Source organism: Rhinoraja longicauda, chromosome 1, assembly GCF_053455715.1.
Source record: "Rhinoraja longicauda isolate Sanriku21f chromosome 1, sRhiLon1.1, whole genome shotgun sequence".
Taxonomy (NCBI): domain Eukaryota; kingdom Metazoa; phylum Chordata; class Chondrichthyes; order Rajiformes; family Arhynchobatidae; genus Rhinoraja; species Rhinoraja longicauda.
In genome coordinates this window covers 33,122,047-33,410,404 of record NC_135953.1, presented here as the reverse complement: position 1 = coordinate 33,410,404, position 288,358 = coordinate 33,122,047, and the positions used below count along the sequence as shown (strand labels likewise).

Sequence of the window (288,358 nt, the reverse complement as noted above, 5' to 3'; positions counted from 1 at the left end):
GGCTTTCCAGGGGCAAATAAAACTAATTGTTCTTATCAATACAATATCATGTGGATACATTGACATTGAACACACCCTCCTTACCTCTCAAAGGGTTTTGACTAGAAATATCACCTATCCATGTTCTCCATGCGTGAGCTGCTGAGTTCTTCCAGCACTTTGTGTCCTTTTGTGTATTATCCTGCATCTGCAGTTCTTTGCTTGTACTCTCCTCACCTAACCAACTTCCCAAACCTCCATCATCACCATGTACAGTACACTGGTGGCAGCTTTCCCAGGACCTGCACATTAGAACAGGAGCTACAGAATCATACAGCCTGGAAATAGGTCCAGTCCAATTTGTCCATGCCAATCTAGATGTTGTCTATGTTAATCCCATTTGTCCGTGTTTGACCCATATCTAAACCATTCCAATCCATGTACCTATCCTATTTAAATGTTAGAGTCATAGAGTGATAGTGTGGAAACAGGTCCTTCAGCCCAACTTGCCCACACCGGCCAACATGTCCCAGCTACACTAGTCCCACCTGGTAGACACAAAATGCTGGAGTAACTCAGCGGGTCAGGCAGCATCTCAGGAGATCTCTCCTGAGATGCTGCCTGACTCGCTGAGTTACTCCAACATTTTGTGTCTACCTTCAATTTAAGCCAGGTTCTGCATTTGTTTCCCTACACATCTAGTCCCACCTGCCTGTGCTTGGTCCATATCCCTCCAAACTTGTCCTGTCCATGTACCTGTATAACTGTTTTGTAAACGTTAGGATAGTCCCAGCCTCAACTACCTCCCCTGGCAGCTTGTTCCATACACCTACCACCCTCTGTGTGAAAAAAGTTACCCCCCAGATTCCTATTAAATCTTTTCCCCTTCACCTTGAACCTATGTTTCCTGGGCTTCGATTCCCCTACTTTGGACAGGAGACTCTGTGCATCTACCTGATCTATTCCTCTCATGATCTTATACACCTCTATAAGGTCACCCCTCATCCTCCTGCACTCCAAGGAATAGAGTGCTAATAGATACAACTGCAACATGACCTCCCAACTCCATACTCTGACTGATGAAGGCCAATGTGCCAAAAGCCTTTTTGACCACCTTATCTACCTGCAACTCAACCTTCAAGGAACCATGCACCTGCATGCCTAGAACCCTCTTCTCTACAATATTCCCCAGAGGCCTACCATTCAATGTGTAAGTCCTGCCTTTGTTAGACATCCCAAAATGGAACACCTCGCAATTCTCTGTATTAAATTGCATCAACCATTCCTCAGCCCACCTTGGCCAATCGATCCAGATCCTGCTGCATTCTTTCACAACCATCTTCACTACCTGCAAAACCACCCATTTTTGTATCATTAGCAAACTTGCTAATCTTGTTATTGTATTTGTCTCAACCATTTCCGGTAGCTTCCAGCACGCAAATAGTAGCCTGTCTTGGGTGCCATCTTGGAAGCCTCCAAGATATGCTCGTGCCCCTTTTTTAATTTTTTTAAAAAAAATGTTTATTTTTTTAATTTTTAATTTAATTAATTACAACAGTAAACCCCATCCCTCCCCTTCCCTACATAATCATGAAAACAAACAAACAAAAACAAACAAATAAATTAATTAATTAAAAAAATTTTTTTTTAAACATAACTACAATGTGACAAAAAAGACAAAAGCACAAAAACATGAGTCAAGGTAATTTTCACAAGTCAAATATTTCAGTATTTTCACTGCTGGATTCAAAGAAGGTACAAAAGCATGTGGCATTGAGGGGATAGTTTTACTTGTCCTTAATATGCTGCAGCACTGGGTTCCATATGTTGAAGAACTTTTGAGGGTTGCCAGACAATTCATATCTCAACCTCTCTACGTGTAAGATGCCCATTAATTCTCTTAACCAAGTCTCAAACTGAGGAGCAGAGTCTGATTTCCATAGTTTCAAAATACATCTGTTGGCAATTACCATACCATAAACCAAGATTGTGCGAGCATTATGGTCTAGCTTCTCAAGCGTTGTGGAATACCCGAATAGAGCAGTTTCAGGGTCCGGAGTTAAAGTGACGTTTAAAACAGTAGAGTACCATTGAAATAAAAGGCACCAAAAGTTATGAAGTTTTGGACAAGTCCAAAAGTGGTGAGCGAGTGTACCCTCAGCGGTCTTGCATCTATTACACAAAGGTGAGAGATCAGGAAAGATTTTATGCAGATTAACCTTAGAGTAGTGTAATCTGTGTATAACCTTGAATTGAATCAGTTGTAGCCTAGAATTAATAGAACAGGATTTTATACTTTTCAGTACTACCTTCCAGACATCGTCATCAATTTCAATGTTAAGGTCTTCTTCCCAGGTTTGTTTTATTTTTAAAGTAGATTTATCTAGTTTGTTTGAAAAGATACCTACAAAAGATGAGATTAGGTTCTTTGCTTCCGGGGGACCCAGCAAAATTCTGGACAATGAGTCGTCTTCGGGCAGGGACTCAAAAAGCGAATTGTTTTGTCGAACATAATTTCTCAGCTGTAAGTACCTGAATAATTTAGTTTTGGGCAATGAGAACTTGGATTGTAGCTGATCAAATGATGCAAAGTGTCTATTTATGTAAAGATCTTTTATTGTAACTATCCCTTTACAGCTCCCCATTGAGTCCCATTGAGGTGCACATTGCAATCCCATAAATGAGAATCAGTGCTAAAATAGCTCATTATAGAATTATATACAGAGGGATGTGTTACTGTTAGTGCTGCTGAATGAGGAACCTTGAATGAGGAAGTGAGTTTACGTTAACAGTAAAGTTAAAAGTGTGTGAGGCCAAGAAGAATGCAGTAGAGTGAACTGCAGTGAAGTAACTATTGGAGGTGAAGCACATTTGAATTTTTATGAATATTGACACTGCTGGTGGAATTGTGAGCTGACAAATTTATTTTCTTGGCATGTAAGTTGTTAATGAGTAGAAGCCATATTAAAGGCTAAATGCTTGGAAATTTACTCTCAGTATAATTTTACAGTAGTCAAATAACTTGTGAGAGTTAGCAGGGTGAGAATTTAAATCTGCCTGTGATTCCAACATCTAAATCTGAATATAGTGTTTCCACTTCACTAGAATGCCGAAGAGGAAGAATTGGAAGAGAAACAGATAAAAAATCTTGGCGAGAGGAAGAAAAATATTTTCTGTGACGAACGGTTATGGCTTTAGGCTACTTATCTGACATTTGTGAATTCCACCATTTTGGAAAATTGTCCAAAGCTGAATGAGGACGCGCCTTTAGAAAGGAGATGAGGAGGAATTTTGTTAGTCAGAAGGTGGTGAATCTGTGGAATTCGTTGCCACAAAAAGCTGTGGAGGCCAAGACAATGGATATTTTTAAGGCTGAGATTGGCAGATTCTCGATCAGTAAAGGTGTCGGGTTATGGATAGAAAGCAAGAGAATGGGGTTGAGATGGAGAGATAGATCAGCCATGAATGAACGACCTAGTAGACTTGATGGGCCAATTGGCCTACTTCCGCTCCAAGAACTTATGAATTTAAGAACTAATTTTATCAAGCAAAAATTAATTAAATAAATCTTGTAATTAATAGATTGTTTTAAATCATGAAAACTACTGGATTGTTGCAAATCCCTTATCACCTCACAAATGCCTTTTCGGAAAGTGACTTCATCTACCTGATCGCGGTCCATGTGATACCAATGCTGGTTCTTGTCCTCAATGCATCTTGAACTGGATGGTCAACTTTGACCCAAGACGTAAATACGTTTAACCACTGGGTGGCGCCACCAGCAGTGGCTACCTCGCCAACAGTCTGTCTGTCATTTCTTCTTTTTTGGTATTTTTAGTATGTGTTAAAACGTATGTTTTAGTGCTTGTTCTTTGTGGGGGGCGGGGGGAAACTTTTTTCAATCTCTTACCTCGACGGAAATGCGATTTTTTTCCGTATCATATCTCCGTCCCCACTGTGGCCAAACATCGTGGAGTTGGTGGCCTTTCCTGGAGACCGACGGGTGGGAGACTACGGGACTTTAACATCGCGGAGCTTGTGATCCCTTTGCCGGGGATAGACTGTGGAGAGCTCCTGTGGACTTTAACATCGTGAAGCCCGCTGTCTCTGGTAAGAATAGGCCGATTAGGGAACTCCATGCTGCAGATAGAGTTTCAACCGTCCCGACCGGGGAGTTTCAATTACCCCGACGGGGGCTTCGATCGTCGGCTGCGGAGGCTTTGACTGCAGATGGTTTGACTCCCCTGACCGCGGGAGAACAAGAGGAAGGAGATTGAACTTTATTGCCTTCCATCACAGTCAGGAATGTGGAATCCAGTGATGGATGTTTATGTTCACTTTTATGTGGTTGTGTGCTTTTCACTTAGTATGGTTGTATAGTAACTCAAATTTCACTACCTTAATTGGTACATGTGACAATAAACTGACCTTGAGACTTGAAACCTTGAAATAAATAGCAAAGGGAGAAGACCATAATTTAGACTTTAAACTTAAAGATATAGCATGGAAACAGGCTCCTTTGTCCCACCGAGTCCGTGCAGAACAACGATCACCCGGAACACTAGCACTATCCTACACACTAGGAACTACTTACAATTCACAGAAACCAATTAACCTACAAACCTGTACATCTTTGGAGTGTGGGAGGAAACCAGAGCACCCGGAGAAAACCCATGTGGTCACAGTGACAACGTACAACTCCAAACAGACTGCACCCAAAGTCAGGATTGAACCCTGGTCTTTGGTGCTGTCAGGCAGCAACTCCACAGTGTAATGTTACTGTGCCGCCCCATTTGTGCAACCATTTTGGAAAAGTGTCCAAAGCTGAGGCTCCATGTTAATAGTGAAAGTTTACAAATAAATGACACACCCTGCATTATAGTATTTGTGTAGGAGCTCTACAGATAGACCTGAGGATTATATTAGGACGAGTACAAAGCTTGTTAGTGTGTTCTATTTTTGTCCCCCGGTTCACAATTATTCAACCAGTAGGTGCATATTGATGAATATTCTACACCAAGAATGGTTTCACATCCCCCAGCTAAACCCCACAAACAGGAACAGAAACAGTATTTTAAATGCTCTCCACATTTCCCCAACCTTCGCAATGATTATGGATCGGCACCAATGGTGAATGACCCCCCCCCCTCCCGCTTACCTCCATCTCCAGTCTCATCAAAAGTTTCTATTGTCTGGTTTAAAAGCTCTGCAAATCTTGTAACTAATACAGTGCATTCAGAAAGTATTCAGACCCCTTCACTTTATCCACATTTTGCTATGTTACAGCCTTATTTTAAAATGGATTAAATTCTTTTCCTTAATCATCAATCTACACGGTGGCACGGTGGCGCAGCGGTAGAGTTGCTGCCTTACAGCGAATGCAGCGCCGGAAACTCAGGTTCGATCCTGACTACGGGCGCTGTCTGTACGGAGTTTGTACGTTCTCCCCGTGACCTGCGTGGGTTTTCTCCGAGATCTTCGGTTTCCTCCCACTCTCCAAAGTCGTACAGGTATGTAGGTTAATTGACTGGGTAAATGTAAAAATTGTCCCTAGTGTGTATAGGATAGTGTTAATGTGCGGGGATCGCTGGCCGGCGCGGACTCGGTGGGCCGAAGGGCCTGTTTCCGCGCTGTATCTCTAAATCTAAAAAATCTACACACAACACTCCATAATAAAAAAAGCAAAAACAGCTGTTTAGAAATTTTTGTAAAGTAATTAAAAAGATAATTACTGAAATATCACATTTACATAAGTATTTAGACCCTTTGCTATGACACTCAAAATTGAGCTTCGGTTCATCCTGTTTCCATTGATTATCCTTGAGATGTTTCAACAACTTGATTGGAGTCCACCAGTGGTAAACTAAATTTATTGGACATGATTTGGAAAGGCACACTCCTGTCTATATAAGGTTCCACAGTTGACAGTGCATGTCAGAGCAAAAACCAAGCTATGAAGACAAAGGAATTGTCTGTAGACCTCAGAGACAGGATTGTGTCGAGACACAGATCTGGGGAATGGTATAATACAATTTCTGCAGCATTGCAGGTCCCAAAGAGCCCAGTGGCCTCCGTCATTCTTAAATGGAAGAACTTTGGAACCACCAGGACTCTTCATAGAGCTGGCTGCCCGGCCAAACTGAGCAATCGGGGGAGAAGGGCCTTGGTCAGGGAGGTGACCAAGAACCCGATGTTCACTTTGACAGAGCTCCAGAGTTCCTCTGTGAAGATGGGAGAACCTTCCAGAAGGACAACTATATCTGCAGCACTCCACCAATCAGGCCTTTATGGTAGAGTGGCCAGACAGAAGCCACTCCTCAGTAAAAGGCACATGACAGCCCACTTGGAGTTTGCCAAAAGGCACCTAAAGGACTCTCAGACCATGAGAAACAAGATTCTCTGGTTTGATGAAACCAAGATTTAACTCTTTGGCCTGAATCCCAAGCGTCACTGCTCATCACCTGGCCAATACCATACCTAAGGCGAAGCATGGTGGTGGCAGCATCATGCCGTGGGGATGTTTTTCAGCGGCAGGAACTGGGAGACTAGTCAGGATCGAGGGAAAGATGAACGGAGCAAAGTACAGAGAGATCCTTGATGAAAACCTGCTCCAGAGCATTCTGGACCTCAGACTGGGGCGGAGGTTCACCTTCCAACAGGACAACAACCCTAAGCACACAGCCAAGACAACGCAGGAGTGGCTTCATGACAAGTCTGTGAATGTCCTTGAGTGGCCCAGCCAGAGCCCCGACTTGAATCCGACCGAACATCTCTCTGAAAATAGCTGTGCATCGACGCTCCCCATCCAACCTGACAGAGCTTGAGAGGATCTGGAGGGAAGAATGGGAGAAATTACTCAAATACAGGTGTGCCAAACTCACCAGGTCAGACAGCATCTCTGGAGAAAAGGAATAGGTGACATTTCGGATCGAGACCCTTCTTCTGATATTGATAGGTATTAACATTGATTTGTCATGTGTACTGAGATATAGTGAACAGTTTTGTTTTGTGCGGCCTCCAGATTAATCATACCACACATAAGTACTTTAGGTAGTGCAAAAGAGAAAGAAACAAGGACTGCATAATCTAGTGAAGATAGGCACAAAATGCTGGAGTAACTCAGCGGGACAGGCAGCATCTTTGGAAACATAGAAAGACAGAAAGTAGGTGCAGGAGTAGGCCATTCGGCCCTTCGAGCCTGCACCGCCATTCAATATGATCATGGCTGATCATCCAACTCAGTATCCTGTACCTGCCTTCTCTCCATACCCCCTGATCCCTTTAGCCACAAGGGCCACATCTAACTCCCTCTTAAATATAGCCAATGAACTGGCCTCAACTACCTTCTGTGGCAGAGAATTCCACAGATTCACCACTCTGTGTGAAAAAAAAACATTCTCATCTCGGTCCTAAAAGACTTCCCCCTTATCCTTAAACTGTGACCCCTTGTTCTGGAGAGAAGGAATGGGTGGCGTTTTGGGTCGAGTCCTGAAACGTCACCCATTCCTTCGCTCTGAAGATGCTGCCTGTCCCGCTGAGTTACTCCAGCATTTTGTGTCTATCTTCAGTTTAAACCAGCATCTGCAGTTCCTTCCTACACATACCGCATAATATAGTGATACAGCTACAGACAAGTGCATATGAGAAAAGTGCAGGGGCTGCAACAAAGTAGATTGGGAGATCAGGGTATACATTGTTAGGCACGAGAGGTCCTTTTAAGGGTCCTGTCTCACTTAGGCGGGAGAGTTGTGAATCTGTGGAATTCTCTGCCACAGAAGGCAGTGGAGGCCAATTCACTGGATGTATTCAAGAGAGAGTTAGATATAGCTCTTAGGGCTAACGGAATCAAGGGATATGGGGAGAAAGCAGGAACAGAGTACTGATTCTGAATGATCAGCCATGATCATATTGAATGGTGGTGCTGGCTCAAAGGGCCAAGTGGCGTACTCCTGCACCTGCTTTCTATGTTTCTATGATTGCATCAATGTGCTGGGTCCAGGACAGATCTTCAGAGATAGGCACGCCCATGAATTTGGCGAACAAGTTGGCTGGGACTTTGTTCCTTGGAGTGTAGGTGGTATAGGACGGAGATCGACTGAACAAATGGTGCCAGAATACCAACCTTGTTCTCCACATAGAAACATAGACAAGGTAAAAAAATAGTAAACTGGCTAAGATGAAAAGCATATCAATCGCAGATTAAAATGAGTCCACTATTATAAATAAGCTGCACATTTAAAATTCTTTCAGGTTGGTTATCTCAAATACACTTTAAGCACATCCTTAAGCTGCTCTCCCATTCAATAAAATCAAGTCTAGACATATTTTTCTATTTCTTTTCCCCAAATCTCTTCATTCCAATAGTGGCTAAAAATGTTTCAGACTCAACCTTGAAAATATTCTTCTACCGAGCATTTGCAACCCTCTGGAGAGGAAAATTCGAAAGGTTCACAACCTTCTCAGAGAAAATATTTATTTCAATCCCATATTAAATGAACAAATCCCTATCTTGAGATTATGAGCTTTCCTGCTAGACACTCCAGCCAGGGTAAACAGCCTAAAAAATGCTGTTGCCTAGCCCTAGAATCTTAAACATTTCAAGGACATTGCCTCTATAGTTCTACTCTAGTTTCTCAAATGACCGCCTAATTATACTAGAAATCAATCTAGTAAACTTCTATTCACTCCCAAGCAAACATATGCCTGGAGGACACAAAGTGCTGGAACGACTCAGCAGGTCAGGCAGCATCCATGGGGAACATTAGATAGGTGACGGACATTAGATAGGAGAAGTTGAAGAAGATTCCCAACCCAAAACATCACCTATCCATGTTCTCCAGAGATGCTGCCTCATCCATTGAGTTACTCCAGCACTGTGTGTCTTTTTGTATAAACCAGCATCTGCAGTTCTTTGTTTCTACAGACATGCCTGTAGGTAAGGAGACTACTACATCAAGCAGTGACACAGATGTGATTCAGTATAAATCAATATAATTATATAAAAGACTTCTCCCGAAGTCCAAACTCATGAAATAAAGTAGACATTTGCCTTCTGAACTGCTTCTTGTACATGCATGACAACTTTCTTAGTGCTTCAAGTTCATAAATTCTAGGAGCAGAATTAGGCCATTCAGCCCATCAAGTCTACTCTGCTATTCAATCATGGCACCCAAATCCCCCTGAATATCAACATTTATTAATCCTAATCTCCCACTCTCTAAAAACAGCACCATCTTTTCCATTCCCTATTTTTATCGAGCTGTCTCGTAGGTCAAGAGTCAAGAGTAATTATTTGAAAGAGGCAGTGAAGAAGGCACAAACGGCATCTAACGGTGTTCCGTATTATGTTTACAAGAATGCCCCGGATGTTCTGAAATTCCTCTGGAGGAACATAGATAGTTACATAGAAAATAGGTGCAGGAGGAGGCTATTCGGCCCTTCGAGCGAGCACCGCCATTCATTGTGATCATGGCTGATCATCCAAAATGAGTAACCTGTGCCCAATGTCTCCCCATATCCCTTGATTCCACTAGCCCCCAGAGTTCTATCTAACTTAAATTCGTCCAGTGATTTGTCCTCCACTGCCCTCTGTGGCAGAGAATTTCACAACGTCACAACTCTCTGGGTGAAAACAATTCTTCTCACCTCCGTTTTAAATGGCTTCCCCCTTATTCTTGGACTGTGTCCCCTGGTTCTGGACTCCTCCAACATTTGGGAACATTTTTCCTGCATCTAGCTTGTCTCGTCCTTTTATAATTTTATCTGTCTCTATAAGATCCCCTCTCATCCTTCTAAACTCCACTGAATACAAGGAACATGAGGGTTGCATGGGAAAAGCAAGTCATACCCAAAGCCTGGCGAAGAGCGGGGGGAGTGCTGATCCCAAAAGAAAAGAATTCGTCTCTACCATTGAACAGTTTCACCAAATAAACCTTCTTAACATAGAAGGCGAGATATTTTTCAGTGTGTTGGCGCAAAGACTTACAAAGTATCTGAAACAAAACCATTTAATTGATATGTCATTCCAAAAGGCTGGCAGAGCAGGCTTCTCGGGGTGCTTTGAACATTACAGCGTCATATGGCATCAAATCCAGACTGCTAGGAAAGAAGGAAAGGATCTGCATGTCTTGTTCCTTGACCTGTCCAACGTCTATGGGTCAGTTCCTCATTCCCTACTGTGGACTGCTTTTGAATTCTTTCGGGTGCCTGCAGCAATAACAAATCTGGTTAAACACTACTTCCAGGATCTGCAATTTTGTCTCACGACGTCAGACTTCACCACAGCTTGGCAACCACTGGAAGTAGGCATCATGGCGGGTTGCACATTGACCTTCACTATGGCAATGGAGCTCATTATCAGAGCCTCAAAATGGGTTGTGGGAGGAAAACGGCTACAGTGTGGTCAGCGGTTACTACCTATATGAGCCTATATGGACGATATAACAACACTGACCACAACTTCTGGAAAAGCTTCATCAAAACATCACATGGGCAAGGATGAAGCTCAAACCCAGCAAGTGCAGAAGCATCTCCATTGTCATAGGTCAAGTCAGGGACCAAAAATTTCATATTGATGGAACACCTGTCCCAAGTGTTTCAGAAATGCCAGTGGAGAGCTTGGGCCGATGGTATGATGCAAAGCTCAAGGACACCGAGCAGTTTGAACAACTCAAAAAGAATACCATCACGCACGTAGCTCGCATCCACAAGACCTTGCTGCCAGGAAAACTCAACCTGTGGTGCTTCCAGTTTGGCATACTACCAAGACCTATGTAGCCTTTAACTGTGTATGAAATCCCCATCAACAAAGTGGAAAAGCTGGAAAGAATGATCAGCACACATGTGAAACAGTGACTTGGACTTCCACGATGCTTAAGTCCTGTCAGACTGTACGGGAGTGGCAAATTGGAATTACCCATTGCAGGTCTTCTGGAAGAATTCAAATGCACCATAGCAAGGTTGGTCATGACCCTCACTGTTATTCATAAACATACAAATAAAGATACTGTAATTCGAACAGCGGGGCAACGGGGAGGAAGTGGACCCCATCTGAAGCTGTTCAAAGTGCTAAGTCTGCTCTTCATTTCAGGGATGTGGTTGGCCAAGTCCAACATGGGAGAGCCGGTCTCGGGCTCATCCTAAAAGCTTCTCAATGGCACAAGAGACGGCTCGTGGTGAAGGAGGTGAGAAGACAGGAGGAGGCAGAGCGACACGCCAAAGCCATCTCAATGGCCAAGCAGGGCCAATGGACTAACTGGGAGAGGCTGGAAAAGAGGAAACTCAGCTGGCATGACATCTGGCAGATGGTGGGATCTTGGCTACGTTTTGTCATCAGAGCCACTTATGACCACCTACCCACACCTCCAGAACCTGAAGCAGTGGTTCGGAGAAGACCCCGCTTGCTCCCTTTGCAAAGCACCTGGATCACTAAGGCACATTTTAACAGGATGCACTACGAGCCTCGCCCAAGGGCATTACACTTAGCGGCATAACCAAGTTCTCAGACAGCTGGCATCAATCATGGGACAGAGGCGAACCACCACAAATGCTTCCCCACAAACATTCTGCAGCCTGCTCGGGATAGGAAAATGGACGTGGACTTGGAAAAAAAGCTTGTGTTTCCCCCAGACATTGTGGCTACAACACTCTGGCCAGACATGGTCCTGTTGTCCACAACAGCCAAGCTGGCATACGTTGTGGAATTGACAATACCATGGGAAGATGGTGTTGAAGAAGCTAATGAGAGGAAAAAGACCAAGTACTCTGAACTGGCAACTGAAGCTGCCCAGAACGGCAGGAAGACCAAGATTTTCCCTGTAGAAGTGGGATGCAGGGGATTCGTTGCTATATCTATGACCAGTCTATTGAAGAAAATGGGGTTGAGAGGTCACTCCCTCCAACAAGCAATCAACTCCTTGGCAGATGCAGCAGGAAAAAAGCAGCAATTGGCTTTGGTTTAAAATGAGAGACAACAACTGGGCTGCAAGATGAAGACATGAGGGTGTGGAACTGAGGGGGGGGGGGGGGGGGGTGGGTGTACCTGGGACGCCAGATATCACCATTGAGCCCTCTGGAGAAGTCGTGGGCTTATCAATGAAACGTCAAAGAAGGAGGGCGCCCACCAGATGACCCCGATGACGTACCTACCCTCCCTTTCACCACTCCAATCCCGCTGCTAACATCAAGAGTGCTGACTTACCACAGGGATTGAAACCTCAAGTCTTATTAGCTGTACAAATCTACTGTCGTTTTACTTTGAAGAAGGGTTTCGACCCAAAACGTCACATATTCCTTTTCTCCAGAGATGCGACCTGACCCACTGAGTTACTCCAGCATGTTGTGTCAATCTTCCTTGTTTCTAAATTGTTTTTCTTTTGGAGATTGATGTCTGATTGCATGAGTGTAATTTTCATCTTGTCTCTTTGATAATGATCTGTTGTCAATCTGTCTTTCACGTTGCTGAGCTCTAACCTTACACATTCAACTGCAGATAGATTGGTTGGGGTTTGATCCTCTGGTGCTGCAGGACAAGTGCTGGTTGTAGCTTGGGAATTATTTCTTCTAACTGGCCTTTACTGAAGTCCCCGGTTATGATAGAAAAGGCAGCAGGGTGTGCCGTCTGGAGTTTGTTGATCATGATGTGCAGCCCCTCCAGTGCTATTCGAACATCTCCCTGGGGTGGAATATGGATCGCAATCATGATGATGGAGGTGAATTCTCTCGGAAGTTAGAAGGGACGGCGCCAGGTATTCAGGAAAAGGTGTCGGTCAGGACCGGCACGGTAGCACAGCGGTAGAGTTGCTATCTTACAGCGCCAGAGATCCGGTTATGATCCTGACTGCAGGTGCTGCCTGTATGGAGTTTGCACGTTTTCCCCGAGACTTTGTGGGTTATCCCCGGGTACCCCGGGTTCCTCCCACGCTCCAAAGACCTACAGACCTGCAGGTTAATTGGCTTTGGTAAAGATTGTAAATTGTCCCTAGTGTGTAGGATATTGCTAGTGTAAGGAGACTGCTGGTTGGAGTGGACTCGGTGGGCCAAAGGTCCTGTTTCCAAGCTGTATCTCTAAACTAAACTAAACTAAACTAAACTGCCACTACATCTGAGTACCATGATGAAATTATGATACGCAGAGACCGCCTCTCGCTTTCTCCCAATGCTTCCGTTCAGTCTATGAGATGAATGGAGAAACCTTTGGACTTGAGGGCCGAGTGACAAAATCTCGTTCAAAAGTTTTGTTTTTTTGGATGACAATAAAGGTTATTCTGATTCTGATTCTGAGTCTGGGGTGCTGGGGGTGAGCCATGTGCCTGTGAAACAAAAGCACACAACTTCCCCCCCCATCTCCCTTTGATAAAGCAGCCTTGCCTTTAAGTCATCAACCTTATTCTCCAGTGACTGTACATTAGCTATGTGGATGGTAAGAAGGGAGGAAGTGGAGTTAGTCCTCTGTGTTTCCGTCTTACTTGCAGACAGCCCCATCAACCACATTTCCGTGCACAATGGAAGTCCCCTCAATATTTCTTGGTACTGGTTCAATGGTTTCAACGCTTTTTTTATTGTCGCATGTACCAGGTACAGTGAAATACATTTTTTGCATACATATCAAAAAGACTATCCTCGTACATAAGCACAATCCCCCTGTCAGTACTGAATGTACGGAACAGCCCACCTAGTCCAGATGCAAGAGACACCATTTGTTGAGATGTTTCCACTTGTGGAAGTCTCAAACAAGAGGATAGGCAGTAATTACAAGATTCGGTGCATTCATTTAGACTAGGTTCCAGGCTTGGGAAGCTGAGGAGCCTACTTCTGCACTCATTTACCTGTCTTCAGTGCCAGGCAGTTCTTGTTTACAATTTTCTTATCGGCATATCTTTTTTCTCTACATATGTGCACATAGACCACTAGATGGCACAATGTGGACACGTTAATTTATAAGTTCTGTAGCTGGCAGTGTGCGTGAGAAACATCCTCTACAGCCACAGAAAAAGAAAGCTGTTAAAAAAGTAAGATAGCAAGAAAATTCCCATATCTACAGGATAACATAACTGAAATAGAAAGCTGAAGCAACCCTCAAAACGAGGACAAATGTGAAGTATTTGTCATTAACATATATGCAAGGCAAACTCTATGACAGAAGAAAAGGATATGAGGGCTTCAGCGATAACCTCTATTTGAAGTAAACACCTGATTCTATTGAAGGAAAACAACACACAAAGTCCTGGAGTTACAGTGTGTCTCTGGAGAAAAATGATAGGTGGCTTGTCAGACCGGGACCCTTCTTCAGACTCAAACTGAAGAATAAACCTGACCTGAAACATATTTCTCTTTCATACTTTAGGCTTTAGAGATACAGCATGGAAACAGGGCCTTCAGGCCCTCCAGGCAACTTCAGGCCTACAAGATGAAGGTTGGGCAGAAGGTAGTAAATCTCCAGAATTCTTTACATAGGATTGTGGAGGCTACTTCACTGGAGATACTAAATGAGTTAGATCATTTTATGAAAGACTAGGGAATTGTGAGTAAGGTGGAGCTGGCACAGAGAAGAGTTAAGGGCTGGGACAAGTCAGCCTTGATCACATTGAATGGCTGGGCAGGCTTGAGTGGTCAGTATAAAACCCCTGCTCATATTTTATTGTGTTCTTTGATCAAACCTGTTAATTCCGGCTGTGTCTCATTTTTTTTTGTTCAATTACTCTTTCATGATACACTTTGGTTCATTTTGCCTTTTAAGGCTACAACTTAAATGTAATTGTTCCAATTAAGCCCTGTAAAGACCAAAGCAGACATGTTTGGAAAGTAGGAGATGGGCAAAGTCCTTGATGAATATTTCTCCTCTATTTTTTACCGTGGAAAAAGACAGGAAGACCAAAGAATTTGGGAATGTCCTGGGTAAGAGGAGGTGCTGGATATCATAAAGCATGTGAAGGTAGATGAATCTCCTGGGCCTCATTACTTATATCCAAGAACACTGTTGAATTGTGGTTGCCCTGGCTGAGATATATGCATTATCATTAGCCATTGGTGAGGTGCCAGAAGACTAGACGGTGGCTAATGCACCTTTATTTAAAAAAGGGGGCCAAGAAAAACTTTAGACTAGTTTACTTAACAGTATACTTACCAGGATGGCACAGTGGCACAGGGGTAGAGTTGCTGCCTTACAGCGCCAGAGACCCAGGTTTATTCCTGACTACAGGTGCTGTTGGTACAGAGGTTGTACATTCTCCCTGTGACCATGTGGGTTTTCTCCAGATGCTCCAGTTTCTTCCTCCACTCCAAAGACCATTCAGGTTTGTTGGTTAATTGACTTCGATTAAAAAAAAATCATAAATTGTCCCTAGGGTGTAGGATAGTGTACCTCCAAATGGATTAATTAGGTTCAGTCAGCATAACTTTGCATGTGGCATGTCGTGTCATACTAACTTGATGGTGTTTTTTGAGGAGATGACAAAGGTTATCAATGAGGATAGAAAAGTGGATGTTGTCTACATAGATGTTAGTAAGACATTTGATAAAGTTTCCCATAGTAGGCTGCATCAGAAGATTAAAATGCATGAGATTAACAGTAACCTGCTTATTTAGATTCAGAACTGAATTACTGATAAACGTCGGAGGGTTGTTGTGAAAGAACAATATCCAGGCTGGAGGTCTGTGACCAGTGGAGTTCCGCAGGGATCTGTGCTGGGACCTCTGTTGTTTGTGATTTATACAAATAACTTCGATGTTAACATGGCAGGTTGGTTAATAAGTTTGCAAATTACCGAGTGCTAAGATTATAGACTGAGGAAGGCTAAAATAGGATATAGATAAGTTATAGAAATGGGCTGAGAAATGGCAGATGGAGTATAATCCGAGCAAGTGTGAGGTATTGCATGTAAGGGGTGGAGATCATTAATGGCATGACCCTTAACAGCATTGGTGCACAGAGGGATCTTGGGAGTCCAAGCCCATAACTCCCTGTATGTGGCCACATAAGCAGATAGAGTGGTAAAGAAGACACATGGTATGCTTGCTTTTGTTGGTTGGGGCATTGTATAAGAGCTAGGAAGTCATCATAGAATCATAGAGTCATAGTGATATAGTGTGGAAAAAGGCCCTTCAGCCCAACTTGCCCACACCGGCCAACATGTCCCAGCTACACTAGTCCAACCTGCCTGTGTTTGGTTCATATCCCTCCAAACCTGTCCTATCCATGTAACTGACTAACTGTTTCTTAAATGTTGGGACAGTCCCAGCCTCAACTATCTCCTCTGGCAGCTTTTGTTCCATACACTCACCACCCTTTGTGTGAAAAAGTTACCCCTCAGATTCCTATTAAATCTTTTCCCCTTCACCTTGAACCTATGTTCTCTGGTCCTCGATTCCCTTACTCGGGGCAAGAGATTCTGTGCATCTACCCGATTTATTCCTCTCATGGTTTTATACACCTTGAAAAGATCATCCCTCATCCTCCTGTGCTCCACGGAATAGAGACTCAGCCTACTCATCATCTCCCTATAGCTCACACCCTCTAGTCCTGGCAACATCCTCGTGAATCTTCTCTGGACCTTTTCAAGCTTGACAATATATTTCCTATAACACGGTGCCCAGGACTGAACACAATACTTTAACTGCGATCTCACCAACATCTTGTGCAACTGCAACATGGCCTCCCAACTTCTATACTCAATATTGTGACTGATGAAGGCCAATGTGCCAAAAGCCTTTTTGACCACTTTATGTACCTGCGACTCAACCTTCAAGGAACCATGCACCTGCACTCCTAAATCACAGATGATGTAGGTTTACATGGCATTGTGTGCAATTCCGGTTGCCCCATTACAGGAAAGATGTGGAGGCTATGGAAAGGATGCTGAGGAACTTTACCAGAATTATGTCTGGATTAGGGGGTATAAACTGCAGGGAGAGATTGGACAGACTTGGATTGTTTTCTCTGAATGCAGAGGCAGCACGGTGGCGCAGCGGTAGAGTTGCTGCCTTGCAGCGAATGCAGCGCCGGAGACTCAGGTTCGATCCTGACTACGGGTGCCGTCTGCACGGATTTTGTACGTTCTCCCCGCATGGGTTTTCTCCGAGATCTTCGGTTTCCTCCCACACTCCAAAGACGTACAGGTATGTAGGTTAATTGGCTGGGCAAATGTAAAAAAAATTGTCCTTAGTGGGTGTAGGATAGTGTTAATATGCGGGGATCGCTGGACGGCACGGACCCGGTGGGCCGAAGGGCCTGTTTCTGCGCGGTATCTCTAAATCTAAATCTAGAAGGTTGTGAGAGACCTTATGGAAGTTATAAAATTATGAGAGGGATAAATATGGTAGAGAGTCAGAATCTTTGCACCAGGATGGAAATATCAAATACTAGAGGGCATAGCTTTAAAGTGGAGAGAGCAAAGTTTAAAGGAGGTGTACACAGAAGTTGGAGAGTGCTTGCAATGTGTTGAGGGGGCTGGTGCTGAAGGCCACAATGTGATGCCACTTTCAGGAAACCATGCACTTGTATCCCTCAGTCTCCCTGTTGTATAACATTTCCCAAGACATGAAATGGGATTACAAAATCTCGGTCTATCAAGAAATAAAGAGAAACTCCTGCAAGTATGTCTTGGGGCAGAAACTAGTTTGTCTAGATAAGTAGCGGGTTCTGGAGCACCACATCTGGGACCTATAGCCTTTGCTGTATTCAGCATAATCAGTGGTTTCTCAATAACATGTGGATTCGGAGATGGGTCAATAGGACTGGGATGAAATATAATTTCCTCTAACTAACGACGTCATATATATCATTTTTCACACAGAGAGTTGTGAATTTGTGGAATTCTCTGCCTCTAAGGCAGGGCATGCCGATTCACTGTATGCATTCAAAAGAGAGTTAGATAGAGCTCTTAGGGCTAGCGGAATCAAGGGGTATGGGGAGAAGGCAGGAACGGGGTACTGATTGTGAATGATCAGCCATAAATTGCAGTGGTAAGGCCATATTTAAGTTGAACAATCCCTGACTGGTGTATTTGTAATGGTGGAACTTTGCTCCATTATAACCTTCTCAGTGCTTGTATAACCAAGGAATTTGTGACCGGAAATAGATACGTTGGAAATAGATGTCAGCCTAAAGAAGGGTCTCGATCCGAAACGTCACCCATTCCTTCTTTCCAGAGATGCTGCCTGTCCTGCTGAGTTGCTCCAGCAATTTGTGTCTATCTAGATAAGTTGGGAGTTGGGAATTGCTATCAATTGCTGGATAATTTGCAATGCTTTCCCACTCAAAGTTGGAAATTCATTATCGACTTTTTTGGAAATTGCTGAAAGTGTGCCATGTGTACAAATTAAACACACTGCAGAAACTAATGGCTGATATCCAAGGGCACAAGGATTGCTTTAATGGTGAGAGTTAAGTACCTATTATACGCCTTAGTCTCAGGTACCCAGAAACTGAAGAATTGGAAAAGTGAAGTCCCATCCCTGTAGATAGTATTTATTTCTGAAAAATATGTTGGAATTTGAAAAGCATTGGTATAAGTGGCTATTGAACCAAAGCTATTGAATCAAATTCAAAGTCAAATACAGCAGTCAGGAGAGTTTAACCAAAACAGGGCATTTGGAGAGCAGTAAAATTGGGATAGCACAAGGAGGTGTATTATGGGGTCAGTAAATTACCTTTCTGTAATTGAATTCTATCTTTGTTTGGAGTTTAGTATTTCAAATGTACCCATGTAGCCAGTCTAACCTCAACATTGGATGTGATATATCTGTCAGCAGAATATTGTATTGTACTCTCCCAATACATACATTTCATTGTGTAGGAAGGTACTGCTGATGCTGGTTTAAACCAAAGATAGACACAAAGAACTGGAGTAACTCAGTGGGTCAGACAGCATCTCTGGAGAAAGGGAATAGGTGGCATTCCTTCAAGGGTCTTTAAGGGTCCCGACACGTCACCTATTCCTTTTCTCCAGAGATGCTGTCTAACCCGCTGAGTTACTCCAGCTTGTTGTGCATACATTTCATTATTTGCAAAGTGTATTTGTTGAACAAGGGAAAATCTGAGCTAAAGAACTGTTCCATCCTGAAATGTTTAGAGTTTTGTAAAAGCAAGCCACTGAATATTTTCTGAGCAGGCCATTACACACATGAAGGAATGCATAGCAAATCAATGTTAAAATCCTGGGTTGACTGCAGCAGATGACATTTTAAGAGCTTCACACATGATGGTCACACAGAGCAAAAGAATATGCCTCAAGTTTGTTAAGAATAGAAGCAGCAACATTTTAATATCCATCTGCTGGTAAAGGTCATGTCAAATTAAACTCAACTTTTGTGAAAGGAATTAACCCTCCGCGGTGGTCTAGCAGCGTGAAATGATGCGTGCAGTTTCCTCACCAGCCGAATGGTTACAAGCAGGATTTGTTGGACGAATTCCAGAACAGGTCACAAAAATAACCTGTCCTCAGAAATACTGAAAGAAATCAGCCAGTCAAGCAGCATCTCTGGAAAGAGAAACCAGTTAACTCTTAAGGTCAAAGACGTTTCATCATGGCTGAGAACCAGGAAAAGATTCAATATAACGGATCAATAACGGATCAATGCAATGGAGAACATGTGAAGGACAGTGGGTGGAATAAAGGGAAGGTCAGTAGGGTGAAATTATGGAAAGCCATTGAATGTAATGTCAAGCAACTATTTTGCAAGTCTCTTCTGTACTCGCAATACAGCGTTGGGTATTAATTTAGTTTTAATTTTAGAGCATGGAAACCGGCCCTTCGGCCCATCAAGTTCGCACCAACTAACAATTACCTATACACTAGTTCGATCCTACGTGCTAGGAATAATTTACAGAAGCCAATTAATCTACAAACCTGCTCGTCTTTGAAACGTGGGAAGAAACCGGAGCACCCGGAGAAAACCCACCCGATCAGAGGGAGAATGTACAAACACCATACAGACAGCAACTATAGTCAGGATCAAACCCGGGTCTCTGGCGCTGAATGGCAACAACTCTACCGCTGCACTACTGTGCCGCCCCTAAATAAAAATGTTTAGATAGAGAACTCCTTATCCATTGCCGAACTGTAACCTCTCTCACTTTCTTTATTTTTACAAATATGTTGCACTATTTGAATAAGAATTAATTTTGGATAAAATATCACATTTGTGAGACCTCATACCTTCTGTACAGCTTTTACTTTTCTACTTGCAACGTAACGCATGAATTGCAATGCCAGCATTTTTTTCATTTATCAGCTATTACAGTGCTCTGAAAAAGGAAAGTAAATTGCTCGTATATGTAATTTATTCACTTCCTGGGGAGGATACATACAAATCAAAGGAGCAGAGCATTAAGACTTCGAGATTTAATAATCCACAAGTGATTCATGATTTCATTATAAAGGAGCTAGTGCTTCAACAAAACCTCCCATTTTCATTGGCAAGCTGACATTTATTACTTCTTCCTAGCTAATTTCAGTGAGAATATAGTAGAGGGCCTTCTACATCAATAATTTTATGATTGGCTTGTAATATTAAAAATAAAATCGGACCAGATTTTGGATGGTAATGGAGAGCATACAATGTATAGTAATGGTGAACATAATATATTTAAAACCAAGTAGTATAAGAAAATAACTGCAGAATCTGAAGAAGGGACTCGACCCGAAACGTCACCCATTCCTTCTCTCCCGAGATGCTGCCTGACCTGCTGATTTACTCCAGCATTTTGTGAATAAAAAAATATTTAAAACCAAGTTCTTTACTAATTTCCTTAAGGGTGTCAAAGGTTATGGGGAGAAGGCTGGAGAATGGAGTTGAGAGGGAAAGATAGATCAGCCATGATTGAATGGTGGAGCAGACTCAATGGGTTGAATGGCATAATTCTGTTTCTCTTATGAACTTATAATCTGCTATCAAAACACTGTATGTGAATCCAGATCCCCACTAATATGGTTGACTTTTAACTGCGCTCTGAAATGGAGTTACAGATGGGGTAAGATGACAGCCTTACAGCACCAGAGACCTGGGTTTGATTCTGACTACGGGTGCTGTCTGTAAGGAGTATGTACGTTCTCCTCTTGACCACGTGGGTTTTCTCCAGGTGCCCCCACATTCCAAAGACGTACAGGTTTGTAGGTTAATTTGCTTCTGTAAAGACTAAATTGTCCCTAGTGTGGAAGATAGTGATAGTCAAGTCAAGTCAAGTCAATTTTATTTGTATAGCACATTTAAAAACAACCCACGTTGACCAAAGTGCTGCACATCTGATTAGGAAAAAAAAAAGAAAAGTTACAGTGTATGGGGATCGCTGATCGGTGCAGACTCAGTGGGCAGAAGGGCCCGTTCACGAGCTGTATCTCTAACCTAAATTAAACTGTACTCACCTACTAATTATAATCAATTAGGACAGTGGAATCAGAAGTGGAAGACAAACATTGCATTGGGAAGGGTGCCAGGGGTTATGGGGCGAAGGCAGAAGAATGGGGTTGAGAAGGAAAGATAGAACAGCCAAGATTGCATGGACAAGTAGGCTGAATGGCCTAATTCTGCTCCTAGAACATGAATTCAAGAGTGGCATGGAAGGAGTTGGGGTAGTGATGGGGGTGAGTATAAACTTATCCATTTTGTGGGGATTTATTACCAAACTGGATAAGTATTTAAAGGGAAAATGGCTTTAGGAAGTGTGCGGCACATTGAGAGTTGAACTAACGGTAAAAATATCACATAAAATTATCATGGATCCAATGTTTACTTTCAGATTGCTAAAGGAGCTGATTTTAAACACTTAAACTGCCAGATTGAGGGTTTTTTTACAAATGTAATTCATGCTTTTGCTTTACTCTTTTGCAATGTGAGCATTACCGTTGTCATTATTGAAACCATGTATTCTACAATTTTGCCCAGAAATTCATCCCCACTAGGTGGCACTAAATCCATTTTGTATTCCACTCTGCTTCAGAAATTTCCTTACATTAAAATCCAAGGAAGCAAATTTCAATTAAATTGTAAGTTTAGAATTGCTATTAGACAATAGACAATAGGTGCAGGAGTAGGCCATTCGGCCCTTCGAGCCAGCACCACCATTCAATGTGATCATGGCTGATCATTCTCAATCAGTACCCTGTTCTTGCCTTCTCCCCATACTAATCAGGGATGAATTTCCAAACATTCAAAGTACTGTCTTCATCGATAATAATTAGTAGGTGAGAATTGTGAGAAATCTACCTGGGGCAAAATCATAATACATTGTGGAAGTTTGTGTTAGATTTAGCTCTTAGGGCTAACGGAATCAAGGGATATGGGGAGAAAGCAGGAACGGGGTATTGATTTTGGATGATCAGCCATGATCATATTGAATGGCGGTGCTGGATCAAAGGGCCGAATGGCCTACTCCTGCACCTCTTTTCTATGTTTCTAAGTTGACAACTCAGTGACAGAGTTGCACCAGCCAATTCTTCCCATTCCTACCCTCACTAGAACGTGGTACTGGAAGTAATGTGGAGATTACTACACTTGAGGTCCTACTGTCTAACCTTTTGCCTACTCCCTATATTCACTCTGTAGGACATCAGGCCTTTTTCTACCAATGTAATTTATGCCAATGTACACAACGACTTCTGACTGCTCCCGCCCCCCCCCCCCCCCCTCCCCCCCTCCCACTTGAGAATATTTTGCAGCTACTCTGAGACATTCTCGACCCTGGCAACATGGAGGTAGCACACCATCCTTGAGTAGGAAAGAACTGCAGATGCTGGTTTAAATCGAAGGTAGACATAAAATGCTGGAGTAACTCTGGAGACGCTGCCTATGTCGCTGTGTTACTCCACCATTTTGTGTCTACACCATCCTTGAGTCTTGTTTGCGGGCACAGAATCTCCTGTTTGTTGCCCTAACTAATGAGTCTCCTATCACTATGCCTCTGTCTGACTTTACCCTCCCCTGCAATGTCCGAGCAATGGCCAATGCTGCAAACCTGACTGCTGTTGTTGCGTACACCTGACGGGGCATCCTCCTCAATGGTATCCAAAACGGTATATCTTTTTTGAAGGGAAAAATCCCACTGACTCCCACATTTACCTGGACTACCTCTCCTCCTACCCTGCTTCTTGCAAAGACACTATCCCCTTCTCTCAATTTCTACAGCTCCGCTGTATCTGCTCCCAAGATGAAGCTTTCCATTCTAGGACATCCAAGACGTCCTCTTTCTTCAGTAAACATGGTTTCCCCTCTGCTGTCATAGATTGACCCCTCACCCGCATCTCCACTGTTCTGTAGTTCTGCTCTCGCTCCCCCTTCCCCCCAGAATGAACAAGGATATAGAGTTCTCCTGGTCTATACCTTTCACTCCACCAGCCTCTGCACCAAACACCTAATTCTCTGATATTTCTGCCACTTTCAACATGATCCCACCACCAGGAACATATTCCCATTTCCACCACTTTCTACATTCTGCAGAGACAACTCCCTCCACAACTCATTGGTTCCCTCATCCCTTCCCATTCAAACCACCACTTTTCCCTTCCCCCCATGTCCATCCACCTAAACCCCTTGCCCTGGCTTCACATATCATGCCTCTTCTATCCTTACTCCTTATCTCACACTTTTTGTCTTTTCATCTTTTGCCTTTGTCGAACCATTTGCCGATCATAAAAACTCTCACCTGTATCCGGTGAAACCCTCACCTATCACCTGCCAGGCAAAGATGTCCCATCCCTACTTCGGTTACAGCCTTCTCCCTCCTCCTACAATCAGTCTGAAGAAGGCTCACAACCTAAATCATCACCTATCCATGTTCTCCAGAGAACAATTACTCCCTGCACTTTGCGTCTTTTTTTTGGTAAACAGTTTCTTGTGACTTCCAATGATATCCCTGCAGGTAAGGGGATGGCTGACATAAATATTCATATGTCCACATCAACCTTTGTCAGAAAGGCAGCAACTGTCTTTTTCTCACCACACACAAAATAGATTCTAGGTCTGCAGGACTCTGTATGAATTTATAGTTGAAGAGATGAAATTAACTTTTGCAATGCATGGAAGAGCTGAGGAGTTAGTGTCATACTGTGTCTTACATAAGTGTCTATCTAAAAGTTACCTAATGTGTCTGCACCAGATTCCAAAACCTCTTCTGGCAATGTGTTTGAAAGAACAACCAATCTGTAATTTAAACTTAACCTCTCAGATCTCCTTTAAAAGTCCTTCATCTCACCTTAAACCTCTGCCCTCTTGTTTTCAATACCACTACTACAGGAAAGACAATGGACTGTAGCTCACATCATATTTGAATGAATATCTGAAGAAGGGTCTCGACCCAAAACGTCACCCATTCCTTATCTCCAGAGATGCTACCTGTCCTGTTGAGTTACTCCAGCATTTTGTGTCTACCTTCAATTTAAGCCAGCATCTGCACTTTTTTCCTACACATATTTGAATGCTTCATGAGTTGCAATGGTATCGCATTCATCGGTTCCATATTAACGTGATTTTAATGGAGCATCAAGATGTTTCTAAAGGAAGCTGTGAAGAAGTAGGTTCACCATTGACTTACCTGTTTGACAATCGATTATTAGTCAGCCAACTTCTTACCAAAGATTTCATCCTAGAAGAGCTGCTAATGCATGATAGACGTCAAGAGCCAAATGCACTTGGTATGGGGCTTGGAGAAGAGGAGAGCAGCATTTGAATCAAAAGCCGATGAAAAGGGGCAAAGAGATACAATCTAGACAAAATCAAAAAGAGAACCAAGACTGATAAACAATTATGATATATAGAAATGCGACATTGGTGAAATGGAACAAATTTGCAGTCCAAAACAATATTTGGTACAAATTGAAGATAATATCAAAAGCTTCCATATTTATCAAATGAATGCAGCAAAATATATAACATGTAGAAGATATATGTAATAATGAATTGATTCCTAAAATGGACATAGAAGTGATTACTGAAGTCTTCCTCTTCTTCTTCTTGCGTATGGCCTAAAGTTGTAGGTCAAGGGTAGACATCCAGGCCAGGGCACCATCAGTTGCTTGGTGGATGGCTTTGATGCCACCAGGGAAAAGCCTCAATGAGCAGTCATTCACGATGTGTGGGATGGTCTGGTCTGGTCTGGATATCCGCAGTCTAATTACTGAAGTGTAGTCAGCAGTGAGTTGAGTCAGCAAACAGCAATTCTTCAGGTCAAGAAGCAATTACAATATCAGAAAAAAAAGTTAAGTGTCTAAGAAAACCAATTGCCAGCATGAAATAATAGTGATCGTACATACATGAAAATGTTTTATATCTCGATTTGAAAGAGGAAAAACAGTATATGGATACCATTGAGATGTCATCATACATATTACGCAGCATTTGTTCCAGTTGTAATTAGCCTGCAGCAAAATAAAAATCTCTATTTTGAAGGACCTGGTATTTTCTTGGAATTGTTATTATTTCCAAAGAGCTGGATAGAGCTCTTAAGGATAGCGGAGTCAGGGGGTATGGGGAGAAGGCAGGAACGGGGTACTGATTGAGAATGATCAGCCATGATCACATTGAATGGTGGTGCTGGCTCGAAGGGCCGAATGGCCTCCTCCTGCACCTGGTGTCTATTGTCTATTGAAGGCTGCAGTGGGCAGGTGCTATAGATGGGAAGATAGATGCTCCCGCCCCCATGAGTCTCGGGCAGATGAGGCTCGTCAATCTGGGAAGGCTGTCCATCTAGGAGAGGGAAAACTCTGATCTAAAACCTTGTGGCCATATCCAGTCAAGGAAAAGGCTCCAGGAGTAAACCTCATGAAAAATCCAGAGTCAGAGTCCCTAAGGCAGTTCGTCGTTGCCTACAACCTCATTCTGGCAGCTCCTGCAACGGCGCTGGTGTCAAACTGTAAAGGCTCTGCTGTTTCCTTGGATCGATCAGCGACGTGGAGAGGGGGGACGTGCTGCATGGGCAACAGCCTGTCCTTCATATGACATTGCCCAGGCTTGCATCCGACCACACATTGACGCTGCTCTAGCCGAGGTTTGGAACAAGCAGCCAACAACCAGGATGCATCACCCATGACCGAGGGGGCCTTAAACTAGTTATTATTTGCATTTACAGTCACTACAAAGTTGCATCATGGAGCCACTCCAAATATGTATCTTCAATTCATGAAACTATGTTTCCCTATAATAAATAACACACCACTTTGTGCATGATAATAAACTGTACAAAATGTCTTGAATGCATTTCACACAGCCTTCTTGATTTTATGAAAATTTGCTTTTAAAAAACATTTTCCAGGAGTGTATCTTTGTTAAGCAAGGATTTGCCGTTGAGCGTAGTACTGTTCCCTACTAGTGACATTGTGTTCCCATGATTAAAAAAACAAGGACTATTGCATGAGAACTGTGATTCAATGATTCAATGATACTTTATTGTCAGATGCACCGAGGTGCAGTGAAATGCTTCATTTTGCATCCAACTCGGTAAAATAATAGAGCAGATCTCGCCAGAAAGTTGGCAGTAGACAGCCCCCTCTGGGTCCCTCTTTGTTCTCGCCCCCCCACCCCCCAGCCAGGTCCCCCCATACTGATCCAAAATCAGTACCCCGTTCCTGCTTTCTCCCCATATCCCTTGATTCCCTTAGCCCTAAGAGCTAAATCTAATTCTTGAAAACATCCAGTGAATTGGTCTTCACTGACTTCTGTGGCAGAGAATTCCACAGACATACAACTCTCTGGGTGAAAAAGTTTTTCATCATCTCAGTCCTGAATGACCTACCCCTTATTCTTAAACTGCGACCCCTGGTTCTGGACTCCCCCAACATGCGGAACATTTTTCCTGCTTTTACCCTATTACCCTGTCCAATCCTTTAAGAATTTTATATGTTTCTATAAGATCCCCTCTCTTCCTTCTAAATGCCAGCAAATACAAGCCCAGTTGACCCATTCTTTCATCATAGGTCAGTCCCGCCATCCCGAGAATTAACCTGGTGAAACTATGCTGCACTCCCTCAATAGCAATAATGTCCTTCCTCAAATTAGGAGACCAAAATTGCTTACAATACTCCAGGTGCGGTCTCACCAGGGCCTTGTACAACTGCAGTAGGACCTCCTTGCTCCTAAACTCAAATCCTCTTGCAATGAAGGCCAACATGCCATTGGCTTTCTTCACTGCCTGCTGTACCTGCATGCTTACTTTCAGTGACCGATGTACAAGCACACCCAGGTCTCGTTGCACCTCCCCTTCTCCTAATCTGACACCATTCAGATAATAATCTGCCTCCCTGTTCTTGCCACCAAAGTGGATTAACATGTTTTGTTAATTACAAATCATCAGTGATATATGTATCACCGTCCATGGGATGGGCTTAGATTGTAGAGCAAGGGTAAGTCCTGAGTGCCAATGTCACTGGTAGCCTGGTAACTATATCATCAATGTCCCCTTGGTTTATAATACCAAAACAAATGATGTATGAGACTTGAAAGAACTAAAAATGTCATCCATATGCTTTGGAAGTGAAAAAATGTCACAGATAAGATGAAATGTTTAGTTTAATTTAGTTTAGAGATACAGCACGGAAACAGGCCACTTCGGCCCACAGAGTCCGCACCGACCAGCGATCCCTGCATATTAATGCTGTCCTACACACTAGGAACAATTTACATTTATACCAAACCAATTAACCTACAAACCTGTACGTCTTTGTTGTGTGGGAGGAAACTGAAGATCTCGGGGAAAACCCATGCAGGTCACGGGGAGAACATACAAACTCCGTACAGACAAGCACCCATTGTCAAGATCGAACCCGGGTCTCTGGCACTGTAAGGCAGCAGCTCTACCGCTGTGCCACCGTTCCGCCCTATGTCCTTACCTTGTTTATGTATCGTGTTATGTGCTCTCATTCACAACATACTGAGCTCAGTTGAAGAGTAAATGGCCTTAAAATAGAGTGGGGGGAAAAAAATCATATTGTAATCAAAGGTTTCAGCCATGTCTTATGGCTCTCTGTAAGCAGTTGAAGAAGAAGTAATTTATTCCCAGGAAACCTTTCTCCACATTCTCATTGCCCTTAGAAAGCACAGTATTAAAATAGATTCACCAGACAAATATCCAAGAGTTTTCCATTGGGAATTCCACTTTACGTGATTTATATGCTGGAAAAAGAGAAGCATCAGGACGCTCTGAGGGGAACTAAATTAATTAGTCGACAATAGCAGCGAGCAAGTGCATTTCATTATACCAGACCAGCAGGGTATAGAAGAACTTTCCAATGAATTCTAACTTAAACGGCATCTCTTCTGTCGTGAAGCTTTTCAGAAATGCAGTTTATTCCTGCCGTTAGATCTGCAGTCAAAGTCCATAGAAAGTGGAAGTGGAATAGAGAACGTAAATGCATTGGTGTGCAAGCAAACTCAGAAATTTATCTTGATTACTTTTGGAGGAAAGCTTCAAAAACTTATATGAAAAACGAATGTAGGTACAACTTATAGAACGTAACAGAGTGCAGCAGAGGAACAGGCCCATGATGTCCTTAATGTAGTTGATCAATATCGTGGGGAGGTGGTGAAGGAGTATTGTGGCACTCAGAGAGGACATACTGGAGGGTTGATCCACTGAGGTGATATGGCAGGAGCTTAAAATTTAAAAAAGGTGCAAGCATTCTAATGGGATCATACTATAGCCCGCCCCCCCGGAGTAGCAAGTGGGAGAACGAGAAACAATTATGCAGACAGGTTACCGAAATATGTCAAAGAAACAGAGTAGTCTTAGAGGGTGACTTTAACTGGAGGTTGCAGGGAGACCTGATGGAAGTATATAAAATTAAGTGAGGCTTAGATAGGGTATACAGTCAGAAACTTCTTCACAGGATGGAAAAAAACAAATAGTACTAAGACCACCCTGTTGCTTTGACATCTTTCGGTAACCTGTCTACATATCTGTGCCTGTCCTGCTGAGTTACACCAGCACTTTGTGTCTACCTTAAACCGGCATCTGCAGTTCTTTCCTACGCCTCCTACATATCTGTTTCTCTATCTCCCATCTGATATTGGGGGACCTATAGTACAATCCTAATAGGGTGCTTGCACCTTTTAAAAATGTTAAGCTCTATCCATTTCACCTCAGTGGATCAAACTTCCTTTATGTCCTGTCTGAGTGCTGCCATATTCCTTCACCCCGCTTTGCCTGTCTTTCCATTGAGACCTATTGGTCCTAATCTCTGGGATATCTATAATCCATACAATCCATATCTGTTTCTCTACCTCCTGCTTGCTATTGGGGGACCTATAGTACAATCCCATTAGAATGCTCGCACCTTTTTTAAATGTTAAATGTCTCTCCAGGGGATAGTTTAAGGTGAGAGGAGAAAAGTTAAAGAAATGTGCGGGTCACAGTGTGATGTGTGCTTGGATCACACTGTCGAGGTGGTGGTGGTCAAGGCAGATATGATGGTAAAATTAAAAGACTGTTGGATGGGAATAGACAATAGACAATAGACAATAGGTGCAGGAGGAGGCCATTCAGCCCTTCGAGCCAGCACCGCCATTCAATGAGATCATGGCTGATCACTCTCAATCAGTACCCCGTTCCTGCCTTCTCCCCATACCCCCTCACTCCGCTATCCTTAAGAGCTCTATCCAGCTCTCTCTTGAAAGCATCCAACGAACTGGCCTCCACTGCCTTCTGAGGCAGAGAATTCCACACCTTCACCACCCTCTGACTGAAAAAGTTCTTCCTCATCTCCGTTCTAAATGGCCTACCCCTTATTCTCAAACTGTGGCCCCTTGTTCTGGACTCCCCCAACATTGGGAACATGTTATCTGCCTCTAATGTGTCCAATCCCCTAATTATCTTATATGTTTCAATAAGATCCCCCCTCATCCTTCTAAATTCCAGTGTATACAAGCCCAATCGCTCCAGCCTTTCAACATACGACAGTCCCGCCATTCCGGGAATTAACCTAGTGAACCTACGCTGCACGCCCTCCATAGCAAGAACATCCTTCCTCAAATTTGGAGACCAAAACTGCACACAGTACTCCAGGTGCAGTCTCACCAGGGCCCGGTACAACTGTAGAAGGACCTCTTTGCTCCTATACTCAACTCCTCTTGTTACGAAGGCCAACATTCCATTGGCTTTCTTCACTGCCTGCTGAACCTGCATGCTTCCTTTCATTGACTGATGCACTAGGACACCCAGATCTCGTTGAACTCCCCCTCCTCCTAACTTGACACCATTCAGATAATAATCTGCCTTTCTATTCTTACTTCCAAAGTGAATAACCTCACACTTATCTACATTAAACTGCATCTGCCATGTATCCGCCCACTCACACAACCTGTCCAAGTCACCCTGAAGCCTTATTGCATCTTCCTCACAATTCACACTACCCCCCAACTTAGTATCATCTGCAAATTTGCTAATGGTACTTTTAATCCCTTCGTCTAAGTCATTAATGTATATCGTAAATAGCTGGGGTCCCAGCACCGAACCTTGCGGTACCCCACTGGTCACTGCCTGCCATTCCGAAAGGGACCCATTTATCCCCACTCTTTGCTTTCTGTCTGTCAACCAATTTTCTATCCATGTCAGTACCCTACCCCCAATACCATGTGCCCTAATTTTGCCCACTAATCTCCTATGTGGGACCTTGTCGAAGGCTTTCTGAAAGTCGAGGTACACCACATCCACTGACTCTCCCTTGTCAATTTTCCTAGTTACATCCTCAAAAAATTCCAGTAGATTTGTCAAGCATGATTTCCCCTTCGTAAATCCATGCTGACTCGGAATGATCCCGTTACTGCTATCCAAATGCTCAGCAATTTCGTCTTTTATAATTGACTCCAGCATCTTCCCCACCACTGATGTCAGACTAACTGGTCTATAATTACCCGTTTTCTCTCTCCCTCCTTTCTTAAAAAGTGGGATAACATTTGCTATCCTCCAATCCACAGGAACTGATCCTGAATCTATAGAACATTGATATGCAGGGGTTGGAGGGAATGGGTTACGTGCAGGCAGATAAGATTTGGCATTATGTTCAGCACAGACATTGTGGCCGCAGGGCCTGCTCCCACACTGTTGTGTTCTATAGACAATAGACAATAGGTGCAGGAGGAGGCCATTCGGCCCTTCGAGCCAGCACCGCCATTCAATGTGATCATGGCTGATCATTCTCAATCAGTACCCCATTCCTGCCTTCTCCCCATAGCCCCCGACTCCGCTATCCTTAAGAGCTCTATCTAGCTCTCTCTTGAATGCATTCAGAGAATTGGCCTCCACTGCGTTCTGAGGCAGAGAATTCCACAGATTCACAACTCTCTGACTGAAAAAGTTTTTCCTCACGTCAGTTATGTTCCATATTCTAATCCCCTCTATTCCTTCAGGGATAAACTAGATCCCTGCTGCCTATACCTAACCCGTGCATCCTTCTTTTTCCTGACCAGAGCCTCAATTTCTCTCATCATTTACTCCTCGTTAGCACTACCCGCCTTGTTCTTCACTGTAATAAGAACGTGCATACCATGAGCTCTCACTGTCACAATTTTAAAAGCATCCCACTTTTTGGACATCCCTTTGCTTGCAAACAACCTCCTCCATCAATTTCCGCAAGTTCCTGTCTAAATGCATCAAAGTTGGCCTTCCCCCAAATAGAACTTTAACTTATGACACAAAATGCTGAAGTAACTCAGCGGGACAGGCAGCATCTCTAAAGATATGGGTAACGTTTTGGGTCGAGATCCTTCTTCAGACTGGTTAGTGATAAGGGAAACAAGTGATATAGATGATAATGTAGAGAGATAAAGAACAATGAATGAAAGATATGCAAAAACGTAATGATGATAAAGGAAACAGGTCATTGCTAGCTGTTTGTTGGTGAATATAAGAACCTAGTGCGAACTTGGGTGGGGGAGGGATGGAGAGAGAGGGAATGCCGGGGCTACCTGAAGTTAGAGAAATCAAAATCCATACCACCAGCGAAATATAAGATGCTATTCCTCAAATTTGCATTTAGACAATGCACTCTGACAATGGAGGAGACCTAGGACAGAAAGGTCTAAAATGGGAAGGAGAATTAAAGTGTTTAGCAACCGGGAGATCAGGTAGGTTCAGGCGGACTGAGCGAAGGTGTTTAACTTGTGGACCAGATCTGTCCTTATCCATAAGGATTTTAAAGCTAATAGAACCGTGTTTGTTGGTCTCAAAAGGCTTGCCCACTGACACTTTAGTCACTTGTCCTGCCCAATTCTTTAAGAGTAGGTGAAGCCTTGTTCTCTCCCCTTGCAAGGACATCTATATATTGCCTGAGGAAACTTTCTGGAACATACTTTACTGTACGTATTCCATCCCATTTGGTACTGTGACAGTCTGAGTCCATATTGAGAAAGTTAAAATCCCTTTCAGTGACTACCCTATTAGTCAAACAGTGGTTTACAATCTCCTGGCATATTTGTTCCTTTAATTCCCATTGACTATTTTTGCATTGTTCACAGATTAAATCAATAGATTATGTATCATTTGCTCTGTAAATCGAATAGTGAAAGGCCTGGATCGAGTGGATGTGGAGAGGATGTTTCCACTAGTAGGGGAGTCTAGGACCAGAGACCAGAGTCTCAGAATAAAAGGACGTACCTTTAGAAAGGAGATGAGGAGGAACTTCTTTAGTCAGAGAGTAGTTAATCTGTTGAACTCAGAGGGCTGTGGAGGCCAAGTCAATGGATATTTTTAAGGTGGAGATTGGTAGATTCTTGAATAGTATGGGTGTCAGGGGTATGGGGAGAAGGCAGGAGAATGGGGTTGAGAGGGAAAGATAGATCAGCCATGATTGAATGACTTGATGGGCCAAACGGCCTAATTATGCTCTGAATTGGCTTATGAACTTATGAAATGCTTAAATTTCCTTTGCTGTGTTCATTAGCTAATACAATCACTGCTTTTTTTATGAACACAGAGAACAAGGGGCAGCACGGTGGCAATCTAGTAGACCTGCTTCCTCACAGCTTCAACAACCCAGGTTCAATCCTGACCTCTGGTACTACTTGTGGGGATTTTGTAATTCTGCCTGTGACTGGTTAGGTTCCTTCGGATGTTCCTGTTTCCTCCCGCATTGCAAAAATGTTCAGGTCAGGAAGCTATTTGGCCACTACAAACATCGCCTGATGTGTGGTAGAATCCAATGGAGAGTTGCTTGGCATCTGGGGAGAATAAAATGGCCAAGAGTGGAATTAGTGTAAAAATGGATGCCTGAATGGGAGATACCAGAGGGTAACGGTTGACAATTGTATGTCAGGTTGGAGGCCAGTGTCTAGTGGAGTACCCCAAGGATCTGTGTTGGGTCCACTGTTGTTTGTCATTTACATTAATGATCTGGATGATGGTGTGGCAAATTGGATTAGTAAATATGCAGATGATACTAAGATAGGTGGTGTAGTTGATAGTGAGGTAGATTTTCAAAGTCTACAGAGAGACTTGGGCCTTTTGGAAGGGTGGGCTGAAAGATGGCAGATGGAGTTTAATGCTGATAAGTGTGAGGTGCTGCATTTTGGTAGGACAAATCAAAATAGGACATACAGGGTAAATGGTAGGGAATTGAGGAATGCAGTGGAACAGAGGGATCTGGGAATAACTGTGCATTGTTCCCTGAAGGTGGAATCTCATGTGGATAGGGTGGTGAAGAAGGCGTTTGGTATGCTTGCCTTTATAAATCAGAGCATTGAGTATAGAAGTTGGGATGTAATGTTAAAATTGTACAGGGTATTGGTGAGGCCGAATCTGGAGTATGGTGTGCAGTTCTGGTCGCCAAATTATAGGAAGGATGTCGACAAAATGGAGAGGGTATAGAGGAGATTTACTAGAATGTTGCCTGGGTTTCAGCACTTAGGCTACAGAGAGAGGTTGAACAGGTTGGGTCTTTATTCTTTGGAGCGTAGAAGGTTGAAGAGGGACGATAGAGGTTTTTTAAATTTTGAGAGGGACGGACAGAGTTGACGTGGGTAGGCTTTTCCCTTTGAGAGTGGGGAAGATTCCAACAAGGGGACATAGTTTCAGAATTGAGGGACAAAGGTTTAGGGGTAACATGAGGGGGAACTTCTTTACTCAGAGGGTGGTGGCTGTATGGAATGGGCTTCCGGTGGAAGTGGTGGAGGCTGGCTCGATTTTATTATTTAAGAGTAAATTGGATAGGTATATGGATAGGAGGGGATTAGAGGGTTATGGTCTGAGTGCAGGTAGATGAGACTAGGTCAGGGAGAATGGTCGGCGTGGACTGGTAGGGCCGGACAGGCCTGTTTCCATGCTGTAGTTGTTATATGTTATATGTTATATATGATGGCCATTGCAGACTTGATGCACCAAAGATCTTGTTTCAATCAAGGATACTAGAGGAGCAAGATGAACCACTCCATCGAAATCGCATATACTGAAGTGTAGTACGCCAAGGAGCGGAGCGCCCACCATTTTAGTAAGCAAAACCCACCGTTCGCTATGGCTCTCGCAGTGTAATAAGTGTTTTGGGGGAACACTGGTAAATGTGATGATAACATAAAAATGCAGAAAATATATCATCTATCAACTCACAGATTTTTGTTATTTTTCTTTTTAAATGTTTCTGCCAGTTTCTGCCTACTAAAATGGCGCCATGACATACTGGGGGTTTTAGGGTCGAGTGGTCTATCTTGCTCTGCTCTATTATCTTTGGTTTCAATGCTCTACCTCTCTCTGACTTTGCAACTAAAATTCTCCTTCCTACATTCTTGGAACGCATTCAGATATCTTAAAAGCAATTAGAATCTATTTCTGAGTCACATTATACAATTATTGTTTAGTCTTTCCAATGAAATAGCTGTCCAAGACAAGGAAGCAATCAATTCTACCTAATGTCATATTGTCCTCTACCCTCTTAACTTTCAGACGTCATATCAACTTTCTTGTACAATAGCTGAAGAATACATAATTTTTAGGTTTCAGTTTATTTTGTCTGTCCTTAGCATGCTTCTCTGTTAATTATTTATTAAAGCATACATATTCTCCAGTACTAGAAATATCTATTTTTATTATAAATGCAAGGCGTGGAACTTGTGCACATCTCAGAGGCTTGCTGCAGATGATTTTTCATTAATCTGCAGGAAAAATGTCAGAGTTGTTTGCTCGTTCATGTTAACAACATAAGTCACTAGGGGATTGGAATATCACACCAGTCAGCATCTGCCATCAGAGCCACCACCTGAATAAAAATGGTTCATCGCCCTCCCATGCATAAACAATGATGCACTCAGGTGAAATTAGATAAAGAATGATTTTATGAATTTGCTTTCTCATCCAAACCTGTCCCAAAATTCACCGGTACGCTTCCCATGGATTTATCTCAATTAAATAATTAACCACATGCATGCATGCTAGGAATGTAAACTTTAAAATAAAATAGAGTGCTGGAAATACAGTCTGAAGACGGGTCCCGACCCGAAACGTCACCCATTTTTCTCCAGTGATGCTGCCTGACCCGCTGAGTTACTCCAGCTCTTTGTGTCTATCTGCTGGAAATACTCGGCAGTTTAGAGATCATCTGGGGAGAGAGGAAGACAGCATTACTGTTACAGGACAATGATCTTTCATTGGAACTAAAATTAAAAAACAAGGTTTCAGGATCTCAACCCGAAACATCACCTATTCCTTTTCTCCAGAGTGCTGCCTGACCCGCTGAGATACTCCAGCATTTTGTGTCTATTTTCGGTGAAGAGAGATTAATTTAGTACCTCACCTACATCCGCAGACTCCAAACACAAATTCCCTCTTTTATCCTTGAGTGATCCTATCTTCATGCTGGTTGCTCATTTATTTCTAATGTAGGTATAAAAAGCACAGTGATTTTCCTTAATGCGACTCACCAGAGCCATTTTGTGTCTCTTTTTGGCCTTTCTAATCATCCTCCTAGTTTATTTCTTCCTCTCTTTATATTCCTCAAAGGCTCTGCCTGATTCCATCCTCTTTAACCTTGCATGAACTTCCATTTTCATTTTGACCAAATTTACAACCTCTTTGGTCATCCCAGTCCTCATTTCCCAACACAATGTCCAATATGTTGCCTTCCCTCTCCTCAGTTCAATTTCAGTTTTGTTTATTGTCATGTGCAACAAGGTAACAGTGAAAAGTTTTTCTTGCATGCTATCCAGTCAACAGAAAGACAATACATAATCTTCAGACAGGTATATTCAGAAGGGTCTCGACCCGAAACGTCACCCATTCCTTCTCTCCAGAGATGCTGCCTGTCCCGCTGAGTTACTCCAGCATTTAGTGTCCATCTTCGGTTTAAAGCAACAGCTGTAGTTACTTCCTACACACCTCCAGTATATCCTCTCTGATTGTCCCCGTGACAGTCTCCCCGGTTAGTAATGGTTCAAAGGCCTCTGGATTTTGTCACTATTTTAAAATGCACTGTCATTACAGGAGGACCAAAGCTGAACACAATATTCTGAATGCGGCCTCACTAACGTCTTGTACATTGTAACATAACATGCCAGTTTCTTTACTCAATACCCTGACTGATGAAGGCCAATGTACCAAAAGCCTTTATGACCATCCCCTCTACCTGTGACACCACTTCCTGGTGACCATGTCCATGCAGTTCTAGATACCTCTGCTCTACAAGACTTCGTGGGACCCTGCCATTCATATTCCAGTTTTATTTTATCACATTACATCTTGCATGGTTTCATATATATACTAAAACTCTCGTTTGTTTGTTTGTTTGTGACTGAACCTCAGCCAAAACTGTACAAGATAGCGTGACATGTTTAGGCCCACCTTGTTCACCATGGCCGCTTTAATGGTAAAAATTGTAGTTTTATTGAAATTGGTGTTATATTTTTAAAGTTATTCACATTTTAAAGTTTTTAAAAACCAGCGCATGCGCAGTTGGGGCTGGTCCTCACGTAAGATGGCCGCCAGACCAGCGCCTACACTTACGTAAGATGGCCGCCGGTTAACTGCGCGTGCGCAGTTGGGGGGAGGGTCGTCATTTTCGTTCAGCTCCCACTTACCGCTAGACAGCCGTTTGGTCCCGTTGCCCAAGTGGGGGAGGCGTCACCGCCTCCGCTCCAAACCCCGGGCATCTCCATCATGGCCGCCACTCAAGCAGTTTTTGGAGTTAACAGGAATGAAAAAATTGCACAGTACTTTACTGGCAAATACATTGGTCCGTCGGAAGCAGTGGGATCAATCCTTGGATTTCCAACTCATGAGAGACGCCCCGCTGTCATTCGACTCCAGGTACATCTACCACAAGAACAACAAGTCGCTATTAGAGTCGATGCTGGTCGGCTTGTGAGAAATGGGGATATCACGAGAACAACTTTAACTGAATTCATGGAATTGTGTTCTCGAGATCAATTTGCAAGAACACTGTACTACGCTGATGTACCCCAATTTTACACACGGAACAATAAGAAATGGCAAAGAAGGAAGGTTGGGAAGATAGTGGAAGATCTTCCAGGTATTTTTGAAGCCAATGTTCTGGGACGAATGTATACCGTTTCTCCAAGATGTGACCTCTACTACTTGAGACTGCTTCTCCATCACGTAAAAGGGCCAGTATCCTTTGATTCATTGAAGACGAATGACGGACTTATTCTTCCTTCCTTCAAAGACGTCTGCATAGAAAGAGGTTTGTTGCAAACTGACGACCATTGGCATAGACAATGGAAGATGCTGAGCGGACAAGACTCCCCGAAGCAATGAGAGATTTGTTTGTTTTGCTGACGATTGCTGAGATCAACACTTCTCGACAATTATGGGATCGCTTCAAGAATTCAATGTCTGAAGATTACCTTCAAAGAGAATGGAGAACAATCGATGATCCAAATAGCATGATTGATGAGAGGCATCATGATCAGGCCCTGTTGTATATTCAAGACAAAGTTGTGAATTACAACAAGACACTGGGATACTTTCATTTGCCACTACCAAGACATGGAAGGATGAACCTTGAGGGTGACAATCCAGAATTGCTGAGTGAACTGCAGTACAATAGACCTGAACAATAGTGATTTGTTGAAGGAGCCTCTGCTGAATGCTGAGCAAAGACCAGTGTATGACCATGTGTGCAGCTGCTTGGAAAGGAATGTTCCTTCAATGTTTTTCATTGATACACCAGCAGAAATGGGCAAACAATTCTCACCAATTTGATCCTCTCCAAAGTTTGAGGTCAAGTTGATGTTGCTTTTGCTGTAACATCCTCTGGTATAGCAACCACATTGATGCCTGGTGGAAGAACTGCACATTCTCGATTCAAGATACCCATCGAAGTGACCGATAATACAATGTGCAACATTGTGAAGAACTCCAACATGGTTCATTTGATCAGGAGTGTGAGACTGATTGTTTGGGATGAGTGCCCGATGATTATGAGGGAGAACTTTGAAGCGGTGGACAGAACTCTTTGAGATCTCAACAAAAAGAATGATGAGCCTTTTGGCGGCATTCTTACCATTTGTTGTGGCGATTTTCGACAACTCCTTCTTGTTGTGAAAGAGGGGAAATGATGCTGATGTTGAAAATCAAAAAATCCTATTAACGTTCAAATTGTTATATTTTGTTATTCACATTTTAAACTTTAATAAATCCCTTTTCCACTTACTGTGCCCGTCAGCCGCCCATACCTCCATGTTCCACGTCACAATGGAAACCCAATGGGCGGGAATGGCGGCGCCACCGGAGAGCCCCTAAGAATGGAGGAGGGGAGATAAGGGGGGGTGGAGTGGGGGGTGGGAGGGGAAGGGGGAGTGGGTTGGGAAGAAGAGAGGTTGAGGGGATGGAGTGAGGGAGGGAAGGGGAGGGTGCTAGACCAATGCAGAAAAATACACCATTTTAAAGAAAAATCACGATTTTCATTTAGATTTTTTTAAAAAAGTTTTTTTAAGTCATTTCTTTTTAAGAAAAAAGTGCGATTTTTCCCCACATCACAATGGCAACTCAATGAGTTGTGGGCCCAATGGGTCCACTTGGTCTAGTCTCTCTTAAAGCTTTGCATGATTATAATAAGACATCTCTGCTTTTGTAACTTAGCGGGTCAGGCAGCATTGCTGGAGAATATGGATAGGTGATGTTTCAGGTCGGGACCCTTCTTCAGTCTCAGCCCCATCTGGATTTGCACCCATTTCTCCCCTTACTGCTCCTCCCGTCTCCTTCAACATATATCCCCTCTTCTGGCTTGACAGTTCATGCCTCTTCTATCCTTATTTCACACTTTTTTTCATCTCTGGCCTTTGTCCATCCATCTGCGCATCAAACCCCCTCATCTGTATCCACCTATCACTTGCCAAGCTTTGTCTGAGGAAGGGTCTTGACCCGAAACATCACCCATTCCTTCTCTCCAGGGATGCTGCCTGTCCCACTGAGTTACTCCAGCATTTTGTGTCTATCTTTGTCCTGCCCCCATGTCTCTTCCAGCCTCCTCCCCACCATAATCAGTCTGAGGAAGGGTCCTGACCCGAAACGTTACCAATCCATGTTCTGCGGGCATTTTCCAACATTCTTGTGTCTTTTTATTAAGCCAGCGTGTGCAGATTGTTGTGTCTCCCTTCTTCTCATTCCATCTTCCATGCAATGAAATCCAACAATCTATTTGCCTTCTTAATTATTGCTGTACCAAAGTCCTAACATAATGTATTTATTGAGCAAGCACACTCAGATCTTTTTCAACACCAATATTTAATACTGTTGTGCTATTTAAATAATTTCCAGCTTTCCATTCTTCATAAGGTGGCACGGTGGCATAGCAGTAGAGCGACTGTCTTACAGCGCCAGAGACCTGGGTTCAAACCTGACCACGGGTGCTTGCCTGCACCAAGTTTGTACGTTCTCCCCTTGACCGTGTGGGTTTTCTCCGGGTGCTCCGGTTTCTTCCCATACTTCAATGACGTACATGTTTGTAGGAAAATAACTGCAGATGCTGGTACAAATCGAAGGTATCACAAAATGCTGGAGTAACTCAGCAGGTCAGGCAGCATCTTGGAGAGAAGGAATGGGTGACGTTTCGGGTCGAGACCCTTCAGACCTACATGTTTGTAGGTTAATTGGCTTGGTAAAATTGTAAATTGTCTCTAGTGTGTAATGGATAGTGTTAGTGTGCAGGGAATGCTGGTCGGCACGAACTCAGTGGGCCGAAGGGCCTGTTTCCGCGCTGTATCTCTAAACTAAACTAAACTAAACTAAACTAAACTAAACTAAACTAAACTAAATATCAACTCAAAATCATACTTTTTCCTTACCATCAGCCATTTCTTGTGCTATTCATTCAACCTGCAGAATAAGAAACTATCAGTGTAACTGAATCCTATCAACTATCCTCATGAAAGGATAATTGTACCTGGTATCACATCAGTGACTATCATTTCAATGGGATAGCATGGCTAGAGCAGACAGAATGCCACCCCATTCTGTTGGAACTTTCCATTATTCTGAACCTAAATGTCAGTGAGTGCATTGCAATGGAAATCAAATAATTTGTAATGTTCAATCTTTCCATTAATGTTCACTGTGCCACTGAGGACTGGGAGTAGTGCTGGCGTTCCATGAAGCAGGTTATTTTTTTATTTTGTTTTATTACTGTTTAAACCATATAATAGCCTGTAATCAACTGTGAGAATTTCATTCAGAGTTGAGCATTATTTATCCATGAGACACTTCATCAACTGTCACAAATCCTTTTGGATCTGCTCCACTTTTGTTTGTGTAGGAAGGAACTGCAGGTGCTGGTTTAAACCAAAGATAGACACAAAAAGCTGGAGTAACTCAGCGGGTCAGACAGCAACTCTGGAGAAAAGGAATAGGTGACATTTCAGGTCCCAGTCTGAAGAAGTGTCTCGACCCGAAACGCCACCTATTTCTTTTCTCCACAGATGCTTTCTGATTCGCTGAGTTACTCCAGCTTTTTGTGTTTATCGACACTTTTGTTTGCATTGCATTATTCATGGTAGGGTAAATAAATAAAATATTTCAATTTCTTTAAATCATGCACTTATTTGTTCCATTGAAAATTTCTGTTGAAATGTTAATTTCTATTGATATTAAAATATCTATATGCAGGAAGAGGTATTAAACCTCTGTAAAAAAAAACCTCAATAAACCCACGGATGCAATATTCTAATTACTCTTCTGAAAAGAACTGACAGATATTGCAACTCGGGGCTGGCTCTGACAGGACATGCTATTATTTGGAGTGAGTTGATATGTGATTATTTGGAATGAATGAAACGCAGGGGGGGTGAACATAACCCTGCCCCCATCAAACAGAACTGCTGCAGAAATGGCCGACAACTTGAAGTTCCTTGACATCCTTATCACCAGCAATGTAATCTGTTCCCTTCACACTGATGCGGTGATCAAGAAAGCGTGTCAGCGTATTTAATTTCTTAGGCATCTGAGAAGATTTGACATGTCCACGAGGATTCTCTCAAACATTCTACAAATGTGCTATAGAAAGTATTCTGGCAGGATGCATCTCAGGCTGGTGTGGCAACTACTGTGCTCTTGACCGCCTGAACCTGCAGAGAGTGGTGAACACAACCCCGTTCATCATAGTGTGTTGGAAAGAACTACAGATGCTAGTTTAAACTGGGTGGCGCCGTCAGCGATGGCAGCCTCGCCAATGGTCTGTCTGTCTTTTCGTCTTTTTTTGGTATTTTTAGTGTGTTTTATAAGTGTGTGTTAATGTGTTAATGTTCTCTGGTTTGTTTTATGTGGGGGGTGGGTGAGGGGGTCGGGAAGCTCCAAGCCGCAGGAGGTTCAACCAGCCCCGATCTGGGGTCCGATCACCCGGCACGAGGGAGCTGAGATCCTCCCAATGTGGGAGCTTGATCGCCCCGACCTGGAGGGCTCGATCGCCGGCTGTGGGAGCCAAGATTGTCCCATCAACGGAAGGCTCGAGCGCCCCCGACCGCAGGAGGACAAAGAAGGGAAGAGATTGAACTTTTTATTCACCTTCCTTCACAGTGAGGAATGTAGAGGAGTCGCTTTATCTCATTCAGTTATTCCATTATTGCATTTTAATATTTATTTTCGCACTACTTCAGATTGCACTACAACCTTGCACATTTATGCACTTTTGCATCTGTTATTGTATTTCTTGTTTTATTTATTATTACGGTACGTATACTGTTTACGCTGTCTGCTTCATATGTATGCACTTTTATTGCATCCTGGTTAAAAGGAATGTGGAGGAGTCACTGTGGTGGATATTTATGGTAAAATGTATTTAAATCTTTCCCCTCTCACCTGAAACCTATGTCATCTGGTTCTTGTAGTATAAGAAGATAACTGCAGATGCTGGTACAAATCGAAGGTTTTTATTCACAAAATGCTGGAGTAACTCAGCAGGTCAGGCAGCATCTCGGGAGAGAAGGAATGGGTGACGTTTCGGGTCGAGTCGGGTCAATCTGGTTCTTGATTGCCTTACACTGGGGCACGGTGGCGCAGCGGTAGAGTTGCTGCCTTACAGCACCTGCAGTGTTGGAGACCTGGGTTGGATCCCGACCACAGGTGCTGTCTGTACGGAGTCGTACATTCTCCCCGGAACCGCGTGGGTTTTCTCAGAAATCTTTGGTTTCCTCCCACACTCCAAAGACGTACAGGTATCTACATTGATTGGCTTGGCGCATTAATTAACAATGCGTAAAATTGTTCCTAGTGTGTGGTGGATGGTGTCAATGTGCGGGGATCGCTAGATTGCACAGACATGTGGGCAGCAGGGCTTATTACCACACTGTATCTCTGAACTAAACTAAACTACTCTGGGTAAAAGTCTCTGTGCATCCACCCTTTCATTTACCCTCATGATTTTAGACATTGATGGACATAATTAGAGAGGAAATTTAAGATGCAATATTTTGTTAAATAAAGACCAATTCACTAAAAAAATGCCCTTCTGAACATCGGTAGAAGTAAAGGCACTTAACCAAGAGATTGATCAATGGAGTTGTCGTAGTATAATTCCAACCCTTTAGTTTTCATGATGCTTCTAGTGACAACTGCAGACTTTATTTCAAGAGTCAAGGGTAGTTAATTGTCATGTGTACCGACAACAGAGCAATGAAATTCTTACTTTCAGCAGCTTAACAATCCTTTCTTTTCTAAATCAGTGAATCTTGGATAGGCAGCAGTAATTTTGCCCATTGGAAGCTTGCCACTTAGATTGTCATGTAGCTGCAGACTGATAGAAAGTGTTACACCCTGTGGCACTTTAAAGGGGATATCATGCTTAGAGCTGTTCATGCAATTGAAAAGTTTTGCAATAAAGAATGTTGTCAAAGTCATTAGATAGGAAATGACAGGAGGTGACCTCTAGGACCTGTGATATCTTGACCATAAGACCATAAGGCACAGGAGCAGAATTAGGCCATTTGGCCCATCGAGTCTGCTCTACCATTTCATCACAGCTTCCCAATTTTCCCCCCTGTAACCTTTGACACCCTTACTAATCAAGAAGGTATCAATCTCCACTTCAGTCTGAAGAAGGGTCTCGACCCGAAACGTCACCCATTCCTTCTCTCCAGAGATGCTGCCTGTCCCACTCAGTTAATCCAGCATTTTGTGTCTACCTTCGATTTAAACCAGCATCTGCAGTTCTTTCCTACACAATCTACACTTTAAAATACCCAATGACGTGGCCTCCACCGCCATCTGCGGCAATGAATTTCACAGATTCGCCACCCTCTGGCTAAGGAAATTCCTCCTCATCTCCATTCTAAAGGTATGTCCTATTAATTTGAAGGTGTGCCCTCTGGTCCTCGACTCTCCCACCAGTGGAAGCATCCTCGCCACATCTATATCATATTACGATATATAGTAAGATATAATTAGTAAGTTTGTGGATCACACAAACCTGGGCGGTGTCATAGATAGCAAAGAAGGTTGCCTCAGGCTAAAGCAAGATATTGATCGACTGGAGTGCTGGGTGGAGCAATATTAGAGAACAAGTGCATGGTGTTGCATTTGAAAAGTCAGATATGGGTAGGACATACACTAGTCATAGGGGCATAGAATGATACAATGCGGAAACAAGCCCTTCGCCCAGTCTAAGCTAATTTGCCTGTATTTGGCCCACATCCCCCAAACCTTTCCTCTCCATATACCTGCTCAAGTGTCATTTAAATACTGTTATAATACATTGCTCAACCACCTCATCTGGCAGCTCATTCCATTTACCCACCACCCTCTGAGTGAAAAGTTAACATTCAGGTTTGTATTAAATCTTTCCCCGGTCACCATATATGTCCTCTGGATTTTTATTCCCCTATCCTGGGTAAGAACCTTTATGCATTCACCCTATCTATTCCCCTCATGATTTTCTACACCTCCATCGGATCATCCATCGGCCTCCTTCAATCCAAGGAATAAAATCTTAGCCTGCCCAACTTCTCCTCATAGCACAACTCCTCGAGTCCTGGAAACATCCTCAAATCTTATCTGCACTCTTTCCAGCTTAATGACTTCCTTCCTCGAAGCATAGAAAATAGGTGCAGGAGGAGGCCATTTGACCATTGAAGGTTGTGCCTTCTTCAGAGTGAAAGATAGAGAAGGCCAGAACAAAACAGGGCCTGAAACAGATGACCTCAGGAATGGCGAATCCATAATGGCCCTTTGTTGGCTCGGGAAGAAGTACTAATGACAGGGATACAAGGATGTGAATGGTGGAACTAGTAGGACAACTGGAGAAGAATGACTAACTCTGAAACCACTTTCAGGGAACTATGTACAAAGGACAAAGGGGGACCTGGCATGGGAGAAACACCAAGAACTAAGGGGGACCACAAATGCAATGTGTTAAAAATGGTTTGTTTAAAATGGAACACTTTGTAATTTTGTCGGCACCCTTTATGTGGTGACTCTTTGCATATTTTGGGTATGCCAACGAAGAATATTACAGTGACTTGTCATGTGACAATAAAGTATAATTCATTCATTCATTTATGTATAGTATTTTCTTTGTCTGGATAGCAGACAAAAGTTTTTAACTGTATGTAGTACCTAATGTAACAGATTTTGAACAGGCTTCGGTATAAACCAGCATCTGCAGTTCCTTTCTGCACATCCTTGTGGACTCAATGTCAAGTTCTCCAACTTTAGGTAACCTTCTCTTCCTTCCTGTCTTTATCAGAATAAGTTATTTCCATCAGACATCCATCTGTGACATTGATGCTTGGCTCTGGGCTTGCGGGTGGGGAAAGAGTGATCAGGGATGCAGTGATCTGCTGGTAGCAATATGCAATTAGTCTTGATTATTCTTCCTCCTTTTATTCTTGTTTGTTCCAGCGACAGATTAAATGTGAGGCTGAGGCATAAAATTTGCAGTTATTTTACGAATTAATTTGTAGTTTTCACCATGTATTCACACGGAACAGCTGGATGCACATGAAGGAAAACAAAATAACTTCACAAAGAAGCAACTGAACGAGGATGCAGTTTATAGGATTCAGCAATTCAGTTGTGACTTTTTTTTGCTGTGCATGCCCAGCAATACAATGTCGAACACAAGGAGATTCCACCATTTGCACACTTTTGTCTTCTCTTATCACCTTCGGCCTTGGTTACCATCTCCCTTCTCTTCCCCGTCTGACTTATCTGCCTCCCCATATTTTGAGGTTAAGGAAGGGCCCCGATCTGAAACGTCACCGATCCAAGTTTTCTAAGTATAATGCCTGACCCACAGAGTTACTCCAGCATTTGTGCCTTTTTATATTCATTTGTTCTCTCTCTTTGAGTTTAACCTGGCTTGCTGGGCATGTCCCACAACCTGCTATTAGCAACCTATAACACAGACAATAAGTTTGGCTCGGACAAACAGGCCCTTTGGCCCATCAAGTTCATGCTGACCAGTGATCTCCTACACACACTAGGGACAATTTATAATTTTACCAAGCCAATTAACCCACAAACCTGTACGTATTTGGAGTGTGGGAGGAAACCGGCGATCCCAGAGAAAACCCACACAGGTCATGGGGAGAACGTACAAACTCCACACAGACAGCAGTCGGGATCAAACTCAGGTTATCTGTCACTGTAAGGCAGCAACTCTACCACTGCGCCACCAAATAAGTATAATATATTTCAAAATGGCCACGTTAATTCCTTTTGTATCACACCGTCAGAGATATCTACCCATCCCCATCCCACCTTCTCTGCTATTGAAAATGAACATGTTTTCTCTCATTTCTAATTCATATGAAGGGTCTTGAACCTTAAATTTAGTCTAAGTTAGTTTAGAGATACAGCATGGAAACAGGCCCTTTGACCCACTTAGTCCAAGCTGACCAGAGATCACTCCGTACACTAGCAGTATCCTACATACTAGGGACCATTTACAGAAGCCAATTAACCTACAGGCCTGCACATCTTCGGAGTGTGGGAATTTAAGCTTGTAGTCAATGTATTATTATACAAATTAGTTGATTTGTTGATTATAAAAGGTGTGTGGAATTTATGTTTTTATGTGTTTGTCTGAGTCTATGCGACACAGTTGCCAGCAAGATTTACATTATACCTCAGCATACTTGATCAAATGACAATAGAGTCGACTTGACTTGTGGTCTTAAAACCACCATCTTCAAACGTTTCCATAACTCCATAAAAATGTTATGCTGACAGTTGATTTTGCCAATCACCCAACCTACCACATTATGGCTTTTGCACTTTTTTTAACTGCACTTTCTCTGAAACTATAACACTCTAACACTATATTCTTCGCACTGGTATTTTATTTTCCTTGCAATACCTGTTGTACTTGTGCATAGCTTGATTATACACATGTATGCTATGATTTAACTGGATAGCACACAACCAAAGTTTTTCACAACATACATGTAAATACATGTGACAATAATGTGACATACATTTAGTACACGTGATGATAGGGTGGCACAGTGGTGCAGCAGTAGAGTTTCTGTCTTACAGCACCCGAGGCCAAGATTCAATTTAAACATGCATTACAACATACATGTAAATACATGTGACAATAATGTGACATACATTTAGTACACGTGACGATAGGGTGGCACAGTGGCGCAGCAGTAGAGTTTCTGTCTTACAGCACCCGAGGCCAAGATTCAATCCTGACTCCGTCTGTACGGAGTTTGTACATTCTCCCAGTGATCAAGTGGGTTTCTTTGGGTACTCTGGTTTCCCCCCACACTCCAAAGGCCTACAGGTTTGTAGGTTAATAGGCTGAAGCAAAAATTGTAATTTGTCCCTAGATTGTAGGTAGTGCTGGTGTATGGGGTGATCGCTGACCAGAGTGGACTCAGTGGGCCAAAAGGCCTGTTTCCCATGCCTTATCTCTAAAGTCCAAAGTTAAAGTAGAAAATAATAATTCAATACTAATATCAATACCTCATCTCATGGTAACAATATTTGGGGTGGTACAATGGCGCAGTGGTAGAGTTACTGCCTTACAGTGCCAGAGACTCAGATTCGATCCTGACTACTGGTGCTGTCTGTATGGAGTTTATATGTTCTCCCCATGACCAGGTGGGTTTTCCCCAGGTGCTCCGGTTTCCTCCCACATTCCAAAGACGTACAGGTTTGCAGGTTAATTTGTACTTTGTAAATTGTCCCTTGTGTGTAGGATAATGTTAATGGGGGGGATTGCTGATTGTTGCAGACTTGTTGGGCCAAAGGGCCTGTTTTCACACTGTATCTCGGAACTAAACTAAACTAAAATAGATTTTTAATATATATACGAAGGATAGATCAGCTGGTTTCAGCAAAGAAATCTGTAACTGACTTATAAAACCTACACCCCCATCCAGTTCAGGCAGGTGGCAGCTGCTGCTTTGTGAAGATATTTTGTTTTCCTTCATGTGCATCCAGCTGTTCCGTGTGAATACATGGTGAAAACTTCAAATCAATCTATATGATAAATGCAAGTTTCACATCAGCCTCACTTGCTGATCTGTCCACCACCACTGAATGAACACGAATTAAAAGAGGAAGAACAATCAAGACTAATTGCATATTGCTCTGCCAGCAGATCACTGCTTACACGATCACCCGCTCAATCCTTCCCACTGACCAGAGCCAAGCATCCCTCGGCAATTAGGAAAGAGCGAGCACAATGATTCTCAAGCAAATGGAAAACAGAAAGACAAAGAAACACATTACTGATTAGAGGTCAAGTGACCTGCCCCTTGGCTGAAAAATCAAATGGTTTGATATTTTTAAGACTCCTGCAGAACATCAAGGATATTTGCAGGCATTGGAAAATGTGCCAGAATGTGTGTTGCTAATGGCATGTGAACAAAACTAATTGTATGGTTCCTTGTGTCGCCATCTCCAGAGACAGCAGTTCACATTTTCTGTTTGGATGCCTGGAAGATCAATGTAAATGCCTGTCATGTTGAATCTCTCTTGTTGCAATTATAGGAGACGTTTATGGCTTAATTTGGTTTAGTTTAGTGATGCAGTGCGGAGGTTGGTCCTTCGGCCCACTGAGTCCGTGCTGCCCCACGTTCCCCGTACACCAGCACTGCCCTTCACACCGGAGAGAACATACAAACTCGGTACAGACAGTACCCATAGTCAGGATGGAACCCGGGTGTCTGGTGCTGTAAGGCAGCAACTCTACTGCTGCATCAGGGTGCTGCCCTCAACTTCTTGAAGGTTTAAAGGGTTAATCATAGAATAGAAACTTGTGTTCAGTATAGTTGCTATTTTTAAAAATATTACCTGATAGGTATTGTAGCAAAACTTGGGATACATAAAGATTATCTTTGGGGATCAAGGTATTCTGTTACTAACTGAATTTCTGTTTCAACAGCATAGAACAATATAGCACAACAGGAATTTGTTCACAGACTTCAGGTTTTACTCACAAGCAAGGGTTGTATCAAAGGTGGGGTTGAAAATCGAACAAAATTGTCAAAAAAATGATTTGACCACAGACATATGTGTAAAGAATGGCTCCGTATTAATTAAATTCCGAGATAAAATATTGGCAAGTATCTGACAAGTATTTGCAATGACCAAATACTTTCATTGCTCATAACGAAGAGGTGAAGATGAGAGGAAACTTTTGAATGACTCCAATGTTGTTTTTTTTTAATGCAATGCAGCATCACATGAAGGACATTTGAAGAAATCAAAAGCATAATTATTTAATGATTCAATAATTCAATGATACTTTATTGTCACATGTACCTAGGTACAGTGAAATGCTTTGTTTAGTATACAACCTGGTAAAATCTTATAGCAGACCTCACTTAGGCAGTACACAAGTGTCGGCACGTTTTGGCGCTGACAAAGCGTCCTTAAGGACTTTCTAGGATATCATTCTTCTTCATTTGTGGCAACTGCAACACGATTCCACCATCAGTCACACCTTCTGCCCCCACCCCTATCTGCTTTAGACTATAGACAATAGACAATAGGTGCAGGAGGAGGCCATTTGGCCCTTCGAGCCAGCACCGCCATTCAATGTGATCATGGCTGATCATTCTCAATCAGTACCCCGTTCCTGCCTTCTCCCCGTACCCCCCGACTCCGCTATCCTTAAGAGCTCTATCTAGCTCTCTCTTGAATGCATTCAGAGAATTGGCCTCCACTGCCTTCTGAGGCAGAGAATTCTACAGATTCACAACTCTCTGACTTAAAAAGTTTTTCCTCATCTCAGTTCTAAATGGCCTACCCCTTATTCTTAAACTGTGGCCCCTTGTTCTGGACTCCCCCAACATTGGGAACATGTTTCCTCCCTCTAACGTGTCCAACCCCTTAATAATCTTATACGTTTCGATAAGATCTCCTTTCATCCTTCTAAATTCCAGTGTATACAAGCCTAGTCGCTCCCGTCTTTCAACATATGATAGTCCCGCCATTCTGGGAATTAACCTAGTAAACCTACGCTGCACGCCCTCAATAGAAAGAATATCCTTCCTCAAATTTGGAGACCAAAACTGCACACAGTACTCCAGGTGCGGTCTCACTAGGGCCCGGTACAACTGCAGAAGGACCTCTTTGCTCCTATACTCAACTCCTCTTGTTATGAAGGCCAACATTCCATTGGCTTTCTTCACTGCCTGCTGTACCTGCACGCTTCCTGCATGTTTCCGCAAAGACCACTCTCTCCAGTACTCCTTGGTTTGGTTATCTCTCCACATCCCCGCCCACCTTCTTCCCAGGCACCTTTCCCTGCAACCTCTGTCCCTAAACCTCCCACCTCACCTGCAGGCAGGGACCCAACAAATCTCCGACGAGACAATAGACAATAGGTGCAGGAGTAGGCCATTCGGCCCTTCGAGCCAGCACCACCATTCAATGTGATCATGGCTGATCATTCTCAATCAGTACCCCATTCCTGCCTTCTCCCGTACCCCCTGACTCCGCTATCCTTAAGAGCTCTATCTAGCTCTCTCTTGAATGCATTCAGAGAATTGGCCTCCACTGCCTTCTGAGGCAGAGAATTCCACAGATTCACAACTCTCTGACTGAAAACTCTCTGACATGACGAGACGAGACAATAGTGGTTTAATATCACATAAGCAAAACACACTGAAATTCTTTTCAAGTCCCCAGATTTCAGTGATACCATTTCAGGCGACATTTCCAAAGACGGGTCCGCATGCTAGATCTTATGTAGCAGAACTCTATCCAGGTGAGCCCTGGATCGTTCATCAAACTGTCATCCCTCTCCTCGTCTGGACAATTTGGTGCCCCCGAGGCACCTCCCGCTGCTGACCTTAAGAGTGTGGAAGGTAAGATCCTGGTTCACGTTCCTGCTGGCCTTGCTCCTCTCGACTGCCATCGCTGACTCCCCCTCTTCAGTACTCCGGTCTTCGGATGACGAGCAGGGGCTGGGGTCTGCGGCTTCCTCCTTACAGGCCACGAGCGGGCAGCTTTGCGTTCCTGGCCTGCCGTGTCTTTCCGGGAGGTTCCCCAGTCCATGACAGGCGAGCTGGGCCTGTTGATGAGATTGGCCGCGACTTGTCGGGATTCTCCCGCCACGCGGCTTCCTCAACCTTGTCCATCACATTTGTTGCTCTCAATGTGGCCTCCGCTACATCAGTGAGACCAAGCTCAGGCTAGGCGACTGTTTCGCCAAATACATGCTCTGGCGGCCAGTTCCAGTGGAAGTTCCCAGTTGTTCATAATTTTATGTCCCTTTCCATTTCCATCCTGACTCATCTGTCCTTGGGCACCTCCACTGCCAGAGTGAGGCCACATGGAAACTACTTAGGTAACCTATGATCCAACTGAATGAACATTGAATTCTCCAATTTCAGATAAATCACCCGCCACCCCCATCCACCCAACTTTCCCTCACCTCCACTCACGCACACATTCTCTATCCCAGATCCCCCCCATGTTTCATCTTGCCCCCCCTCCCCCCTCCCATTTCCCTTCTCCTCACCATCACTCCATGTTCTCCGAGATGCTGCCTGACCCATTGAGTTACTCCAGCATTTTGTGTCCCTTTTGTTCATCTGATTTAGTTTAGCTTAGAGATACAGCGCGGAAACAGGCCCTTCGGCCCACTGAGTCCGCGCCAACACTACCCTACACACACTTATATTTACACCAAACCAATTAACCAAACCTGTATGTCTTTGGATTGTGGGAGGAAACCGAAGATCTTGTAGAAAACCCTGTACAGACAAGCACCCGTAGTGGGGACCAAACCCAGGACCCTGGACTCTGGCGCTGTAATGCAGCGAGTCTCCGCTGCTCCACCATGCCACCCATGGCATTGTTCAGGAAATTAGGCACAGAGCAGGTGGAGTGCAACAGGTAGCATGGAGGTGGGAAGTCATCCCTGGCTCGAAGGGCCGAATGGCCTCCTCCTGCACCTATTGTCTATTGTCTATAATGCACAGAATGACCCATATGTTGAGATGATTTTTGATATTACTGCTAAACTGCATTTGGCCCCAGAAAAGAAAAACACTTAAATGATTAAACCTAAATGTAAATTAAATGTATCCCTTTGAGCGTGTGGATTAACCTGCAAAATGCAGAAGGTATAGTCACATTATAGTCCTAATGATATTATAGGGCCTAATTTCAAAGGGTTATCAAAGTCCCAACTTTCTCTAGTGTGCACCAGTCTGTCTGTTATCAAAGTCACCAGTATTTGATTAACAGCAGATAGGAGAAGAAGTAGTGTTTTCCGACTATTTACATTGCATTATCACTCTGTCTGCTTAACGGGTAAATGGGAACGATGAAAGTGTGATTTCATTACTTCATTTAGCATACTTTAATCTGTAACTAAGGCAACAAATAAAATATTCGAAATGATTAATGGTTTGACTTTACCAGCTCAAACAGATATGGCATTGATCATTAGAGAATTTTTGATTTAATTAGAAACAGCCTGAAGGAAATACGGGATTGGGGTGCATCAATATATTTCATTGTTGAACCGATGTTCTTTGGAACTCCTCATTACTGTGTTCACTCAGCAATTCAGGATTAAATCCCATCAGAATCAGGGAATGTTTCCAATTTCACAAATAGCACACGGCACAGTAGTTGTGGTGGTGTGATTCAGTCGTACAGCAGATTACCAAAACATGTAGCCAAAAATACAATACAATATATCTTTATTGTCATTGTACAGGGGTACAACGAGGTTGGGACTGCAACTTCCATATGATGAAATAAATTAATTAGCTAATCAGTATAAATTTAGACAGCCCAGTGAAACAAGATTAGAAACAATTTTAAAACAGAATAAAGTGCAAGTAGGTCTGTGCCGGTTCGCTGTGCGATGTGAGCATCCGACTCGGCAGGACCGGTTCATAGCAGCTATGGCCCTGTGGATGAAGCTGTTCCTGAGTCTGGAGGTGCGGGCGTAGAAGGCCTTGTAGCGTCTGCCAGATGGTAGAAGTTCGAACAGACTATTGCAGGGGTGTGAGGAGTATTTGTGAATGCTGGTGGCTTTTCTGAAGCATCGTGTGTTGTAGATGCCCTCCAAGGCTGGTAGCTGTGTTCCGATAGTCTTCTGAGCTCTATAGACTACTCACTGAATAGCTCTCCTCTCTACCTCTGTGCAGCTGAGATACCACATAGGGATGCCTTGCATTAGGATGCTCTCTATGGTGCAGCGGTTTTTGGTTCGTCAGCAGCTTTTGGGGCAGACCAGACTTCTTCAGTGTTCTCAGGTAGAACAGTCATAGCTGCGCTTTCTTGACCAGCGCAGCGGTGTTAGTGGACCATTTGGTCCTCCGAAATGGTCCCCAGAAACTTGAAGCTGGACACTCATTCACACTCTCCAAAGAAGCAGAATATGATTACACGCATTTAAAAATCTATCCTTTTGCATAAACGCTCTTTTTGTGAGTCATTCTTCTCTATCTTTGCATCCTTCTCCAGCCCCCCCCACTCCTTTGGAAATGCCATGTTCCTACAACCTTGCCCTCTTACTTACTTTGCCCTCTTCCGAACACCAACAATGGCACAGTGGTATAGTTACTGCCTTACCACGGCAGAGACCCGGGTTCGATCCTAACCATGGGTGCTGTCTGTATGGCGTTTGTACGTTCTCCTGATGACTGCATGGTTTTTCTCCTGGTGCTCCGGTTTCCTCCCACACTCCAAAGGTGAACAGGTTTGTAGGTTAATTGGCTTTAGTAAGTTGTAAAATTGTCCCTAGTGTGTACGGGGTGATTGCTGGTCAGCACGGACCAGTGGGCCAATGGGATTGCTTCCATGCTGTATCTCTAAAGTCTAAACAGCAGCCACGCATTAAACTAATCTCTAAATTAAAATCTAAATCATCTGCACCCAAGCTCTCTATCAGCATCTTCCTTGTCATTGAATATCTGAGGCTGTGGCTTCCAGTTGATGCTCAAAAGCCACATCTATTCCGTTAATAAATCACCAGGGCTGTGGTTTCCCTGTTAATTAAAGTCAGGAATTGGAGGTAATTTGTTAGTAAAACTCAAGGACTTTCTAATCAATAAAACTCCATGTCTGTGGTTTTCCAGTTAATGAAAGTCAAGCCCCTTGGTTACTCACTCAATAAAACTCTGCGGCTGCAACTAGTTAGCTACTGGAACTCAGGAGTGATAGTTTACCGTTAATAAAACTCCAGGGCTGTGATCTCCCAGCTGCAGAACATTTGCAAATTAATGTGTAGGAAAGAAAACTGCAGATGCTGGTTTAAATCGAAGGTAGACACAAAATGCTGGAGTAACTCAGCAGGTCAGGCAGCATCTCTGGAGAGAAGGAATGGGTAATGTTTCGGGTCGAGACCCTTCTTCAGGCTGAATGAAGAAGAGTCTCGACCCGAAACGTCACTCATTCCTTCTCTCCAGAGATGCTGCCTGACCTGCTGAGTTACTCCAGCATTTTGTGTCTACCTTTGCAAATTAATAATGATTAATAATGCTCAGGACTGCAGTGACTAGGTTAATGAAGCACTGAAAATTTGCTCATTTGGTTAATGAACTGTGGGGCAGAGCATTACAAAAATGAAATTCAGGGGCCGTGGCTACTTAGTGAAAACATCTCGGGGCAGTGGCTTCCTAATTATCACAACACTGTGACATTGTGAGCAGTTTTGGGCGCCATATCAGAGGAAAGGATTGGTCCAAGCAGTAAAAGGATTGGTCCAAATCAGCACGGATTTATGAAGGGGAAATCCTGCTTGACTTATCTTGTGGAATCTTTTAGGATGTGACAAGTAAAATGGATAAAGGAGAGTTAGTGGATGCAGTGTATCTGGACTTTCAGAAAGTCTTTGATAAGGTCTCGCACAGGAGATTAGTGGGCAAAATTAGAGCACATGGTATTGGGAGTAGGGTAGTGACATGGATGGAGAATTGGTTGGCGGACAGGAAACAAAGAGTAGGAATAAACGGGTCCCTGTCAGAATGGCAGGCAGTGGCGAGTGGAGTGCCGCAGGGCACGGTGCTGGGGTCTTTACTATTTACAATATGTATTAATGATTTAGATGATGGAATTAAAAGTAACACTAGCAAATTTGCAGATGACACAAAGCTGGGAGGCAGTGTGAACTGCGAAGAGGATGCTAGGAGGTTGCAGGGTGACTTGGACAGGTTGAGTGAGTGGGCAGATGCAGTATAATGTGGATAAATGTGAGGTTATCCACTTTGGCGGCAGGAACAAGGAGGTAGATTATTATCTCAATGGTGTCTGATTAGGAAAAAGGGAAGTGCAACAAGACCTGGGTGTCCTTGTGCACCAGTTACTGAAAGTAGATATGCAGGTACAGTAGGCAATGAAGAAAGCTAATGGCCTTCATAACGAGAGGATTTGAGTAGAGGAGTAAAGAGGTCCTTCTGCAGTTGTACAGGGAGGGCCCTGGTGAGACCAATCTGGAGTATTGTGTACAGTTTTGGTCTCCTAATTTGGGGAAGGACATCCTTGCTATTGAGGGAGTGCAGCGTAGGTTCACAAGGTTAATCCACGGGATGGCGGGACTGTTATATGGGGAAAGATTGTATTCACTAGAATTTAGAAGGATGAGAGGGGATCTTATCAAAACATACAATTATAAAAGGACTGGACAAGCTCGATGCAGGAAAAATGTTTCCAATGTTGGGGGAGTCCAGAACCAAAGACCACGGTCTAAGTATAAAGGGGAGGCCATTTAAAACTGAGATGAGAAAAAACTTTTTCTCATTTCCCAGAATTTGTGGAATTCTCTGCCACAGAAGGCAGTGGAGGCCAATTCACTGGATGAATTTTAAAGAGTGTTAGATAGAGCTCGAGGGGCTAGCGGATCAAGAGATATGGGGAGAAGGCAGGCACGGATTACTGATTGTGGATGATCAGCCATGATCACAATGAATGGTGGTGCTGGCTTGAAGGGCCGAATGGCCTCCTCCTGCACCTATTTTCTATGTTTCTAAAGATATGCTTGTGTTGGAGAGGGTCTAGAGGAGGTTTACGAGAATGATCCTGGGGATGAATGTGTTAACATATCTGAGCATTTGACGGCACTGGGCCTGTAGAATGATAAGGGGGGAACCTCGTTGAAATGTACCGAATAGTGAAAGGCCTGGATAGAGTGAATGTGGAGAGGATGTTTCTGCTAGTGGGACAGTTGAGAACAAGAGGGCTTAGGCTCAGAATAAAACACCGTACCTTTAGAAAGGAGACGAGGAGGAAATTCTTTAGTCAGAGGGTGGTGAATCTGTGGAATTCATTGCCACAGACGGCTGTGGAGGACAAGTCATTGGGTATTTTTAAGGTGAAGATTGTTAGATTCTTGATTAGTAAGGGCATCAAGGGTTATGGGGAGAAGGCAGGAGAATGGGATTGAGAAGGAAAGATAGATCAGCCATGATTGAATGGTGGAGTTGATCGAATGGCCTACTTTTGCTCTGAGCTTTTTCAAAATTAAACATGAACATTCCGGAGTGAAAGCTCCTTGGTTAATGAAAATTTTGGAACTGACTTCCGAGTTGTGATGTGTAGCTTTCAGGTTAATGATACTCTTGCTGGAATCTGTACGGATCGGATGCTGGAAGCTGAAGCAATAAAAGGAGAACTGTTGGAGGATCACAGAGGCACAGGCAGGGAAATAGACTTTTTAGGTTGAGACCCATAATTTGTAGTGAAATAGAGGGGAGATAGCCAGTATAAAGAGTTGGGGGAGAAGGGTGGTGCAGGAGCTAGCAAACAAAAGGATACAGGTGAGGGGCAGTTGTCACTGATAAGAGTCAAGTGGGAGAGGGGAGTGATAGCAACAGAGGCTGTGAGATAAGTGGGGATAACAAAAGGCTGCAGATGCTGGCATTTTGTAAGGTGGAACCAAACAAGGGAGGGATGATAACTGACAACTGTGTGGGTGATGGGCAGATGGGGTAGGTGGGAGCAGTAGAAAGATAAAGGTAAAAGGGGGCTGGGGGTTTGTAGAGAACCAGGGAAGATAGGAGGAGTGAGACACTATTACCTGTCTTTCCTCCCCCATTTCCAGGATGAGGCCAAACACAAACTGGGGGAACATTGACTCATATTCCACCTGGATCGTCTACAACTCAACAGCTCCAAATATTCAAAAGAGCTATTTTTTAAGGTGCAGACTGACAGATTCTTGATTAGGAAGGATATCAGGATTATGGAGAGAAGGCAGGAAAATGGGGTTGAGAGGGAAAGATAGATCAGCAATGATTGAATGGTGGAGTAGACTAGATGGGCCAAATGGCCTATTTTTCTCTTATAATTTATGAATTTACGAAAAAGTGATTACGTTGAAAAATTATTAATTCTTCTGGGCTGTGGAGAGATGACTAAAGACTTGTCTTTGGCCCATGGAGTCTGCGCCGACCAGTTTCGTGCACTAAATTACACACACTAGGGACAATTTTACAACTTACCAAAGCCAATTAACCTACACACCTGTACGTTTTTGGGGGTGTGGGAAGAAACCGGAGCACTGTAGTAAACCCACGCGGTCACAGGGAAACAAGTACAAACTTTGTATAGACAGCATAGACAGGATTGAACCTGGGTCTCTGACGCTGTAAGGTAGCAACTCTACCGATGCGTCACTGTGCCGCCCAAATCGTTTTTAAACCATATCACAAATTAAACATCAAATGCCCCCAGTATTAGCAATCACCTGAAGATTTCATTTTATAAAACAATCATCACCTGGAGAAGTCTATAACAAGAAACATAATGTGTTATTTTAATCAAGAGTGCCAAATCTTCATTAGTTACGTTGTGAATAATTGAAAGCCATCTGTTCCTTTCTTAATGCTTCGTGAATCAAGTAACAGATCCTATAATTAGGCTTACAGTTCTCTCCCAATTATAAGGATCATATCATCATGAGATTTTGCTGAAGGATCAAAGTTAGATAACATTTGCATTTTGAAATAGCACAACTGATGAGCTTTTACGACTGGTCTTCGCTAACAAGAAAACTCCACTGTAAAAATCCTGATACATAAAAATCTTAACGATGAATAACATAACCTTCAAAATGTTGGAATTTACTTATAGAAAATCAAAACCATGTCTAATGCCAATATCTACATCAACAGTCCGAAGGCCTTCTAATTAATCTTGTTTCTTTAATCTTTCTCTGCTCAGAATCCATTTGGGAGATTTGTGCCTTCCAATGGTTACATACAATCTAATGCTCAGACCATCCACCTCATTGGAGATCCTTGAACTATCTTTAATGGACTTTATCTGGCACTAAATGCCATTCCCTTTATCCTGTATCTGTACACTGTGGACAGCTTGATTGTAACCATGTATAGTCTTTCTGCTGACGAGATAGCACACAACAAAAAAGCTTTTCACTGTAACTTGGTACAAATGAAATTAAACTAAACTAAAACCAATTGAAAACTAAACTAAAGAAAACACCAGAACTGGATTCAGAAACAAGGGAACATTGCAGTTGGTAAGTTACTGGAGAGTATTCTGAGGGATAGGATATACAGGCATTTGGATGGGCAAGGGCTGATTAGGGATAGTCAGCATGGTTTTGTACGTGGGAGGTTGTGTCTCAAATCTGATTGATTTCTTTGAAGACGCGACCAAAAATGTTGAGGGCAGAGTTGTAGATGTTGTGTACATGGACTTCTGTAAGGCGTTCGACAAGGTTCCGCATGGTAGGCTGCTCTGGAAGATTCGATTGCATGGGATCCAAGGAGAGATTGCTGAATGGATAGCAAAATAGGGTTCATAGAAGGAAGCAGAAGGTGATGGTGGAAGGTTACTTCTCAGACTGGATGCTTGTGACTAGTGGTGTGCCTGAGGGTTCGGTGCTGGGCCCGTTACTCTTTGTAATCTACATCGATGATTTGGATGAGAACATACAGGGCAAGATTAGCAAGTTTGCTGATGATACAAAAGTTAGTGGTTTTGCAGATAGTGAAGATGGTTGTGAACAATTGCAGCCGATCTGGATCGATTGGCCAGGTGGGCGGAGGAAAAGATTTACAAGGATGTTGCCAGAACTAGAGGGTGTGAGCTATAGGGAGAGATTGAGTAGGCTAGGACTCTTATTCCATGGAGCGCAGGAGGATGAGAGGTGATCATATAGAGGTATACAAAATCATGAGAGGAATAGATCGGGTCGATGCAGTCTTTTGCTCAGAGTAGGGGAATAGAGGACATGGGTTCAAGGTGAAGGGGATAAGATCTAATAGGAATCCGAGGGGTTACTTTTTCACACAAAGAGAACAAACTGCCAGAGGAGGTAGTTGAGGCTGGGACTCTCCCATTGTTTAACTGTTAGACAGGTACATGGATAGGACAAGTTTGGAGGGATATGGACCAAGCGCATGCAAGTGGGACTAGTGTAGCTGGGATATTGTTGTCCGGTTTGGGCAAGTTGGGCCGAAGGGCCAGTTTCCACACTGTATCACTCTATGTCTCTGAAGAGGTAGATAGTTCAGCACTGCTCTCTGGTTGTGGTAGGATGATCGTTGCCTGATAACAGCTGGGAAGATACTGGTGGTGTGAGCTTTCACACTTCTATACCTTTTAGTTTAGTGACCTGGCATTCAGCCTCTCTGAGGGAGAGGTTCAAATAAAGAAATGTGGGTCAATAGGGAGTGGATGCAAAAGTGGGATAACAAAGAACTAATGTGAATGGGTGTTTTCAGTGGGCCAAGGTGTTTCTATGCTTTATCTCTAAAGTAAAAAAAGGAAATCAGGAGGGCCAAAAAGGGGCAGAAGAAAGCTCTGGCAGATGATAGAGGGTCAAATGAGATGAAAGGAAATTAAGGGGATACAATAGACAATAGGTGCAGGAGTAGGCCATTCAGCCCTTCGAACCAGCACCGCCATTCAATGCGATCATGGCTGATCACTCTCAATCAGTACCCCGTTCCTGCCTTCTCCCCATACCCCCTCACTCCGCTATCCTTAAGAGCTCTATCCAGCTCTCTCTTGAAAGCATCCAACGAACTGGCCTCCACTGCCTTCTGAGGCAGAGAATTCCACACCTTCACCACTCTCTGACTGAAAAAGTTCTTCCTCATCTCCGTTCTAAATGGCCTACCCCTTATTCTTAAATTGTGGCCCCTTGTTCTGGACTCCCCCAACATTGGGAACATGTTTCCTGCCTCTAATGTGTCCAATCCCCTAATTATCTTATGTTTCAATAAGATCCCCCCTCATCCTTCTAAATTCCAGTGTATATAAGCCTAATTGCTCCAGCCTTTCAACATACGACAGTCCCGCCATTCCGGGAATTAACCATTCCGGGAAGTTTACCTTCAGCAAAACAGGGTAACTAGAGGGGAAATATAGCCCTACAGAAACCAAAATGGTCATCCATGATTGGAGCCACAAGAGATGAGCATGGCACTCAGTGAGTGTGATTCCTCTGTTTTTACTGTGGAGAAAGTCATATAGCCTAGGGAATTGGGGACAGTTAATGGAGATGCCGAGGTCTGTCTGTATTATGGTCAAGGAGGTACTGGATGTCCCAAGGCACATGAAGGTACATAAATCTCCCGAGCCTGATCAGATATATCAGAAGAGACTGTGGGAAGCTATCAACGAATTACAGGAGCCCTGGCTGAGATGCATGAATGAATGCAGGATTCCTAGACACGGTTGAGGTGCTGGATAAATGGAGGGTGGCTAATGTTGGTGTCTTTATTTAAGGGATGCAGGGAAAAGCCTGGGAACTACAGACCAGTGAGGCTATCATCCGAGATAGATAGATAACGGATAGTCCATATGATTTTGTAAGTGGGAGATCAAAAATCTGATAGGAGCTTGTGAAAGAAGTAACCAAGAAAGTAGACGAGGGCAAGGCCATGGACCTTGTCTATGGAGACTTCAGCATGGCTTTGATAAGTTTTTGCATGGTAGGCTACTCTGGAAGGTTAGATTGCATGGGACCCAAGGTCAGGATACAAATTGGCTTGATGGAAGGAAGCAGAGGGTGGTGGTGGAAGGGTGTTTTTCCAGACTAGAGGCCCGTGACTAATGGCGTGCCTTAGGGATTGGTGCTAGACCCATTGCTATTTGCAAATGAGAATGTACATGAATGGTTAGTAAGTTTGCAGATGACACTAAAATAGGTCATCGACAGTGAAAATGGCTATCACAATTACAGCAAGATTAGCTGAGCAAGTGGGCTGAGTAATGACTAATGGAGTTTAATGTAGATAAGTGTAAGTTGTTGCCTTTTGGAAAGTTAAACCTGGGCAGGACCTTCAGTGAATGGTAGAGCCTGTTTCTGTACTGCATGACTCATGTAAAGACATTTCTTCTAAATTTCCTTCAATTAAACTTTTTATATAAATAAAAAGACATGCAATACGAGATTGCACATGTACACCTTTATTCATATGTTACACTACAATGACAATGATCCATGTTAAATACTGCATTGTAAATGTTAAAAAAAGTATAGACATTCCTATTTTCAAAAGTCAAATAAATCTTAGAATACTTGATAATAAATAAAAATTACACTGAACTAAACATTTAAGGCATCATCTAATTGCAAAATAAGTTTAATGCAAATTGCAATGATGAGCTTTCAAAAAGTGCTTAGAAAGCAGAAACCAAATGTTCTCCTTTCCAAACAAGTTATTCTGAAACAAATGTAAACAGATAATGGCCACAATATGTGGGATTCACAGCTTCTACTTGCGATACTTCAATTAACATTAAACCACATGTCTTTAAACAATGTATAGTGCAGGGCTGTTCAGTCTTGAAAGGTTTTTAAAACTATGGTTATTTAACATAACAAAGCATTGGACTTGAGTTTAGTTCCCACCCATTTTGGAAACTAGATTTTTTTTAGTCATGGCTGGATGACTGGTAGGATGAGACAGGAAATCAATTTCACTATCAAACACAGGAAGAGCAAAATCACACTGCTAATAACAAACGCAGACTAATCAGCGACTTATTCTTCAAAATATTTTTATGTGGACTGCAAATTCAGGAAAAGAATAGAACACGGTGTAGCCAATTCGTTTTGTTTTAGCATAAAATGCTGTATCTTCTCACAAACTTCCAGCTCAGTCAAAATGTGAGCAATAAAATGTCTCATTTATTTCTATCTCATAGGGTGACAGACAAATAAAGGATCACAAATCTCAGGCTAGTTTACTTGCTCAAATACAGCTCAACTTTGCAAAGCACCATTTTGGCCTTTCAAATCGTTGCTTCTTTAAGGATTAATATCAGATAATTTGTTGCAATTTTTAAGAAACACATATATAAATACACAGACACACAACTTTGGCTGTGCTGCGCAACATTTCTGCCTAATGTTGAATAAAGAGTTTTTGTTTAAACATACAGATATATATATATAACAAACAATTGAAAATCTGAAATAAACAGAACACTCTGCTGACAGACAGAATATTTATCAATCGCTGAAAAGGGAATGGACAGATTGAAAGGAAAATATTGATACAATACCCCCCCCCCCCCCCCCACCTACCTCCCCTCCTCTCCCTTTCACATACTGATGGATTGTTGGGTAACTGGAAACTTTAATTTTGGTACAATTAAATTGTCCATTAAACGATAGAGCATAATTTCAAATTAAAATATCAAAGAATATTAATTACAGCATGGAACATTATTGCACTTTGCTATGCCTCGTGGAGTTGTCTTACAAAAGGTTCCTTTTATATTTAAAACACCAATCATGGTACTGCACACTAAAATCTGTGACAGATACAAATTTCCCTTCTGTTAACCTGATTTAATTTTGCATATTCTTGCCTTTGGTAAATCTGGAAGTAGCATAGTTAACATTAGAGTCCAAAAACAAATTGATGATTTTAAATTTGGGAGTACATAATTATACATTTTTAAATTGTGAATTGTATTTAAACCTGCATACACTTTCAATATTGTAGGAATTGCACACTTTTATTTTAAGTCTGTGGTTTGAAACAATTGAATCATTTCAAATTTTCTGTTGAATGTTCAACTTAACGTCAATATTGCAAGGCACTATATATATATATATATATACATATATATGTGTACAGATATATGTGTACATGCATATATACATATATATATACATATACATACATATACACATATATACAGGTATATATATATATAAATCATTGCCACAAACACAGCTAGGAAAGTGTACATTTAAAGCAAAAGATAGAGGTGGCTGATGCAACTAATTGGCAAAATGTTAAATATGTTCAAGAAAAAAGGGTGGAAAACATGCTTAATCCAGAAGACTATGAGTAGAATGATGAAGGAAGGGTGATTTTCTTTTTAAATTGCAGGTACACCATAAAAGATTAATGAGCACCAAGTTTTATATTGAGGGAAATGGAATATGACGAGGACGAATATCATGTCTCCAACATTTTGTTTTAGTTTAGAGATACAGCGGGGAAAACAGGCCCTTCGGCCCACCGACCAGCACCCTCCGCACATTAACACCATCCTACACATACTAGGGACTTTTTAAAACATTTATTCCAAGCCAATTAAGCTACAAACCTGTACATCATTGGAGTGTGGGAGGAAACCGAAGATCACGGAGAAAACCCACGCAGGTCATGGGGAGAACGTACAAACTCCATACAGACAAGTATCCTTGGTCAGGATCAAACCTGGGTCTCTGGCGCTGTAAAGCAGTAGCCCCACTACCATGCACCTTTATTGTAACGTTTATTTCAATAATGGTTTAATTGTAACAGTGCCCCAAAAGACACTTCATAAGTCAAATGCTAGAGGATGCTAAGAGGATTTTCGAGGATGATGCTAGGACTCGAGAACCCGAGCTATATGGAGAGGTTGAGCAGGCTAGGACTTTATTCCTTGGAGCACAGTAGAATGAGGGGTGAACTTAGGTGTATAAAATCATGAGTGGAATAGATTGGGTAAAAGACTGGTACTTGATCCCCCTACTCAGGATAAATGAACAGAGGACATAGGATTTAAGGGGGGGGGAAGGAAATTTAATAGGAACATGAGGTGTAATCTCTTTTTTTTACACAAAGGGTGGGAGGTATATAGAACGAGCTGCCAGAGATGGTGGTTGAGACAGGTACTATCACAACATTAAAAACATATTTGGACAGGTGCATGGATAGGATAGGTTTAGAAGAATATGGACCAAACGCAGGCAGGTGGGACTAGTGTAGATCCGTCTGTTGGTCAGCATGGGCAAGTTGGGCCAATTCCCATGCTGTATGACTATGACTGGAGCTTAGTCAAACAGTTGGATTCTGAAGAAAGTCATAAGGGAAAACAGTTTAGGGGGAGAAAGACATTTTCCATGCAGCAGAGTAGCTGAAGGTGCTTTCACTGAGAAGTGGGCAAAGGGAGAAAGGTGAAGGAACAAGGCATCAATCAGAGGGGCCTCAATGATATGATGTGCCAGAGAACAACTAAATCATAAAATGAGAATGAAATTTGAATATTGGAGCCCAAAAAATCAGTGAATAGAGGATAGGATTGTGAGCAAAACCTTTGATGGGAAATGGATGATACACTTATTTGGGTAAATGAACTTTATGGAGAGCATGAGAGACAGGAGAACACAGAATTGAACAGGGCTGGATGATATAATGTTTTGATAGATCTCTTGGAAAATGTTGAAAGTAGCACAGAAGATAACTATGAAATTATCCAAAGTACAGCTCAAATCTGGAATGACAGTCGAGTGGCTGCAACTTAAAGGACTGAAGTACAATGAACACAAAAGGGTATAGAAAAGGAGTAAAGAAAGTAGATTTGGGACTGGAGCATCAAGTTTAAACATGCTGAAGAATAGATAAAGTGGGAAACTATGTAATGCAGTTATAGCGAAGACTAAGAAAGCTGGTTTTAATAAGATGGTAATTTGTTGTCATTAATTCTGTATACCCAACTCATAGGAAGGATGCTTGAAAAGTGAAAGCTTTGCCAGAGGGGAAAAAAGTAGCTTTCCAAAGATTAAAAAAAGTTTGGAAAGTGATGTGTTAGCATCACTAACTAGAATGCAGATATGACTAATTAATTTTAATACAATATTCACAATACGCCTATTGTAGAAACAATGGGAAAGCAGAATCCAGAACAGGTTTTAAAAATAAAGATATCTGAAATGTACTTAAAAAATAAATATAAACGGGCAACTAAATAATATTAATCAATACCTCTTTGATGGCTGTCACATGTATGCTTGTAGTTAGCATTACAGATGGAATATCACAAAAAGAATGATGGCAAAATCAAGGTTATTTTCATACAAAGAATATTGAACTCGAAATGTTTCACTGCAGCATTGATAAGGATAATAGATAAGCATGCAGTTGAAAAAGGAAAAAAGAACGTATAAAAAGGGCAACAGGTCTGAAGCAAGGTTCCAACCTAAAACATAATCGGTCCATTCCCTCCACAGCCTGAACTACTGAGTTTCTTCATCCTGGTGCTTTTCCCCTCAAGATTCTAGCATCTGCAGTTCCTTGCATGTCTAACAGAACAAGTTTAGTGTTTTACACACTTAGTTTTGCACAATGAGACAAATATTACATTCTTGCTGCTATTTTTATGAATTTTAAGAGAAAAGGGTAATCTGATAGGGAAAGCTTAATTATAAAATATTAATCTGTTAAGGCTTGCATTTTCAGAATTTCTGTCTCATTTCAGATTTTCAATATGCATTTATGTTTTTCAACAAAATATAACATTGCTTAAAGGTAAGATTAATTTGAAATGGTCAAATTTACATTGCAAAGGTAAACAAAGTGCTCCTCAAATATTCATTGATACTTCAATAAGATCACAAGACGAAACAAAAATCCAACATGTAGTGGACATTTATATATTAAAATGAGCGTGGTGCAACATATTTATTGGAATAAGGTGTTCTGTTAACCTGAAGCTTTAATGAAGAGTAGCAGCTGCCTGGAAGGCAAAGATCAAATAATTTAGACAAATATGTTTGCATGGAAATATTAGCGCAGAATACGTGCTTACCAGAACATACACAATACAACATTGCGATATTGAAACAACAATTAGCATAATTCATTTCTCAGAAATATCTTGAAAGGGGGAGGTGGGGTGAGGGAAAGACATTTATCAATAATCTCCATTTGATGCACTGGGAGACAACATCCAAAATATAAATAACTTCTCTACACTACCTATTAATTTGCACAAATTGGATTGGTTCATATGTCATAAAACTTTAGTTCAAATGTACCAAAGTTTCTTTATTCTAGTGTTAACATAAACTCAGAATTTCTCTTTGCACTAGTATCTACTTAAACTGGGCAGAAGCACATTATTATTCCTCTAATTTTGGTCTAACTCAAAATACAGAGACAATATGGATAAAATATATTAACGCTTAGTTTTTTTAAAGTACATATACATAAATATATTAAAGTGGCTAGCAACCATGAGCTTTAAGAAATACTTTGGACTAGATTCACTGCTCAAATATTTCATCCCTTATTCTGATTGAAGTACCTGCACTGAAGAAATGTGAAATGTAAACTCTTAAAATTAGGAATCTTTTCCTTTTCTGCTATGGTTTATGAAACTTATACCAGAATAGCTCTAAAGTTTTACTACCATTACAAACGTTTGGACTTGTTTAGGCAGGCGGCTGGACAAATGAAGTGGGCTGGTAAGGGAACATGTTTATTAAGTAAATATGGCTTCTATCACCCAAACCATGTTGACAGTTCATTAAGCTGCCAGCAAACCTACATCTGCGTACATCTCATTCTCAAGAGTAGACAGGGAGCCATCCAAGTTACACATTTTTCCTCAATAGAGAATTACAGAATCATATACCCACAGGCCCTTTGTTTCAACTCGTCCATCTGGAACATATTCTGCAATGATTAGAACCTAACCAGCCTAGTGCACGCTTACTTTATTAATGAAATATTGGTTATAAACAACCAGGATACAAGATCTAAACCAGATTCCAGGTAAATATTCCCAGAATTCTAAGAAATAAAAGCTTAAGTAACTGGCAAATAACTATAACCATCCATCCCTGTAATTTTTATTATCTTCTTATGTGCAAAATTAAAAAAAATACACCCCAACATGATTTCCCTAATCCTGTATCTACACTGCCTTTTGCACCTTTACCCATTTTTAAAATATTTACAAGTGAACCAGCAATAAATCATTCACTTAACAGATTTTAACATGACAATTTTAACTGAAAGGCCAAAACATGTTTTTTAGTTTATTCCATTTTGGGATTCGGGCATTATTGACAAGCCATCATTTACTTCCCATTCCTACCTGTGAAAAGGTGTTGGGTCACCTTCATGAGCCACTGTAGCCCTTGGGGAGAAGGTAGTTTCACATGCTGCTAGATATGTTGTTCCAGGATTTAGAGCTCATGATGATACAACAGCGATACATTCCAACCCATCCCATTTCGAGTTAGAACGATATGTAATTAGGAGGTAAACATACACGTGGTGTTCCCATGCACCTGAATATCTTGTCCTTAGAGGTCATGGCTTGGGAGGTGCTGTTACAACTTGTCACCTTTAAACAGCATTATGCACAACCCCCTGCCTTCCACTCCAATTTCCTGCTGACAAATCAAATATGTTCTGTAACATTATATGTCCCCTGTACCTATAAAGTGTTTTGCATGTACATTCCTTGCATGATATTTTTGAGAATAATGAGTGACCCACATACAGAAATAAAATCTCCATTATTTCATTACATTGAGAAAAAAAGGTTTAAAAATAAAATAAGATTTAATAGTTACAGTAGTGATCAAAAAAATAAGTGCACCATAAAAAAAAGGAATTTGGGTTATACCCTTGAAAATGCTCGAGTAATACATTGTAAAATCTTCAACAAATGAGATCTATTGTTTTTGAATTCTGAATGTTAATGCAAAAGTCATAAACCTGAAATAGAGGCAATGTGATTGTTTAAAAAAAGGTTGACCAGTTTTAGGTTGAATATCACTGGCTTCAAATGGAACGGCAAGCATGAAGTAATGCCCTTCAAATAACAAAGTTATTTTAGTAGACACAAGACCAGTTGGATTTTGCTTTCCATTCTTGACAGAGCTTTGAGTCATGCTGCAGCATTGTTCTATTTCTTCCCTCCCCCCACCTTTGGCCTGAAGCAGGGACAAAACAAAGATAATCAGGGTTACACGATACAATTACCGCCGAGCAATAGGATTAATTGTTACCTTCTATTACACACAAATTCAACACCGCATTCACATCCACTTATGAATGCCAAAAATGATGGTCTGCTCTTTTTTGAAACACGGACACAAAGTGCATGTCCTACCATAGGAGGAAGCAATGGCTGTTATTTTTACGATTAAAGTGGAAGGTGCCAGTCACATTATTGAACATTGCAGGTGGTGGAAGTGGCCTGGCAGCACATGCAGGTGGGGTTCACTGATTTGGGGGGAATAAGATCCAAGTCTTCATCATCCGGAATCTCATCTAACCGATACCCATCTTTTAGGAGTTGGATATTCAAGTCTTGGTTAATCTGCTGCAGAGACAAAAGAGTCATGAACTTGGTTGGGATTTTCTTGTGTATTCCGAAATACTATACCTTTTATGATATGTAATTAAACTGACAAACAATATGTACTAGATAGTTATTGAAAATATCTCGAGTTAAATTTAGTTAAAACAAAAGGTTTAATTTATTGTCCATTATGCAGCTAAGGTAGTTATATTGCATTCACAAATAAAATAAACAATGCTTAAAGTATCTTCTCTTTACATAATGCCTAAACGAGGGAGAGCAATGAAGCTACATAATGAAGAGCAAATCAACAATCTGAAATTGAAGCTATGTAAACAGGACTGACAAATCAGAAATGTTGCATGTGAAGAAAGATTCCCATGAGAAAACAAAACCCAAAACTGCTGGAGAAACTCAGCGAGTCAGACAGTACCCCAAGAAGGAAATGGACAGATTTGGACCCTTTAGACTGATGACCCATTTCTTTTCTGTCCACTTCTTTCCACAGATGCTGCCTGACCCACAGTGTTCATCCACCAGTAAGTTTGTGCTCAAGATTTCTGCATCTGTAGTCTCTTGTGTCTGTCATGATAAGTTAGATGATATCCTAGTAACGTATTTTTTAAAAAATCGAGAAATTACACCCATGGCATCAATATCACCCACTGAAAAATTGAAACTAACCTACACGGGGATCGCTGGTCGGTGTGGACTTGGTAGGCCAAAAGGCCAGTTTCTGCGCTGTATTTCTAAACTAAACCAGTGGACATTTTTTTTCGGAATGCAACATTATGTTTTTCAAATAAATAAATACCCAACTCACTATTTCCCATTTGCAAAGGCTTTCTAACATGTGGGAGGTGGAGCACTTTTGCATTTACATCTATGTCCTGAGTGTCCCTGACGAATGGACTTCATGTTTTCATAGCCATTCTGAATATTATTTCTCAATTTTGAATGATCAGGGATTCTTTAGAATTTGTGTGGAACTTGCACTTTTCTTGACGGGGCTTTGAGTGCATGATATATTCAGGAGTTCGGTATCAGACTTGCAAAAATTGTGGCTTGCCCCGCATCAGAGACAAGTGTGTGCAAAGAGTCTCCCTGCTGTGGATAATGGCCTGGGAGATGATGCTGACATTGGTTCACATCAGATCAGTGGAAATGGAGGATTTTTCAGAGACCTCTTCAGTGCCTTGTGGTGCAGGCTGTAAAAGTCCACAAGTTAGAAGCATGTGAGAGCAGCAGGAATTACTGCTGCCCAATCAACTTTGTGCTGTGTTTGAGGACACATGCCAAAGACTATGGAAAATGTTATCATTGATGATTGTCGAGATATGGCAAGCAGTCTATGTTTTCTAGTTTCTTCATGGCTCCTTCAGAGGAAAGGTTCCTCTGAAAGGTTCTGGACTAGGACCTTTATTATGTGTAGTGGAGAAGGGGGCAGCATAGCGATGCAGCAGTGGAGTTGCAGCCTTACAGCAGCAGAGACTTGGTGTTGTCTGTACAGAGTTTGTATAAATCGATTTGTACCAGCATCTGCAGTTATTTTCTTATACTTGTAAGTTCTCCCTGTGACTGGGTGGCTTATCTTGGAAGTGCTGGTGCAGGATTCCCAAAAGTTAATCTGCAAGTCGCAGAATGCAAATGCAATGCTAGCATTTATTTCAAGAGGGCTTGCATACAAAAGCAGGGATGCAATCCTGAGGCTCCATACCACACTGGTCAGGCCGCGTTTGGAATATTGTGAGCAATTTTGGCCACCATATCTGAGGATGTGTTGGCTCTGGAGAGGGTCCAGAGGAGGTTTACAAGAATGATCATAGGAATGAGTAGGTTAACATCTGATGAGCACTTGACAGCACTGGGCCTGTACTCGCTGGAGTTTAGAAGAATGAGGGGGGACCTTATTGAAATGTGCAGAATAGTGAAAGGCTTGGATAGAGTGGATGTGGAGAGGATGTTTCCACTGGTGGGAGAGTCTAGGATTAGAGGTCATAGCCTCAGAATTAAAGGATATTCTTTTAGGAAAGAGATGAGGAGGAATTTCTTTAGTCAGAGGGTGGTGAATCTGTGGATTTTTTTGCCACAGAAGGCTGTGGAGGGCAAGTCAGTGGATATATTTAAGGCAGAGATAGATTCTTGATTAGTAAGGGTGTTAGATGTTATGGAGAGAAGGCAGGAGAATGGGGTTAGGAGGAAGAGAAAGATCAGCCATGATTGAATGGTGGAGTAGACTTGATGGGCTGAAAGGCCTAATTCTGCTCCTATCACTTATGATCTTCGTGTGCTCTGGTTTTCTCCCACACTCCAAACACAACAGGTTGTAGGTTAATTGGCTTTAATAAAATTGTAAATTATTCCCTATATGTAGGATAGTGCTCGTATACGGGATGACTGCTGGCTGGCACAGACTAGGTAGGCCGAAAGGCCTGTTTCTGTGCTGTATCGCTAAAGTCTAAATCTAAAGCAGATTTGTTAGAGCCTTTGCTTTGTAGAATTTCAAATTATAGTGACTGAGTTAACAAAGATTACAGCCTGTACAACAGAGATAGATTCAAAGATTAACCAAGAAACACATGGGTGAAATTTAGCAGAATTTATTGGTAATTACTTTTGTCAGCATTTATCTTTCAATTAAATAATCAATCATTACAATAACTCACCTCAGCTGAAGAATAGCCTGACGAAGAATACCGTGACACATCAAAGTCATCATCACTGCAATTACATAGAAATAAGCAAATTTATGTTTTCAAAAAAGAAATTCTTTCCTAAATATTTATTTTCGTTCAGCAGCTTATCTTCAAGGCAAATAGTTACACAGGGACCAATTTGATGTTTAGAAACAACATTACATAGATTCCTAGACAACAAGTGCAGGAGTAGGCCATTCGGCCCTTCGAGCCAGCACCGCCATTCAATGTGATCATGGCTGATCATCCACAATCAGTACCCCGTTCCTGCTTTCTCTCCATATCCCTTCATTCCACAAGCCCTAAGAGCTCTATCCAACTCTTTTGAATGCATCCAGTGAATTGGCCTCCACTGCCTTCTGAGGCAGAGAATTCCACAAATTCACAACTCTCTGGGTGAAAAAGTATTTCCTTATTTCAGTTCTAAATGGCCTACCCCTTATTCTTAAACTGTGGCCCCTGGTTCTGGTCTCCCCCAACATCGGGAACATGTTTCCTGCATCTAGCGTGTCCAATCCTTTAATAATTTTATATGACATAAAATAAATACTTATACAAATATAGCTAGATGTCTTGAAATCCTGGCAAGGAGACAGTTTTATGAAGTTAAATTATTTTCATTTAAAAAAACTGAATGCAATGTTCTTTGTCCCAAACATTATGGAGGGCACTCTAACTAATAAATCTATCCCTGGAATCAAATAACTTGGCATGGTTGGAAATACCAGCAGAGTAACAATGGCAGTGACCTGGGATGATGATTTTAATCTTACCAATGTTTAGTTGGGGGAAGTTAATTTGGTGGATAGTTAACAGCTTCAGGTTCCTGGATGTGCATATCTCTGCAGTTCTATCCCGGCCCCAGCACATTGATGTATTCACCAATACAGCTTACCAATGCTTTTATTTCCTTGGAAGACCGAGGAGATTCTGAATGTTGTTGAATACTCTATTGTACGTCTGCAGCTATATTGTCGGGAGCATACTAACTGATTGCATCACGACTTGGTTTGATAACTTGAACACTCAGGAACTGCAGAAAGTGCTGCAGGGTCTGCAGAAAGTGCTGGACATTGCCTGGTCTATCTATCACGGGTATTGACCTTCCCACCATCTGAGAGGTCTACAGGAAGCAATGCTTCAAAAAGGCAGCTGATATCAAAGACCCACACCACCCTGACCACACTCTCACATCGTGACCACTAACCTGCTTCAAGAGCAATGTCTTCCCAACCATCAGGCTCTTGGACCACACCGCACAACCGCAACCACAACCTTACCTCAGCAATGATCTATTATGGACTTTTATAGCATTACAGATGATTTATTGTATTCTCGATGTGTCGTTTATTATTTGTTGCATTATTGCTTTAATGGGCCGGTAAAGCTGCAGCAAGCAAGAATTTTATTGTTCTGTTCTCAGAGTATGATACTTTTGATTCTCAAGGTTATAGTTTATTCATCATTAGATGTCAGATGAACACAGGCAACAAAAGGAATGAGGGATGTGATGGAGCGCAATACTGGGCAAAAGTAGGTCAGTTGGAATCGAGGCAGGGTCTCAACTTGAAGCAACATCTATCCCTTTGCCTCTCCAAATGCTGCCCGACCCACTGACTTCCCCCAGCAGTTCGGTTTTTTTACACCAGATTCCAGCAACCAGTCCATTTAAAGACAATAATAACAATGAATTTTTCTATTAAAATCTAATTTTAGCAAATGATCAAAAATCATTGAATACAACATACCTATCGGTGTCCAGAGCAACCAAAGGCTTTTCATCTGGGCTTTGATCTAGGGAAGAATATCCTTTATTTGGTACAACCAACCTGCCAAAAATTACCACAAATTAGTCGTTATGAACCATTTAAAAATATATAACTGCAAATGATTCCACATTGTTAACATGTCATCCGAAGTCTGATATTCATGCTGCTGTTTTCAGCTCTTTCTGATCAATGCAAAACCATTCAATTTTAAATATATATTTTGGTAATACGTGAAATTTGTTTAATTTGCAGAACTATAAAAAAGGAGAACACTTGGACCATACCTGCAAATGTTGAGAAAGATCCACGCAGCTGTCCAAACTTCCAATGCTTAGTCTGTAACTCAGCAGGCCTTGGCTCTTAAGTACACAACCAAGAACTGTTTAAATGTGATGGTTGGATCTGCCTTTCCTACCCTACCCGGAAACGAGTTGCAGATTGCAAAACACCTTCAGGGTGAACAAAAAAAAATCTAATTTCCTCTTTAATCCTTCTATCATTTTAGAATTATGCCCACTGCTCTTTGATTCTTCTGCTAATGGAATCAGGTCATAGGGTCACAAGGTCAACAAGGAGCAGAATTAGGCCATTCGGCCCACCAAGTATACTCTGCCATTCAATCATGGTTGATCTATCTCTCCTTCCTGACCCCATTTTCCTGCCTTCTCCCCATAACCCCTGACACCCGTACTAATCAAGAATCTTATCTATCTCTGCCTTAATAATATCTATTGATTTGGCCTCCACAGCCTTCTGTGGCAAAGAATTCCACAGATTCACCACACTCTAACTGAACAAATTCCTCCTCATCTCCTTCCTAAAGGAACATCCTTTAATTTTGAGGCTCTGACCTCTGGTCCTAGACTCTCCTACTAGAAGAAACATCCTCTCCACATCTACTCTATCCAACCCTTTCACTACTTGGTAAGTTTCAATGAGGGTTCCCCCTCATTCTTCTAACTGACAGCGAGTACAGGCCCAGTGCCATCAAACGCTCATCAGATGTTAACCCACTCATTCCTGGAATCATTCTTGTAAACCTCCTCTGGACCCTCTCTAGAGGCAGCACATCCTTCTTCAGATAAAGGACCCAAAATTGCTGACATCTCATCTTGGTTCCTCAATTTTATGCATTTCAATTAAATTTTGGCAACATCTTTGTAAGGTGCAATCACATATATTCTCCGTTACGATGATCAAAACGGTTAGTGGTACTCAAGCTGTGATTGAACTACTTTATAAAAATCCTGGCATTAAACCCCGACTCTCATATTCTGTGATGGGCTAAACAGGGAAAGCATCCAGAATGCTTTTTAGCTATCTTATTCTCCTGCTCTTCTCCTTTCAAGAATCTGTGGATGTTATTCCAAGTTTCTTTTGTTCCTTCACACTCTTGACTGCGCATTTATTTGGCTTGTCACGCCTCCCCAAATGTACGATCTTTAAATAGCTCTAAAAGGTCTGAGGAATTTTCTTTGATGTTACCGAAGGGGCACTGGCTAGCGAGGCTGGAGGGGGATCCACCGCCGGGGATGTGCACACATTCTCGGTGTCCGAGCATGAGGTGAGGTGGGCTCTGACGCGTGTGAACACGAGGAAAGCTGGAGGCCCAGATGGTATATCTGGGCGAGTACTAAAGTCTTGTGCTACTCAGCTTGCTCCAGTGCTCACCACAATATTCAACCTCTCCTTGGCAAAGTCCGTGGTCCCTGCATGCTTCAAAAGATCCATCATTGTACCGGTGCCAAAGAATGCCTCTCCAGCGTGTTTAAATGACTACCGACCGGTGGCCCTCACCTCGGTTGTCATGAAATGCTTTGAGAGGCTAGTCAAGAAGCACATCTGCGCCCTCCTTCCTCGCAACATGGACCCACTACAGTTCGCATACCGTCCGAACAGGTCCACGGATGATGCGGTCTCCCAGGTTCTACACACCGCTCTCTCTCATCTGGACAGCCAGGGGGGCTATGTGAGGATGCTGTTCATTGACTTTAGTTCAGCATTCAACACAATAGTCCCCAGCAGACTGGTTGAGAAGCTGCTGGAACTGGGGCTTAGCACCCCTCTGTGTGCCTGGGTCCTGGACTTTCTCACTGCCAGACCCCAAGTGGTCAGGATGGGGGAACACACATCTAGCTCCCTCACCCTGAACATAGGATCCCCCCAGGGCTGCGTCCTTAGCCCCCTACTGTACTCCCTGTACACACATGACTGTAGGGCCAGGTTCAGCTCAAACTCCATCATCAAGTTTGCTGATGACACTGTGGTGGTGGGCCGGATCTCCAACAACGATGAGAAGGCCTACCGGGACGAGGTGGCTGATCTGGCACTCTGGTGTCAGGACAATAGCCTCCTCTTGAATGTCACTAAAACAAAGGAGCTGATTGTGGACTTCAGAAGGGCTAAACATCCAAGGACGTACACGCCACTGGAGATAAATGGGTCTATTGTGGATAGGGTGAGCAGTTTCAAATACTTGGGAGTCCGCATCGCAGAGGATCTGACGTGGGCAACGCACATTGCCGCACTGGTGGGTAAGGCTAAGCAGCGCCTTTACCACCTTAGACAACTGAGGAAATTCAGAGTGTCGCTGAGGATCCTTCATTGCTTCTACTCTGGGGCTGTAGAGAGCATCCTGTCCGGCAACATTACAGTCTGGTTTGGGAACAGCTCTGCCCAGGACAGGGTGGCCCTGCAGAGAGTAGTGCGTTCGGCAGAACGCACCATGGGAACTACACTCATCCCCCTGCAGGACCTATACATCAGGAGGTGCAGATCCAGAGCAAGCAAGATCATGAGGGACCCCTGCCACCCCAGTAACGGACTGTTCCAGATGCTACGATCAGGCAAACGCCTCCGCTGTCACGCTGTGAAAACGGAGAGGATGAGACGGAGCTTCTTCCCACAGGCCATCAGGACTGTCAACTTTGATAATCCCAGAGACTAAATTTTTGTCGACACTTTTTGTGCTATGTTTAGTAACTTATTAACTTTATTTATATGCTGTAACTGTAATTCTTTTTGTGCACAACTCGCAGGCATTGCCACTTTCATTTCACTGCACATCGAGTATGTGTATGTGACAAATAAATTTGACTTGACTTGACTTGACTTGACTAGTCTGCATGTCTTCACGCCTCCGTTACCTTCTGAGTTTCCTTTTTAATTTCAATCGTATACTTTAAAAGGCTTTCTGCTGCATTATAATCTTAGTATCACAAATAAACATCCCTTTTTCATCTTGTCATCCAAAGGGCTCGAGGGGCAGTCCCTTTTCTTTGTGGGAATCTCCTTAATTGCCCTATGTAGCTATTTACAAGCTACTTTTTCTGAACTATTTTAGCCTGGTAAAATTGTCCTTACCCAATTCAGAACCATTACTCCTAATTTATCTTTCTCTACAACTATTTTTCTGTAACTGGTTGCATTATGGCCTGGTTTGGTAACTCGAATGGCCGGGAATTAAGTAATTTACAAAATAAGTGGTGGACACCGCTCGGTCCATCATGGGTATTGACCTCCCCACGATTAAAGGCAGCCAGCAAAGTCCACACCATCCTGGTCACGTTCTCATTTCTCTCCTATAGTAAGGTATAGGAGTCTAACAACTGTGACCATCAGTTTCAAGAATAGCTTCTTCCCGACAACCATCAGACTCTTGAACACTACATAACACTAACCAATGAACTCTGGACAGAATTGCATTGCACTAAGGTCTTTGCTTTTAAAAAAACACTAGTAATAGGGTTATTAATTGATTGATTTTTTGTTTTGTTGTGTTACAGATCTGATATGCTGCTGCAAATAAGAATTTAATCGTTCCTTTTTCGAACGTGGGACAAATAGTCACCTCTTAACTATGGTAAATCTAATCGAATCATAAACACTATCACAAAATTGTTCTCCAATGACAGGTTCATTTTCTAAAATCTGTGCAAATACTTTTCACCCATGCATGGAGTATAAATGGGCCCAACTATTACCGCATTAATTGTATTATGTGAAAGTTACTGGCTGAGGCATAAAATAGATTTCACTGTTACTTTGTTTTTTTAATAAAAATGACAGGGAAAGCAAAGGACAAGACACAAAGGTCACAATTTTAGTATCATTGTACAATTGTGCAGTACAAATATTTAGAAATGCAAGGAACTAATGTCATTTGTGATTTTTCATGAATCACTCAGGGAAAATCTTACTTTTTTGTAGTGCAATCGTAATACCGCACAATAATAACTTAATTCCCACAACCACTAATGTCTGTTGATGTACTAAAGTGGTGATAATATTTAGCCTAGAGGGTGTGACAAAGCTTCAAGCTTTAACCAAGTTATGGAATGTTCTTCAGTAAAGATTAGGTGTGATGAAAAATAAAGTTAGAGATTACTGTTTAACGACTGAAGGGCAAATACAATTTTGAGTTTTCACTTGGCATGAATAACTGAAGACAAAAATTATGATTGAGAAATCTGATACAAAACTGAAAAATGTGATATGTAGTTACGTTTTGGAAACATGAAGTATATGCATGTTTTGGCTTATGGGGGAAGGGAAGACAATGGGGACCCAGCTTTGGGGGACTGCCATGAAGGACGATGGGAGAACAAAGGAGGACCCGGTGAGGGGGAGGGGAGGGGGGGACACACTCTAGTTTAGAATCCTCTGCCTAGGGGGTAAGTCTGTGTTTGTTTTTTTTGTTCATTTGTTCCAGTGAAGCCGCTGTGCACACGGCAGCCAGACAACAGCCGTTTGTCTTTTTCTTTTTGTTTTCACTTTTAATTTCAAGTTTTTGTGTATCTTGTGGGTTGTGACTGTTGGCAGACCAATTTCCCTCCGGGGATGAATAAAGTTTTATCGTATCGTATATGTTTGAGTTTGTTTTATGGAATTATATTTCTACATTTATTGGAACTACTGAATGATATTGCTAGACAAACAAAAAAAAATTGTTTTCATTTTGAGAAATGAGTTGTGGTGAATTTGCAGAAACAGCAATGGAAAGTAGGGAAAGCCTCAAATAAATGTATTCCTTCTGAACCAAAACCAAATATTCTCAAAGGGTGGAATATTCTCTGGAATTGTCTGCTAGAGAGGTAGATCATGGGGGGATAGTTCAACAGATAAACTTTTGAAAGGTTGGAAAATAGAGGCCTATGGTACAGAAGAAGGGATGAAAACTGGGCCATAGAAACACACTAAATGGTAGGGTAGGCTTATGAGACCGTCCTGATCCTTATTTCATACGCTCTCTTGCACCATACATTACCAAAATCTGCTCAAAAGCCTTACTTACATGTGAAAATACCAGATCTCAACTTATTACAATACTCCAAAAACATAGACGATTCTACACTGAAATATTCCTAAAGTTCTCAACATGAAATTGACATATCATACACACCTTGTCCGTGCCATTACATTATTCTTTTTTGGTTGCTGGTTGACAGGGCTTCCGACATTGCCATTCTTCAATGACCCCTTCCTGGCCAGCTCTCTTTGTTTCTCTATAAATGGACAAAACAAACACATTTTTTGAAAGGCACCACCAATAATACGCATTCCTGAATTGGTGATTCCTGAATTGGTATTCCAGAATTCCTGATGGTTGTGTAGTAAAAGTCCAATAATCCATTGTCCAACTGCTCACAAGTCCCAAAGGTTCAGCAACCGACTCACACAAACCCATATTCCCATGCTCCCTTGAAATCTACCAAGTTTGCTGGAAAATTAATCATACTAATATGTGCCATCTGAAGAAAATGAATTTTAGAAAGGCATGCAGCAGTATTAATTGGAATAACAGCCAAAAGTCTGGTACATATGCCAGTCCAGCACCATCAGAGACCGAAGTGTGCCATAGTAACAGTATTACTCTAATACCTAGTGAATTCAGAGAAAGCATGACTTTCTACAATGTGGTCTGATCCCATGGGGAGGTGACTGGAAGAAGTTTTACCCCTTCAAAATAAAAATACAAGGCAGTTCTGTTAATCACTTACATTTAAACATGTACACACACACACACTTTCATACAGATACACAAGGATGTTCTTGGGTAGAAATGCTCTTGCCTTCCTTTTCCAACTCCTCCTCTATCCTTTTATCTCTTCTACTTGTGGCACCCCACCACTCCTACCCCCTCCCTTCCTCTCAAAGTTTCAGTCCTGCTATCTTGTTTTTGGTGTCCTGCGCTCCTTTGAGTATTTTCTTTTACAGACTCATTGCTGCCACCACTGCCCCCTCCAACCTCTATAGTCCTCCTCATAATCTCACTTATTTACCAGCCCCAACAAACATCCATAGAAACATGATGTTAGCATATTCCAGGGTCAGGGTATAAAGTGCTGATAGCAATAGTTCTGAGTGGTAGGTTGGGTGAAAGCCAATGGACAAAAGGAAGGCAGGCAAGTGGCAAAAGAATGACACGAGTAAAAAAAACGATTTTACTCAGTGCATAGTTATTATTGGAGATTAATTTAATTGTGGATGAATTCAACTGCAGGATTCCTGGCTACATAGTGAAAGGAAACAAATCATAACCCAAGAGAAAGAGGACCAGGGAGTGGACAAAAGTCCTTTGCTTATCCATTGAGCTGGTGCAAGTTCAATGGGCTGAATAACCTCCTTCTGTAGCTTAACTCAGTCATGCAGGTCCTTCTGCCCAACTTGCCCATGCCAAATAACATGCCCCACCTCCCCTAGTCCCACCTGCCTGCACTTGGCATATAACCCTCTAAACCGACCCTTTCCATGCACCTGTCCAAATGACTCTTAAATGTTATGATAGTCCATGCCTCAACCATCTCCTCCAGCAGCTCGTTCCATATACCCACAACTCTGTAAAAAAAAGGACCCCCTCAGGTCCTGTTAAATTACCCCCACTCCTCACCTTAAACCTATGTTCCCTCGTTCTCGATTCCCTTATTCAGGGTAAAAACGCTGTGCATTTACCCATTAAGCTATTGTGAAACTGAACCATGATTAATTCAAATAATTGAACTGAGCAAACATACAATTCCCATTGTATCTTTCGTGCCCTTTTAACTGGGCAGGCTTAAATGTGCTGCTGGCAATGTCCCCCTGTCATTAAAGAAAAAGCAAATGAAGGATTAAGGAGATTAAATCAGACTGGGCAATAATACATCTGAGAAAACAAGTAAAAATACAAGTTTTTTCCTGTTCTTGTCATGCAGGCACTTCAATATAAGCAGCGTTAGGTGCATTGTGAATATTTATTGGAGTCTGTAACTGGTGAGACATTTGAATGGTAGTCACCTTTTCCTTAAGGGCATCTTTAATTGGATTTCAAAATTAATTGGAGGGAGTGAAGTATTAAGACCATGAGCTTCATATATATATTTTTTTATTGACAATGGTTTCTTCCAAGAACTTTTTTGTTGAAATAAAGTTACCCCAAGGCTCAAAAACTACAAAAAATTTGAAGTTACAGTGTCTGGGTTATTCTTCTGATTACAAATCCAGTAAAAATAAGTGTTAAATTGTGAAAGTAATTTGAAGCTGATAAAGACCCGTTCTATGTGTGGATCTTTGCATCCTGAACTGTTTAAAAAAGGTGGACATTTGTTATTTTTCTCCCCTAAAAAGGAGTTTGTTAGGTGGAGCATTTCTGAGAACCAGCACATATAATCACATTCCTGTGGATCTGGAATAATTTATATACCATCTGGAGCAAAGAGGAAGGATTTCATTCATTAAAGGAATATCAATAAACCAAACAGATTCTGATGACAATGCAATCGAATCATGGTCAACATTACTCATTAGTTTATATTTCATACTTATTCAGACTCAAATAAATGGTATAAATGGCATGGGAGGATTTGAAATCAACCTTTAAAAAACATGAATTAATTTAGGCCCTTGAATTACTTGTCCAGAATCATTCCACTACGAGACTGCATCCATATGACTGGTCTTGCAAACCCCTCTAATAGTTGTAAACTACCCCTTCTCAAAAGTGTCAAAATTCTATTTGATTACTGGTTATTTAGGTACAGTATCATAAATACCCGGCTAAGGTATTCACCATGATCTTTAACCTGTCGTTATCTCTGGCCAAGGTTCCCAAGTGCCTGAAGTTGGCCACCATAGTGCCGGTGCCGAAAAAAGCAAAAATCACCAACCTGAACGACTACCATCCAGTTGCCCCAACTCCTATAATTATGAAGTGCTTTGAAAGGCTGGTCCTCTCACTCATCAAATCCAGCATCCCAGCCTCACTGGACTCGCATCAATTTGCATACAGATCTACAGAGGATGCCATCTCTCTGGCTCATCACACTGTCCTGACTCACCCGGAGAGACAGGGCACGTACATGAGGATGCTATTCATTGACTATAGCTCTGCCTTCAACACGGTCATCCCCACCAAGCTCATCACCAAACTCCACCAGCTAGGCCTCAGCTCGTCGTTATGCGACTGGATCCTGGACTTCTTGATGGAACGACCGCAGGCCGTGAGAATGGGCCCGCACCTGTCCTCCACTATCACCCTGAGTACCGGCACACCACAGGGCTGTGTTTTGAGCCCCATGCTCTACTCCACACACGACTGTGTTCCCGCATTCGACACCAACACCATTGCAGACTACACAATGGTGATCGGGCCGATCACCAATGGTAATGAAACAAATTACAGAGCGGATGTGCAGAACCTGGCAGACTGGTGCTCAGATAGCAACCTGTCCCTAAACACCTCCAAGACGAAGGAGCTGATCATCAACTTCCGTAGATCACACAACGGGGAATACGCTCCGATCTTTATCAATGGGGACAGTGTGGCTTTCCCCAAATCCTATATCAGCAAGACGAAGGGGGGGTTGGGGAGTGGTTGGGGAGGGAATAACTGGCTTACTTTCTCCTTTTGAAATCTATTTTTAAAACGAATTTCGCAACTGTTCCAATTGCGGACACTATGCGGCTTACTGTCTCAAATGTACTGAGTTGTGCTGCAAGGAAGCTGCTGTCTATGTATAGATGTGTCCAGCTTCAAGTTTCTGGGCACTCACATTTCGGAGGACCTCACATGGTCCACTAACACCGCTGCGCTGGTCAAGAAGATGCAGCAACGACTGTTCTACCTGAGAACACTGAAAAAGTCTGGTCTGCCCCAACAGCTGCTGACGACCTTCTACCGCTGCACCATAGAGAGCATCCTAACGCATGGCATCCCTGTGTATCTCAGCTGCACGGAGGCAGAGAGGAGAGCTCTTCAGCGGGTAGCCCAGAGAGCTCAGAAGACTATCAGAACACAGCTACCAGCCTTAGATGGCATCTACAACACACAATGCCTCAGAAAACCCACCAGCATCCACAAAGACTCCTCACACCCCTGCAATAGTCGGTTCGAAATTCTACCATCGGGCAGACGTTACAAGGCCTTCTACGCCCGCACCTCCAGACTCAGGAACAGCTTCATCCCCAGGGCCATAGCTACTATGAACCGGTCCTGCTGAGCCGGATGGTCATATTCAACGAATGCTTTGAAGGCTTTAGAACGTAGATAGGTTGTTACCAGTCAAGGAGATGAACCATACTCGGATGGGTTATCTATGGCTCCTTGAGAAGGAACAACAAAGGCAGGAAAAGGAATAACTATACTGCTGCTGCTGTCAATCGAATATCTATTGTAAATCTAGAGGAGTTGTTGACCAAGCAATATAATCACGACTTCAATGAAAGAACCAGCAAGGAATCAGAAGAAATGTCCAGAGAAGAAGTAAATTTTTTGGAAATTATGAATCACTCAGTAAAGATGATAGAAGGACACTATTGCCTAGACTTACCTCTTAAACAAGAAAGTGTTAGTCCTCCGAATAACCGTTGCATTGCAGAACGCATTCAGAATCTGAAACGCAAGTTTGGCAAGAATACAAAATTTCATGATGAATATACATCTTTCCTCACAGAGATGATTGATAATGGTTATGCCGAAAGGGTGTCAGAAGACCAGCTGAATCGGTGATGGAGAGCTTTGGTGTATCCCACACCATGGAGTTTATCATTCAAAGAAAGAAACATTAAGAGTGGTCTTCGACTGTGCTGCGGTTTTCAAGGGTAAATTACTTAACTGTCAGCTGCTGCAGGGTCCAGACCTAACAAACTCACTTATCGGAGTTCTCATCAGATTCAGACAAGAGCCGGTAGCTTTGATGGCGGATATCAAGGCAATGTTTCATCAGGTTAAGGCATCGGAAAAACATGTCGACTACTTGCGATTCCTAAGGTGGCCGGATGGTGATGCACAACAAGATGAAGGTACATCTCTTTGGAACAGTGTCATCACCAAGTTGTGCAAACTTCGCATTGAGGAAAACCGCTGAGGACAATAAAGCTCATTTTTCTGAAGAAGTGACAAATCCATGTCTACGGAACAAGAAGCGATTCAAATGGTAATACATTTGACTTCCCTCTGCAATAAGGGAGGATTCATGCTATCGAAATGGATTAGAAACAGCTGTGCTGTATTGGAAACCATTCCACTAGATAACAGAACCAAGGAGACCTGGGAGTTGGATTTGGACAAAGACAAGTGGTTAGAGTGGTTAGAAGATCTCGACAAGATCTCAGAGGTCAGAGTGGACCGGTGCATGAAGTCTATAAACTTTGGTCAAATCAAATTTGCCCAGCTGCATCATTTTTCTGACGCAAGTGAAAGTGGTTACGGTACTGTTTCATATCTGAGACTGGAAAATGATAACAATGAGGTACATGCTGCATTCTTAATGGGAAAGTTTGGCAAGAATACAAGTGGCACCATTGAAGCAAATGACGATTCCCAGAATGGAGCTTGCAGCCGCAGTCTTAGCTGTCAGAATTGACATATTGCTGCAAAAAGAACTGCAGCTTAAGCTGGAGGAGTCTACCTTCTGGACTGATAGCATGACAGTGCTTAGGTACATCAATAATAAAAATAAACGCTTCCTAACATTTGTCGCAAACAGGATCTCTTTTATAAGGGATGCTACTAATGTATCACAGTGGAAGTATATTAATACCAAGGAAAATCCTGCGGATGAAGCCTCCGGAGGATTGACAGCAGACGGCTTCTTAAGCAGTAAGAGATGGATCAATGGGCCAGAGTTTTTCTGTAAACCAGACCGAGAATGACCAAAGTTTAACCTGGAAACTGAAATCTCTGCTAGTGATCCTGAGTTCACGCAAGACATCTTAGTGAACGCCATTATTAAGGATCCATTGGATTCAACAAACTATTTAATTACCCATTTCTCATCATGGAATAAGTTGAAGACTGTGGTAGCTTGGTTTCTTAAATTAAAAACAATGCTTTTGCAGTGGACCTGTAAGAGAAAGGAAACGCGGGCTGCTATGAGTAACTTTGAATCGGATCCTGGCAAGCTGAAAGAAAAGCTTGACAAAGAGATGCAAGTCTTTAAGGCATCATACAGTGTTTATGTCTGGATGATCTTTTTAAGGCAGAAAATGCAGTTATCTCTTTTTGTCAAAGACAAGAATATAAGGAAGAGCTATCAGCATTACAAGCTGGTGAACATAGTGTTAAAAGAAGTAGTCATTTATACAGGCTTGACCCGATACTGGATAAAGGACTTCTGAGAGTAGGTGGTCGCCTAAATAAACTAGCGATGCCTTAAGAAGCTAAGCATCCTATTATTCTCTCGAAGGACTTTCATATTTCAACATTGCTGTTAGGACATATTCATGAACAGGTCGGACATGGAGGAAGAAATCACGTGTAGCCGAAACTTCGTAAAAAGATACTAGAGATCATGCCAGACATTAAAGGTTTTGTGCGTACTGTACGACTTCAGACTAAGGACAACATCTTGGTAAGACCGATAACCAAGATATGTCTGCTTCTAGAAGGTGAAGAAAATTGAAGAATCGCTAAAGTTTGAATTCCAACATATAATGCGTATTACTTTTGATTTTGATAAATATTAAGCTTTTATAGCTCCTTTTAGTATCTATTGGTAATTGCTTTGTTATGTACGCAGAACAATTAGGGGCCGATGTGTAGGAGCCATTTGCGCTTAATTTAGTTACTGTCATTGTATTATGGCTATGTTTAATATTTCTAGTTTGTCTTTTTTGCATGCTTGTGGGTGTGATTTGGTACGTAATGGGGAGTGTCCACATGGGAGGAGGCTAGCGTAGCGACAGAGATTGTGGGTCAGTTTAGTCTCGGAGGATGGAGAGATTAGTTTTTTTACCACGCTCGCGCCAGTCACACTCACGACTGCCACACTCGCGCCAGCTATACTCACAAGGACGACACGGTAACGACTACACGAATTTTACTGTATTGTTTGAAGATTAAACAGTTGATAAGAACGAAAAGTGGCGGTACGGTGGCGCAACGGTAGAGTTGCTGCCTTACAGTGAATGCAGCGCCGGAGACTCAGGTTCGATCCTGACTACGGGCGCCGTCTGTACGGAGTTTGTACGTTTTCCCCGTGACCTGCGTGGGTTTTCTCCGAGACGTCGGTTTCCTCCCACGCTCCAAAGACGTACAGGTATGTAGGTTAATTGGCTGGGGAAATGTAAAAATTGTCCCTAGTGGGTGTAGGATAGTGTTAGTGTGAGGGGATCGCTGGGCGGCACGGACCCGGTGGGCCGAAGGGCCTGTTTCTGCGCTGTATCTCTAAATCTAAAAAAATCTAAACCTAAAAAGTTATGAATTACTCTTTTGATTTGTGCTACTTTAATAAAGACCAATTAATTAAGAAACAGCGTTTGGAAGATTCATTTTTGTTATCTCAGCGTGCGGTGTGTGCGTAAGCTATACCTCCATTCCATCCCCGAGCAGTAATGGCTATCGAAGTTGGACTTTGAGAAGGTATAGAAACTGCCATTACAGTGTCTATCTTCGGATTAAACCAGCATCTGCAGTTCCTTCCTACACATATGGGAGCGATGTCCATTCTTGCCGATTGCCCGCTATAACCAAGTAAGGAATCATCTATTATTAGTAGAAACAAATAAGTGTGGTTGCTGGCTAATACACAGGACACAAAGTGCTGGAGTAACTCAACAGGTCAGACAGCAACTTTGGAGAACATGGATCGATGACATTTCGGGTTGTGAGAGAGACTTCTGCAGAGACTCGGACCAGAAATGGTCCAGGAATCCAGGCGAATTGACAGCCCCAGACTGCTGGCAGAGAGAGCCAGGATCGGCAGAATCAATGGTCGCAGCCCACAGTTAGCTGAAATGCAAGTAAGGGTCAACAATGGTGGTCGCCGACACGGCTTGGAAGTGGCCGAAGAAGCTGTGCGTGCGGCAGTTGCAGCAGTAGGTGCAGCCTGGAAGCGGTGCGAGTGGCCGGGGAGGTGACATGAGCCACGGGCAGCGCGATGGCAGCCGTCGTTAGGTCCATCTGCTACAAACGTAATCCATTATAGAGAGGTCAGTTTAAATGAGGGTTTACTGTATTTTACAAGTACCTTCACCAGAAGATCTGCACCAAATCAAGATGGCTGTCCACCACCATCTTCGTATAGGCATTTAGGATGGCCGATCATCGCTGGCCTTACTAGTGATGTCCATATCCCAGAAAATGAATAATAATTTTTTAAAAGAGGTATGTGAAGGATGTGAAGACTGTCATATGTTGAAAGACTGGAGCGACTAGGCTTGTATACACTGGAATTTAGAAGGATGAAACATAGAAACATAGAAACTAGGTGCAGGAGTAGGCCATTCGGCCCTTCGAGCCTGCACCGCCATTCAATATGATCATGGCTGATCATCCGGCTCAGTAACCTGTACCTGCCTTCTCTCCATACCCCCTGATCCCTTTAGCCACAAGGGCCACATCTAACTCCCTCTTAAATATAGCCAATGAACTGGCCTCAACTATCTTCTGTGGCAGAGAATTACACAGACTCACCACTCTGTGTGAAGAAATGTTTTCTCATCTCGGTCCTAAAAGACTTCCCCCTTATCCTTAAGCTGTGACCCCTGGTTCTGGACTCCCCCAACATCGGGAACAATCTTCCCGCATCTAGCCTCTCCAACCCCTTAAGAATTTTATATGTTTCTATAAGATCCCCCCTCAGTCTTCTAAATTCCAGCGAGTACAAGCCTAGTCGATCCAGTCTTTCTTCATATGAAAGTCCCGCCATCCCAGGGATCAATCTGGTGAACCTTCTCTGTACTCCCTCTAAGGCAAAAACGTCTTTCCTCAGATTAGGAGACCAAAACTGCTCACAATACTCCAGGTGCGGTCTCACCAATGCCCTGTATCATATCATCATATCATATCATATCATATATATACAGCCGGAAACAGGCCTTTTTCGGCCCTCCAAGTCCGTGCCGCCCAGCGATCCCCGTACATTAACACTATCCTACACCCACTAGGGACAATTTTTACATTTACCCAGCCAATTAACCCACATACCTGTACGTCTTTGGAGTGTGGGAGGAAACCGAAGATCTCGGAGAAAACCCACGCAGGTCACGGGGAGAACGTACAAACTCCTTACAGTGCAGCACCCGTAGTCAGGATCGAACCTGAGTCTCCGGCGCTGCATTCGCTGTAAAGCAGCATTCGCTGTAAAGCAGCAACTCTACCGCTGCGCTACCGTGCCGCCCTGTACAACTGCAGTAGAACCTCCCTGCTCCTAAACTCAAATCCTCTTGCTATGAATGCCAACATACCATTCGCTTTCTTCACTGCCTGCTGCACCTGCATGCTTGCTTTCAATAACTGGTGCACCATGACACCCAGGTCACGTTGCATCTCCCCTTCTCCTAATTGGTCACCATTCAGGTAATACTCTGCTTTCCTGTTCTTGCCGCCAAAGTGGATAACCTCACATTTATCCACATTATATTGCATCTGCCATACATTTGCCCACTCGCCTAATCTATCCAAGTCACTCTGCAGCCTCCTAGCATCCTCCTCGCAGCTAACACTGCCACCCAGCTTCGTATCATCCGCAAACTTAGAGATGTTGCATTCAATTCCCTCGTCCAAATCATTAATATACACTGTAAATAACTGGGGTCCCAGCACTGAGCCTTGCGGTACCCCACTAGTCTCTGCCTGCCATTCCGAAAAGGACCCGTTTATTCCTACTCTTTGCTTCCTGTCCGCCAACCAATTTTCTATCCACCTCAACACCGGACCCTCAATACCGTGTGCTTTAAGTTTGTACACCAATCTCCTATGTGGGACCTTGTCGAAGGCCTTCTGAAAGTCCAGATACAACACATCGACTGGTTCTCCCTCATCCACTCTACTAGTTACATCCTCAAAAAATTCTATAAGATTCGTCAGACATGATTTGCCATTTGTAAATCCATGCTGACTTTGTCCGATGATTTCACCACTTTCCAAATGTGATGCTATCACATCTTTAATAACTGACTCTAGCATTTTCCCTACTACCGATGTTAGGCTAACTGGTCTATAATTCCCCGTTTTCTCTCTCCCTCCCTTTTTAAAAAGTGGGGATCTTATTGAAACATATAAGATTATTAAGGGGTTGGACACGTTAGAGGCAGGAAACATGTTCCCAATGTTGGGTGAGTCCAGAACCAGGGGCCACAGTTTAGGAATAAGGGGTAGGCCATTTAGAACAGAGATGAGGAAAAACTTTTTCAGTCAGAGAGTTGTAAATCTGTAGAATTCTCTGCCTCAGAAGGCAGTGGAGGCCAGTTCTCCAAGTGATCAAGATGGGGAGACATACATCTAACCCCCTCACCCTGAACACAGGATCCCCCCCAGGGTTGCGTCCTTAGCCCCCTACTGTTTTCCCTGTACACACATGACTGTGGGGCCAGGTTCAGCTCCAACTCCATCATCAAGTTTGCTGACGACACTGTGGTGGTGGACCTGATCTCCGATAACGATGAGAAGGCCTACCGAGAGGAGGTGGCTGATCTGGCACTCTGGTGTTAGGACAACAGCCTCCTCTTGAATGTCACAAAAACTAAGGAGCTGATTGTAGACTTTAGAAGGGCTCAACATCTGAGGACGTACACGGCACTGGAGGGAAATGGGATTACTGTGGATAGGGTGAGCAGCTTTAAATACCTGGGAGTCCACATCACAGAGGATCTGACATGAACAACACACATTGCCACACTGGTGAGTAAGGCAAGGCAGCGCCTTTACCACCTCAGACAGTTGAGGAAATTCAGAGTCTCTCTGAGGATCCTTCAGTGCTTCTATTCTGGGGCTGTAGAAAGCATCTTGTCCGGGAACATCACAATCTGATTTGGGAATAGCTCTGCCCAGGACAGGAAGGCTCTGCGGAGAGTAGTGCGTTCGGCTGAATGCACTATGGGAACTACACTCGCCCCCCTGCAGGACCTATACATCAGGAGGTGCAGATCCAGAGCCAGCAACATTATGGGGGACCCCTACCACCCCAGCAACGGACTGTTCCAGCTGCTACGGTCAGGCAAACGCCTCCGCTGTCACGCTGTGAAAACAGAGAGGATGAGACAGAGTTTCTTCCCACAGGCCATCAGGACTGTTAACTCTCACATCACCAGGGACTAATTTAATTTACTGTATTAATTTATTTTTTGTGTTAACATTTTTTTTCTATTCTGTTTTGTAGTTTTGGCACAATCTGCAGGCATTGCCACTTTCATTTCACTAAGTTCATTTAAAATAAAGTTGACTTGACTTGAATGCTTTCAAGAGAGAGCTAGATAGAGGTCTTAAGGATTGCGGAGTCGGGGGTATGGGGAGAAGGCAGGAACAGGGTACTGATTGAGAATAATCAGCCATGATCACATTGAATGGTGGTGCTGGCTCGAAGGGCCAAATGGCCTACTACTGCACCTATTGTCTATTGTCATGATCAAACTCTAATCAACCCGCCTTGGCTCTTTATTGTCCTTCCACATATCTATGCTTTGCTCCCTGGGCTTCAGATTCCTTTCCTCTGTTAATACCTCATGCAAAACAAAACTATACTTACTGTTTACGTGTAGGCAAGTCATTTGATAATGGCCCACTCAATTGCTAAGAGTGGGAATTTGGGAAGTGCATGAAACCCAAATACATTTAAATTTTATTTTTTATTCTAAAAGATCAAAAACACATTAGATTATTCAAAAATATTGTACATCTATTGAGACATAAGGAAACTCCCACTGCTGAAAATCTTAAGTAGAAAATAATGGCAGGTATTTCTTGAGAGAGAACAGATTTAATGGTTCTCTGCTGATGAAATGTGTACAACCTGATATCTTATTAATGATATAAGAAAATAACTGCAGCTGCTGGTACAAATCGATTTATTCACAAAATGCTGGAGTAACTCAGCAGGTCGGGCAACATCTCGGGAGAGAAGGAATGGGTGACGTTTCGGGCGAGGCCCTTCTTCAGACTGAGGAAGGGTCTTGACCCGAAACGTCACCCATTCCTTCTCTCCCGAGATGCTGCCCGACCTGCTGAGTTACTCCAGCATTTTGTGAATAAATCTTATTAATGATATTCTACTGTTGTTCACAATGTGATTCATATAAAAGTATGCAATAGAGTATTAGAATAACTCAGCACCTCAGTTTCACCACTCTTCTTCCATGCCCTCAAAGAAAGCATTAAGAACATATACAATGCACTCTGAAAAAATAAAGTTAATGCAGTTATTAAGATTCAAAGATCTAACTAGTTAAACAGAGATATGCTCTATTATTTATGCTGCCAAACACCTTTTGGTCATAAAGTTAATCCTGTCATGTCGGAAGAAAATAGTCACTGATGCTTCAGTTGTCAAAGATAATCTAACAGTACTCATGAGTTGTATTAATGGTCAAAACTAAATTCAGGCCTACATCATAGGATGATGAACTTCAGTAAACTGTGGCTAAGCGGTGGCAAAGGCAGAAAAAATTATGGAAAGGTGGCACTTACTTTCTATTACTAATCTACACACTTTAGTGGGGAGGGAGGTTAGAATCCACATGATATCACTACACCTCCATCCCCCACCAGGAAGACCTTAAAGCCCTCCGTTTCTTCCTCGACCGCAGAACCATCCAAATTTCCTCTACTAACACTCTACTCCAGCTAGTGGAGCTGGTCTCACCCTCAACAACAACTTTGACTCCTCCCACTTCCTCCAAGTCCAAGGCGTAGCTATGGGCACCCGCATGGGCCCCAGCTAGGCCTAACTCTTTGTAGGGTACGTTGAACAATCCCTGTTCCAGACGTACACTGGCCCTATCTCAGAACCCTATCTCTGTTACATTGATGACTGCATCGGTGTTACCTCCTGCACCCATGCAGAACTCATGGGTTCTCATCATAGTTGACTTCATCAACCTCACCACCAATTTTCATCCTGCACTCAAATTTACTTGGGACCATCTCCGATACCTCCCTCCCCCATCTTGATCTCAGTTCCCATCACAGGAAATAACTATTGACCGACGTCTATTACAAACCCATTGACTCCCACAACTATCTCGACTACACTTCTTCCCACCCTGCTTCCTGCAAAGACTCTATCCCAAACTCCCAATTCCTCCGTCTGCGCCGCATCTGCGCTCAAGATGAGGTGTTCCATACTAGGACATCCGAGATGTCCTCATTCTTTATGGAACGGGGGTTCCCCTCTATTATCATAGATGAGGCTCTTACTCGTGCCGCCTCAGTACCCTACAGCTCCGCCCTTGCTCCCCCTACCCCTAATCGCAAAAGAGTCCCCCTAGTCCTTACCTTCCACAGTCAGCCATCGCATACAACACATAATCCCCTGGAATTTCCACCACCTCCAACGGGATCCCACCACTAGTCACATTTTCCTATCTACACCCCTTTCCGCCTTCCTCAAAGACCGTTCCTTCCCATCCAAACCACCCCCTCCCCGGTACCTTCCCCTGCAACCGCAGAAGATTCCAGACTTGTCGCGATACCTCTCCCCTCGACTCTGTCCAGGGACCCTAACAGTCCTTTCAGTTTAGGCAGAGGTTCACTCGCACTTCCTCCAACCTCATCTACTGTATCCGTTGTTCAAGATGTGGACTCTTAAACCGATCATTTCGCGGACCACCTTCGTTCAGCCCGCCTGAACCGCCCCGATCTCCCAATTGCTGGACACTTTGATTCTCCTTCCCATTCCTCCATAGACCATTTGGTCCTAGGTCTCCTCCGTTGTCAGAGTGAGGCTCAACGCAAATTGGAGGAACAGCATCTCATATTTCGCTTGGGTAGCTTACAGCCCAGTGGTACGAGTATTGATTTCTCTCACCACAGGTAGCCCTGGCATTCCCTCTCTCTCTATCCCTCCCTCACCCAAGTCACACTGGCTTCTCATTTTCACCCTATAAACAGCTAATAATGGTTTGTTTCTTTTATCATTGTTACTTTTTGGCATATCTTTTATTCATTGTTCTTTATCTCTCCTTACCATCTATATCTCTCGTTTCCCTTATCCCGAACCAATCTGAAGAAGGGTCTTGACCCAAAATCTCACCCATTCCCTCTCTCCAGAGATGCTGCCTGTCCCGCTGAGTTACTCCAGCTTTTTGTGTCTATCTTTGGTTTAAACCAGCATCTGCAGTTCCTTCTTACACACTTCTTTATTTATAACATTGGCTGGTCAGAAAAATTGAGGTGGAGGCCAGGCTTAAAGGACCCACAATAATATAATTTAAGTATCACACCTGTCATTGTGAATCTAAACAGTTGAAAAAAGATGAGCTACTGTGACACATCCCTTATAAATGGCTGCAGGTATTCTATTTGCATTGGAAGAGAACTGCAATGTTTCAATCATGGGTTTCCTTGAGTGCCAGGCATGAACTGTAACTTAGAAACATCTAATATTATACTCTTCAGTTTTAATACGGTCGATAAGTAAAAGAAAACAGAAAAATAAATGTTATCTATCCCGTTTTCTGTCGAGCAATTTTCTCAATTCAGTCCATTTTACAGCAATGTGCATTTACAGTGCCCAAGGGAAATGAAGCTTTTAGCAAGACTGTGCCACATTAAATAAAGCAATAAGTGGACTGAAGCCAAAATCAATTTTATGTAGCATTGAATGAAAAAAGGGCCTGAATGTTAATGTGAAAGTAACCAGCGATTTCATCATAACAGAACCGGAACAATTAGTATTTTGAGAAAAAAGTCAGTGTTGTATTCACACATCATAACTCACCAATTTTTATCTGCAGAGGGGATGGTTTGTAATTCATTGCCACAGTCTCACCCTCCCGGATGTCACTCTCGCCTTCAGAGATGGAGGTAGCTGTGGGATCCTGCTTGGAATAATAAAGTATTGTTTCGTTACAAAACAGATTCTAAGATTATTTCTATTGGCACCTAATATTTAAGTGGTATTTACTAACTATCTTAAGTTGTGTTTAAGAAATTGTATCAAGAGCACATTATACCATAGCTAATTATTTAGCTTGTGTGCAACAAATTTTGTTTTGCAAGTTTATGACTGATTTTGTAAAAGCACTTTAGAGCAGTGGTAACCTCCTTTGAGTAGATCCTGAAACTTGCTCTGCCCTTTTAGATTTTTCACAATTTAGATTGACACTTTAATTCTCACTCGGTGTGGACATAAACCTGGTAAACACTTCCTGGACATCCAATGTTGTTACACTGGCACCCCTTTCTTCAAAAATGATGAACTTATTCAGTCTGAGGAATCAGTCCAAAAGTTATGTTGACTTGCAGAATTGTCATGAATGGTCGCCAGTGTTCATTTAAGCAGCAAAAAGAAAGGCAATGAAACATTGTGACTGATGGGATTACTTTCACTGCTAAACTAATTTGCTGTAAGATTGCAAAATAGAGTCACTACTGTGCATTTGAATAAAGCATCCGAGGAAACAATAACATCTATTTGGCCTTAAAAGCAGAATTCAGGCCAGTCTTTTCTGAATTGTCCAACAAAGGGCCAAGACAGCCATTTCCGTGAAATTAGAGCAAGTAGATATCAAATTTATAGAACTGCTTCATTGTGCTCACCTACTCAATCACTACTGCTTATGATTTACTGAATAGGCATAGAATATTTTAAAGCACAATTTATAAACGAAGGAATTGTAATCTTGCACAATTTCTATGTTGACCTTTATAGAATCTCTGTCAAAGAGCGGAATAGTTATTTTAGTTTTCTGGGTAATATTTTTAGAAAGTTCATCAATGCTCCTTGTAGGAAATTGTCTGAGGGTTTTCTAACATTACAACGGTAACATTTTCATTGGAATGGCCTTGTTGCCCTAAACTGCTTTAGGACAGTCTGAAAGGGCCAGGTAACAATCTATATAAACTTGGACCCTTCGTTCCTTTCCAATAATCTTAATATGAAACTATTTATCTTTATCAGTTAATTGGCTTGGACAATATACTACTGTCAGAGATGGCAAATTACCTTTGGTACCAAACAAAGTGCTACAAAACAATCCAAGGGTCATATGATATGTTATTTGTTAAATGGGGAAAGATTGATGTGCAGCCTTGAAAGTGAAGATTTCAATTTGCCTCTTGGAGTACCCTGAATATAGCGTCATCAAGAAGTACATTGTAAAACTTTTAATAGTCACACTGAGGCTACAAGGACTACTGCTGCATTGAAAAACAGTAGATGACTCATGACAACCTGATAGAAATGTGCAATGGCTGGGAAATGACAGCGATAATTCATCATGCCATTTAAAAAAAAAAAAATGGACTTAAAACTATATATGTTTGTATAAACAGGACATACCTACCATTAGGATCTATTGTTTAATTTTTTATTGCCATGTTATATTATTAAAATGCTAGGGTTTAAATTAGTCATTGATTAAATTAAAAAATTCTACTACAGTAAGAAATGTTACTTCTGAAGGATTAAAAGATGTCACATGGATTGAAAGAACAAGGAGCTGAATTAAATCCAATGTGCATGAAGGAACTGCAGATACACTGAAGATAAACACAAAATGCTGGAGTAACTCAATGAACCAGGCAACATCTCTGGAGAAATGGAATCGGTGACGTTTCGGGGTCTGAATAAAGCACCTACCCAAAACGTCATCTATTCCTTTTCTCCAGAGATGCTGCCTGACCCGCTGCATTACTCCAGCAGAGTACTCCTTTTGTGTCTATCTTCAGAATTAAATCCAAGATAGAAAAGTGATTATGTTGTATAAGAAGATAACTGCAGATGCTGGTACAAATCGAAGGTTTTTATTCACAAAATGCTGGAGTAACTCAGCAGGTCAGGCAGCATCTCGGGAGAGAAGGAATGGGTGACGTTTTGGGTCGAGACCCTTCTTCAGTCTGAAGAAGGGTCTCGACCCGAAACGTCACCCATTCCTTCTCTCCCGAGATGCTGCCTGACCTGCTGAGTTACTCCAGCATTTTGTGAATAAAAAGTGATTATGTTACCTTCCTGAAAAGTGGTATTCCAATTATTCTAAGAATAACAGATAGAATCAGTGTAAATGGCATTAAAGATAGTTATAAAACAGTGAGTGAGCAGTGTAGGACTATTTTATCGTTCTTAATTAGACAAAGACCAATTCACTAAACCGAGATGCAATTGACAAAAGTGAACAGAACTTGGGGCATTAAAATCCAGGGAACCCAAATATCAAACAGCACACAGACAAAAACAAACCAAGAATCTAAATTCAGATTTTGAGAGCATTACAGAAAATGGAGAGAAAGGACAAGGAAATCAGAAAGTCAAAGAAAGGGCTTGAGAAAATGTTAGCAAATTAAACAATGCAATCTGAAGATGTACTGTAAATATGTAAAGAACATAAGAATAACTAGGCAATGAGTGGGGCCCCATAGAGACTATAAAAGGTGCATGTTGACAGAAGGTGCAAGTTTGGTTCATTAATAAATATTTTGTCTCTGGAACGCACTGTCTCAGAGTGTGGTTAAAGCATTTTAAAAGTATCTGGAAGAGCACTTGAAGCATAGAAGTTTATGTGCACAGAAAGATACAGCACAGGAATAGGCCCATTACTTCTGCACAAACCTTGATGCCAACCTAACTAATTGCATGTGCCAATCAAGGTCTGCATCCCTCTGCCGCTTCATATCGCTTCAACCATTGTTCAGTGTTGGTTCAATGTTTTTTTTAATGTCATGTGTAAAGAGATAGTGAAATACCTGTTCTGCATTCTAGCCATCAAATCATACCATACATTTAATGATAGACCCCTTTCTGAGACACGCGGACGCCATGTCCCGGAGTCAACATGCAACTCCCAAGTCTTTGAAACATCTGATTGAGGTCTAAAGAGATATGTAATTCTTACACATCTCACTTTAAAGACCCCTTGTCTGGCAGCACTGGATCAAATAAGGCACATGTGTAAAACTCAAGGCCCGCAGGCCGAATCCGGCCTGCCACATCATTTTATGTGGCCCGCGGGAGCTTAATTGTCATTGGTCGAATATCTTTTAAGTTACAGACATTTTAAACTTTAAAACTCTCATTTCTAAACACATTTTGTCCCAGTGCTGTGCGTCTGACGGCACCAGCACGGCACGGCCTCTCCCCACTCGCACAAACAAGATGGACGCTGCCCCCCCCCACAATCATGGGCTCCCCTCCCCTCACTCTCCCACACCCGGGGGACACTCCCGAGCAGGAGGGAGATGGTCGGACTGATGGTCCTCATCCTTCCCTTCAACCCACGCCACGGCGTCCTCGAGTCCCCCCTCCCGCCCGGGCCCAGCACCGTTACCGCACACAGAGCGCAGCGCAGCGGGCAGCTTCTCCTCCTCCTGCTTCAGCGGCCGCTTCCACCCATGGCGGCGTCGACGAAGGCCGCTGCCACCGACGACCCATCGCGACTTCAGAAAGATGGCGGCCTCCTCACACTCCGTCATCTTGTACGCGCCTCCCGCCGCGCCTCTCTCCTCTCTCCCCTCGCTTCTCTCCCCTCCCCAGTCTACCCGACACGTCGCTGCCCGACTCGAGTAGTCCCACCTCCGCCGCCCGCCTCGAGTAATCCGGCGCTCCCTCCTCCTCCCTGCACGCTCGGTAAGTGTCTTTCGCCGCCAACGACTCCACGGAGGGGAGTGGACGTGGGGGGCGAGTGGGTGGAGGGAAGGGTGGGGGAGGAGTGGGGAAAGGGGGTGGTGGAGAAAGGGGGGGGGGGTGAGAGTGGGTGAGAGTAGTGGGACTGGGGAGGGGGACAGCAGGGGTGGGGGTTGGTTGGGGGAAGAGAGTGGAGGTGGGGGGAAGGGGAACAGTGGGAGTCAGGGAAGAGGGGAGAGTGGGAGGGAGGGGGAGGGTGGGAGGAGCAGGGAGGGAGAGTGTGACTGGGGAGGGGGGTGGTGGTGAGGGGAAGAGAGAGTGGGAGTGGGGGGAAGGGGACAGTGGGGGTCAGGGAAGAGTGGGGGGAAGGAAAGGGGAGAAGGTGGGTGGGGGGAAGGGGGGGAGAAGGTGGGTGGGGGGAAGGGGGGGAGAAGGTGGGTGGGGGTAAGGGGGGGAGAAGGTGGGTGGGGGAAGGGGAGGGAGTGAGAGTGAAAGGGGAGGAGGGGGTGAGGGAGGAGGGGGAGAAGGTGGGTGGGGAGGGGAGGGAGAGGGGAGGAGGGGGTGGGGAGGGTGTGAGGGAGGAGGAGAGAGGGGGCGTGGGGAGAAGAGAGTGGGGGTGGGGGGAAGGGGGACAGTGGGGGTGGGGAAGAGGGGACAGTGGGGTGGGGGGCGGGGAAGAGGGGACAGTGGGGTGGGGGGCAGGGAAGAGAGAAGAGTTGGGGGTAGGGAGGGGGGGGGATAAGGGTGATTGAGTAGGGGGTTGAGGGTGCGACACCAATACAGGAGAGGCTTTGGGTCCAGGGCTCCTCGGTCACACCCTCTCCCCTTCCCTGTACCGCCTTTAATTGCGCTTCCCCTCCCCTGGAGGAGCACGGCACCACAGTGAAGGAGAAAGAAGATGGCCGCTGGCAGGACGGTGTCAGAGGCTCCCTCTTCCCTTTCCCCTCCTCACCCGCCCCTCTCCTCTCCATTTAATTTTTTTTAAGAGACAATTTATTTTAAAGAAAAAATGCGATTTTCCCAGGTCACAATGGAAACCCTACGAGGAACTTGTCAATATATTTTTGATATATTTTTACATTTATGTTAATGCATGTACAATATTTGTACATTTCAATAAATAATAATCAAATGCAGAGAGTTATTTAACAATATGTTAAGGATTAGTTACATTTATACAGTCTTACAGTTACAACCGGCCCTTTGAGGGCAACCATAATGCTGATGTGGCCCGGGGTGAAAATGAGTTTGACACCCCTGAAATAAGGGATTGCACTGGTCCAATGCGATGGGATTGGCTCCTTCTACCGCGTGCAACTGACACAGACTGTGCCCAAATAGACTCTGCAGTAGGGCCTCTCGTGGCTGTATTCCCCAACATCATGTTTTGAAACCACCGTGAACAGGCTATTCGTCGCCGCCAGCAACCACCTTTTCACTTCTAGACACAGAGGTCGACATGGTCTGCCTGCGAAGTCGACCATGGCACTCTGGGGCACTCTGTCGAAATGCAGCTTAAAAACTGTGCTTGTATCTGCTTCTTTCAGCTCCCAGGCAACGCGTTCCAACTCTGAACAAAAGTAAAACCTGCCTCGCAAACGCCATTATACTTCCCCCCTCTCAATTCAGATCTAAGCCTTCTAGTATTGACATTTTCACCTTGGGGCAAAAAAAATGCATCCATCTCATAATTTTACACTTCTATCAGGTTGTGCCTCAGCCTCCAACCTTCCATCATCTAAAGGAGGTCTGAAGAAGGGTCTCAACCCAAAATGTCACTGATTCCATTTATTTAGAGATATTGCCTGACCCGTTGAGTTATTGCAGTATTTAGTGTTCACCGTCCATCATCTAAACCCTGGAATACCCTATCCAACAACAGTGTATCTACACCAGAAGAACAAGTTCCAAAGTGGTAGCTCAATGCCACCCTTTCAAGGGCAACTGGGGGTGGGCAGAAAGTGTTGGTCTTGCCAGCAATGCCAATGAAAAGGGGCACACTATATGATGAAGGGGTTAAAAGTACCATTAGCAAATTTGCAGATGATACAAAGCTGGGTGGTAGTGTGAGCTGTGAGGAAGATGCTATGAGGTTGCAGGGTGATGCTTGGCAGATGCAGTTTAATGTGGATAAGTGTGAGGTTATCCACTTTGGTGGTACGAATAAGGCGGCAGATTATTATCTGAATGGTGTCAAGTTAGGAAAAGGGGACGTACAACGAGATCTGGGTGTCCTAGTGCATCAGTCACTGAAAGGAAGCATGCAGGTACAGCAGGCAGTGAAGAAAGCCAATGGAATGTTGGCCTTCATAACAAGAGGAGTTGAGTATAGGAGCAAAGAGATCCTTCTGCAGTTGTATAGGGCCCTAGTGAGACCGCACCTGGAGTACTGTGTGCAGTAGTGGTCTCCAAATTTGAGGAAGGATATTCTTGCTATTGAGGGCGTGCAGCGTAGGTTTACTAGGCCATTTAGAACAGAGATGAGGAAAAACTTCTTCAGTCAGAAAGTTGTAAATCTGTGGAATTCACTGCCTCAGAAGGCAGTGGAGGCCAATTCTCTGAATGCATTCAAGAGAGAGCTAAATAGAGCTCTTAAGGATAGCAGAGTCAGCGGGTATGGGGAGAAGGCAGGAACGGGGTACTGATTGAGAATGATCAGCCATGACCACATTGAATGGTGGTGCTGGCTCGAAGGGCCGAATGGCCTACTCCTGCACCTATTGTCTATTGTCTATAAATAACAAAATATATTGAAGAAACAGATCAGGAGGTGGAGATACACAAAAATGCATCTGTGAAAAGCCGGCAGGAGCCAAAATACAACTTTGGATTTTACATTCCCATCATCAGAGACCAACAGACGATAGATAGTCTGTGCAGGACATCAATTATGCCACAGAAGGAGTCATGCATGTCAGTTTTAAAACCTCATTGTAGAAAGGATATTGGGTGTCAATGCAAAAAGGTGCAACATAAATCTTTCCAGAATACCTGCAAGAGAGGATATACGATGAGGTTCTTGAAAAACTAGAATACCATTCACCACAGCAAAGAAGCTCACGAGCAGACTTAGAAAATAATTCAATATTTAAAAAGAGATTACGAGAATTAATAGGAATAGACTATTTCCAGCAGTTGTTGCAAATTGGAGGATGATTTAGGATTATTGCTAAAAGCACAGGAGCGATGGCTTCATATAAAGAATTACTTAAAACATGTAATACGTAAAGCAGTTGAACAACAGCCATTTTCCGAGATTAAGAGACTATTCTGAGCGGTCCAAAACATATATTACATAGCATTAGTTACAGAGAGGCTCCGGGTTACACCCATAGTCACCCAGTACCCAGGAGGAGAAATCAGCCTCACAAGGGCCTATTGCACTGTCATTATCCTCCATTATGATGACTGGATTAAGCATTTAACATTAAATAGTTTGAGACTGTGGCACGGCACACTTGTCCACGACATCAGAGGCTGATTTGTCCTTCGCACACTGTATTGGCAGATATATCGAGCGCCAGCTGTGGGAGCTTCGATCGCTCCGATGGATGGTTCACGGGAGAATAAAGAGAATAAAGAGGGAAGAGGATTGGAACTTTATTGTCTTCCATCACAGTGAGGAATGTGGTATCCGCTGTGGTGAATGTTTATGTTAATTTTTACGTAGTTGTGTGTCTTGTTGCTTTTTTTAGTATGGCTGTATAGTAATGGGCTATTGTTAGTCACATGTGTGACCAAAAATGTGAAAAATTGTGGAATACATCTCTTCTAATTCTGAAAGTATTATAGGTATATTGTCTTGTACTGTATATATGAGCTGTATATGTCGAAGTTTATCGTGAAAATTTTATATGTTACGCTGACAATGTTTGTTTAGAGTCAGAGGTAAAATATGATTGGTCACGTGTGTGACCTCACATGGCCCCAGAATCTCCTGCCAGCCTCTCCAGCTAACAACTCGCCTACCACTATGGCTCTGCCTGACATTACACCTCTGCTGTACCTGAGAGCCAGGCTTGGTACCACAGACCCGACTGCTACTCGTTCCTGATGGGTGATCCTCCTCAACAGTATCCCAAAGGGTAAATCTCTTTTGAAGGTGGATTGCCTCAGGAATCACCTGCGCTGTCTACTCCCTTTCCTCTTGGTCACTCACCTACTCTCTTCCTGAATCCTAGGCATGATCACCTCACTATAACTCCCATTTATAAGCTCTCATTCTCCCAGTCAATGGTGCTTGAGAACATCCAGCTGCAAGCCCCCGTCACCCAATCTGGTCTGTGAGGAACTGCACTGGGACACAATTTCCACAGGAGTAGTCATCAGGGAGACCAGCAGGGAAAAAAAAGCACAATCATACACAAGAACCAGACTATACCTTTATTTCCAGTAATTGCCTGCTCTGCCTCCTCCCCAAAACCTCTTGAGCCAAAGCCACATTTTTATCCTCCATATAGTCTCTTTCCCAACACAGCCACTCCCAATAGTGCACTCCGCTACACATTGCCTTCCTTTTATTGGCTGCTCATGGGCCAAGTTTGATTACTCACAGCAGACTTTTGAAATCTCCCACTGCTGAAATCTCCGACAATGAAATAGACTGACTCAAGCAATCCAACGGCAAGCATTTGAAATCTCCTGCTGCGAACTCCAAGGCCTCTAACTTGCGGTGTTACACTGAAATAATAACTACAATTATTCTTGTACATCTAAAAAATGCAAAGTCAATTGCAATACAAGATTAGTCCGAGAGTCGAAAAGCCCGTTTCTTGTAATAAAATGATACCTGTAATTGGGACGGCATTAGGTAAATTAGTAACAGGGTGCAATAATTGCTAGCTGCACTAATTTTGTGCATCAGTTGTTCGTATGCCTCCCTCGGGGAGAAGTTGCGAGTTAAGTATGCTGATCCTACATGCTGAGTAGATGAAGCTTGAAGAATACAAAGCACAATAACAAGCATCGCCCGGTGATTGAAATACTGTTCCAAGGTCAAGGCTACATGTCAGCAAGGAATCTAATAAACAAAAACTAGTGGTGCTCAACAACACATCCAAGTAAATTTATAGCAGACAAAATTAAAATGTTTTTAATGGGACCATTGACCTCAATTAACAGTGTGTTTATAAATTCAAAACCTAGATAAAAGACGTTTGCAATTACACCATCTAAAACACAATGGATATTAAGATCTCTTATTGCTCGACGTAGCAGTTCTTCTTGGACCTTCTTTTAAAACAGAGGATGCTTCAACGTCAGTTCCATTGTTACTGAGGCGGCTGATGATAAGCTGTCGTCTATTTGCTTATCCTGCCAATGGATATGGAGAATTTTGCAGAGACAGCATTGGCAACGCCAGTTTGGGGTGGTTGTAGCTAATTCATGTCTCTGAAGCACAGAGGGGAACTGGGATTACTGCGACTAAGCAAACCATGAGCTCCGTCAGGTTGAAGATATTGACTTTCAAACTTTTCCTCCGACATCCAAAAGTTGTACTGAATTGCATCCCTGGCATCCGCCTTCACCAAGTAGGTGACATGGAATGGGAGGTGATCTACACATTCCATGTCTCCTCATGAACATTAATTGTTTCAGGTGTTGGAATGCAGTTGAGTTAGGTTGGAGGACCACGCTTGTTTTGTGTATGGCCCATGCTCTCATACACTTCAATAAATGAATCAATTATTACTTGGAGCTCATCCTTGAAAAATGAAGACAATAACACAAAACAAGTATGAACGGGTGATCGATGGTTGGCGTGGACTCAGTGGGCCAAGGAGCCCTTTTCAATGCTGCATCTCTAAAGGAAACTGAAGGCGACATAGCGCCTTAGTTCATGATGGCTTTCTCATATTAAGCCACTTTACCAGCAATGACAAAGTGACCTGCTGGGCCCAGTGTCGTTTGTCATCAATATCAATGATTTGGACAAGAAAGTACAGGCATGACAATGGAGCTAAATACAGATAAGTGTGAGATGTTGCATTTTGGGAAGTCTAACCATGGCAGAATCTACACAGTTCATGGCAGACCTCTAGGGAGTGTGGTAGAGCGGAGGGGTTAAGGAGGTGTACATAGTTCCTTGAAAGTGGCACCACAAGTAGAGATGGTGGTCAAGGTGGCTTTCAACACATTGGCCTTCATCAGTCAGACTATTGAGTATAGAAGTTGGGAGGTTATGTTACAGTTGTACAAGACATTGATGAAGCAACATTTGGAATATGGTGTTCAGGTTTGCTCGGACTGTTATATGACATACGTTGTTAAACTGGAGTGGGTGCAGAGAAGATTTACAAGGATGTTGCCATGACTCGAGGGCCTGAGTTATTGAGAGGTTGAGTGGGCTAGGACTTTATTCCGTGTAGCAGAGGAGGATCAATAGTGATCTTATAGGTCTATAAGATAATGAGAGGAATAAATCGGGTAAATGCACAGAGTAGGGGAATCAAGAACCAAAGGGCATATGGTGAAGGTGAGGGGGGATGATTTAATAGGAACCTGAAGGGAAACTATTTTTTTTTTTAAACACAAATGGTGGTAGGTATATGGAACAAGCTGCCAGAGGAGGTCATTGAGGCAGATACTATCACAACGTTAAAAAAAAATATTTGGACAGGTACATGGGTAGGATATGTTTAGAAGGATATGGAACAACACAGACAGATGGGACTAATGTAGACGAGGCATGTTGATCAGCATGAGTAACTTGGGTCGAAGGGCCTATATCCATGCTGTATGACTCCAAGAGAGGCTATCAGAGAATGGCATGGGATTCATGTATCAAAGTTCATGGGAGAAACGTGCAGAAAGAGTTCAGGAACTTAATGGGATAGAAGGTACTCAGTTAGTGGAAGAGTTAAGGCTATTTGATTACATGTCTTGAAGATGGAAGAGCATGGCAGCACTGTACACGGATGATGCTGACCTCCTCTAACTGGATCGCGTGTTGCAAAGGGGGGGGGTGCTCAGCTGTGACCCTAACCCAATTGACACAATGCCATACCCAAATTTTATTGCTCCACGGTACTTAGTGATGAAGAATTAAAAAAATAGCAAAATTTGTTATTTTGTATTTATTTTTGCCCATGAAAATCCCAACAGAATGACTTTACTCCACATCGCAAATTTTTGTGTTGTGATTTGTGAATTCCTTGCGTAAACTGCAAGGACACAGGAGTTGACTTTATTCGGTGTTTCATCAACTTTTCAGCATCAAAATAGAGGAGGGTGGTAAAATACCATTGGTGCTTGTTGTGGCGGTCCCTAGTGGTGAGCCACCCTCGGCTCGGGGGGTCACAGAACTTGGAATGGGGAGGAGTGGCAGTTGGTAGTGGGTAGTGGGGTTCCAGGAGGAGTTAAACTGGTTGGGGGTTTGGGGAGCTGTACGGTGCTTGAGGAATAAAGAAACATTCGCTTGACACGTGTCCCGCTTCAGTGGCTTTGCTTGTCACACGTGTCCCGCTTCATTGTATTATTTGTTTTCCAATAATCAATAAAACTACCAAATCACAAATTAACCTTGTGTAAGATATATCTGGACATTGTGGGAAATGAGGGAGGAAATTGGCAGAGTCCTGGTTGAAATTTACAGGTCGTTTTTAAATGCAGGAGGTTTGTTTGAAGACCTGACCAAAAATCCTGATGAGGGCAGAGCTGTAGATGTCCTATACATGGACTTCAGCAAGGCATTTAGTGAGAGGAGGGAAACTGAATACAGAGGTGTAGACAATGACTTTGTTGAGTGGTGTGGGCTGAATCAGCTGCAGCTCAACACCGACAAGACTAAGGAGTTAATGGTGGACTTTAGGAGGAGGGGAACACCACTGTCCCTTGTCTCCATCAATGGTGTGGATGTGCAGTTTACCAGGGAGTACAAATACCTTGGAGTGTCCCTGGACAGTAAACTGGACTGGTCCAGGAACGCTAAGACCTTGTACAAGAAGGGCGGCACGGTAGCGCAGCGGTAGAGTTGCTGCTTTACAGCGAATGCAGCGCCGGAGACACAGGTTCGATCCTGACTACGGGTGCTGCACTGTAAGGAGTTTGTACGTTCTCCCCGTGACCTGCGTGGGTTTTCTCCGAGATCTTCGGTTTCCTCCCACACTCCAAAGACGTACAGGTATGTAGGTTAATTGGCTGGGTAAATGTAAAAATTGTCCCTAGTGGGTGTAGGATAGTGTTAATGTACGGGGATCACTGGGCGGCACGGACTTGGAGGGCCGAAAAGGCCTGTTTCCGGCTGTAGATATATGATATGATATGATATGATATGATATGATATGATATGATATGATAAGGAGCAAAGCCAGCTGTACTGTTTGAGAAAGCTCTGCTCCTTCAACGTCTGCAGTAAGATGCTGCAGATGTTCTACCAATCGGTGGCAGCCAGTGCCATCTTCTTTGCTGCTGTGTGCTGGGGCAGCAGGGCAAAGGCCGCGGAAGCCAATAGGATTAACAAACTCATCGGGAAGGCTGGCTCCGTCCTGGGGGCGAAGTTGGATTCATGGGAGGTGGTCTTAAAGGGAGGATGCTCCTCAAACTGCAGAGCATCCTGGACAACACAGCTCACCCCCTCCATGGCACACTGGTCAACCCGAGGAGTACCTTCAGCAACAGACTGGTTCCACCAAGATGCAGGACAGAACAGCAGAGGAGATCCTTCTTCCCGGTGGCTATCAAACTGTATAACTCCTCCCCCTTCTGTCGTGGGGTAGACTGAGATTGACTCCCCCCCCCCCGCGCCCAATCTTTGCACGTACCCAATCCGTTTCACTCGTCACTTTAATTTCATGTATTTTGTGTTTTTATGACTGTTGGCAAATCAATTTCCCTCCTGGGATAAATAAAGTTCTATCGTATCGTACAAGGTTCCGCATGGTAGACTGCTCTGGAAGGTTAGATCACATGGGATCCAAGGAGAATTAGCTGAATGGATCGAAAATTGGCTTCATGGAAGGAAGCAGAGGGTGATGGTGGAAGGTTGCTTCTTGGCCTGGAGTCCTGTGACTAGTGGTGTGCCTCAGGGTTTGGTGCCGAGCCTGTTACTGTCTTTCATCTACATCAATGATTTGGATGAGAACATACATGGCAAGATTAGCAAGTTTGCTGATGATGCAAAAGTAGGTGTTGCTAAGAGTGAAGATGGTTGTGAAAAATTGCAGCAGAATCTTGATCGATTGCAGTAGAATCTTGATCCATTCCAGGTGGGCCGAGGAATGGTAGATGGAATTTAATACAGAGAAATATGAAGTGTTTCATTTTGTGATGTCTAACATGGACAGGACCTACATAGTGAATGGTAGGGCAGAGGGATCTAGGAGTGCAGGTGTGTGGTTCCTTGAATGTTGAGTTGCCAATAGATAAGGTAGTCAGAAAGGCTTTTGGGACTTTGGCCTTCATCAGTCAGAATATTAAGAATTGTGTTCAGTTCGGGGCACCATGTAATAGGAAATATGTTGTCAAGCTGGAAAGAGTATGGAGAAGATTTGAGAATGTTGACAGGATAGAGAGTCAGAGCGATAGGGAGAGGTTGAGTAGGCTGGGACTACTGTGGTCATAAAGAAGGGGATGGCAATAGACAATGATTCTTGACTTCCCTCGTCAGCCACGGTTGAGCCGCCTTCCCAGTTTTATTTTTTTGCCAGACAGGGATGAACAATTTCTGGAGTTCATCCATGCGATCTTTAAATCTTCATCATTGTATCTCCACTGTCAACCCTTTAAGTATAATTTGCCAGTCTATCCTAGCCAGTTCCCATCTAAAGGAGACTTTGAAGGTATGAGACGGGAATTGGCTAGGGTAGACTGGCAAATGATACTTAAAGGGTTGGCAGTGAAGATTTAAAGACCCCATGGATGAACTCCAGAAATTGTTCATCCCAGTCTGGCACAAAAATAAAACTGGGAAGGCGGCTCAACCGTGGCTGATGAGGGATGTCAAGGATAGTGTTAAAGCCAAGGAAGAGGCATATCAATTGGCCAGAAGAAGTGGCAAATCAGTGGACTGGGAGAAATTTAAAAATCAACAGAGGAGGTCAAAGGGGTTAATTAAGAGGGGGAAAAAAGACCATGAAAGAAAGCTTGTGGGAAATATAAAAACTGACTGCAAAAGTTTCTTTAGGTATGTTAAAAAGGAAAAGATTAGTGAAGAGAATGTAGGTCCCTTACAGTCAGAGACAGATAATGGAAAACAAGAAAATGGCAGAACAGTTAAACAAGTACTTTGGTTCTGTCTTCACTGAGGAAGACATAAACAATTTCCCGGAAATACTAGGGGACAGAGGATCTACTGGGAGAGAGGAACTGAAGGGAATTCACACGAGTCAGAAAATGGTGTTCGGTAAACTGTTGGGAATGAAGGCAGATAAATCCCTAGGGCCAGATGGTCTGCATCCCAGCATACTCAAGGAGTGGCCCTAGAAATCATGGATGCATCGGTGATTATTTTCCAATGTCCTATCGACTCTGGATCAGTTCCTGTGGACTAGAGGGTAGACAATAGACAATAGGTGCAGGAGTAGGCCATTCGGCCCTTCGAGCCAGCACCGTCATTCAATGTGATTATGGCTGATCATTCTCAATCAGTAGCCAAGGTAACCACTTTTTAAGAAAGGAGGGAGAGAGAAAACAGGGAATTATAGACCAGTTAGCCTTACATCAGTAGTGGGGAAGATGCTGGGAGTCGATTATTAAAGATGTTATGGCAGCGCATTTGGAAAACAGTGACGGGATCGGTCAAAGTCAGCATGGATTTATGAAGGGGACATCATGCTTGACTAATCTTTTGGAATTTCTTGAGGATGTAACAAGTAGAATGGATAAGGGAGAGCCAATGGATGTGGTGCATCTGGACTTTCAAAAAGCCTTTGACAAGAGATCAGTGTGCAAAATTAGAGTGCATGGTATTGGGGGGGTAGGGTATTGACATGGATAGAGAACTGGTTGACAGGCAGGAAGCAAAGAGTAGGAATTAACGGGCCCTTTTCAGAATGGCAGGCAGTGACTAGTGGGGAGCCGCAGGGCTTGGTGCTGGGACCCCAGGTGTTTACAATAACGATGGACAATTACAATACTGCCTGCTGTACCTACATGTTTACTTTCAGTGATTGGTTTACAAGGACACCCAGGTCTCGTTGCACCTCCCTTTTTCCTCTTCTGACACTAAATGAAATTCCTCGTATGTTGCAAAACATACTTGGCTAATAAAGTATGATTATGATGATTATGATTGAAATAATAATCTGCCTCCTTGTTCTTGCCGCCCGTGGATAACCTCACATTTATCTACATTATACTGCAACTGCCATGCATCAGCCCACTCACTCAACCTATCCAAGTCACCCTGCAACCTCCTAGCATCCTCTTCACAGTTCACACTGCCACTCAGCTTTGTGTCATATGCAAACTTGCTAACGTTACTTCTAATTCCTTCATCCAAATCATTAATAAATATTGTAAATAGTTGCAGCCCCAGCACCGAGCCTTGTGGCACTCCACTCGCCACTGCCTGCCATTCTGACAGGAACCCGTTTATTCCTACTCTTTGTTTCCTGTCTGCCAATTAATTCTCTATCCATGTCAATACCCGACCCCCAATACCATGTGCGCTAATTTTGCCCACTAATCTCCTGTGTGGGACCTTATCAAAGGCAACAGTTAAAGAATCCCTACGAACCAACAGCAACATTCGCAGAGGAGGAAAACTTAATGTTACAAGCCAAGCATTCTTTTCTCAAAGTGAGAGCAGCAGCAGAACAGATTAACTAGTCTCAAACTCAGAGATAATTCGAAAATAACCGCACATTTCATTAAATTTCAGTGTTTCAGTGGACATTGATATCAGACGAACAATTTAAATAGTAAAAATGTTCCCACTGTCGATCAGTCTACTATTTGCAGAAATTCACGCATTAAAAAGATCAGAGGAAAGCCAGATCAAAAACTACATGAAAAGGAGAAACTAAAGGAATTAAAAGTTAAGTTCAAGATTTATTTCAGTGGGAGTAGAAATTATTACTGTTGGTAATTATCTGGATTAAGCTATCAGGATAATTATTCATAGATTATAATGAAGCTAGATAAGATTTGGTATTGTATTTCAAAAGATTTATCAGATCAGGCATTCCCAAATAAAATCCGACCATAAATCATTACTCCTATTCACAAATCATAAACTGAATTTTCAAGTTTCTTCTCAATTACTTATGTCATCAGTGAGGTAATGAATAGAAGAACATCATGATTCAATAAGTGTTCTATTGTCATATGAAACAGAACAATGACATTCTTTCTTACAACAGCACAACATGTTTTTGGAAGCCGAATACTCAATAGATAAACAAACAAAAAAGTTCAATAAATGACAAAACAATATACTGCAAAAAACAAACCCCAAAGTCCCTACTGCAACCAAAGCAGTTTAGTGTAGTCAGAAATGTAATCCGAGCCAAACTATAAATGAATTACATTTCTAGAACAGCACGCATTTTGCAAAAACCATGCTATCCTGTAAAAGATTTCCTGACAAAATAATGTACCTTTTCCCTTCAAGAAGATCTCATATATTTTAATTCTATTTGTTTGGATCAGTTTGCATCAATTTTATTGTTAATCCAGAGCATCACCACAAAATGCTCATAGAATCTTACTCATAGAAGAGTGTTGGAAGAGTATTATTCTGGTTGGAGGTCTTGACCAGTGGACTTCTGCAGGAACCAGTGATGGGACCTTTCTTGCTTGTTTATCTAAACATAGCACAAAAAGTAAGGAAATTTGTGTTTGGTAGATTATTTCTTTGTTGTAACAATGCTTCTTGGCAATAAATCTTATACCGTTGGAAAGCCTGTTTATTTCCCTTTTAAATGGTGCCACATTTGTAAGGAACATGCATTTGTGGGATGAGCAGCAGAGCTGAGTATATGGATTGCGCCCATGAAAAATCTGCCAAATCTTCTCTGCCAATGCCAAACAGCTTATTCTGCTGTTGTTATTGACTCTTGTTTTTGAGCTTCTGGTACCCCCAGGTGCTGACAATCAGGTGCCTGATTGGCACCTGATTGGCAGCATCTGTGAGCATGGGCCCTGCTACAGTGGTCAGTAGGTGTCTGCTCCAAGAATCGGCATGCCACGTTTGACTGATCTGGATAGGGCCCGTGCGATAGGGCAACTTCAAGCTGGTGTTCCACAAAACCAAGTTGCGGCATCATTTGGAGTGAGCCCTAGTACCATCTCCAAAGTGAAGGCCAAGTTCCATATAACGGGGGATGTCAGAGACAGGCCGCGAAGTGGGCGTCCCAAGAAGACGACACCCGAAGAAGACCGTTTCCTCACCCTGTCAGCACTTAGGAACCGTAGGCTGTCTTCTACAGATTTGCAGTCAAGGTTTGCAGGACGATATGGCCGACGGCTCTCTGCCCAGACAATTCGGAACAGACTGCACGCAGCCGATCTCCGGTCTCATAGGGCTGCCAGGAGGCCTGCCATGACTGCCCTTCACCGTTAGGCCCATTTGCGCTGGTGTCGGCAACACGTGCACTGGAACCTGAACATGTGGAGGAACGTTATGTTCAGCGATGAGTCCAGATTCTGCCTACGGCAGTTGGATCATAGGGTCAAAGTGTGGAGAAGACGCGGAGAACGCTATGCTGATTGCTGCACCGATAGAGTAACATCTTTTGGTGGAGGCAGTGTGATGGTGTGGGGCGGTATCTCCGAGGCTTGTCATCATTGGAGCCAAAACGAGGCTTGTCATCATTGGAGGCAATCTCAATGCAGAGAGATATCGAGATGAGATTCTGCAACCAGTGGCAATCCCATATCTCCACAGTCTGGGACCGAACTCTATCCTCCAAGATGACAATGGTCGCCCCCACAGAGCAGGGTTTCTCAGAGACTACCTCCAGAATTTGGGAGTGGAGAGGATGGAATGGCTGCTGTGGCTGTGTATGGTTCTTCCACACACTACTGAGGCTCCTGTTTATTAAATGAATAAATTGTTAAATTGCCAATATGTCTTGTTTCTTCAGACTTCAATCATCCAATCCACCAAACAACACCGAACAAGAGTCAATGGCAGAATAAGCTGTTTGGCATTGGCAGAGAAGATTTGGCAGATTTTTCATGGGCGCAACCCACATACTCAGCTCTACTGCTCATCCCACAAATGCATGTTCCTTACAAATGTGGCACCATTTAAAAGGGAAATAAACAGGCTTTCCAACAGTATAAGATTTATTGCCAAGAAGCATTGTTACAACAAAGAAATAATCTACCAAACACAAATTCCCTTATTTTTTGTGCTATGTTTATATACTAAAACTCTCGCTTGTTTGTTTGTTTGTTCCTGAACTATAGCCAAAACGGTACACAATAGCGTGACAATTTTAGGCCCTCCTTACTCACCGTCATCCCTTTGGTGCTAATGGAAGAGGTTTCATTGAAATCGGTGTTATATTTTAAAAGTTATTCACATTTTAAAGTTTAAATCTATCTCCTAGGGAGGGAGGGAGGTGGGAGGATAAGGGGGGTTGATGGGGATGGAGTGGGGGATAGGAGGGGGGGAGGGAGGGATGAAGGGGGGAGGGGGGTTGGGGGGGTGGGGGGTGGAGAGGGAGGGGAGAGCGCTGCACCAATGCAGGAGGTTTGGGCCCAACGGGTCCACCTGATCTAGTATACAAATAAATTGGATGCAAATGCAGATAGGTTGGTTAATAGGTTGCAGTGTAAAGTAAAGATCTACAGAAACGGGCGGAGTAATGGCAGGGTATTTAATCCTAGAATGTGCGAGTTGTTGCATTTTGGGAGATCGAATGCAAGGGAATATTTACAGTTAATGGCAAGACCCTTAACAACATCGATGTACAGAGGGATCTTAAGGGTCCTGGTCTATAGCTTCTTTAAAATAACAACACAAGTACATAGTGGTAAAGAATGTAGAAATAAAGAACTGCTGGTTTATACCAAAAATACACAGAGTGCTGGAGTAACTCACCGGGGGGTCAGGAAGAACAAAAATGATGGGTGACGTTTTGGGTCGGGATCGGGTCTGCACTCTGGGTGTCTTAGGCCGGCTGTGGGAGGTGCCCCAGTGCACGGTCAGTGCAGTGACTGTATGAGACGAGGGACGCAGCACTCCCATGACATGTCGGGACAATGCAATGGTGCAACGGGCCTCTGGAGGCCCCGTAGCAGCTTGGATCGAGCACTCCTCCAAGGGGTGGGTATAAGGAGGCATCCAAGAGCTGGTGCACAGCCTCAGCACTGTAGAGATCTATTGTCGGCAGGTTTAATAACAATGTTGGGATTGTTGCTGAGTGAGCGGGAGAAGAGGTAGTCCGAGATCTTCGGTTTCCTCCCACACTCCAAAGACGTACAGGTATGTAGGTTAATTGACTGGGTAAATGTAAAAATTGTTCCTAGTGTGTGTAGGATAGTGTTAATGTGCGGGGATCACTGGGCGGCGCGGACTCAGTGGGGCGAAGGGCCTGTTTCCGCGCTATATCTCTAAAAATCTTTTTTTTTTAAATCTACTGTCAGACGAGGACTCCTTATCAGAGAAAAAGACCCAGAGGCAGAGCTCAACGCCATGGCACGTTTGGACCTCGTTAAGATGTCGGCATAGGGCATACAAAGACAAGGCCTCTGCTGAGGACTGACCATTCGGCATTGGAAAGAGGGAGGTCAGGGGAGGAGATGGTGAAACTTTATTACAATTATCCTGATGCCAACATTCCTCCTCCTTCCTCAAGGACTCTCCCCGCCAACCTTTTACCCTCTCTGGACCGTTCTGTTTCCAGCTGCTGACATGACATCAAACTTCTTGACTTCTCCACTCCCCTTACTCATTCCAATCTCACCCCCTCTGAATGCACAGCATCCACTCACTCAACCACAATCACAACTTTGTTTTTAAACTAGCCAAGGATGGAGGTGTCATTGTAGTCTGGCAGGCTGACCTCTAGTTTGCTTTAGTTTATTATTGTCATGTGTTTTGTTTGCGTGCTATCCAGTCAGAGAAAAGACCATACATGAATACAATGAAGCCGTTCACAGATAATGGATAAAGGGTACAACATTCAGTGCAATAATATAACATTGAAGTTCAATAAACTCTGATTAAAGATACAGTAAACCCTTGTTATTATGCACCTCTTTGTAGCGGATTTGGTTATGGAATACGGAGTGCCCCCACAGTAACCGGACACCACTGTTCCTTCATGAACATGGGCTAGTTATTCTGTGAAGGTCAATGACATTGACAAGCCATTGCTTCGATCAACACTTGTGCAATGATGAACAACACAAAGTGCTGGAGTAACTCAGCAGGTCAGGCAGCGTCTCTGGAGAGCACGGATAGATGGCGTTTTGGATCAGGACCCACCGCTGGAATGCGCCGTGCACCCGATCGCCACAAGACCGAAACAGGCAGTGGCACCAGGAGATGCCATCGTTCACCACCTCCTCCGTCTCTCAGAAACTGCCACTGACCTGCAACACCACCCCAGCCACTTCCAGACCAGTCCCAATGATCTTCACTGCCAAGCCAGGATGCCGATGTCACACATTCCCCCCCCTCAGCCTCCCTGGCTGCTTCCAGGCCAGACGCACTGCATCACCACCAGTCCATACAGCTTCCTCGGCCACCATCGCTGACTCTTATCTGCACTCTGGCCGCCTGTGGGCCACGACCAATGACTCCACTGATCCTCACCTCTTCCCCAGCCACCAGCAGGCCGGGGCCATCAACTCACATGGATTCCGAGGATGGATCTCGATCCAAAACATCACCTAACCATGTTCTCCAGAGATGCTGCCTGACCTACTGAGTTACTCCAGTATTTTGTGTCCTTTGCACATTAACCAGCATCTGAGGTTCTTTGTTTCTACTACTGGTGTAATAATACTCTATTACTCAGCAATGTCTCACTCGGTTGTAGCAAACAGTCGACAATAACGGTCACCCTCCAACCCCCCCTCCCATGGTCCATTATAACAAGGGTTTACTGTAGTTCAAAGGTCTCCAATGAGGTGGAAGGGGGAGGAGGACCGTACTCTGGTTTATGAGAGGACATTTCAGTTGCCTGATAACAGCTGGGAAGAAACTGTTACTGAATCTGGAGGTAGTAGTTTCAAACTTCTATACCTCTTGCCTGTTGGGAGAGGGGAGAAGATAGAGTGATGGGGGTGAGACACGCCACAATCAATCTGAAGAAGGGTCCCAAACTGAAACATCATCTCTCCATGTTCTCCAGAGATGCTGCCTGAGTTACTACTGAACAAAAGATAGACACAAAAAGCTGGAGTAACTCAGTAGGACAGGCAGCATCTCTGGAGAGAAGGAATGGGTGATGTTTCGGGTCGAGACCCCTTCTGAAGAAGACATCACCCATTCCTTCTCTCCAGAGATGCTGCCTGCCCCACTGAGTTACTCCAGCTTTTTGTGTCTATCTTCGGTTTAAACTAGCATCTGTAGTTCCTTCTTACATACTACTGAACAAAAACTGACGAACAAAATGAATTGATCATATGTGTAGCAAATATTTGTTGGATAAAAGCATCCAAGCTGTTATATTATATAATCTTTATTGAAATACAAATACTGTACTATGCCAATAAGTTCAAGTTAAAATAATACTCTTTGGTCAAATTTTGACAGCATTGATATCAGCCCAATTTTAAGCCGGATCCAACCATTACATCATAAAGAATCAAGAAAACATTAACCTTAATTATACACAGTATACTTTGCACATTTCACAATATTCATTGCTTTCTGAATAAATATCATATCATATCATATCATATCATATATATGCAGCCGGAAACAGGCCTTTTCGGCCCTCCAAGTCCGTGCCGCCCAGCGATCCCCGTACATTAACACTATCCCACACCCACTAGGGACAATTTTTACATTTACCCAGCCAATTAACCTACATATCTGTACGTCTTTGGAGTGTGGGAGGAAACCGAAGATCTCGGAGAAAAACCACGCAGGTCACGGGGAGAACGTACAAACTCCTTACAGTGCAGCAGACACAAGATGCTGGAGTAACTCAGCGGGTCAGGCAGCATCTCAGAAGGGAAGGGTGACGTTTCGGGTCAAGACCCTTCTTCAGACTGACAAAAGATAGTCTGAATCAGTCTGAAGAAGGGTCTCGACCCGAAACGTCACCCATTCCTTCTCTCCTGAGATGCTTTCTGACCCACTGAGTTACTCCAGCATTTTGTGTCTACCTTCGATTTGAACCAGCATCTGCAGTTTTTTTCCCCTAACTACTTAGAGAATTACATTAAACCAAATTACTCATTCCTTCAATGCAAAACCTACATGCATATCTATCTTGTATTTTTAATGACAGAGGTGGAGTGGAGTGACCCTGTTCGTCCCATTACCCCTTTCCACTGCAACGTACACTATTTCATACTTGCCGATTAACTCTGCTTGTTTTGTCATCATTAACCTAAAAATGACCATTGTCCAATTTACCCAAAATCTGGTCTTTGGGATGTGGGAGGAAACTAGAGCATCTAGAGGAAGCTCATATGGTGATAGAGAGAACATGCAAACATTGCACAGAAAGCATTTGGGGTTAGGATCAAATTCCTGTCCCTGTAACACTAAGGCAGCAGCACTAAATGCAGTGCTGCTGTTTCACTCTGGGGTCATGATAAGGTTTACAAGGTTATGTCCTAATTTAGTAATTTGGAGAGCGATTATGAAATATAAATTCAATACTAGTTTAATAGTGAGGTATAGACAGTTGGCTGACGTGGATTGGGAAATTAGTTTGCTGGGTAAAAAGGTAGATCAGCAGTTGCTGAACATTTAGGAACTTATTTGGGGGATATTCCAGTGTGGAAGAAATGCTCCGTGGGAAGGATGGACCATATACGGCTATCCAAGTCGGGATAGTACTGAATTGAATGTTATGCAATGTTGCTACATTGAGTCATGGGCTTTGGCTACTTTAAGAAAACCAAGAAAATGTCAAGAAAAATAATACAAGAGTAAATTAGTAAATAAACAGACAATAAGATTGTCTACAGGTTTGTAAAAAAGGAACCACCTGGAAAAAACATTGGTTCCATCAAGGAATGAGAATGGGTAATTACTAATAGTCAATGAAATGTTGGCCTTTAGGATGCATGGGTAAGGAGTGTACATAGAGGAAAGATACTTTACAAAACTTTATTTTGTACTTAAGTGAACTGTGTTCAGATCTGCTTCCCATGTTTATAGATGGATCTACCTATTTCGGAGACAGTGCAGAGAACAACAATTCCTGGGATGAAGGATTGGCAACAAGTAGAAAGGTTAGGCCTGGAGTTTAGGAGAATGAGATATAATCTTATTGAAACATATAGGTGCCCACTTGAATTATAGGGTGAATATCCATTGAATGATTACTCTCATGGGGTATCAGTAACCTCATGAGAGTAATCATGGACCTATGGGGCCATAGGTTCTGAATATGGGACTATCCATTTCAGAGGGAAATGAGGAGTAATTCCTTATTTTCTAGCACAAAAGGACACAATGTGTTGCAGTAATTCAGCAGATCAAACAGCAGCTCTAGAAAACATGGATAGGTGACATTTTAGGTTGATACCCTTCTTCAGACAGTCTCCTTTTGTGCATTAACTATGTGTACGTTTGTGTATTATCCAGCATCTGCAGGTCCTTGTTTCTACCTTCATTTCCAGCAACGTGTATGGAAGGCATGCTGTATATTGACAAAATATTAGGTCAACCAGTGCTGCGTCTTATATTTTAGGGAAGATACAAAAACGTTACCGAGAACACAAAAGAGATTTACAAGATTAGAAGGGTGAGGAACTCTAGTAATGTTGATAGTCTGGACAAGCATAGATAGTGCTAAATTATTTTTAATGCTTGTAGGGTCAAGAACTAGAAGACACAGGAGGAAAGGTTTTAGGAGAACAACAAACTCTTTCTTCCCCCCTCAACCAAACATAGAGAAAAGCAAGGGCTAGGGGTGTTCTACCAGGAGAATATAGACATATTCTACATAAGCTGCAAACAGAAACAAAAAGAGAAAACAATTGTAGTGTTTGGGAGAAGGAAATGGGAGAGAAAGATTAGATGCATTGCTCTTATACAGAGCCAGTGATGATGGAATGAATGACCCTCTTGAGCTGTGACCATCTGTGACTCATTAATTACCTATTTTGTATTTCACTCTAAAACCAAAAAGCAGACACAAGACACATCATAATCCTATTAAATTATATACATTTTATAAACAAACAAAAAACAGGCGATCTCGCAGTGCAAGTTTGGCTCGCCCCCTTTCTGACGTGAGGCTTGGAGATAAAACAAAAGCAGTAATAATTTAGAGGCCCAATCAGTCTCTGAATATGTTAAAGCTTGGGACCTTACATTAAAATTACACTATATGTTGAAAGCTTGAAGCCGCCACTGGAAGTAATTATTACGGGCCGCGCCATTTCCAAAAGGTCATCAATATTTATAAAAATAACATTTATTAAAAGACGGCTGAGCCTTACGACCACCTGAGCAGAATCACCAGGCAAGGCCCCGGGCTTGAACGAAGGAAAACCAAAACACTAGCAGCATTCATGACATAAATTTACCGCAAAATACAATAAAACAAAAGGAGATAAGTTGTTCTGAACCCCTTGCCTTGTCTTACCAGCGGTTGAATTTCGGACCGGGCTGTTGGGACTTGGAATCGATCGATTTCTTCCATCATTTTGAATAACGAAGCGATGTTGAGGCCTTTTGTCTAAGTGATAAAAGGCCCACCAGTCACTGTCTGTGATATTTTCGATGTTTATTTAGCTGGCCGGTTTGATTATCTCATCTTATTTCTCACAGGAACCCGAAGACCGTCTCCATCTCACGCAGAGACAGTGACTCAACTCCAGCTTCCGGGTCCGGAAGTCGGAGACACCCCTCCCCACCGGAAAAACACTTGATTTTCCTAAAAATATAAAAGGTGTATTAAATAATGCAAAAATAAAATTAAATCGCATTTGTGACCAGTGGTGGGTTTTTTTGTTGATTTTTTTTTAATTGAAAAGATGCTTCCTTGCAGCACGGCATCGTCTGAGGGCAATCCCGTTACCCTGGTGACGACTGACTTCGGGGAAAGTGATGTTCAAAAAGCGAAAAAAACCTGCAGTTGCTGCAAATCCGATGTAAAAACCCCGCAGTTGATGTAAATCCGATGCAAAAACCTGCAGTTGCTGCAAATCCGATGTAAAAACCCCGCAGTTGATGTAAATCCGATGCAAAAACCCTGCAGTTGCTGTAAATCCGATGCAAAAACCCCGCAGTTGATGCAAAAACCTGCAATCGCTGTAAATCTGATGCCAAAACATTAAATGCATCGACAGGCAAAGACGTTAACCCTGACTTTCCTTTGCAGAGATGCTGCTGGAAGTTTCCAGAATGTTCTTTGTTTATATTATGTGCAACAAAATGCGTACCCTGGGGGCAACTTTAAAACGCGAGGAGAAGCTCCCTTATTTTTAATATTCTTCCTGAAATCGGGAATTTGTGACTTTAATTCCTGACACATGAGTTGGGGACGGGTTGTAGAACCGGAAGTTGTGGTTGCCAGGGGAGACGGGATTCAACTTCCGGCTGCGAGGGGCCGCAGCTGCTGCCGTCGCGAGTCTTGTTGCCGTTGACTGCCGGCGCGTCGAGATGCCGTCCAAACATAGAAGCAAACCGGTAACTTCACACAACCTCTAGATTAAAAACAAACGCAAATGAAACGTTATTTCTTTCCAACGGTGTTGTCAAACGGTGAATCTGAAGAAGGGTCTCGACCCGATATTACGTTCCCCCAGCAGAGATGGGGGATCCTTTGGCTTTGCCACAGAAGGCTGTCTGTGGAGGCCAAGTCAATGGGTATTTTTAAGGCAGGGATGGATAGATTATTGATTAGTGCGGGGGCCGTGGGGAGAAGGCGGGAGAATGGGGTTAGGAGGGAGAGACACATCAGCCACGATTGAATGGCGGAGTAAACTTGATGGGCCGAATGGCCTTATTCTACTCCTATCACTTATGACCTAATGAGATGCTGCCTGACCCGCTGAGTTACTCCAGCATTTTGTGTCTATCTTCGGTGTTGTTTTGCACGTTCATGGGCAGTGGGACCCACCAGAAATCAGAGGGGAGGGGGGGGGGCGATGGCGGCAGCTCGTCGTAGTTTATTCCATCCTACATATTTGATCTGTTCTGTACACACCTTACATGTTCTTTTAACCCTTCCATATCTCGTTTCCCTTCCCCCTGACTCACAGTCTGAGGAAGGGTCTCGACCCAAAACGTCACCCAATCCGTATCTCCAGCGATGCTCCGTGATACTGAGGAACCCGTTCCCATAGCTACTACACCTCCCCATCTTTCAACTTTCGTTATCCCATCTCCAAGAGACACAAGGAACTATGGATGCTGAAATCTTGAGCGAAACACATGGTGCCGGAATAACTCAGCAGGTCGTGCAGTATCTGTGGATAGGTGATGTTTCAGTTTGGGACCCTTATTCTGGCTAATAGGAATAGTGGAGAGAAGCTGGAAAAGAAAAGTGTGTGCGTGTGTGTTGTCGGGGGGGGGGGGGGGGGGGGTGTAGTGAGGGGAAAGCTTGGAAGGTGAAAGGTGGATACAGATGAGAGGGGCAGGGTGTGATGGGAGGATTGGTGGAGTAAGTGACAAAAACGCAAGGTGAACAGGAGACAAAAGAGTGTCAGAGAATGAAAGAAGATGAGTGAGATATAAAACAGGGGGAAGGATACGGTTGGAAAGGGATGGGGAGGAGATAAAAGGGAAATATATAAAGGAAATAAGGATAGGGAAAGAGGTAGTGACCAATAATGGCGGGAGATAGTTGCTGAAAAGAGTGTGCACTGGATGGGGCAATAGAGGGGGGGGGGGGGGGGGGAAGGAATTACTTGAAGCTGGAGAAATCAATGCCCATGCCCTTGGGTATTAAGCTATGAAGTGCTAATCTTCCAAATGCCCCATCTCCAATTGTTTTCATTCATGAGTTTTTGATAGCCGATAATCATTGTCCACACTGGCTGTCATTACAACCCTCGGCCATCTTAGAGGCAATTGTACCAATGAGATTAGCAGTGGGTCTGGAATGGGATATCTATCACAGCAGGCAAAATCAGCAGATTTCACTTCTGTTAATGAAACTATATTTACATGCCAAATTTTATGCAGAAACATGGAACTGCAGGTGCTGGTTTACAAAAAAGAAACAGTGCTGGAATAACTCAGGGGGTCAGGCAGGATCTCTGGAGAATATGAATGTGAAGTTTCAGGTTGGGACCCTTCTTCAGACTGATTGGGGGAGTGGAAAGGTAGACAGTTGGACAAAGGTCAGAGATGAAAAGACAGAAGGCATGAGACTAAAGGATTCAAGAGCTGCGAATTGTGAAGCAATAGGAAGGAATGTAGGTGGAATAGGAGGGGGATGGGAGAAATAGGTGCAAGTTCACGTGGCGCACAGTGGAGAGGGGTTCGGGAGTTACCTAAAATTGGAGGATTAATGTTCATACTGCTGGGTTGTAAGCTACCCAAGCGGAGTATGAGTTCCTGTTCCTCCAGTTTGTGTGTGGCCTCACTCTGGCAACGGAGGAGGCCCAGGACAGAAAGGTGGTATGAGAATGGGAAGAGGAATTAAAATGGTCAGTAACTGGGAGATCGAATAGGCCGAGTGAGTGCTTGTGTTCGGCAAAATAGTCAACGAGTCAGCGCTTGCCGTACTTATTTTATGTCGACCTTTAATTTCAGAATTTATTCAATTGCCGGAATTTAATTTGCCCAATTACCATGGTGCAATTTCAACTTATATTATCAGATCACTAGTTCGGTATCATTTTTATTACCATCGCATCCTGCTGCTGTCCCCTGCAGTAGATTACAGCTCCTTTTCATTTCCTATCTTAAAGCACCAAAATGGGAATTTGCTATACTTGGTAAAAATGCTGTTCCAATTATGCTCCTAGAGAAATAGTGCACAGGAGGGAGTTTTTATAACTTGTGCCATAAAATGGTACCAATGAAAGTGTAGGATAAATAGCTTGGCAGCAAACAAGACATGAGGAATAGAAGCAGGAGAAGGCCATTTGCCCCTCATATCTGATGAATCATTACCTCAGCTCCATATTGTCAACTGAATACCGTATCCCTTAATTCCTTTATATCTGAAAATCTTTCCATCTTGGTCTTTACTGTCCATTAATCAATTCTCAATCTACATTTGTATTGTATTCCTAATATTATGTAATCTGATATTGTCTAATAATTTCTTCGGAGTTACATTATGAAAGGCCTTTGAAAAATTAAAATGTATCGTATTAACTGATTCATCCTACCTGGACTGCTGGTTGCAATCTCAAAACAAATATAGTTCATGCATGATCTTTCTATCATAAATTTTTGTTATCTTTACTCAATCCTACTGTTATTTTCTATGTGCCTTGAATAATACATTCCAGCATTTTCCTGCTACTGATGCCAGGCCAACTGGATTACAACACATAATCCTCTGAAATTTCCACCACCTCCAACGGGATCCCACCACGAGCCATATTTTCCCAGCTCCACTCCTTTCTACCTTCCGCAGAGACTGTTCCCTCTGCAACTTGCTGGTTAACTCATCCCGTCCCACCCAAACCACCCCTCTCCCCAGGCACCTTCCCCTGCAACCGCAGAAGATGCAACACCTGTCACGATGTGCAGTACTTTGGTCAACGTGGGTTGTTTTCAAATGTGCTATACAAATAAAATTGACTTGACTTGACTTGACAATACCTCCTCCCTTGACTCTGTCCAGGGACCCCGACAGTCCTTTTAGGTTCGGCAGAGGTTCACTTGCACCTCCTCCAACCTCATCTACTGTATCCGTTGTTCAAGATGTGGACTTTTATACATCGGCGAGACCAAACGTAGACTGGGCAATCGTTTCGTTGAACACCTTCGCTCAGTCAGCCTGAACCTACCTGATCTCCTGGTTGCGAAACACTTTAATTCTCTTTCCCATTCCCACAAAGTCCTTTCTGTCCATGGTCTCCTCTATTGTCAGTATGAGGCTAAATGCAAATAGGAGGAACAGCAGCTCATATTTCGCTTGTGTATGAATATTGATTTTTCTCACTTCAGGTAGCCCCGGCATTCCCTCTCTCTCTCTACCCCCCCCCCCCCCCTTCAAGTCGCACTAGCTTCTCATTATCACCCAAACAGCAGCTAACAATGGCCAGTTTATCATCGTTACATTTTTGCATATCTTTTATTCATTGTTCTTTATCTCTTTACATCATCATCTATATCTGTTGTTTCCCATATCCCCAACCAGTCTGAAGAAGGGTCTTGACCCGAAACATCACCCATTCCTTCTCTCTGCCTGTCCCGCTAAGTGACTCCAGCTTTTTGTGTCTATCTTTGGTTGTTAACTCCTTGGTGCCTCTTTCCCTTCTTTTTCACATAGTTATAGACAATAGGTGCAGGAGGAGGCCATTCGGCCCTTCGAGCCAGCACCACCATTCAATGTGACCATGGCTGATCACTCTCAATCAGTACCCCGTTCCTGCCTTCTCCCCATACCCCCTGCCTCCGCTATCCTTAAGAGCTCTATCTAGCTCCCTCTTGAATGCATTCAGAGAATTGGCCTCCACTGCCTTCTGAGGCAGAGAATTCCACAGATTCACAACTCTCTGACTGAAAACGTTTTTCCTCATCTCAGTTCTAAATGGCCTACCCCTTATTTTTAAACTGTGGACCCTTGTTCTGGACTCCCCCAACATTGGGAACATGTTTTCTGCCTCTAACGTGTCCAACCCCTTAATAATCTTATACGTTTCGATAAGATCTCCTCTCATCCTTCTAAATTCCAGTGTATACAAGCCTAGTCGCTCCAGTCTTTCAACATATGACAGTCCCGCCATTCCGGGAATTAACCTAGTAAACCTACGCTGTGTGCTACATTTGTGTACCAGAATATATATATATATATATTATATTACTAAAACTCTCATCTTGTTTGTTTGTCGCTTTGTTAGTTTGTACGTACCCAAAATACAGCCAAAACGGTACACGATAGCGCAACAATTTTAACCCCACCCTACTCCCCATTCGCCTGAGGTCTCGATTGATCAAGTTTTCTCACATTTTAAAAGCAATTAACGAAATAAAGTTAAATAAATGCTCTCCCAATGCACCCCCCCACCCCCAGCCGGGAGGACCGGCGCCCGTCCCGGCATGCCCAGCGTTTGACCTTCCTCCCGTGGTGCGGAGTGGCAGCAGAGGGTCAAAGAAGATGGTTGTCACCGTCGAGCTGCCGCTGCAGGAGAGGTTTGCACCCAACAGGTCCACGGCTCACTCTGGCCGCCGCGATGGCCGCCCGGGGCCGGGGTTAGTGCCTCCCTCTCCCCTTTCACCTCGTCCGCCCACGGCCCCGGGGGAGACTGCCCGGCCGGCAACGGGTCTACGGGTTGTCAGTTGGGGGAGGGTTGGGGCCAATAGATCCACGCCCGTCAGATTAAAATTCTGGAGGTTGATAACCAGTAGTGCATCCATCGACCACCACCTTCAAAAACCAAGCATACAAGTCATAAGGTCCAACCCATTTTGTCATTTTTAAGTCCCATGAATTACCCCCATGCTATGTTGCTGCTAATGCCAATTTCTTTAAAATCTTCATTTACTCTAAACCAGTTCGCCACTATTTTCAGGAAGTTTACTGTATCTTCTTCTATGAAGACAGACAAAATATTTGTTTAATTTCTCTCTGCCCCGTTAAATTTTCCTTCTGTGTAAATCTGTAAGGAATCTTACACCAACACCATCCAGAGAGCATGCCTGTGTGCCAAATAATCATTTAAAATATTTATTTGGTTGAAAAGTAGACAGGGATAACTATCCTAATTTTTCGACTCAGACTCTCATGAGCCAAACTGAAGTATTTATTTTCTTTCTCTCAATCTTCACTGAAAGTTTCTTTCCCAGCCTCATGCATTTTTGATATGCTTGTGCCCTTCTCTCAATACTTCATTAAAAAAAAATCATAATTCATATGAGTCAGTTCCACATTCAGTCAAGATAACCTTCCAGTTAGGAGATTTTGTTTCTAGAATGCTATTGTCTGAACTGAAAGGAACCTTATCTGTGCCCTTAATGTTTAGGAAAGGGCTATATGCAATTTTCTTCTAACTAGAGGCAGGCTAATATCACTAAGTTCTGAGAAATAACCCATTTAGTTTAGTTTAGAGACACAGTGCAGAAACAGGCCCTTCGGCCCAACGAGTCTGTGCCGACCAGCGGTCCCTGCCCACATTAACAATATCATGCACACACTAGGGACAATTTACATATACATCAAGCCATTTAACCTTCATACCTGTACGTCTGTGGAATGTGGGAGGAAACCGAAGATCTCAGAGAAAACCCACGCATTTGAAGAGTGGAATTAACAATTTAAGAGTTTGAAAACCAGGAAATTCGCCTCCAGCTCAGAACTTGTATTGATGCCGTAGTAACATGGGATCATACTTTGTTCATGCCGAGCATAGAATCTTACAGCATGGAAATAGACCCTTTGACCCAAATCTATTTTGATAGGTCCCACACAGGAGATTAGTGGGGAAAATTAGAGCACGTGGTATTGGGGGTAGGGTATTGACATGGATAGAGAATTGGTTGGCAGACAGGAAACAAAGAGTAGGAATAAACTGTTCCCTGTCAGAATGGCAGTCAGCGGCGAGTGGAGTGCCGCAAGGCTCGGTGCTCGGGCCACAACTATTTACAATATTTATTAATGATTTAGATGATGGAATTAAAAGTAACACTAGCAAATTTGCAGATGACACAAAGCTGGGTGGCAGTGTGAACTGCGAAGAGGATGCCAGGAGGTTGCAGGGTGACTTGGACAGGTTGAGTGAGTGTGCAGATGCATGGCAGATGCAGTATAATGTAGATAAATGTGAGGTTATCCACTTTGGCGGCAAGAACAAGGAGGCAGATTATTATCTCAATGGTGTCAGACTAGGAAAATGGGAAGTGCAACGAGACCTGGGTGTCCTTATGCACCAGTCACTGAAAGTAAACATGTAGGTACAGCAGGCAGTGAAGAAAACTAATGGCATGTTGCCCTTCATAATGAGAGGATTTGAGTACAGGAGTAAAGAGGTCCTTCTGCAGTTGTACAGAGCCCAGGTGAGACCACATCTGGAGTATTGTGTGCAGTTTTGGTCTCCTAATTTGAGGAAGGACATCCTTGCTATTAAGGGACTGCGGTGTCGGTTCACGAAGTTTATCCCCGGGATGGCGGGACTGTCATATTAGGAAAGATTGGAAAGACTGGGCTTGTATTCATTGGAATTTGGAAGGATGAGAGGGGATCTTCTAGAAACATATAAAGTTATTATTTATAGTGTCATCACACAACTGTTTTCCAATAGCAAGCAAATTTTAGTGCCACATTGTTGGCCTTTGCAAGATCCTTTACAAGACATGTGTCATGCAGCATGTCACAGTTCAGTTGATGTTCCATAGTCTGGAAGCCCCGTCCGCACTCGAAGTCTGCCGCATCTTCAGTGTATCCCCACTTCAGCATGTTCGATTTGCCCCTCCCCATGCCTATCCGCAGTCTGTTGAGACTGTGCCAGGTTATCCACGGTTGGTCAGAACCTGGTGGGAGTTTCTCAGAGGGATCGATTGCCATGTGAATGTCTTCTGGAGATTTCTTTAGTCTCTCTTCCCAGAGTTTGAGCCTTCTGGACGATGCACTGCAGTCCAGGGGATGGACAGAAGAGAGGAAACCTCTGCGTGATTTCAAACACTGAGGTAGCAAAGGGTGGTCATGTAGGGGATGTCTTTCATCCTCTGATTGTCTGAGGCGTTCTTTTTGACTGGCTACAGCTCTTCTGATTCCAGGAGGTGCAATACCAGAGAGTAGGTAGATGGGGTCAGTCTTGGTAGGTTTCATGCATCCACTGATGCAGCGACAGCTTGTGTTTAGCACAGGATCAATCTTCCTTGCATGAGCTGAGCGCTCCCACACTGCGCAGGCATACTCGGCAGTGGAGAAGCAGAGAGCCAGAGCTGTTGATCGAATGGTTTTAGAATTTGTTCCCCATTTTGAGGTACTCAGCTTGCTAAGAAGTGCATTTCTGGAATTGACTTTCGCTTTAAGCTTGTGTAGGAAAATAACTGCAGATGCTGGTACAAATCGAAGGTATCACAAAATGCTGGAGTAACTCAGCAGGTCAGGCAGCATCTAGGAGAGAAGGAATGGGTGACGTTTTGGGTCAAAACCCTTCTTCAGACTGAAGTTACTCCTTTAAGCTTGGTTTATATGTGCTTTGTAGGTCAGGGATTGATCAAGAGTCACACCGAGATAGACTGCACTGTCACAGTGCTCCAATCTGACTCCATTCCATATGATCTTCAACCTTCGATTTGCATAGTTCTTCAAGTGGAAGGCGCAGACTTGGGTTTTAAATGGATTGGTTCTCAGGTGATTCTCTTTGTAGTTTCAGGACAGGTTGACTAAAGCCTCACACAGAATAGCTTCTGCCTCAAGGAAGTCATAAAAGGACTGGACAAGCTTGATGCAGGAAAAATGTTCCCAATGTTGGGGGAGTCCAGAACCAGGGGCCACATTCTAGGAATAAAGGGGAGGCCATTTAAAACTGAGATGAGAAAAAACTTTTTCACCCAGAGAGTTGTGAATTTGTGGAATTCTCTGCCACAGAAGGCAGTGGAAGCCAATTCACTGGATGAATTTAAAAGTTAGATAGAGCTGTTGGGGCTAGCGGAATCAAGGTGTATGGGGAGAAGGCAGGCATAGGTTACTGATTGTAGATGATCAGCCATGATCACAATGAATGGCGGTGCTGGCTCGAAGGGCCAAATGTCCTCCTGCACCTATTTTCTATGTTTCTATGTAATGATCAAAACCCATCGAATCTGCCAACCAATGTTCTAGTTCTATGTTATTCCAGTTTGGCATCCTATACACTGGGGACAATTTACAGAACCCAATTAACCTACAAACCTGTACATCTTTGGAATGTGGGAGGAATATCTCACTCCCAAATAAGGGACAAGGTGACATCACCGCCCCGCGCCCCACCTGACCTCACCCAGCCAGTGGCCACGTGCTCCCGCTCCACCAATGGCGGCTGCCCGGGCCGGAAGGCGGGTTGCTACGCAACCTCCGTTAAGCGATGCCCGGACCCCCGGGCCTACACTGCCCAGACCTAGAGCGATCCCCGGGTCTACAGTGTCCAGACCTATAGCGGTCCCCGGGCCTACAGTGTCCGGACCTACAGCATCCGGGCCTACAGTGTCCGGGCCTAAAGTGCCCCTCGGGTCTAATACGGGACAAGGGCAATCCTGTAGGGGACAAACCAATTTAGCCAAAAATACGGGATGTCCGTTGTCCGGGTCAGTTGACAACCCTAGGAAGGAAACTGGAGCAACTGGAAAAAACCCACCCGGTCACAGGGATAACGTACAAACTTCGTACAGACAGCAACCATAGTCAGGATCGAACCTGGGTCTTTATGCTGTGAGGCAGCAACTCTACCACTGCTTCACTGTGCCACCCCGCTTTCCACTTTGCTATCGCGCTTCCAGTCAAGGTCATTCTCGGTAAACTGGTCCATGATTTCTGTAATCATTTTGATGCTTTCACTGAAGTATTCAGTGGTGGGAGGTTTCTCTGGCTTTGTCTCTGTCTCTGAAGCAGGGTTGTCAGCGTCTTCAGCCTCACTCTAGATATGTTGCTGTGCCATTCATACAGTTCTTCAACAGTTAAATCCTCACTGTGAGACTCCATTAGCTTCTCCACATCTTTAACGCTGGCATCCTCCACTCCCCCTTCATTAGCAGCCTGACGATGTTATTAATGATTGCTGAAGGTTCCTCATCAAATTCCAGTAAGTCATTGCATCCTCTATCCATAACTTCTTTCAGACTGTTCATGCAGTTTTGAGTTACTTCATCCCAGGCTACTTTACTATTATCTTTGATGTGTTATTTTTTCCAAAATTCCTTGATAGATTAGCCATCTGGTCCTCGACAAGTTGTATGAAGATGTAACAAAGGTAGTAAGCTTTGAAATTAGAATTGACTATCTGATCCATTGGTTGCAGTAAGAAAGTTGTATTGGGTGGAACTTGTTTAAGAACTTCTTGTTGCAGTGGAAGAAGCCACTTCTACAGGATTGCATATCTGAAGGGTATCAAGATTCTCGGGGAGGCCTGGAGCATTATCAATCACTAACAATGCTTTATGTTCAAGGTTATCTTTTTCACAATATCACTTCACTGCTTGGCAAAAGTATCACATAAAACTGTGTGAAAATATTTATTGTCAACCAGGGCTTCTTGTTTGTTGAAAACAAGAAACTGCAGATGCTGGTCAAAACACTGGTTAATACATTGGAGTCTGAAGAAGGGTCTCGACCTAAATCCTCACCTCTCCAGAGATGCATATCTGACCTGTTGAGTTACACCAGCTCTTTGTGTCCATTTGAAACCTTCTGGTTTGATTTCCAAATCACAGGCAGATGCACTTTTAATAATCCCATCATTGCTCATGGTGTTTTTGAGTGATAAACGAGCATTGGCTTCAGCTTGATGTCTCCTGTTTTCAGCCGTAGGGATGAACCACTCCCCCAAACGGGCTGAGTATTAACCCCTTAAGCCTGTCTGTCAAGTGCCGAGGGTGCTGACCCTAGGAGTGGCCTGATACCCAGGGACCGCCACAGGACTCAGAAATTAAATTTTGTCCTGATAATTGAGACAATAGAATCCAACTTAATAAATCTCCTAACTAGGAGCTCATATTTATTGTTTACAGTAATCAATATTTACTAAATTTATTTTATGTCTATTATTAGGTTTTTGTTGTTAGAATATTGTACAAGCAGTGATGAATTTCTGCAAATTGAAAAAGTTTGAGGAAGAAATAATTGTATGGCCATTTTTTTAGAATGTTAACCCATTATTGGATATACATTTTGATAAATATACCATTAAATTATTTAATTTTACATTAATAATTTATTCTTCAAATAGGTTAACATTGTGCCTTCAACACCAACTGCAAAGCCTATATCAAAAAAGTATAAGAAGGTAAGTAGTTTTAATTAATAGATTTGAAAATAAACTCTCGTGTACCATTAGTGTAAATAGCTAATAAGTTTACAGAGCTCCCATTATTGGAAACACTGCTGGATGATTGGATTTATCATTAGAAAAGAAGTTGATTTAAAATGGACGGCTTGTTAAAAGTAAAAGTGTAGGAATTTATGTGTCTGTATCAGTTTCTCATTAACCTGATCTCTAAATATCAAATATAATAGGCTGGAAACACACATTTCTTTTGATTGGAAGGAGATTGCCTTATAGATTTTATGAAACTTTCAAAAACGGAATTGTGTAATAAATGAGTCAAACACATTGAAGGGAAAATTTGTAGGGTTGCTTCAATTATTCTTAGATTCAGCTCGGAAACTGTGACACGAATGAGAATCTATGCTATTAGCTGATATAGTCAATTAGAGATATTATATTTTGTTGTAGTAGAGATGGTTTCTTTTGTTGTTTTAGCTAAAAATGTTCTTTCATCAGGATCATTCAGTATTAGGATATTGACGTATTTTATCATTTCTGCAGTTTTTCATAGAGTCATAGAGTCATAGAGTCCTACAGCACAGAAAGAGGCCCTTCGGCCCATCGTGTCCACGCCGCCCGTTACCAAACACAGTCTAATTTTAATCCCATTTTCCCGCATTTGGACCTTAGTCCTGAATGTTGTAGCATTTCAAGTGCCCATCCAAATGCCTCTTAAACGTTGTGAGTGTTCCCGCCTCCACCACCACCCCAGGCAGTGAGTTCCAGACTCCAACCACCCTCTGGGTGAAAAAGTTCTTTCTCACATCCCCCCGAAACCTCCCTCCCCTTACCCTGTATCTATGTCCCCTCGTTGTTGAACCTTCCACCAGTGGAAGAAGTTCCCCGCCATCTACCTTATCTATGCCCCTCATGATCTTGTACACCTCGATCATGTCCCCTCTCAGCCTTCTCTGCTCCAGGGAAAACAACCCCAGTCTGCTCAGTCTCTCCTCATAGCCGAGGCCCTTCATCCCTGGCAGCATCCTGGTGAATCTCCTCTGCACCCTCTCCAAAGCTATCACATCCTTTCTATAATGTGGTGACCAGAACTGTACACAATACTCCAGCTGTGGCCTCACCAGTGTTCTGTACAATTCCATCATTACCCCCCTACTTTTATATTCGATGCCCCGGCTAATGAAGGCCAGTAACCCATATGCCTTTTTGACCACCCTGTCCACCTGTCCTGCTGCCTTCAAGGACTTGTGTACCTGTACTCCAAGGTCCCTCTGTACCCCTGTCTTCCCTAGGGTCCTTCCATTCATGGTGTACTCCCTCTCCAAGTTATTTCTGCCAAAGTGCATCACCTCGCACTTTTCAGGATTAAATTCCATCTGCCACTGCTCCGCCCATCTGACCATCTCATCTATATCTTCCTGCAGCTTGCAGATCCCTTCCTCGCTATTCACCACCTCCCCTACCTTTGTGTCATCTGCAAACTTGCTGATCATGCCCTGTACGTTGACATCCAGATCATTTATGTAGATTACAAACAGTAAGGGACCCAACACCGATCCCTGCGGCATCCCACTGGACACCGGCCTCCAGTCACAGAAGCACCCTTCTACCATCACCCTCTGCCTTCTGTCACTAAGCCAGTTTTTTATCCATTTTGCCAAGGTGCCCTGGATCCCATGGGCTCTTACCTTCTTGACTAGTCTCCTGTGTGGGACCTTGTCAAAAGCCTTACTGAAATCCATGTATACCACATCCACTGCACTACCCCCATCTACCTCCTTGGTCACCCCTTCAAAAAATTCAATCAAGTTAGTCAGACACGACCTTCCCTTAACAAAGCCATGTTGACTATCCTTAATTAACCCTCGATCCTCCAAGTGAAGACTGATTCTGTCCCTCAGAATCTTTTCTAGCAGCTTCCCCACCACCGATGTCAGACTCACCGGCCTGTAGTTCCCAGGTTTATCCCTACTGCCCTTTTTAAATAATGGCACCACATTAGCTATCCTCCAGTCCTCCGGTACATCCCCTGTTGCAAGAGAGGCTCTGAAAATTTGTGCCAGAGCCCCCGCAATCTCCTCCCTTGCCTCTCTCATCATCCTGGGATACATCTCGTCAGGGTCCGGAGACTTATCCACTTTTATTAATAATAATAATAATAATAATAATAATAATAATAATAATAATAATAATAATAATAATAATAATAATAATAATAATAATAATAATAATAATAATAATAATAATAATAATAATAATAATAATAATATTCATTTATTGTCATTGCAACGAGTACAACGAAATTAAAAAATAGCCAATCCTGACGGTGCGTACAAACATATATGCAATAAATGCAAAAATACATAAATACAATTATATTAAGTACAAGATTTTTTAACGGTGTTGCCTAGTGCAAAGGTAGTGTTCAGTTCTCGTATGGCCCTGGGGTAAAAACTGTTCTTAAGTCTGTTTGTTCGGGATTTGATCGACCTGAAACGTCGACCAGAGGGCAGATGAACAAACAGACGGTGGCCGGGGTGGGATGATCTTTTATTATTTTGCCTGCTCTACTGAGGCAGCTTAGGCTGAACAGGTGCTCCAGGGAGGGCAGTGAGCAGCCGATGATCTTCTGGGCCGTCGTGATGACCCTCTGAAGGGCCTTCCTGTCCTTTTCTGAGCAGCTGGCATACCATGTGGTTATGCAGTATGCCAGCACACTCTCGATGGAGCAGCGATAGAAGGACAACATGAGCTTCTCCTGCAGGTTGTTTTCCTGAGGATCCTCAGGAAGTGGAGTCTCTGCTGTGCCTTCTTTACTGTGGTGATGGTGTTGGTAGACCAGGTAAGATCCTCTGCGATGTGCGTACCCAGGAACCTGAAAGCGGGTGCCCTTTCCACACAGACCCCATTGATGTAGAGTGGGTCGTATTCTACACTGGTTTTTCTAAAGTCAATTATAAGTTCCTTTGTTTTGGAGGAGTTCAGGACCAGATTGTTCACTGAACACCATGCTTGCCAGAGCCTCCAGCACCGCCTCCCTGTCAATAGCAATATGCTCAAGAACATCACAACCCTCCTGCTCCATTTCTAAGTCCACATCGCCCTCCTCCCTCGTAAAAACAGATGCAAAAAAATCATTTAAAACATCTCCTACATCCTCTGGCTCCACACACAGCTTTCCACTATGGTCCCTGATGGGCCCCACTCTTTCCCTCGTTATCCTCTTACCCTTGATATACTTATAGAACACTTTGGGATTTTCTTTTATTTTGCCCGCTAGTGCTATCTCATGGCCCCTTTTTGCTCTCCTAATTTCTTTTTTTAAGAACCGACCTACACCTTCTGTATTCCTCTAATGATGTCTGTGCCTTAAGTTCTTTATGCCTTCCAAAAGCCCCCCTTTTTTTCCGAATCAATCCTACTATATCGTTCGACATCCAAGGTTCTTTGGACTTGTTTGTCCCACCCTTAAACTTTAGGGGAACATGCTTCCTCTGTACTTTTTCAATTATTCCTTTGAATGACTCCCACTGTTCTGATGCGGTCCTCCCCACGAGAAGCTGATCCCAGTCCACCAGGGCCAACTTCTGCCTTATCAGATTAAAATTGGCCTTGCCCTAATTTAGAAATTTTCCTCTTTCCTCTGGTCCCTCTTTATCCTTTTCCATTACCACCTTAAATATCACTGAATTGTGATCACTGTCACCAAAATGCTCTGCCACTGACACTTCAGCCACCTGTCCGGCCTCATTTCCCAAGATTAAGTCCAATACCGCCCCCTCCCTTGATGGACTTTCAACATATTGGCTCAAAAAGCCCTCCTGGATGACCCTTAGGAACTCTGCACCCTCTGGGCCCTTGACACTTTGGCTATCCCAATCAATATTCGGGAAGTTGAAATCCCCTACTATTACTACCCTGTTGTTTTCACACACCCCCGAGATTTGCCTACAAATATGTTCTTCTATTTCCCTCTGACTGTTTGGGGGTCTGTAGTATACACCCAGTAAGGTGCATGCCCCTTTTCTATTTCTCAATTCCACCCAAATAGCTTCATTTGAGGAACCCGCTAATATGTCATCCCTTCTTACAGCAGAAATAGATTCTTTGATTAATACTGCAACACTCCCTCCCCTTTTTCCCCTGCTCTCTGTCTCTCCTGAAGATTCTATACCCTGGAATATTGAGCTGCCAGTCCTGCCCTTCCTTCAACCATGTTTCCGTAATGGCAACAATGTCGTACTCCCATGTGTTCAGTAACACCTTCAATTCATCCCCCTTGCTTCCAATACTCCTTGCATTAAAATAAATGCCGTTCAGACTTGCCCTACCCCATTGTGCTGGGGCATTCTTGTTCTGCCTCCCAATCTGACCAGTTTTTTCCTCTATATTTTCCTTCTCCTCACCCCCTATACTAGCTCCATGCTGTATCCCAACCCCCTGCCAAATTAGTTTAAACCCTCCCCAACAGTGCTAGCAAACCTCCCCGCCAGGATATTGGTCCCCCTCTGGTTAAGGTGGAGACCGTCCGGCCTATACAGTTCCCACCTTTCCCAGAAACAGGCCCAATTATCCAGAAAAACGAATCCCTCCCCCCTGCTCCAACTCCTGAGCCACACATTTAACTGCTCTATCCTCCTATTTCTATACTCACTAGCTCGTGGCACAGGGAGTAATCCAGAGATTACAACCTTAGATGTCCTACACTTCAATCCTCTACCTAGTCCTTTTTTTAACTCTCTTCCTAGCCCCCTAAATTCTCCTTTCAGGACCTCTTCCCTTATCCTGCCTATATTGTTGGTACCTATATGTACCACGACCTCTGGCTCCTCTCCCTCCCCTTCCAGGATATCCTGGACACGCTCAGACACATCCCGGACACCGGCACCAGGGAGGCAAACCACCATCCGGGTCTCCCGACTGCGTCCACAGAATCGCCTATCTGACCCCCTCACTATAGAGTCCCCTATTACTATCGCTCTCCTCTTCCTTTCCCTACCCTTCTGAACAACAGGGCCGGACTCCGTGCCAGAGGCCCGGGCGCCGTCGCTGCCCCCAGGTAGGCTATACTCCCCAACAACACCTAAACAGGAGTATTTATTACCAAGGGGTACATCCACTGGGGTACTCTCTCGTCCCTGCCTCTGCTCCTTGCCCCCCCTAACTGTGACCCACTTGTCTACCTCCCGTGGTCTTGGAGTGACCACCTCTTTATAACTCCTCTCTATAACCTCCTCACTCTCCCTAACCAGACGGAGGTCATCAATCTGCCGCTCCAGGTTCCTAATACGGTCCCTTAGGAGCCCCATCTCATCGCACCTGGCGTAGATGTGGATGTCTGGAAGACTATCAGACTCCCAGATTCCCCACATCCGACACCCAGAACAATAAACTGCCCTGGCACTCATACTCTCCAAACAAAGCCCCGTGCTCGGTTACTAAACCTACCGCCCGGCCGCTGCTCCACCCGCTCCAACCGCCCACCCAAAAGAACTGAGTGATCTCCTGGGAGAGGCGAAAAACCGGATAAAAAACCCAGGCCCACTCCTTACTATCTCCACACAATACTTCCCAAGCTGCTGCTGCTAGTGCTGCTGCTAGTGCTGCTGATGATTGCTGATGCTGCTGCTGCTGCTGATTGCTGCTGGCTGCTGATTGCTGCTGCTGCTGCTGATTGCTGCTGCTGCTGCTGATTGCTGCTGCTGCTGCTGATTGCTGCTGCTGCTGCTGATTGCTGCTGCTGCTGCTGATTGCTGCTGCTGCTGCTGATTGCTGCTGCTGCTGCTGATTGCTGCTGCTGATTGCTGCTGCTGCTGCTGATTGCTGCTGCTGCTGCTGATTGCTGCTGCTGCTGATTGCTGTTGCTGCTGCTGATTGCTGCTGCTGCTGCTGATTGCTGCTGCTGCTGCTGCTGCTGCTGATTGCTGCTGCTGCTGCTGATTGCTGCTGCTGCTGCTGATTGCTGCTGCTGCTGCTGATTGCTGCTGCTGCTGCTGATTGCTGCTGCTGCTGCTGATTGCTGCTGCTGCTGCTGATTGCTGCTGCTGCTGCTGCTGCTGATTGCTGCTGCTGCTGCTGATTGCTGCTGATTGCTGCTGCTGCTGCTGATTGCTGCTGCTGCTGCTGATTGCTGCATCTGTTATCTAATTTTCATTTATTTATTTCACACTTCTAGACGTGGATTTCATTCATGTTGAATTCTTGCTAATTAACATGTGGTGTGTGCAATCATATGTGGTTGGTAGTTACCCTTGGTTTGGGGGGGGGGGCACCAATGTTGGAGTAAGCAATTTGCAAGGTAAATGGGAAATTAGGTTTCTTGCCGGAGGTTAAAGAAGAAGTGGAAAGAAAGCTTGCTAGGAGAATATAAGCTTTTAATGAGACTAGTCGTGATCATGCTGTGGCAGTCATATTGGTTTAGCACTGGTTCATGGTTAAACTCCTGAGATGTTGAGGTTATTTTACGTTGGGAGATCCAGTATGATTCGCCACTGCAGTTTAAAGAATTGAGAAGATATTGACAGACAGAAAGCAAAGAGTGGGGATAAATGGGTCCCTTTCGGAATGGCAGGCAGTGACCAGTGGGGTACCGCAAGGTTCGGTGCTGGGACCCCAGCTATTTACGATATACATTAATGACTTAGACGAAGGGATTAAAAGTACCATTAGCAAATTTGCAGATGATACTAAGCTGGGAGGTAGTGTGAATTGTGAGGAAGATGCAATAAGGCTGCAGGGTGACTTGGACAGGTTGTGTGAGTGGGCGGATACATGGCAGATGCAGTTTAATGTAGATAAGTGTGAGGTTATTCACTTTGGAAGTAAGAATAGAAAGGCAGATTATTATCTGAATGGTGTCAAGTTAGGAGGAGGGAGAGTTCAACGAGATCTGGGTGTCCTAGTGCATCAGTCAATGAAAGGAAGCATGCAGGTACAGCAGGCAGTGAAGAAAGCCAATGGAATGTTGGCCTTCATAACAAGAGGAGTTGAGTATAGGAGCAAAGAGGTCCTTCTACAGTTGTACCGGGCCCTGGTGAGACCACACCTGGAGTACTGTGTGCAGTTTTGGTCTCCAAATTTGAGGAAGGATATTCTTGCTATTGAGGGCGTGCAGCGCAGGTTCACTAGGTTAATTCCCGGAATGGCGGGACTGTCGTATGTTGAAAGGCTGGAGCAATTAGGCTTGTATACACTGGAATTTAGAAGGATGAGGGGGGATCTTATTGAAACATATAAGATAATTAGGGGATTGGACACATTAGAGGCAGGAAACATGTTCCCAATGTTGGGGGAGTCCAGAACAAGGGGCCACAATTTAAGAATAAGGGGTAGGCCATTTAGAACGGAGATGAGGAAGAACTTTTTCAGTCAGAGAGTGGTGAAGGTGTGGAATTCTCTGCCTCAGAAGGCAGTGGAGGCCAGTTCGTTGGATGCTTTCAAGAGAGAGCTGGATAGAGCTCTTAAGGATAGCGGAGTGAGGGGGTATGGGGAGAAGGCAGGAACGGGGTACTGATTGAGAGTGATCAGCCATGATCGCATTGAATGGTGGTGCTGGCTCGAAGGGCTGAATGGCCTACTCCTGCACCTATTGTCTATTGTCTATTGTCTCTGGTATCTCACCGAAATATAAAATGTTTTCAGAGAGATTAACAGGGGAAATGATGAAAGACACTTTCCTTCATTTGGAGAGTTGAGAATTAGACTGAAGATAAACATAGAAACAGAAACATAGAAAAATAGGTGCAGGAGTAGGCCATTCGGCCCTTCGTGCCATTCAATATGATCATGGCTGATCATCTAAAATCAGTACCCCGTTCCTGAATTTTCCCCATATCCCTTGATTCCATTAGTCCTAAGAGCTAAATCTAACTCTCTTTTGAAAACATCCAGTGAATTGGCCTCCACTGCATTCTGTGGCAGAGAATTCCATGGATTCTCAACTCTCTGGGTGAATTTCATCTCAGCCCTAAATGGTCTACACCTTATTCTTAAACTGATCCCGGGTTCTGGACTTCTCCAACATCGGTAACATTTTTCCTGCATCCAGCCTGTCCAATCCTCTAAGAATTTTATGTTTCTCTAAGATTCCCTCTCCTCCTAATTTCCAGTGAATACAAGCCCAGTCGACCCATTCTTTCATCATATGTCAACATCATAACAGATGATCATTTCAGACCAAGATGAGACAAATCTTCTTTTTTCAGAGGATTATGCGTCTTTGGAATACTACACCACAGAGTGTTGCTTTTCAGCCACACACCATATATTACGCCCGTACCCAATAACCTAGTACCAGTAATGACTCATTCGTCCTGCATGAATTGCATGTAAAGCTCTTATTTTAGCCAGGCTGTCATGACTCTAGCTGCCTTGGTTCAAAGTTTTGGCTCTTTTAAAGTCCTATTCAAAACATGCCAGTTTGCCTTCAGTCAAGTTAATTTTTCATTTTGTCACTTTCTGTCTTTTAAAAAATATATTTTCCATTGTAATACCCTTGCAATATTTTAAATAAAAACAATTACATTAATGCCAATTGTTTTTGTATTAAAGACCTCCTGTGTGACATGTGTTGCCTTGTTTTTTGGAGGTTGCATTGTCTAATTCAGACTATTATTTGGAAATTTATTGAATACTAGACCAAGTGGACCCATTGGGCCCAAACCTCTCCTGCATTGATGGAGCACCCCTCTCCTCCCCCTCTCCACCCCCTCCCCCCCTGCCCCCTCCCTTCTCCCCCCTCTCCTCTCCCCCTCCCCTCTCCCCCCGACCCCCCTCCTGCCCCTGCCCCCCTCCCTCTCTCTCCCACCCACCCTCCCTCCCTTCTCCCCTCTCCCTTCCCCTCCCCCTACTCCATCCCCCTCAACCCCCCTTATCCTTCCACCTCCCCCTCCCTCCGCCTCCCTCCTTCCTTCCCTCCCTCCCTCCCTAGGACATAGATTTAAACTTTAAAATGTGAATAACAAAAAATATAACTCCAATTTCAATGAAACCTCTTCCATTAGCACCAAAGGGACGACAGTGAGTAAGGTGGGCCTAAAGTTGTTGCGCTATCGTGCACCGTTTTGGCTGTCGTTCAGGAACAAACAAACAAACGAGAGTTTTAATATATAGATGTACATGAAAATTACAGTATAACTTTTTAAATGTTGTCATGACTAGAGCCAGGATGTTTAGGTGCTAAAAATCTCTGAAATAGGCAGGCAAATAGGCATAATAAAATTACAAAAAAGACACGAAAAAGGCATTTATTGACAAAAAAGGCATAAAAAGGCATGTATTTCCACCTAAATATGGCTAAAAATGTGTTTAGCTGTCTGTACATGCTGGGAAAAGAAATAATTCTTCTCGTGATTCACTGCTTTCTCACATGCAAAGCAGCACACAGTTGTCTGTAGAGAATATATCACTCCTGTACAATCTCACCAAATCGTTCAGTTTTTTACATGGCATTGACTTGACTTTAGGCATTTTGACGCTTGCAGAGGTAGATCTTACAGGAGCTTGCAGGGGTAGATCCTACAGGATGGCCAAGTACAAACTGAGATGGGGAATCAGAGCTGCCAAGGAAAGGTACTCTGCGAAGTTGGGGAGCAAGTTCTCAGCTAATGACTTTTTTTCAGTTTGGAAGGGCTTGCAAGAAATCATAAGCTACAAGAGGAAACCCCCCCGCTCCTTGGACAATCGTCAGCTGACCAACGACCTGAGCGAGTTAGTTCAACTGCAGGTTTGAGAAACAGAAACTTAACCCTGATAGCCCCTCCCCCCTCCCCAACCAACACTTCACACCTACCCACAGCCTGACTCCAGTTTGAAAAGACTGAACCCTTTCCCACACACCCCTCTCCAATCACCACTTAACACCCACTTACAGCCTGACTGCAAAAGATTGGGGCCTCGTCCACTACCCACGAATGAACAACTGACGGTGGCACCCCTGGTTTCGTCCCGGTGGTGGAAATTTTCTTGTAAGTTATGTTAACACGGCAAAAAAAGGTTGATTTAGGCACTCGATCGTGAAAAAGGCATTGTCTTGCTGAAATCATCAAAAAAGCCATGAAAAGGCAGTTATGGCATTTATGGCAAAATCGTGGCTCTAGTCATGACTGTTTATTTCATTATTTTTGAGTATGCTGATAGAAAAAAAACACTCAAAGCAAAGCACTTCCAAAAATTAAATCAGACTTTCTCAAGAAATTAAAAGTAAGTAATCTTTTTAGGATGACGATGACATGACTGACATGGGAGATATGGATGAATGGAATTTAGGAAAGTCAAATATAATGAGACCCTCTGATCAACTAGAACTTACCGAACAAGTAAGTAATACCTTAATATATATTTCAATAATATTCCATAGAAAAATGCAGCATAAGCTAGTCATTACTGATGCTAATAAAAGTAGATTTCTTTAAAAGACGATGATTTAAATATTAAATTTATATTTCAACAACTCAGTTGTTTTAAATCTTCTCCATCTACTGCAATTCTCATCATGCTTATTTTCCTGAAGCTGAAAGATATCCTTGTGGAAGTTTTTGCAACATCTTTAACTAGGTTTAGGAAGGGCAAGGAAATTGGGAAAGTAGCAACATTGGTAAAATGCTTACACAAGAAAATGCAGAACTGAAATCTTGAACAAAGCACAAGAGGCTCGAGGGCAGACGCAATTTCACCCTTCTTTAGGCTGGCGTAGTAGTGGGGGGAAAGCTGGGGAAAAAGAAGTGATGGTGAGGCAAAGTCAGGTAAGTAATCGGTGGAGAGAGTTTATGGGGGTGATTGGCTGATAGGTAGAGTAAGTGACAAGGCAAGAGGTGAAAAAGAAGCAAAACAAATGTCAGATAAGGAAAGAAGAGGAGGAGTGAAACGTGAGGGATTAGGGTGGAAGGAGACAGGATGGAGGGGAAAGAAGATGGAATAAAAGGGAAATATGGGACTCGGGGATGAGAGATGAGCGTACAACGGAGGGGAAAGGAACAGAGTGATTAGGATGATGGGAGAAATGTGTGAACACTGGAATGTTGGGGGGGGGGGGGGGGGGGGGAGGGGGGGAGGTAAGAGAAAGAAAGAGGGAGGGCCAGGGGTTATCACTTGAAATTGGAGAATTCAATTTTCATACCATTGGGTTGTAATGTAAGATCCATCTTCCCTATCTGCCTCAGTGCAATACCACATTTTACCACCAAACAAGCTTCCCACCAGATTGGTAATCTACAGGATTAAAGGAAAAACATTCAACCTTTATGATTCAAGATTCAAGATAGCTTTATTTGTCATCCAATATTGGACGAAATTCAGTCACCCACAGTCCAACAATAAAAGCATTAAATAGGCATTAAAATTACACAACCCCAAAAACACACAAAAAAAGAAACATCCATCAAAGAAACATCCATCACAGTGAGTCTCCTCCAGTCCTCTCCTCACTGTGATGGAAGGCCACAATGTCTTTCCCTTGTCCTGCCGTCTTCTCCCGCAGTCAGGTTGTTGTGGTTGCAGGCCGCGCCGGACGGTCCGCAGCGGCCCGAGCCGAAGGCGAGTCTCAGCCGCTCCCGCAGCCTCCGAAGACGGCCGGCTCCGCCGATGATAAGTCCGATCCGGGCGGGCGAACACGCTGCCGATGTTGCTGCACGTCGGGGCGGTCGTGGCTCCCGACATTGAAGCCCCCGCCCAGCAGAGAAAAATCCCGCGGCATATTTTAGGCCGCGCCAGATGGTGAAATGTCCGCGGCGGGCCGACCCAAGCCCCGTGATCCGGGGCGGGCGAACACGCTGCCGCTGCCGGAGCTCCCGATGTCGGCATCCACGCGGCCCGAGCCTAAGGCGAGTCGCAGCCGCTCCCGCAGCCTCCGAGGACGGCCGGCTCCGCTGATGGTAAGTCCGATCCGTGGGCTCTGCGAACCGGAGCCCTGGAGGCCGCCAGCTCCAGGAGTTGGGCCGATGGTAGGCCGCAGCAGGAACGGAGACAACACCCAGAAAACAAAGGTCGGGTCTCCGTTCGGAAAGGGACACCTATTTGCAATTTTACAGTTCCCCCCCTCCCCCCCACATACACACATAGTACACAAACACAAAAACACCACATCACAACTACAATTAAGACAAAAAAACAACAAAAACACAAAGACAAATGGACCGCAGGTAAGCCGCAGCTGCTATGGCAGCGCCGCCATTTTGGATATCTGCTCCAAATCACCTTAATGTTTGTCATTAATTTAGAGTACACAGAAGATTCTTGCATATGGAATCCCAGCTCCAATCCTTTGTTTTCTCCTTGTAAGAAACATATGAATGGTTGGACTTCACCATATATCCAAAAGGGAAAGTCCTCTACCAATTTGCCTTTGCTACACAACATTGACCCTCCCTAATGTCTGACAATCAAGACTCACAATGAGATCCTGGATATTGTAAACCATTATTCGCAGCTCAGGATTTGTCTGTCAATGAAGCCAGGCTCATCACCATGGGCTTCACCAATTTAAGACAGTCAATAGTCAATTTATTTGTCAAATACACATAAATGTGCAGTGAAATGAAAGATTACCCACAGCCAACAATAAGACCAATAAAAATAAGCAATAAAAATATGCAATAACACATACAATCATAAACCAACACCAAACAAAAAGAAACATCCATCACAGTGAGTCTCCTCCAGTCACCTCCTCACTGTGATGGAAGGCCAGAATGCCTTTTCTCTTCCCCTGCCGTCTTCTCCCGCGGTCAGGCTGTTGAAGTTGCCATGTTGCTCCCGACATTGAAGCCCCCGCCGGGCAGAAAAAATCCCGCGACCTATTCCAGGCCGTGCCGGACGGTGAAAGGTCCGCAGCGGGCCGACCCAAGCCCCGTGATCCGGGGCGGGCAAAGACACTGCCGCTGCCGGAGCTCCTGATGTCGGCCCCCACCCAGGGGCCTGCGAGCTTCCGACGTCCACGCGACCCAAAGAAGCCTCCGGATACGAGTCGCAGCCGCTCCCGCAGCCTCCGAAGGCAGCCAGCGCCGCAGATGGTGAGTCCGGTCCGCAGACTCTGCGAACCAGAGCCCAGGTGGTCCCAGGTGGAGGCCGCCAGCTCTAGGTGTTTGGCCGATGGTAGGCCGCAACAAAGGTCGAGTCTCCGTTCGGAAGAGACAATTTTACAGTTTTACAGTTCCCCCCCCCACATAACACACAATCACATCATACTACATCATACCTAGACACTACAATGAAGACACAAAACAACAAAAAACACAAAACACAAACGGACTGCAGGCAAGCCGCAGCTGCAGGCTCCACATCACCGTCAATATCTATTTTGCCCTCATGGGTCTGAGTCTTTGAAACTCTTTTTTTAAGGCAGTGGTAGATTGTTCTTGATAAACAATGAAGTGAAATGCAATACAACACAGTATTACTGATTGCGAACCTGTGCTCCAATTGAGCCTAGCCCTTTATTGGAATATATATGTGGACATGGAATTTTGCTATTAACGATATAAGTTATGGTTTTTGTTTAGGAACTGAAGGAAGAAATTACTCGTGTTCTTACTGCTAACAATCCACATGCTCCTGAAAACATTGTTAGATACAGCTTTAAAGTGAGTATCAAGAGTTATATATGTATGTCTATTCTTAGGTGTTTAATGAAAATTTCCATCAATGGTTGACAGCCACAGGGTAGTTGAAATAAGAAACCACATGCTTAAATATTATTCAATATCACTAAAAACTAAAAATAAAACAGACATCTTACTTTGCTTTCCATTGTTCATAAATGTGATGGCAATGAAATTGATTCATTTAGCACTGTGTGCCAATTTTTTCAAATTTCATTAATGAATTAGAGATACTCAGTTTGCACATTGCTCTGCTTGGTGAATTGAATGCACCCTGGAAATATGCATTGTAGGCAGTTAATGATATTAATTGCTGTACCACTTAATGTTGAAATTAAAGGGGTCTGCAATCTAGGATTTAAGTACAAATCTCACTCATGCTCTTTGGAACATTCTCTTGTGCCTTCAGCAGGTCTATTATTGCAAATGAATCCAATTGGGCATGTCCATCAGTTATAGGATGCCCCATCATAATTGCCATGATGTCTTCATGGCCAATGTTCTAAGGAGAGAGAGAAATTCTCAAACCCTGATGTAAAAACTGGTCATTTGATTATTTACTATTCTTATAAGAACAGAAAATGTTGTCGATACTCAGCGGCATCTGTGGAGAGTGGAACAAAGTTAATGTTTCAGGGGGCAATGATATTCATCAGAACTGGAGAAATGAGAATACAAGTGTGTTTTAAATTGCAGAGAGGGAGAGGAATGGAGAGGACAAATGTTTGTGAAAGAATGGAGACAAAGTTATTTAGGCGGCACAATTGTTTTCACTATATCTAACTAATTACAGCTAATATGAAGATGTATGCATAGGGGGAGATGAAAGAGGGCAGTTGGAGAGACAAAAAAAAGCAATATATCCTTATGTTGAAACCTTGAGATACAGAACACAGCAATTACTGGAATACTCAAAGAAAGGGAATACTGGAAATATTCAGTAGATCAGATAGCATCTGCGGAGAGAGATAAACTGAATTAATTTTACAGGATGGATGAACTCACATTAAAGTTCTGTCACAAATGGAAAAAACTAGATGTTGTGTATTTGTGCCATATTTGTACCCCTCTTTCTGCTAGACTGTTGCTGGACGGGTGCTTGGGTGATGTTTGAATGTGGCAGATGTTGTTGCTGCTGAGGAACTTGGCAAATTCTTCAGACACAAACTGCGTTCCGTTGTCTGTGACCACCGTTTCTGGTAACCCATGAGTTGCAAACAACCACCTCAGGGCAATCACTTGTTGCTGCTGTTGCGTGTTTCACCCGCATGGCTTCAATCCATTTGCTGTGAGCATCGACCACAATCAGCACATTCTCATTGTCGAGGCTGGCATAATCACAGTGAATTCTACTCTACGGTCTCTCAGGGAACTCCCATGGATGGATTGGGGCTGCAACAGGACTATGCTGACTCTGCTGACAGCTTGGACAACTTCTCACTTGTTGTGCCAACACTTTGTTGGTTCCTGGCCACCAGACGTATGATCTTGCCAATGCCTTCATTTTCACAATGCCAGGGTGCGTGCTATGAAGTTCTTCAAGGATTCTAGTCCTTATCTCCAGATTATCTGGGATAACCACTCATGGTCTCCACAGGATTATGTCATCATCCACTGATAGTTCTTCTTTCTTGCTGGCAAAGGGCTTTACTTCTTCTGGAAGATTCCTTGCACTTGGCCACCCTTCCATGATGTGGTTCTTTACCTTGAAGAGAACTCTGTCCTTCTTCGTGGCTCTCTTCACTTCCTGTGTATCAACAGGGCGTGTGTCCAGATCGGTGAGCATGTTGATGCGTGTCTCTGGTGCTTCATCAAGCTCGGCGAGCTCCGGATGATTCCATGAAGAGTCCTCTTCGTGGATCGGCAAGCGCGACAACGCATCTGCATTCTGGTGTTTCTTGCCTTCTCGATGGACTATCTGGTAACTGTAGGCAGACAGGATCATATGCCATCTTGCTAGGCGAGCAGAGGCGATCGGGCTGGCCGGCTTGTGGTCTTCAAACAGTCCCATCAGAGGCTTGTGATCAGTCACAATGCTGAAAGACCTTCCATGTAACTGCTTGTGGAACTTCTTCAGTCCGAAGATTATCGATAAACCCTTCTTTTCATATTGTGCTTAGTTCATTTCGCTGGGCTTGAGAGTGCATGAAGCGAAAGCAGACTAGGTTTAACAACAATCTAGGGTACTTCCTTAACCAGTCTCTTCCCATTAGGCTTGCACCTTTCTTTACTACCACTAGGATCAGCATTTCGGGCTTACGGTGAGGTTCGAGCTGTACCTGTACCGTTGCTTGTCCGTAGATGTCAACCTTCTCTCCAGTGTAGGATTTCAGCTTGATGCTACTGGGATCTAGCCTAGGGTCTTTACCGAGTTTGCTGAAGACTTCTTCTGGTACGATAGTCCATGGACTTCCCATGTCAACTTCTAGTTTTACCTCCCTGCCGTTCACTATCAAAGTGGCTTTATACGGTTCAGAGTTCGACAACTTGTTGATTGATTCATCGTCCAAGTGGCTCATGGATTCTTCTGATGATGAATTCGAAGCTGCCTCCTCCAAGTGGTTTGCTTTTTTCTGAGATTGTCCTCTCCTCCGCTGGTAGGCTCTAACAGCCTCATACTGACTCTTAGTGTGACCCATTCCGGAGCACCTGAAGCAACTGCCATCTCGAAATTTGCACCTCGCTGGCTCGTGGCTGCCACCACATCTCCAGCATTTGTTAGAGTAGTGACCCTCGTCTTTGGGTGTCCTTGGTTGACTCCTTGTCTTCTGTAGTTGAAACGCCTTCCTTTGAAGCTGATTGACGGAGGTAATATTCTCTGGAGGCCTTCCGATCTTCTTGATCTGCTCTACATCTTGTTTGGCAACCTCCATCGCTGTCGCAATATTGACTGCGTTCTTAAAGGTTAATTTTTTGTGTACCCAACAGTTTCCACCGGATGTTCACATCTGCACACCCTACCACCAATCTGTCTCTCAGCATATTCTCCAGTTCCTTGAAATTACACCCCTCACTTAACTGTCGAAGCTTTGCTATGAACTGTGGGATTGTTTCATTTGCTTGGGTGCAGGTATAGAATCGATACCTTTGCACTATTTCTGTTGGTTTTGGCGAGAAATTAGCAATTAAAGCATCCTTACATTCCTGATACGTTTTACTTGCAGGCTTAGCTGGCTGCAGCAATGCTCGTAGGGTGTGGTAACCCCTGCTTCCTAAACTTGTAAGGAACAATGCTCTTTTCTTCTCTTCTGTGTGATATCGTTTGAAGTGAACCACGCCTCCAAGACTTCAGTCCATTCCTCAATAGTATAACCAGATTCCAACTGGGGTACATTCCCAACAATTGGATTAGCCATGGTTACACTATTAATACTCGGTTCACAACAACACTATTTAACCGTTATCACGGTCGCTGCTCTGCTCTCCGATACTCGGATACTTGCCGTCGGTGGCGGTTGCTGGGGACAAAAAGGGCAGCGGCTGAACTTGGGCCTTGGGCTGCACGGCACCTACGTCGGGTGGCTTAGCTATTACTGGCAAGCGAACACGATTGATGTTATGCTGCCTATGGCTGCCTCTATGTGCTGTGCTGCATGGCTACAGCACTGCTTGTACAGTAGGTTGCATCGATGGGCTGACTTGAACTCGCAAACGTGCGTTCCATATTTTCCAATTACATACCGAGTCATTTACTTCAAATGGGCAAATGGAACTAATTGGGAAGGGAATAGGAGATTCAACATGTAAAATGTGTACATGGTTGGCATTTTATATGTATGTTATGGGAAAGATGGTAGTGAGGGAAAGGTAGGTCCACTCGAAGACAAAGGAAAGGATTTATGCATGGAACCAGAGCAAATGGATGAGGTCCATAATTAGTACTTTGCATCAATGGGAAGGACAGTAGATTTGTGTTAATATTCAGATGTATTAAAAATTAAGTGTTTGGGTGCCTTGAGAAACATTAAGCAGATAAGTCCTCAAGACCTGATATGATCTATCCCAGGACACTGGGGGAAGCACAGACGCAGATTGCTCAGGCCTTGAGAGATCTTTGTGTCCTCTTTTGACAAGGGGTGAGATGCCAGAAGACGGGAGAAGAACCAATGTCGTTCCTCTGTTTAAGAAGGGCAACAGGGACAAATAAGAAAATTAAAAGCTCGTGAGCCTTACATCATTGGTAGTAAAACTAGTGGAAAAAGGCATATAAGGGACAGAATTTCCTCACATTTTGAAAACCTCAGCCTTATCACGAGAGTCAGCATGGCTTTGTGCAGAGGAAGTTCTGTATCACACATTTGATTGAGATTTTTAAGGAAGTGAAGAAGATGATTGATGAGGGTAGAGCACTGGATATTGTTCACATGGTCTTTAGGAAAGCATTCAACAAAGTCCTCCAGGGGTAGCAGATTCAGAAGATTGAGTCACACAGTGACTGTGCTTTTCCATGACAGAGTCAATTTTTGTATCTAACTTACTAACATAGAACCTATGTTAGTAAGTTGGATACAAAAAATGACTGTCATGGAAAACACAGAACATGAAACATAGAAAGGTACAGTAGAGGAACAGGCCTTTTGGTCTATAATGTCTGTATTAAACATGATGCCAAGATTAACTAATTGGGTGATGGTAGTGACGATTCCAGTTCTTTATGTCAATCTAGTTCAATAATAATTATATAGATAGGAGAAAGGGAATATCTCTGATAAATTGAGATTAGGATTGTTGAGGTTAACCCTTACCCATTGAAGACCGAGGACAGTAGTCAAAGGGTGTTATTCTGGCTGGAGGTCCATGATCAGTAATGTACTGCAGGGATCGGTACTGGAACTTCTGTTGCTTGTGATAAATAGAAAAAACGTTGACGTATATATAAAAATCTAACTACTGGAGGAACTCAAAGTGTCAGGAAGCATCTGTGGAGGGAATGGACAAAAGAGCCAGGTCAAATCAGGTCAGGTTGACGTGTATCAAGGAGCTCAAGATGACCATGGCAGACTGAGTGCAGATGTTCTGCAGAACAGTCACCTCGTCTGTGCTTGGTATCGTCAATGTAGATAAGCCAACATCGAGATCACTGACTGCAGTAGATGAGTTTGGACGATGTGTGTGTAAATCTGAAGCTGACCTGCTAGGGCTATTTAGTGCTGGTGGTGAGGGAGGAGGTATAATGATAAATGTTGCACATCTCATGGTTACAGGAAAGGGTATGTCAGCTATGAAACTAGGGGTCATTGAGAGAGTAGCAGCTCCTGCGAGAATCAGAAAAGGGTAGCGAGGGAAAAATGTAATGGGTGGCGAGATCATGTTGCAACTGGTGGAAATGATAGAAGGTTCAAGTACTGGATGCGGAGGCAGGTGGGGTAAAATAAGAAATTCCCCCCTCCCCTCCATCCCCAACCCACGTCACCTTTTTTGTTGTCTTCACTCCACCTAGGACATCTTGGGCTCTCTTTTTTTTCTTTCTTTTTATCTGCGTTAGCTACCACCACCAGCAGCTGTCTCCCAACTTCACCCTTCTCCCTCTTCCCTACTCATCTGGTTCCACTGATCTCCTGCCAATGTTTAGTTTTTAGTTCAGTTTAGAGATGAAGTGTGGGAACAGGCCCCTCCCCTACGGAATCCACGCCGACCATTGATCACCCATACCCTATGTGCATCCTACACACACTAGGGGCAATTTACAGAAGCCAAGTAATGGTGCAAACCTGCACATCTTTGGAATGAGGGAGAAAAGTGGAGCACCCAGAGAAAACCCAAATGATCACAGTGTGGCGGATCAGGCCACTCCTTGGGTCAGCCCCCTCGTTACGTGACGGACAGGCGTAAGGGGTTAAAAGCCAGACCAGGGGGAGGCGTGGCTCCTCCCTAGGGGAACTACGCTGTGGGCTGGAGCTCGCAGCCTAATAAAAGAATCTTACTAAAAACTGCCTGGCATCTTGCCTTTTCTCTGGCCTCCGCCAGGCCACTACAACAGGGAGAATGTGTAAATACTGCACAGACAGCACCTGTAGACAGGATTAAACCCGGGTCTCTGGTGTGATGAGTCTGCAGCTCTATTGCTGTGCCACTGTGTCACTCAATGCTCCCTCATCCCTATATACAATCCCCTCTCTATACATGCTCCCCCTTGGCCAAATCATTCAAAGGCACGGCATTTCTTTCCACTGCTATGCCGATGACACTCAGCTTTACCTCCCCCTGAAACCCAACAACCAGTCAAATTTAAACAGCCTCTTACACTGCCTTGAGGACATAAAATGTTGGATGGCACAGAACTTCCTCCAATTCAACGAGAGCAAGTCTGAGGTCATCCTATTCGCCCCCCCCCCGACTCCATCAAATCGATAACAGGCAGTCTTGGAAGCCTATCCTGCCTAGTCAAACCGCATGTCAAAAACCTCGGCGTGATATTTGACTCTGCATTAAAATTTGACAAGCAAGTCAACGCTGTGGTAAAAGCCAGCTTCTTCCAACTTCGTACCATAGCTAAAATCAAACCTTTCCTCCAATTCGACGACACTGAAAAAATCATTCACGCTTTCATTTCCTCCCGCCTAGACTACTGCAACTCCCTTTACACTGGGATCAACCAATCTTCCCTGTCCCGCCTGCAACTGGTCCAAAACGCCGCAGCGAGACTCCTGACGGGTACCCGTAAAAGGGACCACATCACCCCGATTCTGGCCTCTCTCCACTGGCTCCCTGTACGGTACAGAATCAACTTCAAGCTACTCCTATTCACGTATAAAGCCCTAAATGGACATTCCCCCCCCTACATCAAAAATCTTCTAACCCACCTCTCTAACTCCAGGTCCCTCAGGTCGGCCGACTTGGGGCTACTCACTATCCCGCGGTCTAGGCTTAAGCTCAGGGGTGACCGCGCTTTTGCGGTTGCAGCTCCTAGACTGTGGAACAGCATCCCTCTCCCCATCAGAACTGCCCCCTCCATCGACTCCTTTAAGTCCAGGCTCAAAATCTATTTCTACTCCCTAGCGTTTGAGGCTCATTGAGGAGGCACTGTGAACTGTTTTGTATGTGCTGTTATGTTTGCGTGCTACTGTATGTTTCATTTTTTTTCCTTAGTACCTAATCAGATGTACAGCACTTTGGTCAACGTGGGTTGTTTTTAAATGTGCTATACAAATAAAATTGACTTGACTTGACTTGACCCTCTCTCCGCTTTAAATTGACTTCACCCCTCTGCATTCTCAGTCCTGATGGGTTCTCAACCTGAAATGGCAGCCATCCCTCTGCCTCGACAGATACTGTCTGAACTGCTGAGTTCCTCCAGCAGTTTGTTTATGGTCCAGATTAAAACATCAAAAGTTATTTTGTCTCTCCTCAAAACTAATGCTCTCCAATCCAGGCAACATTCTCTTGAACCTCTTCTGCACCCTCTCCAAAGCTTCTGCATCCTTCCTGTACTTCACTGACCAGAACCGAGCACAATATTCCAAATTGTGGCCTGGTCAAACTTTTACACAGTGCAACGTGACCTCCCAAAATTTATACTCATTGCCCCACCAATGAGCGCAACAGAACTAGAAGCCAGTGAGCCTAATATCAGTGGGAAAATTACTGGAGGGGATTCTGAGGGATAGGACCTAGCAGTATTTGGAAAGGGGTAGTTAACATTTGTGTGTGGGTAATTATGGCTAACATATGTGAGTGATTTTTTAAAAATAGGGCACAAAGACGATTAATGAAGGCGGGCAGATATGGTGCCTATGTCGAGAAAATTGGCTTGGTGGAAGGAAGGAAAGGGTAGTAGTGGAGGTTTTTTTTTCAGATTGGAGACCTATGACCAGTGGTGTGGCGCAGGAATTGGGGCTGATTCCACCGTTCTTTGGCATCTAGATTGAAGATGAAGGTTACAACGTTTTTAACATGGTTTGTAAGTTTGCTGATGATAAAATATTGGTGATGTTTTGGACTGTGAAGATAAGAGGGAGTGAGAGGGACTGGGAAAATGATAGATGGAATGTAACTCAGACAAGTGCAAGGTGTTGCAAAAGAAAGACACTAAGAGCTCGAGTAACTCAGCAGGAGAATCGCTGGAGAACATCAACAGGCGATGTTTTGAGTCGGGAGTCTACTTACATTTTGGTAAGTTAAACCAGAACAGGACTTGTACAGTAAATCATAGGGCCCTGGAAAGTGTTGTAGAACAAAGAAACCTAGAGTCTGATGCTATAAGGCAGTGACACTACCGCCACACCACTGTTCCGCCCCCTTTTGGTAGATATTTTTGTCCATATTTTGAATGAAATCATAATTTTTATAATTGATAGAAAGATAGATCCAAAACGCTCTAGTAATTAGAGCACTAGGTAGCATATTGATTTTGCTGGATGAAGGGGTTGCTTGAAGATTTACCTGAATCCATGCCATTTTATTTTATATTAAAGGATAGGTCTTACAAACAAGTACCATTAATTAGCCAAATGGCGATTCATCTCTCATTGGATGGCAACCTACTACACAAGGATTCAGATGAAGCAAAGCGACAAATGTCCAGATGGGAATTGCCTGAAGGTACGTTCATTTCTTCTTCCTTCACTCCTTCCCTCCTCCCCTCCTTCCCTCCTCCCTTCCTCCTCCCCTTCCTTTCCTCCTTCCTTTCCTCCTTCCTTCCTTCCTTCCTTCCTTCCTTTCCTTTTTCCTTCCTTCCCTTCATTGTGGACCATGAGGTCTGGCTATTTACATTAAACCAAGAATGATCTGCAGCAATAGTGGCATATGTAAGTCTGGAAAATGCCATCCTGAAATCATGTTTATGGCCTCTTAAATGTATCTTCCCAAAACTATTAAATTTTCTACATTTCGTCTGCAAATCCATAGATTTCTTGAATATTCTCAGGTGAAGCCGAGGTCGACAACACTCCTGCAACTCCTGCAATTTCTGACTTCCTAGCCAGTCTAGCAGTCACCTGGTTCCTTCCCTACCTGTGGACATGTAAACTGTTGGAGGTTGACATCCTTATATGTTATCCATTCTCATACATGCAGTGTAGATGCTGAAGATCTGAAAACTGGATTTTCAGTTCTTTCAGTTGATGACCTATCCAGGCATGAGAAGCATCCTAAAGTTCAAACAAGGCCAGGACATGCATTCAATGAGACCGAGGAGGTTTTTTGTCCCTCTCATCATAGAATAAGAAATCTGACTGCTTTCATGAAACTTGAAACCACACTGCTTCACTGATTTATTTGATTAAAGAAGTGTTACTTTCTTATTAATTTAACGCTGACATAAGATATAAGTTGTGTTACATTTGCAAAATGAACACTTACCAACAATAAACAAAACTATCAAGCTATCAAAGGGAGTGCATGAAAATCTTTGTAATGATATGTCATATGCATGTAATGTATGCTACGATAGGTTGAACGACTTAATAAAGTCCACCCATGCACGTGCGCATGCACAGGAGTTTTCTTCTTGGAAACATATCTCCAAACATGGTGGCAGCGGTGGTGCCTTAGAAATCGCTTTTTCCGCCGCAACCTGAGAGTCCCGGCTAGGATAGTTGGCAGCTAAGGACTAGCGCAATTGTCAAGCACCGAGAGATAGGTGTGGGAGCAGGATTCAAGGCCACGAAAGGGTAATTCCAGCCGCAAAACGACATGACGGCGCTAGGGGAAGGGCAGTCAACTGTTCAGCAGCACGCTGAGATGACTGCTAGGGCCGAGGGACGAGTGACCAGCAGCCTACGCAGCTAGCAACCGGTCGCACTCCACAGCACGCTACTGGACCGCCTCCTGTAAGCGGTACACGACCACCGACCCCATTGACCGTCAATCGTGGAATGATTGAGGGTTGGAAAACATGGCGACATGCGGACAAAATACAGCGTGGTCGCACTGCTATACGGGCAAACATCAGCCTATCAGACGGCATTGTGTCTCCATACAATTGGCCCGTCGGGACTTGAGATTTACAACAGTTTCGCCAGCGACGGGGAGAGCCACGAACTGGCCGAGATCATTCGCGCGTTCGAGAGCTACACCATTGGCGCGAAGAATGAGACTTATGAGCGGTACCTCTTCAACAAGAGACAGCAAGAAGCAGGTGAGAACTTTGAATCGTTTCTCGCGAGCCTGAGAACACCAGCGAAGTCCTGTAATTTCTGCCAGTGCATGACGGACAGCTTGCTCCGTGACAAGATCGTGCTTGGCATTAGCGACTTGCAGACGAGGAAGAGTTTGCTGCAAGAAAGGAGGCTCACTCTCAGTGGCTGTATCGACATCTGCAAGAGTGCCGAGACTGCTGAGTCACATCTCCAAGCTTTCACCGATGGTAGAAGTAGCAAGTCTGCTGCTACTGTCCACAAAATCAGACAGCCGAGTGGCAAGAGGGGCGCTGCTGTGCACCATCCACACAAGCAAAGCAGTTGGGCTAAGCCAAGGAAAAGCCAAGGCAAGCACAAGCAGGAAACAAAAGCGTGCAAGTATTGTGGCAAGGAGCATGCAATGGATAAACAGCAGCGTCCAGCCTACGCACAGACGTGCAAGGCATGCGGCAGTCACAACCACTTTGCCAAAGTGTGCAGAAAGAGGAACGTGCTCAAAGTGGACGACCAGCCTGGCAGTGACTCGAGCACTGAGTTCATTGATAATATCACACTCACAATGAACACAGTGCAGCCTAGAGATGATGTCTACGCATCGATGCTTGTCAATGGGAAGCAGGTCGACTTCCAAGTTGGCAGCGGTGCGAGCGTGAACATCTTGCCATGCAGATATTTCCATGGCATAGACCATACACTTGCCCTATGTAAAAAAGAAGCTCATGATGTGGAAGAAGACTACGATGGACGTGGAAGGAGTTTGCCGGGTTAAGCTGCTCAACCCCAAGACAAACCGCAAATATTCTGTTGAGTTCATGGTCAGTGATGACTTCACGCCGCTGCGAGGGAGCAAAGGTAGTTAGCGAATAAATTTGATCTGTGAATGACGACAGTTTTCACCGTGTACACACATTGTCTGTCGTAAAGGAGAAAGTGGGTAAGGCTGAAGAACGCTATGCAGAGGTGTTTGATGGTGAACTAGGAGAGCTGGCCGGTGAAGCCTACCTGCAGATTGACGACGAAGTGCAACCCACAGTCTTACCGCCATAACGCTTACTTTCGAGATGAGCATCTTGAGCAAATTCGCGATGAAACAGCGAAAGAAGACACGCTATAGGGATGAGTTCGCAGTACTATATGGTTTAATCTTCAAGGGCGAGCGAGTGATCATACCGCTAATCTTACGCAGAGACATGAAAGAAAAGATACACACTTCACATCTGGGCATCGAAGGCTGCCTACGACGAGCACGCGAATGCTATTCTGGCCTGGCATGACTAGCGACATCAAGCAGTATATCGCTGCATGTGATGTGTGCCGCACCTGTGAAGCGAGCCAGCAAAGAGGTGCTTATGAGTCATGAGCTACCGACTAGGCCATGAGAGAAAGTCGGCACAGATCTCTTCTCATGTGACGGGAAAGATTATCTCGTCACAGTCGACTACCGTAGCAACTTCTTCGAAGTAGACCGGTTGAGAGACACGTGCAGTCCAACCGTAATTCGCAAGTTGAAAGCTCATTTTGCGAGATACGGCAGCCCGACACAAGTTGTGAGCGATAACGGATCGCAGTTCACGTCGATCGCATTTCGCCAATTCATGAGAGAACGGGATTTTGAGCACCTGTGCAGCAGTCCCAGTAATAGCAAATCGAATGGGAAAGCAGAATCAGCTGCCAAAACAGCAAAGCGAATCACGACGAAGAGCAACAAATCACGATCCGACCCGTACTAGTGATGTCGGATCATCGTAATATGCCTTCGCAAGCGCTGAGCACAAGTCCCACTCCTCGCCTCTTGAATCGTCTCACACGTACACTTCTGCCTACGACAGCAAGCCTACTCGAACCCAGAGTAGTACACGATCACGAACGCATGAAGCAGCGCATTCAGCAGCAAGTTGACAATTATAACAAGTCAGCTAAAGACCTTTCAGCACTTCACGAAGGTGATACAGTGCGAATGCAACCCCTCGTCCAAGCAAAGCTGGGAGAAAGCCATCGTTTCTTGCCAGCTTGATGAGCGGCCATATGTTGTTCAGACCCCTTCTGGCATCTACCGTCGCAATCGCGTACATCTCCGCAAGACCTGCTAAAATCCACTAGACGAGCTAGTCGCACGCCAACACGTGAAGCACGGCTAAACCATCAATGACCAGAGCGCGTCTACAACACCAACACCAACCACAACCAAAGCATATCTACAACACCGACCACAACCAACACGACACAAGCGGTTGAACAATAGCCAGCACTTGCTGAAGAGAAAACAGCTGCAAAGCAAGCTGACAAAAACAATGACAAAAACAATGATATTGACATGAACAAAATAATGTAAACTCATTCAGGTCGCACAGTGAGACTGCCAAAGTATCACAGAGACTTTGTGACACATTGATTCTGTCATCAATGGTTATATTTGATGATGCATGGTTTTATAAATGACAAGTTCATAGTAATGGAGTTCATAAATATCATGGTATTTATTCACAAAATGCTGGAGTAACTCAGCAGGTCAGGCAGCATCTCAGGAGAGAAGGAATGGGCGACGTTTCGGGTCGAGACCCTTCTTCAGTCTGAAGAAGGGTCTCGACCCGAAACGTCGCCCATTTCTTCTCTCCTGAGATGCTGCCTGACCTGCTGAGTTACTCCAGCATTTTGTGATTAAATACCTTTGATTTGTACCAGCATCTGCAGTTATTTTCTTATAAATATCATGGTAATAGACAAGTGTGTTCACATTGCACAGTAAAGAAGTTTAGGAAATTTAAATAAGAAGTTCAACAATTACAAAAGGTTGGAAGTTTTGCAATTTTACACAGAGGATTTCACCTCCAACTGGAGAAGTTTAGTAACAGCAAAGTGTTGTTTGTGGAATGTTGCTTTTTGTTCATAAAGCTGTCATTGTGATTTGATGGTCTGTATGAGGTTACGAGTGTGTTAACCAAGTTTAAGAAAGTTAGATGAGGTAAAGGAAAGGTACTTTTACTTGAAAAAAAAAGCACATGCGCAGGAGTTTTCTTCTTGGAAACATTGTCTCCAATCAATCTTTACTGAACGCGAGAGTGAGCTTTGTCAATTGCATTTAAAATTATGTGCATCTGTCCTCACTATGCATGTTCTTTCTGCATTTTGTGGTTACCCAGAAGACTGCAGAGGGAATTTAGCTTCCTTTCTTAGCACACTTCATGAACAAAGATACACATTTGGAACATAGAACAATTTTTTCTCAAGGTGGCGCCAGGGAGAGGCAAAATTTTGCAGGCAGCATGCCCGAGAACACTTGTCCATTCATGTTCCGGTCTTTTAAAGCTGAAAACTGTAGTCAGTAGGAAAAAGGTTTTTAAAACATTTAAATGGAGTAGTGATATTACGATTGCCTAATGAACTCAGCAGCTCCAAATCCCCCTCCACCCCACCCCCCCTCCCCTGGTCCCTACCTTGCTGTGTACTCTATCAAACATTTGATGAGCATTTGACAGCACTGGGCCTATATTCGCTGGTCAAAGAGCCAATGGAATGTTGGCCTTCATAATAAGAGGAGTTGAGTATAAGAGCAAAGAGGTCCTTCTGCAGTTGTACAGGCCCCTAGTGAGACCGCACCTGGAGTACTGTGTGCTGCTTTGGTCTCCAAATTTGAGGAAGGATATTCTTGCTATTGAGTGCATGCAGCGTAGGTTTACTAGGTTAATTCCCGGAATGGCGGGACTGTCATATGTTGAAAGACTGGAGCGACTAGGCTTGTATACACTCGAATTTAGAAGGATGAGAGGGGATCTTATCGAAACATATAAGATTATTAAGGGGTTGGACACGTTAGAGGCAGGAAACATGTTCCCAATGTTGGGGGAGTCCAGAACAAGGGGCCACAGTTTAAGAATAAGGGGTAGGCCATTTAGAACTGAGATGAGGAAAAACCTTTTCAGTCAGAGAGTTGTAAATCTGTGGAATTCTCTGCCTCAGAAGGCAGTGGAGGCCAATTCCCTGAATGCATTCAAGAGAGAGTTAGATAGAGTTCTTAAGGATAGCAGAGTCAGGGGGTATGGGGGGAAGGCAGGAACGGGGTACTGATTGAGAATGATCAGCCATGATCACATTTAATGGTGGTGCTGGCTTGAAGGGCCGAATGGCCTACTCCTGCACCTATTGTCTATTGTTTAGAAGAATGAGGGGGGGACCTCATTGAAATGTACAGAATAGTGAAAGGCTTAGATAGAGTGGATGTGGAGAGGATGTTTCCATTGTGGGAGAGTCTAGGACTGGAGGTCAAAGCCTCAGAATTAAAGGACGTTCTTTTAGGAAGGAGATGAGGAGGAATTTCTTTTGTCAGAGGGTGGTGAATCTGTTGAATTCATGCCACAGAAGGCTGTGGAGTCATAGTGGTTATATTTAAGGCAGAGGTAGATAGATTCTTGATTAGTGCAGGTGTCAGAGGTTATGGGGAGAAGGCAGGTGAAGGGGGTTTGGAGGGGTAGATAGATCAGGCATGATTGAATGGCATGGTAAACTCGGTGGGCCGAATTGCCCAGTTCTACTCCTATCACTTATGATCTTATGAAACAAACACGTGCTCCAGCCCAAGACTATTCCATCCATGCATATGGCGATGTCAGGCCAAGAAAATGACAAAGCTCGGTGGTGTCTGTTTCATGATAAACTCATTTTTGCATTTGCACAATGTGGTCTTGCCCCATTTCTGTTCTCCTGACCTGGATATCTGGTGGTTATGCTGACACCTCTACCCACCGAAGGAATTCTCCAATGCCATCCTGACTGCAATCTGCATCGCGGGATATCAACAACATCACCTGGCCAGGCTGACCCCTGAAAATCTACTATTCCTACACTCTTATACTTGAGTATGATTGTGCTATGTGTAGTGAGATTTTTATTGAACTGCATACAAAAAAAAAAGAATTTCACTGAACCTGAGTACATGTGACAATAAAATACTATTGATCAACAAGCACAAAACAATTCCAGTACCTTTCTCCTAATCTATGGGGACTTCAACCAAGTTAGCTTGAAGATGTATCTGACAAACTATCTTCAACACGTCACAATCAGCACCAGAGAACCCAACACAAAGGAGCATGGCATCAGCAAAAGCATCACGAATTGCTGGTCGGTGGAGGCAGAGGACCAGTTCTGGTATTCCTCCAAATTAGTGGACTAGGACATGTTTAAGGATTTGTCAGGGATTACAGAGGCATGAGGCAGGAGCTGGCCAGAATTGACTGGAAGGAGGCCCTAGCAGGGAAGACGGTGGAACAGCAATGGCAGGTATTCCTGGGAATAATGCAGAAGTTGCAGGATCAATTTATCCCAAAGAGGAGGAAAGATTCCAAGGGGAGTAAGAGGCACCCGTGGCTGACAAGGGAAGTCAAGGACAGCATAAAAATAAAAGAGAAGAAGTACAACAAAGCATAGAAGAGTGGGAAGCCAGAGGATTGGGACTCTTTTAAAGAGCAACAGAAGATGACTAAGAAGGGAATACAGGGAGAAAAGATGAGGTACGAGGGTAAACTAGCCAATAATATAAAGGAGGATAGTAAAAGCTTTTTTAGGTATGCAAAGAGAAAAAAAATAGTCAAGGCAAATGTGGGTCCCTTGAAGGCAGAAGCGGGGGAATTTATTATGGGGAACAAGGAAATGGCAGACGAGTTGAACCGGTACTTTGGATCTGTCCTCACTAAGGAAGATACAAGCAATCTCCCAGATGTTCTAGTGGCCAGAGATCCTAGGGTGACGGAGGAACTGAAGGAAATCCACATTAGGCAGGAAATGGTGTTGGGTAGACTGATGGGACTAAAGGCTGATAAATCCCCACGGCCTGATGGTCTGCATCCCAGAGTACTTAAGGAGGTGGCGCTAGAAATTGTGGGCGCATTGGTGATCATTTTCCAATGTTCTATAGATTCAGGATCAGTTCCTGTGGATTGGAGGGTAGCTAATGTTGTCCCACTTTTTAAGAAAGGAGGGAGAGAGAAAACGGGAAATTATAGACCAGTTAATCTGACATCAGTGGTGGGGAAGGTGCTGGAGTCAATTATAAAAGACGAAATTGCGGAGCATTTGGATAGTACTAACAGGATTGTTCGGAGTCAGCATGGATTTACGAAGGGGAAATCATGCTTGACTAATCTTCTGGAATTCTTTGAGGATGTAACTAGGAAAATTGACTGGGGAGAGCCGGTGGATGTGGTGTAGACAATAGACAATAGACAATAGACAATAGGTGCAGGAGTAGGCCATTCAGCCCTTCGAGCCAGCACCGCCATTCAATGCGATCATGGCTGATCACTCTCAATGTACCCCGTTCCTGCCTTCTCCCCATACCCCCTCACTCCGCTATCCTTAAGAGCTCCCTCCAGCTCTCTCTTGAAAGCATCCAACGAACTGGCCTCCACTGCCTTCTGAGGCAGAGAATTCCACACCTTCACCACTCTCTGACTGAAAAAGTTCTTCCTCATCTCCGTTCTAAATGGCCTACCCCTTATTCTTAAACTGTGGCCCCTGGTTCTGGACTCTCCCAACATTGGGAACATGTTTCCTGCCTCTAATGTGTCCAATCCCCTAATTATCTTATATGTTTCAATAAGATCCCCCCTCATCCTTCTAAATTCCAGTGTATACAAGCCTAATTGCTCCAGCCTATCAACATACGGCAGTCCCGCCATTCCGGGAATTAACCTAGTGAACCTGCGCTGCACGCCCTCAATAGCAAGAATATCCTTCCTCAAATTTGGAGACCAAAACTGCACACAGTACTCCAGGTGCGGTCTCACCAGGGCCCGGTACAACTGTAGAAGGACCTCTTTGCTCCTATACTCAACTCCTCTTGTTATGAAGGCCAACATTCCATTGGCTTTCTTCACTGCCTGCTGTACCTGCATGCTTCCTTTCAGTGACTGATGCACTAGGACACCCAGATCTCGTTGAACATCCCCTCTTCCTAACTTGACACCATTCAGATAGTAATCTGCCTTTCTATTCTTACTTCCAAAGTGAATAACCTCACACTTATCTACATTAAACTGCGTCAGCCATGTATCCGCCCACTCACACAACCTGTCCAAGTCATCTTCCTCACACTTCACACTACCCCCCAGCTTAGTATCATCTGCAAATTTGCTAATGGTACTTTTAATCCCTTCATCTAAGTCATTAATGTATATCGTAAATAGCTGGGGTCCCAGCACCGAACCTTGCGGTACCCCACTAGTCACTGCCTGCCATTCCGAAAGGGACCCATTTATCCCCACTCTTTGCTTTCTGTCTGTCAACCAATTTTCTATCCATGTCAGTACCCTACCCCCAATACCATGTGCCCCCAATACCTTGACTTTCAGAAAGCCTTTGACAAGGTTCCACATAGGAGATTAGTGGGCAAAATTAGAGCATATGGTATTGGAGGTAGGGTACTGACATGGATAGAAAATTGGTTGACAGACAGAAAGCAAAGAGTGAGGCTATAAGAAAATAACTGCAGATGCTGGTTCAAATCGATTTATTCACAAAATGCTGGAGTAACTCAGCAGGTCGGGCAGCATCTCGGGAGAGATGGAATGGGTGACGTTTCGGGTCGAGACCCTTCTTCAGACTGATGTCAGGGGGGCGGGACAAAGGAAGGATATAGGTGGAGACAGGAAGATAGAGGGAGATCTGGGAAGGAGGAGGGGAAGGGAGGGACAGAGGACCTATCTAAAGTTGGGGAAGTCGACGTTCATACCACCGGGCTGCAAACTGCCCAGGCGAAATATGAGGTGCTGTTCCTCCAATTTCCGGTGGGCCTCACTATGGCACTGGAGGAGGCCCATGACAGAAAGGTCAGACTGGGAATGGGAGGGGGAGTTAAAGTGCTCGGCCACCGGGAGATCAGTTTTGTTAATGCGGACCGAGCGCAGGTGTTCAGCGAAGCGATCGCCGAGCCTGCGCTTGGTTTCGCCGATGTAAATAAGTTGACATCTAGAGCAGCGGATGCAATAGATGAGGATGGAGGAGGTGCAGGTGAACCTTTGTCTCACCTGGAAAGACTGTTTGGGTCCTTGGATGGAGTTGAGGGGGGAGGTAAAGGGATAGGTGTTGCATCTCGTGCGGTTGCAGGGGAAAGTGCCCGGGGTTGGGGTGGTTTGGGTAGGAAGGGACGAGTGGACCAGGGAGTTACGGAGGGAACGGTCTCTGCAGAACGCAGAGAGGGGAGGGGATGGGAAGATATGGCCAGTGGTGGGGTCCCGTTGTAGGTGACGGAAATGTTGGTGGATGATATGTTGCATCCGCTGGCTGGTGGGGTGGAAGGTGAGAACGAGGGGGATTCTGTCCTTGTTGCGAGTGAGGGGAGGGGGAGCAAGAGCGGAGCTGCGGGATGTAGAAGAGACCCTAGTGAGAGCCTCATCTATAATGGAGGAGGGGAAGCCCCGTTTTCTGAAGAACGAGGACATCTCGGAAGCCCTAGTGTGAAACACCTCATCCCGGGCGCAGATGCGGCGTAGACGGAGGAATTGGGAGTAGGGGGTAGACTTTTTGCAGGGGACCGGGTAGGAAGAAGTGTAGTCCAGATAGCGGTGCGAGTCAGTGGGTTTATAGTAAATGTCCGTCACTAGTCTGTCTCCTGTGATGGAGATGGTGAGGTCCAGAAATGGGAGGGAGATGTCAGAGATAGTCCAGGTATATTTAAGGGCAGGATGGAAATTGGAGGTGAAGTGTATGAAGTCAGTGAGTTCTGCATGGGTACAAGTGGTAGCACCAATGCAGTCGTCGATGTAGCGGAGGTAGAGTTCGGGGGTGGGGCCAGTGTACGTCTGGAACAGGGATTGTTCGACGTACCCGACAAAGAGGCAGGCGTAGCTAGGGCCCATGCGAGTGCCCATAGCTACGCCTCTGGTTTGGAGTAAGTGGGAGGAGTCAAAGGAGAAGTTGTTGAGGGTAAGAACCAGCTCTGCAAGGCGGAGGAGAGTGTTGGTCGATGGGGATTGGCTGGGTCTACGGTCGAGGAAGAAACGGAGGGCTTCGAGACCATCCTTGTGGGGGATGGAAGTGTAGAGTGACTGGACATCCATGGTGAAGATGAGGGAGTGGGGGCCTGGGAACCGGAAGTTATCAAGGAGATGGAGAGCATGTGAGGTGTCTTGGACGTAGGTGGGGAGGGATTTAACCAGGGGGGATAGGATGGAGTCGAGGTAGGTAGAGATAAGTTCGGTGGGGCATGAGCAGGCAGAGACAATGGGTCTGCCGGGACAGTTATGTTTGTGGATTTTGGGTAGGAGGTAGAATCGGGCCGTGCGGGGCTGGGGAACTATGAGATTGGAGGCACTGGGGGGTTGATCGCCGGAGATGATGATGTCAGTGATGGTGCTGCTGATCCCTTTCAGAATGGCAGGCAGTAACTAGTGGGGTACCGCAAGGCTCGGTGCTGGGACCGCAGCTATTTACAATATACATTAATGACTTGGATGAAGGGATTAAAAGTACCATTAACAAATTTGCAGATGATACAAAGCTGGGTGGTAGTGTCAACTGTGAGGAACATGCTATGAGGTTGCAGGCTGACTTGGACAGGTTGTGTGAGTGGGCGGATGCATGGCAGATGCAGTTTAATGTGGATAAGTGTGAGGTTATCCACTTTGGTGGTAAGAATAGGAAGGCAGAGTATTATCTGAATGGTGTCAAGTTAGGAAAAGGAGACGTACAACGAGATGTAGGTGTCCTAGTGCATCAGTCACTGAAAGGAAGCATGCAGGTACAGCAGGCAGTGAAGAAAGCCAATGGAATGTTGGCCTTCATAACAAGAGGAATTGAGTATAGGAGCAAAGAGGCCCTTCTGCAGTTGTACAGGGCCCTAGTGAGACCGCACCTGGAGTACTGTGCGCAGTTTTGGTCTCCAAATTTGAGGAAGGATATTCTTGCTATTGAGGGCGTGCAGCGTAGGTTTACTAGGTTAATTCCCGGAATGGCGGGACTGTCATAAGTTGAAAGGCTGGAGCGACTAGGCTTGTATACACTGGAATTTAGAAGGATGAGAGGAGATCTTATCGAAACGTATAAGATTATTAAGGGGTTGGACACGTTAGAGGCAGGAAACATGTTCCCAATGTTGGGGGAGTCCAGAACAAGGGGCCACGTTTAAGAATAAGGGGTAGGCCATTTAGAACTGAGATGAGGAAAAACGTTTTCAGTTAGAGAGTTGTGAATCTGTGGAATTCACTACCTCAGAAGGCAGTGGAGGCCAATTCTCTGAATGCATTCAAGAGAGAGCTAGATAGAGCTCTTAAGGATAGCGGAGTCAGCGGGTATGGGGAGAAGGCAGGAACGGGGTACTGATTGAGAATGATCAGCCATGATCACATTGAATGGTGGTGCTGGCTCGAAGGGCCGAATGGCCTCCTCCTGCACATATTGTCTATTGTCTATTGTCAGCAGATGTGAATGAATATGCCACAGTTGTCATTGACTTCATAAAGAAATGTGGGATGAGTGCTTATCTACAAAAACATTCTGAATCTTTCCCAACCAGAAGCCCTGATGAACTAGGAGATTCATAATCTGCTGATGGCTAGATCTATGGCATTTAGGTCTGCTGAACCGGAGTCTTACAAAAAGTCCAGGCACAAACTAAAGGTAATTGCAAGTGCAAAGAGACAAATTGTGACTTAGCTGGATGAACAGATGGACCTCGACAGCAGTGGCTGGCCTTGCATTCTAGCCACTCCTCCAAGGTGTGAAACTAAGTAGCATAAATAGCAACAACACTTCACTTCCAGATTAACTTAATGCCTTTTATGCACTCTTTGAAAGGGAGAACAATGAAAACTGACACAAGCCCTCACAACTCCTAACAACTCTGCGATCTCAGGGGCTGACATCAGACCATCCTTCTAGAAGGTGAATCTATGCAAAGCATCTAAACCAGACACCATACTGAGTGCTAAATACCTGTGCAGACTAACTGATTGGAGTATTCAAGGACATCTTCAATCCCTCACTTCTGCAACCTGCTACAAAAGGGTATTTATCATGCTGGTGTCCAAGAAGAACAAGGTGACCTGCCTACATGACTACTGTTCAGTAGCCAGTTTCATCCAACATACCGATGTTCTTTGGGAAGTTGATAATGATGTGAATTAACTCCTGCCTCAGAAATGATCCGGATTCACTTCAGTTTCAATTTGCCTATTGCCACAGCATGTCAAGAGCAGATGATTTCTCTCTGCCTCTCCACTCTACTCTGAACCATCTGGGAAACAGGAATATACACAACAGGCCGCTGTTCATCGACTACAGCTTGGCATGCAAGATAATTATTCCTTCAAAACTTATTAGCGGGCTCCAAGACATGAGCCTCTGTACTTCCCTTTGCAACGTTATCCTTGACTTTCTCCTTGGCAGACCCCAACTAGAGTGGATTGGTAACAACCTCTCCTTACTGACCATCAACACAGGTCTCCGGGCTGCATGCTTAGCCACCTGACTGACATCATGGATGATGATGAGTCAGTTGTGCCGCAAAAACAACCTCTCAGTCAACAAAACCAAGCAACTAATCGTTGACTTCAGAAAGGGGAAGTAGGGAAATCATGTGCCAGTTTCCATTGATGGGTCGGCAGTGGAAAGAGTTATTAGCTTCATATTTCTAGGCCCAGCACATAGATGGAATCATGAAGAAGGTGCACCAGTGCCTCTACTTTAGTCAGAGGGTTGTGAATCTGTGGAATTCTTTGCCACAGAAGGCTGAAGAGGCAAAGTCAGTGGATATTTTTAAGGCAGAGATAGATAGATATTTTTGATTAGTACAGGTGTCAGAGGTTATGGGGAGAAGGCAGGAGAATGGGGTTAGGAGGGAGAGATAGATCAGCCATGATTAAATGGCAGAGTAGACTTGATGGGCCGGATGGCCTAATTCTATTTCTATCACTTATGACCTTATGCTTTCTTAATAATTTAAAGAGATTCAGCATGTCACTAAATACCCTAACGAACTACTACAAATGCACTGTAGAACATATTCTGACGTTGCTTCAAAGGTTAATCTGTGCTAATTGAGAGACTAGAATTAAGCAAATATCATAGATGGATGATGTACTACAGGAAGGGCTAGTTGTAGAGAGAAAATTGTTTACCTTGCACTAAACGTTATTCCCTTATCATGTATCTTTCCACTGTAAATGGCTTGATTGTAATCATGTATTGTCTTTCCACTGACTGTATAGCACGCAACAAAACCTTTTCACTGTACCTCGGTACACGTGACAATAAACTAAAATGTAACTGCACACATGCTGCTGACCTCAGGCCACTCGTCGAAGGTAAGCATGATCCAGCCCATTAATTGGCAGCATTTCCTGTTCCATTATCTAGATGAAGAACCTGAATTAGCCTCTACACCGATTGAAGTTGTCCCTTCTGAAAGTGCAGAAAAGATTGATACAGAAGAAGAGGCCGAAGAACCATCAGATGCAAAGGTACAAGTATCCAATTAAACAATCAGTTTGCACTTAGTAACATTTCAAACATAATTATGATTACCCACATTCTGTGGTTTTGGAATATTGGTATTGGTGTATTGGATTAGAACTTCAATAATGAGTGAGCTTGAAATTGGGTACAAACTCACAATAGACATCAGTCAAAAATAAAGTGCCTTGTTATCTAGCTTCTCTTGAAACATGGAGTTAGAAAGTCATTGAGCTATGCACCAAAGAAACAAGCCTTTGAGCCCAACTTGTCTCTGCTGACCAAGTTGCCCATCTGAACTAGTCCCATTTGCCTGTGTTTAGCCATATCCCTCCAAGACTTTTCTATCCACGTATCTATGCAAATATTGTTTAAATAATGTAATTGTGCCTGACTCTACTGCTTTCTCTGGCAGCTCTTTCCATATACCCACCACCCTCCGTGTGAATAAAATTGCCTCCCGGGTCCCTTTAAATCTTTCCTCTGTCACCGTAAGTCTATGCTAGTGTTAAGCCTACCTCCCTGTAACCATCCCCCTTATCTATGTCCCTCGTGATTTTATATACCTTTACAAGGTCTCTCTCAATCTCCTATGCTCCAGGAGGAAAACAAAGTCCCAGCCTCTCCTTTTAACAAAAGCCTTACGGCCATATTAACATCCTCATGAACCTTTTCTGCACCCTTTCAGGCTTAATGATATCCTTCCCCTCGCTGGACAATCAGAACTGCTCACGAGACTCCAAGTGCAGCCTCACTGACAATATGTACTGTGGCACTTAATAACAATCAAATTTGTATGTTTCCATTTCTAACCCTTTTTTTGTTTCACAATGCGTACTTGCAATTGTTGTCAGACTTTTAAAGTTTTTTTTAACAAATAATACAATTTTAAGTTGCTCATAATTTCACATTATTATAATAGGTGTAAAAGGTCTATTGACACTATTTGGAGAGTAACAGGCAAGTTCTTCTTATGTCCTGATTCTTATGTCCTGATCAACATTTATCCGCCAACCAGTCATAACTTAATGATTTTTATTATGGGCCTGGCACCTAGAAAGATGCAGAGGAAATATGTCAAGACGTTTTCTGGATTGAGGAACTTCAATCAGAAGAAGTCTTTGAAAAGAATTAAGGCAGCTTTCTTTGGAATAGACCATATTAAAAGTTAAAAAATGACTCCATTAAAGTTTTCCAGGTGATAAGAGGTTTTGAGAGGTTAAATGTAATAAACTATTTGCTCAAAGAAAAAATATGAATCTAAAATAAGCGTATTGTTCTTTCTGAGAGCCATAACTGACCAAAGTCTACAATGCCATAATTTTCTACTATTCATTGCACCAATTTTGTCAAAACAATGATACATTTATTTTAATGCTCGGTTTAGATTTAGATATATTATAGTCAGGTGTACCGAGGTACAGTGAAAAGCTTTCCATGCTTTCCAATCAAATTGGATAGTACTATAGATAAATACAATCAAGCCAAACTCAAGTACATACAGTGTAGGTCGAGCAAAGAGAAAGATACTGTGTGCGGAATATGCAAGTACGTATTCACTCATTTTTCATCCTCTCTGGTTTATCAATTATGGCCCATATCTCTCCAAAATGTATTTACGTTTTATTCAACTTTTCTATTATAATCTTGTGTCAGTAGCCACTTATTTAAACTTGTACAAACTAAGGAAAAGTAATTTGTTATTTTAATCATATTCATTTCTTATGTTATTAAAATGTGCTATCCCAATTATGATTTTTCTTTTATTATTTATGTTCTTGAAGAATATAATTTAATTTGAAATTCATTGGCAATTTAATTTTATTGTTTTTAGCTTGCTTTCCTAAATTATTTTTGATGTAACTGTTTCATAAGCTTATTCATCTCCTTTGCCTTATCCGCCCATGCACTTGGTGTATGATCTATTCTGTTATCAGGTTTTCCATTTTCCGATTTCAGTATTTCTATTTTTTTTTAAAATTATGTTTTTGCACTGTTATTTACTTTTATTCAATTTTTTTCTTAAAGATTATAAGAAATTAAAGGATGGATCAATGGATTAAGTTGTTAATGGAGGACAGTGAAATGATTTTGTTGAAAGACAAAACAGGCACAAAGTGCTGCTTTCTATTGTCCTTAAGTTACCATTATTGAATACTTTCTTTTGTCCTTTATTTAGTTTTGTTGCTCATATGTAAGGGGGTAATGGACGTTGATAACATATCCAGGCTGAGCAACATCAACTTTGTGCTGTAGGAAAGGAGCTCCAAAACATTGATAATTTAACTGAACTTAATGGTATATAATGGTATATAATGATTGAATAATGGTATATAGAGAAGAGCTTGCAGATAATTTCTAAATACTTACTGCCTTTGTCTTTCCACGTGGTAAAATTATGTTCTTAAAGGTATGTTAAAATAAGGTCAAGGGTTATGAATGCTTAGTAATGGCACCATCTGTATGGATCCCTCCAATCCCACACACCATCCGGATTTTGAAACATTTCACATTCACAATGCTGGAATTGCTTGCCTAAAACCACAGTTGGAAGTACTTTCACCTGAAGTTCACGAGGGCACCTTACCAAGCCTTTTCCAGTCAATCAATGATGTTCATCAGCATTGCAATATAGTCAGGACATATCTCTGTGCTCCTAGTTACAATTATTTTTATACTTTTTGGAAATTGCTTCTAATAAAAAACGATGTATTTTTCATTTCGATTTTAATTGGGGGTTTTTCAACTGTATAAACATGGCCGAAATACAATCTATTTATGCTTGGGTTGTTTGTTATTCTGCAGGTAACCGAAGAAGAAGAAGAAGAGAAGGAAGATAAAGAAATAATTAAACCCAAACAGGAGCGGAAAATTCCCAATCAATTCAACTTCAGTGAAAGAGCTTCACAGACTTTCAATAACCCGATCAGGGTAAGCCAGTACAATTTGTTCATGGAACCTTTAACATGAGTTGTACCCCAAATCTATCAGAAAGCTAAACCTGGTGGAAGCCAGAATGCAAGCATAAAGATACCCAGAGGCTCAGTTAATACACTTAACAATGTCATCTTATTTTATCTTATGGGCTAATGGTTGCTCCTTAAGGTTCCACAAGGAATCCTTGTTTTCTTGCTCAGCTTGCTGCGGAAAACACGCTATTCTGATTACCTTGGACAAGAAGCACATCCTTCTGTTAATGCTGTGACCAGAACTTCGCACAGCACTGCAAATATGGCCGAACCAAGGTTTTATACAGCTGTAAAATAATGCATACCTTTATCTGCAATGCCCTGTCCAATGATGGTAAGCTCTTTAATGTCCTGCCATTCATTGCATATTTTCCCCTTTCATTTGATCTCCCAAAGCGTAACACATCTCACGTCCAGAGTAAACTTCATATGCCATTTTTCCACCCATTTTTCTAACTGATCTATGTTCAGTTTTATCCTTTGATGACCTTCCTCACTTTCCACAACTACACCAATTTTCCTGTCATCTTCAAACTTACTAATACTCCTATCTACATTTATCACAACAACAGAGTTGGGCCAGGGTAACCAACAACAGTGCCAACAATGGTGCCTGCTATTCAGAGATCTGCTGTTGCATTGTAGAGAAAACCAGCAGGAAATGAACCTGCAGAGAGTTGAAGCAGCAAATATGGGACCAACTGTTATGTAATCAACAGAGAAGGAATTAGTGGAGAGGGGACCAACAGAAAGAACAAGCAAAAATGGGGATCAGCAGAGAGGGAACCAGCAGGGAGATTACAGCAGGAAGGTCATTTTATAGAGAAATATATTTCACAGGAGCCACAACTGCAAAATCCGAGTGTATGGGTGATAAATCTCAATGAAATTGTCTTAGGAGCCTCAGACTGGCACACCGATAAAGTAGGAATCTGAGCTTTTTTAATATTTGGGGATAAACTGCTTTTTGGCACCAGAAATTCCATACCAATCCCTGATCCTCTAAAGAGGACAAAGACAGTGAGATGAATTTAATAAATTAAAAACAAAATCTTGTCTTTTATACTGCTGAAGAACATCAACCTATCTAACCAAACAAAACAGGGTAATAGCTTTGAATCTTTAACAGCAAATTCATCAGTATGTGGTATAACTCAGAGCACCTGAATTTTATGGCAAGAGCAGCTCACAAACTATAAACCATCTAGAAACTGAATTGTAGAAAATCTTCAGAAAAATCTCAGCTGTATTGGAGAACAAATATAATTCCAAACATTGAAAATGAGATGAAAGAATGTATGTCAAATACCAACAAAAACTGCTTAAACAACCAAATATAGGACATCAGAGAGGAAGCATAAAAGAGTCATCCCAAGAAGATATGGTTAAGACCAATAGGGAAAGTAATAAAGACAAGTGATGTGGTATACCATTATCAGAATGGCAATAGATAAACACCAATTTTGTTTTCTCATAAAAGACACTCAATTTAGGATTTAGATTAGGTTTATTATTGTGTGGGAAAGAATTGCAGATGCTGGTTTAAATCGAAGGCAGACACAAAATGCTGGAGTAACTTAACAGGTGGCATCTCTGAAGAGAAGGAATGGGTGACGTTTTGGGTCGAGACCCTTCTTCAGACTTATTATTGTCACATGTACTGAGGTATTGCATGCTATCCAAACAGATCAGATATACTGTACATAAATACAATTGAGTCATCCCAAGTACAATAGATAGAGCAAAGGGGAAGATACAAAATGCAGAATAGAGTTTGCAGCATTGTAGCATATCAGCTTGCGAGGTTTTCCCGCACGTTGCTTGAAAGATTGGAAGATGAATGAACATTAATGCTCTACCATTAAAGTAATATATGCTCATTAGGTTGCTGATGAATGAAAAATGAGTGAATAATACAATTGTAACCCATTATGTACTCCTTTAGAGTGGCAGTAGAAATGGATGTAGTGTTTATTAATATATATTTCAGATAAATACTCAATATTACAGACTTTTTAAAGGAGATTCTTCAATGTGGCAAAAGAAAGATTGATGAACAGCATAAATAAGGAACAAAAGACAATGTAAATTACTAGCACAACCACCTTCACAAGAATTTTCTTTCCCAAGAATTATTTTCCACTTACTGCATGAGGATGCATCAATGGCCAGATTATCTTCTACATTCTGGTTCTCAAATTCCAATTGATTCTAGGCCATTACAGGAGAATGTTTGTGACAAGTATGAAATAGTGAAACATATGGTCCCAAAAACTGCACATGAGAGACTCTGATAATGGTCTCCCCTTCAATGACCTTCTCCCTGTTGTTTAACTGTTGAAGGCCTTGATTTTAACTAACATATTTATTGAATAATTTTACCTGGTCTTTGGTTCTCATGATTATTTGAAGCTTACTGGGACAATAGAGGAGGCTGAAAATACATTCCTGATCAGGTTCCTACTGATTCTCAGAGGTCAGGTGGAATTTTTATTGAGATTTTATTCAGATTGTGATCTATTACTCAAGAAAATACAAATTGGCTGTGTGCAATAAATGGACTTGGGATTCCCCTCAACTTGACATCAATTTTTATCTGGATTGTATTCCACTTTAAAAATGCAATGCAAATTATAGTTATATTGTCCTGTTTACATAACAATATTACCAGAATGATGTCTGGATTAGAGGGTATTAGGTACAAGGTGAGGTTGGACGGACTTGGATTGTTTTCTCTGGAACACTGGAGGTTGCTGGGAAACCTGATAGAAGTTACGAGAAGTCACGAATTACAAGAGGCATAGATAAGGTAAACAATCAGAATCTTTTTCCCAGGAAGCAAAAATCAAATAGCAGAGGGTATTTGGTACCTTTGCTTTAAGGTAAGATGGGCAAAGTTTAAAGGAGATGTGTGGAGCAAGTTTTTCACACAGAGTGTGGTGAGTCCCTGGAATGTGTTGCTGGGAATGGTGGTTGAAGCAGAAATGATAGTGGCGTTTAAAAGACTTTTGGATAGGTATATGGATATGCAGGGAATTGAGGAATAAGGATTATGTGCAGGTAGATAAGTCATGAACACTGCACAATCCTACCTCAGATACTCTGATCTGCAATGGACTTTGTTTTGGTTGCACAACATACATCAGTTTAGCACTCTCATGATTTAGTTAGCTAGTATGACTGATTATTAGCTTATTATATTGCTGGCTATTGAATGCTTATTTGTATGTTAGTGCATTAATGGTCCAGTAAAGCTGTAGCATGTAAGAATTTCATTTGTTCCATTCTTGGTACAACTTGATGTAACTGTAGTGAAAGTCTCAATTTTCTCTGGTGCAGGAAAATGGATGCCAGACGGAACCACCCCCAAGAGCAAGTTTTTCATCAACAGCCAACCAGGTGAAACTGTGCATGCATGTTCTTTTTTAATGGGTGCTCAGTAACCTGCAAAAGTGCAAAATACGATAGATTTCCCACATATAAAATTGAACAGCCTTAGAAAATATGCTTCAGAATGATATCTATTTATCTGACATTTGCCCCTTTGTTGGCAGCAGTGTAGATTTCTTTTGGACTGAAAATCTTTTGATTGTTTTCTGGTGTTTTATTATTGTTTTATTAGTTCCTTAAAAAAGTTTTCTGGTGTTTTTTTGAAGCAATATGTATTATTTTCTTATCATATAAATTGTATGAAATTTGTAGTGTGGATAATAGCAAGGCCAATTGTGTTCAATGTTAGAGTACTGAAAAATCCACACAGCTTTTTGAAGTGTGCAAATGTACAGTTAATGGGGAAATCTATAGCTTTTAGGAACTTATAAAACAATAATGTGAGGATTAGAATTTTTACAAATGAAAACTTTGGCAAATTCAACTAATCTGCATAAAAGTGAAGATGAATTTCACAAAAAAGATTATATAATATTTCATAATTATTTAAATTCAATATATCACCTAATATATTGTTTTTAATAAGGCAAGAAAACAGCCAAGAAAATTCCAATCTAAATAGATCTACATTGATGACACCAAGGGGGCAAAAAAACTGATGTTCATATCTAGAAATATGTTCTCAGTTATGGACTGCTTTTCAGCAGATTGTGTTGTTGCAATCTTTCTTGTTGTATTCAGCATTGAAAGTCATATTCTGGGAAGAACCTTGCTTATTACTTTATATACAATTCTTATGCAAAAAAAAGATTGTTACATTTTGTGGTGCAATTAAGTTTCTAATGGGATTTCTAAATCATACATGCTGTGGAATAATCACATTGGTCATGAATAGTTTTTCCAGAATTCCATGAACTTTAAAAAATATGTTAGTGCTTTCCCTGAAATACTCCTTTAACCTTAATTATGTTTATATCCTTGTTTTCATTTTGTTCCTTGTAGAATAGAATAGAATACTTTATTGTCACATGTGACAAGTCACAGTGAAATGCTATGCTTGCATACCTTGCCAAGTTATGCAAATCTTCACACATAAAGGGCGCTTACAAAATTACAAATCCCCCCCCCCCGCACTAGTTCCCCCTTTGTTCTTCCCCCCCCTCCCCTCCCTCATGGCAGTCACTCCACGCCAGGTCCTCCATTGTCCATTGTTCATCATGGCGGCCCCCCCCCCCACGCCGGGTCCCCATTGTCCATTGTTCTACGCCCCCCTTCACAGCAGTGCCCCCACGGCGGGTCCCCGTTGCTCTTCTCCCTCCCTCTCGGTGGTCCCCCAACGCTGGGTCCTCCTTTGTTCCTTGCCCTGGCAACAGTGTCCTCACTTCCACATGTCCGTCCGTCAGTGCCATCATCGACCGCCATACCGACCTCTCCACTAACGTTGCCAGGTCCTCCCTGGACGCCTCCGTGGCACCGACCCAGGCCAGAGCCGCGGGCTTCGCCAACCCAGGGACCGATGGCCGCGGACTTCGAGGCTCTACCTCTGACCTGCGAGGCGCAAGCGAGGCCCGGCCTCAGAATGGGAGGCTGCACCTCTGACCCGCGATGTTGCGACCTGTGAGGTCCGGGTTTCGACCCGTGATGTCCGGGCTCCGAGCCGTGAGGCCCAGCCCCTGAGGTTCCACCGCTGGCCTGTGAGGTTCCACCACCAGCTGGCGACGCCCTACCTCCAACTGGATTCCGGCCCGTGAGGCTTCTGGCCTGCGAGGCCCAGGGCACGAGGCTCCAGCCTCGGCTTCTCAGCGGCAGCCAAGGCACCTCCGGAAGTAGGCGTATTCATTTATCAGAATTCTTCAATCTGATTAGCTAGCTATGGTAGTTCTACAGAAGGTACCTAATTTCAAATCATTTCAGAAAAGGGGAGATTCATGGTACAAAATCTCCGAACTTATTTCCTAAAAGTTCATGAAGGTAACAGCAATTCCTATAATTTGCTCCTGAGAAGAAAATCCTGACCAATAAATTAAATACATTTAATTCTTCTCCTGTCTTATCTGCTTTTCTAATTAATATTAAGACATATCTCATAGGTCCAAAGTTATTTCTTTCAAATTCCTGTATTAATTCAATGTTGTTTCCTGACTTCATCAAGAATATGAATTTTAACAATATGATTTCGTGATCCAATATTCAAGTTATTAATCAAGTAATATCGTTTGGTAAATTTAAAAAAAATCCAACATAACCTTTGTGAAATAAATTCCCACAAATGCTGTTTGAGATGATCATTGATTTCATCTCACTTTGTTATATGGTTCATGATTTGTTTTCTAATTCCAGAGCTGTTAAAGTCTCCTCTGATTTTTATTTCTCATCTTCATCACTTCATACTGATGAAGTTAGTATTTTTAGCAGCTAATGATTTGCCAATTTTTTCACAATTCCATTCAACCATATTATGTAAATGTTATCTTGTCCTACTCCAACTTCTGTTTCATTAGCTAATACTTAAACAAGGCACCCTCCATTTCTTTTTTTCAATATACCTTAAGCCCATGAGCATTGTTTTCTGTCATTTTTCTGCATTACCATGGTTAAAAATGCCTATTTTGCTTTTAGTGGGAAATATTTGATGCTTACGAAGAAGAATTAGCAAGACAAATGGTCATGAAAGAGAAGCCAAAGGCACAGCCTTCAAAAAAAGATGCAATATCAAAGAAAAAGTTGTCACCTATTGAAATTACAGTGAGTGTTTTGCATACAAAATGGCAATTAAAGTTTTATATAAGCTATCCAGTAAGTTTGATTCTAAACTAAACAAAACTAAATATTTGTCTATTAATGAAAGTATAAATGAGATATTGTAGTGGGTCTGGACGCAGCAGGAATCAGGCAAGACGCCAGATAAGGATTAACAGTAATTTTAATGTAGCATCAGAACATTCACTCTCTTCAGTTTCCCGCACGAGTTCACTGTAGCCCCTTCAGGCAAACCCCGTAGCTCCAGACCCCTCCCCAGCACTGTCCACTCCATGCCGAGGGGGATGACCCAGGGAGTGGCTTAATCCCCGGGCACCGCCACAAGACCCCCCCCCCAAGAACCGGAGGCACGAAACGGACAGGGGGACATATGAGACGAGCAGCCCGTGTGCGCACCACGGCGGTCGCAGGAACCGGAACCACTCCACCAGGGGAAGAAAACCGCGGGGACGCTGGGGGTAAGGGCCGGGACGCAAGACGACCTCGAGGGCAAGGCAACGCAAAGGTGAGGGGCTTGTGGTCAGTGTACGCGGTGAAGGTTCGCCCCTCAAGGAAGTGGCGGACTGCAAGGTAAAGGGCAAGGAGCCCGTGGTCAAAGGCACTGTAGATCCGCTGTGCGCCGCTGAGGAGCCTGCTGAAGAAAGCGAGAGGCTTCCAACACCCATCAATCTGCTGTTCTAGCATCGCCCCAACCGCCACATCCGAAACGTCGACCGTCAGGCTGGTTGGTGCATCCGCCCGTGGGTGCACGAGCATCGTGGCCATAGCCAGGGCTTCCTTGGCGTGTTGGAACGCCGCCACCGCATCGTCAGTCCATTCGACCCCCTTGCGCTTGCCCGCCATGAGGTGGAACAGCGGGCGCATGATCCGGGCCGCAGACGGCACAAATCGGTGGTAAAAGGCTACCATCCCAACGAACTCTTGGAGGCCCCTCACGGTGGTCGGGCATGGAAACTGGCGCACCGCGTCCACCTTGTCCGGGAGCAGCAGCGCCCCGTGCGGGGTCACGTGGTGGCCCAGGAAATTGATGGACGACACTCCGAAACGGCCTTTGGCGATGTTGATGGCCAGCCCATGATCGCTAAGGCGCTGGCATTGCTGGCGGAGATGGGTAGCATGCTCCTGTCTTGAGCGGCTTGCCACTAAAATGTCATCAAGGTACACATACACAAAGTCCAGGCCACGGCACACACAGTCCATAAGCCGCTGAAAAGCTTGCACAGCGTTCTTAAGTCCGAATGGCATACGGAGGAATTAGAAAAGGCCAAAAGGCGTCATGATGGCCGTCTTGGGGACGTCGTCTGGGTGGACGGGAATCTGATTGTAGCCACGCACCAGATCGACCTTGGAAAACACCGTGGCCCCAGCCAGGTGTGCGTTAAAGTCCTGAATGTGGGGGACTGGATACCTGTCAGCGATGGTAGCATCGTTAAGCCGACGGTAGTCACCGCAAGGGCGCCAGCCACCGTCTGCCTTGGGGACCATATGGAGCGGGGACGCCCACGGGCTGTCTGAGCGGCGCACAATACCTAGGGACTCCCTAAGGCGGAACTCGTCCCGAGCGAGACGGAGCGTGTCCGGTGGAAGACGCTGCACCCGGGCGTGCAGGGGCGGGCCAGTGGTGGGAATGTGATGCTCCACCCCTTGCTTCAGGGCGGAGGAGTGGAACTGGGGGTCAAGGAATTCGGGGAACTCAGCCAGAATGCGCGAGAACGTAACGTCCACGGACAACAGGGGCCCATCAGGCAGCACGACCGGGTCGCCCAAGCGGAGGGAAACAGGCTGCAAGGTGACGGAGTGCACCAAACACTGCCGCTTGACATCCACGAGCAGGGAATGTGCCCGTAGAAAGTCCGCACCCAGCAACGGCTGGGACACATCCGCAGTGACGAATGGTCATGAGAAGTGGCCCTCTCCGAAGTTGAGGGAGAGCGTGCGCACCCCATACGAGCGAATTGGAGTCCCGTTTGCCAGGGCGAGGTGGGGGCCGCGTTTACCACTGCGGAGGTCAGCATTTGAAAGGGGAAGTATGCTCACCTCAGCCCCTGTGTCCACAAGGAAACGAGCCCCGGTGCGGCGATCCCTCGCAAACACGCAATGAATCTGGCCGGCCGCCGAAGCAATCACTGACAGCCAGCCCCTGCGTTTCCCGGGAACGAGCAGGGCTGCCGACATTGACGGGCTGAAGGGCTCCAGCTCCGGTGAAAGTAGCACCAGCCCCCTCTGCTGGCATCTGTGGAAACAGGCGGCTGTGTGGGCCGATCCGACCACCAGTGACCTCCGGTGACGTGTGGAGGAACTGCCGGCAGGCTGCGCGGGAAAGACGTGCTGCCGGCTGTGTGTGCTGCTGCAGCTGGGTCCCGTCGCGAAGGATGTCGAGGAGCGGTGGAGACGCGGGCGATCGAGGCCCCTACCTGCGGATCGTCGTCGGTCGTCGGAGGGACTTCCAGCACGTTGAGGGCCAGCTGACGGGCCATCCAAAGTTCATCGGCGCACTCGCCCACCGCCTGCATGTCGGTGAACAGGTCGTTGATGAACTGCTGGCGGAGATCGGACGGCAGTTGCAGCAGGTAAGAATGTTTAAATAAAAAGCAGGGCTCGTGGTCGCCCATCAGCGCCAGCATATCGCCCGGCAGTATCAACGGGCAGCGGTCACCCAGGCCGGTCATTCGAGGGCGCCAATAACATAAAAGTACTTGGTGGCGTCGGTTGTTACGCCCCGCGGTGCAAACTGCACCTCGGCCTGGTCAAACCAGAAATCAAGGTCGTTGGTCCAAAGGGGAGGCAGCTTTAACGCCACAGCATGGAGAGCTGCGTGGTCAGCAGGGTCCACGGGGTGGGGTCCGGCAGGGTCCGGAGGTGGCTGACCGGCAGGGTTCAGAGGCGCTGAGCGGCAGGGCCGGGTAGTGCGTGTTGAGGAGCGGTCGGGTCCATCGCGACTTGCGAGGAAATGTCGAGGGTCACCAGTGTAGTGGGTCTGGACGCAGCAGGAATCAGGCAAGACGCCAGATAAGGATTAACAGTAATTTTAATGTAGCATCAGAACATTCACTCTCTTCAGTTTCCCACACGAGTTCACACTAGCCCCTTCAGGCAAACCCCCGTAGCTCCAGACCCCTCCCCAGCCCTGTCCACTCCGTGCCGAGGGGGATGACCCAGGGAGTGGCCTAATCGCCTCCAATTTACCTGGCAAATGTTCTGACGGTAAATAAATTGGTTAAACACATGTATTTTACGGTATCTTCAAATGACTTTACTTAATTTAATATTACGCGCTTCTAAATGCATCTAAAACCAGCAAACATGGGGACAGCATGCGACAGCGCCCGGAATAAGCAACGATACATGGTGACAAGCTGGATGATTTCTCAGCGACGCGCCGAGATCCACTACGATTCTTTGAAGACTCCTCACAACCATGTCCGTGACACCCCGGCGAACTGTCGGCGACAGCCTAGTTGCTGGCAGTCGCCTTAAAATCGCCTAAGTGGGGCAGGCCCTTAAGTAGTGTAAATGGGACATGTTGGTCAGTAAAGTCAAGTTGGGCCATTGGGCCTGTTTCCACACTGTATGACTCTATGACTCTATGATTGAATGACATTTTAAAAAGTAGACATACAATAGACAATAGACAATAGGTGCAGGAGGAGGCCATTCGGCCCTTCGAGCCAGCACCGCCATTCAATGTGATCATGGCTGATCATTCTCAATACCTTGGGGAGAAAACCTACACATTTTGTCCACTCCACTGCGAAAACCCATTCCTTCGCTCCAGAGATGCTGCTTGTCCTACTGAGTTATTCCAGCATTTTGTGTCTACCTGACATTTTAAAAAAGGGACTTAAAAATGTGTTAAAGTATTCATTTAAAAAAACATCAAATGTTCTGGTAAATCTGCTGGACTAACAGCACCAAAGTCTAAAAGTTGCAGGATTGACCGGGTTCGACTTTAAATTGATGTTTTTTTGGATTCAAGCTTCTTATTTTGTTGTATTGAATGGGTTGTTTTCCTAAATATTCATCAAAAACATTCATTTTGATGGTGATTTACTTTTCATTTTACTTCTTTGTACGTACTTGTCCCAGGGCGATGATATTTCAAGAGTTGGCAAGGTGTCTAAAATAGTGGAACGAATGGTGAACCAGAACTCTTATGATGACATTGCACAAGGTAAAATAAAAATTGGCTTTTGTTAAAACAAGACATAATTAGGATCAAACGTACCTACGTTAATGTTCATATTTTCTGGTAAATTATTTATCAAAATAACCCAAAATGTTGGAATATGACTTTTAGATTAAGTTCCTGTTTTTCATGGAGTAATAGAGGCATGCAGCAAGGAAGCAGGCTTTTCAGCCTAACTAGTCCTTGCTGACCAAAATGCCCCATCAAATCTAGTCCCATTTCCCATATCCCTCTAAACCTTTCCAATCCGTGTTCCTGCTTTTTTCAATGTTATTATTGTACCTGTCTCAACTACTTCTGGCAGGTGATTCCATACACCCACCACTCTCTGAGTGAAAAGGTTGCCCATCAGGTTCCTATTAAATCTTTCTCCTCTCACAATAGACAATAGACAATAGGTGCAGGAGGAGGCCATTCGGCCCTTCGAGCCAGCACCACCATTCAATGTGATCGTGGCTGATCATTCTCAATCAGTACCCCGTTCCTGCCTTCTCCCCATACCCCCTGACTCCGCTATCCTTAAGAGCTCTATCTAGCTTTCTCTTGAATGCATTCAGAGAATTGGCCTCCACTGCCTTCTGAGGCAGAGAATTCCACAGATCTCTTACCTTAAAGCTATGTCCTCCGGTTCTTGATTCCCTTACCTTGGGTAAAGGTCTCTTTGCCTTCACCCTGTCAATTCCCCTCATGATTTTATACACTTTGATGAGATCACCTATACGCAAAATGCATATTTCCAGATTCCTGAACAGTTTCTTCCCAGTTGTAATCAGGCAACTGAACCATTCTCAGACCAGCTGGAGTGTGGTCCTGGTCTACTTCAATGGAGACCTTTGAACTATCTTTTATCAGATTTTATCTTGCTCTAAATGTTGTACCCTTTATCCTTTGACTGTGCACTGTGGGTGGCTTGATTGTATAGTCTTTTTGTCTGGATAGCACGCAACAAATAACTTTTTACTGTACCTCTGTACACATGACAATAATAAACTAATTAACTAAACTAAACCCCTTAGTTTCATGCTCTCCAAGGAATACAATTCTAGCTTGCCAAATCTCTCCCCGTAGCTCAGGCCCTCAAGTCCTAGCAAAACCCTCATAAATCTTCTCTGCACTCTTTCCAGGTGGGAGGTGGGAAGGGGGATGAGGGGGAGGGAAAAAGGCATGTTGCTTGTAAAGGTTCCAATATTCACTTTTAAAAATGTCAGCACCCCAATGAATGATAGACAAATGAATGAGATCATATTTGATGCAAAGGGTTTATTCTGTCCCTTCACCCATTCTTTTTTGTAAATCTTGAACTTATGTGCTCCATTTACCAGTTCAATAACCAATTGTCATCCTAGGGGACCGAGGATCTGGTGGGAGGGAGGAACTGAAGGGAATCCACATTAATCAGGAAATGGTGTTAGGTAAACTGTTGGGAATGAAGGCAGACAAATCCGCAGGGCCTGATGGTCTGCATCCCAGCGTATTCAAGGAGGTGGCCCCAGAAATCGTGGATGCATTGGTGATCATTTTCCAATGTTCTCTCGACTCTCTATCGGTTCCTGTGAACTGGAGGGTAGCCAATGTAACCCTACTTTTTAAGAAAGGAGGGAGAGAGAAAACGGGGAATTACAGGCCAGTTAGCCTTACATCGGTAGTGGGGAAGATGCTTGAATCGATTATTAAAGATGTAATAGCAGCGCATTTGGAAAGCAGTGACAGGATTTGTCAAAGTCAGCATGGATTTATGAAGGGGAAATCATGCTTGACTAATCTTCTGGAATTTTTTGAGTATGTAACAAGTAGAATGGATAAGGGAGAGTGTGGTGTATCTGAACTTTCAAAAAGCCTTTGACAAGGTCCTACACAAGAGATTAGTGTGCAAAATTAGAGCACATGGTAATGGGGGTAGGGTATTGACTTGTATAGAGAACTGGTTGGCAGACAGGAAACAAAGAGTCGGAATTAACGGGTCCTTTTCAGAATGGAAAGGCAGTGACTAGGGTGCTGCAAGGCTCAGAGCTGAGACCCCCAGTTATTTACAATATAAACGATTTAGACGAGGGAATTAAATGTAACATCTCCATGTTTGTGGATGACACAAAGCTGGGTGGCAGATTGAGCTGCGAGGAGGATGCTATGAGACAGCAGGGTGACTTGGATAGGTTGGGTGAGTGGGCAGATGCATGGCAGATGAAGTATAATGTGGATAAATGTGAGATTATTCACTTTGGTGGCAAGAACAGGAAGGCAGATTATTATCTGAATGGTGTCAGAGTAGGAAAAGGAGAGGTGCAACTAGACCTGGGTGTCCTTGTACATCAGTCACTGAAAGTAAGCATGCAGGTAAGCAAGCATGCAGGCAATGAAGAAAGCTAATGGCCTTCATTGTGAGAAGATTTGAGTTTAGGACCAAGGAGGTCCTACTGCAGTTGTACAGGGCCCTGGTGAGACCACACCTGGGGTATTGTGTCCAATTTTGGTCTCCTAATTTGAGGAAGGACATTCTTGCTTTTGAAGGAGTTCATCGTAGGTTCACCAGGTTAATTCTCGGGACGGCAGGACTGACATCTGAGGAAAGAATGAGTCGACTGGGCTTGAATTCACTGGAATTTAGAAGGATGAGAGGGGACTTATGGAAACATACAACATTCTTAAAGGATTGTGTATGAAATTGCAAAAATAACAACGTTATTAACTTCAAGCTCAGTTTAATGAGCACGAGGATGCAAGGTTACAGTCCAAGCCGCAGCTCCCGAACAAGATGACTCCCCCGGGTAACAATCATGCGCCAGATAACTTCTTGCAGGAACGGCATATGCTAAAACCCGACATGGACTGTGAGTACAATGACTGATTTACAGATTGGACAGGCTAGATGCAGGAAAAATGTTCCCCATGTTGGAGGAATCCAGAACCAGGGGTCACAGTTTAAGAATAAGTGGTAAACCATTAGAAAAACATTGGATTCTTGAATATTATGCCATAATAAAAATGATTCAGTCTTTATTGTCGTCTTAATAACTTCATTTACTCCATGCCCTCATACACTTCATAATAATATTGAACCCAGAGGAAGAAGTGAATGAAGAAATGGATCGGAAAGGTTCAGAAGAATATGGGCCAAACAAAGGCAAATTGGTTAGCTTAGTAGGCCAGCATGGACAAGTTGTACCAAAGGCTTCTCTCTGTGCTGTGTTGACTCTAAATCAAATTTCACCAAAACATTCTAGCGTAACTAATATTTAAGTAATTAAAATATGATTAACAGGCCACAGAAGTTTATTGAGATTACTGAGTAAAAGCCACAATAAACAATCATGGAATGGAGCTCAAACAAAAGATACCTAAGGATATAACTTTAAGTTTATCAAAAAAACAACGAGTGAATGGAATATATACAAACTAGTCCCACCATAAAATGACCTGAAAATACTACCCTTCATTTAGTGACATCTGTGAGAGCTAATAAGTGTGTTCAAAATCATAGTGACTGTTTAGAAAACTAGATGGCTTTAATAAATTAATTTTGTGTATCTGGGTTATAATTTACTCATTTGAGTATTTTCCTTTCTTAATATTTATAATTTTTTACCTCTTTAATAATGTGAATTCCTTATTTAGCTCTCTGTATAATGTGTAAAGTGATAATTGAAAATAGGACTTTTTTGCTTCCTGATATGGTACTTGTTAGATTGCTTTAATATAACTGGCTATTTATCCAGTTTGATGATATGATACCAGGTGCTCGATGCTTTTGAACGATTGCATGGCAGCAACAGGTGTCAGAAAAGAGAAGATTCGTGTCATAAAGAGAACTATCTCTCAGTCTGAAGAACTTCACCTATTTCTTCTCTCCAGAGATGCTGCCTGTCCCACTGAGTTACTCCAGCATTTTGTGTCTATCTTCTACCTATCTTCAAAGTCATCATCAAGCACCATTGTTTTGCTGCTGACCACAAATTCAAAGTAGGCGTTTTTCTAATGACTCCACACGATGCGTTCTCACCATAAGCTACAAGAAATTCAACAAAATTTGTATTTATGAAATAAATATTAATGAAATAAAAAAAGATTTATGTTCAGAGCACATTTCTTAAATGTTATTAACATTAAATATGGAAATGACTACTATTTTTTTTTCTGCAGACTTTAAGTATTTTGAAGATCCTTCTGATGAATACCGGGATCAAGAGGGCACAGTTCTACCGCTGTGGAAATATTTTTATGAAAAGATTAAGAAATTGTCAGTTACTGGGATGTGCTGGTACGTATCACTATTGTCAAACCAGGTACAAGTTCAATAAGCATTAATAAAAAATAAGTAATCAAGTAGCATCATGTAACATCTGTTACTGACATCTTTCTATTGCAAATTAAAAATTCTCCAGGTTTGAATGAGGTAAAATATTAATCCTTTCCTCCTGTTCGTAAAATAACATAATTTGGTATTTAAAATTTATCTGAATCATTGGAACAAGCAGAATGCTTATTGATTTAGGTTTAGGTTTATCATTGTTACGTCCCAAGGTACAGTGAATGATGCTGATTATTTATTATTACAGTGACAAGTCACAGTGATATTCTGAATGGATTGAATGAATGAAACACTTTATTGTGACGTGTGACAAGTCACAGTGAAATTCTTTGCTTGCATACCTTATAAGAAGATATGCAATAGCCGCCCATGAAGGGCGCTTACAAAGTTACAAATTCCACCCCCTCCCCCCCTTTTCACGGCGGTGTCCATTGTTCTTCTCCCCCTCACGGTGGTCCCCCCACACTGGGTTCCCGTTGCTCTTCCCCCTCCCTCTCGGCGGTCCCCCCATGCGATGTCCTCCTTCATTCCTTCCCTCGGTAGAGGCATCCTCACTCCCATGTGTCCGTCCTTGTCCGTCGGTCAGTGCCCCCATTGACCACTGATCCGACCTCTCCACAACACTGCCTGGTCCTCTCCTGATGCCTCCGTGGCTCCGACCCAGGTCCCGTCCATGGGCCCTGCTGGCCGTGGGCTCCGTCAGCCACTCTGCCAACCCGGGCTCTGCTCTGACCCGGGCTCCGATGACCTGGCCTCCGACCCACGAGGCTTCTCTGACCCGCAAGGCCCAAGCGGATTTCCGACCCAGGCTTCGCGGCCATCCGGGTGGCATCGAAAATAAAGGCCTCCAGCCACGTTCCCAGTCCACGGTCCGGCAGGAAGCCTTCTGCCCCATGGCCCGGCGGGAAGCCTTCTTTGCTTTGACTACCCAAGGTATGCAGAGTCGGCACATAAAGGGTGCCGACGAGCTTTATTTGCATGCTATCCATACAGATCAGATGTACCATACATAGATACAATCAGTTCAAAATTAAGTGCAATAGATAGAGCAAAGGGGAAGGTGATGAGTATAGAATATAGTTCTAAGCATTGTAACACATAAGTACCCAACGGAGTAGAGGTGGATCAAACAGTACCCTAGCTTATGGACGATATGGTTGGGTCAGAAATAAACTGGGGAATGGTGCAGGGAGATGATTGTGGTAATGGTGATAGGACATTGGCAGGTTAAAAGGTGAGACTAAACAAAAAATAAAAATCTACAAAGAAGAAGATGGACTCATAGGATTCTCAGGCAGTGGCTCATGTAGGACTGAGAATTTTAAGTAATTCTGAAGTAGGCCCCAGTTCTCTGATTAAGCTATTTCACAGTTCAAGCTCTGCTTCAAACACAAGCATACAGTATACAGCAGAATTCTACGTGCGATGTTAATTGAATGTCACATGCTGTTTACTATCATTGTGCATATCCAATATTCTCTATTTAAACTGTCAGCCCACAGATTTTCTGTGGACATTTAACTGTCATTTTTTAAATGCGACACAATTGACATGCATATCTTATTTAAATTTCAAACTTAGTGATAGACATTGTAATCAAATGTTGTGCTGACCATGAATCATGCAGTTGAATGTTTTGAATTTCAATTGTTTTTTGATACCAGAGTGATGTGATGCATCTCACACACAAATAAATTGACAGCAAAAGTCACCTGGTTACTAGGAACTATTTAACAGAAAGAAAAACTATTTGGGCAGCCACTCAAAATGCCAGGAAGAAGGGTAGAAACACCATTTATAGTGGACAGAATGTCTCAATCTCTTTTAATATTTGGAGGTGTTGAGTGTACTAGCACTACAAGAGATAAAATAAAGAAAATAGTAAGCAATTTAAATTTTCTCTTCCTAATTTTCAGGAATCCTCGATACCATGACCTTTTCGCAGTGGCACATGGCTCCTGTAAGTTGGAATTTAGAAATAACCGATACTGCATTTTGAGCATTATATAAGAGACTAGACGACCCCTGGACCCATTGGGTCCAAACCTCTCCTACATTGGTCTGAGGGGATTTTTTTTCACTCAGAGTGGTTGACATCTGGAATGCAATGGCAAAGGAAGGCGTGTATACATAGGTATGATCAGATCATTTAAGAAGCATTTAGACAAGCATAGATCATTTCCTCAAGTAAATTATTTTCTGATAATAAATAATTTGAACTTGCCTTTCATTAAATTTGATTTCATGGTTTGGGTACTGCTTCCTTTATGAACAACATGATGGCCTTCTGCCTAATAGTTTCTCAATGCCTCTGATTCTTGCCAGAGAGAGAAGAAACAATGGAATGAACAGAATAAAGACATTTCAAACCAGTATACATTCAGTTATTTAGGATTGTACGTCAACAATGGTTATACTCAGGCAATGAAATGGATCATTAAAATTGTGGTATTTGAATCTGTCCCCATTCTGTCCACACTGATCACAAAGTCCTTTAATTTGGACTGTGGGTGCATTCGATTTGATTTTGGTTATCTTCATTGAAAGATTAGTGCCTAGTTAAATATGAAGCCTGAAAAATAAGAATAAATGCAAGATTTGTGAAATAATATATCATTCCCTGAAAGTGGCATCACAGATAGATAAGGTGGTGAAGAAGGCTTTTGGCATATTGGCCTTCTTCAGTCAGGGAAGTGAGTATAGAAGTTGAGATGTTACGTTACAGTTGTACAAGGTGCTGGTGAGGCTGCACTTGGAGTATTGTGCTCAGTTATGGTCACCCTGCTGTAGGTAAGATGCCATTAAGCTGGAAAGAGTGAGAAGAAGTATTATGAGAATGTGGTCAGGACATGAGGGACTGAGTTTCAGGGAGTAATTGGACAGGCTAGGACCTTGGAGTGCAGGAGGCTTGAGGGTTGAGGATTAGAAAGGGCACAGAGTCTCTTTCCCAGAGTAGAGAAATCAAGTACTAGAGAACATAGGTTTAAGGTGAGAGGAAAAAGATTTAAACTGAACCTGAGGGGCAGCCTTCTCACCGAGACAGTGGTGGGTATATGGAATGGGCTGCCAGAGGAAGTGGTTGAAACAGATACAATAACAATATTTAAAAAGGCAGGTACACGAATAGGAAAGGTTTAGAGGGATGTGGGCCAAATGCGGGAAAATTGGACTAGCTTAGATGGGGCATGTTGGGCGGCAGGGACAAGTTAGGCCGAATGACCTATTTCCTTGGTATATGACTCTATGACAGTTATGGTTCTGTTAACTGCTGAAAGGTGTTGTGATTGAATGTGTTATCATTTACATAAATAGATGAGAAACCTATTTATTCACAAAATGCTGGAGTAACTCAGCAGGTCAGGCAGCATCTCGGGAGAGAAGGAATGGGTGATGTTTCGGGTCGAGACCCTTCTTCAGACTGAGAAACCTATTATGTGGAGAATAGTTTTTAGGGAATTGATAACAGTGTATATTTTCTTATTCAAATTTTGGAAACAGTTAAATGCTCATTTAGCCTTTACACAATTAAAATACCATGTGTAATTCTTTCACAGTTATATATTTTGTCCTGTCATTCTACATCAACTGGTCCAATAATCTTTATCTCGTCTACTATTGATGTATTAACTTTCATTTCCACACGTGAATCACCATTTGCATTTGAAAATTATGTTTTGTGTCAATCTTGAAAGAAGGAAAGCCATAAATTATTGCAATAACATTGAGTAAATATCAGTACTCAAGAGGTTAATCAATACAGCTTTTCTTTAAATACATCCATTGCATTAGGTAATTTTAGCAAAGGAAATCTATAAAATTAATATAGCAGTGTTTGGAGAGGAACTGAAATATTGATCCAATTCACTGACCATTACTTTTTGAAGATAATCTAGTAAAGAAAGTAGTGCAAAATAAATCTAAGTCATGTACATCATTTATTCTTTGGCACTATGGGGACTCTGGCTAATGTCAGAAGGGTATGGACAGCCAAAGAGCTGAATAATACAGTATATAATAAGTGTCAAGAGGAGATCTCCAGCAAAAAGACTAATAAGCATTTCTGTACATGCTGACAGCCTGATGCCAGGCTGTGACCCACTGAAGTTTAAGCATCCAAAATGTCCTCTCTGTTGGTAATGAAATCTCCTTAATCACTTCTCCTTAAACTTTGAAAGCTTTTTTTCTGTTTAAAGCAGATCTATAAAAGTTCTTTTTGATTCTTATCTTATATTTTAGTATTTAGAAATGGTATGTGAAATTGATGAGCATGCAACTTTATGGGTGATACTTTTTCTCTGAAGTACTATGCACTCATGGTGAATTTTGGGGTTGTAAATAAGCTGAAATCCATTCTTAAAGGCTAGTGGTTCAAATTTGCCACAAGCCAGTTGGTTTCTTAAATAAATCACATTTATGTTACGGCCATTTGAGACTCCTGATCCACCTCATGTAAATCAGTTAGGGTGTGTAACTAATGCTTGCAAACACCTTTCCCCTTTTTACCCAAGCTGCCCTATTTACTACAATAGTGAAGGAAGGCACTGCAGAAAGAAATCTCTGATGTGCTTCCAATGGAGAGGAGAACGGTTTCTGTGTGACAACATAGGGATTACTTTGCAATACTTAAGTCAAACAAAAATATTATTATAGAAAAGCAAACTGCCGGAGGAACACTTGATTTTCCAGCATCTACAGTCTACTTGCCTCCAAAAATACTATAATTTTTCTCACTTTCATCATGAACCACTTTGCATTAGAACTACAGGTTTATAAATTAACCTCTGTGACAGATGAACGTACCTAAAGAGATTAGCTACAGCATCGCACAAAGTTGATCCATTGTCCTTATATATAATCAGCCATCTGTAGGCATTTGTCAACCCCAGAGGTCTCAAAGATGGGATGTGAAACCAGGCCTTGGATGGAGGCAGGGATGGTGGGTAGGACTACAACTTTATGACCTCTATCTCCTTTCATTGTATCTTAAGAACATGGAAGCAGTAAGGTGGCACAGTGGTACAGCCAGTAGAGTCAGATTTGGGTTTGGTTCTGGCCTCTGGTGCTGCCTGTGTGGAGTGTGCATTGTTTTTGCTGTGATTGCATGATTTACCTCAGGGTATGTCAGTTTCCTCTCACATGTCAAAAAAGCCCGGTTGGTAGGTTAATTTAGAATCATAGAAACATAGAAAAATAGGTGCAGGAGTAGGCCATTCGGCCCTTCGAGCCAGCACCGCCATTCAATATGATCATGACTGATCAACTAAAATCAAGAGCCATAAGAGCTAAATCTAACGCTCTCTTGAAAATTTCCAGTGAATTGGCCTCCACTGCCTTCTGTGGCAGAGAATTCCACATATTCACAACTCTCTGGGTAGAAAAGTTTTTCCTCATCTCAGTCCTAAATGGCCTACCATTTATTCTTAAACTGTGACCCCTGGTTCTGGACACCCCCAACATCGGAACATTTTTCCTGCATCTAGCCTGTCAAATCCTTTAAGAATTTAATATGTTTCTATAAGATCCCCTCTTGTCCTTCTAAATTCCAGTGAATACAAGCCCAGTCGACCCATTCTTTCATAATATGTCAGTCCTGCCATCCCGGGAATTAACCTGGTGAACCTATGCTGCACTCCCTTAATAGCAAGAATGTCCTTCTTCAAATCAGGAGACCAAAATTGCACGCAATATTCCAGGTGCAGGCCCTGTACAACTGCAGTAGGAACTCCTTGCTCCTAAACTCAAATCCAACATGAAGGCCAACATGCCATTAGCTTTCTTCACTGCCGGCTGTACCTGCATGCTTACTTTCAGTAACTGATGTACAAGCACACCCAGGTCTCATTGCACTTCCTACTCTCACACCATTCAGATAATAATCTGACTTCCTGTTCTTGCCACCAAAGTGGATAACCTCACAATTGTTCACATTATACTGCATCTGCCATGCATCTGACCACTCACCCAACCTATTCAAGTCACCCTGCAGCCTCAGAGCATCCTCCTCGCAGCTCGCACTGCTACCCAGCCTTGTGTCATCTGCAAACTTGGAATTTACTGTTGTAAAGGTAGGAGATAGAATCTAGGGAAAGATCACAAGACTATGGGGAGAATAAAATGGAAGAGTTGGCACAGACTCAGTGGGCCGAAGTGCTTGTTTCCAGGAAAAAACAAAAAAACAAACTGCTGATGGACTCAGTGGGTCAAGAAGAGTATGGGGAAAAGGATAGCTCAGATCCTGTAGTCCTGGCAACATCCTTGTAAATCTTCCCTGGACCTTTTCCAGCTTGACAACATGTTTCCTATAACATGGTGCCCAGAAGTGAACACGATAGTCCTCTAGTGTTCGACATTTCCACCTTGGGAAAAAAAGATTCTGGCTGTCTACCATATCCATATCTCATAATTTTATATATTTCTATCAGGTCTCCCCTCAACGTCCAACATTACAGAAAAAGCAATTTAAGTCTATCCGATCTCTCCCTGAAGCTGAAACCCTTTAATCTAGGATACATTCTGTTAAACCTCCTCTGCACCTTCCCCAAAGCCTCCACATCTTTCCGTTAATGGGGATCAGAACTGCACGCACTAATCCAAATGCAACCTAACCAAAGTCCTATAGAAGTGCATCATGACTTCCTGGTTCTTATATTCAATACCCCTCGCAATGAAGGCAAACATACCATAAGTCTGCTTTATCACCCTATCTACTTGTGCAGCCACCTTCAGTACGCTATGAACTTGGACTCCAAGGTCCCTCTGCACATCAATGCTGTTAACGGGCTCACCATAAACCGTATACTCTCTCCTTACATTCAACCTCCGAAAGTGCAACACCTCACATTTCCTGGGGTGTAACTCCACCTGCCATTTCTCTGCCCACTTCTGCACCTGAACTATATCCCACTGTACCTTTTGACAGCATTCCTCACTGTCTACAACTCCTCACATTTTGGTGTCAGCAAACATTTGTTCAGCAATCTGCTGATGTGGTAGTTGAGGATCCAGTTGTGGTTGCAGATGTCTCTCTATATCAATCAGGTATCAACCTCCGACACTCTAGATAAAACAATCCAAGTTTGTCCAACCTCGCCTTATAGCTAATTAATTCAGGCAGCATTCTGGTAAACTTTTTCTGCACCTTCTCCAAAACCTCCACATTCTTCCTGTAAAGGGGTGACCAGTACTGCACACAATACTCTAACTGTGGCCTAACCAAAGTTTTATACACCTGGGCCTTCTCCCTTACTAATTTCAGGCAGTCTTAGCAGATTATTCTTTCATATCTTTCATTTTTCAAGATATTGTACTGCTGCATTTTGTCCATTGGCATCACTTCCCATGCTACTAACCCTCTGTAACCTCTGATTACATTAATATCTAAAAATCGATCTCTGTCTTGAATAGAATTAAAGATTGAGCCACAGCAGTTCATCTGCATAATGAATTCCAAAGATTCACCACCCAATAGATGAGGGAATTTTTTTCTCAAATCAATTCTGAACAATCTGTCGCAAACTAATCTATCAAGCTTGGTATGATCTTTCAAATAGATCTCTTCCGATTCTTCTAAACAGTCTTCCGAGGGAAATTGCAAACATAAAAAAGGCTAGTTATTTATAAATTAAAAGAGTTATTTAAAGGTGCATGTAAAGCTAAAACATACAATTAAAAATAGGTATCTATTTCATGAAATTAAAGATGTAGAATGAGACTATAAGGCGCTGGTAAGGCCGCATTTGGAATATTGTGAGCAATTTTGGGCACCATATCTGAGGAAGGATGTGCTGGTTCTGGAGAGGGTCCAGAGGAAGTTTACAAGAATGATCGCAAGAATGAGTAGGTTAACCTATGATGAGCGTTTGTCGGCACTGGGCCAGTACTCGCTGGAGTTTAGAAGAATGAGGAGTGACCTCATTGAAACATACAGAATAGTGAAAGGCTTGGATAGAATGGATGTGGAGAGGATATTTCCACTAGTGAGAGAGTCTAGGACTAGAGGTCATAGTCTCAGAATTAAAGGACGCTCTTTTCGGAAGGACATGAGGAGAAATTCCTTTAGTCGAATCTTTGGTGGCAAATCTGTGGAATTCTTTGCCACAGTAGGCTGTGGGGGCCAAGTCAGTGGATATTTTTAAGGCAGAGATAGATTCTTGATTAGTACAGGTGTCAGAGGTTATGGGGAGAAGACAGGAGAATGGGGTAAGGAGGGAGAGATAGATCAGCCATGATTCACCCAGAGAGTTGTGAATCTGTGGAATTCTCTGCCTCAGAAGGCAGTGGAGGCCAATTCTCTGGATGCTTTCAAAAGAGAGTTAAATAGAGCTCTTAAAGATAGCGGAATCAAGGGATATGGGGAGAAGGCAGGAACGGGGTACTGATTGTGGATGATCAGCCATGATCACAGTGACTGGCTGTGCTGGTGCGAAGGGCCGAATGGCCTACTCCTGCACCTATTGTCCATTGAATGGGGGACTAGACTTGATGGGCCAAATCGCCTAATTCTACTATTCCTTATGATCTTATGACATTCTAGGCTCAGAAAGTTGACAGCGATCAATATTTTATAGACAAATCTGCTCAATATTTTGGAGTTATCACAAGGCATTTTCTAAAGTTGCACTAATGCAACCACCAGTAAAAGCTGCCATTCAAGTTCAAGCCAAGCAGAATTTTGCTGGTCCTTGCCTGTATGGGGCCATAACTTGTGTGAATTTATATTCTGTGATGTCAACCAAAAACAGAGTCCATTAAGGAGCTATTTTCAATTTAACGCTAAAGTTAGATCAGTTTAATAAGTACCAAGCTTTCAGTTAAAGTGCTCCCATGGGTTCCTCTGAAATCAAATATACTTTTTCCTATGGAATCAAAGCACCATAGAAAAGACAGCACAATTCAAGACAAGTTAGTCCATTTCAGCCGTTCCTGTTCATTGTAGAGCTATCTAATTAATCCCATTCTGTGCCTTCTCAATAGTCTGACTATGTTTTGCTCTTCATTTTAATTGTGCAAATCCATTTTAACTGTTAATATTGCATTTGCTTCAACTATTCTTTCAACAGTATATTCCAGTATATAGTACTTTTCTTTTTAAAGCCTTGAAACTGGAGTTCACTCATTTTTGGTGTGCTGAATTGGCACCCATGTTAGGTATCACCAAAACAAATTGTAAATTACAAGTGACGTTCATCAGTCAGAGGATTGAGTATAGAAGTTGGGAGGTCATGTTGCTGTTGAAAAGACGTTGGTAAGACCACATTTAGAATATTGGGTTCAGTGCTGGGTACCATGTTATAGGAAATATATTGTCAAGCTTGAAAGGGTTCAGAGAAGATTTACAAGGATGTTGCCAGGACAGGTGTCAGCTATAGGGAGAGGTTGAGTAGGCAGGGTCTCTATTCCTTGGAGCGCAGGAGGATGAGAGGTGATCTTTAAGAGGTGTATAAAATCATGAGATGAATAGATCAGGTTGGTGCACAGAGTCTCTTGCCCAGAGTAGGGGAATCGAGGACCAGACGACATAGGTTCAAGGTGAAGGGGAAAAGATTTAATAGGTATCTGAGGGGTAAATTTTTCATTCAAAAGGTGGTGGGTGTATAGAACAAGCTGCCAGATGAGGTAGTTGAGGCTGGTTCTATCCCAACGTTTAAGAAACAGTTAAGCAGGTACATGGATAAGACAGGTTTGGAGGGATATGGACCAAGCGCAGGTAGGTGGGACTAGTGTAGCTGGGACATGTTGGCCGGTGTGGGCAATTTGGTCCGAAGGGCCTGTTTCCACACTGTATCATTCAATGACTCTGACTCTACATCACATGAGTTAGAATAGAGGAGGTTTCAACAACCCATTTAGTCTTTTGCCCCATTTTTGTTAATTCAGAATGCCCAGAATGGGAACTTTTCTTGATCTCTAGAATCCATTACAAATATTTTCAAAACATAGGGCTGCCATCTTTAATTAACATTGCAAGTGTGCGTCAGACATGGTAGTGAGCTACAAAGGGGCCCCACAACCGACAGTCCTCTCTCCCTTCCTATTCACCATCTCTACCTCAGACTTCAGATACAACTCGGACTTCTGCCAGAAGTTTTCGGATGACTCTGCAATTGTGGGCTGCATCAGCGAAGGGTGGGAAGCTGAATACAGAGGTGTAGTCAACGACTTTTGTTGAGTGGTGTGGGCTCAATAACCTATAACTCAACCCCGACAAGACTAAGGAGTAAGTGGTGGACTTTAGTAGGAGAGGAACATCCCTGCCCCCTGTCTCCATCAATGGTCTGGATGTGCAGTTGACCTGTATATTGGAGTTTACTGGGACAGTAAACTGGACTGGTCCAGGAATGCTGAGCCACTGTATAAGAAGAGACAGAGCTATCTGTACTTTCTGAGGAGGTTCGCTCTTTCAATGTCTGCAATAAGATGTTGCAGATGTTCTATCATTCGGTGGTGGCCAGTGCCATCTTCTATGCTGTTGTGGGGGTAGCAGGGCGAAGGCTGCGTACGCCAACAGAATCAACAAGCTCATAAGAAAGGCTGGCTCCGTCCTGGGAGTGGAGTTGGATTCGTTGGAGGTGGTGTCAGAAAGGAGGATGCTCCTCAAACTGCAGAGCATCCTGGACAATACACCTCACGCCCTCCTTGACACACTGGTCACCTTAGGAGCACCTTCAGCAACAGACTGGTCCGACCAACGTGCAGCACAGAATGCCCCAGGAGATCCATTTTCCCTGTGGCTATCAAACTGTACAACTTCTCCCCCTTCTGTCGTGGGGTAGACTGACTCACATACACCCCCCAACCCCTCCCCATCTTTGCACATCCCTCATCCTAGACATTTCAACTCGATAATTTGATTTCATGTTCGTGCAATATTACATATGTGCTGTGCAATAACTGGTCTCTTAAATTTCATTATTATTATAATGCACACAACACATTCAATGCCTTGTAACTATTTCTTTTGTATGGTGGCAGACCAATTTCCCTCCGGGGTTAAATAACGTTGTATTATATCGTTTTACTCGAGTGAAGCTTTATTGTGCCAGAATCTGAATGAGAAATTCCAATTTAGTTATTTTTGTGCATTCTTGACTTTAGTAAGAATGTAGTTATTGCCTTATTTACAAGAATTTACTTTCTGATATATTTTGAAATGGCAATCCCAAGTTTATTTAAATTTTTATTTTTTTCCTATATGATTTGATTTTCTATATGATATGATATCATTTGTGAAATGAAAATAATTTTAAATCATTGTTCTACAAAAGTCTTCATTTAGCTCCTGCTTCTTTTGTTAATAACATTTTTTTCTTTTCTTTGCTCCTAGATGATTTTATGAAGCAGAACCGTGGTATGCTTCTGGTTCATTCCCTGAAAAATCCTCTCTACCCTGAGTACCAATACAGCACAGAGAGCAGTATCTTGTGCTTAGACTTCCACATTTCTTATCCTCATTTGATAGTTGTTGGATTTTATGATGGCAACGTTGCTGTCTACAATCTTATGGAACGGACTGATGAGCCCACTTACAAGAGTACAGCTTACACTGGCAAGCATTGTGATCCAGTTTGGCAGGTGTGTCTTATTGTAACTTTATGGGGTAAAATTCAAAATCTTTGCAGAAGATTACCAATGATTCATTTTGTTCAGTTTCTATTTGTTAAAACATGTCAAAATGTAAATGGTCGCCTTCCTATATTGACTACTTGATTACCATATGGGAATCAAGGTTACCATTGATAGAACAAGTATTTATCCATGTCAATGCCTGTGACACTTAAAGGCACATAAATAGTGCGATCTGTCATGGTTTTTTTTAAAAAGTGGCTCAGAGAAATGAAATTAGCAGTTTGTTCTGAGCTCTCAAGAGTTAGCTAAAATGGCAAACTTCATTAACCTTAGAAACGTATAATGTCAACATGAGGAATCGCACAGTTTAAATGGAAATGGTCTGTTATGTTATGAATTCAGCACTCTATCAACTTAGTTCCTGAGTCACATTAAAATTTATTTTTGCAGGCTTCAGATTTTCTACAGCTTTCACTGATATATTTGAAAAAATCAATTGTGTTTGTGCTCATCTAACCGTTGCAAAAAATTGGGAATTTTCATGGAAATCTCGTTGTTTTTATGTCCATAAAAATGCAAAGAGCTCAAATATAAAGGACAGATTCCAATGCCCAAATAACATAAACATATAATCCAACACCATATTGGTTCAGGTTCTGCAACTTTAACAGATTTTATGCTACTAGGAAGGATGTGATTCCACTGCTGAAAGGTCAGAGGAGATCCATCAGGAGACTAGACAAGACAACTGTTTCATGGAACATTTGTGGTCTTCCTAGGTCTGCTGGATTTCCCAAATACCAACCATTTTAACTCCCCCTCCCATTCCTATACTGACCATTCTGTCCTGACCTCTAGTATGCCAGAGTGAAGAGCATGCAAACTGGGGGTACAGCATCTCATATTCCACTTGGGTAGCATACAACCTAATGGTTTGAACATTGAATTCTTCAACTACAGGTAACACCCCGCCCATTTCTTTCTTCTTCTTTGTCCCCTCCTCTCTTTCCTGACCCTGGTGCGCACCCCACCCGCCCTCCCCAAGCTCGTCCCCTTCCCCCTATAACCCTTCCTCAGGCTTTACATTTCATTCCTCTTTCACCTCTCTTCTCTCTGTATCAACACCCTTTTATCTCCTTGTCTCTTTTTTCTCTCCTTTAATCCCCCTTTGTCTCCTTTTCATCTCTAGCCTTTGTCCACCCGTCTGCAAATCAATAAATAAAACCTACACCTCGATCCAACTATCACTTGCCAGGCTTTGTTCCCCCACCCCCGTTTTCAGTCATTTCTTCTCCACTGCAATCAGTCTGAGAAAGATCCTGACCCGAAACATCATCTATCCATGCCTCCCAGAGATGCTGTCTGACCCATTAAATTCCTTCAATTTTGTGTGTTCCATACGTGGTTCAAGCATCTGGAGTTCCTTGAGTCTTAAATATATTGGTATTGGTTTGAATTATTGTACAAAAGCCTTTGTTTTTCATGCTGTTCCAGGCTGATCATACCATGCATGAGTACACCAGGCAATATATTATCAAAGAGATAAGCCAACTGATATTTTTATTCTTTTTCTGATCATTACTAATAAATTAAACAAACTGGGAAATGCAACAGAGAAAATTATCATAAACTTAACAATACTGAATTAGACTATTTCAGATAACCAGCCTTTCCAATTTGTGTTGGAGCTGGCCAGTTCAGATGAAAGGTCAGCAACCCGTAACATTTAACTGAGTTTTACTGAACGTGATATTTTCCTTGTTCTTTTTTATTTCTGAATTCTCGCAGCTGCCATGTTCAGTTTAGTTTAGATTGTCATGTGTATCGAGATATCATGACGATTTTGTTCTGCATGCTATCATGTCAACCGTACTATATATGAGTACAATAGATTCTCTTCCGCAAGGTGAATTTGCACACCTTTCACAGTCACCGTAGTATCTTACAGTTCCAGCATAATTTTTTTTTCATCTCCCTCCATTATACATTCTGTGGACAGATCACTCATGACTAATAGGTTTGTGCTACATTCTCTCAATAGCCACAGTAACTAATTCTGCCATACAATAACTAGTTCTGCCATACATGCCTTGTGTCTTTATCACCAAAGTTCACTTCGTTATTTCCACTCTTTCTCCTCTCTGCAACATAACTTTTTTTTCCTAGTTCTGGTCGAAGATTATTCATCTGTTTTTCACTTCACTGATGCTGCATGACTTGTGGAATACTGTTTTTCCATATATTTTTAATATTCAGCATCTGCAGGGTTTTTGTTGGGTGACATTTTGTTAGAGCAATATTTTTTTTATGGATTTTCAAGTTTTTAACTTAAGGTCAATAAATTATGGATTTGCCAAAATACCATAAATCCTGCTCTGGGTTAGATAATCTCATTGATTATATTGGATACTTTCAAGATAAAATGGAATTATTGTAAAAGAAAGAAAGTGTAACAAATAAAAATAAGGTAAAAAGAAGAGCTATGGTAAAAGTGTTGCTTCTCAATTAATAATATTTCAAGATGACACTTCTCTAAATGCATTCTTGTATTGCACCTGCAAGTTTAAAACATTGCCTTTGGCATTGAATTGAACTGGATCCATGAAGAATATTGATTACCATACAGATTATAGTCATTTGGTCATTTGTCAATGGTCATTTGTGTCAAAGCTATTTTTCGATGTCTATTTATAATTTATTTGCTTATTATGAAATTTCATTCTAGCTGTTGTCCTGTCCCATGTTCAGAGTTAGTTACTTCAAAATTGATTCTTTGCTATAGTTTGTGTACATCAGAATGCATTTTTAATTTAATTCATTTAGTCATAGAGTCATAGAGTTCTACAGCATGGAAACAGTCCCTTCAGCCCAACTAGCCCACACCGGCCAACATGTCCCAGCTACACTCGTCCCACCTACCCGCATTTGGCCCATATCCCTCCAAACCTGTCCTATTCATGTACCTGTCTTAACTGTTTCTTAAATGTTGGGATAGTCCCTGCTGCAACTACGTCCTCTGGCAACTTGTGCATATACCCACTACTCTTTGTGTGAAAAAGTTACCCTTTAGATTCCTATTAAATCTTTTCCCCTTTACTTTAAACCTATGTGCTTTGGTCCTCAACTCACCTACTCTGGGCAAGAGACTGTGCCTGGGCAAGACCCAATCTATTCCTCTCGTGATTTCTTACATGATTTGCTGTAATTTGTGTACATCAGAACGCATTTTAAATTTAATTCATGTATATCCAACCACTCTTTAAATGTAGGAAAATAACTGCAGATGCTGGTACAAATCGAAGGTATCACAAAATGCTGGAGTAACTCAGCAGGTCAGGCAGCATCTCAGGAGAGAAGGAATGGGTGACATTTCGGGTCGAGACCCTTCTTGAAGAAGGGTCTCGACCCAAAATGTCACCCATTCCTTCTCTCCTGAGATGCTGCCTGACCTGCTGAGTTACTCCAGCATTTTGTGATACACTATTTAAATGTAAGCATGTAAGACATAAAATATCAGTCTGAACATAACTTGTTGTTGGTGTCAGTCATAGTGATACATAACATGAACTTTCGAATTCAAGTATTTACGGCAATATTTCTGAAAAACGATTCCCTCTCCTCAAAAGACCACTGGCGCATTGTAAATAATATTTTCCTCTTGATTGTAAATGATAAAATTAATAGCCAACCAAATGGTTGGAATATATGTATAAAAATGACCTTAAAAAGATTATAAAGTAGGAGACTATGTGATGCTATTGATTTGATATTGATTTGACTCTAATGTGACTTCCAATCAAATTTAGCTCAAGGTGATGTGATCAAATACTTAGAAGGCATAATGTAAAATTTGTAAACATTTTGTAGGCTATGAGTTGATCACAGATTTGTCACAGGCAATTATATTTGACAAACTTAATAACCATTTTATACAGTAGACTGCAGATGCTGCAGATGCTACAAGGAACTGCAGATGCTGGAAATATGAGCACACATTGCTGCAGTAACTCAGCAGGTCAGGCAGAATCTCTGGTGAACTTGAATTGGCAACATTTTGGGTTGTGACTCTTCCTCAGATCTTGTCATTTGTTTTCAGTTTGAAGAAGGGTCCTGACCTGAAACATCGCTTATCCATGTTCTCTAGAGGTGCAGTCTGACCCACTGAGTTACTCCAAGTCTTAGTGATTTAGCCATTTTATAAAGATGAGCCTAGAAAAGGCAGTGTACAAAATGCAGTGTGTATTTTTCTTCAGTAGCTGATTGAAGTTTTTTTAACTGAGCTTCTGTGAAATATAATTATGTTGGACATCTGAGGGTAGAGTTTGGTAAATGATCAAATGTTAAATCAACATTTTTTCAGTGTATATAGATAATTAAATCTATGATTTCCAATTATGCTGATCAAACAATAATAGAAAACAAGGATGAAAAGGATATGGAAGTAATTTCTAAGTGACCAATGATTCTGAACTCAAGCAAGGATGTAGAGATTATCGAGAATATATAATAAACATCTAATAATACTAAGCTTTGAGTGTTGCTATAAAGAGATCAGAAAATAAATGCATGGACTAATGGAATTTTCTATTAAAAAAGGTAAGAAGTACATATTATAATGTGAATAAGTAAGCTAATTTAATTAAATAATTTGGATGAGAACAAACGGCTTAATTAGCAAGTCTGCAGATGACTCAAAAGTGGGTGGTACTACAGATAGTGAAGATGGTTGTCAAAAAATTGGTGCAGGATCTTGATCGGTTGGGCAGGTGGGATGAGGAATTGTTGATGGAATTTAATCCAAAGAAATGTGAGGTGTTGCATTTTTGGATTCTAACATGGGCAGGACCTACACAGTAAATAGTAAGGCTCTGGGGAGAGTTGTGGAGCAGAGGGATCTAGGAGTGCATGTACATAATTCGTTGAAAGTGGCGTCACAGGTAGATAAAGGTTGTCAAAATGGCTTTCAGCACTTTGGCCTTTATCTGTCAGATTATTGAGTACAGAAGTTGGGAGATCATGCTGCAGTTATGTAAGGTGTTGGTGAGGCCACATTTAGAGTATTGTGTTCAGTTTTAGTCACCACGTTATAGGAAAGATGTTGTCAAGCTGGAAAGGGTACAGAGAAGATTTACAAGGATGTTGCCAGGACTTGAGGTGTGAGCTATGGAAAGAGGTTGATCAGGCGAGGACATTATTTCTTGGAGGGTAGGAGGATGAGGTCCTTTGCCCAGCATAGTGGAATAGAGAACCAGAGGACATAGGTTGAAGGAGAGGTTTAATAGGAACCTGAGCGGAATTTTCTTTACACATAGGGTCGTGGGTGTGTGGAACGAGCTGCCAGAGGAGGCAGTTGAGGCAGGTACTTTTGCTATTAGAAGCATTTAGATAGGTGCAAGAATAGGATAGGGTTAGAGGGATATGGGTCAAATGCAGGCAGGTGAGACAAGTGTAGATGGAGCATGTTAGTCGGCATAGGCACGTTGGACCAAAGGGTGTTTTCGTGCTGTAGTACTGTATGACTCTAAAAGTATGTCAAGATAATTCACTGGAAATTAAAAATCTGTTATCAAAAGTAAAAACTATGCAAGTTATAAACTTGTAGATCATTACAAAGTTGCAAATGTAAACTAAAGGCCTTTACATTTTAAAAAAATCAATACTGTAGTTCCAACAGCAAAGGCAACAAACTAATTTGTGTTTATCAATATTCCACAAACATTAATTAAATAAATTCTAATCCACAACCCATTGTCAAAGCGATGTATTAACCAGAGCTGTTTGCCAAGGGCGCTTGGTGCAAATCCTAATGAAAGATCTGAGCTTCACTTCTGAAGTCTCCCAGGCATCCAACTTGCTACCAGATGCTGAGTGCTCAGTGGCGAGGTCGGGCAGGGTGGCAACCTAGTTGATATAAATGGAATCACATTGTTAAGGGCTGGGAGGTAGGGTGTTGGTGGAAATGGCTGAAAGAATGGGAGAGCAAAGTTGTGAAAGCAATCCCCGCTCATAAAATAGTCAATAATTAATAGACAATAGACAATAGACAATAGGTGCAGGAGTAGGCCATTCAGCCCTTCGAGCCAGCACCGCCATTCAACGCGATCATGGCTGATCACTCTCAATCAGTACCCCGTTCCTGCCTTCTCCCCATACCCCCTCACTCCGCTATCCTTAAGAGCTCTATCCAGCTCTCTCTTGAAAGCATCCAACGAACTGGCCTCCACTGCCTTCTGAGGCAGAGAATTCCACACCTTCACCACCCTCTGACTGAAAAAGTTCTTCCTCATCTCCGTTCTAAATGGCCTACCCCTTATTCTCAAACTGTGGCCCCTTGTTCTGGACTCCCCCAACATTGGGAACATGTTATCTGCCTCTAATGTGTCCAATCCCCTAATTATCTTATATGTTTCCATAAGATCCCCCCTCATCCTTCTAAATTCCAGTGTATACAAGCCCAATCGCTCCAGCCTTTCAACATACGACAGTCCCGCCATTCCGGGAATTAACCTAGTGAACCTACGCTGCACGCCCTCCATAGCAAGAATATCCTTCCTCAAATTTGGAGACCAAAACTGCACACAGTACTCCAGGTGCGGTCTCACCAGGGCCCGGTACAACTGTAGAAGGACCTCTTTGCTCCTATACTCAACTCCTCTTGTTACGAAGGCCAACATTCCATTGGCTTTCTTCACTGCCTGCTGTACCTGCATGCTTCCTTTCATTAACCGATGCACTAGGACACCCAGATCTCGTTGAACTCCCCCTCCTCCTAACTTGACACCATTCAGATAATAATCTGCCTTTCTATTCTTACTTCCAAAGTGAATAACCTCACACTTATCTACATTAAACTGCATCTGCCATGTATCCGCCCACTCACACAACCTGTCCAAGTCACCCTGCAGCCTTATTGCATCTTCCTCACAATTCACACTACCTCCCAACTTAGTATCATCTGCAAATTTGCTAATGGTACTTTTAATCCCTTCGTCTAAGTCATTAATGTATATCGTAAATAGCTGGGGTCCCAGCACCGAACCTTGCGGTACCCCACTGGTCACTGCCTGCCATTCCGAAAGGGACCCATTTATCCCCACTCTTTGCTTTCTGTCTGTCAACCAATTTTCTATCCATGTCAGTACCCTACCCCCAATACCATGTGCCCTAATTTTGCCCACTAATCTCCTATGTGGGACCTTGTCGAAGGCTTTCTGAAAGTCGAGTTACATCCTCAAAAAATTCCAGTAGATTTGTCAAGCATGATTTCCCCTTCGTAAATCCATGCTGACTCGGAATGATCCCGTCACTGCTATCCAAATGCTCAGCAATTTCGTCTTTTATAATTGACTCCAGCATCTTCCCCACCACTGATGTCAGACCAACTGGTCTATAATTACCCGTTTTCTCTCTGCCTCCTTTCTTAAAAAGTGGGATAACATTTGCTATCCTCCAATCCACAGGAACTGATCCTGAATCTATAGAACATTGAAAAATGATCTCCAATGCTTCCACTATTTCTAGAGCCACCTCCTTAAGTACTCTGGGATGCAGACCATCAGGCCCTGGGGATTTATCAGCCTTCAGTCCCATCAGTCTACCCAAAACCATTTCCTGCCTAATGTGGATTTCCTTCAGTTCCTCCATCACCCTAGGTTCTCCGGCCCCTAGAACATTTGGGAGATTGTGTGTATCTTCCTCAGTGAAGACAGATCCAAAGTAACGGTTTAACTCGTCTGCCATTTCTTTGTTCCCCATAATAAATTCCCCTGCTTCTGTCTTCAAGGGACCCACATTTGCCTTGACTATTTTTTTCCTCTTCACGTACCTAAAAAAACTTTTGCTATCCTCCTTTATATTATTGGCTAGTTTACCCTCGTACCTCATCTTTTCTCCCCGTATTGCCTTTTTAGTTAACTTTTGTTGCTCTTTAAAAGAGTCCCAATCCTCTGTCTTCCCACTCTTCTTTGCTATGTTATACTTTCTCTCCTTAATTTTTATGCTGTCCCTGACTTCCCTTGTCAGCCACAGGTGTCTCTTACTCCCCTTAGAGTCTTTCCACCTCTTTGGAATAAATTGATCCTGCAACCTCTGCATTATTCCCAGGAATACCTGCCATTGCTGTTCTACCGTCTTCCCTGCTAGGGCCTCCTTCCAGTCAATTTTGGCCAGCTCCCGCCTCATGCCTCTGTAATCCCCTTTGCTATACTGTAATAACGACACTTCCGATTTTCCCTTCTGCCTTTCCATTTGCAGAGTAAAACTTATCATGTTGTGATCACTGCCTCCTAATGGCTCTTTTACCTCTAGTCCCCTTATCAGATCAGGATCATTACACAACACTAAATCCAGAATTGCCTTCTCCCTGGTAGGCTCCAGTACAAGCTGTTCTAAGAATCCATCTCGAAGGCACTCTACAAACTCTCTTTCCTGGGGTCCATTTCCAACCTGATTTTCCCAGTCTACCTGCATGTTGAAATCTCCCATAACCACCGTAGCATTACATTTTTGACACGCCAATTTTATCTCCTGATTCAACTTGCACCCTATGTCGAGGCTACTGTTTGGGGGCCTATAGATAACTCCCATTAGGGTCTTTTTACCCTTACAAATTCTCATTTCTATCCATACTGATTCAACATCTCCTGATTCTATGTCACCCCTTGCAAGGGAATGAATATCATTCCTTACCATCAGAGCAACCCCACCCCCTCTGCCCACCTGTCTGTCTTTTTTATACGTTGTGTACCCCTGAATATTCAGTTCCCAGCCCTGGTCCTCTTGTAGCCATGTCTCAGTGATCCCTACAACATCATACTTGCCCATGACTAACTGAGCCTCAAGCTCATCCACTTTATTTTTTATACTACGCGCATTTAAGTACAATTTTTTATACTACGCGCATTTAAGTACAATTTTTATACTACGCGCATTTAAATACATTTTGACAACTGATTAAACCATGTTCTCCTTGGCTTATATAAAGGACACAAAGTGCTGGAGTAACTCAACAGGTCAGGCAGCATCTCTGGAGAACATGAATAGGTAGGATTTTGGGTCAGGACCCTCCTTCAGGCTGAGAAGGGTTCCGACCCGAAATCTTACTTATCCATGCCTCCAGAGATGCTACCAAACTGCTGAGATACTCCAGCACTTTGTGTTCTATTCTGTAGACCAGTATCTACAGTTCCTTGGTTCTACTTTCTTCTTGGCTTAGTTGGCTGTGAGATGTGTTTAAAATATTAAATTAAAAAACAATTAAAAACAAAAATAATGTAAAATATTTAACGAAAGTCAATTCATTTTTTAAAAATGTCTTAATTTATTTTAATTTTCTTTGCTCCTTCAGAGCTATCCATTCAAAGTATAGAGGTCATTGTTCCTGCATCAACTTTAACTTATTGCAGGTGGAGTAGACTGATTCCCTCATGTTCCACTGCTGGGTTCCAAGTGGAGATTAATTTCAAAGCATGGCAGTGAAACTGCTGATGCCAAATGACCAGCAAGTTTAGGTCTTCTCTGCTCATGCAAGACACCTGAACCTTTGCCACAGAAGGCTGTGGAGACCAAGTCAAAGGATATTTGTAAGGCAGAGATAGATAGCCTTTGTGATTAGTACGGGTGTCGGGGGTTATGGGGAGAAGGCCGGAGAATGGGGTTAGGAGGGAGAGATAGATCAGCCATGATTGAATGGCAGAGTAGGCTTGATGGGCCGAATGGCCTAATTCTGCTCCTATCACTTATATATGACCATATGAACCTGGTGGCACTATTGCCATTTATTCCCTCTTGCCTTCTACTTATGCTATTTCCTCCAACTTCTGCCCTCTATCTGTACCTTAAAATTGTATCTTTATTTTAAGTTCAAATGTAATTGACCTCATATTCTGTTTCTCTCTTCAATATCTGACCTGCTGTGATTTTAGTTGTACATAGATATGTAAATACTTTTGCTTTTCTACATGTTCTTGCCTTTTAACTCAATGGTGTGAGGGTCACCATGACACATTTAGTAAGGCAGCTGCCATACAGCTCGAGTGACCTGGATTCAGTGTTGCTTCTGTGGAGGTTACATTTGTGATAGAGTGGGTTTCTGCTGGATGCCTTGGTTTCCCCCCACCTCCCAAAGAGGTGTAGATTGGTTGTTTATTTGACCACCGTAATTTGCTCATGGTATGCAGCAGTAGAATCTGCAAGAATGTGTAGGAGAATGAAACGGAATTAGTTTAAAAGGGTACTTCATGGTCAGTACAAACTAGGTAAATCAAAGGGCCTGTTTCCATCCTGTGTCTCTCTATCAATTTTGTCAATACTTCAATTTATCTTTCCAAATCCAAGGTAGTGAACCCAATTTGAATTTCATCTAGGATATTTCATCTCTCCTGCTCACTCTCTTCTTTGTTCTTTTGTTCTGTTTGCAAAAGCTGACAACAGAACAGTTTCATCAGAAGACTGTCAATGCCTTTGGGTATGCTCTCTTCTTTCATCCAAACAATGCACAAATAAATCAAGAATAATTTTATGCCTTTAGCCTAGAAATTGTCTTGACTGAATTTTTTTTTTAAATTTGCATGTCTATTTTCATTGTAGTCTGCTTCAGACGGTTAAGAATCTTTCCATTTAATATTTCACAGGTGAGGTGGCAAAAAGATGACCTTGACAACAATATTAACTTCTGCTCTATCTCATCCGATGGACGTTTTGTTTCTTGGGCTTTGATTAAGGTATATGTTTTCCTGAATATTTATTTGATAGTGTTCACAATGCTGGCCTTGATACTTTAGGAGGCAATCTGATTACATGTATATCATGTTTACCAAACCGGGATAAACAAAATTCAGAGTTAAGGCAGGATTATTCACCCACTCCACCTTACTCAGACCTTTCATTAGGAACTATCTTTCTAAAAATGTATTATGAGAAAATTTAATACGATTTGTAATAAAATTGGTGCGAGTTAAGTTAAAAGAGGTTTTTTAAGATTTTGGGCAGCTTTTACATGGGAAGAAACATTGTTTCCTCCAGTAAATGAAGAAGTAGGATTCGTTTTCATGTTCAGCAAGAGTAAAAAACATTTGAACAGATATATGGAGAGGAAGATTATTAAATGGCTCTGGGCCAAATGCAGCCAAATGGGACTAGCCCAGCATGCCAACTTGGTAAGCATGGGCAAGGTAGGATGAAGGCCTGCCACTACGAGTCATAGAGAGTCATAGGGTCGTACAGTGTGGAAACAGGCCCTTCAGCTCAACTTGCCCACGCCGACCAACATGCCCCATCTACACTAGACCCACAAGCCTGTATTTTCCCAATACTCCTCTAAACCTATCCCATCCATATTCCTGGCTAAATGTTTTTTAAACTTTGTGATAGTACCTGCCTCAACTGCCTCCATATACTTACCTCCCTTTGTATTAAAAAATTGACCCTCAGGTTCTCATTAAATCTCTCCTCTCTTACCTTAAACGTATATCCTCTGGTTCTCCATTCCCTTACTCTGCGTAAACGACTCTGTGCATTTACCCTATCTATTCCTCTCCCGATCTTGTACACCACTATAAGATCACCACCCCTCATCCTCCTGCGGTACAAAGAATAAAGTCCTAGCCTGCTCAACCTCTCCCGATAGTTCAGGTCTTCGAGTCCTGGCAACATCCTCATAAATCTTTTCTGCACCCTTTCCAGCGTAACAACATCTTTCCTATAACAGGGTGAGCAAAACCGAACCCAACATGATCCCCATATAGGGGCCTCACCAATGTCTTGTATAACTGTAACATGACCTCCCAACTTCTATACTCAGTACTCATGAAGTCCTATGTGCTGAAATCCTTCTTTACCAACCTATCTACTTGTGACACCACTTTTAAGTAACTATGTACCTTTGTTCTGTGCTTTATATCTCTATGTTGACTATGTGTAAAACTGATAAGAGAATTTCAAAAATGTCAATTTTTTCTTTCTATTAAATTAAACAATTTTAATTGCTAGATTGTTACAAATGATGGAAATCCAAGAGAAAGTTCAATCTTTGAAGCTGCTGTGGACCAATTCTTTGTTATTAATGATGAAGTGTCAAATTTGTGATTTTGATGGGCTCTGGAATACATCAGTCATCATCATTCACTTATTTCGTTTATACTTACTGTAGAAAATTTGAGTTCTGGGGTGAATAATTAATACTACAATGATGAATGTTTCTGAATTTAACAGTAGTAAGAATTAAGATCCCTATTGAATAATGGCTGTTTTTAAAAATAATACACAATTGTAATTAACAGTGAATTCTTAACATTTACTGTAACCAAGGGAAAATATCCAGCTTATTTTGATTTGTGGAGTTTCTATTAATCACAAAAAAGTATATTCTGCTTTTGAGTTTGCATTTGATCTGAAAATAATTTGACTTGTTACCTCTGTGATGATAGAAATAATATGTATTTTGCTGGTTTTTAGGATTTTTGCCAATGAAATAATTTTGTAATGTGTACAGGTTGTCCTCAGATTATGACAGGGTTCCGTTCTTGTGAACTGTTTGTAATCTAGACAGTTCACAAGTCGGAAATGCGACCACAAATGAATTCCCAGGTGGCAGAAGATATCTGTAGACAGTAAATCCATCCACTGGTCTCCCAAATACTTATTCATATGTATGTATGGGCAGCACATATATTGGATGTTCATAATCTATGGAAAACTAGTGGTGAAGTCAATTGATTAAATTTAAGAAAATATAGTTACTATATTTGCACATAGCATGCAAGGAACCATAAGCAAAAAGTATCTAAATGTGTTATTAGTGACTAATCAACAACAAAATAGTGGTGAAGTCAATTGATTAAATTTAAGAAAATATAGTTACTATATTTGCACATAGCAAGCAAGGAACCATAAGCAAAAAGTATCTAAATGTGTTATTAGTGACTAATCAACAACAAAATAAACAATTTTTCCCATTTACAATCAGGGGGGATGCCCTACTTGGATAAAATTGCCTCACTAAACACTGTTGGTCTCATCTAGCCTGGTAGTGAGGTTTGAGGTTAACTGTCACATAAATCATAAGATCTTACCTTCACAATACAAGGAGAAAAAAAATAGTTCTTGATTAAAGACACATTTGAACCTAGTACATAAATTTATCCAAAATAATGCATTATATGGGCAATTTACACTTTGAAAGGTGCACTCGAATAACAGATATCAAGATTGTTGAAACATTTTTTTTGTAATAGACAATAGGTGCAGGAGTAGGCCATTTGGCCCTTCGAGCCAGCACCGCCATTCAATGTGATCATGGCTGATCATTCACAATCAGTACCCCGTTCCTGCCCTCTCCCCATAACCCCTGATTCCGCTATCATTAAGAGCTCTATCTAACTCTCTCTTCCTAACATTAATCACATAGTTTCTAACTGACTGGTTTCATGCTTGAAATTTTATAGCAGTGTATTAGCATGATGGGCCTGATCCTCCAACTAATCATTCTGTAAACAGAAATTGTATCAAACTCAAAACAATTACGTTCGCAATGAAACAAATAACATGAGTATATAAATCAACTTACCAGTGAAATTCAGACAACATTTAAGGTTCATTTTATTAAGGTTTTAAGAATGGCGTTGTACCATAGAATGATAGAAGGCAGAAAATCTTTCAGCTCATCTTTCAAATGTCAGCCTATTTAATGGAGCTATCCAATTAATCTCACTGTCTTTCTCCTTTTTAGCTGTAGTCTTGAAATTGTTTTTCAGCATGCATATATCCAATTCACATTTGCATTTTGCCGTTGGATCTGCTTCCACCACCCTTTTTGGCAATCACATTGTCGATCACAATAACTCTCCATGTAAATAAAAAGTTTCATAGAAACATAGAAAATAGGTGCAGGAGTAGGCCATTCAGCTCTTTGAGCCAGCACTGCCATTCAATGACATCGTGGCTGATCACCACAATCAGTACCCCATTCCTGCCTTCTCCCCATATCCCTTGATTCCACTAGCTCTATCTAACTCTCTTTTGAATGCATCCAGTGAATCGGCCTCCACTGCCTTCTGAGGCAGAGAATTCCGCAAATTCACAACTCTCTGGGTGAAAAAGTTTTGCCTCATCTCAGTTCTAAATGGCCGACCCCTAGTTCTTAAACTGTGGCCCCTAGTTCTGGACTCCTCCAACATTGGGAACATGTTTCCTGCATCTAGCTTGTCCAATCCCTTAATAATTTTATGTTTCTATAAGATCCCCACTTATCCTTCTAAATTCCAGTGAATACAAGCTCCTTCTTCACATCTGGTTCATTTACCTAAATCTTTGTCTTTTGGTTACCAGCTGTCAGAAATGAAACTAAATGTGAGGAGGTGAGTACATCACAAAATCTCTTAACATTCACTGTAAATGTACATGTTTCTATGCAAAAACAATCCCTCTAGTCCCACTCATCTACCCACCCTATCCCTTTTGCCCCACAATTATTTCCTTTCAAATACTTATGGGCAGGGTGAAATTTGGTAAAGGTGCAGCTGGTAGAAGTGCTTCCTCATAGCTCCAGTGACCTGGGATCAATCCTGACCCCTGACACAGTCTGTATGGAGTTTGCATGTTCTTGCTGCAAACAAATGGGTGTCCTCTGGATGCCTGAATTCCTCCCACATTATTACAAAGACTTGCATGTTAGTAGGTTAATTTGGGTACTATAAATTGTCCCTACTGTGTCAATGAGTGTTTTAATCTGGAACAAGTTAATGAGTCTAAACCCCCTAATGCAAAGGAAAGTAAAATATGTCATTCTGGTTGTCACTTAATCACTCCTGCCTTCAGACCTATCACAACCTCAGGACCTTCCCCTTTATTTATTCTTCTTTCCTCATTTCCACTGCGTCTTAAAATATGTTACACTTCAGACTTTCAAAATTTCTGATGACTTAAAACATTAACACCATTTCACTATCCACTGCTGCTACCTGACCTGGTGAGTAATTCTAGTTATTTCTGTTTTTAAACATGGGAGATAAGTAAAGGTGGTTCCACTCAATTTAACTTTCACCTATAATGCATATATTTAAAAGAGTGCACACAAATATCACTTTGGTTAGGCAGCATAGCTAATTATTGGGATATGACTGAGGCAAAAATTAAAAATTAGCAAGTCAATATTAATGATGTATTCATTTTGGAAAATGCAACCACTAAAGTAACTGGAATATGTTATTTTTATTCCCAGAATGAAATTATTCACACAGATATCATCAAACTTACACTTGATGGAATTTGTAAAGATGCATTAGAAAATTTGCAGCTGCAAATTATGGGTAAGCCATAATATTTAATCAGTCTGAAGAAGGGTCTCGACCCGAAACGTCACCCATTCCTTCTCTCCAGAGATGCTGCCTGACCCGCTGAGTTACTCCAGCATTTTGTGATACCTTCGATTTGTACCAGCATCTGCAGTTATTTTCCTTCATAATATTTAATCATATCATCCATCAGAACATTAATTGCTAACAGGCAATTATTTTTCCCCTTCAAGAATCTTCAAGCAGGACTAATGCGGAAACCTGTTCACAGTTTTCTGATTCAAATAAATTATATGCCTTTTGGCAATGTGCCACATTTCTTACATGTTAGAACTGGTTTTAGTAGCTAAGGAGTGCTTCAACAATTTCTATTTGCAAATTATGTTTTACATCCTCTTAAATTTTAATCGCTGATTAGGTTTAACCCAAGATACGTGTCTAAAAGTGTTCTTGCTTAGGAAAATTACAGTCAATGGGGCAAAACATCATTTTGAGCATGGCAGATTTTCAAAGGAAAGGGAATTTTACAGCTAATAATGTAGTCAGTTTAAGGTATGGATCTGTGACAGCCAATTTTTTGCGCAGCAAGATCCCAGAAACTGCAATGAAATAATGATTAAACCAGGTTATCCTTTTGGATAGTTGAAGATAGGCTGACCAGAACATAAAGGTTTTTAAACTTAGGTATTATTATTGTCATGTGTACAGTGAAAAGCTTTGCTCTGTATGCTATCCAAACAGATCAGATATATCATACATGAATACGATCAAGTCAAACTCAAGTACAATGGATAGAGCAAAGGGGAAGATACGGATTGCAGAATATAGTTCTCAGTATTGTACCGCAAGAATATGAACATTGGAGCAGAAATATTCCATCTGGCACTTATGTCTACTCTGCTATACAATAGGATCATGGATGCTCTTTCTCCTCAGACCCATTATCTATTATGCAGAGGCTCTATAAGGTGCTGGTCAGGCTACATTTGGAATGTAGTGAACAATTTTGGGCACCATATCTGAGGAAGGAAGTGCTGGCTCTGGAGAGGATCCAGATGAGGTTTAGGAGAATGATCCCAGGAATGAGTAGGTTAACATATGATGAACATTTGACGGCACTTGGCCTATATTCGCAGGAGTTTAGAAGAATGAGGGGGGACCTCATTGAAACATACGGAATAGTGAAAGGTTTGTATAGAGATGATTTGGAGAGGGTGTTCCCACTAGTGGGCAGGTCTAGGACTGGAGGTCATAGCCTCAATAATTAAAGGACGTTCTTTTAGGAAGATGAGGAGGAATTTCTCTAATCAGAGGGTGGTGAATCTGTGGAATTCTTTGCCACAGAAGGCTGTGGAGGCAAAGTCAGTAGATATATTTAAGGCAGAGATAGATAGATTCTTGATTAGTAAGGGTGTCAGAGGTTATGGGAAGAAGGCAGGAGAATGTGGTTAGGAGGGAGTGATAGATCAGTCATGATTGAATGGCGGAGTAGACTTGATGGGCTGAATGGCCTAATTCTACACATTTCACTTATGACATGATCTGGTCTCTAATGCTTTTGATTTTTTTTAAATATCTAAAGAGCCATCAATCTCTTTCTTGAACATATTGATTGACTGAGCCTGCTTGGTCTTCGTGGATAGTAAATTCCAAAGGTTTATCATCCCAGATGAAGAAAGTTCTTCCCATCCCCTTCCTGAATTGGTTTACCTCTTTTAGTCAAAATACATAGTTAGCTCTTCATGAAATCAAATTCAATCTTTAAAGTGATCCTGCCTGCCTTTCCTCTGCTGAGAAAATAGGGAAAATGTTACATGAGTTGCTTTGTTTGAAATACCGATGACTATGTGGCATGTTAAGTTTGAGGTCCGGTTGCGGCCAAAGGATAGAGAATAATTAGGAGAGATTACAGATAAAATCAAATTGTAATTCCACAGTATTTTCTGATGTTTAATTGTCCTGAGAGTGACCAATATGTCAGGTCCCAAGATAACTTGGACTAATTTATTCTGCAATACTTCAAAAGCAAAAAACAGAATAGGGAAATGGCATTCAACTGTTTTGTGACTCAAATGAAAACGGTGTCAGTGTTTGCTTCAATTTTCAGAGTTACACAAAATAACCAGGAAACAGTTGCCATAATATCTTATGTGGGGAAAATTTGATTTGCAAGCACTTAAGTATGAAAACAAAAGCATTGCCTGATTATATTTCCATGCACATACTCCAAAAAAAACATATGTCCTCCTGTAAAAGCATTAAAATAGGACATTTCCAATTCGCAATCTTTCAAAAGACAACAGTTTTCTACTTGTACAAGAAATCTGAGTTCTGAATTGAAATGCAGAGAATGCTTACCCTCTCTATACTATGTCACAGATCTTATAATTGTCCCTCAACAACTCTTTCTACATTAACGATGTGACACTCATTATTTTGTCTAACTCCATTCTGCTAATATTCCATGCCATGGAGACCTATAACCATTCTTGCCTCAGCCTTATTTCATGAAGAAGAACGTTACAGCATGGAAACAGGCCTTTTCGCCCTCCACAGAAAGGGCCAGTTTTGTGCCTCCCCTTTATCTATTATCTTGCAACATGGGATAATCATTGATCATGCCATCTAAATGCTTCCTAATAATTCTTGATTTAGTGACAAGTAATAGACCTACGTTTTCAGAATTTCACAGCATGAGTATAATGCAATGTGAACCAGAATTGTGAAATCAAGAGCATTTGCAGTGAACTATTCGACAGGCCAGTTGCATTCTTTGAAACTCGATCATTCAAACTGTATTCATATTAATTGAATGAAATAATGAAATAATAAGGCATTTAGTATGGCAAAAAATCTTATAATTTGCAAACATTATTCATTCACATTTTGTGTATTTAAACTAGGCTGTGGAACCTCCTTTGACTTCCATAAACAGAAACCCAATTTGTTCCTGGTTGGCACAGAAGAAGGACAAATACACAAGGTAAAATCACCAAATAAATCAATGTTACTAAATGCTCAAGAAAGCAAGCTGAGTGTCAGAGTACAGTACATAACATAGTATAATCTATCAATCAGAGATGGCATTTGTGCTAACATTTGTACACAGTCTGTCTAGGCCTGCTGGATCTCTCGGTTGCTAACCATTTTGACTCAAACCTCCATTTTCCATACTGATCTTTCTGTCCTGGGACTCCTCCATTGCCAGAGTGAGGCCACATGGAGACAAGAGGAAAAGTGGCTCATATTCTGCTTGGGTGGTTTACAACCATATAGTATGACTATTGGATTGTCCAATTTCAGGTAATCCTCCATACCATTTTTTTTCTTTTCTTCCCTCCTGCGCCCTGACCCCCTCTCACTCCCTTTCCAGGCACTACTGCACACCCATTCTCCAAATCTCCAAAACTGTCGACTTATATCCCTCCCTCAGGCTTTCCATTCACTTCTCTTTCTTTCTTATTCTCTCCTGATAAACACCCTTTTGTCTCATTTAGATATCTTTTATCTCCCGTTTGTCCCCTTTGTCTACCGTTCTGCCAATCAAATCAAATCCCCCACCTGTATCTACCTATCACTTGCTGGGCTTTGTCCCACCTCCACCAGGGCGGTCACGGTGGCGCAGCGGTAGAGTTGCTGCCTTACAGCGAATGCAGCGCCGGAGACTCGGGTTCCATCCCGACTACGGGTGCTGTCTGTACGGAGTTTGTACGTTCTCCCCGTGATCTGCGTGGGTTTTCTCCGAGATCTTCGGTTTCCTCCCACACTCCAAAGACGTACAGGTTTGTAGGTTAATTGGCTTGGTAAATGTAAAAATTGTCCCTAGTTGGTGTAGGATAGTGTTAATGTGCGGGGATCGCTGGTGGTGTGGACCCGGTGGGCCAAATGGCCTGTTTCCGCGCTGTATCTCTAAACTAAACCTCTTTTCTAGCATTCTCTCCCCCACGACAATTGATGTGAAATAGGATCCTGACCCGAAACGTCATCTATCCATGTCCTCCAGAGACGCTGCCTGACTTGCTGAGTTACTCCAGCACCTTGTGTTCTTTACAAGATTCCAGTATCTGATGTTTCTTGAGTCCACATCTGAAACTTGGTGTTCCTCATTTCATAAATGCTTATTTCGTTATTAGAGCGAGTGCAGCAAAATATTGCACGATTGTCCCAAGTGGATAACTGAAAACTGGGGCTCTAACTGGGGCGGCACGGTGGCGCAGCGGTAGAGTTGCTGCCTTACAGCGAATGCAGCGCCGGAGACCCGGGTTCAATCCTGACTATGGGTGCTGTCTGTACGGAGTTTGTACGTTCTCCCCGTGACCTGCGTGGGTTTTCTCCGAGATCTTCGGTTTCCTCCCACATTCCAAAGACTTGCAGGTTTGTAGGTTAATTGGCTGGGCAAATGTTTTTTAATAAATTGCCCCTAGTGGGTGTAGGATAGTGTTAATGTGTGAGGATCGCTGGGCAGCGCGGACCCGGTAGGCCGAAGGACCTGTTTCTGCGCTGTATCTCTAAATCTAAAAAAAAAAATCTATTGAAGGATCTGATAGATTTGCATGAAGCAATGAACAGTTTGGATAAAGGAGACTCATAGCTGGCTGAATATGATCAGCAATAACAGCCATGGCTTTACTGTAAAGCACTAGTCTCTGCCATTGTTGAGAGTGGGAATGTTTTGGAGCCTCCACCTCTGGCATGACGTTCATGTTATTTAATTGATGGTCAATATTATTTTTGATATGACAGGGCTCTACATAGCTTTGATCTAGTCTGTTGGTTATGAGATTTAGCCTTTAGAGATATCTTTGCTCAGTTTCAAGTTGGGACTTCACTTTAGGTTTGTCTGGTGCTTCTAACCTGCCTCACCATGCCCTTCGCAAAACCAGTGTTGATCACCTGACATGATAGTAATGGTAAAGCGAGGCTCATTCTGGTTCATAAATGCCTTTACCCCATACAGGTTCACATGGCTATTTTTTTTTTCCTGGAGGATTTGAGTAAAGTTAATGGAGGTGATTCAATGTGCATTCAATGTATATAGCCACAAAATGCTGGAGGAACAGCAGTTCTGGCAGCATCTTCCCATTTCTTTATCCAGAGATGCTGCCTGAGAGGTCCCGCTGAGTTACTCCAGCAATTTGTGTATATCTTCGATGTAAACCAGCATCTGCAGTTCCTTCCTACACATATATTCAATGTATCATCAATAAAAAAAACAATTTCTCATTATTTTAATTTTTAGTGTTCCAAAGCCTATTCCAGTGAATTTCTTTCTTCATATGATGCCCATCATATGGCCGTGGATGCATTAAACTGGAATGCCTTTCATCCAGATATCTTCATTTCCTGCAGTTCAGATTGGACAGTGAAGATTTGGGATCACAATTTAAAGTAGGTGAAAACTGAGAATGAGGATGTTTTGAATAATTTTGCAATGCACGATATAAGAGGCAGATCTGTGTAGTTTCACATATTGGCTTTCACAGGTAATTTTAATGTAGGATTTTACTTTGTTCCCTGTCATATCATTATTTTAATTAATATTTAATTCTTCTCCTTTAATACCACTAAAGTAAGAATAATACAGGCAATCAGTGTTCCAAAGATTCACTTCTGATTTTTTTAAATTAACATATTTCAAGTGAATAACATTGGGAATGCTTTTGGAATGAGAACACTGAAGAAAAAAAAGCCAGGATTTTTAAACCGCTCACATTTTGTTAAATATTAGCAGAGATTTGAGAATGTAAACTTATGTTTTGCAACTTATTTAACTGGTTCTCCTATTACTATGAGGACATATTTGCATAAATCATATTGGGATTTGGCTGAGTGTTTATACACACAAATTCCTATTCTATTTTATTATTTTCCCTTCATGGTAACCAAATTTAAACCATTCTCCTGATTTTACCCATTCCTCTTCAGCAAACCAAAGTTATCATAGTTTTAGTGGCTGATTTTAAGAAGAAATTCTTCGAGCCTGCCAATGATATAAATGGTTCACACACTTCACTTTTGAGTAGTAATAATGTATTTAGTTAGCTTGATTTATGACCTGTAGCATTTGTGTCCTTTCCATCCTGGGTTTCCTTATCAGTCAGTCAGTCTTTTTTTGTTAACTCGGCTTGCTAAGTGCCTGTGATAGACATGGTCATTATTGATCCACACCTCAACTCGTATGGTATAAAATTAGCTGAAAGACAAGGTGCATAGTTCCCTGAAGGTGGATCGTGTGGTTAAAAAGGCTTCTGGCATATTGGCCGTCATCAGCCAGAATATTGAATATAGAAGTTGGGAGGTCATGTTGCAATTGTGTAAGATGTTGGTAAGGCCACATTTAGAGTATTGTGTTCAGTTCTGGGCACCGTGTTGTAGGAAAGATGTTGTCAAGCTGAAAAGGGTACAGAGAATATTTATGAGAATGTTGCCAGGACTAGAGGGTCTGAGCTATAGGCAGAGGTTGAGTAGGCTGGAATCTATTCCTTGGAGCGCAGGAGGCTGAGGGTAGATCTTCTTGAGGTGTATATGATCATGAGAGGAATAGATCGGGTGGATGCACAGAGTCTCTTGCCCAGAATAGGTGAATCGAGGACCAGAGGACATAGGTTTAAGGGGAAGGGGAAAAGATTTAATGGAAATCTGAGGGGTAACTTTTTCACACAAAGGGTGGTGGGTGTATGGAACAAGCTGCCAGAGGAGGTAGTTGAGGCAAGGTCTATCCCAACTTTTAAGAAGCAGTTCGAAAGGCACATGGATAGGACAAGTTTGGAGAGATATGGACCAAATGCTGGCAGGTGTGACTATTGTATCAGTGACAATTCTTTTGCAGGAATAACCTGATTATGCATTTTTCTCATCTTTAGAATGGATGGCTAGCAGCTCTTGTGGAACTTATCCAACCTTTGAGAAGATTTATTTTCAGTGCTATTGGGTCTCCATACATTCTCTTCAGTCGACAAACCAGATGTAATTTTTGTTTAATCACCAAAGAATTAGTGTGAAACATCTACATTGTCCCAGTGGAAGGCAATAACTAACTTGAACAAAACAGAAAAAAAAAATCCCATTTGAAAAGTCAGTGTTCCTTTAAAAGTTTAGTACATTAATATACAGAGACAGACACAATTCCATTTAAAATGAACACTTGGCTTTTTTTCTGGTACAATAAATTAGTTTATCCAAGAAGCCAATATGTTTAAACTACAATAATCATGATTAGTGTATCTTATCTTCTAGGAATCCAATGTTCACATATGATCTTAATGCACCAGTTGGAGATGTTGCTTGGTCACCCTACTCTTCAACTGTGTTTGCAGCAGTAACAACATCTGGAAAGGTAATATATTTTATCTTACTGCCCAAGATATTTCTCAGAACTGTGCCAACTTTTAACATTATTAGATTTATTAATTAAGGATGGTATTTGAGATAGTCATTATTAGGACCTGATAAATGAAGTGTGATGGAAAATCATAGTCAAATTCTGCAAATCCTTGAACTGTTGGACAATTTAAATAGCAACCTCCTGCATTCTGCAATTCAGGAAAAAGACATTGACTGGAGACAAATATGGAGAGTTTTGTAACATGGATTGTAGTCTTATTAGCCCTTATTTCACTTATCGCTTTTGACACTCTTGACTCTCTTGATTTTAATTTCAGCCAGTACTTAAACAGACCTCATTTAGTGCAGTTTCAAAATTGGTTGTATAAGGCTGCTGGGGATTTTTGAAAACAGTCTCAGGCTGCTTTGGAATATTGGCATTTAGGCAGCTGATTTTTGGCTGTGCTACATATTTCTTCAAATGCATTTGGAAATATAATGATATTGCTGGCACTGCCAATAAGGCTGCCACACTGGGACAGCATCACCAGTAGCAAGGAGACACAAGAGATGGCAGATATTGGAATCCTGAAGTAGGGAGCTGACCCAAAACATTGCCCGTCCCGCCTCAGGTGCTGCCTGGCCTTCTGAGTCCTGCCAGCACTTTGTTTTTTGATCAACAGTAGCAAGCCTGACAAAATCTCAGAAAAGGAGAATGAGTGTAGTCGCTGAACTCCTAGTCTCTGAACTTCTCAGATGTGGTTCATTTGTTGCTGGAGCTTCAGAAAGCTACTGATCACCATTTTGGTCCACCTGAGAATGATCTCAACTCTAGCCTGTGGAGGCTGATCTGCAGTTTGTAGTATTTTAATCCCCACCAACCCGAAGCACTGGATGTTTGTGTAAGAAGGAACTGCAGATGCTGGTTTAAACCGAAGATGGACACAAAAACCTGGAGTAACTCAGCGGGACAGGCAGCATTGCTGGAGAGAAGGAATGGGTGACGTTTCGGGTCGAGACCCTTCTTTAGACTGAAGAATGGTTTTGACCCGAAATGTCACCCATTCCTTCTCTCCAGAGATGCTGCCTGTCCTGCTGAGTTACTCCAGTTTTTTGTGTCTATCTGCACTGGATGTTTGGTCCAGCTTCTGGATTGGTAGTTAATTATTTTAAACACAGCACCCTTACCATATCTCATGCTACCGGAATAAGGGTGTACATTGGAAACCATTTAAAATTAAGCTTAGTACAAGATGCATCCAAAAAAATATGAATATGGAGTTAAATTATACAGTTAACAAATCCTTTGTCTGCCTTATTTCTTAACAGTTTTGATTGTTCGTACAAACGTTCCTTTTCAAACCATAAAAATGGCTGGAAGGAATAATTGGAACAAATATGAAGCATGAAAGCTAGCTGGGGATTTCTCTGTAACTGGGATAGTTTTTTTTCACAAAGTCTTTCATTGGGTTTTTTTCTTGGCTGATCATGCATTCGGTAAATCTAAAATGAGATTATGTAGTAATTTAATATAATGTACAGGAGTCAATTTTTGCTTCATTTTTTGCCTCTCCTCCAAAAGAATTTGATTAAACTGTAGAAAGTGGCCCTCAGTCCTATGTATGCAGGATAATTTATTTTGTGATCGGGTATTAAGCTGATCTCATATAATCTCCCTCTTATAAATTGTTATTCCTCTTGCACTTGTTGATTTAATGAAGCAAATTTTGATTTTCCCTTGGCTCAATTTAAGTATTTGTTGTTTATGAGCTTCATATAAACAAGGAATATCATTGCGCTCTAATGTATATGACAATAAACTGTTTTGAATCTTGAAGGTAAATTTAAAATAAAAGCTACCATATGCATTTTTAAGATATTGTAAAAATCCCTGAAAGTATTCTCAACATTGTGGACTATTGGAGTCACAAAAAGCTATAGTTCTGAATTATCCTCTGGTGTATTTACATTTAATTCTTCTCTCACGCCACGAGGATTGCCACAGGAAAGCTACTACATGTAGTGAAATGGAGCACACAGTTTCAAAATTTCCACACTAAATATCTTTATAGATATTTTACCAATCAAACAGTTTTGATCATACTAACTTATAAACTATGATACAAGTCCATTCATGTTATCTCCCATTACTTTGCTACAACTCCACTCTGCTTATCTCTGTTCTGTTTACTCGCCTTACAAATATTTCCCAACATTTATATACCCTTTGAACACTTACAGATGCTTGTTGAATTTGAGTAATTGACAGAAGGATCAAAAATTAATTGCCTGTTTGACACACACAGAGCCAAAAAAATTACCAAGTGTTAATTTGAAATATGTATGAAGTTAAATCTTTCCTCAGTCATCTAACTTTGGAATCATATATGTACCATTTGGAGCAATTTGGGCAAGGATAGCACAGCTGCCGTTTGATCTTAGGAAAGAAGTCCGATATTCCCTAATCTTTCCTTAAATTTAGCCACAGGACATTAAAGGCATCCAAGCATGTAAAGGTTTTGACAGTTCAGTTTATTGTATTACCTCGCCTTCTCTTCACACTTTATACACAATTCTTTAGCCAAAATGAAAAGTTCACTTGACCAATTTGAACATTTTTTTTCTAACCAGGTTTTAGTTTATGATTTAAATGTTAATAAATACGAACCTATCTGCGAGCAAGCTGTTGTGAGCAAGAAGAGAAACAAGCTCACACATATTGCATTCAACCCAACCTACCCCATTATAATGGTAGGCGATGAACGTGGCGGTGTGATCATTTTGAAATTGTCTCCAAACCTTCGTAAACAACCAAAGGTAAGATTGCATTTTTAATTTCCAATGTAGTTAGCAATTAAGCTCCACAATTTTTCTCCAAAATTTTTTTCAATACCCTTAACACTAAAATACTTTAAATTAAAAACAAAATACACGTAATTATTTTAAAATAGTCTCATGTCACCGTTTTGTTGAGTGAGTGTGCAGGTGATAATATGACAAACTTTGTTCATAAGTTCTAGGAGCGAAATTAGGCCATTCGGCCCATCAAATCTACTCTGCCATTCAATCATGGCTGATCTATCTTACCCTTTTAACCCCATTCTCCTGCCTTTTCCCCATAACCCCTGACCCCCTTACTAATCAAGATTTTGCAATCTGTGCATTAAAAATATCCATTAACTTGGTCTCCATAGCTGTCTGTAGCAATGATTTCCACAGATTCCTCTGACTAAATAAATTCATCCTCTCTCCTTTCTAAAGGTACGTCCTTTTATTCTGAGGCTATGGCCTCTGGTCCTAGACCCTCCCATTAGTGGAAACACTCCTCATTCACTTTATCCAAACCTTTCATTAGTCAGTAAGTTGCCCCCCCTCATCCTTTTAAACTTCAGCAAGTACAGGCCCAGAGTTGAATGACCAGCAGGGATAACTTTAAGGTGGGAGAGGCGAAATTTAAGAGATTTGCAGGGCAAGTTATTAACACAGAGTGGTGGGTACCTGAAACATGCTGCCAGGGGTGTTAGTGGAGACAAATAAGATAGTGCCATTTAAAAGGCTTTTAGGTTGGCACATAGATTTGCAGAGCATGGAGGAATATGGACTATGTGCAGGCAGAGATTAGTTTAACTTTGCATCATGTTCAGCATGAATATTGTGGGCCAAAGGGCCTTTTCCCCTTTGATTCAAAGTGTTACTCTTGTAAATCTTTTCTGATAGAAACATAGAAAATAGGTACAAGAGTAGGCCATTCGGCCCTTCGGGCCATCATCACCATTCAATATGATCATGACTGATCATCAAGCCCTTGGGATTTATCAGCCTTCAGTCCCATCAGTTTACCCAACATCATTTCCTGACTAATGTGAATTTCTTTCAGTTCCTCCATCACTCTGGGTCCTCTGTCCCCTAGTACATCTGGGAGATTATTTGTGTCTTCCTTTGTGAAGATAGAACCAAAGTACCTGTTGAACTCATCTGCCATTTCCTTATTCCCCATAATAAATTCACCTGTTTCTGTCTTCAAGGGACCCACATTTGTCTTAACTAATTTTTTCCTCTTCACATACCTAAAGAACCTTTTACGACTTTATATTCTTGGCTAGCTTACCTTCGTATTTCATCTTTTCTCCCCATATTACCTTTTTAGTTACCTTCTGTTGATCTTTAAAAGTTTCCCAATCCTCGGGCTTCCCGCTCATCTTTGCTATGTTATACATCTTCTCTTTTATTTTTATACTGTCCTTGACTTCCCTTGTCAGCCACAGTGGCCTCTTACTCCCCTTAGAATCTTTCATCCTCTTTGGAATGAAATGATCCTGCATCTTCTGGATTATTCCCAGAAATACCTGCCATTGCTGTTCAACCGTCCCTTTCAGTCAACTTTGGCCAGTTCCTCCCTCATGCCTCCATAGTCCCCTTTGGTCAACTGCAATACTGACACTTCCGATTTTATCTCTCTCTCAAATTGTAGATTAAAACATCATATTATGGTCACTACCTCCTTTATCTTGAGTTCCCTTATCAAATCAGACTGCACTGAATCAGTCTGCTAAGCACCCCCCATAATCTGTCTTTGCCCACATAATCAGTCTTTGCCCACATAATCATCTGGCACAACTGACTTTATCACAACACAGTGACAGCTGCTGTAATTTTTAACCTCAGTGTACATGGACCTATTTGTACTTTTACCTTTTTTTTTAACCTTATTTATTTATTTTTATAGCATCAATACGGAGGTTGCAATCTTAATCTTGTTGTTCTTGTACAATGACAATAAAGATATATTATTATTATTATTATTATTATTATTATTAAATCCGGTTCATTACACAACACTAAATCCAGAATTGCCTTCTCCCTGGTAGGCTCCAGTATAAGCTGCTCTAAGAATCCATCTCGGAGGCACTCTACAAACTCCCTTTCTTGGGGTCCAGTACCAACCTGATTTTCCCACTCTACCTGCATGTTAAAATATCCCATAACCACCGTAGCATTACCTTTGTTACATGCTAATTTGAACTCCTAATGCAACTTGCACCCTATCTCCAGGCTACTGTTTAGGGGCCTGTAGATAACTCCCATTAGGGTCTTTTCACCCTTACAATTTCTCAATTCTATCCACAATGCTCTACATCGTCTGATTCTTTATCACCCCTTGCAAGGGACTGAATTTCATTCCTTACCAACAGAGCCACCCCACCCCCTCTGCCCACCTGTCTGTCTTTTCGATAGGATGTATACCCCTGAATATTCAGTTCTCAGCTCTGATCCTCTTGCAGCCATGTCTCTCTAATTCCCACAACATCATACTTACCAATTTCTCACTTTATTTCTTATGCTTTGCGCATTCATATATAATGCTTTTAATTTGGTATTCACCTCCCCTCTCACACCGGTTCCTATTTCACCTGACCTTACTCTCTTATCCCTTCTTGAACTTTCTGTCCCATTAATTCGGGTGTCTTTCGTAACTTTTTCTGTACTCTCTTCCCCTTTAACTCCATCCTTATACTCCCAATTTGTAACCCCTCCCCCCTGTTATTTAGTTTAAACCCACCCATGTAGCACTAGCAAACCTGCCTGCCAGAATGTTCATCCCCCTCCAGTTAAGGTGTAACCGTCCCTTTTGTACAGGTCGCCCCTACCCCAGAAGAGATCTCAGAGGTCGAGAAATCTAAATCCCTGCTCCCTGCACCAGCCCCTCAGCCACACATTCAGATCCCCTATCTCCCGGTTCCTGCCCTCACCAGCATGAGGTACAGGTAGCAATCCAGAGATAACCACCCTCGAAGTCCTGCTTTTCAGCCTTCTTCCTAACTCTCTAAACTCACGTTGCAGAACCTCCTTCCACTTCTTCCTTGCAACTGCAACATGACCTCCCAACTTCCCTAGGTCAGATGGGATACATACAAGGTGACCAAGTTATAGTAATAGTAGAAGTAACAGAGAAATTTTGTGTTTTGAGCTGAAGTGAATACAGTGGAATTCCCTCAGGATATGCACAAGATCCATTGCTTTTCTTAATATATATCAACAATTAAGATTTGATGTACATAACACAATTCCAAAATCGAGATGCCAAAATTTGACTGTTTATGAACTGTGAGGTGGATAACGGAAGAATTACTAGCAGTAGATGGCAGTAGAATAGTAAAAGTGTGATGACAATTCAGGGCATGTTCCAGTTAGAGTGAAGAGCAAGGCAGGTGGGAATAAGGAAAGGCGGATGACGAGAAAAGCTGAGGCTCTGGTCAGGAAAAAGACGGGGTTCTGGTCAGGAAATAAAGGAGGCAAGGGAAAGTTATAGGCAGCTAGAATCAAGTGTATACATGGAGGAGTTTTGGGTAGTGAGGAGCATACTTAAAAAGGAAACCAGGAGGGCAAAAAGGAGGCAGGAGATAGCTCTGGAAATAATATTTAGGAATATCCAAATAAATTTTATGTACATCAAGGGAAAGAGCGTAACTAGAGAGAGAATAAGGCCCCTCAGAAACCAAAGGAGTCATCTCTGTGTGGAGCTGCAGGAAATGGGCAAGGGCCTAAATCAGTATTTCTCCTCTGTTTTTACCATGGAGAAAGAAATGACGACTGGGCAACTTGGGACAGTTAATGCAGATCTCTTGAAGACAGTCTATATTTGAGTTGAACACATCCTAAAGCATTTGAAGATAGATAAATATCCCAGGCCTGAACAGATATATCTGAGGACACAGTGAGAACGTAGAGAAGAGATTGCAGAAGTCCTGGCTGAGATAAATGAATTATCATTAGAAATGGGTGAGGTGCTGGTTGTCTGGAAGATGGCTAATGTTGTGCTTTTATGTAAGAAGGACGACAAGGAAAAGCCTGGCGACTATAGACCAGTGTGATTAACATTGTGGCAGGCAAGTTATTGGAGAGGATTCTGAGAGGCATGTGCATGCATTTGGATAAACAAGGGCTAATTAGGGGTAGTCAGCATGGTAGTCAGCATGGTTTTGTATGTGGGAGATTGTGCCTTACTAATCTGATTACGTTTTTTGAGTAACTAAAAATGTTGACGAGGGCAAAGCCATAACTGTTGTCTATATTGACTTCAGATATCAGCAAGGCATTTGATAAGGGACCGCTTTGGAAGGTTAGATCGCATGGGATCCAGGGAGAGATAGTCGACTGGATAGAGAATTGGCTTCATAGAAGGAAGCTGAGGGGGATGGTGGAAAGTTGTTTTTCGGATTGGAGGCCTACGACTTGTGGGGTTTTCAGAGATTGGTGCTGGGCCCATTGCTATCTGTGGTTTATATCAATGATTTGGGTGACAATGTAGAAGGCTTAATTAGTAAGTTTGTGGATAACACTAAAGTGGGTGGAATCATACATTGCAAAGATGATTGTCAAAAATGATAGCAGGATCTTGATCAGCTGGGCAAGCGGGCTGAGAAATGGTTAATGGAAGTTAATGCAGAGGTGTTGTATTTTGGGAAATCAATGTAGGGCAGGGCCATCACATTGAATGGCAGGGCCCGGGGAGTGTTATGGAGCAGAGATCTAGAAGTACAGGTACACAATTCCCTGAAACGGTCGTCACATGTAGAAAGGGTGGTCAATAAGCTTTTGTTACATTGGCCTTCATTAGTCAGTTTATTGAGTATAGAAATTTGGACGTTCTACAGTTGTATAAGACATTGGTGAGACAGCATTTGAGCAGTGTGTTCAGTTTTGATCACCCTGCTATGGGAAGGATGCTGTCAGGACTTGAGAGACTGAGCAAAAGAGAGAGGTTGGGCAGGCTAGGACTTTATTCATTGGAGTACATGAGGTTGAGGGGTGATGTCATTGAGGTGTATAAAAATTATGAGGGGAATAGATAGGATGAATGCACAGTCCTTTACCCAGAGTAGGGGAATCATGAATCTGAGAACATCGGTTTATGGTAAGAGGAGAAAGATTTAATGGGAAGCCGAGGGGCAACCTTATCATACAGAGTGTGGTGGGTATACAGAAGAATTTGCCAGAGAAGATAGTTGAGAGAGGTACGACAGCAACATTTAAAAGCCATTCGGACAGGTACATGGGTAGAAAAGGTTGAGAGGGATATGGGCCAAACGCGAAAGTAATGAAGAATCTTTGATGGAAAGTAAGTCATGATAAACCTCGCTTCAGCTACATTGGGGTATTATGTTCTGTTTTGGACAGCACATTTTTGGAATGATGTAAATCATTTTAGAGAGGATGTAGATGAAATTTACTAAAATTATTTCAGAGTAATGAACTTTATTCCTGAGTGGATTGATTGGACAGCTGGTTTATTCTTGGAAGCTTGCAAGGAGATCTGATGGAGATATATTAAATCATGTAGGCTACAGACAGAGTAGACAGAGAACTGCTATTCACATTGATCATGAAATCTAGGTAATTGACAGAAGAACCAAACGTGACAATCAGAAAAGCTGTTGTGTAATCAATGACTTTGGTTCAGAATGCATTGAGAAGTATAGTTGTTGAGGCACAGTGTACAGCAGTGACCTAAATAAGTACATGAAAGGAAAGAATTTGCAGTGCTATAGAAGAATGGGTATAGCTTGATTGCTCTTTCATAGTACAGTAGGGTGAATTTCCTCTTTTCATGCTGTAACTAATCTGTAATTCAATGATTCATTTCCCAACTTTTTTTGACCCCAATAAAAAGTAAATTTTCAAATGCACTTTGGAAGCTTAATGAGTTATCGGTATTTGAAAAAGGTGCTACATGATTACTAAATCATGGTTAGGCAACAGCAATTGTATGCATGTGTATGCATTTTCAGCGTACTCCATCAACAAAAGATAATATACTTACATACCTATATAGTGTATAAGTATGTAAATATATTTACATACATTTATGGTGAATGGGAATATAAAGTTACTTAAGATAGTTCTGAGATATTTGAAGTGTAACTGGTCTGTGCAACTATCAACAAGCAAGTTCACATTGAATATACAAGTTTTTAGCAGCATATTCAATTTTCTTCTTCTTTGACTTCGCAAACAGTTTTTTTTGCTCTCTAAAATGTTTCTTGTATGTAGTTAAATTATAGAAGCCTCAATAGTAAATATTGTAGGAACAAGAGAACTTTTGCATACAGATATGATTAAGGAGAATCCAAAGAGATTGCATTAGGACCGAGATGAGAAAACATTTCTTCACACAGAGAGCGGTGAGTCTGTGGAATTCTCTGCCACAGAAGGTAGTTGAGGCCAGTTCATTGGCTATATTTAAGAGGGAGTTAGATGAGGCCCTTATGGCTAAAGGGATCAGGGGGTATGGAGAGAAGGCAGGTACAGGTTACTGAGCTGGATGATCAGCCATGATCATATTGAATGGCGGTGCAGGCTCGAAGGGCTGAATGGCCTACTCCTGCACCTATTTTCTATGTTTCTATGTTTCTATTGTAGTGAGTCCAAAACGAGCGTTATTGTTCAAAGGTCTTTATTCGTACGTAACCGTAACAAAACTGCAACTGCTTACTTTGGACACATACTACTTAACTAGCCAATACAATCTAATCTCATCTCTCCAGCTGGTCGCCAGACACAACTATACCTTGCGCTCCCGCATCTCGTGACTCGTTAGCCCAACCGGGCGTTCAAGACCCCCCCGCTAATCCGTATGTCCCTACATGACCCCCCCCAGAACCCTCGAAACCGTACCTCACGGGTGCCCAGACCTCCCTCCCAGAACGCGTACGGAGGGGGGAAACCGATACCGCCAATGTGATGGGAGGCGGGGAGGTCGCCGCCGCCGGAGGCGATGGAGGGGCCCCGGAAGCGGAGGGCGTAGGCGACGGAGAGCGCTTGATCGGGAATGGGGGCCCGGGCCCAACCATAGGCGGCGGGGGGCTGAGGGGTGGCAAGCAAGGCGCCGCTGGCGGCACCAGGGGGGCGGCCATAGGCCGGCCCCTGCGCGGTGGCTGGGCCACTGACACAGGGAGGTCCTGGTCCAAATGGGCCGGCTTGAGCCGGGATACGGAAACGAGTTCCTGGCGATTACCCGCCTGTAAGGTAAAAGTGACAGCCCCTCTCTTCAGTACCTGAAACGGGCCCTGATAAACCGGCTGAAGAGGGGGGCGGTGGGAATCTTTCCGCAGGAACACGAAATCACAGTCCCGCAAGTCCGACGGGACGTGGACCGCCGCGCTTCCGTGCCAGGAGGTCGGGACTGGAGCCAGAGAACCTACCCGTGCCCAGAGGGAACCCAACACCGACGTAACGGGTGGTGGCAAAGCGGGGGCGGAAGGGAGGATGTCACCTGGTACCCGCAGGGGCGAACCGTAGACGAGCTCGGCCGAGGATGTGCCTAGCTCGGCCTTTGGGGCCGTACGAATGCCGAGGAGGACCCAAGGCAGCTGGTCAGCCCAATCGTGGCCGGTCAGTCGGGCACAGAGGGACGCTTTAAGCTGCCGATGGAAGCGCTCAACCATCCCGTTGGATTGGGGATGGTAGGCGGTGGTCTGCTGTAAGCGAGACCCATACAACTGTGCCAGCGCGGCCCAGAGGGAGGAGGTGAACTGGGCTCCCCGATCTGTGGTGATGATAGCCGGTACGCCGAAACGGGCCACCCAATGCAACGCCAGGGCCCGTGCACAGGAGGCCGCCGAGGTGTCCGACAATAGGAGCGCCTCCGGCCAACGTGTAAACTGATCCACCACCGTCAGGAGATGAGTATAACCCCTGGAATAAGGCAATGGACCCACCAAATCCACGTGGATGTGGAAAAAAACGGACTGGGGGAACCTCGAAACTCTGGTATTGGGGCTGGACATGGCGATGAACTTTGGAGGTTTGGCACGGAATACAGGCCCGTGCCCAGGCCGCCACCTGCTTCCGCAGGCCGTGCCAGACAAACCGGGCGGCCACCATGGCCGAAGTCGCCCTGATGGACGGATGTGCCAGGCTGTGAATGGCCTCAAAAACCTTACGCTGCAGGGCGGCAGGCACCACCGGGCGTGAAAGGGAAACATCACACCACAACTTGGTACCTGTGGGGCCATACGCCACCTGCTCCAAACGCAGTCCCGAGGCTGTGGAGGCGTACACCTCGGCCGTTTTTTCCAGGCGCTGAGCCTCCGCTAGCTCCTAGAAATCCACCTGTCCGCCTACCACGACGGCCGGGACAGGGCATCCGCAACAATATTAAGCCTACCCGCAATATGATGGACATCGGCGGTAAACTCCGAAATTAGGGTGAGGTGCCGCTGCTGGCGAGCTGACCACGGATCAGAAACCTTAGCAAAAGCGAATGTCAGAGGTTTGTGATCCGTGTAGGCCACGAAAGAACGGCCTTCCAAAAAATAGCGGAAGTGGCGGACTGCTAAATAGAGGGCCAGGAGCTCCCTATCAAACGCACTATATTTGAGCTTGGCTCGCGAGAGCTGCCGACTGAAAAACGCCAGGGGCTGCCATTGACCTTCGACCTGCTGCTCCAAAACCCCACCCACCGCCACGTCTGAGGCGTCCACCGTCAGCGCCGTGGGGGCGGAGGAGCGCGGATGCACCAGCATGGTGGCGTTGGCGAGGGCCTGTTTGACCGCGACAAAAGCCGTCTCTGCAGATGCGGACCATACCAACTCTGCGGGGTTACCCACGAGGCATAGAAAAAGGGGGCGCATGACCCGAGCTGCTGCAGGCACGAACCGGTGATAAAAGTTCACCATGCCTACGAATTCCTGCAATCCCTTGATGGTAGTAGGACGTGGAAAAGAGCGGACCGCCTCCACCTTAGCTGGCAAAGGGGTGGCTCCGGCCGATGTAACCCGGTGACCCAAAAAATCTACCACCGACAGGCCGAATTGGCATTTGTCCGGGTGCAGAATCAGGCCGTGGTCCTGCAGCCTCTGGAATATAGTGCGGAGGTGGACTAAGTGCTCCTGGACCGAACGGCTGGCAATCAAAATGTCATCGAGATAAATAAACACGAACGGCAAACCTCGACCGACACGGTCCATGAGACGCTGAAATGCCTGAGCTGCGTTTTTAAGGCCGAAAGGCATGTGCAACCACTCAAACAACCCGAACAGAGTAATGGTAGCCGTCTTTGGGATGTCCGGCGGATGGACCGGGATCTGATGATACCCCCGCACCAGATCGATCTTCGAAAAAATTGTAGCCCCCTCCAGGCTAGCTGAGAAGTCCTGTATGTGCGGAATCGGGTAGCGGTCCGGCCGTGTTGCCGCGTTAAGTCGTCGGAAATCCCCACATGGTCTCCACCCCCCAGATGCTTTGGAAACCATGTGCAAGGGTGAGGCCCACGGACTACTTGAAGGCCGCACAATTCCCAGCCTCTCCAAGCTCAAGAACTCCTCTCGAGCCATGGCCAGCTTTTCGGGTGGGAGGCGCCGTGCCCGGGCAAAAACCGGCGGGCCCTCGGTCGGAATGAAATGCACCACCCCATGCTTCTCGGAAGGTGCATCGAACCGCTGAACGAGGAGCTGCGGGAACTCCGCTAGGACCGCATCAAACTGACCGGGGGCCGTGATGATGGCCTGGATCGCTGAACTGGGTGGGGCGGCGCTTGGAGGGGCCGCAGGCCCTGTACTTCGGGGCCGTACGTCGGCCGAGGGCTGCAGGCCGCTACCGTGGACGTCTACGACGAACGAAAACGCCCATAGGAAGTCTGCACCCAAAATGGTCTGGCCCACATCCGCCATGATGAAATTCCAACGGTAGGTCCTAGACCCAAAGGACAGGGACATAGTCCTCTTACCGTAAGTGCGGATGGCGCTACCGTTCACTGCAATAAGGGGCGGCCCCTTCCCCCCCGCTTGACCTTCACAGCCGTAGGGGGGTACAATACTCACCACCGCTCCCGTATCCACCAGAAACACGATCCCGGTCTCTTGGTCCGTCACGTAGAGGCGGCAATTACGGCCAATCGAAACTGCCTCTACGTTCGATCGGCCCAGGCATTTCCCGGAAACGTACACGGGGCTCTGCAACTTCGGGCGTCACTGCCCCACCGCCGATGGAAGAAACACCAGCCGCTTTTATTCTGCCGTGCTGGTTGTGCCCGCGACCAATAAACATGTTCTGCAGCCCCTTCTTGCCTGGCAGACTGCGAAATAGCGGCCGAGCCGTCGCTCCCCCGGCTGCTCCCCCGACTGCCGCTGGGCCTCGAGACACAATTGACCGAGTCGTCCCGGGTGTGCCGCTCCCTGACGAGCACGTCGGCTTTCTCGGCGAACGTTTCCGGGTCGTCAAACACGACGTCGGCCAACACCAGCCTGACGTCCTGGGGTAGCTTCTCTCGAAATGCCGCCTCGAACATCATGCACGGCTGATGGTCGCCCACCAAGGTCAGCATTTCCGTCATCAACTCGGATGGCAGCCGCTGCCCCAGCTGGTTCTGGCTCCAGCCGAATTTCTTCAGTAGGAGCCTCTTGAGCCCCACGTACTGCTCCGTTTGGGGTGGACTGGTCAGATATTGACTGACCCTCGCCGCCACCTCCGCCTGCAGACAGCTCACGAGGTGGTGGAACTTCTCCAGTTCGCTATCCACCTTTTTAATATGGAACTGCGACTCCGCCTGTACAAACCACAGGTGCGGCTGATGGGCCCAGAACGGCGGTAGGTGCATCTCACCCGCGCTCGCTCCCACTTGCGACATTCTGCGTGTTCTTCGCGTTCGGGTCACCAATGTAGTGAGTCCAAAACTAGCGTTATTGTTCAAAGGTCTTTATTCGTAGGTAACCGTAACAAAACTGCAACTGCTTACTTTGGACACACACTACTTAACTAGCCAATACAATCTAATCTCATCTCTCCAGCTGGTCGCCAGACACAACTATACCTCGCGCTCCCGCATCTCGTGACTCGTTAGCCCAACCGAGGGTTCGAGACCCCCCCGCTAATCCGTATGTCCCTACACTATACCCTTAACACAAAAGAGAGTAAAATTGTTGCTTTTGTTTATATCCTAAATCACCCTGCAATTCTGCATTCATGACTCTCATTGGACAATACTGGTCGATAAATGTTATCATATAGTACCATTTATTGGGTACAAATGGCTTATTAAGCTTCCATTATTAATAACCAAGAAGCATACTCGTACGTATATCTGGCTGGAATTACAACATCTATATTGTGTAAAGACAGACAAGGGACATCCATTACACACACCAGAAGCAGTCTCTAAACTCATTAGAAGTCCAAATAAGTCCAAACACTGGTTTGTAGATCCCCCTTCTATGAATGGTGTGCTCTGAAATACCCATTAGAGATACCATCCCCAGGAAGTGGGAAAAGATAAATGATGAAGTGCTATATTAAAGGATCAATCACTGGTCCTCCTGACCCATGCTTCACACCACTGACCACAACCCTCTGCCCAAAGTGGAACCTCCCCTTCCAACACCCAATTGCCCTCCCCTTTGGAATCAATTATCAATCTCCAATCTCTTTGCAGCATTATCAGTGGCCTTATTTCCTACTAATCTTCCCCATTCTTCACCTATGTGCTGTGTCCAGAACAGGATAATAGTTATGATAGTTTGAAAGAGTTACATTTGCAAATGATTGATTTTACATCATTGAATATTTAAATTTGTTTCTCTAATACTATAACTGCTCTTATGTGCTGTGCTCTTAATTTTAGGCAAAGAAAGGACAAGAAGTGCAGAAAGGACCTGAAGTGGAAATAGCTAAATTGGACAAGCTACTTGCTCTGGTTAGAGACCCTGATGTCAAGGGGAACTAAATAACCCTTGCTGTGAGGATATTTAATGAATGTTTCCAAGTGTATCAGTAGTCATGTATAGATTTTATACACTTCCATCTATGTCTACTAACCAGTCTAATGTGACACCCTATATATTCAATTTATAAGCACAAAATCCTAATAGCATTTAAAAGTTTTACATTTAAGTATTGAGATTAACCTGACAGACATAACACATTTCTAACTAAATTTATTGTTTCTCCTGATATTGATAATTTTTCACATGATAATCCCGGAAATGAGAAAGATTTTTAAAATTGGTAGATTTCTTTATTTGTGTGCATCCTACAAATAAAGTCCTGTATTTTGTTTCAGTATGGAGAAATAAATACTAAATAAAATCCCAAGCAAATTGTCAAGAAGGTCATTCTTACTTTTCTGTGCTGATACTTCTATTGAATTAATTAATGTATCAAAGTATTATTCCGGATTATTAGAGAAACTAAGGCTTTTCACTCTACTTCCATCAGCTGCATTTCCAGCATTTTTGATTTAACTCAGATTTCCATCACCTGCAAAATGTTGCATTTGGATTCTCTAATAGTTTATTGTCAATGTAAATTAAATATGCCTCCATGAGTAAATTGCCTTTTTGATCTGTTATCAGCTCCACTTATTCACTTACAATCTTTTTCCTATTGGTCATAGATTCACTTTTATATTTGCTACCAGTTTTTTCAAGCTCTTGCTTTGACAAAATATGCTTTCAATTTTTTTGCTTCCCTTTTAAGCTTTTTGTAATCAGCCCAGAGTTTACATGTGTTAAGAACCTCATATCTGTTGTACACTCTTTTTGATCATCCGTGGAGCTCTGGCTTTAATCTTGCTATATTTTTTCCCTTATGAGATGAGCTCAAAAGTCTCACAGTAAAGGTGCCACACCTTTATCCCAAATTATCCTGGTCAGACCTGGTCTCATTCCATTGATAGTAGCCCTTAAAAAAAGCTCACTCGATCGAGTGTTTTTGCACAAGCCTTAGAAATTTCTCCGCTCTTTGTTCATTACATTATTGCTACATGTGAAAACTCCTGACCTGTTTTCACAGTATATCCCCGAAAAATGTGGCTGCAGAATATCTGATATTCAAGTCTTCAGCAGATCAGAATATTAAGGACCAATTGACTATTTCCATGGATCTGCCTTCCCTACTGAATATTTCCCATTGTTTTCACTTTTATTAGAGTTGGAGAATAATATTGTTTTCATTGCTTACAATTATTCTCGGAGTTTACATTGTTTTTGATTGTGTGAAGTAACTCTGAGTATGTCTGTGTATATTTATTAGCGGTGGGGGAAAAAAAGTAGCTTGCTGATTCATAACAGGTAATTTTATACCCCACATCTTTTTGATCCAACTTCAGTAACATTAAATAAACATTTGTGGGGATATTTTCATACGATACGATGACCAGGTTGCATGCCGAATTGTATATGTGGTTACAGTCCCAACGTTTCATCAGACAGATGAGTCATAGTCGGTATAAATCATTAAATTATACCTAATGTGGTGTGAGGGAGGCTGTAAGTCCAAGAACCCAAGTATTTCTAACAGTTTTAGGATGTATTTATTGACTGCCACAGAACCCAATCATTCTATGCCATCATATTCTGAAGTATTCCCAAACTTTCCATTTCCTCCAATGGTGAGCATTATGAAACTCCTGTGTGATGCAGTAGCTTCCTGCACTTTCATCCTTACAGATGCTGCCTGCCATTGTGCTGCATGCCCGAAACATTGAGACATGTATAAAGGGATGCATGTAAGAGTAACGAAAACATTGCAAGCATCTGAAAGCTTTGACAAATTTACACTTAAAGTGAGATATTAAACGATGAAAAAAATGATACACACCCATGAGAACACTCCATAGAGCCATAACGTGTACAGTATGGTTTCTTAGTTCTTAATTCCCCCACCTTGGAAAAAAGACAATTTGCCTCCATCCTATCTATCCACTCATGATCACACCTCACCCTCCTGCGCTCCAAGGAATAAACCTGCACCTTTCACTTTAACCTAGGTCTTCGAGTCCTGACGAGACCCTCAAAATCTTCTCTGCACTCTTTTCAGCTTAATGTTATCAGTCCTGCAGCAGGGTGACTAATATTGCACACCGTACCACAAGTGCAGCCTCAGCAATGTCTCGTACAATTGTTACATGACGTACTATCTTCTATACTCAGTGCCTAACTGATGAAGGCCAATATGCCAAAAGCCTATTCAACCGCCCTCTCGACTTGCACCATCACTTTCAGGGAACTAGGTACTTGTACTTCCAGATGCCTCTGCTCATCAACACTCCCCAGTGCCCCACCATTCACTGTGAAGGTCCTGGCCTTATTTGACTTCCCAAAATGCAACGTCTCACTTATGTGAATTAAACTCCATTAGTGATGCCTCGGCCCACTTGCCAAGATGATCCAAGATCCTGCTGTAATTCTTGACAATCCTCTCCACTGACTCTGATGCCACATCTTTTAATGCAATCTGCAAATTTACTAACCTTGCCTTGTACATTCTCATCCACATCCGTGATATAGATGAGAAGTAGCAACGAGCCCAGCACTAATACCTGAGGCACACCACGAATCACTGGCCTCCAGATGGAAAAACCATCTTCCACCACCACCCTCAACTTTCTACCATGAATTCAATTCCACATGCAGTTTGATTCTCTCCCTACATCCCATGTGATCTAATCTACCAGAGCAGCTTACCAGTGGAACCTTATAAAAGGCCTTGCTGAGGTCCATATAGACTATATCTATGACCCTGCCCACATCAACCTTCTTGCTTACTCCCAATGAAAATCAATTAAATTTGTAATTCACGGTTTTCCATGCATAGAATCACGCTGACTATCCCTAACCAATCACCGTTTTCCAAATGCATGTATATCTTATCCCTCAGAATCCTCTTTGGTAATTTCTCTTGCTCATCTATAAGTCCCATGTTGGGTTTTTTTGCAACCTTTCCAAATATAGGCACATTACCCATCCTCCAGTCTTCCAACATCTCACTTGTGTTGCAGATAATCTCATCCATGTTTTGTTATCTCTGAACTTGAATACTCTAAAAAGTGCTCGGCCAATCTTCCATGTTATATGTAGAAACAAGGAACCGCAGATGCTGGTTTACAAGGAAAATATGAAAAAGACATAACTCTCATCCATATTTTGTTATCTCTGAATTTAAATTTGAGCGGCACGGTGGCGCAGCGGTAGAGTTGCTGCCTTACAGCGAATGCAGCGCCGGGGACTCAGGTTCGATCCTGACTACGGGCGCCGTCTGTACGGAGTTTGTACGTTCTCCCTGTGACCTGCGTGGGTTTTCTCCGAGATCTTCGGTTTCCTCCCACACTCCAAAGACGTACAGGTATGTAGGTTAATTGGCTGGGCAAATGTAAAATTTGTCCCTAGTGGGTGTAGGATAGTGTTAATGTGCGGGGATCGCTGGGCGGCGCGGACCCGGTGGGCCGAAGGGCTAGTTTCTGCACTGTATCTCTAAATCTAAAATCTAAATACTCTAAAACCAGCTTAACCAGTTTTCCTTGTTGAAACAAGGAACAGCAGATGCTGTTTCAAAAGAAAAAAGATGAAAAAGACACAAAGTGCTGAGGTAACAAAGTGCTCAGGCAGCACCTCTGTAGATCGTTTCAGGGTTGGGACCCTTCTTCAGACATTTTTGTCTTCCTTGTTATATGACACGATAAAACTTCATTCATCCCCGGAGGGAAATTGGTCTGCCAACAGTCACAACACACAAGGTACACAAAAACTTGAAATTAAAAGTGAAAAAAAGAAAAAGACAAGCGACTGTTGGCTGGTTGCTGTGAGCGCAGTGCTTTCACTCTCGGAACAAATGAACAAACAAACGCAGACTTATCCCCTGGGCAGAGGAATCTAAACTAGAGTGCCCCCTCCCCCCCCCTCCCTCCCCCACACCAGGTCCCCCTTTGTTCTCCCACCGTCCCTCATGGCGGTCCCCCCAAGCTGGGTCCCCATTGTCTTCCCCTCCCCCCTCATGCTCATCAACTGCTCGCTCATAGAAACCTAATTCTTTGACCTGCTTAATTTAATGTCTTTGTGTCAAATTGTTTTGATAGGCATCGTAAAATATTTTGCTATATTTAAAGTGCCACTTTAGAAACTAAATAAAATAAATTCTGTTATAAATGTTTATCTCCAACTCTAAAATTGCATCACAGTTTTTAACATTTTTGTTTCCTCAGATCTCCTCTTTGATTAAATACTATTATTATAAGGAATATAACCTGATATAATTTACTCTATAAGGTTTTGATCCTGTTCTTCATCAATGCATTATGGCATTGGATAAGAAATGTCTTCACTCTCAATAATTTAGTACCCATATTCAATTCAGTGCAAATTTGCATCACCAACCAATAAGAGCATCTCAACATCCGATGTCGGTTGATTAACTTGCGTTTTTCACATTGTTACCTGATACAGATGCAACAGCAATTAAGTTACATGTGTCTCCTTTCTGGCAGATATTACAACTGCTGTATGCAGACATGATCAAGGGAGAGGCAAAAGAGGTGGAGGGGGTGTACTAGTAGAGTCATAGAGTGATACAGTGTGGAAACAGGCCCTTTGGCCCAACTTGCCCATACCGGCCAACATGTCCCAGCTACACTAGTCCCACCTGCCTGCGCTTGGTCCATATCCCTCCAAACCTGTCCTATGCATGTACCTGTCCAATTGTTTCTTAAACTTTGGGATTCCCAGCCTCAACTCCCTCCTCTGGCAGCTTGTTCCATACACCCACCACCCTTTGAATGAAAAAGTTACCTCTCAGATTCTTATTAAATCTTTTCCCCTTCACCTAGAACCTCTGCCCTTTGGTCCTTGTTTCCTCTACTATGGGCAAGAGATTCAGTGCGTCTACCCGATCTATTCCTCTCATCATTTTATACACCTCTATAAGATCACCTCTCATCCTCCTGCGCTCCAAGGAATAGAGAACCAGCCTACTCAACCACTCCTTATAGCTCAGACCCCCTAGTCCCAGCAACATCCTCGTAAATCTTCTCTGAACACTTTCAAGCTTGATAATATCTTTCCTATAACCTTTAATCAGGAAGACTGTCAGGGAGCCAGAGAGGACATACTGGAGGGTTCATCCACTGAAGCAATTAGGGTAATAAGAGCTGAGAAATAAGAAAGGTGCAAGCACTCTATTAGGATGGTACTATGGACCCACCCCACCCCCTCCCCTAATAGCAAGTGGAAGGTAGAGCAACAGATATGTAGACATATTATCAAAGAATGCCAATTCAACAGGGTGACTTTAACTTCCCCAATATTGACTGGTTGTTCAGGGCCAAAGGCTTAGACGAGGCAGAATGCGTGAGCTGTGCCAAAGAGGGTTTCTTGAAACAGTATGTGGATAGTCCAATCTGAGAAGGGAACATACTCGCCCTTGTGTTGGGAAATGAGCCTGGCCAGCTGACTGGTAATTCAGTGGAATAGCATTTTGGGTATAGTGATCACAACGCCATAAATGTTAAGATTATTTTGAATATTGAGAAGGCTGGACCTTGTGGGAAGGTTCTAAATCGGAGTAACTCAAACAACAACGTTATGAGGTGAGAGGAGGGCCGTCTTAACGCATGGGCCTGATGGGCACTTGCCCGGGGGCCCACGAGCATAGGGGCCCCATGCTGATCTGTGTATGTTAAGTGACTTGCAATAAATAAATACTACTTTAAAAATGTAGGTTCAATAATTGCTTTTTTCGCAACATTTTCGGTCACTAAGTGCTTCTCACAGCGATCTGTAAGTGCTTTTCGCAACAATGTAGCACCCTAAGTCCATCACTAAGTGCTTTTCGGTAAGTGCTTTTCGCCGGCACGACAGGAGGGGGCTGGTAGGGAAAGGGGGGTGGGGGAGAGTAACGCTAGGGGCCCCAGTACACTGCTTTGCCCGGGGGCCCATAATGCTGTAAAAACGGCCCTGGGTGAGAGTATGGGAGCGTACACTGGGAGAAGTTGTATGTTTACATCTGACACACGGGAGTCATTTAAAAGCCAGTTTGATTGAAGTTCAGAACTTCAGAGATAAGGATGGCAAGGTTGGGGAACCTTGGATGACCAAAGAGGTTGCAAATTTTATTAAAAAGAAAAAGGAAGCGTGTGCAACATTTAAAAGCACCATTAAGGAACATAGAGAAAGGAGGAAAGAACTCAAACAAATGATTAGAATGGCCAAAAGGGGCTACAAATCAGGGAGAAGGCAGGACTGCTCAAAGATAAAAGAAATAATCGGTGCTTGGTGTATGGGGATGTAGGCGAGGTATTAAACCAGAACTTTGCATCTGTTTTCACCAAGCAAAAAGACATGGAGGGCAGAACGATCAGTGTGTAGAATACTAATGCACAAGGGAAGTTTGAGATTAAGGAGGTGGTGTTGGGGGCTCTTAAAAAACATTAAAGTGGATAATTCCCCAGGACCTAATAAGATCTGTCCAGGTTATTGAGAGATGCAAGAGAGGAGTTTGCAAAACCCTTAACTAAGATCTTTGCATCATCTCTACCCACAGGTGAGGTCCAGGACTGGAGAGTTGCGAATATCATTTCTTTATTTAAGAAGTGAACGAGAGGGAATCCAGCGAATTAATAGACTGGTGTGCCTCATGTCAGTGGTAGAGGACCTATTGGAGAGGATTCTCTAGGATTTACTCCAATTTGGATGAGAATGAGTTAATTGGAGACAGTACACAGCAGCACATGTGTTACTAACTTGACTGAGTTTTTTGGGGAGGTTTTAGTTTTTAGTTTTAGAGATACAGCGTGGAAACAGGCCCTTTTGGCCCACCGGGTCCGCGCCGACTAGCGATCCCCGCACATTAACACTATCCTATACCCACTTAGGACAATTTTTACATTTACCAAGCCAATTAACCTACATACCTGTACATCTTTGGAGTGTGGGAGGAAACCGAAGATCTCGGAGAAAACCCATGCAGGTCACGGGGAGAACATACAAACTCCGCAGACAGCACCCGTAGTCGGGATCGAACCCAGGTCTCCGGCGCTGCATTCGCTGTAAGGCAGTAAATCCACCGCTGTGCCGTAGGTGATTGATGAGGGTAGGTCAGTATATGTTGTCTACATGGACTTTAGTTAAGCATTTGATAAAGTCCTCCATGGCAGGCTAATCTAGAAGTTTAAGATGCACTGGATTAACAGTGAATTGGTCATATGGATCCAAAACTGGCTTACTGATAGAACACAGAGGGTGGTGATGGAAGGTCAATATTCTGGCTGGAGGTCTGTGACAAGTAGAATTCTGCAGTGATCTGTGCTGGGAACTCTACTGTTTGTAATATACAAAAATGGTTTGGACATTAAAGTAGACGGGTTGTTTCGTAAGTTTGCATGTGACATCAAGATTGCTAGGGTCTTGGTCTTGTGAGGAAGGCTGTCAAAGTAAACAGTGGGTTATAAATCAGCTACAGAAATTGGTGGAGAAATGACAGACAACGTTTAATTCAAGCAAGTGTGAGTTGTTGCACTTTGGGTCAAATGTGAGGGGAAAATATACAACTAATAGCCTGATCCTTAACTGCATTAATGTACAGAGGGATCTTCGGAGTCCAAATCTACAAACTCGCTGAAAGAGGTTACACAAGTCAATAGTGGTAAAAACTGCATAAGGTATATTTGCTTTCATAGGTCGGGGAACTGAGTATAAGAGTCAGACAGTCATGTTGCAACTTTTTGGACATTGATTCCGCTGCATTTGGAGTACCGTGTGTGGTTCTAGTTGCCCTCATTGAATGGGGAGGCTATGGAAAGGGTGCAGAAGAGTTACCAGGATGATGCCTGGATGAGGGGTATTAGCAACCTGTAGAATTTGGACAGACTTGGATTGTCTTCTCTGGAACGCCGGGAGTTGCAGGGAGACCTGATAGAATAAAATTATGAGAGGCATACATAGGGCAGACAGCCAGACTCCTTTCCTCAGGAGGTAAAAATTAAATACCAGAGGGCACGGCATTAAGGTTTGAGGGGCAACGTTTAAAGATGTACGGGGCAGGTTTGTTTTACACAGAGGGTAGGCGGCTTTAGGCAGGTTCGATGGTGGCATTTAAGACGCCTTTGGATAAACATATGGCTATGCAGGTAATGGATGGATATGGATGATGTCCAGGCACATGAGAGTTGGTCTTGGCATCATGTTCGCCACAAACAATGCGCCCTATTTCCGGAGGGTCTGTTCTTGTGCTGTACTGTTTTGTTCTGTGTTGTTTTGTTTTAAATGAGCAGTGTGATCAAATTGGACGCTCAATTAACAGTTTTACTGTAAAACATAGGATGACCCTTCGGGCACTTTTAGATTTAAAAAAAAAACATTAGAAATCAGATAAAATAAGTTTCCCGGCGACAAAATTCTATAATATATATTTATATAATTGCAAATACTAAAAATATTTGGTGCTAAAGTCCAACTAAATGCCCAGCGGTGCTGATGCAACGTTAGCAGGTGCTGATGAAATGTGTCCCCGAAGATGTCGGACTTGTGCCCAGCTAAAGGAGTTCGCGCCCGGCCACAGGCGGCGGTCGTGGAGCTTCGCTGCGCTGCGCTTCGCTTCGCTCGTCTCCCTCACTCTGGAAGCGCACGGAGACTTCCCGATGGATGCACAGCTTCGATGGTTCACCGAAACAAAGACGCGTCTCGGTGGCAATTCAGAGCCGCGCCTGAGACCGGCTTCATTCCCCTCTTGGTTGTTGCATTCTCAATGCAGAGCCGAGACCCCACAGCCAGCAGCACCGAGCGGACGGCATCATTCAGAAGAAGGTAGACACACAATGCTGGAGTAACTCCGCGGGCCAGGCAGCATCTCTGGAGAGAAGGAATGGGCGACGTTACGGGTCGAGACCCTTCCTCACATATCAGACCACATATTTCCAACAGTACAGCTCCCTGGTTTGGGAGATTAAACATAGAAAAATAGTTGCAGGAGCAGGCCACTCAGATTCCCCAGATTTTGTACATTATTATTTAAGTGTGGTTAAACACTTAGTTGGTTAAACATTTAGTTTTCAATCCTGTTGGTGTATTTCTCTGTCTCTCTCTGTCGCGGTTAATTCTTTCAGCGCGTCCCGATGTTATCAGTAGTACTTTGCAGTTATCAATCGAAGGTATTTATTGACAAAATGCTGGAGTAACTCAGCGGGTCAGGCAGCATCTCAGGAGAGAAGGAATGGGCGACGTTTCGGGTCGAGACCCTTCTTCAGATCTGCAGTTATTTTCTTACACTACCCGATGTTATTGGGTTTGCAGTTGCAACTTTCATCTTTGCTCGGGGCAGGACTGGGCTTCTGCATGTCCATGTCAGGGCTTCAATAAGTATTTCACCTCACTTTGCACCCGCCTGGACTCTGTGATCGGGGTCTTCTCCTCCGCCGTGGAGGGCTGTCTGCAAGCTCTGCACACAATAACCAGCAGAGCCAGCACCAGCAACGCCAAGATGCAGTTGACGGCGATGGCGATGATCGCGCCGGTGGACAAGGCGGTGCTCACCATCGCGGGCAGGAGAGAGAGAGAGAGAGAGAGAGAGAGAGAGAGAGTCACAGGAGAGGGGAGAGAGGGGGGAGAGAGAGGGTCACAGGAGTGGGGAGAGAGAGGGTCACAGGAGAGGGGAGAGAGAGGGTCACAGCGGTGGGGAGAGAGAGGGGAGAGGACGGAGAGAGGGTCACAGCGGCGGGGAGAGAGGGTCACAGCGGTGGGGAGAGGGGGGAGAGGAGGAGGAGGAGAGGAGGAGGTGGTCAGCCCGGGCGGGGTGGGGCGGGGTGCACCGGCTCTTCTCCACTGCTGTGGGCGAGATGTCTATGGGCCACTGGACGACCCATCCGACAGCGAAGACTCAACCCTGATGACCCATATTGCACGGATCATCCACCGGGGCTATTTAAAGAAGCTGCAGCGCCAGGATCAGCCCGATTATCTGCTGGAAGGCGAGGCTCAGGGGGGGTGGGAGATGTCTTCAGCGATGGTCTTCAGCGATGCATCTGTGTTTCACTGTCCCCGCACCGCACTGGTCCCGGAGACAGGGACTTGTGGTCTTGTTAGGGCGTCTGTGGGTGGGTGGAAGCCCCAGCGCTGCGATCACTCCTCATTCACACCGAATGCAAAGTGCATTTCCACGGGGCTGCTCATGACATCTCCGCCCACACCAATGACTTGCTCGAGTTTGCAACCAATCCCTTCCCCTGGGTTGGGTTTTTGCAAGTCTCTTCTTCTTCTCCGGTGGTGCCGAGGACTGGGTGGGTTGGTACCGAGGACTGGGTGGGTTGGTACAGCTGTATGGCAGACCGCGCACCTGATGTGTGGCTCTGCTAACAACAGTCCCGGAGAAAACTGGGGCAAAGGCGTTAACCCGTCAGAGCCGGGACAACGCCCAGCCTTCCTCGCCCCTTGTGGGCGACGTAAAGTTGTGGAGGAAGGAACTGCGGATGCTGGTTTAAACCGAAGAAAAACCTGGAGTAACTCAGCAGGTCAAGCAGCAACTCTGGAGCCTTGCATTCCCCTCCCTCTCTCCATTCGTGCTCTCCACCCCTCCACTCTAGTCGACATACTAGTTCACTTTCGTCCTGTTGAATTTCACTGTCTGTATAACTCGTTATAATCTAACTCAAAGCCAGCAATAGACAATAGGTGCAGGAGTAGGCCATTCGGCCCTTCGAGCCAGCACCGCCTTTCAATGTAATCATGGCTGATCATTCTCAATCAGTACCCCGTTCCTGCTTTCTCCCCATACCCCCTGACTCCGCTATCCTTAAGAGCTCTATCTAGCTCTCTCTTGAATGTATTCAGAGAATTGGCCTCCACTTCCCTCTGAGGCAGAGAATTCCACAGATTCACAACTCTGACTAAAAAAGTTTTTCCTCATCTCTGTTCTAAATGGCCTACCCCTTATTCTTAAACTGTGGCCATTCTTAAACAATGAACCATTGCGGGCTCCACCTTTACTTGATCATCGTTACTTCTTGCATATATTTGTTCTATATCTCTCTACACCACGTCTATATCTCTCGTTCCCCTTTCCCCTGACTCTCAGTCTGAAGAAGGGTCTCAAGCTGAAACGTCACCTATTCCTTTCCTCCAGAGATGCTGTCTGACCCGCTGAGTTATTCCAGCTTTTATGTGAGTTATTCTAGCTTCAATGTGTCTATCTTTGGTGTAAACCAGCATCTGTAGTTACTTCCTACCCAAATAACTTGTCGGGCAATGGGTTAAACTTGGAGTAAATATGTTGCAAATGGTCCGCCTTGTATATTTAGGTATTCAGCGAATAATACACTTAAAATCGGCAACGCTGCAATAAATAATCAAAAGCAGTGTCCTTTTACTAGGGCGTGAATGATTTTGCAGCCAAGCTGTGTCAGATATCCCTTGAGGCTGAAAATTGAATTGTTATTAATTAGACTTTAATTCATGGTGAAAACTATGGAGAGTGGAAATGTCTGTACATTTCTTCATGTTGAACTGGAATAATTTTTATATGCACTCTTACAACTTTGTAATGTAAGGTTTGTATCGCATGTGTTGACTGCTCAGTCTGAAGAAGGTCTCAACCCAAAACATCACCAGATATTCTGCCTGATCCGCTGAGATATTCCAGCATTTAGTGTCTATCTTCAGTGTAAACCAGCATCTGCAGTTCCTTCCTGCACATTTCACCTAAACTAACCTACACTCCAGCAATTTTCTCACCCTCCTTGCTCTGTCACCAGCACAGACCCTGACAACTGAAATGAACAGAACAGAGAAGAATGAATTGTAACTGTGCGCAGAACCACAAGGGAAGACGAGAAGAAAGCTACTGTTAACTCATTAACTCATTGGTCCTGAAAAGGATGATATGTAGGTTTGAGGAGGAGCAAGTAAGTTGCAACTGATATCACCTTCACTGCACAATCTTCATATGACTTACAAGCCCCTGCTTCCGAATGAGGTCTGAAAGTCTCATGCTTAAAGTATATCTCTTACAAGTTAAGGCCTTGTTTACCATGGTCATGACACTAGGATAATTCCTTTTATCTCCAATTGCCACACAGCTTCAGAGGCCTTGCATTTCTTATCTTGTGCTACTTCACAAACCAGGTCTTATTACTTTGGTGGAATAGAAATACATTTTTTAAATCTTTCCCTGAACAGCATGTGCATGTTTTCTGTGCATGCTGGGTCAGACTACTTCATTCACCCTTATACTCTGCCACTTTGCGGTTTGCAATGCTCAGAGGGTGAATCTATTAATGCCCACCTCTGGATTCAGGCAGTTCCTTCCCAGCTGTTATCAGGCAACAGAACCAACCTACCACAACTAGACAGCAGTCCCGAACAATTATCTACCTCTTTGGTGACCCTCAGGCTATCTTTCATCGGACTTTACTGGCTTTACCTTGCATTAAACGTTATTCCCTTGTCATGTATCAATACACTGTAAATGGCTCGATTGTAAACATGTATTGTTTTTCCGCTGACTGGTTAGCACGCAACAAAAGCTTTTCCCTGTACCTCGGTACCAGTGGCAATAAACTAAACTGATTCAGCAATGTCATCTCCCTACTCTGAGCACTAAATGATTTTCTTTTATTCGCTATGAATGGATGGTGGAACCATAGCGATATACAGCAGTAGAAGATGGCCTTTCAGCCCATTGGGTCTTCATTTTCCAGCTTTAGCTGTGCCAGTGAAAGGCATCAACATCAGGTGTTGATCCAGGCAATGCAAATAGGATGGGATTTTCTACCTCCTGACCTTTCATGCAGGGAACTCCAGACACTCATCACCTTCTGAAATTTGTCATCTTAATTTGATGTTACATAAGCTGATTTAAGATCCTATTTTCAGCAACATTTATTATCCTGGCTGCAGTGTGAAGTTGTCAGGCATAAGATTAAGTAACATAATTCTAAAATTTTGTCATCAGTTTAAAGCTAAAGCTTGCAAGTAGAGAAATCTCAAAGCAACCTGAGAACTGATTACCTGCTGGTGTGTGATAGTAATATTGGTATTGCCCCGTTGAGAGCATCATCACAATTATTTTCCTGATGTGTTTGGTAATCTGGGCACTTTTTATAATGCTAATGCTTTATAATAAATCCTGTTAAGCACTTGTGGGATGCACACACCAACAATTATAAATCATGAACTGAATTTTCCATTGTAATGTACAAGCCATACTTAATTTCATATGCACAGTGTGTTCTGAATTTGAAACCAAATGACTTCTGCAATATTTTAACCGCAACAACTATTTAAAGCACAGACTTCATGAATTGAAAACATGAAATATCTCACTGGTAGTTATGGCATATTGCTATCAAAACCCCCAACATGGGAGCTTGCTGTTGAGTGAGTGTAACAAAAAGATAGATACAAGGAACTGCAGATGCTGGTTTACAATAAAAGACACAAAGTGCTGGAGTAACTCAGCAGATCAGACAGCATCTCTGGGGAACTTGGATTGGTGATATTTTGGGTCAGGACCCTTCTTCAGACTCTGGAGAATATAGATAGGTGATGTTTCTGTTTGAGACCCATCTTCAGGCTTCTTCATGCTGCCCGACTTGCTGTGTTACACCACTTTTTTGTCTATTTTAAATAAAAAATATTATTCTCCTGTTACACATCCTAGTACATTGTCATCGTCAGAGTCATACAATGTGGAAACGTCCTTCGGCCCAACTTTCCCACACCGACCAATATGTACCCTCTACATTAGTCCCACCTGCCTGTATTTGGTCCATATCTCTCTGAACATGTCCTATCCATGTACCTGTCTAAGTGTTTCTTAAACGTTGCAATCGTACCTGCCTCATTTACCTCCTCCGACAGAATGTGCACCCTTTGTGTGAAAAAGTTACTCCTCAGGTTCCTATTAAACCTTTCGCTCCTCACCTTAAACCTATGTCCTCTGTTTCTCGATTCCCCCTGCTCTGGGCAAGAGACTCTGTGCGTCTACCCTATCTATTCCTGAAGGAGATACCTCCAGATTTCCCAAGAGAAGTTTACAGGAGCGACGAGTTTCAAAAGAACAGGGATAATTGCTTGTCAGAAATCTGCTAACATAACACTGTCTGAAATTTTCCTTTTATTAAATGCTTGACAAAGTAATGCCTCTGTTACTTATTGATAGATTTTTTTTCACAGCCCCCATATGTCATTTTGATTGATTGAAATAGACATCCGTGCTATAATGGTAGATACTTTCCAGCTACAAATTACAACTGGGAAGGCCTATAACACAGACATTTTTAACAATGTGTATTGTTTTGGTTACAGATATGCCACCAAGGCTGCATTTATTGTTCATCTCACTTTCTATTATAAAGTGGTAACTTGCTGCTTTGAACTGCTGCAGTTCTTCTGTGGGCTCACAATAGTTCTTAGTAGGCAATTGCAAGAATTAATACTGTAGTGATGTTTCATAGAGTTTGGGACTTCTCATTAGATCTTGAAGATGAAAAGGGTTGGCTAAATTTGCTGCTCTATACTTTTCAGTCGTAGGGAAGATTTTGGAGGACTATTGATCTCAATAACTACTTTTCGAATGAAAGCCAAGATGCAAGAAGGTTTCTCATCCATTGTGATCAGATTCTGAGCAGATTGATAGGACCACATTAATATTTACTCTACAACATGACCCATTTTGACATTGTATAACAGACTTAATTACCAAGATTCAATATGTCTGAGGCTTGGGTTTTAATTAATTTCTTTTTATCCATTCATAATTTGTTCCCATTATTAGGACTGGCTAACCAATATTTGTAAAAAATGTTCCTGATGTTGGGGGAGTCCAGAACCAGGGGTCACAGTTTAAGAATAAGGGGTTAGGCCATTTAGGACTAAAAAAAAACAGGTCGGGTGACTGGGACGTAGTGTAATATATTGTCTGAAAGCTGGCATCTCCACCAATGTAGCACACCCTCAGTACTGTAAAGTCTAATTTCTATCCAAGATTTGACTAAAATACCTCTGCTGCAGTTCTTCAAAGAATGCCCTTCTGGGATTGACTTAATATAATTATAATAATAATAATAATATTCCTTTATTTGTGGGAAATTTGCAGTGTTACAGCAGCAAAGTGGATAGCAAGAGACATTCATTATAAATAAAAATAAGATAAGGATAATTGTCAACATTTACTGTGTTTTTCCTTTACTGTTACTGTTGACTGGTCTGCTGGGAGTAGCGCTGGTTGTGCAGAAGGAGTGCTGATAAAGGGTTTTTGACCTGAAACGTTAACTCTTGTTTTTCTTACTTCAATCTTGCTAAACCTGTTGAATATTTCCAGGGTTTTCAGTTTCCATTTCAGATTTCCAGCACTGCACTCTTATAATTTTTAGACTGTATAATGCCATGGGTACTGTTTGCATCAAACCAATCAATACATTTTCTATGTTTCGGAAAAAAATTGCAGATGCTGGTTTAAATCGAAGGTAGGCACAAAATGCTGGAGTAACTCAGCAGGTCAGGCAGCATCTCGGGAGAGAAGGAATGGGTGACATTTCGGGTCGAGACCCTTCTTCAGACTGATGTCAGGGGAGGGGGTGGGACCAAGATAGAATGTAGTCAGGTACAGGAAGACTAGTGGGAGAACGGGGAAGGGGGTGGGGATGGAGCGGGAAAGCAGGGACTATCAGAAGTTAGAGAAGTCAATGTTCGTACCGCTGCGGTGTAAACTACCCAAGCGAAATATAAGGTGCTGTTCCTCCAATTTGCGCTGGGCTTCACTCTGACAATGGAGGAGGTCCAGGACAGAAAGATCAGATTGAGAATGAGAGGGGGAGTTGAAATGCTGAGCCATCGGGAGATCAGGTAGGTTAAGACCAACCGAGCGGAGGTGTTGAGCGAAACGATCGCCGACCCTGCTCTTGGTCTCGCCGATGTAGAGAAGTTGACACCTGGAACAGTGGATGCAGAAGATGAGGGTGGAGGAGGTGCAGGTGAACCTCTGCCTCACCTGGAAAGACTGTTTGGGTTCTTGGATGGAGTTGAGGGGGGAGGTAAAGGGACAGGTGTTGCATCTCCTGCGGTTGCAGGGGAAAGTACCTGGGGAGGGGGTGGTTTGGGTGGGAAGGGACGAGTGGACCAGTGAGTTTCGGAGGGAACGGTCTCTGTGGAAAGCAGAAAGGGGTGGAGATGGGAAGATGTGGCCAATGGTGGGATCCTGTTGGAGGTGACGGAAATGTTGGAGGATAATTTGTTGTATGCGTTGGCTGATGGGGCGGAAGGTGAGGACAAGGAGGACTCTGTCCTTGTTACGAATGGGGGGGAGGGGGAGCAAGAGCGGAGCTGCGGGATATTGAGGAGGCCCTAGTGAGAGCATCATCTATAATGGAAAAGAGGAACCCCGATTTCCTAAAGAATGAGGACATCTCCGATGCCCTGGTATGGAACACCTCATCCTGGGCGCAGATGTGGAACTGGAAGTAGAGGATAGAGTCATTGCAGGAAACGGGATGGGAAGAAGTGTAGTCAAGATAGCTATGGGAGTCAGTAGGTTTGTAGTAGATGGTGGCCAATGGTCTGTCTCCAGTGATGGAGACGGTGAGATCCAAAAACGGTAGGGAGATGGTCGAAGTAAATTTGAGAGCAGGATGGAAATTAGTGGTGAAGTTAATTAAGTCAGTGAGTTCTGCATAGGTGCAGGAGGTAGCACCAATGCAGTTGTCAATGTAGCAGAGATAGAGTTCGGGGATAGGGCCAGTCTACACCTGGACCAGGGATTGTTCGACGTACCCTACAAAGAGGCAGGCATAGCTAGGGCCCATGCAAGTGTCCATAGCTATGCCTTGGATTTGGAGGAAGTGGGAGGAGTAGAAGTTGTTCAGGGTAAGGACCAGCTCTGCTTGGCGGAGGAGAGTATTGGTAGATGGAAATTGGCTGGTTCTGTGGTCGAATAAGAAATGGAGGTCTTCAAGACCATCCTTGTGGGGGATGGAGATGTAGAGTGACTGGACATCCAGAGTAAAGATGAGGGAACGGGGGGCTGGAAAAAATAAGTAATTGAGGAGACGGAGATTGTGTGAGGTGTTTTTCTACATAGGTAGGGAGGGATTGGGCCAGGGGGGATAAGAAGACGTCGAGGTATGTGGAAATTAATTTGGTGGGACATGAACAGACAGAAACAATGGGTTTGCCAGGGCAGTTCTGCTTGTGGATTTTGGGGAGAAGATAAAATCGGGGTGTGCGGGGCTGGGGAACGATAAGGTTGGAGGCTAGAGAGCCGGAAGTGATGAAATCAGTAATGGTGTTTAAGATTAAGGCCTGGTGCTCGTCTGTGGGGTAATGGATTTTCTATAACTTGGTTTACTTTATGAGTTTTGTTTTGTTGCAAGAAAATATGGCAGACATATTTACTTAAAAACCACAATGATCGCACTTCAAAATCCATTTGTGGGGAATGTGAAGAGATTTTTTTACTGGTTCTGATGAGATGGTGCCTTTTGGATTACCACATTGTGCACATAACAATGAGATAGATAAGATTTGAAAGGTAGTTACAACACATTTCCAGTAATGAACACAACTTTAGTGTGAGATTGAATGTGGCCTGTTCACCTCTGGAAATGCAAATTGTCCTGTGATCTTTTCAGCTGTCTTCATCTTTCAAAAATCTCAAAAGAAAGCAGTATAAGAAAGACTTTAACAAATTTTGGTCCCTGGATTCACAATAGCCTCGGCTTTCGTTGAGAAGCCAGTTTGTAGAAAACTAGTGTTTTAAGCAACGGGGAAAGCATTCTCTGGCTTTTAAATTCTATTCAGTGATTAAAAAAATATAGCAGAAACAATTCGAGGGAGATTTGCAAATCTAAATGATAATCTGCTTACATTAAATCTAATCTGTAAAGTTAAGGACACAAAGGGAATTGAGTAGGAATCAAAACAGGAATTAAAATGTTACTGCTTTTGAAGCACATAAAAATGTGTGTATCCTTAATGATTATTGTTGGGGCCTGTACCACTAGGCGCCTCACGCTAGGCGTACCACTAGGCACCATTGCACATAGTATCAAGTGGCATTGGGACAGCAGGAAAGCATTGTCGAGTCTTGAGAATTCCTCTGCATGTACTCGTTCAGAGGCATTGTTCAAACCCATCGTTGACTTGTTCATTGAAGCTTGTTAAGCTTCATAAGTTCATAAGTGATAGGAGCAGAATTAGGCCATTTGGCCCATCAAGTCCTACTTCGCCATTCCATCATGGCTGATCTATCTTTCCCTCTTAACTCCATTCTCCTGCATGTTGGCCATCATTGCAAGAGGATTTGAGTTTAGGAGCAAGGAGGTCCTACTGCAGTTGTACAGGGCCTGGGTGAGACCACACCCGGGCCCTGTACAGTGGCGGCACGGTGGCGCAGTGGTAGAATTGCTGCCTTACAGCAAATGCAATGCCAGAGACCCGGGTTCGATCCCGACTACGGGTGCTGTCTGTATGGAGTTTGTATGTTCTCCCTGGGACCTGTGTGGGTTTTCTCCGAGATCTTCGGTTTCCTCCCACACTCCAAAGATGTACAGGTTTGTAGGTTAATTGACTTGGTAAATGTAAAAATTGTCCCTAGTGGGTATAGGATAGTGTTAATGTGCGGGGATCGCTGGTCGGAGCGGACCCGGTGGGCCGGAAGGGCCTGTTTCCACACTGTATCTCTAAACTAAACTAAGCTATGTTTCTCCCCATAACGGCGACACCTGTATTAATCAAGAATCTATCTGTCTCTGCCTTAAAAATGTTCATTGAATTGGCCTAAAACATAAAGTAAGAAATGTCAATTTTCTTTTCACAATAACAAGAAGTTGAATGGACCATTTCAATTATCTAATTGATATTAAAATAAACGTAATACCTTTATGCAAGTGCATTTTACACTGACACAAATAAAATTTAGCACACTTGCAGGGAAGAGCTACTACCATTGCTTGTGCTGAGTTACCTCCTCATTCACTCTACACTTCACTCGTCAGAAATCCACTTGTACAAATCTACATTGTAGGTGAATAAATCCTACCCCGTATTTCTCTATGATTTATAATGTTTATGTCAAATGTTAATAAGCTAATTTGGTGAAAGCTAATTATGTGAAGAAATAAAGTGAATGTGTTTAATAGTCCATTAAGGTTGAGTGTGACTGGAGGCTCTGCAATGACTTTTAATGACTTCTACAGATGCACTGTAGAAGGCATACTGTTGGATTGCATCACAACTAGGTTTGGGAACAGCTCTGCCTAAGACCGTAAGAAATTGCAGAGAGTTGTGGCAGCAGCCCAGTCCATCACACAGACCAGACTTCCAACCATTGATACCATCCACACTTGATCTTGCCTCCGGAAAGCAGCCAACGTGATCAAGTTCTGCTTGCTCCCTGGTCATTCTGTTTTCTCCCGCTCCTGTCAGGCAAAATATCCAAAAGCTTGAAACTGCATACCACCACCAGACTCATAAACAGTCTGAAGAAAGGTCTCGACCCGAAACGTCACCCATTCCTTCTCTCCCGAGATGCTGCCTGACCTGCTGAGTTACTCCAGCATTTTGTGAATAAAACAGTTTTTTCCCCCTGTTATCAAACTTTTGGATGATCCTTCCAGAAGGTTAGATACAGAATTGATTTTCCAACCTGCCTCAATGCGGACATTGGACTTTTTTTCGCTGGAATTGTACAATTTTGAAGACATACCTTTGTTCTTCGGTAGGTGAGAGGTGGAGAGTCAACATCTTCAAGTAGCTGGGTGTACACATCTCTGATGATCTGCCCTGGGCCCATGAAATTGATGGCAATTACAAAGAGAACTCACTACCTACTCTAGTTTTTGCATTATTATGGTCTGGTCTACCAAGTATAACTCAGAATTTATCTTTGTTTTTTGTTGCATTCGATGTGGCTGTAAAGCTGCAGCAAGTAAGAATTTAATTGTGGTGGTTTCAGTGCATATGATAATTAAACCTTGATCATGACACGACTCTTGATGGCTGGAATCTTACCTTAATCAAAGGAAGATGGTTGTGTTGTCCACTATCCCCGGACATTACTGCAGAAGTTCCTCGGGGCAGTGTACTAGTCCGAAGCACCTCCCAGTGCTTTTTCATGACCTTAAATTTATCAAGAGGTCTGAAGTGGGGATATTTGTTAATAATTGCATAATGTTCAATTCCTTTCACAAGCCCTCAGCAGTCTGCACCTACATGCAACAAAAACTCAACAGCATTCGGGCATGAGCTGAGAAGTGGCATGCCCCTAAAAGGTGCTAGGTTGTCAAATGAGTAAATTTGTCTACGTAATAATTGCATTCAGTGTGATCACCATTGCTGAATCCACCACCATCAACATCCTGGGATACAGTATTGACAAAAAACTCAGCTAAATGTCACATAAATACTGTGGCTGCCAGAGCAGATTAGAAGGTGAATATCCTGGGACAAGTGGCTCAGCTGATTGTACCTCTGACCCTTTACACCATGTACAAGGCAGAGGTCAGGAGCATGACAGAATACCCTCACTTATTTGGTGGCACAGTGGTGCAGCGGTAGACCTGCTGCCTCACAGGCCCAGAGACCGGGGTTCGATCTTGAACATGGGTGCTGTCTGTGCGGAGTTTCTCCCAGTGATTGCGTATGTTTCCCCAGGGTGCTCCAGTTTCTTCCCACATTCCAAAGATGTGCAGGGCTGTAGGTTAATTGACTTTTGTAACTTGCCCCTAGTTGTGTAGGATGCGAACAGTGGGGTAACATGGAACTAGTGTGTAGGTGATTTTTGGTCGGCGTGGACTTGGTGGGCCGAAGGGCCTGTTTCCACACTGTATCTCTAAACTAAACTAAACTACCCAATGTGTTCAGCTGTAACAATATTGAAAAAGATTGACAACATCCAGGATGAAGCAACCCATTTAACTGGCAACCCCTCCACCATCCTGATCATCCATATCTCCACTGCTGAGACCATCTGCAAAATGCACCTTTAATATCCTAAGATAGTCAATAGCATCTCCCAAACCTGTGACCACTACAACTAAGAACAACAAGGCCTTCAGACACAAGGAAAAACCTCCAGCTTCAAGATCCCCTCCAACGTGCACAGTATCCTAACACGGAAATATTTTTGCCATTTGCTCCTCATTGCCGTTTCTAGATTTTGGAACTCCTTACCCAACAACACTATGGGAGAACCTTCACCGCAAAAAGTGCAGCAGTACAAGAAGACCAAAACCTGGGGTGGCACAGTGGCGCAGCAGTAGAGTTTCTGCCTTAGAGTGCCAGAGAGCCGGGTTTGATCCTGACTCTGGGTGCTGTCTGCACAGAGTTTATACGTTCTCCCTGTGACCATTTGAGTTTTCCCCAGGTGCTCCGGTTTCCTTTCACACTCCAAAGACATACAGGTTTGTAGGTTAATTGGCTTTGGTAAAGACTGTAAATAGTCCCTCGTGTGTAGGATAGTGTTAGTGTATGGGGATCGCTGGTCGGCGTGGACTCGGTGGGCTGAAGGGCCTGTTTCTCTAAACTAAATTAAACTAAACAAAGCTTTCTCAAAGATAATTAACCCTGCCTTGCCTGAAATGTATAGATCCCCGGAAAAATGAATAAACCTTGAAACCCACAAGTATTCAGTCTGTCTGGAGACATGGATTTAAATGGAATCATTTATTCCCGGTAAAATTGCTCTTGATGCTTTACCAGATAAATTACAGCTTATAAGTGAGGCACTGTTTTCCCAAGTTAACGTTAGATTTTTTACTACTCTCAACTACAAAATGCAGAGTTAGGATTTTTTCTGTTGCAAATATGGGATTATGTATGTTGAATATAAATAGTGCCTCAGCTATCTGGGAAACCCTGTTAGTGTGCCAAAATTAAAGAAACGTCTCCTCAATGTACTTCCGAAATTTATTTTTCACAATGATTTCTCTCCGATCAATGCAAATTATTTAGCAAACATGTAGCAACATCTTGCAGTCATTGATGACCACACTTCATGATTAATGAGTCATGGTGTCATAGAGTCATAAAAGTCACAGAGCAATAAAGTATGGAAATGGGCCCTTCGGCCCATCAAATCTTTATTGGCAACAATTATCCATTGACATTAATTCTACATTAATCTCATTTTTTATTCTCATCACGTTCTCATGAACTTTCCGCTTTAGAAACATAGAAACATAGAAAATAGGTGCAGGAGGTGGCCATCTGGCCCTTCGAGACAGCACCGCCATTCTTTGTGATAGAAACATAGAAACATAGAAAATAGGTGCAGGAGGAGGCCATTCAACCCTTCGAGCCAGCACCGCCATTCATTGTGATCATGGGTGATCGTCCCCAATCAATAACCAGTGCCTGCTTTCTCCCCATATCCCTTGATTCCACTAGCCCCCAGAGCTCTATCTAACTCTCTTTTAAATTCATCCAGTGAATTGGCCTCTACTGCCTTCTGTGGCAGAGAATTCCTTTCTTTATCGTCGTGAGCTTTATCGTCACCACTCAGCTATGCACTAGTGACAATTCATAGAGTTCAATTAACCAACCCGCACATCTTTAGGATGTGGGAGGAAAGTGAAACACACGGAGGAAGCCCAGGTGGTCACAGGGAAAATGTGCAGGAATCAAACCTGGATCTCTGGAGCTCCTGAACTACCCCATTGATTGCTGGCAATTTTCAAGTTCATTATTTATTATCGGTTTATTATTGTTACATGCACCAAGATACAGTGAAAGAACTTTGTTTCGCATACCATCAGCCAGATCCCACAATCCATGAGTGCAATTTAAATGCACTGAGAAAATAAACAGTGCGGAAGTTAGTGTTACAGCAACAGAGAAGTTGTGGATAAAAAAGGTGAGAGTATCACTGAGAGGGAGATTGGAAGATCGAGAAGTCATCCTTAGCATACGAGAGCTCCATTCAAGTCTCTGACAATAGCAGGGAAGAAGCTGTTCTTGAATTTGATTAGTACGTGCTTTTAAGATGTCATATCTTCTGACCAATGGGAGAGGGGAGAGAGAGAAATGACCGTAAGCCGTCGTCGATAATCTTTTTTTGTTAATATCAAGAAATGTATTCAATTATTTAAAAACAATATTTACAATGCAATACTACAAAACAGAACCCACCACCATAATACAATACAAACTATTATACAACTATATTACAATCCCTATCCAGGATGCATCCAATCCCCCGCGGTGCCCAACGGTCCCGGAGATTCCTCGGGGAAGCCACGGACAGAGCATAGTCCCTCTCCAACAACACCCGGGCGCGGACGTAACCCCGGAAAAGGGGCAGGCAGCTGGCTCAGGCAAAGCCCTCTTCCGCCTGGCGCCGTGAGTCGCGGATGGCCAGCTTGGCCAGGCCTCCTTGATAATCTTGGCTGCTTTCTGGAGTCAACATAAATGTAGATGGAGTCCATTTGGGAAAGCCTGATTTGCGTGATGGATTGGGATGTATCCATGACTCCCTGTAGTTTCCTTCAGCCTCGTGCAAAGCAGTTGCCGTTCCAAGCTGTCATGTATGTAAGAGTCACTGGGGACATGGCCAATTTCCCTCGTCTACTGAGGAAGTAAAACACTGGTGTGCTTTTGTAGCTGTATCATCAATGTGGTTGGACCAAAACAAATTGTTAGCAATATTTACATCAGGAATTTGAAATGGTTGATCATCTCCACTTCAGCACCATGGATGCACACTGCAGGTACACCACCCCACTTCCTGAAGTTGATAACGAGTTATTTCCTTTTGCTGACTTTGAGGGAGAGGTTGTTGGTTTTGAAAAAAACCTCACTGAAGCACGTAGCAACAAGTCTGTCTTTTCACTTACACCTGGCACCTTGTAATGGCACAGGTGTTATCCTGACTGTGAAGCATTTTAATATACAGCCTAGCATATTTCAACTCGAGATCTGAACTGCTTACTATTGAGAATGCAAACATTCCTATTGTCCTGAAAATCATTTTCCACATGATGTTTTGAACTAGTCTAAACTTCATTCTAGGATGGCCCATACTGTTCTAATTCTCTGAACAATACGTTTTTCTTGGCAGGTTAATTTTCCATTGCATGGTAGCCTCAGCAGGTCCTTCTGTAATCAACACCTGCTCCAGCGTGTCACTGCTGCCATAATACAATATTGCTTCACTTGCTGATCCACAGTGAAACAGGCAAGTAGTCAGCCTTTGCAAAGAATGCTCTTAATATTAGTTTTAATTTAGTTTAATTTAGAAATACAGCGTGGAAACAGGCCCTTCGGCCCACCGAGTCCGCACCGACCATTGATCCCCACACACTGGGGATACTTTTACATTTATACCAAGCCAATTAACCTACAAACCTGTACGTCTTTGGAGTGTGGGAGAAAACCGAAGATCTCGGAGAAAACCCACGCAGGTCACAAGGAGAACATACAAACTCTGTACAGACAGCGCCCGTGGCCAGGATCGAACCCGGGTCTCTGGAGCTGTAAGGCAGTAGCTCTACACTGTGCCACCATGCCACCCGGTTATCTCTCTGTATCGGAAGGTAAGTTCTCTGTTAATGTTGCTAACTTCCAATACAAACCTACTTCTGGAGATGCCACTTTCTGTGCAACATTTTCATGGCCCTTGACACTATGTTGTTTGACCTTTTCTTGATTTCCTAGGTACACAATGGTTTGGCATATTTCACCCAAACTGTTAGTTTTCTCCAAAGATAGACACAAAATGCTGAAGTAACTCAGCGGGTCAGGCATCTTCACTAGAGAAAAGGAATAGGTGACATTTCAGGTCGAGACCCTTTTTTCAGGCTGAGAGTTAGGAGAGAGGGAAACTAAAGATATGAAGAGGTACAATGAACAAATGAATGAAAGATATGCACCTGAATCCTCCTGAAGAGATCTCATGATTAACCACCTATCTCTCCTGACCCAAGCTTCACATTCCTTGATGGTTACCACATTTCATCTGCATTGGTGCTATCATTACCGCGTACCTGCTCATGTGGAGAGGTGCATTTATATTCACTGCAATGATATTCTAGGTAATGCTTTATCTCATTATCTCCTCACTTTGATCTTTAATTTTCCAGGACAGCCTGTTCTTTTTTTATTTGAATGTAGAAACAAGGAACTGCAGATGCTGGTTTTGTACAAAAGGACACAGAGTGCTGGAGTAACTCAGCAGGTCAGGCAGCAGCCCTGGAGAACATGGAGGGGTGACATTTCTGGTCGAGACCATTCCTCAGACCTGGATGCAGACCTTCTTAAGTTTCCTGTCGAAATGCCCCTCCTATATTTCCTGGACATTTATTGCCTTTTTTTCACTCTGCTTTAGACTACGAATTTAATCTGACATAAAGCGTTAGTTCTTTTTCTTCCTCCCTCCTACCATTTTCCTCAGTGTATTTGCTTCAGTCCTTTTAGTTCTAACCTTTTTCGGTTTTGAATATTATTAATCGGAAACGTTATCACCGATAGAGGTTCAGCTACCTGGAATGTTAACCCAGGTGGAGTGGATTATTCTTTCTCCCCAGATGCTGACTAACATGTTGAATATTTGCAGTATCTTTATTTTCTATTTCAGATTTCCAATTCCGCATTTTTTTTTCTTTCATTTCACTATCATGGAATTGCTGTATTTTAAATTCTTTCAGTTTTGATAGCATTTTTGTTTTCACTTAATGGAGAACTAACCCTATTTTACATGTAATTATACAAAATAAGATATCAGTTTCAACTTATCATGTCATGCAGGGCTGATGATGTATGTCTTTAATATATTGTGCTTCCTTGCTTCACCTGTTTTACATGATGCAGTCCTTAGGGTTGGTTCTAGAAAACATTGTAATAAATCTCCCCACCTTCTTGCGAAATAATAAAATGATTACAATTATACCCAAATGCGGCTGCATAATGTTCTACCCATCTGCCATACAATATAATTTCATGGGTATAGTTTTCACTAACTTACCATTAATCAATGGCAACACCTGCCCATGCTTTCCATTTAATTTTACTTACAATATAAAACCCTATAAAAATGTTGCAAATGATCAGCATGGGCTGATCACAAATAGAATGGAGATAACTTAGGGAAAGACATGATATAATTGTAAGTTGTATGCACGGTAAGTAAGCCAAGAAAGAATTCATTGAGTGAAAGTTATTATCAAGTCTGAACATAATGCACCCATTCACATACACACAGGGGCACCATGTAAAGAGGCATAAAGGATGCCTGTGTTCCAAGGCATCTGGCATTGCTTGGATGCAGGGGGGAATGAAAATAACTTTGAAATGAGCAAAGACAGACACAAAATGCTGGAATAACTCAGCGGGGCAGGCAGCATCTTGGAGAGAAGGAATGGGTGACGTTTCGGGTCGAGACCCTTCTTCAGACAATGGGCAATCTCCATAAAAAAAAAGAAACATAGAAAATAGGTGAAGGAGGAGGCCATGTGAGGTTATCCACTTTGGTGGCAAGAACAGGAAAGCAGAATGGTGGCCGATTAGGAGAAGGGGAGATGCAACAAGACCTGGGTGTCGTGGTACACCAGTCATTGAAAGTAGGCATGCAGGTGCAGCAGGCAGTGAAGAAAGCGAATGGTATGTTGGCATTCATAGCGAGGGGATTTGAGTATAGGAGCAGGGAGGTTCTGCTGCAGTTGTACAGGGCATTGGTGAGACCACACCTGGAGTATTGCGTACAGTTTTGGTCTCCTAATCTGAGGAAAGACATTCTTGCCATAGAGGGAGTACAGAGAAGGTTCACCAGATTGATTCCTGGGATGGCAGGACTTTCATATGAAGAAAGACTGGATAGACTCGGCTTGTACTCGCTGGAATTTAGAAGATTGAGGGGGGATCTTATAGAAACTTACAAAATTCTTAAGGGGTTGGACAGGCTAGATGCAGGAAGATTGTTCCGGATGTTGGGGAAGTCCAGAACAAGGGGTCACAGTTTAAGGATAAGGGGGAAGTCTTCTAGGACCGAGATGAGAAAGTTTTTTTTCACACAGAGAGTGGTGAATCTGTGGAATTCTCTGCCACAGAAGGTAGTTGAGGCCAGTTCATTGGCTATATTTAAGAGGGAGTTAGATGTGGCCCTTGTGGCTAAAGGGATCAGGGGGTATGGAGAGAAGGCAGGTATGGGATACTGAGTTGGATGATCAGCCATGATCATATTGAATGGCGGTGCAGGATCGAAGGGCCGAATGGCCTACTCCTGCACCTATTTTCTATGTTTCTATGTTTCTATTTGGCCCCTTCGAGCCAGCACCGCCATTCATTGTGATCATGGCTGATCATCCACAATCAGTAACCCGTGCCTGCCTTCTCCCCATATCCCTTGATTCCGCTAGCCCCTAGAGCTCTATCTAACTCTCTTTTAAATTCATCCAGTGAATTGGCCTCCACTGCCTTCTGTGGCAGAGAATTCCACAAATTCACAACTCTTGGGGTGAAAAAGTTCCTTCTCACCTCAGTTTTGATTTCAGAGCAATAGGTTTCATTAAGGAAGCTTTCAAAACAAGCATTGTATACATTTTCAGAGTCTCACATTACAATATGGCAGGATACATATAATGTTTTATTTCAACATACATGATGCTGAGACCTCGTTTCATAAACACTCTGCAGTGATTACCTTTCCTATGTCAAAATGGAAAAACCTTTAGTGGTGATAATTGCATATAATTTTTGAATGTTTCTGAATCAAGGAAGTGGGCCATAACTAAGCAGGCATGTTGTAAGCTGCAGGAATATGTTCCTTCAATTATCTCATATTGCAAAAATTCCTTCAGAAAACAATTATGATTTTACTGAAAATAATAAGATCTATGTTTTAATTTTTTCGTCTGCTCAATTTACAGCAGCTCTTCCTGCAAGTCCTTGTAGCTCTGAATTTTGATTCTAAATAATAAAAGACTACTTATCTGATAAGAAGACATGAATCATGAAAAAGTTCCTCCCACATTAATATTGCAAAGACTGGACTTTATCCAGTCCCTATCACAAATTCTGTTGACTCTGAGTATCTACTGTACCTGAGAAATGTCCAGTACTGAACCAAACAGTTTCTATTCTTGGTGTCATACTTGTCCCTGAGATGAATTGCTGCCTACAGCTGTTGCTGGAACCCTAATCTATGCATTTGTTAACTTAAAATGTACCTTTTGGAACAGAATTCTTTTTAAACACACAAAACTGCTGGTGTAACTCAGCAGGTCAGGCAGAAGGGTCCCTACTCAAAACATCACCTATTTGTGTTCTCCAGAATTACTGTCGGACCTGTTGATTTACTCCAGCACTTTGTGACTTTTTTTGCAAAGCAGCACCTGTAGTTCCTTGTGGCTACATTCAAACAGATTCTGGCCACTTTCCCTTGGTCTACCACCTGTAAGCAAAGTTATTCAAAACTCTACCTGTATTTTCAGAGGCTCTCTTGATCACCCAGCCACTATTGCTGACCTACATTTTCTCCTAGTCAAACAATACCTTTATGAGTTCATGAGTTAATAAGTTCATAAGTGATAGGAGCAGAATTAGGCCATTCAGTCCATCAAGTCTATCTCGCCATTCAATCATGGCTGAGCTATCTTTCCCTCCTAACCCCATTCTCCTGCCTTCTCCCCATAACCCCTTGACAGTCCTGCTAATCAAGAATCTATCCATCTCTGTCTTAAATATATCCATTGACAGCCTCTACAGCCTTCTGTGGCAATGAATTCCAATTCACAATAAATCATGCATTTATTTCTAAAACCGTTCATAACCTCTCTACTTTCAATCTCTATATTCTCTCCTATTCCTACGATCTTGCAGAATCTCTCCATTTCCCCAATTCGGGCATCGTGATCATTGCTGAACATAACCATTGCCATTGAAAGTCGTGCTTCCAGCTTGCAAGGCTATAAGCTTTGGAATTTTCCCCTTAAACCTCCTTGCCTCTCCACTGGATGCTCCGCATCAGAATCAAAATCATTTATCCCGATATATCTATTTTTTGCTTGACATCGAATCTTGTGTGATGATGTCCCTGCAAATATTAAACTTCCCACTCCTCCATGTTCCTTTACCACTCCCACCGGTCGAGCCAGTATCTCTCTCCCTTTGCTTACCTTCTTCAACTTGTACCAAGAGGCATTGCTCTCCCCCACCAGGTTCTATCTGCCCATCACCCACACACCTATCTGTCTGGGTCCCTTGGTTCACCCTTCACATCCTTTCCTCCACCAGGATCCATCTACTTAGTTTCATTTTTTCTTCGTATTTGTTTTCGCCTATCACCTACCAACCTTTGTCCCAACCTTACCTCCTCCCCCACTCTCACCTGGCTCCATTTGTTCATCATTCATCAAAATCCCCATTCATCTGGTTACATTTATCACTTATCAGTCTCTGTCTCACCTCCTCATTTGCTTCCACATACTAGCTATCTCCCCTCTACACTCTCAATCCTGATGCAGGATCTCAACCCAAAACAATAACTATCCCTTTGCTTCTACAGTTGCTGCTTCACCCTCTGAGTTATCGAGTCATGGAGTGATATATTGTGGAATCAGGCCCTTCGGCCCAACCTGCCCACACCGGCCAACATGTCCCGGCTACACTAGTCCCACCTGCCCACGTTTGGTCCATATCAAACCTGTCCTATCCATCAGTTCTTCCAGCAGTTTTTTTTTTTGCATCCTTGTAAATAAGATATAGTTATGCAAATCACCTTGAGCTTGGTTCATTCGTGACCAAGACACTGAATGCTTTTGAGTTTAAGCATCACTCCAAGTCTGAGAACATAATAAAGGCTGATGAGTCAATGCCATACAGGACAACCACAGCCTCAGTTATCAGAAGCTCTGTCTGCCTTCTAAGATATACAGAGTGGATCCTGTAGCACTATTTAATGAATGGTTGAGTCCATTTCCCAGTGTCCTTGCCAACATTTATTCCTTAACCAGCATGAACCTATTCAGAGTCCAGATATTTGCAAACTAGCTGGCACATTGTGATGGCAATCCAAAAGTAATTAATTGGTGGTAAATAACTGAGATGTCCTGAGATGTAACACAGTCTGTGTTGCATATATGTAAGCTACTGCCAAAAAACTACTCATACAATATTATGGCCCAAGATGTAATAACAGTACTCTTTATGATTGAGCATTTTTATCTATACATCTTTTTTGCTCTTGCATTTCTTGGGTAATGAATGCAAAAGTTGGCACTTTATTTTGTACAAGTCGTTGCTGAGACCTCACTTGGAATACAGTGTGCAGTTCCGGCAGCCCAGCTATAAGAAGGGTGTCATTAAGATGGAAAAGGTGTGGAAGAGATAGACCAGGACGTTACCAGGGCTTGCGGGCTTGAATTTTAGGGAGGTTGGTTAGGCTGGGGCCTTTTTATTAGGAGTGTAGGAGTGACCCTATTGAGGTGTACAAGGTATCGAGGGGCATGGATAAAGTGAATGCTCAAAGTCTTTTTCCCAAGATAGACAATAGACAATAGACAATAGGTGCAGGAGTAGGCCATTCAGCCCTTCGAGCCAGCACCGCTCGAAGTTAGGATTCTAAACTAGAGGGCATAGGCTTAGGAACAAGGAGAGAAATATAAGAAGCAACGTTTTCACTCAGGTGTTAGACCATTTTGGAATGAGCAACCAGAGACAGTTATTAAAGCAGATACAATTATAACTTTAAAAGTCATTTGGACGGATATATATATATATATAGAATAGGTTTAGAGGGCTGTGGGCGGAATGCAGACAAATGTGGCCATGGGCCAAATGCAGGCAAATGTGACTAGTATGCCAATTTGATCGGCATGGACAAGGTGGGATGAAGGTCCTGTTTCCGTGCTGTTATGCTGTTATGCTGTGACTTAAGGAAGATGAATTAACATTTGCCGAGTCAAAGTATGGCATGACTGATTGTACTGTTTCGTTTACAGCAAGTAGACATATGGAGCTAAGTTATTCAGCTCTAACCATGAAATTAATCTCAAATATTGACAAAAAGATATCCTTTCCTGCAAGACAAAGTCAGTTTCCTTAAATCAAATAAGTGACCTTGAAAGATTCCTAAGATGCCTGTTGAAAACATTTGCAATTCATGCTGGCATAATAACCCGACTGCTCCTGCCAACTTTGTTTACAAACTAATGGTTTCAGAGGTGCACACTGCCTCAAGCTGGAAGGCACTCCATTTTAGTTTAGTTTAGTTTAGAGTTACCGCAGAAACAGGCCCTTCGGCCCATCGGGTCCGCGCCGACCAGCGACACCCTCATATTATCACAATCCGACACACACTGAGGACAATTTTTACATTTACCAAGCCAATTTACCTATAAATTACAACAACCTATAAATTATAATAACTACAACAGCCTGACCGCGGGAGAAGACGGCAGGGGAAGAGAAATGACATTCTGGCCTTCCATCACAGTGAGGAGGTGACTGGAGGAGACTCACTGTGATGGATGTTTCTTTTTTTTTGTTTTTGTGTTGGTTTGTGGTTGTGTAATTGCCTATTTTATTGCTCTTACTGTTGGACTGTGGGTGACGAAATCTCGTCCAAAAGACTTGTTTTTTGGATGACAAATAAAGGTAATTCTGAATTCTGATTCTGAATTCTGAATTCTATATATCTGTACGTCTTTGGAGTGTGGGAGGAAACTGAAGATTTCGGAGAAAACCTACGCAGGTCACGGGGAGAACGTACAAACTCCGTACAGACAGCACCCGTAATCGGGATTGAACCCGGGTCTCCGGCACTGCAAGCGCTGTAAGGCAGCAACTCTAACGCTGCGCCACCGTGACTGCCCGCCACTTACAAAGAGTACAGTCAAGCTGAGTAAACATCAAGCAATCAAGTCAAATCAAGTCTATTGTCATATATGCAAGTCAGGTGAGGTTGAGGTGCAATGAGAATCTTGCTTGCAGCTGCATCAGAGGCACATAGATTCATTCATACAACACACAAAAAAATGAATTTGCATAAATTACACATGAATTGTGGCAGCACAGTGACACAGCTAGTAGAGTTGCTGCCTCACTTGCCAGAGACCCGTATTTGATCCTGACCTCGGGTGCTGTCTGTGTGGACTTTGTGCATTCTCCCTATGACCGCAAGGGCTTCCTCCGGATGCTTTGGTTTTCTCCCATATCCCAAAGACATGCAAATTTGTAGGTTAATTGGCCTCCAAAAATTGTCTGTGGTTTGTATGGAGTTCACGAAAAAGTGGAATAACTTAGCTGTGTATGTTATCTATTCCCCTCATGACTTTACACACCTCGAAAAGATCAGCCCTCAATCTCCTGCATGCCAAGGAATAAACAACTAGCCAGCCCAACCTTTCTCTTTAGCTCAAGCCTTTGAGTCCTGGTAACTCCTCGTAACTCTTCTGTGCACTCTCCACTTAGTCATAACCTTCCTATAGTAGTGTGACCAAAACCGAACACAATACTCCAAAGGTGGCCTCACCAGTATCTTATATTACTGTAACGTAACATCCCATCTCTTTATTCGATACTCTGATGAAGGCCAATGTACCAACAGTGTGCTTCATCACCCTATCTACCTGCGACACCACTTTCACTGAACTATGTTCCTGTACTCCTAGCTCCCTCTGCTTTACAACAGTCCTCATGGTCCTATCATTTAGAAGGATGAGGGGGGATCTTATTGAAACATATAAGATAATTAGGGGATTGGACACATTAGAGGCAGATAACATGTTCCCAATGTTGGGGGAGTCCAGAACAAGGGGCCACAGTTTGAGAATAAGGGGTAGGCCATTTAGAACGGAGATGAGGAAGAACTTTTTCAGTCAGAGGGTGGTGAAGGTGTGGAATTCTCTGCCTCAGAAGGCAGTGGAGGCCAGTTCGTTGGATGCTTTCAAGAGAGAGCTGGATAGAGCTCTTAAGGATAGCGGAGTGAGGGGGTATGGGGAGAAGGCAGGAACGGGGTACTGATTGAGAGTGATCAGCCATGATCGCATTGAATGGCGGTGCTGGCTCGAAGGGCTGACTGCACCTATTGTCTATTGTCTATTGTTTATTGTCTATTCACTGTGAAGGTCCTGCCCTGGTTTGACTTCTTATAGATGATATTTGAGTTGTGCTTAGTCCTACTGACCTTGTTATTTGAAGACATCACGTAATTTCTCCCAACTTCCTGAATGTACTGTGATTCCAAATTGTCTACGTATAACCATTGATAATGTAACAGGTATTCCAGTCAGGGGAGTAGAATTGATCTAAGTTGTCACATTTGTGCATCAAGAAGCACTGATCGAAAAGCTGCTGTTATTGTCTTTCCCCTTGCCCGAGGATTCTGTGTGGTCCATACAATAAATGGAGAAACCCTCAGGTTGTATAACAGTGTGAACCATGTTTCAATGAAACATGTACCACAATAGTCCCTGATTGCTCTTTGAATTTTCAGCCTTGATCAAAGCTCTTCAAGCTTGTTCTCAAATGATTATACATTATCTAGAAGTATACTCACCCATGGTCAGCCATGACCGAGGGGGCCTAAGAAGAGAAGTATACTCTACGCCATGCTTGGATTAGCATTGTGATCATGTCTGAACTTGAGTGATCCAATCAAACACAATCTGGTCATTAATGAGTTGGGAATTGGTGAGGAAGTATTACTGGATAACACTGTTTGAGTTTGCGTTTAATTTATTGTCACATGTACCAATAGACAATAGACAATAGACAATAGGTGCAGGAGGAGGCCATTCGGCCCTTCAAGCCAGCACCGCCATTCAATGTGATCATGGCTGATCATTCTCAATCAGTACCCCGTTCCTGCCTTCTCCCCATACCACTGAGGTACAGTGAAAAGCTTTTGTTGCGTGCTAACCAGTCAGCAGAAAAACATTGCATGATTACAATCGAGCCATCCACGCTGTATGGATGCATGATAAGGGGAATAACGTGAATAACATTTATTGCAAGATGAAGCCAGTAACGTCTGATAAAAGATAGTCCGAGGGTTTCCAATGAAACATGGAAACATAGAAAAATAGGTGCAGGAGTAGGTCATTCGGCCCTTCGAGCCACTATTCAATATGATCATGGCTGATCATCTAAAATCAGTACCCCGTTTCTGCTTTTCCCCCATATCCCTTGATTCCTTTAGTCCTAATAGCTAAATCTAACTCTCTCTTGAAAATATCCAGTGAGTTGGCCTCCACTGCCTTCTGTGGCAGAGAATTCCACAGATTCACAACTCTCTGAGAGATGTTTTTCCTCACCACAGTCCTAAATGGCCTACCTCTTATTCTTAAACTGTGACCCCTGGTTCTGGACTCCCACAACATCGGGAACATTTTTCCTGCATCTAGCCTGTCCAATCCTTTAAGAATTTTATATGTTTCTATAAGATCCCTTCTCATTCTTCTAAATTCCAGTGAATACAAGCCCAGTCGACCCATTCTTTCATCATATGTCAGACCCGCCATCCCGGGAAGTAACCTGGTGAACGTACGCTGCACTCCCTCAATAGCAGTAATATCCTTCCACAAATTAGGAGACCAAAATTGCACACAATAGTCCATGTGCAGTCTCAACAGGGCCCTGTACAACTGCCGTAGGACCTCCTTGCTCCAAAACTCAAATCCTCTTGCAATGAAGGCCAACATGCCATTAGCTTTCTTCATTATCGGCTGTACCTGCATGCTTACTTTCAGTGACTGATGTACAAGCACACCCAGGTCTCGTTGCACCTCCCCTTTTCCTAATCTGACACCATTCAGATAATAATCTGCTTTTCTGTTCTTGCCACCAAAGTGAATAACCTCACATTTATCCACATTATACTGCATCTGCCATGCATCTGCCCACTCACCTAATCTATCCAAGTCACCCTGCAGTTGGGTTGCTAACTGTCCCGTATAAGACGGGTCATCCCGTATTTTGGGCTAAATTGGTTTGTCCCGTACGGGACCGCCTTTATCCCGTATTAGGCCCAGGGGGCCCGGACACTGTAGGCCCGGACACCGTAGCCCCGGGGGCCACTGTAGGCCCGGACACTGTAGGCCCAGGGGCCGCTGTAGGCCTGGATACTGTAGGCTAACAGAGTGTGATCGGGGAGTGGAGCCGAATGTGTGTCGCCTAACGGAGGTTGCGTAGCGACCCGCTTCCAGGCCCAGGTGGCTGCCTTTGGTGGAGCGGGAGCACGTGGCCGCTGGCTGAGTGAAGTCACGTGTGGCGCGGGATGATGACGTCACCTTGTCCTGTATTTGGGAGTGAGATAGTTGGCACCCTAACCCTACAGCCTCATGGCATCTTCATTGCAACTCACGCTGCCACCCAGCTTTGTGTCATCCGAAAACTTGGAGATGTCACATTTAATTCCCTCGCCTAAATCGGTAATATATATAGTAAATAACTGGGGTCCCAGAACCGAGCATTGCGGCACCCCACTAGTCACTGCCTGCCATTTTGAAAAGGACCTTGTTAATTCCTACTCTTTGATTCCTGTCTGCCAACCAGTTCTCTATCCATGTCAATACCCTTCCCCCAATACCTCGTGCTTTAATTTTGCACACTAATCTCTTATGTGGGACCTCGTCAAAGGCTTTTTGAAATGAGGCAGACAATAGTTCAAGACTGCTCTCTGGTTGTTGGTAAGGTGGTTTGGTTGCCTGATAACTGCTGGGAAGAAACTGTCGCTGAATCTGGAGGTGTGCGTTATCACACTTCTAAATCTTTTGCCCGATGGGAGAGGGGAGAAGAGGGAATGGCCGGAATGCGACTCGTCCTTGATTACGCTGGTGGCCTTGCCGAGGCAGCGTAAAGTGTAAATGGAGTCAGCAGAAGGGAGGTTGGTTTGCGGGATGGTCTGGGCTGCGTCCACAACACCTTCCACTTCTTTTCTGATGATTGAGAGTTGGATGGCTGGGAAATAAGTAGTTGGATGAGACATAACTTGAAAACTGTCATGTAAATGCCATTGTTATAACTGTACTGGAACAACTTGGCTAAAGACATAATTGGGTCTATAGCACAGGTTATCATTACTATTTGTGGGATATCGTCGAGCCTTTGCTGCATTCTGCGCTCTCAGCCATTTTTAAGATCATGTATGGAGAATCCAACTGGCTGAATATTATCTTTCGTGATGTGGGGATCTCAGCAGGGTGCTGAGGTTTATATGTTCTGCACTTACAGCTGTAATTCCTTTATCAATTGTATACAGAATCCAGCATGTTGGAACAATTGCAATGTGACAAAGGTTATAAAAGGCAATGTTAGTAAATGCATGGATCTGTGGTCTGAAGATTAGCTCCTGGTTGAACATAATACCAGGGCTGTAAACAGGTTGCATTAGTTTCAGATAGTTGCCAGGGAGAACAATGGACTTGGTGGGTGGAGGCTGGTTTGTGCAATGACAAAAGCTGGATGTATTTTCTGTGTATTTGATACTGGATGTCAGACAAACAGTCTGATGACTTTGAGACGGTGGAAGGACAAAAGAGTCGAGTGAAATGTAATGCAATTTATTGAGCTCATTAGCTGCATCACTCATTTCACACACAACCTTCCCAGCGTTTCCAAAAGGATCGATTGTGCTTTTATTCTGAAGAAAGGTTTTACGACTGCAATCACCATCCTTGTTCCCATCTCACATTACTAGTCTCATATAAATTCCCACCAGAGTCTTTCAGCTGCTCTCTGTGGTTTTATTCTCTTCATTATTGAAGCTTTCTTGCAATGTGGTATGAAGGCCGAGAGATGCATTTACAACATAGAACATAGAACATAGAACAGTGCAGCACAGGACCACAATGTCCATGCCAAACGTGAGGCCAAGTTCAACTAATTTCCTCCGCCTGCCATGATTTATATTCCTCCATTCCCTGCATGTCCATGTTCCTATCGAAAGCCGCTTAAACTATTGTAACTGCCTCCACGACCACCCCTGGCAACACATTCCAGACACTCACCACTATGTAAAATACTTGCCCATCACATCTCCTTTATACTCTCTCTCATCTTAAAGCTATACCCTCTAGTCTTTGACATTTCCTCCCTGGGGAAAAAGGGTTTATCTGACCATCTATCCTGTCTATTCTCACAATTTTACTTAGTTCTATCACGTTTCACCTCAGTACCCAAAGCTTTAGAGAAAACACTCCAACCTCAGCTTATAGCTGATACCATCCAATCCATACAGCATTCTGGTAAACACTGTTGCACTGTACAGTCTCCGAAGTCTCCACATCCACATTTGGACTGTGGCTCCGGCAGAGTTCAGTGGACAGCCTGAGAAAAAAACTATGAGTTAAAGGTAGACATCTTTGGTATAAACCAGCATCAACAGTTTTTTGTTTCTACAAGTTAAAGGTGCCAGGCATCTGCCTTTCTTTATCTGTCACTGTCACTGCACTGAGTAGCTCCTTGTGACAGACTCCTTCACCCCAAGTGTGTGAAGGAGAGATGTCGGAGGTCCTTTCTTCCCGCTGCTGTGAGACTGCACAACCAGTGCTACTCCCAGCAGACCAGTCAACAGACCAGTTAACAGTAACAGTTTAAAAAATCCACAGTAAATGATGACAATTATCCTTATCTTTATTTTTATTTATAATGAATGTCTCTTGCTATCCACTTTGCTGCTGTAACACTGCAAATTTCCCCAGTGTGGGAATATATTATTATTATATTATTATTATTATATTATCACTGTTGGAGGTGGCAGCAGAGGGTGTGATTAGCAGACCTCAGTGTTGCACCCACCCGTTGCCGGCATCATTGTCGTCATGTTAGCAGGATGTTGCTGTTCCGGACATCTTGCTTCACTGGTTTCTTTGTGACCAGCATGCGTGTAGGCCAGTAATATTAATGATTTGAGGAAGCCAGGCGCACAAAGCAAATGACCGAATGTTCCAATCTGTAGAGGCATCCGGCATTCCCTTATGATTTAAAAAATTACCAAAAGTACCTCTGATTAGGAACTGCAGATGCTGGTTTAAACCGAAGATAGACACAAAAAAGCGGGAGTAACTCAGTAGGACAGGCAGTATCTCTGGAGAGAAGGAATGGGTGGCATTTTGGGTCGAGACCCTTCTTCAGACAGAAGGGTCTCGACCCGAAACGTCACCCATACCTTCTCTCCAGAGATGCTGCCTGTCCCGCTGAGTTACTTCAGCTTTTTGTGTCTATCTTCTGATTAGGAAGTGATGGGTGAATGCCCAAATTGGGATCTTATGTTAGTGTTGTATGGGATGTTGTTGAGGCTGTATTTGGAGTAATAGTCCTGACCCGAAACATTACCTATCCATGGATGCTGCCTGACCCATTGAGTCAATCCAGCACTTTGTGTCCATGCGTCCATCTGCAGTTCTTTGCTTCGACATTTGGAGAATTGTGTTCAGTTTCTGTCACCATGGCAGTATGTTGTGAAGCTGGAACAAGAACAGAGAAGATTTACGAGAATGTTGCCAGGACCTTGGAGGGCTTGAGCTATAGGGAGACGTTGTGCAGGATAGGACTTTATTCCTTGGAGCACAGGAGGCTGAGCAGTGATGTTATAAAGATGTGCAAGATCATGAGGGGAATTGATAGGATGAATGTACAGTCCTTTACCCAGAGGAGGCAATGAAGGGGAATGAAGAACCAGACAACTTAGGTTTAAGGTAAGAGGGGAAAGATCTATTAGGAACCCGAGGGGGAAGTTTTCATAGAGGGTGAAAGGGTGCATAGACGAGCTGCCATAGGTGGTAGTTGAGGCAGGTACTATAACAACATTTAAATGACATTTGGAAAGGTACATGGATAGGAAAGGTTTAGAAGGTATGGGCCAAACGTGAGCAGATGGGACAGGTATAGATGGGGCACCATGGTTGCCATGGGCTAGTTGGGCCAAAGGGCCTGTTTCAATGCTGTATGGCTCTATGACAAAATTGTGCCTATCCTTGCATAAGCACCTGCTGCTCTCTGAGCTTAGGGTTAGATCTGGCAGATCTCAGCATGTGAAACACGGACCGTTCATTTCTAAATATGATGATTTTCTCTGTAAATGCTGCAGTTTTGTAAGTCAAGTTTCACTTCACCTCCAATAATATTTATTTTGCCTCAGGATGATCCATTTTCTTCAGCGTTATAGTAGAGTGGAGACAGCAATCTTAAAATGATTACAGATCTCCTCTGGGAAGTATTGTGATATATGATGGCAGATTTTACATTCTGTAGATTAGGAAATCAGGAATGTATTTTTGGTATTCAGCCAGAAGTCGATTACTTTAATGAACACCAGGTTCTGTGCGAATGGCTGTACTATGTATCAAAATAGCACATGCTTTTCCATGCTGTGATATAATCCACACTTTAGAATCTTGCTCTGGGCACTTCCATTATATTTTTGCACAACATTCAAAGATAAGTACTATACCAACTAATGTGTTTAAAGGCACATCTAACCTCCCCTGGGAGCCACAGCAGTGCAGCTGGTAGAGCAGCAATCTCACAGCTTCCCCTGCCCGAGTTCAATCCTGACCTCCCAGGCTGTCTACGTAGAGTTTGTACTTTCTCCCTGAGAATGCGTTGATTTTCTCCAAATATCCTAAAGAGTACACCGAAGATAGGCAAAAAAAACTGGAGTAACACAGCGGGTCAGACAGCATCTCAGAAGAAAAGGAATAGGAGACATTTTGGGTCGAGACCCTTCCTCAGTCTGAAGGGTCTCGACCTAAAACATCACTTGTTCCTTTTCTCCAGAGATGCTGTCTGACCCGTTGTGCTACTCCAGCTTTTTGTGTCTACCTTCGGTTTAAACCAGCATCTGCAGTTCCTTCCTGCACACTCCTAAAGAGTACATGTGGGCTGGTAGGTTAACTGGCCACTCTGAATTACCCTTAGCGTGTAGGTGAGTGGCAGAATCTGAGGGATGGAGTGATGAGGGAGGGGGGAGGGGTTGGGTGAGATCAGGAGATGATGGGAATGTAAGGTGAATAAAGTGGGACTGCTGTAATACTGCGGAATCAGTGCATGTGGGTGCTTACTGATCAGTATGGGCTTGATGGACTGAAGAGCTGGTATCCTTGCTGTATTACCCAATGATTATAGCATCTGGCTTTTACAACTCTGGGGTTGGCAGCAGGCATTATTGATACAAATCAGCAGTGACCTCTCACTTATTTCCAATTAAAACAAGAGGAAGCCTTTGAATTTCTTTCTCTCCACTGTTTTGAACAAATTGGCTTTAACTCTGGAATTCTTCTTGCCTAAAACTCTCAAGCCTAGATTTATTTATTTTTAATAGTTTACATTTACTTGGCCTCACAGGATATTTGCTTCTGTGGTGCAATAATGTTACCCCTGCTTCACCTTCCTGCAATGATCAAGTCTTATTCTCAACTAATGCTGGAATATTAAAGTCACTCCATCAAGCTTCCACCTGTTCCTCTGATGTGGTCTACATATTCCATTTTAGGATCGATAGAAACATAGAAACAGAGAAAATAGTCACCACAAAACCCACAAACCTGTGATGGAAATCGTTGAGCCCGAGGGAACCTGATCAAGAGAGAATAGGTCATCTTTTGAAGCATTTCTTGACTGTGCCAACCAAATGTTGGGGATGGGCGTCGTGTCCGATTTAAAGCAATAATCAATTGTGTAACAAAAAAAGTCAATTAACTCAAAATGTGTGTGATTTAAAGTGTACGAACTACCCAAAGAAGCAGTGTAATGACTCCAGGAAATTTTTTTTTGAAATGAATTGATTATAGTTCTATGTAAAAAAATGTGCATAAACTTAAATTTAACTACTTGATATAATTGGTTCAATGGCTCAATGGTTCTTTATTGTCACATGTACATACAGTGTGATTATTCTTTTGTATACAGTAAATTGTTACCATATATAAGGAACATCACAGGTTAAGTAAATGAAAGAATGGATCGACTCGGCTTATGATGAAAGAATGGGTCGACTGGGCTTATATTCACTGGAATTTAGAAGAATGAGAGGGATTCTTATAGAAACATAAAATTCTTAGAGGATTGGACAGGGTATATGCAGGAAAAATGTTCCTGATGTTGGGGGAGTCCAGAACAGGGGTCATAGTTTAAGAACAAGGGCTAGACCATTTAGGACTGAGATGAAGAAAAACCTTTTCACTCAGAGAGTTATGAATCTGTGAAATTCTCTGCCACAGAAGACAGTGGAGGCCAAATCACTGCATGTTTTCAAGAGAGAGTTAGATTTAACACTTAGGGCTCGGTCAAAGTCAGCATGGATTTATGAAGGGGAAATCATGCTTGACTACTCCTCTGGAATTCTTTGAGGATGTAACTAGGAAAATTGATAGGGGAGAGCTGGTGGATGTGGTGTACCTCGACTTTCAGAAAGCCTTCGACAAGGTTCCACATAGGAGATTAGCGGGCAAAATTAGAGCACATGGTATTGGAGGTAGGATACTGACATGGATAGAAAATTGGTTGACAGACAGAAAGCAAAGAGTGGGGATAAATGGGTCCTTTTCAGAATGACAGGCAGTAACTAGTGGGGTACCGCAAGGCTCGGTGCTGGGACCGCAGCTATTTACAATATACATTAATGACTTGGATGAAGGGATTAAAAGTACCATTAGCAAATTTGCAGATGATACAAAACTGGGTGGTAGTGTGAACTGTGAGGAAGATGCTGCGAGGTTGCAGGGTGACTTGGACAGGTTGTGTGAGTGGGCGGATGCACGGCAGATGCAGTTTAATGTGGATAAGTGTGAGGTTATTCACTTTGGTGGTAAGAATAGGAAGGCAGAGTATTATCTGAATGCTGTCAGGTTAGGAAAAGGTGACGTACAACGAGATCTGGGTGTCCTAGTGCATCAGTCACTGAAAGGAAGCATGCAGGTACAGCAGACAGTGAAGAAAGCCAATGCAATGTTGGCCTTCATAACAAGAGGAGTTGAGTATAGGAGCAAAGAGGTCCTTCTGCAGTTGTACAGGGCCCTAGTGAGACCGCACCTGGAGTACTGTGTGCAGTTTTGGTCTCCAAATTTGAGGAAGGATATTCTTGCTATTGAGGGCGTGCAAAGTAGATTTATTAGGTTAATTCCCGGAATGGCGGGACTGTCATATGTTGAAAGACTGGAGCGACTAGGCTTGTATACACTGGAATTTAGAAGGATGAGAGGGGATTCATGGACATCACTGTCTTCTCTGGTGATGCTCTGCCAGGCCTGTATTGCAGTTATCTTTAGCTTATGCTTGTTTTGGGAACTGCTAGTCCCCTTCAGTTTTCTCTTCAGCTTATAAAAGGCATGCTCAATTGGGTTCAGATTGGTGATTGACTCGGCCACTACAGCTTTGAAAAACTTCTTTGTTTCTTTAGCAGTATGTTTGGGATCATTATCTTGCTGTAGAATGATCCACCGGCTAATGAGTTTTGAGACATTTGTTTGAGCTTGAGCAGATAGGATGTGTCTATACACTTCAGAATTCATCATGCAACTACCATCAGCAGCTGTATCATCAATGAATATAAATGAGCCAGTACCTTCAGCAGCCATACATGCCTAGGCCATAACACCTCCACCAATGTGTTTCACAGATGAGGTGGTATGGTTTGGATCTTGGGCAGTTCCTTCTCTCCCTCATACTTTGCTCTTGCCATCACTCTGATACAAGTTCATCTTCGTCTCATCTGTCCACAAGACCTTTTTCCAAAACTGTGGTTGCTCTTTTAAGTACTTCTTGGAAAACTGTAACCTGGCCATCCTACCTTTGCGGCTAACCAATGGTTTGCATCTTGCAGTGTACCCTCTGTATTTCTGTTCATGAACTCTTCTGTGGACAGTGGTCATTGACAAATCCACTCCTGACTCCTGAAGAGCGTTTCTGATCTGTCGGGCAGGTGTTTGGGGATTTTTCTTTATTATAGAGAGAATTTTTCTGTCATCAACTGTGGAGGTCTTCCTTGGCCTGCAAGTCCCTTTGCGATTAATAGGCTCACCAGTGCTCTATTTCTTCTTAATGATGTTCCAAACAGTTGATTTTGTTAAGCCTAAGGTTTGGCTGATGTCTCTAACAGTTTTATTCTTGTTTCTCAGTCTCATAATGGCTTCTTTAACTTTCATTGGCACAACTTTGGTCATGTTGATAAACAGCAATAAAAGTTTCCAAAGGTGATGGAAAAACTGGAGGAAAGACTTGGTGCTGAGAACTCTCTTCTACCTGGTTGAAGGAGGCAATTCAACACTGAGCAATTACAAACACCTGTGAAGCCATGTGTCCCAAACATTATGGTGCCCTGAAATGGGGGGACTATGTATAAACACAGCTGTAATTTCCACATGGTGAAACCAAAATGTATAAAAATACCCTTTAATAAAGTCTGAAAATGTGCACTATTAACCACATGTGATTTTTTTCTATTACAAATCTCAAATTGTGGAATACAGAGGCAGATAAATAAATGATGGGTCTTTGTCCCAAACATTATGGAAGGCGTTGTATGTCTATTCCCCCACTCTGGGCAGGAGATTCTGTGCATCTACCTGATTTATTCCTCTCATGATTTTTTTCACATGGTGTATTTTTTATTTGTATGTCATATAGACTGTAGTCGTATAGACTGGCTTGACATTTCAAGTGATAACAATATAAATGGTGGAAACACTCAGCATGGTTGGCAGCATCTGTTGAAAAAAAACCACTGAAGAAGTCTCAGGTCAAAGAACATTCAAGAATTCTGGTCAACCACGACCCGTTTCCTTCACTAAAACATTGCTTCCATCTGTCTCCAGTTTAAAACAAGTCTGTTTACCTACTTTTCAAGGGCCATTAATCTGAAACATTTGTGCTGTTTCAGCTTCCACAGGTGCTGCCAAGTATTTCCAGCATTTTCTGTCTTTATAGAGGAGCCAGCGCTGCCGTCGCAGCTGCGGCTTGCCTGCAGTCCGTCTGTCTTTTGTGTTTTTTGTTGTTTTTGTCTGAATTGTAGTTTAATATGATGTAGTGTTGTATGTTATGTTTTTGGGGGGGGGGGTGGGAGGGAACGGGAACTGTAGCATTCTCTCTCCAGAACGGAGACGTGACCTTTGTTCTGTGTCGTGTCTCCGTTCCCGTTGCGGCCTACCACCGGCCATTCACCTGGGAACACCTGGGGCTCTGGTTCGCAGAGCCCGCGGCGCGGACTCACCACCTGCGGCGCTGGTTGCCTGCGGATGTTGCGGGCGCGGCTGCGACTCGTCTCCGGAGGCTCCGGCGCGGGCCGCGTGGACGTCGGAAGCCCGCAGGCCCCTGGATGGGGGCCGACATCGGGAGCTCCGGCAGCGGCAGAGGCAACGTGTTCGCCCGCCCCGAATCGCGGGGCTTGGGTCGGCCCGCCGCGGACCTTTCACCATCCGGCGCGGCCTGAAATAGGCCGTTGACCTTTCACCGCCCAGCGGCAGCTTCAATATCGGGAGCCCCGACCGCCCCGACGTGGCAACTCCAACAGCCTGACCTCGGGACAAGACGGCAGGGAAGAGAAAAATACATTTTTGGCCTTCCATCGCAGTGAGGAGGGACTGGAGGAGACTCACTGTGATGGATGTTTCTTTTTGTTTGGTGTTAGTTGTGATTGTATGTGTTATTGCATTTTTATTGATTAATCTTATTGGTCTTATTGTTCAACTGCGGGTAATGTTTCATTTTACTACACATTTATGTGTATGTAACAAATAAACGACTATTGACTATTGATTGACTATTGCAGATTTCAGGTTCTCAACTTTCATTTTCGATCAGGTGATAGCAACCTACTTATTTAATTAAAGACAGACACAAAAACCTGGAGTTACTCAGCAGGTCAGTCATCATTTCTGGAGAAAAGGATTAGGTGTCATTGCGGGTCAAGCCCTTCTTCCAGTCTCAGCCCGAAACGTCACCTACTCCTTTTCTCTCAAGATGCTTTGTGACCCGCTGGGTCACTCCAGCTTTTTGTGTCCATCTTCGGTGTAAACCAACATCTGCAGTTCCTTCCTACTTATTTACTTACCTCTTCAAAGAGAACCTCAAAGGGATGGCACGGTGGCACAGCGGTAGATTTGGTGTCTTACAGCGCCGGAGACCCGGGTTCGATCCTGACTACGGGTGCTGTCTGCATGGATTTTGTGTGTTCTCCCTGTGACTTGAGTGAGTTTTTGCCGAGATCTTCGGTTTCCTCCCACACTCCAAAGACGTACAGATTTGTAGGTTAATTGGCTTGGTATTAATGTAAATTGTCCCTAGCGTGAGTAGGATAATGTTAAAGTGCGGGGATCGCTGATGGTGTGGACTCGGTGGGCTGAATGGCCTGTTTCCACACTGTATCTCAAAACTAAGCTAAACTAAACTAAACCTCACAGAAACTCAGGTAGTAAACTCTCAGTAAAACAAGTACCTGAAAGAAGGGACTGCAGAAAGGATCCGACCCGAAATGGCAACTATCCTTTTTCTCCAGAGATGCTGCATGACCTACTGAATTACTCCAGCACGTTGTGCCTACCTGAAAGGGGATGTTATTGAAAGGCCCCAGTTCATTAATATTACCTGTCTCCAGTAGTATTTACCAAAGATGTTCATCTATTTCTTGGCCAATCACCAAGCACTGCAGTAATCAAATGTACTGTACATTTCAATGCAAAAATGAAATGGGGAGCTTATGCAAAAAGAATTATAATGGAATATAAGGATGTGAGTGCAAGTATATGTCAACAGCTGCTGCAGTTTACAGAAACTCATTTCTTTAATGCATACTAATGAATATGATGCTTTGCATTACAATATCGTAAGGGTTGCAACCTTACTTGTGTCTCGAAAGCGAAAGTTCTTTATAATCAGGAATGTGTAAAACTCTGGGATAAAACGTAGAGTCGGAGACCAGTAGGAATCACAGAGGGGGAGCAGTAAGAGAGGCTGTTGTGGTACTCCTGTCGGAGGGAAGAGGAGAACTTCTAAAAGGAAGGGGATCTTGAGTAGCTTTTGCAGTGGAGCAGATAAAATGTGTAGGAAGGAACTGCAGATGCTGGTTTATACCGAAGATAGACACAACAAGCTGCTGGAGTAATTCAGCGGGTCTGGCAGCACCTCTGGAGAAACGGAATGGGTGACGTTTTGGGTCAGAACCCTTTGGCCAGTCTGAGGAAGGAATGTTGAGGGCTTTGTGGCCAAGTTTGTAGATGATACAAAGATAGGCGGAGGGGCTGGTCATGTTGAGGAAGCAGGATGGCCGTAGAAGAACTTGGACAGGTTGGGAGAGTGGGCAAGGAAGTGCCAAAGGGAACAAAGCAAAGCAAAGTGTACGGACGTGCACTTTGGTAGATGGAATCAAGGTGTAAACTACTTACTAAATGGGGAGAGGATTCTGAAATCGGAGGTTCAAAGGGAATTGGGAGCTCTGGTGCAGGATTCCCAAAAGGTTAATTTGCAGGTTCAGCCAGTGGTATGGAAGGGAAATACAATGCTAAGACTCATTTCGAGGGGACTAGAATATAAAAGCAGAGATGTAATGCTGAGGATTTATAAGGTGCTGGTGAGGCAACATTTGGAATTTTGTGAGCAGTTTTGGACCCAGTGTCTGATGAATGATGAGCTGGCTTTGGAGAGGGTCCAAAGGAGGTTTACAAGAATGATCCCGGGAACGATTGGGTTAATGTGTGAGAGGCATTTGAAGGCTCTAGGGCTGGACTCACTGGAATTTAGAACGATGAGGGGGGATCTAATTGTAACCTACCGGATAATGAAAGGCCAAGATAGAGTGGACATAGCAAGCATGTTTACAGTAATTGGAGAGTCTAGAACCAAGGCCACACTCAGAATATACTGATATACCTTTAGATTGGAGATGAGGAGGAATTCTACAGTCGGAGGGTTGTGAACTATGCATTTCCTTTTATCATGTATCTGTACACTGTGGATGGCTCGATTGTAATCATGTATTGTCTTTCCACTGACTGATTAGCACGCAACAAAAGCATTCCACTGTACCTCAGTACATGTGACAATAAACTAAACTAAACATGGCAGGCTCCTATGGAGAGATAGATAAAGATGGTATCAAAGGAGCGAAGTGGATAAAGAATTAGACAATAATAGACAATAGACAAACGACAATAGGTAGAGGAGTGGGCCATTTGGCCCTTCAGGCCAACACCACCATTCACTGTGATCATGGCTGATCATCCACAATCAGTATCTCGTTCCTGCCTTCTCCCTATATCCCTTGACTCCGCTATCTTTAAGAGTTCTGTCTAACTCTCTCTTGAAAGCATCCAGAGAATTGGCCCCCACTGCCTTCTGAGGCAGAGAATTCTACAAATTCACAACAAAAGTTCTTCCTCATCTCCGTTCTAAATGGCCTATCCCTTATTCTTAAACTGTGGCCCTTGGTTCTGGACTCCCCCAACATCGGGAACATGTTTCCTGCCTCGAGCATGTCCAATCCCTTAATAATCTTATATGTTTCAGTAAAATCCCCTTTCATCCTTCTAAATTCCAGTGTGTACACTACATTCTTTCAGCATATGACAGTCCAAGTGGCTGCGCTGCCATGCGTCTGCGGCTCGCAGGCACTCTGTTTGTCTTTCATTTTTTTTGTCTATGTGTTAGTGTTAGATGTGTGTAGTAGTCTAATTTTAGCTGTGTATATGTGGGGGGTGGTGGGGGGATGTGGGAAACCATTAAAAAAAAAATCTCTTCCTCGACGGAGATGCGACCCTTTTCCGAGTCGTTTCTCCGTGGCGCTGCGGCCTAACACCGTGGAGTGGGCGGCCTCCAGCTGGGATAGATCCTGAGGGCTCCAGTCGCAGGGCCAGGACTTACCATCTCGGAGCTTTCGGAGGCAGCACCTTTACCTCCGGAGGCTCGGCCAAGGGCCCTGTGGACTGCAACATCGGGAGCTTGCAGGTCCCTGGCTGGCGACCGGCTCCAGCCGTGGCCGCTTCCACCACCCCGAGTCGGAGGGCTTGATCGACCCGCTTCCAGGACCATAGCCCCCGCGTGGCTCGGCCGCGGGACCTTCCATCGCCCGGCGTGGCTCGGCCGCGGGACTTTTCATCGCCCGCCGTGGCTCAGCCATGGGAACTTCCATCTCCTTGCGGGGGTTCCGTGAGTCAGGAGCCTCGGTCGCCTCGAGGCAGAAGTCGAACTGTCTGTCTGTGGGAGATGCATGGGGGAAGAGAAAATATTTTTCTTGCCTTCCATTACAGTGAGGGTGTGCCTGGAGGAGTCACTGTGATGGATGTCTGTGTTAAACTTGTAATTCTGTGTCTTGTGTTTTTTACTCTGTACTGTTATGGCTGCGTGGCAAATGATTTTCGTTCAAATTCATTTTGAATGACAATAAAGGCAATCTCTCTGCCATCCGGGGAATTAACCTTGTGAACCTATGCTGCACTCCCTCAATAGCAAGAATGTACTTCCTCAAATTTGGAGACCAAAGCTGCACACAATACTCCAGGTGTATACAACTGCAGAAGGACCTCTTTGCTCAACTCCTCTTGTTATGAAGGCCAACATGCCATTAGCTTTCTTCACTGCCTGCTGTACCAGCATACTTACTTTCAGTGACTGATGCACTAGGACACACAGATCTCATCGTACTTACCCTTTTCCTAACTTGACACTATTCAGATGAAAATCTGCCTTCCTGTTCTTGCCACCAAAGTGGATAACCTCACATTTTTCCACATTAAACTGCATCTGCCATGCATCTGCCCACTCACACAACCTGTCCAAGTCACCCTGCATCCTCATTGCATCCTCCTCACAGTTCACACTGCCACCCAGCTTTGTGTCATCTGCAAATTTGCTAATGTTACTTTTAATCCCTTCATCTAAATCATTAATGTATATTGTAAATAGCTGCGGTGCAGCACCGAGTCTTGCAGTACCCCATTAGTCATTGCCTCCCATTCTGAAAGGGAATGACTAAAGGGTGGTGGGGAAGATGCTGGAGTCAATTATTAAAAAGGTAATAACGGTGCATATGGATAGCAGTAAAAGAATAAGTCGAAGTCAGCATGGATTTATGAAAGGGAAATCATGCTTGCCTAATCTTCTGGATTTTTTTGAGGATGTGACAAGTAAAATGGATGAAGGAGAGCCAGTGGATATAGTGTATCTAGACTTTCAGATAGCCTTTGATAAGGTCCCACAAGGGAGATTGGTGAGCAAAATTAGAACACATGGTATTGGGGGTAGGGTGTTGACATGGATAGAAAATTGCTTGGCAGACAGGAAGCAAAGAGTAGGAGAAAAAGGGTCCATTTCAGAATGGCAGGCAGTGGTGAGTGGAGTGCCGCAAGGCTCGGTGTTGGGGCCGCAACTGATATTAATGATTTGGAAGAGGGAATTAGAAGCAACACTAGCAAGTTTACGGATAACACAAAGCTAGGTGGCAGTGTGAACTGTGAAAAGGATGTTAGGAGGTTGCAGGGTGACCTGGACAGGTTGAGTGAGTGGGCAGATGCGTGGCAGATGCAGTATAATATAGATAAATGTGAGGTTTCCACTTTGGCGGCAAAAACAAGGAGGCAGATTATTATCTCAATGGTGTTAGATTAGGTAAGGGGGAGGTGCAGTGAGACCTGGGTGACCTTGTACACCAGTCACTGAAAGTTGACGTGCAGGTACAGCAGGCAGTGAAGAAACCTAATGGCATGTTGGCTTTCATAACGAGATGATTTCAGTATAGGAGTAAAGAGGTTCTTCTGCAGTTGTATAAGGCCCTGGTAAGACCACATCTGGAGTATTGTGTACAGTTTTGGTCTCCTAATTCGAGGAAGGACATCCTTGTAATTGAGGCAGTGCAGCGTAGATTCACGAGATTGATCCCTGGGATGGTGGGACTGTCATATGAGGAAAGATTGAAAAGACTAGGTTTGTATTCACTGGAGTTTAGAAGGATGAGAGGGAATCTTATAGAAACATTTAAAATTATAAAAGGACTGGACAAGCTAGATGCAGGAAAAATGGTCCCAATGTTTGGGGAGTCCAGAACCAGGGGCCACAGTCTTAGAATAAAGGGGAGGCCATTTAAAACAGAGGTGAGAAGGAACTTTTTTACCCAGAGAGTTGTGAATTTGTGGAATTCTCTGCCACAGAGGGCAGTGGAGGCCATATTACTGGATGGATTTAAGAGAGAGTTAGATAGAGCTCCAGGGGCTAGTGGAATCAAGGGATATGGGGAGAAGGCAGGCACGGGTTATTGATTGTGGATTGGTTATTGATTGCCATGATCACAATGAATGGTGGTGCTGGCTCAAAGGGCCGAATGGCCTCCTCCTGCACCTATTGTGTATGTTTCCATGTTTCTATTATGGTTCTCGGGTTGTACCCTAAAGAGTTTCTGAAGAAAATAACTTGATGGAAAATTGTCAACACTTGGCCTTGGAGAATTTTTATTCTTTAATAGGGATCCGGCAGAAATCTAAAACTTACACCAACCAGATGGGTGATGACACATAAATTATAGCTCAGGGCCACTGTGTCTGTGTCATTTTTAATCAAATGCAATAAACAAAGCAGATGCAGCTGCTATCCTACCCACCCATTACCCAGTAGGACCATTATGGGTCAGCATCTGAGAGAGGGAGGCTGATTGAGTGGGACCTCAAGAAAAAAAAATAATAGTGGTTGTTAGCAAATTGAAGGCATTATTTGTTACATTCTATAACTTTCGGTAAGCACTTTCATGTACCATCTGGTACTGATATCAAGTAAGACCAAAGCTTTCTTAGCTGTGTGTTCTTGTTCTGTTGTCATCTAGGATATATTCACTGAGATTTACTCCCTTATTTACTCAAAGCGATTGCAGAAAGCAAAGATTGCAGAAGTGATTTTAAACCCATGTTGCTCAGTGGGAATGATGCACAGGGCAAGACTGTAGAACAGGTTTTCTATTTTTAGAAACAAGGAACGGCAGATCGGTTTCAGTTTTAGTTTATTGTTACGTGTACCAAGGTACAGTGAAAAGCTTTTGTAGCGTGCAAACCAGTCAGCAGAAAGACGATACATGATTACAATCAAGTCATCTACAGTGTATAGATAGATACATGATATGGGAATAATATTTAGTGCAAGGTAAAGCCAGTAAAGTCCAATCAAAGATAGTCTGAGGGTCACCAATGAGGTAGAGAGTAGTTCAGAACTACTCTCTAGTTGTGATAGGATGATTGTTTCAGTTGCCTGATAACAGCAGGAAAGGTTCTGATTTACAAACAAAGACACAAAGTGCTGGAGTAATTCAGCAGGCCAGAGGGCAGAGGGCGGAGAGGGTGAGGGTTTGGAGAGGGTGAGGGGGTGGAGAGGGTGGAGGGGGTGGAGAGGGTGGAGGGGGTGGAGAGGGTGAGGGGGTGGGGGTGGAGAGGGTGAGGGGTGGAGAGGGTGAGGGGGTGGAGAGGGTGTAGGGGTGGAGAGGGTGAGGGGTGGAGAGGGTGAGGGGGTGGAGAGGGTGAGGGGGTGGGGGGTGGAGAGGGTGAGGGAGTGGAGAGGGTGAGGGGGTGGAGAGTGTGAGGGGGGTGTGGGGGTGAGTGGGTGAGAGGGGTGTGGGGGTGAGGGGGTGGAGAGGGTGTGGGGGGGGTGTGGGGGTGAGGGGGGTGTGGGGGTGTGGGGGTGAGGGGGTGGAGGGGGTGGAGAGGGTGAGGGTGGGGAGGAGGATCCAGAATGAGGTATGATGTTTTATCAGAACCCTGGTGTTTGGTCAATGTAAGGGACAAGTCACGATAGACTGGAAAGCTAAATAGTTCCTCATTGATCTTGTGGGATTCTAATGCACAAATGTAGTTTTAGTTTAGAGATACAACGTGGAAACAGGCCCCTAGGCCCATCGAGTCCACACCGTCCAGAGATCCCTGCACACTAACACTATCCTGCACACACTAGGGATAATTTTACACTTATACCAAGCCTATTAACCCACAAACCTGTACGTCATTGGAGTGTGGGAGGAAACCGAAGAACTCGGAGAAAACCCACGCTGTCACGGGGAGAACTTACAAACTCCGTACAGACAGCATCCGTAGTCGGGATCGAACCCAGGTCTCCAGCGCTATAAGCGCTGTAAGGCCGTGCCACTCTGATACTGGGCTGAACCGCCAATGATACTATTAATTTCCAAGGTGCCACTGGGCCTTGACAACAGACAAACTTGAATCATTTAAAATTCACAGGTGTCACGTGTCACTGGTGTTCTGAGTGCCAGGGAAGTTCAAGGACTTAGAAAATGCAATCAGGTTGCCATCATTGACTGTGCCGCAGGATTGTGTTATACCTGTGGCCCCGGTGAAAGTTGGCAAGCTCTTTGATTGAACTACTAGACTGGATAAGAAATGAGAGAAATGTTGTCCTTACACAATCTGTCGGGCTGTATCATCTGCTGGTGTGATGGAGCAGGAGGTCATGTTGCACGTTCTGGATTGTCTAGACTCTGGATGTCTCCTCGGACCAGTCATGTTGGCAGTTACATGATTAATATGATAAACCTCTTCATCCAATTCTGTCATTTCTATCTCATTAACTATTCTCCTAGATTCTTCATGTATATTTTTCTCATTATTTTTAGATTTCCAATGTGAGGATGTCTATAAAGCTTCTCCAAACCCGTCTTAGGCATACATATGTAATATTTATTATGAATAACTTTTTTTGTATCTCTGTTTCCTCATATAATGAAATAGAAATGTTATGTTCAGTGCAACCATTCTGTGACTGAAATAGTGTAGCAATTAGGATGTTTTCCTTCCTGTTGTGTTGGAGAGATCCTGGGTCTTAAATCCTAAAGGGGTTCTGGTATACACTAGGTTAACATGTTCTCAATCCGAACAATGTTGGAGAAAAACAATTGGCCTCGACGTATTTTGACAAGAAGTGGAAGATTTTTGTTTCATTAATCTCAATTGTAATGCTTCCCATATATAAATAACATTATTTGGCTTGCACAAACATGGTCATAAGGTCATAAGGCCATGTAATAGTAGCTGAATTAGGCCATTTGGCCCATCAAGTCTACTCTGACATTCAATCATGGCTGATCTATCTCTCCCTCCTAACCCCATTCTCCTGTCTTCTCCCCATAACCTCTGACACCCGTACCAATCAAGAATCTACCTCTGCCCTAAAAAGGTATCCATCAACTTGGCCTCCACCGTCTTCTGTGGCAACAAATTCCACAGATTCACCACCCTCTGACTAAAGAAATCCTTCTTTATCTCCTTCCTAAAGGATTCTGAGGCTATGACCTCTAGTCCAAGACTCTCCCACCAGTGGAAACATCATCTCCACATCCACTCTATTCAAATCTTTCACTATTCGGTAAGTATAGCATGGGTGTAGTACTGGATTCATGAAATCATATGCTTATGTAAAATGAAAGAATTATAGAACACAGAAGCAATTGTTTGAGAGGCTGTCCAATTAGTTATACTTCCCTGCTCCTTTCCCCTATCCCTCAATTTGGGATAGAGATAATATGGTACCATCTGCTGCCATCCGTCCCCTTCTACCCTGCTGGCACACTTTGCACCCATCACTCAGCTCCTCTGCCTCCAGTTCCTCTCTCCTCTTTCAGCCACTTATCTCCCATCCCTATCCTCTCCAAAGCCCCCATTTTCCTTTTACCCCCCTTGTATGAAAACGCACACCTCCAGATTCAGGGACAGCTACTTCCCTGCTGTTATCAGGCAACTGAATCACCCAATCACACCCAGAGAGTGGTGCTGAACTACTATCTACCTCATTGCTGACCCTCGTACTTTCCTTGATCGGACTTTGCTGGCTTAACATTGCACTAAACGTTATTCCCTTATCATGTACTGTATCAATAGTCAATAGTCAATAGTCGTTTATTTGTCACATACACATAAATGTGTAGTGAAATGAAACATTACCCGCAGTTGAACAATAAGACCAATAAGAATAATCAATAAAAATGCAATAACACATACAATCACAACTAACACCAAACAAAAAGAAACATCCATCACAGTGAGTCTCCTCCAGTCCCTCCTCACTGTGATGGAAGGCCAAAATGTATTTTTTCTCTTCCCTGCCGTCTTCTCCCGCGGTCAGGTTGTTGAAGTTGCCACGTTGGGGCGGTTGGGGCTCCCGACGTTGAAGCCCCCGCTGGGCGGTGAAAGGTCCACGGCCTATTTCAGGCCGCGCCGGACGGTGTAAGGTCCGCGGCGGGCCGACCCAAGCCCCGCGATTCGGGGTAGGCGAACACGCTGCCTCTGTCGCTGCCGGAGCTCCCGATGTCGGCCCCCATCCAGGGGCCTGCGGGCTTCCGACGTCCACGCGGCCCGCGCCGGAGCCTCCGGAGACGAATCGCAGCCGCTCCCGCAGCATCCGCAGGCAGCCAGCGCCGCAGGTGGTGAGTCCGGGCCGCGGGCTCTGTGAACCAGAGCCCCAGGTGGTCCCAGGTGCATGGCCGGTGGTAGGCCGCAGCGGGAACGGAGACACGACACAGAAACAAAGGTCGCGTCTCCGTTCGGGAGAGAGAATTTTACAGTTCCCGTTCCCTCCCCACCCCCCCCCCCCAAACATAACATACAAACACTACACCATATTAAAACTACAATTCAGACAAAAACAACAAAAAACACAAAAGACAGACGGACTGCAGGCAAGCCGCAGCTGCGACGGCAGCGCTGGCTCCTCCTTCCTACAATCATACACTGTAATGACTCGATTGTGATCATGCATTGTCTTTCTGTTGATAGACACAAAATGCAGGAGTAACTCAGCAGGACAGGCAGCATCTCTGGAGAGATGGAGTGGGTGATGCTTCAGGTCAAGACCATTCTTCCCTTTCTGTTGACTGATTAGCATGCAAGAAAGGCTTTTCACTGTACCTTGGTACATGCGACAATAAACTAAACTGAACTGATTTTTCTCTCCCTACCCAGTTGACTTCCACACACAGTACCTCCTTCGCATTCATAGCGAGGGGATTTGCGTATAGGAGCAGGGATGTTCTGCTGCAGTTGTACAGGGCATTGGTGAGACCACACCTGGAGTATTACGTACACTTTTGGTCTCCTAATCTGAGGAAATACATTCTTGCCATAGAGGGAGTACAGAGAGTTCACCAGATTGATTCCTGGGATGGCAGGACTTTCATATGAAGAAAGATTGGATAGACTCGGCTTGTACTCACTGGAATTTAGAAGATTGAGGGGGGATCTATAGAAACTTACAAAATTCTTAAGGGGTTGGACATGCTAGATGCAGGAAGATTGTTTCCGATGTTGGGGAAGTCCAGAACAAGGGGTCACAGTTTAAGGATAAGAGGGAAGTCTTTTAGGACCGAGATGAGAAAGTTTTTTTTCACACAGAGTGGTGAATCTGTGGAATTCTCTGCCACAGAAGGTAGTTGAGGCCAGTTGATTGGCTATATTTAAGAGGGAGTTAGATGTGGCCCTTGTGGCTAAAGGGATCAGGGGGTATGGAGAGAAGGCAGGTACGGGATACTGAGTTGGATGATCAGCCATGATCATATTGAATGGCGGTGCAGGCTCGAAGGGCCGAATGGCCTACTCGTGCACCTATTTTCTATGTTTCTATGTTTCTATGTTCCACCGAGTTTGTCCAGCAGGTTGGTTTGTGCGAGGAAAGGTTAATTCTAGACTGTCCCTGAGAGTCAGCACTTTATTGCCTGTCCGCACAATGCCTCCCTCCATTATTACTTGACAGATGAAGCTGCAGTTGGTAGACTGCTCTTGGTGCATTGTGTGCAGTTCCTTTTGCCATTCCTTAGGAGGGAGGCGGTGGCACTGAGTAGAATGCAGAGGAGATACTCCAGGATATTGTGGAAACATGACCTCTCCCTGCCGCTCCTCTTAAATAAAAGAACAGCACTAACTATCCTTTAGTGAGACCAAGCATAGACTCGACAACCGTTTCACCGAACACTTGTGCTCGATTTGCCAAGGCCTACTGGACCTCCTGTTTGCCAACCATTTTAACTCCTCTTCCCATTCCCGTACTGGCCTATCTGGTGCAGGAGTGATATCACATGGAAACTGGAGGAACAGCACCTTACATTCCACTTTGGTGGTTTACAACACAACAAAATGAACATTGAATTCTCCAATTTTAGGTGACTATCAAATCTACCCTCCCTTCTTTCTCCTCCCCTCCCACCCCACTTCCCTATGTCCCACCTGGTCTTGCACCTATTTCTCCCTTCTCCTTCCACCTACATCCCTTCCTCTAGCTTCACAATTTCCAACTCTTCAATCCTTGTGTCTCACACCTTCTGTCATTTCATCTCTGGCCTTTGTCCAACCATCTGCCTTTCGAAAAACCCCTTCACCTGCATTCACCTACTTGCCAAGCTTTGTCCTGCCCCTAGTGTAGGAAAATAACTGTGGATGCTGGTACAAATCGAAGGTATCAGTCTGAAGAAGGGTCTCGACCCGAAATGTCACCCATTCCTTCTCTCTTGAGATGCTGCCTGACCTGCTGAGTTACTCCAGCATTTTGTGATACCCTCAATTTGTCCTGCCCCTCCTCTCTTCCAGCTTTCTTCCCTCCACCCGCCACCACAATCAGTCTGAAGAAGGGTTACAAACGAAAGCATTACCTATCCATATTTTCCAGAGATGCTGCCTAATCCGTTGAGTTACTCCAGCACTTTGTCTTCTTTAGCTATCCTCCCATCTTCTGGTAGCTCCACTGTAGCGAACAAAGATGGAGAAATCTCAATCTGCTGTAGACCTCTGCTATCTTCTCCCTTGCTTCCTGTAAGAATCTGGGATGGATCTCACCAGGACCTGGAGATTGATCAAATATTGTACACCCCATGAGATCTAACACCTCCACCTTCCTAATAGC

The 288,358-nt window shown here is 43.3% G+C and overlaps 2 protein-coding genes across 6 annotated transcripts; one reads left to right on the top strand and one right to left on the bottom strand.

Annotated features, from left to right (window-relative positions):
* Nucleotides 1-62,310: 62,310 nt before the first annotated feature.
* Nucleotides 62,311-117,675, bottom strand: fam219aa (family with sequence similarity 219 member Aa). 2 transcript variants are annotated; one of them, XM_078429600.1, is made up of 6 exons: nucleotides 117,442-117,675; nucleotides 92,927-93,029; nucleotides 78,196-78,298; nucleotides 72,774-72,854; nucleotides 70,996-71,050; nucleotides 62,311-68,350 (listed from the first exon to the last, which is right to left on the bottom strand). In XM_078429600.1, the coding sequence occupies exons 1-6, from the start codon at nucleotides 117,499-117,501 to the stop codon at nucleotides 68,195-68,197; spliced, it is 558 nt and encodes a 185-aa protein (XP_078285726.1). In that variant the 5' UTR covers nucleotides 117,502-117,675; the 3' UTR covers nucleotides 62,311-68,194. The 2 variants fall into 2 exon arrangements, with proteins under 2 accessions (XP_078285726.1, XP_078285812.1); XM_078429686.1 differs by having other exon boundaries at nucleotides 92,927-93,026.
* A 715-nt stretch (nucleotides 117,676-118,390) lies between these two features.
* On the top strand, nucleotides 118,391-232,191 carry dnai1.2 (dynein, axonemal, intermediate chain 1, paralog 2). Of its 4 annotated transcripts, XM_078409703.1 has the most exons (21): nucleotides 118,391-118,487; nucleotides 128,852-128,908; nucleotides 131,673-131,750; nucleotides 139,126-139,224; nucleotides 142,405-142,485; nucleotides 150,918-151,044; nucleotides 164,931-165,034; nucleotides 167,832-167,957; nucleotides 171,335-171,394; nucleotides 174,005-174,130; nucleotides 178,232-178,316; nucleotides 182,469-182,586; nucleotides 184,554-184,597; nucleotides 193,961-194,208; nucleotides 204,834-204,923; nucleotides 209,420-209,507; nucleotides 212,396-212,475; nucleotides 214,732-214,880; nucleotides 216,729-216,828; nucleotides 219,447-219,632; nucleotides 231,433-232,191. In XM_078409703.1, exons 1-21 carry the CDS (start codon nucleotides 118,461-118,463, stop codon nucleotides 231,532-231,534), a joined length of 2,175 nt encoding a protein of 724 aa, XP_078265829.1. In that variant the 5' UTR covers nucleotides 118,391-118,460; the 3' UTR covers nucleotides 231,535-232,191. The 4 variants fall into 4 exon arrangements, with proteins under 4 accessions (XP_078265829.1, XP_078265837.1, XP_078265855.1 ...); XM_078409711.1 differs by lacking the exon at nucleotides 131,673-131,750; XM_078409729.1 differs by lacking the exon at nucleotides 219,447-219,632.
* The last annotated feature ends 56,167 nt before the right edge of the window (nucleotides 232,192-288,358 follow it).

Bases quoted from the DNA above. Each gene is read 5' to 3' on its own strand.
- dnai1.2 (XM_078409703.1), top strand. From the start codon at position 118,461: ATGCCGTCCAAACATAGAAGCAAACCG. The intron at 174,131-178,231 runs GTGAGTGTTTTG...TACTTGTCCCAG, and splicing joins TGTCACCTATTGAAATTACA to GGCGATGATATTTCAAGAGT. The intron at 182,587-184,553 runs GTACGTATCACT...CCTAATTTTCAG, and splicing joins TCAGTTACTGGGATGTGCTG to GAATCCTCGATACCATGACC.
- fam219aa (XM_078429600.1), bottom strand. From the start codon at position 117,501: ATGATGGAAGAAATCGATCGATTCCAAGTCCCAACAGCCCGGTCCGAA. The intron at 72,855-78,195 runs GTGTGTATGATA...AATTTTTGGCAG, and splicing joins AATGTAATGGCACGGACAAG to GTTGGTTGTACCAAATAAAG. The intron at 71,051-72,773 runs GTATGTTGTATT...ATGTAATTGCAG, and splicing joins GTTGCTCTGGACACCGATAG to TGATGATGACTTTGATGTGT.